This window comes from Astyanax mexicanus, chromosome 8 (assembly GCF_023375975.1).
Source record: "Astyanax mexicanus isolate ESR-SI-001 chromosome 8, AstMex3_surface, whole genome shotgun sequence".
NCBI classification, from domain to species: domain Eukaryota; kingdom Metazoa; phylum Chordata; class Actinopteri; order Characiformes; family Acestrorhamphidae; genus Astyanax; species Astyanax mexicanus.
This window is the reverse complement of record NC_064415.1, coordinates 25,475,658-25,733,435: the sequence shown is the minus strand read 5'-3', so window position 1 is coordinate 25,733,435 and position 257,778 is coordinate 25,475,658. Positions and strand designations below refer to the sequence as shown.

The 257,778-nt window shown below is 38.9% G+C and overlaps 9 protein-coding genes and 1 long non-coding RNA gene across 15 annotated transcripts; 3 read left to right on the top strand and 7 right to left on the bottom strand.

Moving 5' to 3' along the window:
* The first annotated feature begins 45,197 nt into the window (after window positions 1–45,197).
* Window positions 45,198–64,950, top strand: ache (acetylcholinesterase). Of its 2 annotated transcripts, none has more exons than XM_022678357.2 (5): window positions 45,198–45,447; window positions 57,584–59,045; window positions 59,207–59,399; window positions 59,835–60,013; window positions 61,176–64,950. In XM_022678357.2, exons 2-5 carry the CDS (start codon window positions 57,647–57,649, stop codon window positions 61,295–61,297), a joined length of 1,893 nt encoding a protein of 630 aa, XP_022534078.2. In that variant the 5' UTR covers window positions 45,198–45,447; window positions 57,584–57,646; the 3' UTR covers window positions 61,298–64,950. The 2 variants fall into 2 exon arrangements, with proteins under 2 accessions (XP_022534078.2, XP_022534079.2); XM_022678358.2 differs by having other exon boundaries at window positions 45,198–45,452.
* A 6,583-nt stretch (window positions 64,951–71,533) lies between these two features.
* On the top strand, window positions 71,534–76,765 carry zgc:92664 (uncharacterized protein LOC436695 homolog). Of its 2 annotated transcripts, XM_007248119.4 has the most exons (6): window positions 71,534–71,772; window positions 72,157–72,251; window positions 73,483–73,584; window positions 74,000–74,220; window positions 74,314–74,418; window positions 75,811–76,765. In XM_007248119.4, exons 1-6 carry the CDS (start codon window positions 71,752–71,754, stop codon window positions 75,873–75,875), a joined length of 609 nt encoding a protein of 202 aa, XP_007248181.1. In that variant the 5' UTR covers window positions 71,534–71,751; the 3' UTR covers window positions 75,876–76,765. The 2 variants fall into 2 exon arrangements, with proteins under 2 accessions (XP_007248181.1, XP_007248182.1); XM_007248120.4 differs by lacking the exon at window positions 73,483–73,584 and having other exon boundaries at window positions 71,546–71,772.
* Window positions 76,766–77,423: 658 nt separating this feature from the next.
* On the bottom strand, window positions 77,424–85,565 carry LOC111194369 (uncharacterized). Its single transcript, XR_002651043.2, has 3 exons — window positions 85,202–85,565; window positions 80,342–80,448; window positions 77,424–77,519 (listed from the first exon to the last, which is right to left on the bottom strand). It is a non-coding gene; the product is annotated as an uncharacterized LOC111194369 (long non-coding RNA).
* Window positions 85,566–88,099: 2,534 nt separating this feature from the next.
* Window positions 88,100–92,455, bottom strand: si:dkey-6n21.13 (P2Y purinoceptor 3). The gene is made up of 2 exons (XM_007248118.4): window positions 92,254–92,455; window positions 88,100–90,785 (listed from the first exon to the last, which is right to left on the bottom strand). The coding sequence occupies exon 2, from the start codon at window positions 90,611–90,613 to the stop codon at window positions 89,348–89,350; it is 1,266 nt and encodes a 421-aa protein (XP_007248180.1). The 5' UTR covers window positions 90,614–90,785; window positions 92,254–92,455; the 3' UTR covers window positions 88,100–89,347.
* A 1,415-nt stretch (window positions 92,456–93,870) lies between these two features.
* Window positions 93,871–101,567, bottom strand: si:dkey-6n21.12 (schwannomin-interacting protein 1). Of its 2 annotated transcripts, XM_007248117.4 has the most exons (8): window positions 100,909–101,567; window positions 99,685–99,820; window positions 99,225–99,443; window positions 98,903–99,006; window positions 98,722–98,809; window positions 95,677–95,826; window positions 95,369–95,486; window positions 93,871–94,532 (listed from the first exon to the last, which is right to left on the bottom strand). In XM_007248117.4, the coding sequence occupies exons 3-8, from the start codon at window positions 99,429–99,431 to the stop codon at window positions 94,432–94,434; spliced, it is 768 nt and encodes a 255-aa protein (XP_007248179.2). In that variant the 5' UTR covers window positions 99,432–99,443; window positions 99,685–99,820; window positions 100,909–101,567; the 3' UTR covers window positions 93,871–94,431. The 2 variants fall into 2 exon arrangements, with proteins under 2 accessions (XP_007248179.2, XP_007248178.2); XM_007248116.4 differs by lacking the exon at window positions 99,685–99,820 and having other exon boundaries at window positions 100,909–101,566.
* Window positions 101,568–102,679: 1,112 nt separating this feature from the next.
* Window positions 102,680–105,719, top strand: rnaseka (ribonuclease, RNase K a). Its single transcript, XM_022678359.2, has 3 exons — window positions 102,680–102,956; window positions 103,434–103,516; window positions 104,377–105,719. Exons 1-3 carry the CDS (start codon window positions 102,879–102,881, stop codon window positions 104,519–104,521), a joined length of 306 nt encoding a protein of 101 aa, XP_022534080.1. The 5' UTR covers window positions 102,680–102,878; the 3' UTR covers window positions 104,522–105,719.
* alox12 (arachidonate 12-lipoxygenase) lies at window positions 105,283–136,610 on the bottom strand. Of its 3 annotated transcripts, none has more exons than XM_049482243.1 (15): window positions 135,978–136,610; window positions 122,750–122,893; window positions 121,054–121,255; window positions 119,464–119,545; window positions 117,766–117,888; window positions 116,504–116,610; window positions 116,115–116,287; window positions 115,779–115,922; window positions 114,840–115,043; window positions 114,318–114,404; window positions 113,206–113,375; window positions 109,351–109,472; window positions 109,092–109,192; window positions 107,473–107,643; window positions 105,283–106,867 (listed from the first exon to the last, which is right to left on the bottom strand). In XM_049482243.1, the coding sequence occupies exons 2-15, from the start codon at window positions 122,891–122,893 to the stop codon at window positions 106,688–106,690; spliced, it is 2,010 nt and encodes a 669-aa protein (XP_049338200.1). In that variant the 5' UTR covers window positions 135,978–136,610; the 3' UTR covers window positions 105,283–106,687. The 3 variants fall into 3 exon arrangements, with proteins under 3 accessions (XP_049338200.1, XP_007248177.1, XP_049338201.1); XM_007248115.4 differs by lacking the exon at window positions 135,978–136,610 and adding an exon at window positions 127,882–128,059; XM_049482244.1 differs by lacking the exons at window positions 115,779–115,922; window positions 135,978–136,610 and adding an exon at window positions 127,882–128,059.
* Window positions 136,611–138,194: 1,584 nt separating this feature from the next.
* pelp1 (proline, glutamate and leucine rich protein 1) lies at window positions 138,195–155,118 on the bottom strand. The gene is made up of 17 exons (XM_022678360.2): window positions 154,938–155,118; window positions 153,313–153,377; window positions 153,087–153,192; window positions 149,453–149,602; window positions 149,159–149,230; window positions 149,000–149,059; window positions 148,740–148,896; window positions 147,391–147,523; window positions 146,803–146,890; window positions 146,382–146,470; window positions 145,711–145,824; window positions 145,419–145,569; window positions 144,421–144,583; window positions 144,283–144,338; window positions 143,949–144,173; window positions 140,361–142,193; window positions 138,195–138,923 (listed from the first exon to the last, which is right to left on the bottom strand). Exons 1-17 carry the CDS (start codon window positions 155,082–155,084, stop codon window positions 138,831–138,833), a joined length of 3,702 nt encoding a protein of 1,233 aa, XP_022534081.2. The 5' UTR covers window positions 155,085–155,118; the 3' UTR covers window positions 138,195–138,830.
* Window positions 155,119–158,190: 3,072 nt separating this feature from the next.
* On the bottom strand, window positions 158,191–231,461 carry arrb2b (arrestin, beta 2b). Its single transcript, XM_049482472.1, has 15 exons — window positions 231,188–231,461; window positions 177,729–177,759; window positions 176,812–176,872; window positions 172,071–172,115; window positions 171,766–171,962; window positions 171,126–171,185; window positions 170,973–171,040; window positions 170,295–170,430; window positions 169,487–169,571; window positions 168,740–168,812; window positions 164,393–164,530; window positions 163,204–163,287; window positions 162,968–163,044; window positions 161,540–161,594; window positions 158,191–161,366 (listed from the first exon to the last, which is right to left on the bottom strand). Exons 1-15 carry the CDS (start codon window positions 231,208–231,210, stop codon window positions 161,273–161,275), a joined length of 1,227 nt encoding a protein of 408 aa, XP_049338429.1. The 5' UTR covers window positions 231,211–231,461; the 3' UTR covers window positions 158,191–161,272.
* Window positions 231,462–242,732: 11,271 nt separating this feature from the next.
* On the bottom strand, window positions 242,733–248,442 carry hmgb3a (high mobility group box 3a). Its single transcript, XM_007248113.4, has 5 exons — window positions 248,338–248,442; window positions 245,912–246,123; window positions 245,665–245,798; window positions 245,268–245,442; window positions 242,733–243,990 (listed from the first exon to the last, which is right to left on the bottom strand). The coding sequence occupies exons 1-5, from the start codon at window positions 248,420–248,422 to the stop codon at window positions 243,787–243,789; spliced, it is 810 nt and encodes a 269-aa protein (XP_007248175.3). The 5' UTR covers window positions 248,423–248,442; the 3' UTR covers window positions 242,733–243,786.
* Between the last annotated feature and the right edge of the window lie 9,336 nt (window positions 248,443–257,778).

The window sequence follows — 257,778 nt, the reverse complement described above, 5'->3', positions numbered from 1 at the left end:
CAGTAATACAGCGAGGAGAAAGGCTGCAGAGATTGTTGAGGTCTCTAGTGGGTTTTTTAAATATTAATATGTAATTTAATTGGAAAAGTTTGCTTTTGTTAGCCTATATTCTGCTCACTAGACAGTGTAATAAAGCTCAATCGAACATTTATATTTATTAATACACATTTATATTTTTTTAATTTATAGAAAATAATAATAGCTTGTATAAAAGCATTTAAATTTATTAGAACGATTTAATTGGACAACGCAGGGAACGCCTTTGTCACGCCCACATGCGCCCAGTTGGAGGGGGGCAGTATGACCATGTGCATTGACGCGACGGAGCAGTGTAAATGCACCGTAAGGCTAATTTATACTTATGCATCAAACCTTCGCCTACACATTGCCAACACCGCACTTCTATGGAAATGTAACTATGCGTCTCAGCTGTGATTGGTCCGCCAGGCCTTGTGTTCCTGCCCACACATTTCCACCTTTGTGATTTAAACTGCAAAGCACTGCAGAGCGGCTGATACGCGCACGCAGAAGTATAAACATGCTCCGCTGCATAGCGCACTATTTTGAATATGCGTAGACTGGGGCATAAGTTTGACGCCGATTGTAAATTGGCCTTTAGTCTGTACATAACCATGTGACTATACGGAGCCCTCTTCTATGTTTCTGGCTAATACTGGTGTCTTTTTGGCTCCACTTTGTGTCTTGGAAATCAGTAGTGTTGTCACTGCAGAAAAAAAACTGTAAAAGAAACACTGCAATATGCCATTACATAAATTAGTAATTATTTGTTATAAATGTTTCAATCTTTCACTTATTTGGCCAAACACCATTCATATCATTCGTATCATTATTTTAATTGCTCAATTAGACAAAGCAATTATAGATAATGTTAACTCTAATATGCTTTTGTGAAACTGTTTGGTTGAAATGACAAAGCAGTGTACTCTGAAACAAAAACAATTTTAACAACAAGATAAACTGAAAGAATAAAATAATTATTCAACATACCTGGAGCAATATTAGATTCAGCAGTGTCACATATTCTTCCTGTGAAGCCAGAGGGGCAGTAACAGCCATTTTGGTTTACATTTGGAGTTCCACCATTTTCACAAGTTATAGGTTGTCTTGTGGAAGCAGTAGTTATTTTAGTACTAGTAAATATAACACTTGTTGTAAACTGACTGAGTGAAGTATGAGAGGCCTCTGGGGTACTTTGTTTTTGGGATGTAGAAGAATCCTGTGTAGTCAAGTCCAAACTCTGTGCTGTTGTGCTGGAATCCTCTGTTGTTGTGACTCCACCTCTTGTAGTTGTACTGGAGGCCTCTGTTGTTGTGACTCCATCTCTTGTAGTTGTACTGGAGTCCACTGTTGTTGTGACTCCATCTCTTGTAGTTGTACTGGAGTCCACTGTTGTTGTGACTACATCTCTTGTAGTTGTACTGGAATCCTCTGTTGTTGTGACTCCATCTCTTGTAGTTGTACTGGAGTCCACTGTTGTTGTGACTACATCTCTTGTAGTTGTACTGGAGTCCACTGTTGTTGTGACTACATCTCTTGTAGTTGTACTGGAATCCTCTGTTGTTGTGACTCCATCTCTTGCAGTTGTACTGGAATCTGCTGTTGTGGAGCCTCCATCTTTTGTAGCTGTACCTGAGACATTAGTTGTTAAACCTGCAACTGTTGTAGCTGTACTAGAGAGCTCTGTTGTTGAGTCTGTGTCTGTTGTAGCTGTACCAGAGAGCTCTGTTGTTGGGTCTGTGTCTGTTGTAGCTGTACCAGAGAGCTCTGTTGTTGAGTCTGAAGCTGTACCAGAGAGCTCTGTTGTTGGGTCTGTAGCTGTACCAGAGAGCTCTGTTGTTGGGTCTGTGTCTGTTGTAGCTGTACCAGAGAGCTCTGTTGTTGGGTCTGTAGCTGTACCAGAGAGCTCTGTTGTTGGGTCTGTAGCTGTACCAGAGAGCTCTGTTGTTGGGTCTGTGTCTGTTGTAGCTGTACCAGATACCTCTGTTGTTGGGTCTGTAGCTGTTGTAGCTGTACCAGAGAGCTCTGTTGTTGGGTCTGTAGCTGTACCAGAGAGCTCTGTTGTTGGGTCTGTAGCTGTACCAGAGAGCTCTGTTGTTGGGTCTGTGTCTGTTGTAGCTGTACCAGAGAGCTCTGTTGTTGGGTCTGTAGCTGTACCAGAGAGTTCTGTTGTTGGGTCTGTGTCTGTTGTAGCTGTATCAGAGAGCTCTGTTGTTGGGTCTGTAGCTGTACCAGAGAGCTCTGTTGTTGGGTCTGTTTCTGTTGTAGCTGTACCGGAGAGCTCTGTTGTTGGGTCTGTAGCTGTACCAGAGAGCTCTGTTGTTGGGTCTGTTTCTGTTGTAGATGTACCAGAGAGCTGTGTTGTTGGGTCTGTAGCTGTACCAGAGAGCTTTGTTGTTGGGTCTGTGACTGTTGTAGCTGTACCAGAGAGCTCTGTTGTTGGGTCTGTAGCTGTACCAGAGAGCTCTGTTGTTGGGTCTATAGCTGTACCAGAGAGCTCTGTTGTTGGGTCTGTAGCTGTACCAGAGAGCTCTGTTGTTGGGTCTGTAGCTGTACCAGAGAGCTCTGTTGTTGGGTCTGTGTCTGTTGTAGCTGTACCAGAGAGCTCTGTTGTTGGGTCTGTAGCTGTACCAGAGAGCTCTGTTGTTGGGTCTGTGTCTGTTGTAGCTGTACCAGAGAACTCTGTTGTTGGGTCTGTAGCTGTACCAGAGAGCTTTGTTGTTGGGTCTGTGTCTGTTGTAGCTGTACCAGAGAGCTCTGTTGTTGGGTCTGTAGCTGTACCAGAGAGTTCTATTGTTGGGTCTGTGTCTGTTGTAGCTGTACCAGAGAGCTCTGTTTTTGGGTCTGTAGCTGTACCAGAGAGCTCTGTTGTTGGGTCTGTTTCTGTTGTAGCTGTACCGGAGAGCTCTGTTGTTGGGTCTGTAGCTGTACCAGAGAGCTCTGTTGTTTGGTCTGTAGCTGTACCAGAGAGCTCTGTTGTTGGGTCTGTAGCTGTACCAGAGAGCTCTGTTGTTGGGTCTGTAGCTGTACCAGAGAGTTCGGTTGTTGGGTCTGTAGCTGTACCAGAGAGCTCTGTTGTTGGGTCTGTAGCTGTACTAGAGAGCTCTGTTTTTGGGTCTGTTTCTGTTGTAGCTGTAACAGAGAGCTCTGTTGTTGGGTCTGTGTCTGCTGTAGCTGTACCAGAGAGCTCTGTTATTGGGTCTGTAGCTGTACCAGAGAGTTCTGTTGTTGGGTCTGTGTCTGTTGTAGCTGTACCAGAGAGCTCTGTTGTTGGGTCTGTAGCTGTACTAGAGAGCTCTGTTGTTGGGTCTGTGTCTGTTGTAGCTGTACCAGAGAGCTCTGTTGTTGGGTCTGTAGCTGTACCAGAGAGTTCTGTTGTTGGGTCTGTGTCTGTTGTAGCTGTACCAGAGAGCTCTGTTGTTGGGTCTGTAGCTGTACCAGAGAGCTTTGTTGTTGGGTCTGTGTCTGTTGTAGCTGTACCAGAGAGCTCTGTTGTTGGGTCTGTAGCTGTACTAGAGAGCTCTGCTGTTGGGTCTGTGTCTGCTGTAGCTGTACCAGAGAGCTCTGTTGTTGGGTCTGTAGCTGTACCAGAGACTTCTGTTGTTGGGTCTGTGTCTGTTGTAGCTGTACCAGAGAGCTCTGTTGTTGGGTCTGTAGCTGTACCAGAGAGCTCTGTTGTTGGGTCTGTTTCTGTTGGAGCTGTACCGGAGAGCTCTGTTGTTGGGTCTGTAGCTGTACCAGAGAGCTCTGTTGTTGGGTCTGTTTCTGTTGTAGATGTACCAGAGAGCTGTGTTGTTGGGTCTGTAGCTGTACCAGAGAGCTTTGTTGTTGGGTCTGTGTCTGTTGTAGCTGTACCAGAGAGCTCTGTTGTTGGGTCTGTAGCTGTACTAGAGAGCTCTGTTGTTGGGTCTGTGTCTGCTGTAGCTGTACCAGAGAGCTCTGTTGTTGGGTCTGTAGCTGTACCAGAGACTTCTGTTGTTGGGTCTGTGTCTGTTGTAGCTGTACCAGAGAGCTCTGTTGTTGGGTCTGTAGCTGTACTAGAGAGCTCTGTTGTTGGGTCTGTTTCTGTTGTAGCTGTACCAGAGAGCTCTGTTGTTGGGTCTGTAGCTGTACCAGAGAGTTCTGTTGTTGGGTCTGTGTCTGTTGTAGCTGTACCAGAGAGCTCTGTTGTTGGGTCTGTAGCTGTACCAGAGAGCTCTGTTGTTGGGTCTGTTTCTGTTGTAGCTGTACCGGAGAGCTCTGTTGTTGGGTCTGTAGCTGTACCAGAGAGCTCTGTTGTTGGGTCTGTTTCTGTTGTAGATGTACCAGAGAGCTGTGTTGTTGGGTCTGTAGCTGTACCAGAGAGCTTTGTTGTTGGGTCTGTGTCTGTTGTAGCTGTACCAGAGAGCTCTGTTGTTGGGTCTGTAGCTGTACCAGAGAGCTCTGTTGTTGGGTCTGTGTCTGTTGTAGCTGTACCAGAGAGCTCTGTTGTTGGGTCTGTAGATGTACCAGAGAGCTCTGTTGTTGGGTCTGTAGCTGTACCAGAGAGCTCTGTTGTTGGGTCTGTAGCTGTACCAGAGAGCTCTGTTGTTGGGTCTGTAGCTGTACCAGAGAGCTCTGTTGTTGGGTCTGTATCTGTTGTAGCTGTACCAGAGAACTCTGTTGTTGGGTCTGTAGCTGTACCAGAGAGCTTTGTTGTTGGGTCTGTGTCTGTTGTAGCTGTACCAGATAGCTCTGTTGTTGGGTCTGTAGCTGTACCAGAGAGTTCTGTTGTTGGGTATGTGTCAGTTGTAGCTGTACCAGAGAGCTCTGTTGTTGGGTCTGTAGCTGTACCAGAGAGCTCTGTTGTTGGGTCTGTTTCTGTTGTAGCTGTACCGGAGAGCACTGTTGTTGGGTCTGTAGCTGTACCAGAGAGCTCTGTTGTTGGGTCTGCAGCTGTACCAGAGAGCTCTGTTGTTTGGTCTGTAGCTGTACCAGAGAGCTCTGTTGTTGGGTCTGTAGCTGTACCAGAGAGCTCTGTTGTTGGGTCTTTAGCTGTACCAGAGAGCTCTGTTGTTGGGTCTGTAGCTGTACCAGAGAGTTCGGTTGTTGGGTCTGTAGCTGGACCAGAGAGCTCTGTTGTTGGGTCTGTTTCTGTTGTAGCTGTACCGGAGAGCTCTGTTGTTGGGTCTGTAGCTGTACCAGAGAGCTCTGTTGTTGGGTCTGTTTCTGTTGTAGATGTACCAGAGAGCTGTGTTGTTGGGTCTGTAGCTGTACCAGAGAGCTTTGTTGTTGGGTCTGTGTCTGTTGTAGCTGTACCAGAGAGCTCTGTTGTTGGGTCTGTAGCTGTACCAGAGAGCTCTGTTGTTGGGTCTGTGTCTGTTGTAGCTGTACCAGAGAGCTCTGTTGTTGGGTCTGTAGATGTACCAGAGAGCTCTGTTGTTGGGTCTGTAGCTGTACCAGAGAGCTCTGTTGTTGGGTCTGTAGCTGTACCAGAGAGCTCTGTTGTTGGGTCTGTAGCTGTACCAGAGAGCTCTGTTGTTGGGTCTGTATCTGTTGTAGCTGTACCAGAGAACTCTGTTGTTGGGTCTGTAGCTGTACCAGAGAGCTTTGTTGTTGGGTCTGTGTCTGTTGTAGCTGTACCAGATAGCTCTGTTGTTGGGTCTGTAGCTGTACCAGAGAGTTCTGTTGTTGGGTATGTGTCAGTTGTAGCTGTACCAGAGAGCTCTGTTGTTGGGTCTGTAGCTGTACCAGAGAGCTCTGTTGTTGGGTCTGTTTCTGTTGTAGCTGTACCGGAGAGCACTGTTGTTGGGTCTGTAGCTGTACCAGAGAGCTCTGTTGTTGGGTCTGCAGCTGTACCAGAGAGCTCTGTTGTTTGGTCTGTAGCTGTACCAGAGAGCTCTGTTGTTGGGTCTGTAGCTGTACCAGAGAGCTCTGTTGTTGGGTCTTTAGCTGTACCAGAGAGCTCTGTTGTTGGGTCTGTAGCTGTACCAGAGAGTTCGGTTGTTGGGTCTGTAGCTGGACCAGAGAGCTCTGTTGTTGGGTCTGTAGCTGTACCAGAGAGCTCTGTTGTTGGGTCTGTGTCTGTTGTAGCTGTACCAGAGAGCTCTGTTGTTGGGTCTGTAGCTGGACCAGAGAGCTCTGTTGTTGGGTCTGTAGCTGTACCAGAGAGCTCTGTTGTTGGGTCTGTGTCTGTTGTAGCTGTACCAGAGAGCTCTGTTGTTGGGTCTGTAGCTGTACCAGAGAGTTCTGTTGTTGGGTCTGTGTCTGTTGTAGCTGTACCAGAGAACTCTGTTGTTGGGTCTGTAGCTGTAGCAGAGAGCTTTGTTGTTGGGTCTGTGTCTGTTGTAGCTGTACCAGAGAGCTCTGTTGTTGGGTCTGTAGCTGTCCCAGAGAGCTCTGTTGTTGGGTCTGTGTCTGCTGTAGCTGTACCAGAGAGCTCTGTTGTTGGGTCTGTAGCTGTACCAGAGAGCTCTGTTGTTGGGTCTGTAGCTGTACCAGAGAGCTCTGTTGTTTGGTCTGTAGCTGTACCAGAGAGCTCTGTTGTTGGGTCTGTAGCTGTACCAGAGAGCTCTGTTGTTGGGTCTGTAGCTGTACCAGAGAGCTCTGTTGTTGGGTCTGTAGCTGTACTAGAGAGTTCGGTTGTTGGGTCTGTAGCTGTACCAGAGAGCTCTGTTGTTGGGTCTGTAGCTGGACCAGAGAGCTCTGTTGTTGGGTCTGTAGCTGTACCAGAGAGCTCTGTTGTTGGGTCTGTGTCTGTTGTAGCTGTACCAGAGAGCTCTGTTTTTGGGTCTGTTTCTGTTGTAGCTGTAACAGAGAGCTCTGTTGTTGGGTCTGTGTCTGCTGTAGCTGTACCAGAGAGCTCTGTTATTGGGTCTGTAGCTGTACCAGAGAGTTCTGTTGTTGGGTCTGTGTCTGTTGTAGCTGTACCAGAGAGCTCTGTTGTTGGGTCTGTAGCTGTACTAGAGAGCTCTGTTGTTGGGTCTGTGTCTGTTGTAGCTGTACCAGAGAGCTCTGTTGTTGGGTCTGTAGCTGTACCAGAGAGTTCTGTTGTTGGGTCTGTGTCTGTTGTAGCTGTACCAGAGAGCTCTGTTGTTGGGTCTGTAGCTGTACTAGAGAGCTCTGTTGTTGGGTCTGTGTCTGCTGTAGCTGTACCAGAGAGCTCTGTTGTTGGGTCTGTAGCTGTACCAGAGACTTCTGTTGTTGGGTCTGTGTCTGTTGTAGCTGTACCAGAGAGCTCTGTTGTTGGGTCTGTAGCTGTACCAGAGAGCTCTGTTGTTGGGTCTGTTTCTGTTGGAGCTGTACCGGAGAGCTCTGTTGTTGGGTCTGTAGCTGTACCAGAGAGCTCTGTTGTTGGGTCTGTTTCTGTTGTAGATGTACCAGAGAGCTGTGTTGTTGGGTCAGTAGCTGTACCAGAGAGCTTTGTTGTTGGGTCTGTGTCTGTTGTAGCTGTACCAGAGAGCTCTGTTGTTGGGTCTGTAGCTGTACTAGAGAGCTCTGTTGTTGGGTCTGTGTCTGCTGTAGCTGTACCAGAGAGCTCTGTTGTTGGGTCTGTAGCTGTACCAGAGACTTCTGTTGTTGGGTCTGTGTCTGTTGTAGCTGTACCAGAGAGCTCTGTTGTTGGGTCTGTAGCTGTACTAGAGAGCTCTGTTGTTGGGTCTGTTTCTGTTGTAGCTGTACCAGAGAGCTCTGTTGTTGGGTCTGTAGCTGTACCAGAGAGTTCTGTTGTTGGGTCTGTGTCTGTTGTAGCTGTACCAGAGAGCTCTGTTGTTGGGTCTGTAGCTGTACCAGAGAGCTCTGTTGTTGGGTCTGTTTCTGTTGTAGCTGTACCGGAGAGCTCTGTTGTTGGGTCTGTAGCTGTACCAGAGAGCTCTGTTGTTGGGTCTGTTTCTGTTGTAGCTGTACCGGAGAGCTCTGTTGTTGGGTCTGTAGCTGTACCAGAGAGCTTTGTTGTTGGGTCTGTGTCTGTTGTAGCTGTACCAGAGAGCTCTGTTGTTGGGTCTGTAGCTGTACCAGAGAGCTCTGTTGTTGGGTCTGTGTCTGTTGTAGCTGTACCAGAGAGCTCTGTTGTTGGGTCTGTAGATGTACCAGAGAGCTCTGTTCTTGGGTCTATAGCTGTACCAGAGAGCTCTGTTGTTGGGTCTGTAGCTGTACCAGAGAGCTCTGTTGTTGGGTCTGTAGCTGTACCAGAGAGCTCTGTTGTTGGGTCTGTATCTGTTGTAGCTGTACCAGAGAACTCTGTTGTTGGGTCTGTAGCTGTACCAGAGAGCTTTGTTGTTGGGTCTGTGTCTGTTGTAGCTGTACCAGAGAGCTCTGTTGTTGGGTCTGTAGCTGTACCAGAGAGTTCTGTTGTTGGGTATGTGTCAGTTGTAGCTGTACCAGAGAGCTCTGTTGTTGGGTCTGTAGCTGTACCAGAGAGCTCTGTTGTTGGGTCTGTTTCTGTTGTAGCTGTACCGGAGAGCACTGTTGTTGGGTCTGTAGCTGTACCAGAGAGCTCTGTTGTTGGGTCTGCAGCTGTACCAGAGAGCTCTGTTGTTTGGTCTGTAGCTGTACCAGAGAGCTCTGTTGTTGGGTCTGTAGCTGTACCAGAGAGCTCTGTTGTTGGGTCTTTAGCTGTACCAGAGAGCTCTGTTGTTGGGTCTGTAGCTGTACCAGAGAGTTCGGTTGTTGGGTCTGTAGCTGGACCAGAGAGCTCTGTTGTTGGGTCTGTAGCTGTACCAGAGAGCTCTGTTGTTGGGTCTGTGTCTGTTGTAGCTGTACCAGAGAGCTCTGTTGTTGGGTCTGTAGCTGGACCAGAGAGCTCTGTTGTTGGGTCTGTAGCTGTACCAGAGAGCTCTGTTGTTGGGTCTGTGTCTGTTGTAGCTGTACCAGAGAGCTCTGTTGTTGGGTCTGTAGCTGTACCAGAGAGTTCTGTTGTTGGGTCTGTGTCTGTTGTAGCTGTACCAGAGAACTCTGTTGTTGGGTCTGTAGCTGTAGCAGAGAGCTTTGTTGTTGGGTCTGTGTCTGTTGTAGCTGTACCAGAGAGCTCTGTTGTTGGGTCTGTAGCTGTCCCAGAGAGCTCTGTTGTTGGGTCTGTGTCTGCTGTAGCTGTACCAGAGAGCTCTGTTGTTGGGTCTGTAGCTGTACCAGAGAGCTCTGTTGTTGGGTCTGTAGCTGTACCAGAGAGCTCTGTTGTTGGGTCTGTGTCTGTTGTAGCTGTACCAGAGAGCTCTGTTGTTGGGTCTGTAGCTGTACCAGAGAGTTCTGTTGTTGGGTATGTGTCAGTTGTAGCTGTACCAGAGAGCTCTGTTGTTGGGTCTGTAGCTGTACCAGAGAGCTCTGTTGTTGGGTCTGTTTCTGTTGTAGCTGTACCGGAGAGCACTGTTGTTGGGTCTGTAGCTGTACCAGAGAGCTCTGTTGTTGGGTCTGCAGCTGTACCAGAGAGCTCTGTTGTTTGGTCTGTAGCTGTACCAGAGAGCTCTGTTGTTGGGTCTGTAGCTGTACCAGAGAGCTCTGTTGTTGGGTCTTTAGCTGTACCAGAGAGCTCTGTTGTTGGGTCTGTAGCTGTACCAGAGAGTTCGGTTGTTGGGTCTGTAGCTGGACCAGAGAGCTCTGTTGTTGGGTCTGTAGCTGTACCAGAGAGCTCTGTTGTTGGGTCTGTGTCTGTTGTAGCTGTACCAGAGAGCTCTGTTGTTGGGTCTGTAGCTGGACCAGAGAGCTCTGTTGTTGGGTCTGTAGCTGTACCAGAGAGCTCTGTTGTTGGGTCTGTGTCTGTTGTAGCTGTACCAGAGAGCTCTGTTGTTGGGTCTGTAGCTGTACCAGAGAGTTCTGTTGTTGGGTCTGTGTCTGTTGTAGCTGTACCAGAGAACTCTGTTGTTGGGTCTGTAGCTGTAGCAGAGAGCTTTGTTGTTGGGTCTGTGTCTGTTGTAGCTGTACCAGAGAGCTCTGTTGTTGGGTCTGTAGCTGTCCCAGAGAGCTCTGTTGTTGGGTCTGTGTCTGCTGTAGCTGTACCAGAGAGCTCTGTTGTTGGGTCTGTAGCTGTACCAGAGAGCTCTGTTGTTGGGTCTGTAGCTGTACCAGAGAGCTCTGTTGTTTGGTCTGTAGCTGTACCAGAGAGCTCTGTTGTTGGGTCTGTAGCTGTACCAGAGAGCTCTGTTGTTGGGTCTGTAGCTGTACCAGAGAGCTCTGTTGTTGGGTCTGTAGCTGTACCAGAGAGTTCGGTTGTTGGGTCTGTAGCTGTACCAGAGAGCTCTGTTGTTGGGTCTGTAGCTGGACCAGAGAGCTCTGTTGTTGGGTCTGTAGCTGTACCAGAGAGCTCTGTTGTTGGGTCTGTGTCTGTTGTAGCTGTACCAGAGAGCTCTGTTTTTGGGTCTGTTTCTGTTGTAGCTGTAACAGAGAGCTCTGTTGTTGGGTCTGTGTCTGCTGTAGCTGTACCAGAGAGCTCTGTTATTGGGTCTGTAGCTGTACCAGAGAGTTCTGTTGTTGGGTCTGTGTCTGTTGTAGCTGTACCAGAGAGCTCTGTTGTTGGGTCTGTAGCTGTACTAGAGAGCTCTGTTGTTGGGTCTGTGTCTGTTGTAGCTGTACCAGAGAGCTCTGTTGTTGGGTCTGTAGCTGTACCAGAGAGTTCTGTTGTTGGGTCTGTGTCTGTTGTAGCTGTACCAGAGAGCTCTGTTGTTGGGTCTGTAGCTGTACCAGAGAGCTTTGTTGTTGGGTCTGTGTCTGTTGTAGCTGTACCAGAGAGCTCTGTTGTTGGGTCTGTAGCTGTACTAGAGAGCTCTGTTGTTGGGTCTGTGTCTGCTGTAGCTGTACCAGAGAGCTCTGTTGTTGGGTCTGTAGCTGTACCAGAGACTTCTGTTGTTGGGTCTGTGTCTGTTGTAGCTGTACCAGAGAGCTCTGTTGTTGGGTCTGTAGCTGTACCAGAGAGCTCTGTTGTTGGGTCTGTTTCTGTTGGAGCTGTACCGGAGAGCTCTGTTGTTGGGTCTGTAGCTGTACCAGAGAGTTCTGTTGTTGGGTCTGTGTCTGTTGTAGCTGTACCAGAGAGCTCTGTTGTTGGGTCTGTAGCTGTACCAGAGAGCTCTGTTGTTGGGTCTGTTTCTGTTGTAGCTGTACCGGAGAGCTCTGTTGTTGGGTCTGTAGCTGTACCAGAGAGCTCTGTTGTTGGGTCTGTTTCTGTTGTAGATGTACCAGAGAGCTGTGTTGTTGGGTCTGTAGCTGTACCAGAGAGCTTTGTTGTTGGGTCTGTGTCTGTTGTAGCTGTACCAGAGAGCTCTGTTGTTGGGTCTGTAGCTGTACCAGAGAGCTCTGTTGTTGGGTCTGTGTCTGTTGTAGCTGTACCAGAGAGCTCTGTTGTTGGGTCTGTAGATGTACCAGAGAGCTCTGTTGTTGGGTCTATAGCTGTACCAGAGAGCTCTGTTGTTGGGTCTGTAGCTGTACCAGAGAGCTCTGTTGTTGGGTCTGTAGCTGTACCAGAGAGCTCTGTTGTTGGGTCTGTATCTGTTGTAGCTGTACCAGAGAACTCTGTTGTTGGGTCTGTAGCTGTACCAGAGAGCTTTGTTGTTGGGTCTGTGTCTGTTGTAGCTGTACCAGAGAGCTCTGTTGTTGGGTCTGTAGCTGTACCAGAGAGTTCTGTTGTTGGGTATGTGTCAGTTGTAGCTGTACCAGAGAGCTCTGTTGTTGGGTCTGTAGCTGTACCAGAGAGCTCTGTTGTTGGGTCTGTTTCTGTTGTAGCTGTACCGGAGAGCACTGTTGTTGGGTCTGTAGCTGTACCAGAGAGCTCTGTTGTTGGGTCTGCAGCTGTACCAGAGAGCTCTGTTGTTTGGTCTGTAGCTGTACCAGAGAGCTCTGTTGTTGGGTCTGTAGCTGTACCAGAGAGCTCTGTTGTTGGGTCTTTAGCTGTACCAGAGAGCTCTGTTGTTGGGTCTGTAGCTGTACCAGAGAGTTCGGTTGTTGGGTCTGTAGCTGGACCAGAGAGCTCTGTTGTTGGGTCTGTAGCTGTACCAGAGAGTTCTGTTGTTGGGTCTGTGTCTGTTGTAGCTGTACCAGAGAGCTCTGTTGTTGGGTCTGTAGCTGGACCAGAGAGCTCTGTTGTTGGGTCTGTAGCTGTACCAGAGAGCTCTGTTGTTGGGTCTGTGTCTGTTGTAGCTGTACCAGAGAGCTCTGTTGTTGGGTCTGTAGCTGTACCAGAGAGTTCTGTTGTTGGGTCTGTGTCTGTTGTAGCTGTACCAGAGAACTCTGTTGTTGGGTCTGTAGCTGTAGCAGAGAGCTTTGTTGTTGGGTCTGTGTCTGTTGTGGCTGTACCAGAGAGCTCTGTTGTTGGGTCTGTAGCTGTCCCAGAGAGCTCTGTTGTTGGGTCTGTGTCTGCTGTAGCTGTACCAGAGAGCTCTGTTGTTGGGTCTGTAGCTGTACCAGAGAGCTCTGTTGTTGCGTCTGTAGCTGTACCAGAGAGCTCTGTTGTTTGGTCTGTAGCTGTACCAGAGAGCTCTGTTGTTGGGTCTGTAGCTGTACCAGAGAGCTCTGTTGTTGGGTCTGTAGCTGTACCAGAGAGCTCTGTTGTTGGGTCTGTAGCTGTACCAGAGAGTTCGGTTGTTGGGTCTGTAGCTGTACCAGAGAGCTCTGTTGTTGGGTCTGTAGCTGGACCAGAGAGCTCTGTTGTTGGGTCTGTAGCTGTACCAGAGAGCTCTGTTGTTGGGTCTGTGTCTGTTGTAGCTGTACCAGAGAGCTCTGTTTTTGGGTCTGTTTCTGTTGTAGCTGTAACAGAGAGCTCTGTTGTTGGGTCTGTGTCTGCTGTAGCTGTACCAGAGAGCTCTGTTATTGGGTCTGTAGCTGTACCAGAGAGTTCTGTTGTTGGGTCTGTGTCTGTTGTAGCTGTACCAGAGAGCTCTGTTGTTGGGTCTGTAGCTGTACTAGAGAGCTCTGTTGTTGGGTCTGTGTCTGTTGTAGCTGTACCAGAGAGCTCTGTTGTTGGGTCTGTAGCTGTACCAGAGAGTTCTGTTGTTGGGTCTGTGTCTGTTGTAGCTGTACCAGAGAGCTCTGTTGTTGGGTCTGTAGCTGTACCAGAGAGCTTTGTTGTTGGGTCTGTGTCTGTTGTAGCTGTACCAGAGAGCTCTGTTGTTGGGTCTGTAGCTGTACTAGAGAGCTCTGTTGTTGGGTCTGTGTCTGCTGTAGCTGTACCAGAGAGCTCTGTTGTTGGGTCTGTAGCTGTACCAGAGACTTCTGTTGTTGGGTCTGTGTCTGTTGTAGCTGTACCAGAGAGCTCTGTTGTTGGGTCTGTAGCTGTACCAGAGAGCTCTGTTGTTGGGTCTGTTTCTGTTGGAGCTGTACCGGAGAGCTCTGTTGTTGGGTCTGTAGCTGTACCAGAGAGCTCTGTTGTTGGGTCTGTTTCTGTTGTAGATGTACCAGAGAGCTGTGTTGTTGGGTCTGTAGCTGTACCAGAGAGCTTTGTTGTTGGGTCTGTGTCTGTTGTAGCTGTACCAGAGAGCTCTGTTGTTGGGTCTGTAGCTGTACTAGAGAGCTCTGTTGTTGGGTCTGTGTCTGCTGTAGCTGTACCAGAGAGCTCTGTTGTTGGGTCTGTAGCTGTACCAGAGACTTCTGTTGTTGGGTCTGTGTCTGTTGTAGCTGTACCAGAGAGCTCTGTTGTTGGGTCTGTAGCTGTACTAGAGAGCTCTGTTGTTGGGTCTGTGTCTGTTGTAGCTGTACCAGAGAGCTCTGTTGTTGGGTCTGTAGCTGTACCAGAGAGCTCTGTTGTTGGGTCTGTTTCTGTTGTAGCTGTACCGGAGAGCTCTGTTGTTGGGTCTGTAGCTGTACCAGAGAGCTCTGTTGTTGGGTCTGTTTCTGTTGTAGATGTACCAGAGAGCTGTGTTGTTGGGTCTGTAGCTGTACCAGAGAGCTTTGTTGTTGGGTCTGTGTCTGTTGTAGCTGTACCAGAGAGCTCTGTTGTTGGGTCTGTAGCTGTACCAGAGAGCTCTGTTGTTGGGTCTGTGTCTGTTGTAGCTGTACCAGAGAGCTCTGTTGTTGGGTCTGTAGATGTACCAGAGAGCTCTGTTGTTGGGTCTATAGCTGTACCAGAGAGCTCTGTTGTTGGGTCTGTAGCTGTACCAGAGAGCTCTGTTGTTGGGTCTGTAGCTGTACCAGAGAGCTCTGTTGTTGGGTCTGTATCTGTTGTAGCTGTACCAGAGAACTCTGTTGTTGGGTCTGTAGCTGTACCAGAGAGCTTTGTTGTTGGGTCTGTGTCTGTTGTAGCTGTACCAGAGAGCTCTGTTGTTGGGTCTGTAGCTGTACCAGAGAGTTCTGTTGTTGGGTATGTGTCAGTTGTAGCTGTACCAGAGAGCTCTGTTGTTGGGTCTGTAGCTGTACCAGAGAGCTCTGTTGTTGGGTCTGTTTCTGTTGTAGCTGTACCGGAGAGCACTGTTGTTGGGTCTGTAGCTGTACCAGAGAGCTCTGTTGTTGGGTCTGCAGCTGTACCAGAGAGCTCTGTTGTTTGGTCTGTAGCTGTACCAGAGAGCTCTGTTGTTGGGTCTGTAGCTGTACCAGAGAGCTCTGTTGTTGGGTCTTTAGCTGTACCAGAGAGCTCTGTTGTTGGGTCTGTAGCTGTACCAGAGAGTTCGGTTGTTGGGTCTGTAGCTGGACCAGAGAGCTCTGTTGTTGGGTCTGTAGCTGTACCAGAGAGCTCTGTTGTTGGGTCTGTGTCTGTTGTAGCTGTACCAGAGAGCTCTGTTGTTGGGTCTGTAGCTGGACCAGAGAGCTCTGTTGTTGGGTCTGTAGCTGTACCAGAGAGCTCTGTTGTTGGGTCTGTGTCTGTTGTAGCTGTACCAGAGAGCTCTGTTGTTGGGTCTGTAGCTGTACCAGAGAGTTCTGTTGTTGGGTCTGTGTCTGTTGTAGCTGTACCAGAGAACTCTGTTGTTGGGTCTGTAGCTGTAGCAGAGAGCTTTGTTGTTGGGTCTGTGTCTGTTGTAGCTGTACCAGAGAGCTCTGTTGTTGGGTCTGTAGCTGTCCCAGAGAGCTCTGTTGTTGGGTCTGTGTCTGCTGTAGCTGTACCAGAGAGCTCTGTTGTTGGGTCTGTAGCTGTACCAGAGAGCTCTGTTGTTGGGTCTGTAGCTGTACCAGAGAGCTCTGTTGTTTGGTCTGTAGCTGTACCAGAGAGCTCTGTTGTTGGGTCTGTAGCTGTACCAGAGAGCTCTGTTGTTGGGTCTGTAGCTGTACCAGAGAGCTCTGTTGTTGGGTCTGTAGCTGTACCAGAGAGTTCGGTTGTTGGGTCTGTAGCTGTACCAGAGAGCTCTGTTCTTGGGTCTGTAGCTGGACCAGAGAGCTCTGTTGTTGGGTCTGTAGCTGTACCAGAGAGCTCTGTTGTTGGGTCTGTGTCTGTTGTAGCTGTACCAGAGAGCTCTGTTGTTGGGTCTGTAGCTGTACCAGAGAGTTCTGTTGTTGGGTCTGTGTCTGTTGTAGCTGTACCAGAGAGCTCTGTTGTTGGGTCTGTAGCTGTACTAGAGAGCTCTGTTGTTGGGTCTGTGTCTGATGTAGCTGTACCAGAGAGCTCTGTTGTTGGGTCTGTAGCTGTACCAGAGAGTTCTGTTGTTGGGTCTGTGTCTGTTGTAGCTGTACCAGAGAGCTCTGTTGTTGGGTCTGTAGCTGTACCAGAGAGCTCTGTTGTTGGGTCTGTAGCTGTACCAGAGAGCTCTGTTGTTGGGTCTGTAGCTGTACTAGAGAGCTCTGTTGTTGGGTCTGTAGCTGTACCAGAGAGCTCTGTTGTTGGGTCTGTAGCTGTACTAGAGAGCTCTGTTGTTGGGTCTGTTTCTGTTGTAGCTGTAACAGAGAGCTCTGTTGTTGGGTATGTGTCTGTTGTAGCTGTACCAGAGAGCTCTGTTGTTGGGTCTGTAGCTGTACTAGAGAGCTCTGTTGTTGGGTCTGTGTCTGTTGTAGCTGTACCAGAGAGCTCTGTTGTTGGGTCTGTAGCTGTACCAGAGAGTTCTGTTGTTGGGTCTGTGTCTGCTGTAGCTGTACCAGAGAGCTCTGTTGTTGGGTCTGTAGCTGTACCAGAGACTTCTGTTGTTGGGTCTGTGTCTGTTGTAGCTGTACCAGAGAGCTCTGTTGTTGGGTCTGTAGCTGTACCAGAGAGCTCTGTTGTTGGGTCTGTTTCTGTTGGAGCTGTACCGGAGAGCTCTGTTGTTGGGTCTGTAGCTGTACCAGAGAGCTCTGTTGTTGGGTCTGTTTCTGTTGTAGATGTACCAGAGAGCTGTGTTGTTGGGTCTGTAGCTGTACCAGAGAGCTTTGTTGTTGGGTCTGTTTCTGTTGTAGCTGTACCAGAGAGCTCTGTTGTTGGGTCTGTAGCTGTACTAGAGAGCTCTGTTGTTGGGTCTGTGTCTGCTGTAGCTGTACCAGAGAGCTCTGTTGTTGGGTCTGTAGCTGTACCAGAGACTTCTGTTGTTGGGTCTGTGTCTGTTGTAGCTGTACCAGAGAGCTCTGTTGTTGGGTCTGTAGCTGTACTAGAGAGCTCTGTTGTTGGGTCTGTTTCTGTTGTAGCTGTACCAGAGAGCTCTGTTGTTGGGTCTGTAGCTGTACCAGAGAGTTCTGTTGTTGGGTCTGTGTCTGTTGTAGCTGTACCAGAGAGCTCTGTTGTTGGGTCTGTAGCTGTACCAGAGAGCTCTGTTGTTGGGTCTGTTTCTGTTGTAGCTGTACCGGAGAGCTCTGTTGTTGGGTCTGTAGCTGTACTAGAGAGCTCTGTTGTTGGGTCTGTAGCTGTACCAGAGAGCTCTGTTGTTGGGTCTGTAGCTGTACTAGAGAGCTCTGTTGTTGGGTCTGTTTCTGTTGTAGCTGTAACAGAGAGCTCTGTTGTTGGGTATGTGTCTGCTGTAGCTGTACCAGAGAGCTCTGTTGTTGGGTCTGTAGCTGTACCAGAGAGTTCTGTTGTTGGGTCTGTGTCTGTTGTAGCTGTACCAGAGAGCTCTGTTGTTGGGTCTGTAGCTGTACTAGAGAGCTCTGTTGTTGGGTCTGTGTCTGTTGTAGCTGTACCAGAGAGCTCTGTTGTTGGGTCTGTAGCTGTACCAGAGAGTTCTGTTGTTGGGTCTGTGTCTGTTGTAGGTGTACCAGAGAGCTCTGTTGTTAGGTCTGTAGCTGTACTAGAGAGCTCTGTTGTTGGGTCTGTTTCTGTTGTAGCTGTAACAGAGAGCTCTGTTGTTGGGTTTGTGTCTGCTGTAGCTGTACCAGAGAGCTCTGTTATTGGGTCTGTAGCTGTACCAGAGAGTTCTGTTGTTGGGTCTGTGTCTGTTGTACCTGTACCAGAGAGCTCTGTTGTTAGGTCTGTAGCTGTACCAGAGAGCTCTGTTGTTGGGTCTGTAGCTGTACCAGAGAGCTCTGTTGTTGGGTCTGTAGCTGTACCAGAGAGTTCTGTTGTTGGGTCTGTGTCTGTTGTACCTGTACCAGTGAGCTCTGTTGTTAGGTCTGTAGCTGTACCAGAGAGCTCTGTTGTTGGGTCTATAGCTGTACCAGAGAGCTCTGTTGTTGGGTCTGTAGCTGTACCAGAGAGCTCTGTTGTTGGGTCTGTAGCTGTACCAGAGAGCTCTGTTGTTGGGTCTATAGCTGTACCAGAGAACTCTGTTGTTTGGTCTGTAGCTGTACCAGAGAGCTCTGTTGTTGGGTCTGTAGCTGTACCAGAGAGCTCTGTTGTTGGGTCTGTAGCTGTACCAGAGAGTTCTGTTGTTGGGTCTGTGTCTGTTGTAGCTGTACCAGAGAGCTCTGTTGTTGGGTCTGTAGCTGTACCAGAGAGCTTTGTTGTTGGTTCTGTGTTTTTTGTAGCTGTACCAGAGAGCTCTGTTGTTGGGTCTGTAGCTGTACTAGAGAGCTCTGTTGTTGGGTCTGTGTCGGCTGTAGCTGTACCAGAGAGCTCTGTTGTTGGGTCTGTAGCTGTACCAGAGAGTTCTGTTGTTGGGTCTGTGTCTGTTGTAGCTGTACCAGAGAGCTCTGTTGTTGGGTCTGTAGCTGTACTAGAGAGCTCTGTTGTTGGGTCTGTGTCTGTTGTAGCTGTACCAGAGAGCTCTGTTGTTGGGTCTGTAGCTGTACCAGAGAGTTCTGTTGTTGGGTCTGTGTCTGTTGTAGCTGTACCGGAGAGCTCTGTTGTTGGGTCTGTAGCTGTACCAGAGAGCTCTGTTGTTGGGTCTGTAGCTGTACCAGAGAGCTCTGTTGTTGGGTCTGTAGCTGTACCAGAGAGCTCTGTTGTTGGGTCTGTAGCTGTACTAGAGAGCTCTGTTTTTGGGTCTGTTTCTGTTGTAGCTGTAACAGAGAGCTCTGTTGTTGGGTCTGTAGCTGTACCAGAGAGCTCTGTTATTGGGTCTGTTTCTGTTGTAGCTGTAACAGAGAGCTCTGTTGTTGGGTCTGTGTCTGCTGTAGCTGTACCAGAGAGCTCTGTTATTGGGTCTGTAGCTGTACCAGAGAGTTCTGTTGTTGGGTCTGTGTCTGTTGTAGCTGTACCAGAGAGCTCTGTTGTTGGGTCTGTAGCTGTACTAGAGAGCTCTGTTGTTGGGTCTGTGTCTGTTGTAGCTGTACCAGAGAGCTCTGTTGTTGGGTCTGTAGCTGTACCAGAGAGTTCTGTTGTTGGGTCTGTGTCTGTTGTAGCTGTACCAGAGAGCTCTGTTGTTGGGTCTGTAGCTGTACCACAGAGCTTTGTTGTTGGGTCTGTGTCTGTTGTAGCTGTACCAGAGAGCTCTGTTGTTGGGTCTGTAGCTGTACCAGAGAGCTCTGTTGTTGGGTCTGTTTCTGTTGTAGCTGTACCGGAGAGCTCTGTTGTTGGGTCTGTAGCTGTACCAGAGAGCTCTGTTGTTGGGTCTGTTTCTGTTGTAGATGTACCAGAGAGCTGTGTTGTTGGGTCTGTAGCTGTACCAGAGAGCTTTGTTGTTGGGTCTGTGTCTGTTGTAGCTGTACCAGAGAGCTCTGTTGTTGGGTCTGTAGCTGTACTAGAGAGCTCTGTTGTTGGGTCTGTGTCTGCTGTAGCTGTACCAGAGAGCTCTGTTGTTGGGTCTGTAGCTGTACCAGAGACTTCTGTTGTTGGGTCTGTGTCTGTTGTAGCTGTACCAGAGAGCTCTGTTGTTGGGTCTGTAGCTGTACTAGAGAGCTCTGTTGTTGGGTCTGTTTCTGTTGTAGCTGTACCAGAGAGCTCTGTTGTTGGGTCTGTAGCTGTACCAGAGAGCTCTGTTGTTGGGTCTGTTTCTGTTGTAGCTGTACCGGAGAGCTCTGTTGTTGGGTCTGTAGCTGTACCAGAGAGCTCTGTTGTTGGGTCTGTTTCTGTTGTAGATGTACCAGAGAGCTGTGTTGTTGGGTCTGTAGCTGTACCAGAGAGCTTTGTTGTTGGGTCTGTGTCTGTTGTAGCTGTACCAGAGAGCTCTGTTGTTGGGTCTGTAGCTGTACCAGAGAGCTCTGTTGTTGGGTCTGTGTCTGTTGTAGCTGTACCAGAGAGCTCTGTTGTTGGGTCTGTAGATGTACCAGAGAGCTCTGTTGTTGGGTCTATAGCTGTACCAGAGAGCTCTGTTGTTGGGTCTGTAGCTGTACCAGAGAGCTCTGTTGTTGGGTCTGTAGCTGTACCAGAGAGCTCTGTTGTTGGGTCTGTGTCTGTTGTACCTGTACCAGAGAGCTCTGTTGTTGGGTCTGTAGCTGTACCAGAGAGTTCTGTTGTTGGGTCTGTGTCTGTTGTAGCTGTACCAGAGAGCTCTGTTGTTGGGTCTGTAGCTGTACCAGAGAGCTCTGTTGTTGGGTCTGTGTCTGTTGTAGCTGTACCAGAGAGCTCTGTTGTTGGGTCTGTAGCTGTACCAGAGAGTTCTGTTGTTGGGTCTGTGTCCGTTGTAGCTGTACCAGAGAGCTCTGTTGTTAGGTCTGTAGCTGTACTAGAGAGCTCTAATGTTGGGTCTGTGTCTGCTGTAGCTGTACCAGAGAGCTCTGTTGTTGGGTCTGTAGCTGTACCAGAGAGTTCTGTTGTTGGGTCTGTGTCTGTTGTAGCTGTACCAGAGAGCTCTGTTGTTGGGTCTGTAGCTGTACTAGAGAGCTCTGTTGTTGGGTCTGTGTCTGTTGTAGCTGTACCAGAGAGCTCTGTTGTTGGGTCTGTAGCTGTACCAGAGAGTTCTGTTGTTGGGTCTGTGTCTGTTGTAGCTGTACCAGAGAGCTCTGTTGTTGGGTCTGTAGCTGTACCAGAGAGCTCTGTTGTTGGGTCTGTAGCTGTACCAGAGAGCTCTGTTGTTGGGTCTGTAGCTGTACTAGAGAGCTCTGTTGTTGGGTCTGTAGCTGTACCAGAGAGCTCTGTTGTTGGGTCTGTAGCTGTACTAGAGAGCTCTGTTGTTGGGTCTGTTTCTGTTGTATCTGTAACAGAGAGCTCTGTTGTTGGGTATGTGTCTGCTGTAGCTGTACCAGAGAGCTCTGTTGTTGGGTCTGTAGCTGTACCAGAGAGCTCTGTTGTTGGGTCTGTGTCTGTTGTAGCTGTACCAGAGAGCTCTGTTGTTGGGTCTGTAGCTGTACTAGAGAGCTCTGTTGTTGGGTCTGTGTCTGTTGTAGCTGTACCAGAGAGCTCTGTTGTTGGGTCTGTAGCTGTACCAGAGAGCTCTGTTGTTGGGTCTGTAGCTGTACTAGAGAGCTCTGTTGTTGGGTCTGTTTCTGTTGTAGCTGTAACAGAGAGCTCTGTTGTTGGGTCTGTGTCTGCTGTAGCTGTACCTGAGAGCTCTGTTATTTGGTCTGTAGCTGTACCAGAGAGTTCTGTTGTTGGGTCTGTGTCTGTTGTAGCTGTACCAGAGAGCTCTGTTGTTGGGTCTGTAGCTGTACTAGAGAGCTCTGTTGTTGGGTCTGTGTCTGTTGTAGCTGTACCAGAGAGCTCTGTTGTTGGGTCTGTAGCTGTACCAGAGAGTTCTGTTGTTGGGTCTGTGTCTGTTGTAGCTGTACCAGAGAGCTCTGTTGTTGGGTCTGTAGCTGTACCAGAGAGCTCTGTTGTTGGGTCTGTAGCTGTACCAGAGAGTTCTGTTGTTGGGTCTGTGTCTGTTGTAGCTGTACCAGAGAGCTCTGTTGTTGGGTCTGTAGCTGTACCAGAGAGTTCTGTTGTTGGGTCTGTGTCTGTTGTAGCTGTACCAGAGAGCTCTGTTGTTGGGTCTGTAGCTGTACCAGAGAGCTCTGTTGTTGGGTCTGTAGCTGTACCAGAGAGCTCTGTTGTTGGGTCTGTTTCTGTTGTAGCTGTACCGGAGAGCTCTGTTGTTGGGTCTGTAGCTGTACCAGAGAGCTCTGTTGTTGGGTCTGTTTCTGTTGTAGCTGTACCAGAGAGCTCTGTTGTTGGGTCTGTGGCTGTACCAAAGAGCTCTGTTGTTGGGTCTGTTTCTGTTGTAGCTGTACCAGAGAGCTCTGTTGTTGGGTCTGTAGCTGTACTAGAGAACTCTGTTGTTGGGTCTGTGTCGGCTGTAGCTGTACCAGAGAGCTCTGTTGTTGGGTCTGTAGCTGTACCAGAGAGTTCTGTTGTTGGGTCTGTGTCTGTTGTAGCTGTACCAGAGAGCTCTGTTGTTGGGTCTGTAGCTGTACTAGAGAGCTCTGTTGTTGGGTCTGTGTCTGTTGTAGCTGTACCAGAGAGCTCTGTTGTTGGGTCTGTAGCTGTACCAGAGAGTTCTGTTGTTGGGTCTGTGTCTGTTGTAGCTGTACCGGAGAGCTCTGTTGTTGGGTCTGTAGCTGTACCAGAGAGCTCTGTTGTTGGGTCTTTAGCTGTTCCAGAGAGCTCTGTTGTTGGGTCTGTAGCTGTACCAGAGAGCTCTGTTGTTGGGTCTGTAGCTGTACTAGAGAGCTCTGTTTTTGGGTCTGTTTCTGTTGTAGCTGTAACAGAGAGCTCTGTTGTTGGGTCTGTGTCTGCTGTAGCTGTACCAGAGAGCTCTGTTATTGGGTCTGTAGCTGTACCAGAGAGTTCTGTTGTTGGGTCTGTGTCTGTTGTAGCTGTACCAGAGAGCTCTGTTGTTGGGTCTGTAGCTGTACTAGAGAGCTCTGTTGTTGGGTCTGTGTCTGTTGTAGCTGTACCAGAGAGCTCTGTTGTTGGGTCTGTAGCTGTACCAGAGAGTTCTGTTGTTGGGTCTGTGTCTGTTGTAGCTGTACCAGAGAGCTCTGTTGTTGGGTCTGTAGCTGTACCAGAGAGCTCTGTTGTTGGGTCTGTAGCTGTACCAGAGAGCTCTGTTGTTGGGTCTGTAGCTGTACCAGAGAGCTCTTTTGTTGGGTCTGTGTCTGTTGTAGCTGTACCAGAGAGCTCTGTTGTTGGGTCTGTAGATGTACCAGAGAGTTCTGTTGTTGGGTCTGTGTCTGTTGTAGCTGTACCAGAGAGCTCTGTTGTTGGGTCTGTAGCTGTACTAGAGAGCTCTAATGTTGGGTCTGTGTCTGCTGTAGCTGTACCAGAGAGCTCTGTTGTTGGGTCTGTAGCTGTACCAGAGAGTTCTGTTGTTGGGTCTGTGTCTGTTGTAGCTGTACCAGAGAGCTCTGTTGTTGGGTCTGTAGCTGTACTAGAGAGCTCTGTTGTTGGGTCTGTGTCTGTTGTAGCTGTACCAGAGAGCTCTGTTGTTGGGTCTGTAGCTGTACCAGAGAGTTCTGTTGTTGGGTCTGTGTCTGTTGTAGCTGTACCAGAGAGCTCTGTTGTTGGGTCTGTAGCTGTACCAGAGAGCTCTGTTGTTGGGTCTGTAGCTGTACCAGAGAGCTCTGTTGTTGGGTCTGTAGCTGTACTAGAGAGCTCTGTTGTTGGGTCTGTGTCTGTTGTAGCTGTACCAGAGAGCTCTGTTGTTGGGTCTGTAGCTGTACCAGAGAGCTCTGTTGTTGGGTCTGTAGCTGTACTAGAGAGCTCTGTTGTTGGGTCTGTTTCTGTTGTAGCTGTAACAGAGAGCTCTGTTGTTGGGTCTGTGTCTGCTGTAGCTGTACCTGAGAGCTCTGTTATTGGGTCTGTAGCTGTACCAGAGAGCTCTGTTGTTGGGTCTGTGTCTGTTGTAGCTGTACCAGAGAGCTCTGTTGTTGGGTCTGTAGCTGTACCAGAGAGTTCTGTTGTTCGGTCTGTGTCTGTTGTAGCTGTACCAGAGAGCTCTGTTGTTGGGTCTGTAGCTGTACCAGAGAGCTCTGTTGTTGGGTCTGTAGCTGTACCAGAGAGCTCTGTTGTTGGGTCTGTGTCTGTTGTAGCTGTACCAGAGAGCTCTGTTGTTGGGTCTGTAGCTGTACTAGAGAGCTCTGTTGTTGGGTCTGTGTCTGTTGTAGCTGTACCAGAGAGCTCTGTTGTTGGGTCTGTAGCTGTACCAGAGAGTTCTGTTGTTGGGTCTGTGTCTGTTGTAGCTGTACTAGAGAGCTCTGTTGTTGGGTCTGTAGCTGTACCAGAGAGCTCTGTTGTTGGGTCTGTAGCTGTACCAGAGAGCTCTGTTGTTGGGTCTGTGTCTGTTGTAGCTGTACCAGAGAGCTCTGTTGTTGGGTCTGTAGCTGTACCAGGGAGTTCTGTTGTTGGGTCTGTGTCTGTTGTAGCTGTACCAGAGAGCTCTGTTGTTGGGTCTGTAGCTGTACCAGAGAGCTCTGTTGTTGGGTCTGTAGCTGTACCAGAGAGCTCTGTTGTTGGGTCTGTTTCTGTTGTAGCTGTACCGGAGACCTCTGTTGTTGGGTCTGTAGCTGTACCAGAGAGCTCTGTTGTTGGGTCTGTTTCTGTTGTAGCTGTACCAGAGAGCTCTGTTGTTGGGTCTGTAGCTGTACCAAAGAGCTCTGTTGTTGGGTCTGTTTCTGTTGTAGCTGTACCAGAGAGCTCTGTTGTTGGGTCTGTAGCTGTACCAGAGAGCTCTGTTGTTGGGTCTGTAGGTGTACGAGAGAGCTCTGTTGTTGGGTCTGTAGCTGTACCAGAGAGCTCTGTTGTTGGGTCTGTAGCTGTACCAGAGAGCTCTGTTGTTGGGTCTGTAGCTGTACTAGAGAGCTCTGTTGTTGGGTCTGTTTCTGTTGTAGCTGTACCAGAGAGCTCTGTTGTTGGGTCTGTAGCTGTACTAGAGTGCTCTGTTGTTGGGTCTGTGTCTGTTGTAGCTGTACCAGAGAGCTCTGTTGTTGGGTCTGTAGCTGTACCAGAGAGTTCTGTTGTTGGGTCTGTGTCTGTTGTAGCTGTACCAGAGAGCTCTGTTGTTGGGTCTGTAGCTGTACCAGAGAGCTTTGTTGTTGGTTCTGTGTTTTTTGTAGCTGTACCAGAGAGCTCTGTTGTTGGGTCTGTAGCTGTACTAGAGAGCTCTGTTGTTGGGTCTGTGTCTGTTGTAGCTGTACCAGAGAGCTCTGTTGTTGGGTCTGTAGCTGTACTAGAGAGCTCTGTTGTTGGGTCTGTGTCTGTTGTAGCTGTACCAGAGAGCTCTGTTGTTGGGTCTGTAGCTGTACCAGAGAGTTCTGTTGTTGGGTCTGTGTCTGTTGTAGCTGTACCGGAGAGCTCTGTTGTTGGGTCTGTAGCTGTACCAGAGAGCTCTGTTGTTGGGTCTGTAGCTGTACCAGAGAGCTCTGTTGTTCGGTCTGTAGCTGTACCAGAGAGCTCTGTTGTTGGGTCTGTAGCTGTACTAGAGAGCTCTGTTTTTGGGTCTGTTTCTGTTGTAGCTGTAACAGAGAGCTCTGTTGTTGGGTCTGTGTCTGCTGTAGCTGTACCAGAGAGCTCTGTTATTGGGTCTGTAGCTGTACCAGAGAGTTCTGTCGTTGGGTCTGTGTCTGTTGTAGCTGTACCAGAGAGCTCTGTCGTTGGGTCTGTAGCTGTACTAGAGAGCTCTGTTGTTGGGTCTGTGTCTGTTGTAGCTGTACCAGAGAGCTCTGTTGTTGGGTCTGTAGCTGTAACAGAGAGTTCTGTTGTTGGGTCTGTGTCTGTTGTAGCTGTACCAGAGAGCTCTGTTGTTGGGTCTGTAGCTGTACCAGAGAGCTCTGTTGTTGGGTCTGTAGCTGTACCAGAGAGCTCTGTTGTTGGGTCTGTAGCTGTACCAGAGAGCTCTGTTGTTGGGTCTGTGTCTGTTGTAGCTGTACCAGAGAGCTCTGTTGTTGGGTCTGTAGCTGTACCAGAGAGTTCTGTTGTTGGGTCTGTGTCTGTTGTAGCTGTACCAGAGAGCTCTGTTGTTGGGTCTGTAGCTGTACTAGAGAGCTCTAATGTTGGGTCTGTGTCTGCTGTAGCTGTACCAGAGAGCTCTGTTGTTGGGTCTGTAGCTGTACCAGAGAGTTCTGTTGTTGGGTCTGTGTCTGTTGTAGCTGTACCAGAGAGCTCTGTTGTTGGGTCTGTAGCTGTACTAGAGAGCTCTGTTGTTGGGTCTGTGTCTGTTGTAGCTGTACCAGAGAGCTCTGTTGTTGGGTCTGTAGCTGTACCAGAGAGTTCTGTTGTTGGGTCTGTGTCTGTTGTAGCTGTACCAGAGAGCTCTGTTGTTGGGTCTGTAGCTGTACCAGAGAGCTCTGTTGTTGGGTCTGTAGCTGTACCAGAGAGCTCTGTTGTTGGGTCTGTAGCTGTACCAGAGAGCTCTGTTGTTGGGTCTGTGTCTGTTGTAGCTGTACCAGAGAGCTCTGTTGTTGGGTCTGTAGCTGTACCAGAGAGTTCTGTTGTTGGGTCTGTGTCTGTTGTAGCTGTACCAGAGAGCTCTGTTGTTGGGTCTGTAGCTGTACTAGAGAGCTCTAATGTTGGGTCTGTGTCTGCTGTAGCTGTACCAGAGAGCTCTGTTGTTGGGTCTGTAGCTGTACCAGAGAGTTCTGTTGTTGGGTCTGTGTCTGTTGTAGCTGTACCAGAGAGCTCTGTTGTTGGGTCTGTAGCTGTACTAGAGAGCTCTGTTGTTGGGTCTGTGTCTGTTGTAGCTGTACCAGAGAGCTCTGTTGTTGGGTCTGTAGCTGTACCAGAGAGTTCTGTTGTTGGGTCTGTGTCTGTTGTAGCTGTACCAGAGAGCTCTGTTGTTGGGTCTGTAGCTGTACCAGAGAGCTCTGTTGTTGGGTCTGTAGCTGTACCAGAGAGTTCTGTTGTTGGGTCTGTGTCTGTTGTAGCTGTACCAGAGAGCTCTGTTGTTGGGTCTGTAGCTGTACCAGAGAGCTCTGTTGTTGGGTCTGTAGCTGTACTAGAGAGCTCTGTTGTTGGGTCTGTAGCTGTACCAGAGAGCTCTGTTGTTGGGTCTGTAGCTGTACTAGAGAGCTCTGTTGTTGGGTCTGTTTCTGTTGTAGCTGTAACAGAGAGCTCTGTTGTTGGGTATGTGTCTGCTGTAGCTGTACCAGAGAGCTCTGTTGTTGGGTCTGTAGCTGTACCAGAGAGTTCTGTTGTTGGGTCTGTGTCTGTTGTAGCTGTACCAGAGAGCTCTGTTGTTGGGTCTGTAGCTGTACTAGAGAGCTCTGTTGTTGGGTCTGTGTCTGTTGTAGCTGTACCAGAGAGCTCTGTTGTTGGGTCTGTAGCTGTACCAGAGAGCTCTGTTGTTGGGTCTGTAGCTGTACTAGAGAGCTCTGTTGTTGGGTCTGTTTCTGTTGTAGCTGTAACAGAGAGCTCTGTTGTTGGGTCTGTGTCTGCTGTAGCTGTACCTGAGAGCTCTGTTATTGGGTCTGTAGCTGTACCAGAGAGTTCTGTTGTTGGGTCTGTGTCTGTTGTAGCTGTACCAGAGAGCTGTGTTGTTGGGTCTGTAGCTGTACTAGAGAGCTCTGTTGTTGGGTCTGTGTCTGTTGTAGCTGTACCAGAGAGCTCTGTTGTTGGGTCTGTAGCTGTACCAGAGAGTTCTGTTGTTGGGTCTGTGTCTGTTGTAGCTGTACCAGAGAGCTCTGTTGTTGGGTCTGTAGCTGTACCAGAGAGCTCTGTTGTTGGGTCTGTAGCTGTACCAGAGAGCTCTGTTGTTGGGTCTTTGTCTGTTGTAGCTGTACCAGAGAGCTCTGTTGTTGGGTCTGTAGCTGTACCAGAGAGTTCTGTTGTTGGGTCTGTGTCTGTTGTAGCTGTACCAGAGAGCTCTGTTGTTGGGTCTGTAGCTGTACCAGAGAGCTCTGTTGTTGGGTCTGTTTCTTTTGTAGCTGTACCGGAGAGCTCTGTTGTTGGGTCTGTAGCTGTACCAGAGAGCTCTGTTGTTGGGTCTGTTTCTGTTGTAGCTGTACCAGAGAGCTCTGTTGTTGGGTCTGTAGCTGTACTAAAGAGCTCTGTTGTTGGGTCTGTTTCTGTTGTAGCTGTACCAGAGAGCTCTGTTGTTGGGTCTGTAGCTGTACTAGAGAGCTCTGTTGTTGGGTCTGTGTCGGCTGTAGCTGTACCAGAGAGCTCTGTTGTTGGGTCTGTAGCTGTACCAGAGAGCTCTGTTGTTGGGTCTGTAGCTGTACCAGAGAGCTCTGTTGTTGGGTCTGTAGCTGTACCAGAGAGCTCTGTTGTTGGGTCTGTAGCTGTACTAGAGAGCTCTGTTGTTGGGTCTGTTTCTGTTGTAGCTGTACCAGAGAGCTCTGTTGTTGGGTCTGTAGCTGTACTAGAGTGCTCTGTTGTTGGGTCTGTGTCTGTTGTAGCTGTACCAGAGAGCTCTGTTGTTGGGTCTGTAGCTGTACCAGAGAGTTCTGTTGTTGGGTCTGTGTCTGTTGTAGCTGTACCAGAGAGCTCTGTTGTTGGGTCTGTAGCTGTACCAGAGAGCTTTGTTGTTGGTTCTGTGTTTTTTGTAGCTGTACCAGAGAGCTCTGTTGTTGGGTCTGTAGCTGTACTAGAGAGCTCTGTTGTTGGGTCTGTGTCTGTTGTAGCTGTACCAGAGAGCTCTGTTGTTGGGTCTGTAGCTGTACTAGAGAGCTCTGTTGTTGGGTCTGTGTCTGTTGTAGCTGTACCAGAGAGCTCTGTTGTTGGGTCTGTAGCTGTACCAGAGAGTTCTGTTGTTGGGTCTGTGTCTGTTGTAGCTGTACCGGAGAGCTCTGTTGTTGGGTCTGTAGCTGTACCAGAGAGCTCTGTTGTTGGGTCTGTAGCTGTACCAGAGAGCTCTGTTGTTCGGTCTGTAGCTGTACCAGAGAGCTCTGTTGTTGGGTCTGTAGCTGTACTAGAGAGCTCTGTTTTTGGGTCTGTTTCTGTTGTAGCTGTAACAGAGAGCTCTGTTGTTGGGTCTGTGTCTGCTGTAGCTGTACCAGAGAGCTCTGTTATTGGGTCTGTAGCTGTACCAGAGAGTTCTGTCGTTGGGTCTGTGTCTGTTGTAGCTGTACCAGAGAGCTCTGTCGTTGGGTCTGTAGCTGTACTAGAGAGCTCTGTTGTTGGGTCTGTGTCTGTTGTAGCTGTACCAGAGAGCTCTGTTGTTGGGTCTGTAGCTGTAACAGAGAGTTCTGTTGTTGGGTCTGTGTCTGTTGTAGCTGTACCAGAGAGCTCTGTTGTTGGGTCTGTAGCTGTACCAGAGAGCTCTGTTGTTGGGTCTGTAGCTGTACCAGAGAGCTCTGTTGTTGGGTCTGTAGCTGTACCAGAGAGCTCTGTTGTTGGGTCTGTGTCTGTTGTAGCTGTACCAGAGAGCTCTGTTGTTGGGTCTGTAGCTGTACCAGAGAGTTCTGTTGTTGGGTCTGTGTCTGTTGTAGCTGTACCAGAGAGCTCTGTTGTTGGGTCTGTAGCTGTACTAGAGAGCTCTAATGTTGGGTCTGTGTCTGCTGTAGCTGTACCAGAGAGCTCTGTTGTTGGGTCTGTAGCTGTACCAGAGAGTTCTGTTGTTGGGTCTGTGTCTGTTGTAGCTGTACCAGAGAGCTCTGTTGTTGGGTCTGTAGCTGTACTAGAGAGCTCTGTTGTTGGGTCTGTGTCTGTTGTAGCTGTACCAGAGAGCTCTGTTGTTGGGTCTGTAGCTGTACCAGAGAGTTCTGTTGTTGGGTCTGTGTCTGTTGTAGCTGTACCAGAGAGCTCTGTTGTTGGGTCTGTAGCTGTACCAGAGAGCTCTGTTGTTGGGTCTGTAGCTGTACCAGAGAGCTCTGTTGTTGGGTCTGTAGCTGTACCAGAGAGCTCTGTTGTTGGGTCTGTGTCTGTTGTAGCTGTACCAGAGAGCTCTGTTGTTGGGTCTGTAGCTGTACCAGAGAGTTCTGTTGTTGGGTCTGTGTCTGTTGTAGCTGTACCAGAGAGCTCTGTTGTTGGGTCTGTAGCTGTACTAGAGAGCTCTAATGTTGGGTCTGTGTCTGCTGTAGCTGTACCAGAGAGCTCTGTTGTTGGGTCTGTAGCTGTACCAGAGAGTTCTGTTGTTGGGTCTGTGTCTGTTGTAGCTGTACCAGAGAGCTCTGTTGTTGGGTCTGTAGCTGTACTAGAGAGCTCTGTTGTTGGGTCTGTGTCTGTTGTAGCTGTACCAGAGAGCTCTGTTGTTGGGTCTGTAGCTGTACCAGAGAGTTCTGTTGTTGGGTCTGTGTCTGTTGTAGCTGTACCAGAGAGCTCTGTTGTTGGGTCTGTAGCTGTACCAGAGAGCTCTGTTGTTGGGTCTGTAGCTGTACCAGAGAGTTCTGTTGTTGGGTCTGTGTCTGTTGTAGCTGTACCAGAGAGCTCTGTTGTTGGGTCTGTAGCTGTACCAGAGAGCTCTGTTGTTGGGTCTGTAGCTGTACTAGAGAGCTCTGTTGTTGGGTCTGTAGCTGTACCAGAGAGCTCTGTTGTTGGGTCTGTAGCTGTACTAGAGAGCTCTGTTGTTGGGTCTGTTTCTGTTGTAGCTGTAACAGAGAGCTCTGTTGTTGGGTATGTGTCTGCTGTAGCTGTACCAGAGAGCTCTGTTGTTGGGTCTGTAGCTGTACCAGAGAGTTCTGTTGTTGGGTCTGTGTCTGTTGTAGCTGTACCAGAGAGCTCTGTTGTTGGGTCTGTAGCTGTACTAGAGAGCTCTGTTGTTGGGTCTGTGTCTGTTGTAGCTGTACCAGAGAGCTCTGTTGTTGGGTCTGTAGCTGTACCAGAGAGCTCTGTTGTTGGGTCTGTAGCTGTACTAGAGAGCTCTGTTGTTGGGTCTGTTTCTGTTGTAGCTGTAACAGAGAGCTCTGTTGTTGGGTCTGTGTCTGCTGTAGCTGTACCTGAGAGCTCTGTTATTGGGTCTGTAGCTGTACCAGAGAGTTCTGTTGTTGGGTCTGTGTCTGTTGTAGCTGTACCAGAGAGCTGTGTTGTTGGGTCTGTAGCTGTACTAGAGAGCTCTGTTGTTGGGTCTGTGTCTGTTGTAGCTGTACCAGAGAGCTCTGTTGTTGGGTCTGTAGCTGTACCAGAGAGTTCTGTTGTTGGGTCTGTGTCTGTTGTAGCTGTACCAGAGAGCTCTGTTGTTGGGTCTGTAGCTGTACCAGAGAGCTCTGTTGTTGGGTCTGTAGCTGTACCAGAGAGCTCTGTTGTTGGGTCTTTGTCTGTTGTAGCTGTACCAGAGAGCTCTGTTGTTGGGTCTGTAGCTGTACCAGAGAGTTCTGTTGTTGGGTCTGTGTCTGTTGTAGCTGTACCAGAGAGCTCTGTTGTTGGGTCTGTAGCTGTACCAGAGAGCTCTGTTGTTGGGTCTGTTTCTTTTGTAGCTGTACCGGAGAGCTCTGTTGTTGGGTCTGTAGCTGTACCAGAGAGCTCTGTTGTTGGGTCTGTTTCTGTTGTAGCTGTACCAGAGAGCTCTGTTGTTGGGTCTGTAGCTGTACTAAAGAGCTCTGTTGTTGGGTCTGTTTCTGTTGTAGCTGTACCAGAGAGCTCTGTTGTTGGGTCTGTAGCTGTACTAGAGAGCTCTGTTGTTGGGTCTGTGTCGGCTGTAGCTGTACCAGAGAGCTCTGTTGTTGGGTCTGTAGCTGTACCAGAGAGTTCTGTTGTTGGGTCTGTGTCTGTTGTAGCTGTACCAGAGAGCTCTGTTGTTGGGTCTGTAGCTGTACTAGAGAGCTCTGTTGTTGGGTCTGTGTCTGTTGTAGCTGTACCAGAGAGCTCTGTTGTTGGGTCTGTAGCTGTACCAGAGAGTTCTGTTGTTGGGTCTGTGTCTGTTGTAGCTGTACCGGAGAGCTCTGTTGTTGGGTCTGTAGCTGTACCAGAGAGCTCTGTTGTTGGGTCTGTAGCTGTACCAGAGAGCTCTGTTGTTGGGTCTGTAGCTGTACTAGAGAGCTCTGTTGTTGGGTCTGTTTCTGTTGTAGCTGTAACAGAGAGCTCTGTTGTTGGGTCTGTGTCTGCTGTAGCTGTACCTGAGAGCTCTGTTATTGGGTCTGTAGCTGTACCAGAGAGCTCTGTTGTTGGGTCTGTGTCTGTTGTAGCTGTACCAGAGAGCTCTGTTGTTGGGTCTGTAGCTGTACCAGAGAGTTCTGTTGTTGGGTCTGTGTCTGTTGTAGCTGTACCAGAGAGCTCTGTTGTTGGGTCTGTAGCTGAACCAGAGAGCTCTGTTGTTGGGTCTGTAGCTGTACCAGAGAGCTCTGTTGTTGGGTCTGTAGCTGTACCAGAGAGCTCTGTTGTTGGGTCTGTAGCTGTACCAGAGAGCTCTGTTGTTGGGTCTGTAGCTGTACCAGAGAGTTCGGTTGTTGGGTCTGTAGCTGTACCAGAGAGCTCTGTTGTTGGGTCTGTAGCTGGACCAGAGAGCTCTGTTGTTGGGTCTGTAGCTGTACCAGAGAGCTCTGTTGTTGGGTCTGTAGGTGTACCAGAGAGCTCTGTTGTTGGGTTTATAGCTGTACCAGAGAGCTCTGTTGTTGGGTCTGTAGCTGTACCAGAGAGCTCTGTTGTTGGGTCTGTAGCTGTACCAGAGAGCTCTGTTGTTGGGTCTCTAGCTGTACCAGAGAGCTCTGTTGTTGGGTCTGTAGCTGTACCAGAGAGCTCTGTTGTTGGGTCTGTAGCTGTACCAGAGAGTTCGGTTGTTGGGTCTGTAGCTGTACCAGAGAGCTCTGTTGTTGGGTCTGTAGCTGGACCAGAGAGCTCTGTTGTTGGGTCTGTAGCTGTACTAGAGTTCTCTGTTGTTGGGTCTGTGTCTGTTGTAGCTGTACCAGAGAGCTCTGTTGTTGGGTCTGTAGCTGTACCAGAGAGCTCTGTTGTTGGGTCTGTAGCTGTACCAGAGAGCTCTGTTGTTGGGTCTGTAGCTGTACTAGAGAGCTCTGTTGTTGGGTCTGTTTCTGTTGTAGCTGTACCAGAGAGCTCTGTTGTTGGGTCTGTAGCTGTACCAAAGAGCTCTGTTGTTGGGTCTGTTTCTGTTGTAGCTGTACCAGAGAGCTCTGTTGTTGGGTCTGTAGCTGTACCAGAGACCTTTGTTGTTGGGTCTAAAGCTGTACCAGAGAGCTCTGTTGTTGGGTCTGTAGCTGTACTAGAGAGCTTTGTTGTTGGGTCTGTGTCTGTTGTAGCTGTACCAGTGAGCTCTGTTGTTGGGTCTGTAGCTGTACCAGAGAGCTCTGTTGTTGGGTCTATAGCTGTACCAGAGAGCTCTGTTGTTGGGTCTGTAGCTGTACCAGCGAGCTCTGTTGTTGGGTCTGTAGCTGTACCAGAGAGCTCTGTTGTTGGGTCTGTAGCTGTACCAGAGAGCTCTGTTGTTGGGTCTGTAGCTGTACCAGAGAGTTCGGTTGTTGGGTCTGTAGCTGTACCAGAGAGCTCTGTTGTTGGGTCTGTAGCTGGACCAGAGAGCTCTGTTGTTGGGTCTGTAGCTGTACTAGAGTTCTCTGTTGTTGGGTCTGTGTCTGTTGTAGCTGTACCAGAGAGCTCTGTTGTTGGGTCTGTAGCTGTACCAGAGAGCTCTGTTGTTGGGTCTGTAGCTGTACCAGAGAGCTCTGTTGTTGGGTCTGTGTCTGTTGTAGCTGTACCAGAGAGCTCTGTTGTTGGGTCTGTAGCTGTACCAGAGAGCTCTGTTGTTGGGTCTGTAGCTGTACCAGAGAGCTCTGTTGTTGGGTCTGTAGCTGTACTAGAGAGCTCTGTTGTTGGGTCTGTTTCTGTTGTAGCTGTACCAGAGAGCTCTGTTGTTGGGTCTGTAGCTGTACCAAAGAGCTCTGTTGTTGGGTCTGTTTCTGTTGTAGCTGTACCAGAGAGCTCTGTTTTTGGGTCTGTAGCTGTACTAGAGAGCTTTGTTGTTGGGTCTGTGTCTGTTGTAGCTGTACCAGTGAGCTCTGTTGTTGGGTCTGTAGCTGTACTAGAGAGCTTTGTTGTTGGGTCTGTGTCTGTTGTAGCTGTACCAGTGAGCTCTGTTGTTGGGTCTGTAGCTGTACCAGAGAGCTCTGTTGTTGGGTCTGTAGCTGTACCAGAGAGCTCTGTTGTTGGGTCTGTAGCTGTACCAGAGAGCTCTGTTGTTGGGTCTGTAGCTGTACCAGAGAGTTCGGTTGTTGGGTCTGTAGCTGTACCAGAGAGCTCTGTTGTTGGGTCTGTAGCTGGACCAGAGAGCTCTGTTGTTGGGTCTGTAGCTGTACTAGAGTGCTCAGTTGTTGGGTCTGTGTCTGTTGTAGCTGTACCAGAGAGCTCTGTTGTTGGGTCTGTGTCTGTTGTAGCTGTACCAGAGAGCTCTGTTGTTGGGTCTGTAGCTGTACCAGAGAGCTCTGTTGTTGGGTCTGTAGCTGTACTAGAGAGCTCTGTTGTTGGGTCTGTTTCTGTTGTAGCTGTACCAGAGAGCTCTGTTGTTGGGTCTGTAGCTGTACCAGAGAGCTCTGTTGTTGGGTCTGTAGCTGTACCAGAGAGCTCTGTTGTTGGGTCTGTTTCTGTTGTAGCTGTACCAGAGAGCTCTGTTGTTGGGTCTGTAGCTGTACCAGAGAGCTTTGTTGTTGGGTCTGTGTCTGTTGTAGCTGTACCAGTGAGCTCTGTTGTTGGGTCTGTAGCTGTACCAGAGAGCTCTGTTGTTGGGTCTATAACTGTACCAGAGAGCTCTGTTGTTGGGTCTGTAGCTGTACCAGAGAGCTCTGTTGTTGGGTCTGTAGCTGTACCAGAGAGCTCTGTTGTTGGGTCTATAGCTGTACCAGAGAGCTCTGTTGTTTGGTCTGTAGCTGTACCAGAGTGCTCTGTTGTTGGGTCTGTAGCTGTACCAGAGAGCTCTGTTGTTGGGTCTGTAGCTGTACCAGAGAGCTCTGTTGTTGGGTCTGTAGCTGTACCAGAGAGTTCGGTTGTTGGGTCTGTAGCTGTACCAGAGAGCTCTGTTGTTGGGTCTATAGCTGTACCAGAGAGCTCTGTTGTTGGGTCTGTAGCTGTACCAGAGAGCTCTGTTGTTGGGTCTGTAGCTGTACCAGAGAGCTCTGTTGTTGGGTCTATAGCTGTACCAGAGAGCTCTGTTGTTGGGTCTGTAGCTGTACCAGAGAGCTCTGTTGTTGGGTCTGTAGCTGTACCAGAGAGCTCTGTTGTTGGGTCTGTAGCTGTACCAGAGAGCTCTGTTGTTGGGTCTGTAGCTGTACCAGAGAGTTCGGTTGTTGGGTCTGTAGCTGTACCAGAGAGCTCTGTTGTTGGGTCTGTAGCTGTACCAGAGAGCTCTGTTGTTGGGTCTGTAGCTGTACCAGAGAGTTCGGTTGTTGGGTCTGTAGCTGTACCAGAGAGCTCTGTTGTTGGGTCTGTAGCTGTACCAGAGAGCTCTGTTGTTGGGTCTGTAGCTGTACTAGAGAGCTCTGTTGTTGAGTCTGTTTCTGTTGTAGCTGTAACAGAGAGCTCTGTTGTTGGGTCTGTAGCTGTACCAGAGAGCACTGTTTTTGGGTCTGTTGCTGTACCAGAGAGGTCTGTTGTTGGGTCTGTGTCTGTTGTAGCTGTACCAGTGAGCTCTGTTGTTGGGTCTGTAGCTGTACCAGAGAGCTCTGTTGTTGGGTCTATAACTGTACCAGAGAGCTCTGTTGTTGGGTCTGTAGCTGTACCAGAGAGCTCTGTTGTTGGGTCTGTAGCTGTACCAGAGAGCTCTGTTGTTGGGTCTATAGCTGTACCAGAGAGCTCTGTTGTTTGGTCTGTAGCTGTACCAGAGTGCTCTGTTGTTGGGTCTGTAGCTGTACCAGAGAGCTCTGTTGTTGGGTCTGTAGCTGTACCAGAGAGCTCTGTTGTTGGGTCTGTAGCTGTACCAGAGAGTTCGGTTGTTGGGTCTGTAGCTGTACCAGAGAGCTCTGTTGTTGGGTCTTTAGCTGTACCAGAGAGCTCTGTTGTTGGGTCTGTAGCTGTACTAGAGAGCTCTGTTGTTGGGTCTGTAGCTGTACCAGAGAGCTCTGTTGTTGGGTCTATAGCTGTACCAGAGAGCTCTGTTGTTGGGTCTGTAGCTGTACCAGAGAGCTCTGTTGTTGGGTCTGTAGCTGTACCAGAGAGCTCTGTTGTTGGGTCTATAGCTGTACCAGAGAGCTCTGTTGTTGGGTCTGTAGCTGTAACAGAGAGCTCTGTTGTTGGGTCTGTAGCTGTACCAGAGAGCTCTGTTGTTGGGTCTGTAGCTGTACCAGAGAGCTCTGTTGTTGGGTCTGTAGCTGTACCAGAGAGTTCGGTTGTTGGGTCTGTAGCTGTACCAGAGAGCTCTGTTGTTGGGTCTGTAGCTGTACCAGAGAGCTCTGTTGTTGGGTCTGTAGCTGTACTAGAGAGCTCTGTTGTTGAGTCTGTTTCTGTTGTAGCTGTACCAGAGAGCTCTGTTGTTGGGTCTGTAGCTGTACCAGAGAGCACTGTTTTTGGGTCTGTTGCTGTACCAGAGAGGTCTGTTGTTGGGTCAGTAGCTGTACCAGAGAGGTCTGTTGTTGGGTTTGTAGCTGTACCAGAGAGCTCTGTTTTTGGGTCTGTATCAGTTGTAGCTGTGCCAGAGGGATTTGATGTAGCTGAATGTGAGTCCTTGTTTTTGGAGCCATCATCTGCTCTAGCTGTGATTGAGACCTTAGTTGTTAAACCTCCAACGGTTGGAGCTGTACTTGAGACTTCATTTATGGAGTCTGCATCTGTTGTATTTTCTGTCAGTGAAGTACATGGTGTAAATGGTTGATTAATTGCAACATGTCTAGACATAAGCCTGCTTAGCTAGATTACTCAGCTCTTCATGTGGATGCGCCATGATATGTTCAATAAATTTCTCCTTTGTGAAGATTTGTTTTTCTGCAATTGACAGAAATGCTGCTTTTATTTCTCATAGGAATTAAATATACCCACTTTCTTCTGCACATTTACAGAAATGTATTCATTCATATTTTTTTAACTCAGTCCTTGTTAAAAGGAGTTGCAGGACTGACTTTATGGAGTTTGTGTTTTCTGTTCTTAAATTAGGAATTCCTAATTTAATTTCTTACTATGATGTTAAAGTAATGTTTAAAGTAATAATTAGGCTAATATATTTGGCAAATGAATACAATAAGGAGCTGCATTTAAAACAAATATTTGTTTAACAAATAATTTAACAATTATTTTTTAAAAATTGAGAAATTATTCAGCCTAAAAAGAAATATAAGTGCAATGTTTATAAATGTCAATACTATATGTGCCACCTCAAAAGCAGTAGGACATATGCCACTGTAAAAAACAGACCATGTTTAAAAATTGTTTAAGAGCATACAAAACTTCATGCATAAAAATATTATATTCAAGAAAGATAATAAAAGGAAGGTAATGAATTTGCAATATCTTTCCTAAGGTTCTGTCATGTATGTTTAGGACAGAGCTTCATGTCACAGGGCCTGATGTTCAACCATCTCCTGATGTTCCAGCATAAAAACTGTTAGCATTAAAGTAAATCATTTCAGAAACCCTTTAAAACATGTTTTGAATATGCAACTATTTCTATTTATTTATTTAATTATTTAAGAAATAACCAAAACAAAAACCCTACATACATTCGGTAACTAAAAACATGTTTTTAGTAGTAGAAGGTGAAAGTGATAACCATTATCTGGGAAAATATGTCACCTGACCAGAATCCTATACAACAAGCCTTTAGCCAAAGTTTAGGTAGAGGAGAAGTACAACACCACCAGGAAAGAGAGCAGAAAAGCGTAATCTAAGACGTATGACAAAATATCTACATAGATTAGTGCTTAACTGGTATCATCAGTGCAAAAAGTGTCTCTTCAATTATGACCTAAAATTCTAACTAAACAAAGAATATGCACTAGGTTGGTCTACTTCATGCCACTCATTTTAACATATGAACACTGTGTAATTAAATACGTATTCTGAATTTCAATAAAAGTATTTATAAATGTGTTTTAAAACATTTATAATCATTGACCAAGGGTATTATTCACATTTTCTGTACATATGTATATATTTTATCGTTTAACATTAATTATATATTTACATATTTATACCTTTGGGCCTTTAATGGATTGCAAAGTAATTCAGTGTAGTTCAGAATATTTTATACAATAACAAGTTTCATTTATAGTGCAATCATTGAATTTAATTTTAATAGTTTATCTTACCTGAATGCAGCAAAAGGCACAAAACCAGAAAATAAAAGTAAGTTCTTCTAGTAGAAGCCATCGATGCAAGAACTACAACTACAATACATGCCAATTCATATTCATATCCCGAATACCCAAATCACAGTTTTATCAAGGCACAGACGTATGATAGGGAAATGGTCCTCTCTATAAAGGCATAAAGTTCTATAAAGAACTAGTAAAGACATCAAGTCAGAAACTGTTGTACAGTACATCATGTGACACCACTCCTCGTACCCATGTGACAAACTTCTCAATCTTTTATTGGTAATTGCTTTTACAATTTTCTCTTTGAACATGATTTTTGCATTACTCAAAGAACCTTTTCTAGGGTACATATACCAGGCCACCTTCAGTCTCTGAATCAGTTTATCTGATTTTGCTATTCATAGGATTATGTTTGAATAAAATGAACATTGTTGTTTTATTCTATAAACAAAGTTTCTCCCAAATTCCAAATTTATTTACAGTAAATCTTTTTACAGAAAATGAGAAATAGCAAAAAAGATGCAGAGTAAAGTTCAGAAAGTTTTTTAATCACAGTTTTAATTCATCTTGGCATGTTCTCCTCCACCAGACTTACACACTGCTTTTGGATAACTTTATGCAACTCCAGGTGCTGCAAAAAATCAAGCAGTTCAGCTTGGTTTGATGGTTTGTGATCATCCATCTTCCTCTTGATTATATTCCAGAGGTTTTCAATTTGGTAAAATCAAAGACACACATAATTTTTAAGTGGTCGCTTATTTTTACCAAGGCTGTATGTATATAGAAAGCGGGGGAAGTTCATGGTTAATTAACATATATACTTTTTAAAACTACTTGAACGTTGAGTAAAATATAGGTGTAAATCAATTTAACACTAAAAACTTCAGACTCAGAAAAAAAAGTTCTGACTCACTAATCTCAGGTAATTACCTAATCACATTTCATATAAAACTGGGAATATAGATTTCATATATATATATATATATATATATATATATATTTTTTTTTTTTTAGTTAAGATGTTAGTTAACTTTAACACACAGAAACGGGAACTTATATATTGTCTGCTAAATGACATGATGAGACTTTATTACAATCTCAATAACTGTCTCTATTGCAATCATTACACAGCATTTCTTCTGTTGCATATACAGTAAATATTTTATGCCTGTTATAATCACTGGAACCACATCTCTGTGTAGATCAAGGTAAACTTTATTTACTGTAAATGTGGAAAGTTTGTACATAGGTGAACTCTGTAGTCAGCTTGTGCAAATTCAAATGCAACACCTATGATTAACAAAATGTCTTATTTAAGGAGAGTTAGGAAGATATATGTGAAAAGCCTGAACAGACGTGGCATTGACATTCTTGCTTTGATAGTTTAATAGTTTAATACTAAGAACACAGTTTAAAATAAAATGTATCTCACAGCTGGCTTAGTTTGGTTTGATATTTTTTTTTTTTTTTCAAAGTAAATTGTATTAACAAGGTCAGATCCAAATGTTTTAGTAGGAAGGTTGTAGGTGTTTTACAGTCTATGCACTGATTTATGCAGATTTTAGAAAGACTGTCATAATCTACTGTCAAAAAATAATGTACAAGCAATAAATCTGCCAACAATAGGACTGCCAGATCACGCTGTCCTATCATGATCAATCCAAGAGAAGACCACAAGATATATAATGGACATTTCAACAAGATTGTTTGTGTTAAATGAATATTAGTGACCTTCCTGATCATTTTGACAAGAAAAAGGTCTGTAATTATTCACTGAAGAGATTACTAGTGGATGCATACATGTGTAAATGTAGCAAAAATGATTTGTGTATTAAAATTGCATCAATGTTTGTGTCTAATTATACACACAAATAACAGAGAGTAATACAGTAAGTGTGTGAGCTTTACACACAATCACACAAGAAGAAAGATAAGCATATTTTATGAGGAAAATCATACATGTATCTTAGTTTTTATTGTTCAAAGTTAATCAAAAGCAGACGTTCAAACACAAGCAGTGATACTTTACAGCAGCCCTGTCCATAAATCAAATGTAAAAACTCTGCTGGATAACTTAATTACCGAACTGTTACCTGCAAGCTTGTAAATTTTGCACTTGTATTTCTGTCACTTTCTTACTTTCTATGGATCTCCCTCCACATGTATACCTGCTTAGCCATATAAACCAGGTGAGGATCACTGACCAATGAAAGGTCATGTCTGAAATACCTGGGAAAGGGGTCTATGCTCTAAAAGTTAACTTAGCTGCCTGAATGGAGAGGATGCCTCCTGTATGCTTTAGGAAGTTTAAATATCAATAGTCTGTTGAGATAGCTAGAGGCTCTGTGGTTTTCCTACAGTTCATTGGAACCCTTTATGTTAGGAAAGCTTTATTTTTAGTTAATTAACCTGCAGATATTTAACAGGACATAGCATCTCATGTTGGTAATGTGTATTTGGTCATTTCCCAGCACGCTTTTTAAAAAAGGAGAAATTGGTTGTGCCACATGGAGCTTCAAAAAGATAAGAGATGAACTTTGCTCTTTTTGATTTTATTGGGTTTTTGTTCACTCACCCCTGCACACCCAATGTCTTTTCTTTATGATTTTAGTTTTATTGTCCCAGTGCAGTGCCAGTTCAGTATGTATGTTTAACATAGCTTTAATAAAATTATTTTTGGAAAGTTTTCATCTGTTTTTCACCTTCTTTCTGTTTCTTCTCCAAAAAAACTAATTCCACTTGATAGCCCTTGTTGGTTCCACAGTACCCGTCGGAACATTTGACCCTTTTGTGGGAACAAAATAAGCAAAATCACTAAACTCACTAATTCACTAACTTTAACCCTGCTTGCAATATTGGGTTTTATTTAAATTACATAATTAATTATGTAAATGAGGTATAAATTAAGGTATAAACCCAATATATTTGTGGGAATTTGTTTTTATTGTTACAAAATAACGTGCTTTTCTTTTACACGGTGTGTTTTATTCTTGTCTAATTTTATTCAGGCTCTAAAACTGGCATGTTTATTTGATCTGAACTCATCACATTTTTGTAATAGTAACACTGCAGAAAAGCCAGAAAAGCTAATTAAGCTAATGCAGTCATTCTATTCAAGAATAAAAAAAAAAGCTGGAGCTGAGTTACAGTGATAAGGATTTATTGATTTCTAGAAATGTAGACTTGACTAAAGGTAAAAGTATTGGTTATTTAATCAATGCATTTTATTATAATCAAGACATTGTTTTTCAATTAATCACTAAGCTGCAATTAACCAGCCAAATGTTTAGGTATTCCCTCTGCAGTGTGTGCTCTCTTTTTTTTACCACATGGTGGCACTATTGTGCTGTTTGTAGTCTGTATATCTGAATGGTTGGTGAGACATAGGCATGTAAGAAAACAGTAGGTCGGGAACGCATAGCAAACACATAGCAAATAATATAAGCAGATTCTTGGTAGATTACATTTTCTTTTTTTTCTAGCTCATAATACATTAATTGAATATAGCTAATTGTCCTGTTTAGCCTATCAGTTGCTGGCTTACTGCTTCCATTGGCTTGGATGCAGACTGTGGAGAAGGATAGAGAGAGAAAAACAGAGAGAGAGGGGGAGATTGATGTGCCCTCCAAATTACCAGTAGCCCTGCAATTAGATAATAGCTTTGGATCAGCAAACTGGTGCTTTTAACGACCCTATTATAGATTATCCTGAGGAGGCTTTTTCTCTCCGCTCTCTTACCTTCTGCATCTGTCTGTCTCCCGGTATGCAGTTTTCTCCTCTCTCATTGCTTGGCTTGTACATATACTGACTCGGCTGTTGGTGCTGATTTAGCAGGAACTACGAAATGCAATAAGGGAGATGGAGGTTTTGCACAGACATTGGAACAGTGTTCACCGTGCAGTAGGAGCATCTATACTGCAGGCTCTCACACATGCCAGCTCACAGGCTTTTACAGGTTTTAATTAAGTGGCCTTTGCCTGGTGCTGTTTTATTTCTTTTATTTTTATATTTTTAAATATTTCATTATTTTTGTAATGTAAAACAGATTAAGATTTAAAAGATTAATCATAGACCTTGTGTTTGTTATCAGTGATTGATGGCCAATGCAGTCTTTATTCTCTTCAACCAAGCTTAAACTAGACATTAGACTTTAAAATGCCAGAAAAAAAAACGATTTACAGCCACATAATGTAGGAACTGTACCTAAAATAGAGATTGATGTCTTTGTCGTTGCCACTCTGGGCCCAATACACTGCTAAACAAAGCGCTATGTAACTTTGGTGAAGCTAAACAAATCCTCATGCAAGAATTGCAAATATGCGTTATTTTTATCAAATTCAATAATATTACTCTACTGCCTCAGTCCATTTGCTTCTTTGACTTGTAAAGACAGCTTATAAATCAGAATGATGCTGTCTCTTAAGATTGTTCCTATGAGAAAACTATTTTTAATCAACTCCATTGACTTCTGTCAGTGATTAATGAATAAATCCTGTCCCCCAGGGCATGAAACAGCCTTGCAAACACACCCAACACACACCCACCATCCACCCCTAACCCTGCATGTGACCTGTTGTATATTATTAACAGTTAACATTAAATCTTTTTTTTTTTTTTTTGCAGTAACATCATATGTTTGTTTATACTCATCGATCCCATCATCTATTAAAATGAACACTTTAGCTGTACTTTTATTAGTTGTAAGACTTGTGTCTTATTTAAACCTCTAATTTAACCAGTCAGATTATAACGAACAGATTCTTATTCACAGTAATGGCCTGTATCAGTGTTCTTATAGGCTGAAGTATTAGACATCCCCTGGTCATGTGCTAATAATAATGTTGAATAAGTTTGATTAGTAAATCGTAAGTCCATCTTGCTATTGTGGCCTGGTTAAAGGTTTCTTCAGATTGTTTTTGTTATTAAAAATGTTCCAGAGTTTCATTAATTGTTCCATAGAGCACAAAAAGCTTTCCACTATAATTATGTGTCAAATTACCTTTTTTTATTGCCCAGATATCATTTTATAATGCTTTTGTTTGCTACACTCGATCGAACTCCAAGCCACATTTAGTGCTTCTGAAAATAATATAAAAAGGATTAAAGCTATGGTTAAATAATAGCATCTATATGCATATAAGCTATTTGTTTATTTTCCTATGTTTAATAACTTACTTATTTAACTAAATTCATGTGTTGATGAATATTAGAAATATTAGAAATCTATGTGGCCCCTGATCTAAGTATGGGCTAATAATCATAAGCTTGATTAGCAATTCACTGACTTCTAACTAACACTATCTCTGTGGGCCCTGCAGCCTGGTTACAGGGCTTTTCATATTGGTGGAAAAAGCTTAGTATAGATTTCTACATTTTTTTAAAACGAAAAAAAGGTCCATTACCATTATAAAATAAAGAACCTATTGATCTCCAGACTGTAGCTTTATTGCCCACAAATCACCTTATAATAGCCACATTTAGTTTAAAATAAGACTGGTTCTCATAAAGTAGTAAATACTGTATTTTATCAACTATTATATGAATAACTGGTGGTAAAAGTTCATTGCGTAATGTTGGCACTAACAAGCTACAAGGTTAATAGAGCTACTGTTTCTGAGCTATACTTTTTATTAATTTATCATATAAACTGTCTGTAACTCATTTAGAGTCTGACTTGGCTCTACTGTAGCTTTTATGCCGAAAAGAGAGTTTTTTCAAAGAGTTGTTAAACAAAGGCATTTGATGCTAGTTTACGTAGAGGGGCAGTCTACTGAGTGCAATAAACATAAGTGTGTTCTTATTACATAGGATGAAATCCAGCTGACAGTATAACATCGTGTGGGAGTTTTAGTGTGTATTTGCTTACATGTTTGAATGAATAGATAAATTATGTTCAGTCTCTCTTTCTCCTCTCTCTCCCTCTCCTGTAGTGTAATTGATAATTGTCATGACTGAATTAAGCAGAATTAATTCTGGCTAAGAAGGGCGGCACCATAATTCAGACTATACAGAGGCACAAAATCAATTACACTACAGGGCTACTGCGGAGCATCCAGACTGCCATGCACGTTTGCAGAAATAATATCATAATAATCCCAAACCTTTCAAGAACATTTAAGCAGAACAGCCCAAAAAGCGAGCACACCAATGAGGGCATCTTGTGCATCTCACCTTATAACTGTTACTCATCTCATTTCACCTAATAAACTGTCCTGTGATGTCAGTGTGCTTGGGACCATGCCCATGAGCACTTAATGCATTCCCATGGCTCATACTGCTGCCGCCACATGCTTTATTAACTGAAGTAAAGGGGGTTCACCTCAAGTACCTTAGTGCTATTGGACACATTTATTATCAGTGTTTTGCAGATATGATGTCAGCTTTTTTGTCTTTATTTGAAGATTAACATTTTTCTTCCTTCTCTCTTGCTCCCAGGGCAATTTGTTGAAGGCTTCTTTCTGCCTCTATCCCTGAAAAGGTCAGATAAATGTAATACAAGTAATAAAATAGAAGCATTTAGCACAGCATCAATTAAAACAAAAATGAATAAATAACCCTAAATATGATGTTACTGAAAAAATAGCAAGATTTAGGATCAATAAAAAGGGAAAAAGAAATACATTTACCTTGTTTTTTATTAAGCACAGCCTTTATGTTTGCCTTTACAAACAGTCATGCCAAACTGGTTAAAGTAATTAAACTGGCTAATTATCTTAGTTCTTTAAGAGCACAGGGTGTGTTTTTAATTTAATATTAAAGTTTATCTGGTGTACCAGCATGATCAAACTAATCGATATTATTGAACAGCATAGTGAAGCTAGTCTACTAGCATGACCAACCTGATGAAGCTAGTATTGCCAACCAGTATTGCTAAGATTGTTGACCAACATAACCAGATGCACTGGTCCAGAAGTATGACCAGCTTTTTAAAACTAGCCTACCAATATGACTATCTTTGAAAATAGTATAATTATTGCTGATCATGCTAGTAAATCAGATAGTCCATCAAACTGAACTTCTGTAAAATCTGTAAAACAGAATATAAGAATATATTTTAACTACCCTAATAGCAAAGAACACTGAATACATGGTTTTTTTTTTGCATTACATCTTTTAATGCTGATGATGAAAAAATGCCTTATATGCATTGGTTAGTCTAGGAATTATGACATTGAATCAACATTCATTTAAATGTTTTGAATGGTCGGGGCTTTGTCTTATTTGAACCTCTAATTTACATATTCTTATTTACAGTGATGGCTGGTATCAGCTTTTTTATGGGTTAACTTTAAAACCCTGTAAAAGAAAAAAAAGTACCAGAAATCCCCTGGTCATGTGCTTATACTAATTTAAAAAAAAAAAAGTTTGATTAGTAATCTTTCCCTAAATCCAATTTGCCCTTGTGGCCTGGTTAAAGGGTTCTTTAGATTGGTGGAAATGCCTTTGATATTAAATATTTATTAAATGTTTTTATTTATATAAATGTTGAGTCAAATAACTTTATTGTAATGTTTTGAATGGTCAGGGCTTTTCTATAATAAAAAAATAATAAAAATAATAATTAAATAAATAATGTAATTACTTTTCTAATAAATAATGGTATTTTAAATTGGTATTATTATTAAATTGGTAATTTTATTATTATTATTATTATTTTATAGAGTATAAAAAACGAAATATATATGTTTAATGTGACTAAACAAACAGTATTATGTTGATAAAAAATATGTTGATATTAAGTGTAAGATGTGATTGCACTAATAAATCAACTCTGTATTAAATGCATTAGAGATGAAAATTAAAGTTGATTGAACGAAGATTTTTTTTGTCTGGGTCTGTAGTATGCTTCTTTCTGTGCAACCTTAACTGAACAGAGGTAAAGAATATATGACAAAATCCCATTAGCTAGTGTATCATGTGTAAGCCTACAGCAGTGTTTAGTATAGTGTTTGGTGGGGCTCGCGCACACGCTCCTCTCAGTCTCGGTGGTGGTGGTTGATCTCGCGATATTTACTCGGTTTTCCTTTTTTTCCTCCACACTGTGCGCTATTTATTAGCTGCAGTCTCCCCCTATCGACACAGCGGAGCAGTACTACTCCTAGCCCGTATCCGCGAGGGGCGAGATCAAGCGCTCGGATCTGACAGCAGCGCAGACAGCGCTTCAGTCCCCCCCCGCTCCGCCACACAGGCCGCCCCGCTCCGCACGGCCGCAGCTCCGGCTCCCCTCACTGAAGGACGCGGAGAGGAGGAGGGCAGAGCCCGGGAAAGGAGAGCTGAGGAGCCGCCAGTCTGAGCCGGCTCGTCCGCGGGAGTCGCCAGGTACGGTCAGTGATTTCACTCCCAGATTTACAGATTCTCTTTCTGTACTACTTTACTGTGGGGAGGAGCGCGTTTTTCCAATCCAGTGAAAAAAGTAAACAGCGTGAAAAGAGAAGTGTTGTGTGTGTGTTAGTGTGAGGCGCGTGCTCACACGTACAGACACACACACACACACACACATATACAGAGAGACTGTCTGTCGCATGTGTTTGTTGGTGTTTGTTGGAGCACATCTGCCTGAATTTCCCAGCCGTGTGTTTGTGTTCACCGCGATGGAGCTCCATTTTGAAAATGCTGGTGTTTTTTGTTTTTTAATTGAAGAAACGTTAAATTAGATAAAGTGGACATTATTCCTTAATATTTATAATCATAATAATAATTATTATATTTTGTATAATTATTATAATCATTATTATTATTACATTTAAGTTATTATTATTATCATCATTGTTGTTTTAATTAATCGCAACTGTAAATAATAATACCGTGCGCTGGGACTTTCTGCAGTCCGGGTAGTGCTGTTTGCTGTGTTGCATAATTAAATCTCTCAGTGTGGGTCGTGGCGTGATGAGCAGCCCTGCGCGCGCCGCCGTTCAGCCCTTCAGCCAACCTGTGCGCTGCTGCTGCTGCTGCTGCTACTCTTAGAGGAAAAGCAGCGCCTCTAAAAATAAAAGCCCCCCGGTCTGGTGGGTGATGGATGCGCGCGCTCTGGCTGATTTCATTATGTGGCGCGGCGGGATGGATGGATGGACGGACGGCTGGAGGTGGATGTGCAGGAGGAATGGAGAAAAAAAATAAATAGACAGACAGTGGGGGCGACGCACGCGCACTCGCGGCCACGGCCACCCTAAAATGAAGTGTTGTTTACCTCCAGCACCTGTCTGTCTCACATCCTCTCCGACCCATTTGGTCCTCAACCGCTTAATTAAAACCCGCACAAGCTGCCTGAGCTAATTAGCTAGGCTAGGCAGTCCCGTAACGACCCCACTCAACACTCCGGCTGCGTCCCAAACACTGCGTACTAAACATTAACACTATAAGATACAGATATTTATAGGGTAGATACTATTTTTAATGACGCGGATTTGGCAGGTTAATACACTAAATATTAATGTACTAACCCGTTTTGTAGAAACAGGATGTTCTCTAGCAGTGTTATTTTTTAATGTATTTTATTTGATACATTTATTTATGTCCTTCCATTTTTTTCCTTAAGGAGAATAGTATATCCTATATTATATCATAGATTTTTATTTTTGTATAAGTTACTAATACTGCAATAATTGTTCTAGACCTGATTAGCTCCTCCCTTCCCTTACTCAGAACCAGAAACTACTGGTTCTGAGTATGCATCTAATTTCACACTCTAACTAAAGCGCTGCCACTCTTATCAGGAGATCGCCGATTCGAATCCTGTTCATGTAGCTTGCCATCAGCTACAAAGCCCTAAAGAGCACAGTTGGCCTTGCTCCCTCTGGGTGGGTAGATGACGCTCTCTCCTCTCATCACGTCTGTGAGCTGACGTATCTAAACCGATTCGCTGCGCTTCCCTCTGAGCGCGCTGGCTACTCTACAAAGCGTTATCAGCAGCAGTTTGAAAAGAGGCGGTGGCTGACTTTATATGTGTCGGTGGCATGTACTAGTCTTTACCATCCTGGTGTTGGGCCATCGCTAGTGATAGGGTAAGTCCTAACGTGTGGGTTGGGTAATTGGCCGTGTAAATTAGGAGAAAATGGAATAAAAATTAGAAATAAAATTATATAAAAAACTTTTTTACTCTATATAATCCATACTACAAACTAAATATTCAAAAACAAGAATTTTACATTACATTGCATTTAGCGGACTCTCATATCCAAAGCAATTTACCAATAATGATATACCTTAAGCAAAAGAGGGCAGAAAGTCAAGTCAAAAACCTTTTTAGGCAGGGTGTAAAGGAGGCCAAAGAAAAATAGTGGGATAGAGGAGGAAAGTAGGGAAAGCAGAAAAAGATGTTAGAAGTAGTTAGTTTCTTAGAGGTGTTAGGAGAGTAGGTGCTCTTTGAAGAGCTCTGTCTTCTGGACTTTCTTAAAGATAGCAAAGGATGCTCCTGTTCTGGTAGTGGAAGGTAGTTTGTTCCACTATTGTGGAACTTGGTAGGAGAACAGTCTGGATTGCTTTGTGTGAATGTTTGGCAAAAATAGGTGACGTTTGCTGAAGAAGCACAGCGTCTGGGAGGTAATGTAGCCTTCAGACGTGAGTGCATTTAGTAGAGCGCGTTGTCTGTCATCACCTTGTAGGCAGTTGTAAGAGCTTTGAATTTAATATAAGCAACAACCAGTATTAGTGAGCATTCTTCCCTCTGCATATCCAGAAAAGTGTCCAGCCACAAACTTAAAGGAAAGAAATACACGACATCCCTTAATTCCCACCACCACCTTCCTCACCACCTCCCTCAATAACCAACTTGCACATTATGCAATTCAGTTAACATTAGCTAGTAGGGCTGGGGCGACGCATCGACATAATCGACGTCATCGATTACAAAAATACATCGATTTGCATGACGTGCGTCGGCGCGTCGTAAACATGGCGGCGCCTGTGGAGAGCATTAGAGGTTAGATCGGGCCCAAAAATTCCAACTGGCTGTTTTCGGGCTGTTTTAATGAGCGAAATATGATCAGAATTATGTTAATTAACACGGTAACATAGAAGCATAGAACTATTATTTAATTAAAATGATTTTTAAGAACAGCTAAACACAGTTCTGCAAGTCAAACGCGGAGGAGTTCACGTGCGAGAGAGAGAGAGAGAGAGAGAGAGAGAGAGAGAGATTTGCTTGTTCTACTCACAGGTGAAGGTTCTCTTTGATCTCCTCGTGCTCATATTCTAGTCCCATTCATAATTCTGCAGCTCCCTCAGTGTTTTCTGCCGTATTTTGCGGCTAGCGCGAGCGCTTACAACTGACACCGCGGACCGCGAGGTGCCGCCGCGTTTGTGCCGAATCCGACTCTCTGCTGAATCTGACTCCCGCTTCGCGGACAGAATCGGCACAACACCCCCGCTGTAGAACTGCGGTAGTGAAAACAGCGCTTATAAATAAATTAGTTTAGTTTCACTTTCAGTTTTCGTTATTTTTTTTTAAATAAAAATATAATTAAAAAAACAGACGCCTACATCTCGGACTATTTTCTGGAGCCCGGGTCATGTCGGGTTCGGGCAGAGAATCTAAGCTCTAGAGAGCTTGGACTCCGGAGAGCAATCTCCAGCTACAAAAAAAACGCCAGCGGGCATCTAAAGTTTGGGAGCATTTCACGCAAAAGGGCAACAATGTGGTCCTCTGCCATACGTGCAAAAGGAGCACTTGAAGCGCAAACATCCAGGAGCACTATGTCAACAGGGTCACACAGTAAGTTACCGTTTACATCAGGGTCTCCGCGGGTGTCCTTAAAAAGACTTAAGGCTGTCTACCAAAGGTTTTAAACCTGCCACAGGCAGAAATTATACATTTTTGGTTTATATTTGTGCATGGCATTTCGCAGTTTCCAGAAACAGTAGCATTATTCATAAGTTCAGGTGTTTAGCTAAGCTAGCTGCCTTAAGTTATTTTAGCTAGCGCCGTCGGCGCTGCGGTGTCACACCGTTTTCTGTCACCGTCGGAATTTTGTGACCAGTGCTCACGGTTATGAGCGTTCATTGGCAAAACGGAAGCTTTCTATACCTACACCTTACCCTCAGCCCTAAACTGAACCGTTTTGGCCAGTCGGGGTAAACATTAGAAACGAACACGTTTCGAATCGGCCAGTGCACCGGTCTGCTGAGAACTACTTGCCAGTGGTCACAAAATCTAGCGGTCACAGAAAACAGTGCAACACACGGTTGTGGTGTATGGGAGCTTATCCATTTTTAGCGTTATAGATCTAAACAACGTGCTGTACATGTAAGTGATTATAAGTGTGGGGTTTGGTTTAGTAGGCTTGTGTTGTTGTTGTTGTTGTTATTATATATAAATATAGTAATTTATCGTTTGCTTTAAAACGTAAAATAATTATTTAAATATGTTTCTCAATGAATAGATTAGTCGACTAATCGAAAAAAATAATCGTTAGAATAATCGTTTAAAAAATAATCGTTAGGGACAGCCCTATTAGCTAGTTCATTACTTTTAAATGTAGGCATGTTTAAGTGGTTAAGATGTAAACAGTCAGTCAGAGGGGTTCAGTGTAAAATGCTTCATTGTAAAAGAACTTTCTGCCCTAGAGTTGTTCACACTGTTTCTACTCCTCTGTGGTAACGTTAGGTAACATTGCCTCTAGGCCATAAAACACAGAGCATTTCAACATTGTGACAGTGTTGTGGGCACCAAAACAACAGGTTGTCACAACATAACTGTGTTAGCTGGGTATTTACATCATTACTACAGTGTCTCAAAAAAGTAATGGTTTATTGTGGAAAAAGTGCTGCCTCAGATTTCTTCACAGTGGTCCCAGCAAAAACATAACATTGTTACAATCTACAGTACTTAGTGTAAGCCTGTGCAAATGTTACACTCTTTGTGTCTTATCAGCAATGTCACAACCCTATCATTAGGTAACATTGTCTCCTGATCAAATAACCTGGCCCTTGTGAGCGCCAAAACAATAGGTTGTCACAAAATAATTGTGTTTGCTGGGTTCTTACAACAGAGCTACAATGTCTCAAAAGACAAATTATTTGTTAGATATAATTTATTCACAGCGGTCCCGGCAAAACCGTAACATTCTCACAACATTATGTACTTTCTGACAACCTTTCTACATTGTTGTCCAAAGGTTACACTATTCATGTTTTTTTCCCACACCTCATCACCAGGTAACATTTCCTCTTGGTCATTTGAGCAATTCAACATTGTAACAGTGTTGTGAGCACAAAAAATTATGACATTGCTTCAATGTTGTCCCAACGCCATTAGGTAACTGACATTTAAATCATCTTCCTTCATCTGTTTCTGATAAAAAGAACACATCACATATTTGAAAAGAAAGAGCATTTAAACGTTGCACCAAACAATATGTCATTGCAACATTATCATTTGTTGGGGTTTTATAATGTTGATACAATATTTGAAAACTTATAACAACGGCATCATAAACTCATAATAATTTAGCAATATTGTGACTACTTATTGGAAAATTAGCAAATTTCCAAACACATTTTCTTTGGATACAATTACACCCATATGATGCCCTAATTCTTTCTTTAACAAGATTTTTTTACTAATTCACATTGTCAGTCTTCTGGAATGTCTCAAAGTTTTTGGAGGAATTACAGCTTAATTCATGCTGCTTAAGCCCTGTCTTTGTCTTTCTGACAGAATATCAAACAAAATTTGTGGAAATGTTTTTTAAATATCATGATATATTATTTTACCACCCAGCTTCAGGTAAAAGTAGTAAAAGGTTGTGAATTTGATGAGCTATATTTTTTAAATTATTATTTCTTTTTTATATGCAGTTTACACATGTTTTGATATTGACATGGTCCCAACTCGGAAAGTCAGGGCTTCTGAGTTTCCCCCACTCATAAATATAAATGTGTGGTAGGGTTTGTGTGCACTCATCTCGTAAATGCAATATTTCTGGCATGACATCAGGCAACAGACATGGTATTTTTAAGCACCTACCTAGAATGTTTTTTAAAGTTATTAAGTGCTTCGGACATTTAGTTACTGTCTTGTGTGTTGCATACTTTTTGACTGGACAAGGTTTTTCAGAAAGGCACTTTTTTTACTGTGAATGGCTTTATTTATTTCGATACAATTTGACTATGGAAAATAGTTGGTAGAAATTTCTTATTAAAAGTCATTTTCCACTTACTGAAGTTAATTATAGGCATCCAACTGCTCCAGACAACAACAATTACTGCTAACATTCTGTTCTATATTCTATTCAGTCAGTCAGAGCAAAGGCCCAACACTTAAAATATCGCAGTTGTTATTATGATAATAATAGCTCTCCACTGTACAGTTAGCTTCGTGACAGTCCGGCCGTTTTGAGCGCAGGCCTGTTTAGTGCTGCTGAGATGGAAAACTGGAGCGATTTCTGTGGCTGTCTGTACTTGTCAGTCATAGTCCATTGTTGGGGGCTGGTGGTGGCGGGAAGAAGGAGGGGGGGGTGCTACGATCAAATGGTGGCCTGGTAAAGCTCATCCTGCACATGCTGTAAGTACTTAGGACCTATTACACTTCACTGAAATCAGGTTCAGCACTGTGTTTTTTTTGGTTAGGAAAGACCAACCAACAAAACATCTTACATAAAACACCATCATTCAAAATAAATAGACCAGAGTATGTATAGGAGCACATTCTACAGTTTTCCAACAATCAAATACAATCAAACAATCAAGGCTTAACACTTCTATATCCTTATTTTGTCTTAATGACATCAAAACACATTATAAACACAGTTACCCAGAAATTCTAAGATGTTCAAAGAGATTAAAAAGGAAGAAACATCCTGAAAGAGGCACGGAGGAGCGAAACAGTAAGAGTAGGAGAGTATCAGGACTATGAGAGAGTGTAGGCACAGATAACACTGACAGTGTATGCAGATAGGAAGAGGATGCAGCGGTCAGTGTGGGCTCTTAATTGCCATGGCAACTGCACTCTACTGCACACTGTAAATCACCCTGCTGAACATCGAAACCAACAGTGGTGAAGAAATGAATTTCACAAAAATGACTTTAGGGTTTTTCTTTATAAATCAACGGTTGTTCAGATCAGCAATTTCAGATGACACAGTGATTTTTGAGACGTGGAAATAAGTTTATAGGATTTACAGAAAGTGTGCAATAATTCTTTAAACAAAATTAGGCAGGTGCATAAATTTGGGCACCCCAACAGAAAAATTGCATCAATATTTAGTAGATCCTACTTTTGCAGAAATATCAGCCTCTAAACGCTTTCTATAGCTTTCAATGAGAATCTGGCTTCTTGAAGGTATTTTGGATCATTCTTCTTTACACAACATCTTAAGTGCAGTCAGGTTTGAAGGTTTTTGAGCATTAACAGTCCGCTTAAAATCACACCATAGATTTTCAAAACTATTCAGGTCTGGGGACTGAGATGTTCATTCCAGAACATTGTACTTGTTCCTCTGCATAAATCCCTTAGTAGATTTTGAGCAGTGTTTAGGGCCGTTGTCTTGTTAAAGTATCCAGCCCCAGCACAACTTCCACTTTGTTGCTGATTCTTGAACATTGTTCTCAAGAATCTGCTGATATTTACTAAAATCCATGTGACCCTCAACTTTAACAAGATTCCCAGTACCTGCACTGACCATACAGCCCCACAGCATGATAAACCACCACCAGATTTTACTGTGGGTAGCAATTGTGATTGACTTGGAATGTTGTGTTCTTTTCCCGCCATGCATACCGCTCTCCAAATAACTCATTTTTAGTTTCATCAGTCCACAGCACCTTATTCCAAAATGAAGCTGGCTTGTTCAAATGTGCTTTAGCATACCTCAAGCAACTCTGTTTGTGGCGTGTGCACAGAAAAGTCTTCTACTGCATTACTCTCCCATAGAGCCTCTCCTTGTGCAAAGTGCGCTGAATAGCTGAATGATGCACAGTGACGCCATCTGCAGCAAGATAATGTTTTAGGTCTTTATAGCTGGTCTTTGGTTTGACTACGACTGTTTTCACCATCCTTCTCCTTTGCTTATCTGAGATTTTTCTTGGCCTGCCACTAGAACTAGAAAATAGAACTGTGCCTGTGGTCTTCGATAACCTCAAATAACAGACAGCTGAAATCTCTGAGATAGCTTTTTGTATCCTTCCCTTAAACTATAATGACAATCTTTGTTTTTTTTTAGGTCATTTGAGAGATGTTTTGAGGCTCCCATGTTGCCACTCTTCAGAGAAGATGCAAAGAGGAAAATTGGATATAATTGGATTCACCTGTGTATGTAGATCAGGGGTCAATAAGCTTACCAAACAAATGCTGTTTTCCAATAATTAGTGCTAAAAATGTTTAAATCAATAAAACGACAAGGGTTAAGGGGAAAAGTTAATGTTTTATAAAATTAAAATAGCAATATAGTTGTTGGGTTTAAACACAACACAAAGTGAACTTCTGCCTGATACATATTTTTGCCTGCAAATTTTTTTATTGATCGATACATTATTGCAAAGCATAATGTTGCCATACATCGATATATCAACAAAAAATATTATTCTGGGTTAGTGATGCACAATTTATAATATTCAGTATACAATTATAGCCCTTCATTGCAATGTGTGCATGTATAATATTGATACTGCAAGATGTGCAATGTCATGTAGGATAAATAAATTATTTATGTCATGCAAGAACTTGCTTGTACAAATACAAGTATTTGAGTATTTCTGCCTCTTTTTTACTCCAATCTTAGAGGTACAGGGGCATTATTAATAACATAACATGGTAAATTATTGATTTCTTTTTTTATTTTATTGAATATGAATTATTGATTTCATATATCGGGCAGCCCTAGACTGGGTTACAGTGTCATAATTAAGATAAGAAGGGCAATAGTCCAAAAAATGAATAATGGGTGCCTCATAAGAAAATGACCTTCATTCTTAATAAGGAAGTAATTGTCATTTGCTTGTTTACTGACTGTTGCTTTAAGTAATGTATAAAGTTTGTTGTTACTTTTGCTTCCCACTAATTATAAGTGTAACAAAGTAGCGTAAATATGGATACAATTGGCTCAATACAGGCTATGGACTAGAGTCTGATTGCCATGCAAGTTAACAAAAAGTCATATTGGAGCATTTCCGTTGGTCCATACATTCCATTACTAAAAAAATACCAGATATGATAAAAACAAAAACAGTTTTACATGACGCAACACAGGGAAGGTATAAGGAACATTGAGAGTAAGGAAAACAGTCCAGTCTACAGTGTAGGGTCTTCACGATGTGCAGTGAGAGGCAGAGTTGGGAGGGGGTTTGAGAGAGAAAGGTGTGGATAAGGATATGACAGTGCGCATGACGACATGTAATCCCAAGCTGAAAGTGAATCCCCCTGTGAACTTCATACGCGGATTCCAGGATCTAATTTGAGGCCGAGCAGCCTCACCCCCATGTCTATCCCCCACGCTCGTACCCTCCCTTAGCCCTGTTTCCGGCACGCAGCTGTTCTTTCGGATATTAATAACTCCATTGAGACACACTGATGGACACCCTGCATCCCAGTCCCTGGGGCACCACCACAATCCCTGTGGTTTACTGTAGATTCAATTTCAAACCAGCCCAGGAAGTGGATCTTCAGAAAGTGTGTTAGATTATTTTAAGAGTTAAGGGTTGATTAACCTTCTGCAAAGCCTGCAAAGCAAAACGACTAAATCTGGTGAATCTGTGAGGTTAATGTAGGGGACTGGAGTGTGTGTTAGTGTGTGGTGTTACTGTGCGTTGAAGGGTGGGGTGGGGGTGTAAGATTTTGTGTGGTTTTCCTCGTGTTACATTTCCAGAGACAGGCGCTTTGGCTGTGTCCCACTCTTACAGTATATTACTGTCTCACTCATTTTACATTTATGGCAGCTGGCTGACCCTCTCATCTAGAGCAACTTACATCTAAATCATGTGAGATGTGAGGGTGTGCCTGTGTAGTGTTGTGAGTGTTGCCCTAGTAGTCTTAATACAGCAATATGTGAGAAAAGCAAAGGTGAGAACTGGAAAATGAATGTAAAAGAATCAAGTAATTTAACTTAGCAGAGAATTTTTATAACATTATTTAGAATTATACTCCAACAACAAAGTGTATATTGTATTAAAGTTACATTATGCCATTCATCAAAACCATATAGCATGCTGAAATGATTTATTAATCTTTAGAAATACTTCCACATGTGTGAAGTGATATACAGATGAGAACTGAAAAGACTATTGAAGGACACAGTTACCCTTAGTGGAACATACCTTAACCAATGTATAAAGTCCAGTGGCACAATCAGTTGAGTCAAATTCAGTTTAGTTAAATTCAACACCTACTGTAATAAAACAGAAACTATTTTAGAAAGGATTAAGCAATGCTACATAGTTTTCATGAGCTGCTTCACCAAAGTTATATAGTGCAGTTAGTGGTGTAGTGCAGATCAGACTAGCAACAAGAAAGACACTATTACACAGTGATTTTGAAACTGCTATTTTAAGATACATATGCTACTTAATGAACCTGAGTCTGCCTTGCACAAAACTACACCAACTGTTAATCCGACTCTCTGCTCTTACAGGATTAATCCTTAGTATGAATATTTTTATATTTTAAAAGTAAGTTAATAATACATTAGTGTATTTTATTATACAGATAAATACACTGCTGGCTTATCTATTTATTATCCTGCTGTGCAAAAAAGAAGTTAGAGACAGAGGAAAACACATGGTCAGATGCATACTACACAGAGTGATGTGTTCAAAATAACAAAAAAAAAAAAGAATAGCAAACCTAATAGTGATTTTATTCACTCTTTCGTCTGCTTAGTGATCTAGCCTGGGGGCGGTTCTTTGCAACACCAGGCCTCCTTTGAAGAGGAGCAGGTAGGAAAAAATAGAATAGGTAGTAAAAATGTTATTACTGTGACACTAATGTTCCCCCCCTAAACAGTGTGCAGGCTTATGAATATCCTCATATATATCTTACCATTACGCCTGCTCTCTTTATTGGTTTATGTACATGATGTATAACACAGAGGTTTTATCATATTGAGTGTTTATCATAAGTTACTAGACTTCAAACTTTGCAGATTTTCCTCAGCTTCATCTACTGGTATGTTTTTGGTGGAAGAAACTAAGCCTGTAATGTTTCACGGATAATCCTATGAAGTTTATAGTAGCGCATACTATCTCAGAACCCCTCACAGGCAAAGGGGGTTAAGGAACAGAAATAGCCCCCTTCCCACACAGCTGCAGTCGAAGTCATGCACCATCTTCCAAACCATGCCTCCAGAACTAATCTGGTCAGCATGGCAACCACACAACACGTAAAACGAAAACAACAAGCTCACAGGTGTGTGTGGGTGTTAAGACTCAGAACGGCCCAACATTATTCAGCATACACAAGCACTGTAGTGTGGGTTGTCGCCATTATACCGGTCAGGACTTTCCACTCCTTATCATCTTTTAGAAGTCTTAGTAAGAGGCTTTGTAAATGTGGAACTTTTAAAATGGATTCGGTCTTATATTTTACATCTTTTTTTAAGCATTTGTTAAAATATATCTTATGATATGCTATGAGTTTTTTTTTTACCAATAGTTTTGTGTTTTCTTTTTAAAACTCCCTTTTTGTGACCAAGTATAATGGTTGGGCTTTGGAAGTTGAGCAATATGGCAGTATTTTATCATATTGTGATCTCATCTTGAGTTATCTTGGATTTCATAGATGTCCTGTTATATGGATGAACGGCAGCACATTTTAAATGGAAATGAATTTTCCACTACTAATGCATTTTGTCACCATGTAAAAATGTGATGATGAATATTATGAATATTGAATATCGTGAAAATCGTGATACAATACTTTACCCATATCTCCCAGTCCTACATTCAGACCACTTTCAAAATATTACCTTGGTTTTCACTATTTTCCGGTACATCTGGTACAATTTTAACTTATGTCCATGTTGACAACTGAGTACCTCGAGGTCGGTGGCTTCAATAAAGCAAATATAAGGTTTTTTAGGTTCTTGGTTTTTAGTTTTTTACTTAGGAATGCATGTTGGTCATGTTTCCATCCCTGGCTTCAACTGTTTTAGTGTTAAATAAACACTGTGAGTGCTAACGTTTGACACTCACAGTGTTAAATTAACACTAAACCATTCTGCAACATGTGCTTGAAAACAGATGTTGCAAGTGATGGAAACGTGTTAATAATCAGTTGATTTTACACTGTAGCAGTAGCATTATTTACACTGGCCAAAGTCATAGGATAGCAGTAGGTAAATTGTTAATTTAATTTAACCACCAATTAGTGTACACCAGCATAGCACCACTTAGTGAGGTCCATCCTTATCAAATATAAATAGACAGAATGTGTGCATTTACCAGTTAATTTGCCTACGGCATGTCTTAAATACCAAGTATGACTTTCATATTTCTGTATTTTAAATCAGTGATCTCTTTTCTTCTACAGATTCTGAGCTGAGCCTGCAAAAACCTCCGAGCATCATAATCCAATCCCTAAGACGAAGACAACATGGAGCTTTCAAATGTCTTCCTTCTCCCCATTATTCTCATTGTGTTCTTTGTCGACTGTTGTGCTGCCCAGAGTGACGCTGAGCTTACAGTAACAACCAGATTAGGCCGTGTCCATGGTAAGCGCTTGCCTGTTCCTGAACGAGGCCATGTGATTGCCTTCCTGGGTATCCCATTTGCCGAACCTCCAGTGGGAAGAAGGCGTTTTAAGCCAGCAGAGCCCAAAAAGCCCTGGAATGATGTGTTTGAAGCCAAAGAATACCCCAATGCTTGCTACCAGTTTGTGGACACTTCATATCCCGGCTTTCCTGGCACTGAAATGTGGAATCCCAACAGAAATATGAGTGAGGACTGCCTTTACCTAAATGTCTGGGTTCCTTCTTCCCCTCGGCCACATAACCTCACCGTTATGGTCTGGATATATGGCGGAGGCTTCTACAGTGGCTCCTCCTCCCTGGACGTCTATGACGGTCGCTATCTAGCTCATTCTGAGAAGGTGGTGGTGGTCTCAATGAACTATAGGGTGGGTGCTTTTGGATTCCTCACCTTTAACGGCTCCTCTGATGCTCCAGGGAATGTGGGTCTGCTGGACCAAAGATTGGCACTCCAGTGGGTTCAAGACAACATTCAGTTCTTTGGAGGCAACCCCAGACAAGTGACTATTTTTGGGGAAAGTGCAGGCGGAGCCTCGGTTGGTATGCATCTTTTGTCGCCAGAGAGTCGTCCAAAATTTACCCGTGCCATCTTGCAAAGTGGTGTGCCAAATTGCCCATGGGCCACAGTTACCTTTGACGAGGCTCGTAGGAGAGCCACCAAGCTGGCCACGCTGGTAGGCTGCCCTGACGGAAATGACACCGAGCTGATCGCCTGCCTAAGGAACAGGGATCCATTGGAGCTCATTGAGCATGAGTGGCAGGTACTTCCGTACAGCAGCCTGTTCCGCTTTTCCTTTGTGCCCGTTGTGGATGGCGTGGTCCTCCCTGATAGTCCCGAAGCCATGCTTAATGCAGGCAACTTTAAAGATACTCAAATCCTTTTGGGTGTGAACCAGAATGAAGGGTCCTATTTCTTGATTTATGGTGCACCAGGTTTCAGCAAGGACAATGAAAGCCTGATCTCAAGGGAGGACTTCCTGGAAGGCGTGAAGATGAGTGTTCCTCACGCAAACGAGATTGGATTGGAGGCAGTTGTCCTTCAGTACACAGACTGGATGGATGAAGACAACCCCCTGAAGAACCGTGAGGCCATGGATGACATTGTGGGAGACCACAATGTGATCTGCCCTCTGCAGCAATTTGCAAAAGCCTATGCCCAGCACGGCGCACAAAACGCCCACGCAGGAGCAATGAACCAAGGAAATCTAGGCTATGGCAACTCAGCTGGTAACAGTGGCAATTCAGGTGAGATGATGAAGGACAGAATAGTTTGAGCTTGTCTTATTGTAAATTCTCCTTTCACACTATTAGATTTTTTTTAGAAGATAGGCAATACATCTACAGATTTGACCCCTGCATTTCACAAAAACCTGATTCTAACCAAACAAAACAATTTCGGTTCTCAGGTTCGATATATCTCTACCTGTTTGATCATCGAGCTTCTAATCTGGCCTGGCCTGAGTGGATGGGTGTGATCCATGGCTATGAGATTGAGTTTGTATTTGGTCTGCCTTTGGAGAAGAAGCTCGGCTACACAGTAGAAGAGGAGAAACTCAGCAAACGCATGATGAAATACTGGGCTAACTTTGCACGGACTGGGTAAGAGAGAGACGGGGGCTGTGTTCTCACTGTAGGCAAATCAGATGTGTTGATTAAATCAGATCTGATGAGATGACAGTCCACATTGTTGTTTGCAAGTGATCAAGTGAGAATTGCATTCCCGAACATCACAAATGTATGTGCATGAGTGAATGTGGTTAAGAGGTTGGTGTAAGTAACTTAACTTTTGTCGCTCTTCTTGGACCCCAAGAAGACATGATAAAATCCAAATGTAATCCGTAAATAAGATTTATTGTGGTGTCTGGTTGTCCAGATTATCAAAAATCAACCTGAACACAATTAAAATAGGTAAACAAAACTGAATTTGGCAGTATAAACATGGACTAAGGTGTATGGTTAAGAAAAATCAGTCGCTAAATGTGGGTGTATACACGAAATGAAGTGTGTTTTTTTCCCTTCTGTTTTCCTTTGCAGGAACCCCAATATTAACACTGATGGCTCTATTGACACCCGGAAACGGTGGCCTCTCTTCACAGCTAACGAACAGAAGCATGTGTCCCTGAACACAGAGCCAATAAAGATTATCAAAGGCCTGAAAACGCAGTTCTGTGCCCTTTGGAACCGATTTCTGCCTAGATTACTCAACATTACTGGTAACAACAATTTATTAATGTTACTGAAACTGCTCATTTATATATATATATATATATATATATATATATCATTAATTTTTCTATTATACTTTAACTATTTGAGAACTATTTATAATCTTATCCTCAGTGTCCTGCATTATTAAACTGGGACAAAATCTCTGCATCATATCATGTTAATACTCATGTTAAGGGCCACAGATGAAGGTATACTGGGCAAGGATGGTAATTTGAGAGCAAAACCGATAACTGAGGATATGCTGAATGTTCTGAAAAGAACATGGCGTCAAATTTCAGAGATGTATTATTAATGCGTAATGCTGTATAATCAAAGAAGGCCTAGTTACTGTAAATTAACAGGATGGGATCATGCAAAAACCTGAGCTGGGATCTTTGTCTTTTACTAGTTGCCTCCTCTTGCTATGCTGAACTAACTTAATTTATGTATTATTAAATTTCAATTTAAATGTGTAGTTGTAGTATTAAATGTGTGAGGTAATTATGGACAGAGTAGTAAACTGCTTAAGATCCTTGGGGAACATACAGTACTAACTGTAAAGTAAATAAGTCATTTGACTCTGTGAGGAAATGCCTTGTCATTGGATGTGTATCTCAAAACTAAACAAAGTCCTTGTGCCAACTGGCGTAATTATACTGGATGTGAAGCAGAACATAAAGCAGCTAGTGCCCTGTTTTCCAAAGGGTTGAAGCTGTCTGCCTGCAATGACCCAAACTCGTAAACTGTGAATCCCCCAGAGATGGTCTTTGCTCTGATGAATGGGTGGAGCTTGAGCAAGCTGTTGCTGTTGAGTAATTTGTTTAATGGATGACTTGGGCTTGTGTTTACATCTGAAATCCATCTGCACAGATCCTCTTGTTCGCAGTTCTTCTTCTTTTTTGTTCTTTTAGATTAACTTGGCGGTTCCTTTTATGACTTTTAAGAAATTTAGCTAGATAAATATTTCCTTATTTAGAATCATAATAATAAAAAAATATCTATTCATTTAGAGTAGAGTAGTAGCTACTAAATAGCATTTTAAAATCATTGGTGCATCACTCACTTAGCTTACTTAGAAAATATATTTGTATTTTTTTCTTATTGAGGTTTTTATATAAAAAAGAATAAATTAAATACGTGCTGTTTGTCTCCCTTTTTTTTACCCAGATAACATTGACGATGCTGAGCAGCAGTGGAAGGCTGAGTTCCATCGCTGGAGCTCCTACATGATGCACTGGAAGAGCCAGTTCGATCACTACAGCAAGCAAGAGCGCTGTACAGACCTCTAAACAGACGTACAGAAAGTGTAAGAGAGAGAGAAAGAATGCAAGGGAATGAAAACGAGAGGAAGAGCGATGACCATATTACTCCATAGTCTCTAGAGTTCCCTGGGTTACAGTAGATGATTCTTTGAACGGTGCCTAAGATTGGATTCGTGAATATTACAGCTAAATGCACTGTGAAGTGTCTTGTCCTTCACCTGTAAAACCAAGGCTATGTGTGTCATTTAATATTGTATCACCTTTTATTTGTTGTAAAGAGTTATTAAGAGTTGAAAAAAAGAGATTATTGCGGTAAGAGATTATAGAGTGTTGTGGTCATCATAAAGGAAGAAGGAGAGAAAATGCTGAAGGTGCGATATTACCTCTGATAACTAGCGAGTGTGTGTGTGTGTGTATGAGAGAGAGAGTTTGTATGCGTGTGCATCAGTACAACTGATGCTTGGAAACCCTCATTCACTCTGGTCCTCAGGATCCCACATTTCCCTTTTTTACTTAAGGATTTCCTTTGATCTGTTCTAGTCGGCTGCTTAACTTATGATGGCTGCTTGACCATTGGCGTGTTTATCAGTGCGTTTCTTCTGTGTCTATCTTCCCCACCGTCGTTCGGTCTTGCTATATGCTTCAATACTCTATCATTACGTGCAGTCACCTGCTGTCTGCTGTGGGTCCAACTCAACTCTTTGATATCACATATAGGAATCATGAGCCATTTCAGTCTGTGGTCTGTGTCTGTGTGTGTGTGTGTGTGTGTGTGTGTGTATGTGTTGGCTATATACTGCACCAGAGAGTGTTTGTTGTGGTGTGCAACTGTGCGAGTGAGTGCGTGTGTGACTTGTGATTTCAATGTACTTTCGCCAGTATGTAGACATGTCTTCATCTTGATTGCTGTACACATTGCATGAACATTGGTGCTCACAGCATGATCCTCCACTAGTTCTGTGTGTTTGTGAGCGTGTGCTAGGTTCCACAAGTGACTGTTGGGAGTGTGTGTGTTTGCAGGAGCTTACATACACCCCTATTTGGCACCTAAAGGGTCAGTATTCACCTACATGTATTGTCTATATGTAGCACACCACTCGTGAATGTCACCTCTACGTTCATTATACTCGCCCGGGCATTTTGTGTGCGCGCGTATGCATGTATGACTGAGTGTGTGTGTGTGTGTCTCTGTGTGTGTGTGTGTACGTCCTAAAAAGAAAAGAGCTGCGTGAATACTGTGTGATGTCTGTGTGCCAAAGAGTCAATACCCCCCCTCCCTCAGTGGGAAAGAATTTTCATTACGGTAATGGAAGGAGCGTAATTTAGTTAGTGCTTGTTTGAAATGACAGCCTGCTGTGTCAGCCATCTTAACTCCAGCCCCACCATCAGTCACTTGATGCAGTGGGTGGATGATGAAGGAAAACAGAGAGAGTGTTCTGGAGGAAGTGTTCAGAGAAGGGAAGACAAATTCACAGGAGCCACCACTGCACTCTTAAAAGAACCAAAATGAAAGGTGCCAAAACATGTTGCCGTAAAATCAATACCATAGAAATAAACCACTATTGCTTTCCCAAAGGACCTTAAAGTTAAATGATTAACCAATGAAAGGTCCTTCTGAAATATAAATGTGGCATTTCCTGGCGACGCTGCAGATAATCATTTTTTGGCACTTTCATTTAAAAGAGTTTGTTCTGTATTTATTACATTTCAGCATGTCTGTTTTTTTTGTTGTATTTTTGTTGCATGCTTACATCATTTAACAGATCTAGAGCTCTTTCAAACCACATGCACTCTTAAAAGTAAAGATGCTACCAAGAATTATTTGAGCAGTGGGATAGAAGAATCCTTTTTATGGCTCTTACAAGAACCATTTTGGTAAAATGTTCCAAATGTTCCTTCTTTTAAAAGGTTTACATTTTAAGTTTACTTGAATATTTTTGTATAAATAGGTTTTATGGGACTCTCTCTGATCCCATTGTGATGCTGGCCAGCACAGGCATCTTTTGGCCAACATATCAGTGCTGGGGAGCCGCCGCTTTCCTGTTAGCTTACTTGCATGGCTGACTTGAATCAGAGGAGGCATGCCCTTGTCCTCACTCTCCTAGTGTTGGGAGCATTCTATAAAGAGGGTATGTGTATTGGCTTAGCTAAAAATGGAGAGAAAATTAAGTAACTAAAAAAAGGGTCTTCTATGAGAATCGCTCAGCAAACCCAGTTTAGCATCTTTATTTTTAAAAGTGTACTACCATCAAATTAGTACACCACCGCTGGTAGTATACGAATTGAGACAGCCTAAATCTCTACATTGTGTACATTGTTTTAGTTTGCTGAAATCAGGATACGTGTTTTAATTATTGTGTACTGTATTTATTACTGTATTTCAGGACAGCTTTTAAACATATATTATTATGATTTTTGTGATCATTTGAATGTATCTATTTTTTTTCTCCATTATATAAGCTTTCTTTTCTGTCTGTCTGTTTATTCTGTTTATACATTATAAAGTGTGTGGTTGTTTGCATTTATCTCTATAAGTCACACCACTGATTTACCCACAAATTATTTATTTATGTATACTATACTTTGGTTAACACTGTGGAAGGGATGTGTGGAAGGTCATGCTGTGCTGTGATTGGACAGCGGTTCCTCCCAGGAGCATTGCGGTTGGCTGTCATCAGACATGAAACCTCGATATGCTTGGATTAGTGTACTTTTACTTTTAAACAATGTAATCACACATGAAAAAAGGAATAGCAGAAAAGTACTGTCTTAAATTATTTAGGTAGAAATATTTGAGTAGAAGAGATAAGTGAAGTAACTGCATGTGTCTACAGTGTGGCTGTGCGCGCGTTTCTCTGTGAGTTTGATTGAATGACAGCTGCTCTTGCCCCCTTTGCTCAAGGAGAGGGCGTCCTTATCTCCTCCGTCCAATGAAAACTCCTGTGCATGCCCTAGAGCTCCTCCTCCCCTCTGTATTCTGTACTAAAAAAAATGACTGTTATCCCTTGTAACAATATGCCAGTGCTGATGTATATTAAAATAAATAACAGATTTATATGAAGTATATTAAATTAAAACAGTATTAATGGCCCTGAGATTGATGTTAGCAATAAGAGGACATTACATGCAATGGAATATGTTTGATAATCGAATGTGTCAGTGTTTAATTAATGAGAAAAGAGTGATTGGAAATGAAGATAATGGTGAAGATTACATTGAGGATGATGTTGTTGGGAATTGTCACTGATTACACATATCTGGACAAAGCAATAGAGGGTGTTTTTATTGGTAGTATTTCTGTCAGTGACTTAATATTAGAAATGACCTACACAACTGTTGTGATTAATGCAGCCTCCTTTTTCACCACCACTAATTGGTATCCAGTGTAGGCCTCCTGCCAAAAAATGTGTGGTCTTGTAGACCTAAGGGAACATTTATCCTCAGAGAAATATGTATGATTCTATTCCCCCTCAAAATTGGCAGGTATTTTGATGGGTTGTCCATTTGTTTGTGCCATCACTATTCATGTTATTCTTTTCGGTCCAGATATTGCTCACTGTGCCAAAATTGTGTGGTGACAGCACTGTGCGACTCCTCTGCATGGTATGTTTCTGCCCTCTCAGGGCACTGTATCTGAAGTCCTCCAACAAAACCTCATTAAACAGACTGACTTAAACGGAGTCATGAGCCTTTGTGTCTTTTTTACTTACGGCATTAAAATCAAGGTATCAAAATGAAGAGTTTTAGAGTGATGGCATTATGAAATGACCACTTCCATCCACCCATATCAACTCTAATCAAATGAATTTGTGCAAAAGGTAACATAGACATGGAAGCACCCTGAAAAACTGACATTCATCAGCTCCAATGTCCTTTCATCATCTTGTTCCTGATCAGGATCACAGTGGGTGCAGAGTCTACCCAGAAGCATTGGGAGCAAAGCAGGAAAATTCCTGGATTAGGTGCTGGATTCTTGCAGGGTACCACACACCACCATTTTGAAAGAAAAAGAAATGCATTTGGATTCATAAACAATTGTTAACTGATTGGCCATTTAATAAATGAACTAATGACTCAAGTCTAATTCCTTACTCTAATTAAAGAACTTAACTTGTGCCACACATTCAGGTTAATAACCTTTTGTAAAGCTTTAAATTGCAGGTATAGAAATCTGACAAAACAAAAGAAATTTTAGTATGATAAAAAAAATCTGAAAATCCGAAGAACACATCTTAAAGGAATCTTACAATTTATTGTTGCCTACTTTTGGATTTCACACTGTTGCACAGTGCACTAATGAGCCTGTATAAGTCCTTTATATGTTTCTCACAAGGAAGCTTGAACTGCATGCTCATGACAAGATAACGTAAATTATGTGATTTCAAGTGAGGTCTAATAGTGGGTGCCTAAAGGATGGAAACACTTAATATCTGAAGCTGTCCAGGCTTTTAATTTTCACAGTCCACAGATTAATGTGTGTGTGTGCTGGACATACATTCTATAGGGCATTACTGCACACAGTGGACAGTGCAGTGGGTGTTAACGATTGTGACTGACAGCATCCGGCTGGACAAGCAATTATTCAGTGTGAAAGGCCCCACATGCATATCCTTCAGGTCAGTGCAACAATCTTTAGTTTTTCATCAAACATGGCAAAAATCACGGTCACCTATCCCACAACTTTGGGGTAAAATACTCATATCTGCAAAATAGGAACTTTACATTAAAAGGGAAAAAGCATTTTAAATTAGGTAGGTAGATAGTAAAGTAATTGATGCCAAAGGAATTTTCGGCATTTAGTAGCTTAAAACAACACAATACGATAAATACACACAAGAAGAATAGATTGTCAAACAAAGGGTATTAAAACTTTGGTGAAAAAGGGCAGTAGATGGTGCCAATAACAGTCAATAAATAATTTACAGAGCAAAAGTACAAGATAAAACATTGCTTATAAATGAAGGAAATTTAATTGGATGTCAATTAAAAAAATTAAATACCAAGTCATTAAATCCAAGTGTGAAGAACAAGAACAAATGGCACAAGATATGAGATATATGTTTTTGGCATGACACTTACAATACGGAAATTATGTGTCCTAAATGACTGCGCATTATTTACAAAGCAGTCCAGGTTAAATCAGATTATTAAAAAACAGAGCAGATTTATTTACATACCAAGGCAGGTCCATAGATTATTTTCTCTCTTTTTTTTTGCAAGCTCAGAAGTAATTAGAGAATCAACTGATAAGCAGCATGATATCTAAGGGTAGCCTTTCAATTACAATTTCATGACAAATTAGAGAAAAAAAATATCTGGGGTGAATTCCAAATGTTGGTTTAGCATTCTGTAGCTGTTTATAGAAACAATTATCTTGGTTGATATATTTTAAATCCATTGGGCTGATGTACAAAAGCAAAATTACAGAAAAAAGGTAAAAGCCTAAAGATTTATGGGCTGAATTATAGAGTGCATAACACATCCTGAGAGTACAGAATGTCAGAGTCTTCACACATTAATCCCGCAACCTATTTTTAAAAGGAAGAGACATTTGGTTTTCCCTTGATTTGGTTTCAGGACATAAACCTGGCTGTAGTGCACACTGGGGAGCACTTAACTAGACGATCTCAAAGACTATGGTACTAAACCGTAAGTGGGACTGGAAAGACAGCTGGTGCTGCTTCTTGTTAGTGTGCACTAAACTGCCATACCCACTTCAACAATAGTCTTGATGAGATTAGCATATCAATGATGCATGGGCTGTTTTACTGAGAAGCAAAATGAACTGCATTTGATTGGATGCACATTGGAAAAAAAGAAGAAAACAGTAAAATCTGATTTTTAAGAGTCTGTAATCATCAAGGAAAATAGCAGAAGAATGTTGAATCACAGTCAAAACTAGATCCTGTCTCTGGAATTTTGTCCCAGTCTGTGTAGAAAGAAATACTGCCGTCTAGAGAAAGAGACTATAAATATGGTGACTTGAAAGACTGCAGAGGCCTAGTGGATGCAGATTTCAGTTACAGACTAATAAATAAAGTTAATGTACATTTATACTTATATAGTGCATTTGAAGACTAGAGACAAAGAATGCTTTACAATCAACAATCTCAAGAGGAGACACACATGAGATGACTGAGGTCTTTATCTCAGGAGAACATTGCAGTAGCAGGAGACTTACTGCTAAGGTCATTCTTGTCTTTTCGTCTGATTTTATTGTTGTCTAGAAGAAAATAAGTTAAGGAGATTTCCTTAGACAATGCCAATTAAATAAACAGTGCTTAATATGGAATAATGGATGATAAACTAATACGGGACAACCGATGTTCTATTTTTTATGATTATGTATCAGGTACATTCTGAGAATTTGCCCACAATATAACATTAAAACACCCAACAGACCTTCCAGAAGATGGTGCCAAAGCTCTGTACCACAGCTCTGTACCACCTCCACACATTGTTTTAAATCTTAACTCAAAGGGGATTGTATACATTACAAGTTTTTGATATTAGTTGTTAAATACTTAGAATTGTTGATATTGGAACAAAACCTTGTGTCTTCATTTTCGCTAATGAATGGAAAAACAGTAATGTCCCAAATGAAAACTATATTGCTATATTTTACATTACAAACTATGAATAATTTAGTAATAATTATAATTCAAGACTTGTTTTTACATAAATAAAATAAGAGTCCTTAGCAAGTTTGGCCACCTTTGACAAAAGGACAAGATATTTTGACATTTTTACTTAAAAAACACAGCCTCTGCAGCTTAACATATAAAAATTAAGGATATAAGAAAAGAGTAACTTACCATTTCACTGTGCAGTTTTGCTTAATCTTCATACAAGAAATCTTGTCTGTGACCTTGTTATCAAAACTTATAGTCTGAAGTAGGTTACAGAACATGTGGACAAGCCAAACTTAAGAAGTCAATTTATATTTTACTGCAATCAGAAAAATTTATGTCTGAGGAAAGAGTGTAACTGCATCTCCATAAAATAAAACTGTGGAGCATAACACTGCATAATTAAAATTAAAGTCAAATTGTCTTTTTGGTTTTATTTTCAGAAAATGTTTATAAAGTCATCCCATATCATACAAATGTTATTATTATTACTGGACAGAAAAATGAGATTTTGATTAAATTAAATTATTAGTTGCCATGTTTTGAATTATGAATCAATAATAAGCATTAATATTTCTACAGTGTGTAGACAATTTTCAGCTACAATTACTACAGAAATTAGCAATTGTCTGAATTACCAGATTATTTGCTTCCTGAAACAATAAAAACCTTTACATTTCAGGTCAGATATTTATTATCATTAACAATAAAAAACATTATTATTCGTAAACATATATATATTTTTCTTCACCCTCTTTTGCTGTATATTCTATCTAGCAGTGGCCTTGGTAGGAGTGTGTCAGGGTACTGTAGTGTAGTTTGTTATCCTCCAGAGGTCACCAAGCGCCCACAGAACTAAAGAATAACTTCAAGTAGAACTTTTTTTTACTAGGCTTTCTGTTCTAAAGTGTGTGGATATTACTGAACTCAATGATATTCTTAAAATATTATATCATTTTACACATTGGTCTTCATTAAAATTAAATAAATAAGATCCCATCTAGAAATGTGCTTTTTGTCTGGTTAACTTTGATAATAGGTACAATATATTCAAATCAAAATATCTGAAAGATAAAAAGATATTATTTAATTAAGACAAGTCAAGAGGCTTTTATTGTCACGACATCTGAGTACAGGTACAAAGTGTAAGGAAAGTACGTTCCTCTGGAACCATGGTGCAACATGGGACAACAAGCAATAGAAAGACATAAAGTGCATCAAATGTTGGATAAATCAAATTTGCTGTAATGAACCCCGCCTACGCGATGCGGGGAGGGGAACTGTGATGATGTTGCTTGGGGTACAGTTCAGAACAGCTTGAGACGGTTCTCAAGCCAGGTCCCCCCCCGCAGCTAGGAGTAATGAAGATGAGTGATGAAGATGAGAGTGAAGATGAGAGTGAAGATGAGGGTGGTGATGGGGTAGAGGCGGGTGCGAGGTCGAAAGTCGCGTAGGTGAGCACCTGGAAGGTATATATATAGGACCAGGGGGAGGAGCACGGGAAATTGAGGCGTGGTTCATATCCCAAAATGTTGTTAATTCTTAACAACACCAATTTTATTGTGCTTTTTACACAATGCTATTCTTACTATTATTTCCAACAGAAATTCATTACATACATACAAAGAGATCATTAAGTATTTGGAAGGCACCAACATTTCCATTTCCATTCTGCCTTTGTACACCAAGTCAGTGGTTCAGACATAAAGAAATAAAGATTTGATTGCAGTGTAGATTTTCACTTTAAGTGGTTTCACAAAAACATTGGTTAAGACGTTACGAAACTGCAGAATTTTTACATGACTTCTCCATTTTTATGAACTTAAAAGTAGTTGGAAAGTTGACTGATAAGCAGTTTCAGTTGATTATTTGCATTTGGTGGCAGTTCTTGGGAACTAAATCTGCAGTCCAATATTATTATGGGTATAATTAAAGTGAAAGAGACCATCCTCAGAATATATGTATATATATATATATATATATATATATATATACATATGTATATATATATATGTATATATATACGTATATATATATATATATATATATATATATATATATATATACATACGTATATATATATACGTATGTATATATATATATATACATATATATATATATATGTATATATATATATATATATACATACATATATATATACATATATATATATATATATATATATATATATATATATATATATATATATATATATATATATATATATATATTCTATGTTCCACAGATTTTGTATATTTAAAAAAAGAAGGAAGATTACAAACAGGACACTTGGAGAAGCTGCCTGTCGACTCGGTACTTCACGTATGAGTTCAGATTAGTAGGAGAAATCCACCTAAATTCTGAATGCTTGAAAAAACAAACATAAAAACTAGACAACTGTAACAAAATGAAAGGTTTCTAGGACAAGAAATGTTCGTTTTGAAATTGACGTCTAAAAAGAGCTATTTTTATTATTTATGTTTATTTTATACGTTGACATTTGCTGATTTATTTAAACATATTTTGTTTTACAAATACAATTAGTATTATTTAGTAATGCTTCTTTTAAAATTTTTGATTACCTTTTTATCCAATGCTTTAAAAAAACAAGAATAAGGTGTGTAATATCAGGCAGAATATTGAGAAAAATGCTGGCCTGTAAAGGGGTTAATATATTGTTGGTAATTATAGATTTCTAAATTAAATATGAAAGTTTACATTTACTTTACTTTATTTGAAATGTATTGTGCTTTTAGTGGAAATATTACAAGTGTTACATAAAATAATGACATACAGATGTGAAAAAAATAAGAGACCACTTAGAAATGTTGAGTTTCTTTGATTTTACCAAATTGAAAACCTCTGAAATATAATCAAGAGGAAGATAGATGATCACAAGCCATCAAACCAAGCTGAACAGTAGTGGCTTAAGGTTATCCAAAAGCAGTGTGTAAGGCTTGTAGAGGAGAACATGCCAAGATGCATTAAAGCTGTGATTGAAAACCAGCAAATTATTCCAACAATTATTGATTTCTGAACTCTAAAAATGTTATAAATATTAACTTGTTTATTTTAAGTGATTTTAAGTTTTTTGGATACAATCCGGCTTAGCACCTGAACATCCCTTTCAGGCAGCTTTCTCTTGCATTCACAGTTAATCCTGTTGGATGTGGTTCATCCTTCTTGGTGGTATGCTGACATTATAATTGAACCTTCACACTCTGCTCTTACTGGTACAATGTGCAGTTAATGAAGATTGGCCACCTTGGAAACCTCTCACACTAAAATGACAGGTGTTTCAGTTTCATTGTCCAACCCCTCTACCTATAAAAAGCAAAATCAGAGAAACTGATTCAGAAACTGATGTGGTCTCTTATTTTTTCCAGAGCTGTATGATCAAATAATTAAGAACCTGACTGTACAGCAGTTTGTGAACATCAAATAAGGTGTTACATGGTTTAAAACAAAGGACCAAACTACTTGTATTATTGTGTCCAATAAATCAATAATAAATTTGGATTAAATATTTTGTTTTTATTTTACTCTGGTTTCTAAAATCGCATGTTTTGCGCATTTGTGCGGACAAAAAAGAATATTATTTGCATACCGGAGCGGTCTTGGCCAATCACAGCAGGCGGAAGATTATGTACCAATGAGAACGCGCGGAGCGAACTGAACCCTTTATGGCGCACTAATGTAGCTCATTTAGTTCAAAACATCCCTCTTCTCTAATGTTAAAGATTAATAACCCAGTGTTTATATCAGCTACATCTGTAGGGCACATGTCAGCTGGGCGAACAGCGGCTATTTACTGCAGTTTTCCACGTTAAAGACACGCAGATCTGACGAACAATGACCTCGGCATCAACAAAGGTAAAGTTGTGTAGCTGGGTTAGCTTAGCTAGCCTGGCTAACGCGAGCTTTTCTGATTCAACGTCAATTTGATTAATCTAACAGTATATAAAAAAAAGCGTCGCAGTAACTGACGAGTCCCATTTCACCTTTATCAACACCCTGCAGCCGGTCATAGCGTTGACTAGCTCGTAAACACTGTCTAACAATAATTCGTGTGCATGTTGTTGTTTAGCCGAGGTGCTAGCCCGCATGCTAGCTCACCTACTGTCTAAGCTGGTATATTTACACGAGTTAGTTAATAGCTTAAATAGCCTGGGTTTTATTATCACACCCAGCTCAGACAGCTTCAAAACCTCTTTTAACCTCTTCTTCTCTGTGTGTTTGTGTGTGTGCGACATGTAGGTTGGTGAGATCTTCTCTGCAGCAGGAGCTGCTTTCACGAAACTAGGAGAGCTCACCATGCAGCTGCACCCAGTGGCTGACTCCAGTCCAGCAGGGTAAGTAACTAAATCCCTCTAAAGGTGGAGGCAGAACTCTTTCACAAATATAGCTACGTTTTTAGGGATGGAGATGGAGTGATACCGAGACATATAACGGTAAAATACTAGCCTGCTCACATCTATACCGATAACAAGCCCTTTTCACAATTGGTGTGTAATCGGCAGTGGCTAACTAGATCACCTTTCAGACCTCCACCTGAGATAAACTACAAAAATACTTGTCTTTAGAGTTCAAGTTAAATACTTAAGTAAATATACATGTCCAGTTATCATTTATGCACAAAGACTTTTTTTTTTTTTGTGAAATGACTATTTTTAGTATTACTCTTTTTATAGAATAATGTATTAGTCCCACGCTGATGTCTATTGAAATGATCACAAACACTTTTTATTAGGTCCACTCAAGCAGCTGTAAATTATGTTTTGTAAAAAAAAAAAAAAAACTTTGGTTTAAAAATTATTTTACATTTAACAAATGTTGAATGTATGTGAAAAGACTGTTTTTAATTCTGTTTTTATAGGATGTAATTTATTAGTCTCACACTGACATCCATCAACATGACCACAGACACTAAAGGCAAACACTTTTTATTAGGTCACATCAAACAGCAGTAAATAACAAACAATAAAGCTTTTGTTTAAAAATGTTACTACATGTAATACAATCTTGCTTTGTACAACAGTGACAATATGTAAAAGATCAAATAAAATAAAAAAGTAAATAAATAAAAATGATATTGATACTCTGAATTATACAAGTAAACTAAATGCAGTAGAGCAGGTTTCAGCAAATCAGCAAACTGTACTAGATACCATCCCCTGTGGTTTACCCCTGCAATAAAATATTGAATCTTACATGGTTTCTTTTTACTACTCTATCAAAGTAAAATTTGGTAATGTTGTTAACACATCTTTATCAATACCAATAAAACTACAAATCAGTATTCACTCCAGTACCAGTATTGCTCAGCACTTTACATACATCCTCTATATTTGCCAGTTGTGTTTTTTTTTTAATGGCTAGCCTTCAATGTCTTTTGATTCTCTTGAATTTCTTGAATGTTTATTTAAGAAGCCTGTTAGGTGTTTTGGCTTTAAAAAAAAAAGCAAATAAAAACGTTTCCACTTCTCATCAACTCTTAAAAGCTAAATAAGATTATCTATATTCAGAGTAAAGTATAGTCACACCATAGGACCTGTGTCCTGGTTGCTCCTTGTCTCCTTGCAGAGCTAAATGGACGGACACTGATATTGAGATGCTCCGGTCGGCTGTTAGGCGCTTTGGTGACGACTTGAATGTGCTCAGCTCGGTCATCAAGAAGCGCACAGTGTAAGGAATCAGGTCTCCCTACTTTGATTGATTTATTTCCTGTACTGGATTGAACTGTAATTGGCTTAGTTACAGTGAGCAGAATGTGGATTATTCTGATTTATTTATTATAGTTGTAATGGATTGTGTAGTTTTGCGTATGCATGAGAAAGCTCAGTCTTGTCATTCAAAATGGTGCACCTTCATGTAGGGCACACTTTCTGGATTGTACATGCAGTTGTGGTGAGGATATTTCCATATTCTTCGTGGAAATTCAAGAGAAACAAAAGAACTGAGGCTTGGTTTATATGACATGTAAACATGTTTAATATAATCTTGTGTAATTCAAGATGACTGGACTAAAGTCTTAAAAACAACACAGTGGTTTGTGAGCCCTATTACTGTATACACTTTCAACTACATCTCTTTTATCTAGGGCACAGATCAAAACGACAGTAAAAAGGAAGCTTTATGAAGACAGTGGTGTTCCTTTATCTTCTGAGTCGCCAAAAAAAAGTACTAAAAGGGTACAAGTTGCTGTTGCTCCCCCTCCACCACCTACAGTCATGGCTGTGCCAACATCCCAGGTAGTAGTGACAACAGGCTTACAGAGAGCACCCTCAGGTCCAACCAGCATTAAGAAGCCAAAGACAGCAGGTACGCTTCCTCAGGAATTTTAATTTCATTTCAGATTACAAAAACCTCTTATTTTATTTAAAATTATGTGATGTTAATGAATATCTTTCACAGAGGTTACTCTCAGTGCCCTGAATGACTCGGATGTAAATAGCGATCTAGTGGACATCGAGGGACTTGGTGATGGCTCTACGACGAAAAAACTCAATTTTGATCAAGGTATTATGCAGCTGATTTGTAACCAAAAGGTGACCACAAGCAGAAATATATATATATATATATATATATATATATATATATATATATATATATATATATATATATATATATATATATATATATATGTGTGTGTGTGTGTGTGTGTGTATGTACAGTACCAGTCAAATGTTTGGACACAACTTCATTTTTCTACATTGTAGATTAATATTAAAGATAAACAATTAATGGATACGTATAGAATGATGTAGTAGACAAAAAAAACAGCCTCACCCTAACTGGTGGTTTGGGATGAGCTGGAGCATAGCATGAAGGAAAAGCCGCAACTATTGTTCAGCACTTTCAAGAATTCCTTCAAGATGCTGAGAAAAGGTGACTCTCCCTGATAAAGACAGAGATTAAAATACCAAGAGTGTACAGATTTTTCCTCAAAGCTAAATGTGGCCATTCAGAAAAATCTAAAGTCTTAAACATACTCATTTTGTTTACAAAACAATTCTGCGTGTGTTACTGTATAGCTTTTAATGTCTTGAATATTAAATTTACAAAAAAAATTAAAAAAAACTTATTGACTGAGAAAAGGCGTTTCCAAACTTTTAAATGGTACTGTATGCATAAATGTATTAAATATTTAAGGACAAACTAATGATGGGATCACGGCTCTGAACCAATTCATGCAACAAAAACATTTTCCAGGAAAAAAAAAAAAAAAAGCATTTTACCCTGAAGAACATCCATCTGCATTTCTGACAGATAAAAATAAATGCCACAATAATTACATAAAAGTTTATACTTGATAACAATATCACTACTAATGTCTAATTAATTAATTAAGGTACTATATGTTCATGCTTGTATTTTAAATATAAGAAAGGTTATATATTTTGTGGCTTTGATGACTAAACCAACCGCTGTCATTATTTATTTATGTATTTTATTGGATGTTGGTAGTTAATGTTATAAATATGTAAATTGATGCCATTGGCCAATTTTAATTAAAAAACATCTTTAAAAAAGAGAATGCAAAAAATTAAAGTTAGTGTTAATAAGGTTTTTATTGATGGGTTAATTTAGTGTACAGAGGGTTCAAACTTTGGTTAAAACTTAAAATGGAAATGTTTTCACAAGACAGCGGCAATGTTTTTGAACAACCCTCCTCTCCACACCTGTTTGACTAATAATAAAAGAAAGAAGGGAATCCTGTTTTTGGCATCCTAAGTGGTCATTTCTCTGTTTTCCCCTAAAATAGGAAATCTGTTGGAGTGTTCAGGATAATTAACTGTTGTATTAGTGAACTATTCTATGTAAATCCTCCATTTAATTTAACTTGTACAGTTACAAGTAAACCTGGTACTGAATGGTATTGAAACTGTTGCTCAACATTTGTTCCTACAGATAGTTTAAATCTGGACTCCAGTCTCATCATGAACTCCAGTGACCTGCCTCTCCTTTCCCGCTGAACTGCAAGTTATCATCGGATGGAAGAGAGAGAAAAAAAAAAAATCACGTCACTTCAGACTGGACTTATCTTAAAATTCAGTTACATTCTCCTTTTTGGTATGAACTTTGTTTGAATATAAATTGTCTAAAACAGTAATGTAAAAATGTTTATGTACAGTTTTAGTAATAAATGTTACGACCAGGCGTGCTTCGGAAACCACTTGTCAGATGCCACCATATTTTTGTGTATTATAAATGCATTTGAAATGGTTTTAATTCCCCACATCAACACTTTCATTTGATAACTAAGAATGTGCTGTTATTAGAAGACAGTAAATGACAGTTATATTTTGTATTTCGTTGATATGTAAATATATAAATAAGCTGATTTTAATCCAAATTTATACTCCATTTTTGTGATTGAGATGAAGAATGCATGTACCTACGGGATGACTGTGTACACAGTAACATGGCCTGTCTTCTTACAGCTGTGATTTTATATAAGCTCTGTTTACACAACCTGTGCTACCTGTGCATGTTTAATAGTAAATAAGAACATGTGGTGGCAAAATTTGCCATGTTTCCTAATATTAAATTTTTGGGACGGACCAATCCCAGATTTGCCAATTTATGAAGGGCCACAAAATACAGTTCAATATGTTCTTATTAAAAACAGACCTATGTCAGATTGTTGCAAGTGACTCATTGCAGTAGAAGGGAGAATATAAATCTTGTCAGAGTTGCGGCCCTCGAAGAACTAACTGACGTTTCTGCTATAATGCTGTTTTGTGATTTGCCTGCACCTGTGTCATATCAATATTAAGTGAGCTGTTTCAAGGGTGACACGAGACTTTGGATCAGTCTAGAGCTATTTGTAATCTAAAATTAAATGATTTATAACTAAACAAAATTTCTACCTTATTCATTCCTGACTATTGCATAAAATGTATATGCTTTTAAATTAGAAAACACAATTTCCACTGAAGTATTTAATGAATTAGTTGGACAGACAGATTTCATTTTTCCTCCAGTACAGCCAGTACTACTAGAAAAGTAATAAAAGTTTCAACCTAAGAAGTAAGACAAGTCTAATAACTTGTCTAACCTTTTTTGGGTTGTACATGATCCTTATTATATTATGCTTGGTGTGAATTATGTACAAGAATAAACTGTAAATGTAGTGAGTAATTTACTCCTAGCTTTTAAAATAATCTGTAAATTTTGGGGGAGTGAAAAATGCATTTCCTCAGAGACAGTTTATGAATACAGGCCCAGATCCACTTTTGCAACATTTGGTAAATAATAGACAGTGAGAACGGCAGCTTCAGACAGGTCATTAATATTAGGAACACATGATTGTAACTGAAATCATTTATCCCAGCTCACTGAGCATCCATTATTTTAGCTATGAGTGCCACTGATAACCCAATAAAAATTAACCAGCAACCACAGCAGTGAGTTTAGCTGAAAGCTGAATTCCTTGATTAAAAATCAATGAAATATTTATGACAAATGAAGCTTTTCAATTTTAAGAGACAATATAACATTATGTATAATTATATATAACTTATATATAAAAAGTTCATGAACTGGAAATGTTTACCTTTTTTAGATTACACTCCTTGCAATGACTAGGCATCATGTGTAAACCCTCTTGTTTGTTTCTGCATGACCAAAACAAAACGAATAATGTAAACCAGGATTTCTTACACTCATTTAAACTCATTGAAATAATAAAAAAATATAACTTCAGTGGGGTTTAAATGTATTTTATTTACTGCTACTTCAACATTTTTAATAATAATAATAAAAAAAACATTTCCTTTCAAAATCTGTGAAAGCTTTTGAACAATACGGACTGCAAAACACACACATTATTAACCAAGGATATGCATTTGTCTTGCTGATCAGTATTCAAGAGAGTGATGAGTGTGTCTGTCTGACGGGAGCAGCACAAACCATACTGGCAACCCAGGGAGAGGGCAGCTGCCAATATTGATGTGCTGCTGGTGTCAGGCACACTGAGACAAAGCTGCAGTAATGAGTGTTGTCTGGAGGAACAGAACAGACAGGAAGAATATTATGAAAGATGTTTCTCTTTGCACAGCTTGACTAGAGTGTGTAATAGACACTAAAATAAAGCTGGTCAGACATGCTTCTTCCAAACAGGAGCGGAGAGAGAAAAGCTTACATAGGTGACCACTTTTATTACACAAATTCTAAATTTGCACTGGACAACAGACCAATCTATTTCAATAATAAATTGAGTATTGTCTGATACAACTTCATAATACAGGACAACTGAGGAAAAAAAGTGATATATATTGAGAACATATTTGTTTTTCAATGCACCACAATATGTTAAGTACTTACAAACATACTCCATTAGGTCATTATACTTTTATCTTATTGAACAGTAGTTACCATTACCAACAATCTTATTCCTGTAGAACACTTGAGGAAGCACACAGATGACTATTCGTTACCGCAGAATCACCAGGGCACCCAGTAACAGCACAAAATGATTTGGAAATCGCATAGGAACCTGCAAATCATGATGTGCTGCTGAAGGGTACTCTGGCTACAAATTAGGGCAGAGGGAGATGCTTATGAGATGCTGTTTTTTCTTAATAAAAGGCAAAGATCTAGTATAAACAAAGTCTGTTCTTTAAAAAAATCAGTCTATTTTTTTTAATATACCGCTTCTTTATTGTTTTTCTCTATGTGAAGTAAAGTAGCTTGCTTGAATGATGTAGATATGTGTAATGGAAATAGGGTAGAAAAATCTCTTTTATTAAAAAAATAAATAAATAAATGTGTGAATAAAAATCTAACAAACTTTTACCAAATTGGTTTTACCAATTGTGCTGGCAGACCATTATGAAGAGGGCTTGTGATCATCTGTATCTTACAATGATAGGCCTTTTTAACGTGGCAACAAGAATAGATGTTTAATAGAAAAAACAAAATGGAGGATTCAGCAGGCAGAACAAGGAAATAAATGTAATAAAGACTGTTAAAGGATCAGTCTACAAATAGAGTGCCCACTAATTAGATTAAATGGGAAAAACAGACTAATTTGATTCATTAAATGATGAACAGTTCTAAGATGTACTTACCAAATTTGGATATATATTTATTTCCTAAATAATGCAGATATCATTCACGATCACTTTTTTAGTCACATGATCCTGTACAGTGATACTGTAAACTTGCATCCACTGTTGTAATAAAATTAAAATTTAATTTAAAAAGAAAATCACATTGTGTTCCAATGTACCACACAGCTACACTATCAGAGAAAACAGGGTTAGACAAATTACACAACAAAGATAAATACAAAGACAATCATACAATTTGAAGAAGAAAAAAAAACAAATATTACAATAGATAATAGATAAACAATTAGTCACAGTGAGTAAAATAAATGGTTGCATCACAGCTTTGTATATTTTGAAAATGTGACAAAAAAAAAAAAAAAAAAAAAAAGGCATAGAAGCATAGAAGAAATCCCAAAGTGTGACCTTGACAGTGACATTCAATAGAGATGTACCCAGTGGGAATTATTTTGTCAAATCCAAACGATTAGACAAAGTACTTTTCACAATTTTTAGAACAAACATTCAGTTAAAAAAACAAAGGCAGGCCTGACACCAAATTCTAAAAAGACACCCATACACCATCACTGACATTTAAACAGTACACTAACCTAAATACTTAAGAAACAGGAAAAGCATTTTTCTTTATTAAAAAAATCAATGAAATGAAACAAAATACAGTTTTACATTTTTGATTTAAATCAATGTCTGGATATGACAGACTATAACTAAACTACTTTTTAAAATCACAATTATTGCAGTAAGTGTACAAGAACAACTTACACCAATAGCCTCTATAAAACAAAATATGTATATTAAAACCATAATGAGACTAAAAACGATACTCATTAACATAACATTTAATTAGTGTTTTGGTTTTTTTTTTGTTTTGTTTTTTTTAGGACTACTAAAATAAATGTGGTAACCTTTAAAACAAGTATAAATTTGTAAGGTTAAGCAAAAATGCATTCAAATAACAGAACATTAGTAAAAGACTTCAGTCTAAAGTCCATTATGTCTAATAAAAGAGCAGCTTCAATCAAAAGTTCGTCAGAATTAAATAAGGAATTCATTTTTTCATGAAGAGAAAGAGACAGGACAGAGTGAGATCAGATCAGACATGTAAAAGGTGCAAAGAGAGGCACTGAAAGAGAAAGGGAGAGAGAGAAAAAGAGAGAGATAATATGAGAAAAGGATAGACTGAAAATGGGTGGGGAGAGAAAGTGAGCAAGAGAGAGAGAGAGAGCAAGCTTACTCGCTTTCTCGCTCACTCACACACAAATACACATACGCACACACACTCCCTGGCCTAACTTTGCTTACCCATTCAAACGAGGGGCCATTTTGGTTAAGCTTTGAAGCAGACAGAGAAAAAGAAATTCACTTACCCTCGATCCTTTTTCTTCAGTCTGTTAAGCAACAGGGGAGCCACTCGAAGATACTCCCAAAAGCAACCTCACTCAACATTCATCTCCCAATTTAGTCACTTCTGCACCTGGGTAGAGAAAAACATCATAAAGTAACTCAATTCAATTAACTTTAACATGTTGTAGTTTTTAGAAAAGCAAAACTGTCTCCAAATAACTTTTTTGCCATCTTTCTTAAAACTAGGTTAAACACACCAAGTAAGTCTGTCAAATGGAAATGTGTAAATTCCCTAAAAATACAGAGAAAAAACAACAACTAAAATAGCTAAATCACTTTAAACAAATTTGTAGCAATATAATTAAAAAGAAAACAAATCCACACATACACTCATCAATGGGCATTCCAAGTCTTAATTTGAGGTCAAAAATACACCCACTTGTCTAAGCTCTGGGTTTCCATTCCAGGTTGGGGGCTTCCAGAATAAAATAAGTGCCTAAACCTTTTGTCCCCCACCACCTATTTTCAGCCCCTAAACCCCTTTTCTCTCCCTATTCACTTTCAGACCAGCAGCCCATGCAGTGTGCAGCCTCTGCTTAGCTCTAGCTAGTGAGGCTGCCTGAGGAACTTGGTAGGCATAAAAAGCAGGGGTTGTAGCCTTTTTCCCGGGGCATCACTTTCTACAATTAAAATGAACATTTTCGGGGGGCTGGAAAAATCCAAAAAAAAATCTGAATGTTGCCCTGGGGCCTCCTTAGAAGGGTGTGAATTTTGGGGTCTGTTGCTTCAACCATCTCTGGGCAAAAAATTAATTTGTGAGACTTGGTGTCTGGGGCGCGCCAGTGCTAGCAGCTCTCGCTTGCTTGATTTCTTGTACCCTTGCCAAAGCATTCACACAGCCAACGGAGAGAAAGGGAGGGAGAGGGGGGAACAAAAGAGGGAGCAGGCTTGACTGCAGAAACGCCAGGAAAGAGGGAAACGACACAAGGAAAAGTGTTGGGTTTGTGACATTTTCTGTGCTGCGAAGCAGGAAAGTGTTCGCCACAGACTAAATCCTCAAATCTGTGCAGGGATGTGTTTTAGGTTCAAACACATTATTAGAAAAATATGCCCTTTCCTGTCTACAGTTCATTCGCCGAACTGAAAAGAAAAATACGAGTGCGAGTGGGGAAAAAATTGAAATGTATAACCAAAAATAACCCTAATTACCCCCTCCAACTTTTCTGACTTCAAAGGCTTTCACAGTTGCATTTGAATATGAAGCGTGGTTTATGCTCTGTGGTCTCAGCACAAAATGAGACGAGGTACAAAAAGTGGAGAATATGTTGATCTGATTCCACAGATAGTTTTACTGAGTAGGACAACTGGGCTTGAACAGTTGCATGCGCACACACACGCACACACTCAGACAAGACAAAGGCCTCTATGAATAAGACACAACCAAAAAAAAACAAAAGTTAAGCAAAATCAAATCAAAATCCTACCAGGATGAAAGGTTGACCAACACAGGGCCATTGAATTTAATTTACTATTTTATAAAGGTCAAACCAACAATGCATTAATATTTTTGGAAATAAGGACAGTTACACTATGTTGACACACTATGTAGGGCTTAAAGTCACCTTGTCATGTCTCACTTATTTATCATGTTTCTATATTAATACAAGTCAGTTTTAATTCATTTAAATATAAAATATCTACATTAATACAACACTCAAAGTATACAGCAGAATCAACATGCAGAGAGTTTCTATGAAAATAAACTGCTGAAATAGTCTTTATTCTCTACCGTATTTCACTTCAAGCATGATCTCACTCAGCTAAAAAAAAAAAAACATTTCTTCACTAAGCCTCAGTAACCACACACAAAAACAGGAAGACCCAAAACAGTCCAGCGAGGAAACAACATCAAACACCAGGACAAAATATTTCTTTAACATCACTTTTTAGTATGAAGCACTAGACTAGAATTAAACATGATCCATTTAATGATACATCTGAATTACATTATAAAATGCAAATATTGCCTTTTAAAACTGTTCAGTTTGCAGTGGTTCAATAGACTGTAAGATGTCCAAACACACTGGTACAATATTTTAAAATGTGAACTTTTATTATTTTTGCACTGCACATGCTAATGTTTTAGAATGTAAGTGAATCAAATTAATGCAGTATGTGCTGTTTGTGGAGGGACAGGTGCACAAGTTTATTGGGTATTTTAAAATATAGCTCTACATTCTGATATGCAATTTCTTTATTTACCCAAATATACCAAATGACCTTTTTCATTGAATTTCAGTTATATTAAAAATGGGGGAAATTTAAAAAAAATGTAAAAACACAGCTTACATTATGATCAGAATATGGAAATGCTATAACCAATTTTATAACTAGATCAGTCATATTTTAAACAGTGAGCATAAACACCTGAACCAGTTTTCTACTGCAAGGTAAACCATGAAAACAAAAAAGGACAAAAAGTCGCACACCAATGCAAAGAGCCTGCTTGACCTTCATAATTCCCTTTTAAACTTCACTTTTATGTTACAAACTGCGCACCACCACACATTTACACCACTGTCTTATTAGTATTACAGTCTGAGAGTATACAGCCTAATGTATGTCTCCTATGGACCTAATATCTCTATAACTAATAACTGTATAAGTGTGACCTATAGGTTACCGTTGCAGGTAACGTTATATAAAGTATAGCACACACGTGCATTTATTTATTTATCGGTGTTTGAATGAATAGGTTCGCACTACGTATGCAAGCTACTGATAATTTGATGCGTCAATAAATCTAAAAAAATAGCATAAAAGGGCAAAATGTAGCTTAGGTCTTATTTTCGGGAATATAGTACTACGTGGCGGTGGGTAGGACAGACCTGTCATCACAAACTGCTCTGAATGAGCTCAAAATAATTGGCTTCATCATCCTAGCCTGTGAAACCTGCTCAAACCTGTTATCAGTCCGTGTTTAATACTCACTAGTCTCGAGTTGAATAAAGACGGTAATGTCTACTGTGGAAATAATGCAAATAAATAAGTTATTCAATCTAGCTAGGTTACCCTACGAAAACGGGAGTAATATAATCTTATATTTAAGAGTCTTAGGTTTTTATATTATTTTTGTGTTTACAATGAAATCAAGCTTGTAACGCTAATTAACCTAACTAATTCCAGTGTTCACTAACAGCGAGTTAGCTAGATTAACCGTTACATATTCTGTAAACTGTCAACAGAAATACCGAGGATGGAGAGACGGGGAAATATGACATTAAAGAAAAATGATGAACACATGAGCTATAACCTAACTGTAAAAAACAAACAAACATATCGATCCTGGCCTACAGCTCAAAGCACAACTAACGTTAGTAAGAGAGAAGAAAATATATATCGAAGTATCTACATTTTGACGGTTTTTAGTTTTCTACAAAATTTGAACACAAACGGTCACTAACACTGTGTCAAAATCTTTTGATGAATGGACCAATAGAAAATCTCCAAAATTACCTGAAATAAACTCTTTTTATATTGACTTCTATTGAAAGTTAAGAAGGTTTTCATTGGACAGCAACGATACATAGGGAGGGGTTAGGTTAGTTGTTTCGCAGAGAAATCCAACAAAAAAGTACAAAGAAAATTAGCTACACATACTAAATGATAAATAACTTTACTAAACATATAAGCTATAACGAACGCTGTAACTATACTTGCTCTATCGGATCTAATTAAGTAACGTTAAGTAACAAGATAACCTAGCTACCTGCCTTTATTCAAGTAAAGTCAAGTGGCTTTTATTGCCATTACATCTAAATACAGGTACACAGAGTAATGAAATTACGTTCCGCCTGATCCATGGTGCAACATGGGACAATATAATACAATATTACAACATAATGTGCAAAAGTAAAACGAAAGTGCATCAGAAAACTATACCACTACAATAAATACAACGTGACAATTTAACAGACAGGACAGTGCAGTACCAATACGACACAATGAGATGTGCATAGTAGAATTATATATTATGTTTACAACATAAACAGTTTGCCACGTTAAAATGTTGAAAAAAGTTTAGCTAAATAAAACAGGGACAAGTAGTGTAAAATAACTAGTTAGCTAATAACACACACTAACGTAAGCTAGCTAACCAAACCCTACAGTCTGTATCAAGGAAACTCCTAACGCTACAGATTTGGAGAGATCAGTACAACGTCTTTACATCACCAATTCTCCTTCAAATATCTCAGTTTTTTTTTATCAGTCTCTGAAAACAAATGCCCTCAATAACTATTTAACTACTCAGCTACAGTTATAATTAATCTTTGTCCTGAACTTGTTAAAACGCTAGTTATGTTAGCTATTTACGCAGCTATATGTTACCTAGTGGTTCTTAATATTTAACTAGCTAGCTAACTAACTAAGAGGTGGGTAACCCAGGTCCAGAAAGTAAAAATCCAACCCAGGGTTTTGTACCAACTGCCTGGGAGACTATGTGTATAGTTGAGCTGCAGTGGAGCCGCCCAGGCAGTTGGTACAAAACCGTGGGTTGGATTTTTACTTTCTGGACCTGGGTTACCCACCTCTAAGCTTAACTAAACTAAACACCACCATAATAACATAAGCTAACCTAACCTAGGTTTGTTAACTGAGTGCTGATGCAGCTTTTCTCCCCCATAGTCTTAACAGTAGCCTACTGATAGAAGTAGAACTACAATGATAATACAGATTATATGTAACCCTCAAGCACTTAGATAAAAATATTCGCAGATAAAAAGTACGCAGGCAGTTTAGATAAATGAACTTCTGGAGCAAATTCTGCATAAAACTGTTTTTAAGCTAAGTTTAGTTAGTATAATAAAAATATAGATATTTACCTTAGTAAAAAAATCTTTAAATCCAGGGCAACATATCAAATCCAAACTGTAAAAATGTCGAAGTAAAAAATAAAAAAGTAAATAAAAAAAAAATGAAATTTGTTGCTACTACACTTCCATTCACTTGGGCTCTGGAGTTTGAAAATGGCGCCAACGCCTCGCCGCAGCAGCTCTACACTGTGATGACACGAGGACAAGAAAAAAAATTAATATAAATTTCCTTCTGCAAATTATAATTTTTAAACCATCCCGTATCCCGTCTTTTGGGCAATCTTAACCAAGCCTGGAGTTTTTTTAGCTTATTTTTGCCTCTGGAATTTTTAAATAATTTTTTTGTGAAATTATTTGAACGGTCAGAGGCTGTTCTCGCCGCGGTGCATGTCGGGAGTCTCCCAGGCTGGTTTTGTTTTGAATTTCCAAACTGAAATTCCCGGATGGTCTACGTGGCGCCCCCTGCCGCTCGCGCGCACTGATACAGCGTATTCCTGAAGTCTGAAGTCTGTGGCCGCTGTACTGTGTTCGTGCTATTTTCTGTGGCCACATTATAGCATCGCTGTTACTAAAAATACATTTATTCAGTGACATTAACCCCTTTTTACAGTGGCCATGAAATGCAATTTTCCCCTTTTTTGAGGGTCCCTCTGTTCGGCTTAGAATATTTTTTTAAATCACACTGTACCCTTGTGGTTAATGGTTCCAAAAATAGACGCACTGGTTTGCACTATATGGTAAATTAAATAACCTCTTATTGATTATATATTTTATATATTATATTATATTGATTTATATATATATATATATATATATATTGCTTTCCTTCACAAATCATCACGTTTTCAAAGTAGATGGTATTAAACTAAACCTGCTTACACAGATGCAAAACTACTTGTCCATAAGCAGCCAACGTTTTATTGAGCTACCTATAATTTCAGTTTTATTAAAGATTAACCAAAGAATGGCAAAAACATCTCCAAGTGTCCCAAACTGTATTCAAACGCACAACATTTCCCAATGGCCAAAAACTTACCCATACAGCCCAAACCTCAAAAGTAAAAAGATAATAATAAAGCAGATTTTATATATTTTTTATATATCTATATATATATATATATATATATATATATATATATATATATATATATATATATATATATATATATATATATATATAGCCCAATCAGTAGTGTTCCACTGAAGAGTTAATGTACAATTCCTCCCCAGAATCCTTGCTGGCCAGTAACAGAGGTGGGTTACAACCAGATACTCAAATTTTAATGATCTGTATCATGAAAATATTTAAATATTTTTTTTTAAATAATTTTTAATGTACAATATGTAATTGTATATTATTGTGAGTATAAGAATATGGGACAATAAACTAAACAATGACAAAAAAGGACCAGAGAGCATGTATTTGGCAATTGCCAATTGTATTTATGGCATATACACTTTGGGTTTACACAAAGAAATGGGAAAAGTAAGATGGGGAATAAAATATGACAATAAAAAATTACTTAATAAAAAAATATATTAATTATTAAACAATAAAAAAATAATTATTTAAATACAAGAAGATTAAACTAGTGTGGATCTAGATGACAAAAAAGGTGCTTGTGACAGACAGTGACCTTTTAATAATTTAAAGGAAATCCCAAGTTGTGTCTCATCCTCATTTGTATGTTGTTATTTCATATTTCCATAGCAGCTAATACCTGGTAATATCCAGCAGAAGCAGCAGGTGATGAATATCAGGTAGGCAGCATAATTTGTCTAATTAGACCATTTATAGTAAATTGCAAATACATTAAACTAAATGTGCTATATGGGTTTCATTTGTCATAGATTATTTAATTACACTTACCATTAATTGTGTTTATTGTCTTTGTTGTTCTTGTTATAATTTGCATGGATTAAGGAAGGCTGAAATTTGGCTAAATTCTGGCCCAAATAAATATGGCTTTAAAGTAAAGTCAAGTTGTGGATGTGATCCTGGCCAGAAGATGTTTAAAACATGGCTTTATGAAGGCTGTAATTTGGCTGAATTCTGGTCCATGTTATGCCTGAGTAATATTTAATTTGGGTTCATTTGTAGCTGAGTTCTGGTACCTGGGCCAAATAAAAGAAGAAAATGTTTTCCAGTGCTGTGCAAAGGTTCTGTAGAACATGGCTTAATATAGATTAATATATGAACCAATAAGTGTTATGCCTGTAAATTGGCTGAATTTTGGCCATATTATCCCTGAGGTGTGGATTAATTTGGGCAAATGAAGGGCTTCCTCATAGCCTGATCCAGATAAAGTCATGGCTATCATTTTATTATTTTATTTGAAGTGCATAGCAAAAATGGAGAGGGTCAGATCTGTGCCAGGACTTATTATATGCTATATGGGTAGTTAGCCTATACTATAAGTATATTTGTCTTGACTTACTATTATAAAAAAAAAAAAAGATGTAGAGACCTGGATGACAAAAAACCTTCATAGACCCAGTTTGAATTTTTCTGTGAATGAAGTGAATGATCCTATCACAGAAACAGCAGGTTTGGACAAAATGATTCAAGGGAAGTTTCCCAGAAAGGGGTTGTCTGTCTTGTTTCAATTGTTTTAATTGGAAGGAACATAGAATCAGTGACTAGGCTTAATCCCTGTCTGGGAAACTGACCCTTACTGTTGAGAGTAGTTACATTTACAGCCAGTGACTCAAACATTCTCCCACTGACACCAAACACAGGCATAATGCATAATATGGGATGTTTACACTGATATTTTCCATCTGTACAGCCTTTCTATTAGTGTGCAGCTTAATCATTGACCAAGCTCTAATAACCACTTCTGAGGTTTCATCTGAAATTATGAGTTTATAGTTTGTTTCATTAAGAAAAGGACGTGCAAACAGGGATTATTATAAGTGAGAAAAGTTTTTTATTGTAAGTTGGTTGTGAACAATAGTCCAGATGCACAGCAGCGTCTTGAAAGAGATGTTAACTGACTGGCAGGAGAGAAATATGATAGACTAAAATGAGAGGCATTCAGTAACATTTTGCTAGCATGTTAGATGCTAAACTAAGATTAGGCAAGTTTATGCTATGTGAAATTGTACACATTGCACTTATATTGGAAAACATGTGCATTCCAAACAGTAACTTAACCTTTAAAAAAAGTAATAATTAACATCACCTAATACATAACCAATTGTGAATCCCCCTGACTCACTCCCACATGAGGCACACTTAATGGACTTTGACAAAATATCACTAACCCTGACATTAATCCCTTTCTCCTACGGTCTCTTTTAATCCTTAGATGTAATAATAACAAGTGTTTATTCTAGTATTTTACACCTATACATCAATTCTCAACTCTCACATTGAAGACAGAGAAACAGCAGTTTGAAGATAATGAATGTGGGCTGTCTTTCCAGGAACTCAATGTACAATGGTGATGTAGTTCATTTACAGTTTAATCATTCACCATCAACAATTTTTTATATGGAACACAACGCTCCAGTTCACTGTGAGGTATGTCAAAAACCATGTCCTTCAGTAATCTGATACACTTCATGTCATAGCAGCTTATTGTGTTATCATTATACTGAGGTAAATGGATAAAGATTACACAAACAGGTAATTTGCAATATATTAATTAATTAATAATATATATTTATATTATGTAATAGTGTTAGTTCCTCCTAAAATTCAATACAGTGGCAAATTTCTATCATTACTCACTATTTATTATAAATACTAAATAATTTTTATTTGATTTACTTAATTTCACTATATATATGGACTACTAATGATACTGAGTCTGGGATTCAAGTGGTTATGCTGCATTCACATGCTATCAGAAGAATAGATAGAAATTAAAAACTTTACCAACATTTCCTTATAGAAATTTATAATATTATATATTAAAGCTCTTATAAATGAGGTGTTCGTAATTCCAACTACACTCCTGCTTCAGGTGGGAATTAGAATCTTCTCATTAGCATGTGAATGCAGCAATAGTTCATAATTCACAACCAGTTCTCATATTAGAGCTGGAGATCTGGCAGTTTCACATTTACACATCCATATGCAAATGCATGACTGTACAACAGGTCGACTTATAGTGCTCACATCTTTTTTAATATTCTTTGTTTTTAATTTCAAGGTACATCTCTAAACATGTTTTTTTCCTTGAGTTTTTTATCGTCATGGTTTCCTGCCTCTTCAGCTTGATCCTCCTCATTTCCTCCTTTATCCAAAATCCTCAGAGGCCAGAGGAGGCCATGTTGGCTGGGTTGTGGCTTGTGGCAGCATGGCCCGCTCTTTTCTTTGGTGAGGAAATAGAGCAGAGCATTGAGCCAGGCATTGAAGGAGGCGAGTGGCCGAGTGATTTTGTAACAAATGGACACCATTTGCATTGTATGGCAGTGCACCCTGCTGGTCACTTTGAGCACCAAGAATATGGTTCGGGTCACGTGAAAGGGGAAGAAGCAAAGAGCAAAGAGGAGTGTGATGGTTATGATGGTTTTAATGGACTTGCGGCGCCTGTTTACGTAAGGGGAGGCAGCCCCTAGAATGATTGACATGCCTTCTGCCCCTAAGGTGCTTTCACGTTTTGTCCCAGACCCATTAGCAGGAGGTTGGGAGTGCAGTGTTCGAAATATTGCCATAACCACACGAGAGTAACACCAGGCGATGATGCTAAATGGCAGAAAGAAACCCAAGAGATGGAGAGTTATCCCATAGGGAACATAGACCTGGAACTCCTTATCAATGGCATCGTCCCAGCAGTTTTGGAACCCATCCACACTAGGGTTTGTAGTGTTGTTGTGAATTTCACCTGCCTGAGAGGCAGCACCGTTCTTCTGGCGGGGCAGATATTCTGTCTGTGCAAATCTGAAAATTGGGCAAGTTAGAGCAAAGACAGCAACCCACACTAGAACACAAATGCCCTTGACAGCTCTTTTGGTCTCCAGGGTGATGGTTTTCATGGGGTGACAGATGCCCAGATAGCGATGGACAGAGATGCAGGTGAGGAAGAAGATGCTGCAGTACAGATTAAAGTAGAAGAGGAAGCGCACCAGGCGACACATGAAGTCTCCAAACACCCAGTTGTCCCGCATGACATAGCTGGCCACAAGGAAAGGCAGTGACAAGCCATACATGAAGTCAGTGGTGGCCAAGTTCACCATGTAGATTAGTGACGCGTTCCAGTGCTTGGTACGGCTAAAGGAGCGATAAAGCACCACAGAGTTCAGGGTGATGCTGAAGACAAACGTGAAGGAGTAACAAATAGGGAGGAAGATGTACTTGTACGACTCGTCAATATGGCAAGAGGCTGTAATAGAAGAGTTTGAGGAGAGAAGGAGATTGCCATCACCTCCTTGCCCTTCTTCGGACAGGACTGTGGGAACGCCCGTCACCATTTCTGGCAGCTTCTGAATCTCTTGTGGAGAAAGTGCGGCTGTCTCATCCTCACATTGTGCATTCCTAAAAGGTCCAAATCCTGAACTGATTCAGTAGAAAACCTTAGGACATCTGTAAATATCCATTGATCTGTCTTCGTGATATGTCAATCTGGAGGTCAGCCTTGACTTTCTGTAAAAATAATACACAACATTTAGATCATGTCTAGTGTAATCTTATTGCTATCCCACAACAGCATTTTCATACCATGTAGGTTAATGTGTGTTACAGTAATTAGGTTTCATTTGAAGTAAAGTATGGTCTTTTGGTCAGTTTATGTCTCTGAAAGATTTTCTTTTTTTAGAAAAGTTAAAGAAAAAATTCAAATATTAAGAGATATTTTTTATGATTATGGTAAAGGTCTTTGATTGAGCACACACATACACTCATTCCTTTAGAATAATCAGTGAATTACTTAATGATCAATTAATTTATTAGAGATGAATCGTAAATAATAATTGTTACTAGCTGACACATATTTTATAATTAACCATAGGAAAGTCATGTGTTTCAGCATCTATACATTTCTACAATTTATGTTTAGTTTTTCTTGTTGAAAGATTAATAATCTGGTACAGCTTCAAATGTAGCAGTATCTAGTCTAGCATCTCCAAAATACTTTTTTTTGTATGTCAAATGTGATTAGCTTTTATTCCATGTACATTAGGATAATTTTTATTGGTCCAATATCATGTTTTTTTCGTCAGAGTGTGAATGACAACTATTTTAAATGATGTTTTAAATATGGTAAAAACTGAGAAATTTGGGTAAAATTCCAGTTGCTATATTCCAAAAGAACTTTCCAAAAGTTAAATAAGTTTTTTCCCTTATTCAAGCAGTTCCTTTTGTCCCTCGTTCAAAAAAGGCTCATCTGTTTACCTGATTCCTGCTTTCTTTCCCCCTCCCCATCTTTCACAATTTGTGGGGCTGTTTGCGCTGTCGCATGAGTATATGCTGCTGATTCAGACCCTTTTCACTTCAGTAACTCATCAATCAGTAACCACACTTCCCCTCAGTGTTCCATCGTCCAGCCGTCTCCTTGTCTTACCTACCATCACTTGTTACCTCATGTTAGTACTTTTTTTAAATGGAAGAAATGTGGGTATTTTCTTTCATCTTTTCTCATTTGTTTATTGTCGTTAAGCTCCATGTCACTATACATCATCTCCTGGCTGCATTACAAAATCATTCACATTTTTAAATTATCTACATGACGTGCCACGGCGGTTATGACCTTCTGGTAGACTGAACATTAAACTGAGTGGCGGCACACAAACAGCTGTATTGCACTGCACTTGAGGAACATATGTATATATGGCTTTATGTCTACAGAGCAAAAGTCAGTCAACCATGTTTAAATAAATCCATTTGCTGCTCCTTAATGGGTAATAAAACAATTACAGAAGAAAATACTAATTACATACTACAACCTGTTACCTGAAGCTTTTGTCTCAGAAACTGTAAACCATGAAGACAAAAATAGAATAAAAACAATTCAGGATGTGTGTTAATATAAATAAAAATTGTGTTTCTGCTTTGTTTTAAAGACAAACTAGAAAACTTACCAGCTTTAAGTAAGAACAAAAACTAGAGAACTTACCAGCTTTAAGGAAGAATCCCACAGAGAAATGTGCAGGTATCAAAACATCTGATCATCAGTTCAGATGATAATAAAGCATATAAACAGAAAAAAAAGAAAAAGAAGACTTCCCACTATTGTTTCACTTCACCTCTGCAGTTTGTCCTGCCTATTGAAGATCATTCTATCCATCCCTCCCTTCTTCACGGACTCCCCTCACCTTGTAATCGGTCCCTCCCCCCGTCTATCTTCTTTCCTCTATTTGTGCTGAGCTGGCCTTTTGAAGATACAAACTCTGGCTAGTCATTAGAAGTAGCTACACTTGGACTTTTTGGTTCAAAACATTTTGGGAACTAAAAGTTCTAACTCACCTAAAGTGTATTAAAAAATAAACTGAGCACAATCCACTAGGTTTCCAACATGCAGCATGCACTGAAAACATACCATATTTATCACAAGCTCTTCTTTATTGCTGAGGACCTTAAAAGAACACCACAGAACAGCTATTATTTGGGGGTGGGTCATTCTCAGCACTGCTGTAACACTGACGTGCTGGTAGGTGTGAATCAGACACAGCAGTGCTGCTGGAGTTTTTAAACACTCCAGTTTTACTTCTGTATTGAGAATAGTCCACCATCAAGACAACAGCGTCCCATAGACAGCATCAGTGCAGACCCACCACCCAAATAATACCTGCTCTGTGGTGGTCCTGTGGCATCAGGACATTTAAAGAACAGGGTGAAAGAAGGATAATAAAATATGAAGAAAACTACAAAGTGTTCCTATATGTTCAATGGAGCTTATAAAATTAACAATGAGTGTAGAAATAAGGATGTGACCACTTGACTGTGTATCCAGATACAGAACAGTGCCAAATTTTAGGCACCTGTGAAAATGTCAATTTTAAGGTTTCTTTTTTGGCAGTAAGTGTTTTTTCTTTGTATAAATTCATACAAAAACAAATCATTAACTAAAAATCATCATCGTAATAATACATGGTTTGGTAAATCAGTGTAATGATGCTAAATCAGGTAAAATAGGCAAAAGCACTATTATTGCCAAGACAGGTGAGTTTGAGTAATGTGCTTAGGTGCCTAAAGCATTTGCACAGTACTGTATATACAGCTCTGGAAAAAAAAAAGATTCCACAGTCTCTTTGATAAAAAAAAATAAAAAGGAAGATGAATCATCACAAACCAACAAACCAAGCTCAACTTCTTGAATTTTTGCACCAGGAGTGGCATACAGTTATCCAAAAGCAGTGTGTAAGACTGGTGGAGGAGAACATGTCTAGATTCATGAAAACTGAGATTAAAAACCAGGGTTATTCCACCAAATATTTATTTCTGAACTCTTAAAGCTCATAAAGCTTGCATTATTTAAGGTCTGAAAGCTCTGCATGTTTTTTGTGATTTGACCATTTCTCATTTTCTGCAAATAAATGATCTAAATGACAATATTTTTATTGAGAATTTGAGAGAAATATTGTCCGTACTTAGAATACAATGTTCATTTTACTCAAACATAAACCTAGAAATAGCAAAATCAGAGAAACTGATTCAGAGGCTGAAGTGGTCTCTTATTTTTTTCCAGAGCTGTATACGTAAAACTGAAATAATTCACTCAAGGTATCTGAAATGTTTACACCAATGTCATTTATTCTTATAGGCAGTGTTCCACAACCCACATTTTAGTATGTAAATCTAGACTCTCCCACAAAACTGAGCGCAGGTGCTGAACACACGGCAACATACGTCAACCCTTCTGGAGTTTATTGCTTTATCTCTTTGCTCCTCAAGTGTCTGGGTGTGACTGTAAACTATTGACTATCAAATTACCCACAGAGTAAATCACCAAAATGTTGTAAGTGTGATGTAAATGTAAATAAACTGGATTAAAAAAGAATAAAATTAATGATTTGTCAAAGACAGTTGGAAAGAGGTTTGCTCATTAGGCAGCATTAGCAGCTTATCAATGCCTTAAAAACACCCTTTAAAAACACCATAAGCAAAACAACAACAAAAAAAAACAACTCAAACAAATGGAAATCTGTGCAATTTTAAACAGTCTTTTTTGGAGTGGTGAAGCTTTTCACAGTACAATCTCATTCTTCCAGGCCGATCTCCCAGGTCTGTATGTTTTTATGGTGGCAGCCTCCCTTTTGTTCCTTGAACAAAGTGACCTCCTCTGTCTGTGATATCACAGCGACCTCATGTCCTGTATTTCCAGTAACATGGCATCCTGCTCAGTCCTCAGCTGGTCCCTTGTCAGAAGACGACCCACCAATTCTGAGCTGAGGTCTATAAAGGCAGTCACACACATACACAAACACGAAGGTGAAACACATGTCTCAGTGGTAGAAGGTCACTGTATGAATCTGACTGTTTCTACATCACAGTATACATACATTTATATACCAAATTTGTATTTTCTAAGCAGCTCTCTATGTGTTTCTACATAGTATTCTAGTATTGCCCAGTTGGAGGAATGCTAAATGGAACGTTTTACTCATTCTCTTTAGGCAAGTAAGGGCATAGTGTGACCTACTCTTAAACCCTGTCTAATTATGTTGTTATTTGATTTGCCAGTAGACATGTTTTGTATATGTTCTGTATGTGTTGTTTTTTGCAAAAAAGGTTGCATTATTGTAGTATAATATATATATATATATATATTACTACACAAAAATAATGACTAACTTGACACAAAACATTTGCTTTGTTTTAGGATTTACAATAATATTTAGGATTTTTGTATCCAAATGCAATCTATTTTCTATCGACTCATGGGGTCACATTGGGTTTTCTATATGAAATTAATTTTAGAAATGTAGTATAATATATTTTTATTATCAATATCCATACATGTCTGCTAATTATTTCTGTGATTTGTGACAATTTTTCTAAGAGAATAATAGCACCAGTGTAGCATCCAGATGATGCTGAAATAGTTCAACAATATTCAAATACATATGAATACACAAAGTAAGCACTAAATTCACATGAGATCAGAGGAATGTGTTGTTTTTGTCTTTTTCTTTTAAATGGATATTATATTATATTATATTATATGGATATTAATGTAGAGCTGAACTGTTGCAACACATTTTTTTATTTCTGAAAAAAAAAACTCTTACTGTGAATGTCTTTACTCAGTGTGGTCTTCAAAGCTTTTAGCTCCTTTAAGCTGAAATTCTGTAAGTCACTGCAATCGTAGTGTGGTCTCTGTTTGACTGCATCACTGGGGGCTATAGTCTGGAACCAAACAGTCAAGCAGATTAATGCTTACTCAAACATACACACACACACACACACACACACACACACACACACAGGCAATGTGCACAATAATAACAACCACAACAACAACTTGTTCTTCTTGCATATGGAGATTCAGAATTAAAAAGAGGGTTTAATTTAGTAGTCACTGCATGTATTTACGTACCTGTTTTTGTTCCAACCTCAGCTTGTGTCTGAGCGTGCTGAGAGCAGCCCTGACCTCTCTCTTGAACCTGCCTGATTTGGTTTTCTTGTGGGTCACAGAACTGGAACCCTGCTGGGGCTGCTGCACCTGCCCACTGCTACTCTTCTCACACTGAAACACCAAGTGCAAAAATTATTATGCATATTGACATTGTCAACATTTTTCTGCTCCGATCCAATTCCGATATAAAACTGATATAAAACCAATACCGATACAAATACCGATAAAAGGGCTCATTTAGTTTATTAGTAGTACTATGATTAAGGTTACATAATGAGGCTGAAACAGACCACACAGCCCTTTGAAGAATATACACAAGTGCATTAAATGTAAATGCATTCCAAAGTCATTTATTTGACTCACTTTATATACAAACACACAATAGTTTTCTTTCAAATTAAATATTTATTTTTTTTTATTAAATATATGAAAAGAGTTAAATATTAAAAATGATAAATGTTAAATACAGGGCTCTAGACTAATTTTTTGCACTGGTTGCGCAGGACACTTTTATTTTGACACATAGAGTTGTGGATAAGCTGCAATGGCTAACGGCTAACCGGAGACGCTAAATATATTTCTGAGCTAAATTAATTACTGTTTTTTTAATAACAAATTGATTTCTTAGAGCTGGTTAGAGTAAGTAGGACCTGTGGTTTGATATTCAATGCGGATTATGGCTGTAGTTCTCTTGAGTTACTTATTATATTTACAATGCCGGAATGCATTTGTCAGCCCAATGCTAGCTAGGCTAACATACTGCAGATCTTAATGGAGATGGCTAGTGGCTAACGAGGGATGCTAACTGTATCTCCGAACTAAATTAATCACTGTTTTTAACAACAGATGGGGGTGTTTGTGCTGGTTAGTGTTTGTAGATCCTGTGGTTTTATAGGATACGTTGATTATTACTATAGTTCACTCCAGTCTGTAGTTAATACCTTTACTACACCAGAATGCAGCTGTTGGTTCAGTGCTAGCTAGGCTAACAGACTGCTGGTGTTATTCTGTTCCCCCCTCGGACGCTGAATTTACAAATATTACATATAGCCGTTCGGCTGTTCGACGTTTTCAAAGTGAAAACTCTCCAGAAACTTGACCTTTTTCTGGACAAAAAGCTTAAATTTACTCAGTCAGCCGCAGACTAAAGCTGCTGGGGGTTCAGGGTAAACTGTGGAACTGGAATCCGGATCAGTGCTGCGTTTTGTGTTACTTTACAGCAAGTTTATCTTCCAACTCAAGCTGCGGACTGGATTATTGATCGGTAAGTCGATCGGCTGCGCTGGCCTGACAGCCGATATGTTAAATTCCGTCAATATTGTATCGGATCGGTCCCATCTCTACTTTTTACAGTGTGAACCTGCCAGATATTTTATTGTCATGGTGTATATGTTAATATAAATTATCCAAATTATCTTATTAAATTATAATACATTTAAATTTAAGATTGATTTTATTTATAACATTGATCACATAGTGTTGTTAAGAATTAACAAAATTTTGTGATATGAACCATGCCTCAAGTTCCCAAGCTCCTCCCCCTGGTCATATATATACCTTTTTAAAAAGTTTTTTTTGGGCCATACTGACATGATGGCGACACAATTCCTGCAGATATTTTCAGGAACCCTTTCAGCCTGTCAATACTCAATTTTCCAATACATGAAAAGGATGGTTAATTGACTTGACGCACCACTGAGGAACACTGAATTTGTTTTCATGTCCTGGAACCAGTTTAGAGAATTTTGCTCTGTGACTTGGTGCACTGTCTTCTTGGAAGTAGCCATTAAAATGAATGATTTGTGGTCAGGAATAAACAGGGTCAGCAATAATACTCAAATAGGCTGTGGCATTTAAAAAATGACTGGTATTAATGGCCCTAGGTGTGCCAAGAATACATCTCCCACTCTATTACTCCACCTCCACCAGTCAAAGCTGCAGATACAAGGCAGGTTAGATTCATGCTGTAGGAACCACACTCTAACACTACAGCAGTTTTATCAGAAAAGGACTTCAATGGCCTCTCTCACATGCAAGGTGTTCCATCAGCAGAACTGCCGCTCACTAAATGCCTCTTTTTTATTACTCTATAGATAGTAATTTTCCATCAACGTGGAACCGGCACTGATCTGATTTGCAAACCTAACTTTAAACCAGTTTGCCGCGTTTCCACCAACAAAAGTAGGTTCCAGAACCAGGAACATTCGTTCCCAGCAGGAACTTAACAATACAAGGTCCTTTAACGCAAAATTCCTTAAAACTGGTGGAAATGCGGGCTGGTTCCCTAAAAATCACCACGGTTCTTATAAGCCCGAACAGAACTGGTTCAAAAACCAGAGATCTTTGGGTGGAAAAGCGCTATTAGAAACTCTTGTGCTGAACATTTCAGGAAATCTGCTATATTTGAACCAGCCTGTCTGAGATTTTATTCTTATGTTCAATGTAGATTAGATTCAATCATAGGCGTATAGATTTGCCAAATAAAGTGCTTGGTAAGTGTACAAAAACATTATATAATTTGTTTCATTGTTTGTATTTTTGATTGGTCTAATTTGTTAGATTAAGAATAATCCAAATCTAACTGTAATAAATCCTGCTACATTTGCTTCCTTAACATAAATTAAGATTGTTTTTCACCCTCCATGAAAGTTGCTGTTTTGTTAATTGTACTACAGCAGATTTTGTTTTGAAAATGGTGATGTATTACACTGAGAAAAAAAATAGTTTGACCCACACATTTAATATTAGTAATGTGCTCGAGGATGGGTAATATAAACTGATATTTAAATACATTTCCACATTTCACACAATGTGTATCACAATGTCAAACTGATCAAGATAACATACAATGATCTAACAGATAAAAAAATGGTCATATTGCCCATCCCTTATATGCACTATGTACACATTCTAACTAGCAGACTAAGGAAGACAATGCTTATCTATCATATTTCTAATCATAATTTCTAACAAATCAGACTGAAAAAACAATATCTGAGTAAAAACCTCTTTTTTTGCGCCGTCTTCCTCCTCCTCGCCCTCACTCTCACTGTTGTTGATGAAGCAGAGCTGTAGGTTCATATGACTCTGGAGTCTGCAATAATCAATTACAAATGAACAAATCATACTTGGTCACTGCACCAAGAAAAACAGCAATGAAAATTATTAGAATTGATGTATTGTGTACCGTGATGTTAATGCAGTCAGGCGACTGTCTTCGACATCTTCACAGGCGTCCCTGTGTCTAAGATCATGTAACTCCGGCCATGGCTCTGTCCAACGAGCTACATCCTTAATATTACATATAAAACACAGTTTTTTTTGTCACATTATATAATACATAATATTGTATAAATATCTCTAAATACAGAAATGTGTATATGCTAATACAAGTACATAGGAAATCTATCATTACATTTTCTTATTGCTTTTATAAGCCTATTTACACACTGTCCCATTTCCTTAATAGGGTATTCTATTAATGCCCCATCCTTTTTTAACTCTCTCACCTTATTTCTCTCTCTTTTTTCTTCCTCTTGTCTTTCGAGTTCTGCGATTCGCAAGCTCAGAGCTTCCCAGTGCATGATGGGTAAGTCCAGGTCATCTTCTGTGTAGCCTTCCTGCCACACCAAGGCTGCTCCCTCAGCATCCTCCTCTGTCTCATCACTCTCTTTCTCTTCTCCTCTCTCTCTTTCTCTCTCCTTCTCTCCCTCCATTGGCCCTGGAACCTTTTAAGACAAGATTTCAAGAAATGTTAGAAGTTTGTTTCAGAAAACATGAAGAAAAACATGACAAAACATACTGTAGTGCATAATAAGCACTGCTGCATTAAATTAACCTCAAAGGCATATTCCTCACATGGCTTTATATGAGATATTAGTGATGTTGAAACTAGTGCAAGAGAAAAAGACATCAGTGCTTAGACAGCAGATGGAAAAAATAGGAGGCTCTTCTAGAGTTGACACATACCTTCAGTCCAGTACAGAGTCCAACAATGGTGATGTTTCTGCCTAACACACTAAAGCCCTATCCAGATGGGATTCATTTCTCAGAAGGTCCTGGTGTCATTTTTTCTTTTGTGGGGGGTCCTCCGGTAATTTTATTCCTGTACAGATGCACATCTCTGATTTTCAATACCTTGCATTTAATAAAATAGCCATTTGTCCACTGCCACACACTGTAATTACACTTTGGGCGCACGTTTCGACAGAGATCCGCGTAAACACAGCATCAATTAAAAATGGAGGAGCTACTGAACACAATGTCATGTGACAGAGAAATCCAAAAAACTCACTGATCCTCCTGTTTTTTTAATTGCAGTGCGAATGCAAGTTTTATCAATAAGTAGAAGTAGAACTATTTTCACAGGCAGCCCTCTAAGAAACTAATCCAGTCCAGATAGGATAGGGCTTTAGACCTGTCACAATAATTCCATTATCGACTTATTGTAAAACATTTACATGTTATATTGTAAAACATGTACAGGGCATATTTAAATTAGTATGGCTATTATATTAACATTAAATCAGTGGCATGTAATGGTTTTAATACATTGTTTTTTTACAGTTATTTTTGGGACGTTTAATCAAATAAAATTTGTTATTCCTGGCAGGCCACATGACAACACAAGGGTGAGTGAAATAACCTAAACCTGTGCCTAAGTATAGTAAAAGTTAAATCTAAGTTATTAAAAGTACATGCACAAAGACTACTTAAGCTTTGAGTAATTTGTAGAACTACATTAAGTGTTTTGTTTTGTTTGTTTTTGGTCTAAAATCAAAACAAAATGCTCTAAAAACACAAACACAAAAAGAATACAAGATAAAATTTAGGAGTAAATGCGTTAAAAAAGTTACTCTCCTCATAAATGTATTCCTAGTTGAAAAGAGAGAGAGAGAGAGAGAGAGAGAAACAAAAGTGTTTCAACCTAAAGAATATGAGTCACTTTTTTCTCAGTTAAAATGTACTCCTTAAAATGTTTCTATGTTGTTTTAGAATAAATTAACCAAAAACAGAAGGTCTATATTTAATCAATACCTCTCCAAACATCTTAAACCTATTTTTTCCAGCTAACAGTTCAGGCTACTAAGTTACTGGCCCTGCCTAGTTCAGCCACGTAGTCCTGAAGAACTGTCAGCCTGAGTTCAGTGTTCACTGTAAAGTTTAATAAATCTTAAATCCTGAGGATCATACCTGTGTTTGTAGGAGGAGGATTAACGCAGAAACAGAAATCTTTGAGTTGTCAAACTGGGTGACAAATGCAGCCAAGCTAACAGCAGCTATGTGCCCATAGTTTTCCAGAAGTTCTGCTCCTGCTCTTCGTCCCGTTAGGCGCCCTCCTCCTCCTCCTCCTCCTCCTCCTGCTGCTGCTGTTCTTTCTCCGCTGTTTTCACGCTTTTCTCAGCTCGCGGTTCGGTTTTCCCCTTTTCTCCCTTAATGTTAAACAGATGTTTAAGCTGTTCAGCGGCTGGATGTTCATCTATAAGAAACTTTGGAGCTAACTTTAGAGGCCGCGGAGATCTCGAGGAGGAGCTCAAAACTTGAAGAATTTCGCAACGTTTAGTTGGAGGGAGCGAGAGGGGAGGAGAAAGAGCGAGGAGTCTGAAAGGAGGACCATCAGGTGTCCGATTTCAGCCTTTCACTGAGATCTGGGTCTGTTCTTTATCCCACACCCCCCTCCTCCACACACACACACACTCCCTAAAATCACACACTCTCCTCTACAGCCTGATTTACTGCCAGTACCTGCAGAACAGCAGCACACTCACTCCTGACTGAGCTGAATCTGGAGGAGGAGAAGAGCTGCTGCTGCTCCACAGAGGCGAGTCTAAACACGCCTGATTAATACAGGTTACCTCAGTTTCAGCCTAACCCTCAACCAACCACACAAAAACAACAACTGGAAAAAACACAGATTTAATACACTTTTTGCTCTACAGATTTAATCTAAATGTTACTCAGTAAGTGCAAATAATGTATCTTATGTGTCTTATGCATAAGCTGCAGTAGCCAAAACGGTTTAAAACTAGAAAAAAAAAAAACATTTATTAGCAGTTTCCCATTTTTGGCCTTTGTTTATCTATATACCTTTTCACTGTTATATTTTAATTACCACAAATTGCTGAAAAAAATGGGGCACAGTAGTCAAAAGAAAAACAAGAATAGAAACATAAAAAAAATCACATTTTTTACACATATTTTCTACTACTACTGCAAAACAGTAATAAAAAAAATAATAATAAAAAAAATAAAATAATAATAATAATAATAATAATACTGATAATTTTGTTTGCGTTATTTATTTTTTGTTTTGTTTGTTTGGTTAAAATATAAATAAAGCAAAAATAAATCAAGCTTATTAAAACAAGAACAACAACTGCTACTACTACTACTACTAATAATAATAATAATAACAATAATAACAATACAAGTCTGTTATTGTTGTTTTTATTACTGTTTTAAATATTCCTTATTCATTTTGGTTTTGTTTGGTTGGTTAGAATACAAATAAAGCAAAAATAGCAAAGTAAAAAAATAACCAAAATACTCCTCCTCCTCCTACTACTACTACTACTAATAATAATAATAATAACAATAACAATAATAATAATAATAATAATAATAATAATAATAATAATAATAATAATAATAATGTGTGTTTTAATATTATTTTTATTGTTTTTTAATATGCTTTATTTTATTTGTTGTTTTGTTTGGTTATAGTTGGCTAGTTTTTGATACTTCGTTTATAAATAAAAGGAAATACAGTTGTAGAAAAAGCATCGAATATCTAAACGACAGAGAACAAATGGATTATATTCTGGCAAAATAAACAGACCTTGCTTAACATCTTAAAGATGTTAATTTGTGTCGCTCTATTAGAGAAAGTCTTCTCTGTTAGTTTTAGTTTATATATATCTGTGTTGGTTTAAATGTAAGAGTTTGGTGAACGCTTCGCAGCGCCTGGCTCCAGTGAATGCAGCTCAGCTGTGTATTTCCGCTTCCTGTAATGTCAGCTGACTGGAGCGGGTGACTGTTGACGGTCTGGGGGAAGTGAAGAACTCTGATAAAACAGCTTTAAAGTTTATAAAAGAGAAGCTAAAGTTTATTTTAATCACAGAGTGAACGAGTCTCCTCAGCTGCAGCCGAACACACCGGGAGAAATGGCCGCTGCTTCGTGTTGTGGACCCAAACTGGCGGCGTGTGGACTGGTTCTGAGTATCTGGGCTGTTATAATGCTGGTGAGAATGTGATTCTTATTCTGAATAATAGTGAACAGAAGTGTGATAATGTAAAACAGAGGCCCGTACACAACTCTAGAGTAGGTTTAGGCTGTAACCACAAATTATTAAACTGTACTATGCTGTACTGTACCACACTTATTATTACACTTTAACTAACAGTGATGTAGCTATAGTGCTCATATTCTAATATAATATTTTCTGTTTAGTTTTGAAGGTGATAAGAGGAAGCATCAGTTTTAGAATGTCTAGGTTTTAATACAAATAAATACAAATAAAAAACGACGCACATTTGTAACACATTTGTAAGTTACGTACATTTTAGACGGTTTGTCTAATTTATTTGCAACATGTAACGTTAGCCTATACCTGTAACACAACTGATTCAGCTAGAATAATAAATGTTTGTTTAAAGACTTTAGAATCAATAGAACCAGCATCTCCACAATACATATTTTGTCTTCCTATTTTTTTTAGGCATTATTGGGGATTTTCTTCACCACCCATTCAGCTGTGCTGTTTGAGGATGTGCCTATCCCAGAAGAGAGCATACACAATGAGTGAGTTCCCCTACTTCTCCTTCACTTCTCCTTTTTCTGTGGAAATAAGGTGTAATAAAAAGCAGACTTGGAAAAATGTTCTCATTAAACAAGAGGGAAGCAAGAGATTAATGAAACATGTAGTGCATTTTTGCAGACCAACAGGGCCCTTAATAACTGGCACCCCTGGTTAAGAAGTGTTCTTTGCCGTGTAATAAATTATTTAAATAATATATATATATATAGGACAACAGAGCAAAAAAGAGAAAAATCTAAGCTTTAATTCAAGTGCCTTTTTTGTCAGAACAAAATCACACATTAAGAAATAAATAATTTAAATGAAATCATTTGTGTCACAATTATTGGCACCCCTGGTGTTAGTACTTTGTACATCCTCCTTTTGCCAACAAGACAGCACTTAATCTTCTCCTTTAACTCTTCACAAGATGGGAGAATACAGAAAGAGGGATCTCTTTCACCATTTCTCTTTATAATATTTAATAGTTGTGGAACAGGTCATTTTATGAAAATAATTATTTCTTAGTCACAGTTTTTATTTAATATTTTTATTCACTGAGTTGAAGGTTGCTTTGTTCTATTTTCTTTCAGATTAAGATTATTAAGGAAAAAAAAAATATATATATATATATATATATATATATATATATATATATACATATATAAAAACACATTTTCGCTTGGGGTGCCAATAATTATGGAGGGCGCTTTAGGTGACTTAAGTGTCATGCCTTTTTTAATAGGCTCAAACGTCCCTTATTATTTTACATCATAAAGTAGTAGTTTTTCTGAAGTTATGCAAAACATGACATGATCTTGGGGTATTTTATTAACTGCATTTCTTTTTTTTCTTGTATTGGTAGGCAAAACCCACTACAAGATATTTATGAAATTTACAACAAAGTTGGATACAACTGCTTCATCGCTGCAGGAATTTATGTGGTGGTTGGAATCGTGTCTTTCTACAATGTCCGAATGAACAAACGCAATGAGTATCTTGTGCATTAGCACCAACAATTGCTTTAATTACAACCTAGGTCTAGGAGAGTTCAACAGTAACACACACTGTAATAATGTTGTTGAAATGTGAAGATGTAAAATCCTGTATTGTAAGAAAACTTGCCAACTCTTCAGTACTTTGCAGTTCTTTGCATAAATACACTGCAAATATAGCCAATTTATTTATTGCCAAAAAAACTTTGAGCCACATCAACCGTGATTGTCAGATGTGGCACTGCTGCGATAAAATACACCTATTAACAATTGTGACTCATATAATTCCTCCAGAATCGCACTTTTCACACCAATTCACTTTGAATGACTTTTACAGCCTGATAATTTATTTATGTTGAAATTATGCAAAACTCAATGCATTTCCTGATGTGATGTTCCTGAAATTCCTTTATTCTGTATTCTACACTTTGCTCTGTTTGATCACTCACCAAATAATATCACTGAAGGATGATTTAAGGTGCAATCAGACCGAAAGTGTTCACCCGTCTGTGCCTTTCTCTCTTTAAAAGTCTTCTCAGGACTGTGTATTTTACAAAAAAACAAGAGCCTTATCATATTTTTGCTGCATTTGGTGTATAAAGCAATGTGCCTTACTGCAATTTGCTCTCATATTTCTGTACTTGACCTTGGACCAATTGCCTTAAAAATGTGTAATGTCAAATTTTCAATGTGCCATTATGAGCTGATTGTTGTAGGTTGAATGATGACAGTATTGGCTTTCCTGTAAACTGGGTGAAAAAAAACACATGACATAATTATCGTATTTTCTTTTTATTTCATTAACAATTAAATACAGACATGTAGAAACAAACTTCCATGTGATTTTAATTCCACACATATAAAATTTTTACAGTATGTGTCTTGGTGTTTATACACCACATGGACAAAGATATTGTGAAGTCTACTCATTCAAAATCAAGATAATTAAAAGATCATGGGAAATTAAAGGTTTCTGGAGTTCCTGTGTTTATTGTCAAAGGAAGAGAGACATATTTTATTGGCAGTGCGTCTCTACAGGGAGTTGATTGATGCTACTGAATGTGTATGAATGTATTCATTAGTTAGGATGTTCAGAATTATTTGGACATACAATGTGTTGCAAGATATTACAGTAATACAGATTATTTAAAAAAAAAAACACATTTCTGCTCACAACTCCCAGCATCTGTAATAAAATACATTTTACACCATTTCTATTGTTCGTCTGAATGTGTAAGATTAACAAATCATAAAACTGTAAATATGTACGTTAACAAAAACATACAGCTTACCACACCCATTCTAAAAAATGTCAGTTTTGGAATGAAAGCCAGAAAACATTTATGTTAAAGTCTGGATCTGTTTTCTTTAATGTCATTTGAAGCGGATCTGTATTTACAATGCTGCGAGTTTCTAGTTTATTTTCGCTATCATTGCAAAATTCACACACAGGTCACACTGACATACTTCGAAATGTTTAAGGTTTAAGCAAAAGAAATGAATAAACAAAGAAAACTGTATCAATCACTTAAGGCATCAAATCATCCTCACGACCTCCCACTACCACCACCATGTTTAAAAGTTTGAATGTTCCAGCTGTGATTTGCAATATTAGTAATACACTTGACATAAATAGATTTGCTACGTTTTGAACTGATCTGTCCATTCAACAGAAAAAAACAGAAGAATTCAGAGGTTCATTTGTCATGCATCGTATATGTATTTTAGAGCGATAATTTGGAAAGATGCAAATACATTGTTTCAGCACTGTGGGTGGCGTCAGGGGCGATTCTAGGAGTGCTCTTAAACAATGCTGTGCTCTACATTGTGAAGAAAAAAACTATTAGCTATTCATAAACAGAAACAACCGGCAACTGGCAGGGAAACATATGGAACCATACATGAAAGTGACTCAAATCTGAATTTTACACATCATTTCCACCTAGTATTGTGAACAGAGACTATGCTACTTTTTTCCATACCAAAGGAGCAAATCACAACATAGTCACTGTCAAAACAAAATTTAAAATATTAGAAAACACAGCTATCCTTTGTTTTCTGTAAGTTTCATGATAAGTGGAGCAGTAGAAATGGTTCAAAGTTATTTGCTACATGAATTGAAAAATTATGAGTGTGTTTTTCGTCTTCTGAAAACTTTCCCACCGAGATACACAGGTCTCTCTATATAGTAATGCTGTTCTCTATTCGACTGGGACACAGATAGAGATACTGGAGCTCTAGGCCTTCATTCTGCTTAACAATCTGCTCATCAATGTCCTTCAAATCCTGTCTGAAGCTTTCAATTGCCTGTAAAGCCTCTGGCTCAGTGAAGAACTGCTCAGCATACTGTCCCATGGGGATCTAATCAATGGGAGAGAAGGAGGATATAATAAAGGAAAGAGTGCATTAACAAGTGAATAAATAAACACCTGATTAAAATCATAATTTAAATAGTAGTAATGCATCAATTAATCACATCAAATTCAAGCTGGTAAACATATGAAAAATTTAATCTCTGCATAGCAAAGGCAAGAGGCATTCCAACTGGCATGCTTAAATGCCAAATGTCAGGGGACATGATACTAGTATGTGTCCAATGCTCTGATCTGTATGGACAATTCTGGCAATACTCTACTGGTCACGATCATTACCAACCACTGCAATGCCCTCTTTGACATACAACCCAGTGCACATGTGACACTATAAAATGAGGAGTTTTAAATGGGCACATATATTTGGACACTCATGGACATTCATCTGACACTCACTGTCAGCCCTCGCTCAAACTTACAATTGCCATGAGCATGCTGGCCAGTGTTCAATCTCACATAAAATATAACACCTCACAACTCATATAGGTGTGGGCATTTCACGATGGCCTATATAGTAACACTACATTATCACTCTACCATCCCATGATATTTGGCACATTTTAAAAATGGTTTTATGCAGATATATGGACTTACCGCATCTGGTTGAGCCCTTCCTAAATGCCATGTGATCGCCATCTGCACACATGACTGGCTGATGTCCGGCAGTGTGTCCATTATCAGTCCCATAGTGACAGCATCCTTGTCGTTGGGTGGAGGCTGGCGCATGGTGCAAGGTGTGTTGGGTACCCATGCACACCAATCAAACTGTAGCACATATTGATAAAAGAGACAAAAAGACAGTATGAACAATCTGTATACATTTATGCCATTTGAAAACATTTTGCTCGTTATATTATGTGAGCCTTTCACTGTAAATAGACCACTTGATGGCAGTGTCAGAGAGGAGGGCGCTGTCTAAGCTGCAGGCCACTATGAACAACGGCTCCCACCCACAATATGTCACGTTCAGTGCAAATATCATTCTGCCAAAATGCACTACAGAGCACCACAGACAGTGACAATACTCTTTAACTCATATCTCAATGTGTGACACTATGGCTCTTATTAATATATGGTTTATTTGAGCAATATGAATAATAGCAATTCTTAAACAGGATCTTGTACTGTCATATGAAAAAGTTTGGGCACCCCTATTAATCTTAATCATTTTTAGTTCTAAATATTTGGGTGTTTGCAACAGCCATTTCAGTTTGATATATCTAATAACTGATGGACACAGTAATATTTCAGGATTGATATGAGGTTTATTGTGGTAACAGAAAATGTGCAATATGCATTAAACCAAAATTTGACCGGTGCAAAAGTATGGGCACCCTTATCATTTTATTGATTTGAATACTCCTAACTAATTTTTACTGACTTACTGAAGCACAAAATTGAGCTTTGAACTTCATAGCCAGGTGTATCCAATTATGAGAAAAGGTATTTAAGGTGGCCAATTGCAAGTTGTTCTCCTATTTGAATCTCCTCTGAAGAGTGGCATCATGGGCTCATCAAAACAACTCTCAAATGATCTAAAAACAAAGATTGTTCAACACAGTTGTTCAGGGGAAGGATACAAAAAGTCAGTTTCCACTGTGAGGAACATAGTAAGGAAATGGAAGACCACAGGGACAGTTCTTGTTAAGCCCAGAAGTGACAGGCCAAGAAAAATATCAGAAAGGCAGAGAAGAAGAATGGTGAGAACAGTCAAGGACAATCCACAGACCACCTCCAAAGAGCTGCAGCATCATCTTGCTGCAGATGGTGTCACTGTGCATTGGTCAACAATACAGAGCACTTTGCACAAGGAGAAGCTGTATGGGAGAGTGATGCGAAAGAAGCCATTTCTGCAAGCACGCCACAAACAGAGTCGCCTGAGGTGTGCTTTTGCTCTGTTTGTGGCGTGCTTGCAGAAATGGCTTCTTTTGCATCAGTCACATTATTTTATTGTATTTGTATTTTATAGAATTTTAATTTGTCCTAATCTGATAAGTAGAGAGTTCTGTAGGTTGTAAATGAATGTCTCCAACTGTAACAACCACAATTTCCCTCTGGGATCAATAAATTATTTGTGATCCTGATAAAAATGACCCAAAATGGCATTACCATTACTAAATCCCATTACAATTACAATTGCTATGATTTTATATACATACGTTTTTCTTTTTAAAAATGAACAATGGACATGATGCTGTAAAGATGTCACCTACCTGTCCATTATTGGTTGCTGCATGTTGTGCAGTGCTGATGAAGATGACAACACTCAGTAGAGTGACAAACTCTTCTTTTCCCTTCAGTTCATTGGGCAGTCCTGTCAAACGTGAAATACAAGGATATATATTTATTACACTGGCCTGCACAAGAATAAACAAAGTGATGTCAGGTAAGAAGTAGGCTCTGGATGTATTGCTCCTAAGATCTTAGTGCTGTATATTTACAGCATGATGTTTATTTGTTTTGGGAACTGACCAAACTCAGGCACGTCTACAAAGCCTTCATCGACTATGTCCTTAATCCACGCTTGCAGTTCAGAATCCTGCTGTACTTCACTATCACTGCTGTAGTACAGAGACACCATGCTGGAGACATACCTGTGGAGTAGAGAGAGAAAGAAAAAACAGAATAAGAGAGATCAGTTGGTTACACTTTAATAATGTATTTCTAAAACAGTATTTAGATATAAATACATCATTTATTTCACAAGATGTTTATATATATACATATATATATATATATATTTTTTTTAAATTGTTTTATAAATACATTATTCAATGCCTATAAATGTGCTATGAAGCCCCTATGCAGGTAACCAGTTAGATATGGCAATGTAGCATAGATCGAATGGTAATTAGAACAACATATTCATTTTTTTAACCATATTTTTCACAAACCTAATTATTATTTTTTTATTTAGTTTAATTTATAAAAGTGGTAGAATAAATGCTGCAGTGTGTCACTGCAAAGGTGGGTCACCTACTGTATGTAATATTGTGAATATTCATAGATAAACATGCTAGTGTTGGCTCACTGATGGCTTGGGTTGTAATTAAAATTTATATTTGCATTATAGATTTTGTGAACACCTTCCTATCACCACCACTCCGAACACATTACATGTTTCTCCATACTGGAAATTTGCTAACAATGGCTGGAATTCCCCTTTAGATAAGGATAGAATGTCAAGTACAGTCATGCTTGAAAGTTTTTGAACCCTTTAGAATTTTCTATATTTTTGCATACATTTGACCGAAAACATCCTCAGATTTTCACACAAGTCCTAAAAGTGGATAAATAGAACCCAGTTAAACAAATTAGACAAAATATTATACTTGGTAATTTATTAATTGAAAAAATGATCCAATATTACATATACTGGCAAATGTATGTGAACCTTTGCTTTCAGTATTTGGTATGACACCTATAGCCAATAGCAATAACTGCTATTAAAGGACCAATATGTTACTCATTTCAGTAGTAAATGATAAAATGTTAATGATCAGATATTAAGGAAACATGTTGAGTGAAAGCACTGGCAGCTCTTGTCAGCAGGGCTTCAGCAGTATGTCCCTATTTTAAGTGTGCGGTCCGTCCTGGGGTTTTGTGTCAGTTTGTGTCAGTCTCCTCATGCTGCTCGTTCCCCTACACTAACCCCACCCCGAGGTTGCCAGCTCCAACACTACACTACAGCAATCAGCACTGCAGTAGGGCTGGGGCGACGCGTCGACATAATCGACGTCATCGATTACAAAAATACATTGATTTGCATAACGTGCGTCGGCGCGTCGTAAACATGGCGGCGCCTGTGGAGAGCATTAGAGGTTAGATCGGGCCCAAAAATTCCAACTGGCTGTTTTCGGGCTGTTTTAATGAGCGAAATATGATCAGAATTATGTTAATTAACACGGTAACATAGAAGCATAGAACTATTATTTAATTAAAATGATTTTTAAGAACAGCTAAACACAGTTCTGCAAGTCAAACGCGGAGGAGTTCACGTGCGAGAGACACAGAGAGAGAGACACAGAGAGAGAGACACAGAGAGAGAGAGAGAGAGAGCTACTCACAGGTGAAGGTTCTCTTTGATCTCCTCGTGCTCATATTCTAGTCCCATTCATAATTCTGCAGCTCCCTCAGTGTTTTCTGCCGTATTTTGCGGCTAGCGCGAGCGCTTACAACTGACACCGCGGACCGCGAGGTGCCGCCGCGTTTGTGCCGAATCCGACTCTCTGCTGAATCTGACTCCCGCTTCGCGGACAGAATCGGCACAACACCCCCGCTGTAGAACTGCGGTAGTGAAAACAGCGCTTATAAATAAATTAGTTTAGTTTCACTTTCAGTTTTCGTTTTTTTTTTTTTAAATAAAAATATAATTAAAAAACAGACGCCTACATCTCGGACTATTTTCTGGAGCCCGGGTCGGATTTACGGGCGGGCCTCGGGTCATGTCGAGTTCGGGCAGAGAATCTAAGCTCTAGAGAGCTTGGACTCCGGAGAGCAATCTCCAGCTACAAAAAAACGCCAGCGGGCATCTAAAGTTTGGGAGCATTTCACGCAAAAGGGCAACAATGTGGTCCTCTGCCATACGTGCAAAAGGAGCACTTGAAGCGCAAACATCCAGGAGCACTATGTCAACAGGGTCACACAGTAAGTTACCGTTTACATCAGGGTCTCCGCGGGTGTCCTTAAAAAGACTTAAGGCTGTCAAGCAAAGGTTTTAAACCTGCCACAGGCAGAAATTATACATTTTTGGTTTATATTTGTGCATGGCATTTCGCAGTTTCCAGAAACAGTAGCATTATTCATAAGTTCAGGTGTTTAGCTAAGCTAGCTGCCTTAAGTTATTTTAGCTAGCGCCGTCGGCGCTGCGGTGTCACACCGTTTTCTGTCACCGTCGGAATTTTGTGACCAGTGCTCACGGTTATGAGCGTTCATTGGCAAAACGGAAGCTTTCTATACCTACACCTTACCCTCAGCCCTAAACTGAACCGTTTTGGCCAGTCGGGGTAAACATTAGAAACGAACACGTTTCGAATCGGCCAGTGCACCGGTCTGCTGAGAACTACTTGCCAGTGGTCACAAAATCTAGCGGTCACAGAAAACAGTGCAACACACGGTTGTGGTGTATGGGAGCTTATCCATTTTTAGCGTTATAGATCTAAACAACGTGCTGTACATGTAAGTGATTATAAGTGTGGGGTTTGGTTTAGTAGGCTTGTGTTGTTGTTGTTGTTGTTGTTATTATATATAAATATAGTAATTTATCGTTTGTTTTAAAACGTAAAATAATTATTTAAATATGTTTCTCAATGAATAGATTAGTCGACTAATCGAAAAAAATAATCGTTAGAATAATCGTTTAAAAAATAATCGTTAGGGACAGCCCTACACTGCAGCAAAGGAAACAGGGCTGCTTCAGTTAAACCTCAGCTGCTACACACCTTAAAAAGCCTCAGCGTGTTTCAAAAAATCTCAGTGACTAAATAAGGAATATAACAAGAGTGAATATTGGCAGTGAGTTGAAAGTTGGAGACTTAGAGCTCAAAAAGACTACAAGACCGACCCAGAGCTGCTACTTTTCTCCTGAACAGGTAAGATAACTGGCTAGCTAATTTAGTCAGGTAATTTATCACCACCACTGGATGTGCTTACTGTGGACTGGTGTTTAAATTAATTTAAAAAAAAAAATGAGTGTTCACATTCTTATCAGTGGTCTGAGTGCATCTTTGATAAAAAGGCAGAGGGAACCTGAGTGAGCTAGATAGCTTAGCAAGGTTAGCGCAGGGCTGTGTCTCAGAAGGCGTACAGCCCGTTCTATACGGCGCTCTCTCGCACGGGGCACAGCCCCTCGTGTAACATACAGTCAATATAACGCTAAATACGAGTGATAGAAGAGTTTAGAATTGCTGTATTTCTCCTCTCTCCTCTCGCTCGTACTCTTAAGTTCTCTGCCTCTCCTACTAGTCTAAACTTTGTGTAGATTGTGTAGATTCAGCCTGCTTGTGTAGATTCAGCCGGTGGGCGGGGCAGACTACTCTCTGTGGTGTTTTGAAATTGGACTGCTGTAGCCATTTCACACACTCGCTCTCATTTCCTACAGCATGTACCTTTAAAGTGATGTTTCAGTGATGTTTTAGGTAAGATTTATACATAAATATAGAAAATTCTAAAGGGTTCACAAACTTTTAAGGACCACTGGTGTATACCAAAAGATGGTATTGGTGTATACCAATAAATATAACCTGAGCTCGAAAGAGTTTGAATATTAGTTTTAGATTTATAATGACAGAAAGCAATCCAAGTAAGTAACTCAAACTGGACTCTTACTTGTGAATGGCATCCCAGAGCATAAGAGAGTAGTCTCTGTAAAAGTATTTTTTGAGTTTAGTAACACCTCGGTCCAAGAAGTCATAGGTGGGCTGGAGAGAGCGGTAGGTCAAGATTTTATACTCCCTCTGAGCAAGCACCAGCAACCCAGTTCCACCTGTGGACACCACCTACAGAGAAAAAAACATCACGTTTTAGTTCATTCAGACCATAGACTGTATATAGCTGGACAGAGCATCGTCTCTCAAAAGGGCGCCCCCTGCTGTTCGGCTGCAGAAAGCTGTGTAACTCCACCCATCCCCATAGGTTTCAATGGCAAAACAGACAACTTTTAATCACGTTTTTTTCTGATATACTGTAATTCTACCTCCATTATTTAAATGCAGCAGCTAGTGTAACCTCTGCTTATATTGTCAATTTTTTATATTCTCACAGAGTTCGTTTTTTAAAACGTTATTCAGCTCTATTCAAAAAAGGTGTGGTTATGGGCGGGACCAATAACAGACCGTCAGCTCCGCTCCGCTCCGCTCTGCAGTCTGTGACCGCGAGGCAGCCCTCAGGGGCGGAGTTATTTAAATGAGTAGGAGCTCTCCACAGCCTTTCTCCCTCCTCTGGTCTCTGAATCGCCAAAATGGCGGAAGATTTTGGCTTCATTTTCATTGAATGAATACAGTCTATGATTCAGACAATACAATATGTTAAGCCCAGACACATATATACACACATGTATATAATTAGAAATTATATGTTATTCATGCAGAAATCATGTTTACAGTAAATCAATTAAATTTGGAAAATAGTTTTAGGTACATGTTGTTTGTCGCACACAGAGCCAGATTCATCACAGAACCTGGGTTGTGCAAACCCAACAGGAAACTACAGGCCCATGTTTATTTTCCAGAATAGACCTGTCATTAGATAGTGGTGCACTAGATGGTGCTGCACCGTCACAATCAGAACATTTCACACACAAGAAGAATCAGAACATCTCACAACTTTTCTAAGACATGTATTGATACAAAATTAGCTTGAAATGCATTTAAATCTCTGCTATGGTGATATACTATATCATGGTTTTAGGTCACTATAGTACTGTTTTTAAAGAGGCTCACCCTTTTGAAGATGCCTTCTGGAGAGATGAGTTGTGTGCGCCCACGACAGTTTATTTCCAGCGTGTACTTCAGGTGAGGAGTGAGCAGCTGCAGCAGAGAGTGAGAGATTAATCATTTAAAAAAATAAAGCATACTGCTTTACTGGGAAAACAGATTATTCCCCTATAAAATAACTATACTCCCCTATATATAGAACTGAGTAACTGAGTTTATCTAAGTATATCCGAGAATTACAGAGTATATCTGTAATTTATTTTTACCCAACCATTGTCTAAGCTTTTGTTTATTTTAATAAAAAAATTAATAAATAAATAAATAATAAATTTTATTTAAATTTCTTCATATGCCTCCTCTAATAAATGAATAATAACTCAATTAATCAATACAACTGTTTTTTTTCTATTGAAACTTTACAAGTTGTTTTTCTTGCTCTGTAAAGTTGGCATTTTGGAAGTATTTGTTTTTTATGTTTATTTAATGTTATAAAACTGAATGATTGTAGCTTATGTCTTTTATGTTTACCTTATATATAGGGTGGACTGCAGGCAGGTGCCGCAGTGTGGACACACAGATCACTTCCACTACCAGGTGAGTGCGAAGCAGGTGGGACAGCAGCTGGAACACTTGAAACTCAGCGTGTCGGACCCACATTTTAGCCAATAGCCAGGCTAGGGGTGGGTCGTTAGGGAGGAATATGGGTGTGTCCTTTCCTGGGTTCTGCTCCAACTGAAAAGGGAAGTGAATTAGCGATTTAGTAACAACACTCAAAAGATAATTTATTATATTAAAATGTCTTTTTTACTCAGGTTTTGTGCATTCATTTACTGGTAATACCCCACATCCTTCACACCATATAGAGCAGCCTTACATTAACAGCCACCAGTCACCAACAAGGATTTTTACTGAGAAGATCCTATGATTTATATCTTTTCTTTTCTCATCAAACCATTCACGGTGCTCTCGTGCTCTGCTGATGGGGTGTATTGTCATTGTAGTCTATGCCACACATTCACTCGTTCATTTGAAAAAGTATGGTAAAGGGTGTCGCGTCTGATCAGATCATCTGTGATGTAGTTGTTGATAAGACATGACAACCATATTTACCATAATAGTGTTGGACACAGATGGAATGTGGCCTCGACCTTTAACCCATCCATGCAGCACACACACACACACACACACAGACGCATGTGCCCAGAGCTGTGAGCAGCCTTCGCCACCCAGAAAGCAGAGAGGGTAAAGGGTCCAGCAGTTCCATACAGTGACCTCTCACTGAACCTTGGTATCGAACCCACAACCCTTGCATCAATAAGTGCTCTAACCACTGAGCCACCACTACCCCCAGTTCACTCACTCAGCTGGTTTACACCTATTAAACACATGCTGCAAACCAGAATCTATCTGCTATAAGCTTTAAATAACATTCCAAGAATGTCCTTGTATTCTATTTGAATGTATTACCTGTATGGCAATAGGAATGAGGCCGCTCTCTGGATGCTCGTAGAGTAAGCACATAGGAGCTGCTATGTACTGCTGCATGTTTCTGATCACATTTGCTGGTATACCATCTACTATGCCATGGTCAACCAGATACACATTTCCAGCCTTAGAGAGAGAGAAAAAGAAAGGGAGAGTGTGACAGAGAGAGAGAGAGTAAGTGAGAGAGAGAGAGAGAGAGATTAAGTATACCAGTAAAGCCCTGTGGTTGTGTATGTATTTGTAGCACACCTTTTATTCATTTGACACAGTACTGCCTGGTCAATAACAATGCACTTCAGGGAGTTAGGTAAACCAAACCTTGAGCTCTTTGTCCAGAGTGGTGTTGGGGCTTAAAAATGCTTGCACCATATCTCCAGAGACCGGGAAGTTAGTGGGAAGCTTTGTGACTTTCTGGATCATTCTTGGGTTGGAGCCATTCATGAACTGATAGCCGAAAAACCAGTCCTCCTTCCAGTGTTCCATAGCATATTCTTACCACAAAAGAGACATTACACAAGCATTAAATTTAATACATAATTCAGTAAACTTGATTATAGAGTCTCATAGAGTCTTACTAGACATGATACCAACATCAGCCACCAAGTAACATACAAACAGGAACATGGTAATACAGGTCATGCTGATATTAGTCATCAGTCTTGGATATTGTTACAGAGTAGGAAGAGTCATAGTCATAGTTAATATACCAGCAATAGGACTCCTCAGTTTCCAAAATATGCGCTTAAAATCATCCAGATCATTCCAGGATTTCCCAAACCTGATGGCCAACTTCTTCAGAGAGAGCTCCAAAAGCCTATAGGAGAGAGACCATTATGGATACGGATGTGGACATGTATATCCTTTATATTGCAAAATTTGGTAACACATATTCGCATAAATTGTCACGCTTTATGTATGAATTTTACCAGTCAGGTTGTAAGGAGCATTAAAGCCACTCTAATGAAGTACAGCGTTTTACAGGAGTTTTAGTTTCTCCTGAACAAAGACTGAAGCCGTAATAGCATTAGCCACTAACTGCACTAAGCACTACCTCTTTTGCCATGCAGAGGGGAGTATTAGCCTGTAGTCTGCTGCTAACCCCAGCTGGAGAAACATTAGCATTAGCTGCTAACAGTGCTAAGTGCTACTTCTTTTGCTATTCAGAAGTGAGTACTATCTGCTAGCACCGCTGGAGCAGCATTAGCCTATTTTTTATTTATTAAAGGTGGACTTATCCAGTCACTCACTATCACTTTGAATTAAGCAGGTTTTTGTGTTTGTTTATGTTGCTAAGATATCTGTATATTTCATTTATACTGTAAGGCCATATCCCTGCCAGTTTTCTGGATCTTTTAAAAAGCATTATGACTTCAAAACACACTTAAAACACAGCAGTTTAACCCTATGCATGCTGTTTAGTCCTGATTTAGACAATAAAGAATGGAATAGAATATCATGTTGCACAAGTACAACTAAACTGTGTTACAGAGGAGTGCATTACATCCTTCTTTTCTGACATATAAACTAACCCTTTTAACAGCTGTTCTGTGTACTGTTTGTTGTTGCTGCGCCACGTTTACAACAAGGCTCTATGCTAAGCTAAGATTAAGATGTCTTAATCAAACTTTATGTTCCACAGTAAATAATGCAGCAGTTACTGTCTGCTGGTGAAATGTACACTGCTGCACATTTAGTTTTAATGCTCCACTGTGAAATCATTTCACACTGCAATCTCTAAACTGTTTTGTCACTTTTTGAGAAGTTCCTAACTTTGGCAGCTAACAATCATGTCTGTTATTGGTGCCAACTGGATGCCAGATCCATTAAACCTGATATGATAAACAATGCATGGACCCATAATCTCAGGGTTGTGTGCAATGGGTAGTCTAAAACCTCTTATTCAATGAAAAATGTAAATTCTGTTTTCAATGGCATGAGTTGTTAAAATATAAGTTTATGTAGTACATACGCATAATGAAGTGATCCCTCGAAGTCGCTCCGCTTCTCATTGGCAAATCGATCATCCTGGGGTAGTTCCGCCTCTGTTTTAGCATCGATACATTTGGGAATGCCTGGAGCCCACGCTATCCATCTTTCATAACATAACATAAATCATACAGACCAGGAATTAGCAACTCTGATAATCATGCTATAGAGCAGGGATGGGCAACTGGCGGCCCGGGGGCCGCACACGGCCCTCGTCATCACTCAGTGCGGCCCGCGAATAGATCAAAAATAATTTCATAATTAAAAAAACAACAACAACAAAAAATGTAATTCTACTTTTGACCGCTAGAGGGCGCTGCCAAACAACCACGAAAATTGACATTGACATCCAGTCCATTGTGAGCCAGCAGGCCAAACCACAGCTCTCTCATTAGCTTCAATAAATGTTGGGCCTCTGTGGTCTAGTTTTCTGCTATTATTGAATGAGCTATTTGCAATCAGTTTTTAAATCTTTTTTGTTCTTTGTTATAAATGAGTTCAAATGCCTTTTGCACTTTTATAAGCAAATGTTTTGTCCTTGTTGCTTATGAAGGACTTGTTATAATGAACTTATTTTACACAGAGGAACTACTGTATTTGCAATCAGTTTTTTAAGCAAACTTTTTGTTCTTTGATATGAAGGACTTCCTTTTTGCACTTTTTTTAAGCAAACGGTTTGTCTTTTGCCGTATTAAAATGCATTAATATGCAGAAAATAGTTGTTGATAAATGTTGGTGCTGTAAACATACAGATATAAATTCATATAAAATTTGTTCTTATTGAAAATCATTTGTAGCATTTTTCATATTCAATTATTTGAAGTGCGAGGTCATGTGGCCCTCCAATGGTCATGCTGAAAAAAATGTGGCCCTCTCCATCATGGAAGTTGCCCATCCCTGCTATAGAGCAAATAAAGTCCAGATTATTAGATTAGATTATTTTAGCACTCTCACACAGTGTTACAATATTGTAAAGATCCATGCTAGACCATGTGCTTCACTTTCAATTCCTGATTTTGTATTTATCACAACAGATGCAATCTCTTTACTCTGTAATGAATATGATGCAACTTTAGAAATCACAAAGTTGTTTACAGTTGATAAAGTTTCCGCTATATTACTCCACTCCACCGTCCCTCCTTTCACCCACACATCACACCTTCCTGTTTCTTATGCAATCATTGTCACAAATACATATAGCTGGCCTGATAAAGTAAATTCAGAGCTTCTAGTCTTCTCTGACTCAGACAAAGGGAGCAAGGGAAGGTCAAGTTTGGCTGTGAGGACCAGTAGCCAGATGCACCAGCTAAACATAAGTCTGTTCTGATCTTGGTCTAGTTTAAAGCAGAAGTTTTGAAGATTAAATAAATTAAAAGGGGTAGTATTCTTGAGTTGGGAAAAAAACAAACAATTAAATATGATTTGGGCTTCAAAAGAACGCTTACAGTGAATTCCCTCTCATATCTCATAACTCATATCTGACTCTTATACAGTTTATATTGCAAAAATGTAGAGCTGTAGTCAATAATTATATTTTGCTGTGCCCAAGTCTAAAGGAGGAAACAGTCCAAAATTAAGACTGTGGGTTAATGGCTGTCGTTGTGAAAATGCACAGCAGTTTCACACTGTTTAACCACAGTTTAGTCACACATAAAGACTCACAGCAGTTTACAGCACTGACCTGTACGTCTCCTGTCTCTGTTTTAGCTCTGCCTTTCTGTGAGCCAGTTCCTTGGGCAGTACATCATCACTTAGCTTCTTAGCTGTGAGAGAAATACAGAGAGCGCACACTGTGAAAGGGGATTGAGTTAATCAACTAAAATCTGAATTTCTAGTTTCTAAATTGGTTAGTGAGCTGGATTACTCATTAATATATAGGTATCCAAGCTACTGTTACTAACTGGGTCTGAAAGCATTAAAACATAAGCAGATTACCATTGTATGCTGTTCTGCATAGTCACTGATCTAGAAAAATCATAGTCCATATCTTTGTGTGTTTTATTAATACCTAAGGTATCAAAAGCAGTCATATTTGGCTGTACATGTCATTTACAATTTTGCAGCTTTTGGACACAGCAATATTTTAAAATAGGTCCCTTGTAAAGCCTTATTTTGTATAGTGAATACAGAAACTACAGGCCAGTTAGTAAGTTTTTACTTTATAACCAGTCAATAAGCTCACATAAACATGGCACATAAACATCAAACTTCCTGCTGCAGGCTTTTGTTAACATGAATCCACTTCACTGATTTAAATGGATCTTTTGTTTTATGCTTTTTTAATAGAATGCAATATTGTTGCAAAGAAAGTCTGTCCTATATGGTTACATTTGTGTTCATGCACAGACTGAGAAAATCCAAAGAATCAGAGTTAGCATATACCAATAATAATATAAATACTGAGCTAAAATACAGCTCTTTTCTTATTGGATTTCTTAATCAGATTTCTAGTCCTTAATACGATCTAAGAAATCAAAGAATGATGTTTATACAACTTATTAAGTAATCAGATAGCAGAATTTCTAAGCCAAATATGTTCATAATTTATTCCTATGTGAATCTAAAGAAGCAGCAACATGCAAATGTCATTTTTTCAGATTGTACTGTTAATTAACTTCCATAACATGAAGTGTAAAGTACAAAAAAAATATGCTGTGACTCTTCATGCATTTGGCTGAAAGTGCTTGATTCATCGATATGTATATAAATTATTTTTATCCACCATTTCTGGTGTTTTGTTTGGCTGTCTGGAATTAGCTTGGTTTGGAATAGTATTTGGAAAATTAGCCATGATAGACACTTTAATTGCCAGGAGAGTGCATGTGCACTTATTGGTAGGTTGATTGAGCCAATGTTTTTACATGTTAACTAAAGAGAAAGAGCTGAATGGCAATAACACAGAAAAAGACAGGAAAAGATCATTTATTAAGAGGAAATTCATGACAGGCAAGGTTTGGGAATTGCTCCAACAAGGGTGCCACAGACAGCAAGGACTATGCTTTCCAGAGTTTTCATGGGTTATTTCTTGTGTGGTTTGTAAACTAAATTTCCTACTTTTTATCCAGCAATAAGCTACATTGGTGTCAGAAATGGGATCTTGTTTCAGAGAGTGAAGATACTGAGCAGTGGATCAACAAACTGAACAGCTTGGAGTTAGGGTTTACTGACTGCTATGTGGGCCCCTATCAGACACACCTGACCAGCAGAGAATGTGAAGGATGTGTGGGGAAAACAAGCCCATACCTGTAAGTGGAGTTTTTTTTTAACTGACCTGTTCCTTCTCGCACCTCCACTTTCATGTCCCCCACCAGCCAGCAGTAACAGGGGAAGGTCTGGGTGCTCCCCCCTTCTTTAGGAGTGACCAACACATAGCGGCAGAACCAGTTATCCTCCACCCAGTACCTCTGCTTCTCCAAGCGCACCAGCAACACACGGCCCAGGGGGGCCGAGCTCCGCACTGTGTAGTCATCAACCTGAGAGACAAAGAGAAGAAAATGTGAAACACAGAATATAATATTTAGAATGTACCTTCTTCTATTTTCATTTTATTTCTATTAGTTATAACCATTTACTATGTTGATTAACACCAGTATACTGCCCTGTTCAGTTTTATTGTCACTGTTATGAAGTAAGTATTACTAAAAGAAGAACACAAAAGAAGATTCCAAACAAAAGAAAATCTAAACCTGATGAAATGCTGTAATTTCTAATGTAAATGTAAATTTCTTAGAGGTTCACTGAAGCATAACTTGCAATTATCAAGTGAAGAAGCATATCACACATCTGACTTCCTTATCTTTTACACTTTTTAGATTTTTTTAGAATAGTTTGAGTAGGATCTGTGAAGCTGATATGTGAAGCCAGACTGTTTTAAATGTAAATGTAAATTTTAATTTATTCAAACTTTCCAACTATTTAAAACATAAAATTTATACCTTATCGTTTTACAAGGATTATGTTATGATCTCTTTAAACCCAAGGCATTAATGAAGAACAGTGTCTACTGAAACATTTGCTTAACATTCAGCATGATTGTTTCAGTAATATGAAAATGGAATGTTTGACAATTCATTATTTTTCTTTTTATATTATAGAACAATACATCATTAAAGGTTGAATTAAAATAAAACAATTTTGTCTAAACTCCAAATCTGAAAATACATACACTACGAGTCCAAAGTTTGGTTTTACATGAATATTTATTCCTTATTTATATTATTTACTACATTTTATTATAACTACATATTAATATTAAAGATTTAAAAACTATGAGAAAACACATATGCATTTAGGTAGTAGACAAAAAAGTGTCTAGCCAAGCCTGCTTTGGAATAATTCAAAAAACAGAACAGCCAATTAAAAAATTTTATAGATTTGTATTTGTCTCAAAAAGGGCCCCATTAAATGAATAATTTTTTTTCCAAATTATATTTGATTTTTTATTATTTTATTATCAATTCTTTCTATGATGTTGACTGAAATCATAGACTTCAACACAAGGGCATTGAAACCAAAATATATGGATACATTTTTGGTACATGTAGCAATACAGAGGTCAATATTGTGACGTCATTAATAAAGAATTACTATGTTTACTAATTTAGCAGTTAATGTAGCGTTGTAGGTAAAACATATCCATGGGCAAGACTTCAAATCAGTTATGTATTATATGTCACCCTGCATCAATCAAAAATGAGTTAAGGAAAGTAAAAGTTAAAATCACATAAAAAAATTAAAAGTAAAGAATATAAAAAAGGTTAGCGATCAGAAAGTAATAAACAAAGCCATAATTATAAAAAAAAATGTAGGGTGGAAAAGAGAAGTGCTTGACTGGCCCTTTAAGGATGTCGCAGTAGGCAGGTCCAAAAGCTGTTGACAAAAGCTGAATGTATGACACTGTAATGACTTGCCATTTGGAGAATTTATACACACACTCTATCCACCCAGTCACACACACACTTACTCACCGCGCCTCTGCAGAGGTCCAGGCCGGGGTTGTCCAGAAGCGTTTTCTCACTCTCTCCTTTCTCGCCCACCAGAGTCACGTACACATAGTTATTAGTGCCTGAGTACTCTGTGGTGCCTGTAGCTACTGTGACTGTGTACTCCATCTACATATACACAAACAACACACACACACACACACACCAGACAATATTAAGGAATATTTTGCTTAATTTTCAGTGCAGTCTTTTAACGGCTATGTCTGCTGCCTTGAGTCAACTTTCCAACATAACGACTCAAACTATAACAAGTTTAGTAATAATAGTATAAAAACAATAGACCTCAGTGGGCCAGCGCTTCAAGATTAGGGCTGCAACTGATTATTTTGGTAGTAAACAAATCTGATGATTATTTTTTCGATTAGTTGATTAGTCAACAATGATTTCTGCCATGTCTAGACTTTTATATGTCTAGATGTTGTTTAAATGTGGAATGTCCTATTATTTAGTGAGTAAATATATAAATATTTTTGGGCACTTTTGGAGTTGAGTCTAACCTGTGTGAGTGAGCCATTTACACATCTCCCATTACGCTTTTGTTTTCTCAGCACTTTGTGTAATGCAGGATTTTTTTTACAAATTTAATATATCGACTAATCGTTGCAGTTCTATTGAAGATGTGCCCGAAAAGTACAGGAAATACTTATTTCTTATTCTTATGTTTCTTTCAGGCCAGTATCCCAGTTTTGACTGGCCTAACTGTAAATCATTGGGCTCAAAGCATGGATATTATCTGGACAGGGGCCCCACAGTCAATTACAGGATACCACACACCCCTATATACAGGTTATTGCTTATTCGAGTGATGCTATGTAAGAACAATGTTTGGTTGCATAAAGAAATATAATTCAAATTAGAATTGTATTTAAAATTAAGGTATGTGATGTAAAGAGCTAAAGAATGCTGCATTGATCTGTGAGAGTGCTTTTAGTCTCCTGTATTTTGGATAACTTTATGCCACTCCTGGTGCAAACATTCTAGCAGTTCAGTTTGGTTTGATGGCTCCAGAGGTTTACAATTTAGTAAAATCAAATTAAAATAAAAGAAATTCATCATTTTCTAATGATGAGCTGTATATAAAACAAACATATGGGTGCATCTATTAGTATTGTGACGATATTTTCATAATAATGTGTTCTTAATAAAGATATACTAAATGACCTTGCTTTTCATTGCAGTCCACAGATTTCACTAAATAGCTTGATTTTTTTCTTCTCTTGTTTCTAAACCCCGTTCCACAGGTTTTCAATGGTATTCTTAGTCTGAGTATCAGCAATGATGACACCTAAAATACCTCACTCCAATAACTCATGTCAAAAGTGGAAGAATGATAAGGCAGTTGGCATTAACTTGTTGGCTTATCATATCATGTTTTGTGATTAATGTGTAAAAAGTAAAGTAACACCTGTAGGCCGACACCTAAGCCTTAGTTTTGGCTGGCAGTGCATTAAAAATGTTATCAATCTAATTAACTATAAATGAAGGACTGAAAAACTAAGTCACACCTAGACGTTTCTTTCACAATGTGATCAGATAAGAAAGTTCACACTAAATTCCACCATAGTTTCATGCATAGATTCACTAGAGAACAGGATGAAATATAAACCACTTAAAAGCCTGCAGGCAGTTCATGCAAACAAGAAAAAGAGCTCATATGTAACCATTATGGTTAAAGCAATAAAATCAGTCCACAGGTAAGTAACTCTCTCTTTCTAAAGTGAAACATTAAAAGGTATGGAGGACATAAATACTGCAATTTAGAGGCAGATTCTGTTTCTCCCCCTTGTTCCTCTTGTCATTGTCTGAAAAGAAACCAGTTCACGGTTAAACTGAGCTGAGTAAAAGAACAGCAGTGGCAGCCGAGAGCTAAGGAGTGACCCTGTATTACTTGTTAGTACTGTTACTGTAACAAACATTTCATCAGCTACAAGTCAATAAGCAAATATACATATTCAATCCAGTCTTACTTATTATATATTATTGCTGTCACAAAAAGCAGCTTCTAAAAAACAACACATTTATCACTAAATATTGCAACATAAAAAAAAGAAATCACTTTCAGTTTCGTATTACATCAGAAAATAGTATTACAGGTTATTCCAGGTCATTTCTGATCATTTCTTGTTTCATTTAATAACAAAATTTTGTTATAACATAAAGCACTGCTGGTTGCATAAAAAATGTGTGAAAAAGTTTTAAAATGGCGTAACCGGAAATACATGTTTAGTGTGACTGCAAAACTGCAAAACTGTGACTTTCATGATTGTTATGATAATACAGTATTTATCACACTATAAGTCACATCAGATTATAAAGCGCACTATCAATGAACGTCTATTTTCTGGTCTATTTTCATACATAAAGCGCACTTAATTATAAGGTGCATTATGCGACACTAGTAAGGAATAGGGGTGTCAACATGTTTTTCTAATTAAGCAGGTCTCGCTGCTGAGGGCACCTAAGTAAGCAAGTAAGTAAGTCATTTTCTTTCAAATGAGCGCTGGATATTAATTTACACAGATTTCTCTCCTGCAAACTGTTTATTTAGATGAGTAAATACTTATGTTTATTTACAGTAAGCTTAGATTTCCAGATTTCCACTAAGGTTGGGTGCAGCAGCATTATTAGCATTAGCTGCTAATCGCAGCACTAGCGAGATGTAAATGCCACCCGACAGCACTGAACTAAGGAACCCTAGGTGTTCTGGTAAGTCAGAGTGATATTAACTAGCGGTGCTAGGTGGGGTTAGCAGCAGGCTACAGCATGATAATACTCACTTATAATTGGCGACAGAGCTAGAGCTTAGCGCTGTTGTAATGTGCCTAATGCTAATACTGCTCTAAACTGAAACTCCTGTATAACGCTGGACTTCAGCGGAGTGGCTTTATTGCTCCCTAATATCTGACTGTTAAAATTCATACATAAGGCGCACTGGATTATACGGAGCACTGACCATTTTTGGGAAAATTAAAGGGGTTTGGCATGTAGACTCATCTTCTCCACAGAGTCCTACTCTATTGGCATTACTTTTCTACAGGGACCAGACAAGACTAGACACATCTGTGTCAGCAATGTGTACAACTAGCTGAATGTATTTGTTAGAAGGGGTGTCCGCAAATATTTGGACATATAGTGTATTGTAACATATTTGTACTGTAATCACATATCATTCACTACTTAATTATACCTGAAATTAAAATAAAAGGTGTTCATACATACTATGGTAACATGCTGTAACAAATGACATGCTGTAATACAACATGTAACAGATACGCCATCAAATACTTTATCCACCCAAAAGCAATATAATATAGAAAATAGGGGTGGGCGATATGGCCCTAAAATAATATCACGATATTTCATGGTATTTTCGCAATAACGATACTCTCGACGATATGACAAAACTTACACTATATACTGCAAGAAAATAAAAAATATATATTTTATTATTACATACAATATAATATTGCACACCCCTAAGTGAGATACAAGATTTTTATCAGATTTTGAACAGAAGTCAATGATCCAGAATGTCATGATACTAATAATAATGCAATCCAAATATCTCCAAATATCCAGGATTAAAGTAAAATGAGTGATACTGGACAGATATAATCTCTCTAGTAGATATATAATGGAAAATGGGATGGGTGATATGGCACAATATTCTAGGGTATAATATCCTATATAGATATATAGGATATATCCTATATAATATATCGTGTATGATACGATATGGCACACCCCTAATAGAAAATATATACTACTTTAAATATTATTAATGTAAACATGCATCCCTAGCATGACTAGCATATTCCATGGAAATAAAATATACTTTTATATTTTCAAGTTTTCCTGAGAATAATTCTGTGGAATCAGCTCCCATGCAAACATCCATATATTTATAGCAGGATGCATTTGCAATATTCAAATCATCATCTTCTTCACTGTAGCTATAATCAAATCATTTTTCACTGAAAGAAAATGAGTTTTCATATCTCCAGCTTTGTAAAATCATCAATACAGCTGCAAGAAAAAGCATGTGAACCCTTTAGGATTAATTGGTTATTACTTGGATTTTTTAAATGGTAATTAAATGTGTTCTGATCTGCTTTTTCCCCCCACATTGTAAATGTTAACATGTTGCGTTCAATAAAACCATGCAAACATATAATTTATGTGTGGTATTAGTTTAAACAGACTGTGTTTGTCTGTGTTGTGACTTAGATGAAGATCAGAACACATTTAATGACAGATCTATGCAGAAATCCAAGTAATCCCAAAGGATTCACATATTTTTCTTGCAACTGTATAATGTGCCTTTTGTGACCACAGAAACCACAGAGCATAAAACACTGTAACAATACATTTTTCACGATTTACTCTTAATGAATACATTATTTTACATATAGAGGATTTTTTACCTTCAATTAAAAGTACTTTTAATACATTTTATACATTTTTCTTTCATGTGTGGGGGTGTATTTTTTTGCTATGTCTGCAGTGCTGTCTCATTAAGCTGAATGATTTATTTAAAAGGTTAAATAACACTTTATAAAACCTATGCTTTCTTAAAGTTTTAAAGTTCCTTTAGACATGGCAATGGTTAATTTAGCTATTTTTATTAAATTCCCTGTCCAGCCTGCCGTCTTGGGATAATTCCACCCCTTTAAGAAAGTATTCTTTGATATCAGTGACATTATTTAGCTATGGTAAAAATAAAATATCAAAGTAAATAAGAACTTTAGAAATTTTAAAAATTAAAATGTATCTTTGAATCAGCATGAACAATTGAAAAAGTTTACAATTCTAGCTCAATCAAATGCCAATTTTGCCAGCTCGCCTTGATGAAGTGGTCAAATGTATGCAAGTAAAAATATAAAGTGATTAAGATGTAAAATATGATTTCTGTGTAGTCTAAAGTCATATATACACATGCTAATCAAAAGAAACAAATTCTTAGACCATTATTTAACACTTTGAGGGCTAAAAGGCACAGTGTTCTGATAATGATCCTTGCAAAATGTTATAAACTAGTATCAGTTAATCCCATAACTCAAAGAAAGCTATAATAATATAGAATGGCGGTTATTTACCTTGGTGGATTAAAACACCTTGATGCAGATCTGCTTTTTTCTTGTTCTTTGCGTTTGATGTAGTCCAGTTAAGGGTGGCTGTGTTTTTTCACAGGTTCTTCTCTCTCTGTCTCTCAGTGCACTCAGCCAGTCATTGCACTGCCCTGTCCTACAGCAGCGGAATTCTGCATTCCAGTATTTTTCTTTCTGGTTTCTTGCTTACTTTGTCCCTCCCCCTTCCTTCTCTCTCTCTTTTGCACATTCTCTCACCCACACACCCCCCCTATGTAAATTACTCTCTCTCTAGGTTTTAAGCTTCATTCTGCTGTTTGAGGAAGTGTACAGTAATAAAATACTAAATTAACCACACAGGCAACAGGAACAGTGAGATCTTTCTCAGATCTACGCAAATTCCTTCATCTTACACAACGAGTCAAACACACACTCACACACACAGTCATATGGTGCCCCTTTTACATTTTATGTAAGCTCTTAGTGAAACTTTATGCAAAATAAGTATTTCCATTTTTGTTTGATTTTTAGTTTACTACATAATTTCAACACACACATTTTTCCTTACACTGCGTCAAAATAGACCAATAGAAATTCTCTAAAATTACCTAAAATAAATTATTTTTACATTGACTTCCTTTGAAAGTTAAAATTTTCTCTCTTCTGTAAAGTTGTTGTGTTAGAGATACATGTTTTTCATTGGACAGCGATGATATGCAATCTTGTGGTGATAAACAAGATGAGATATGCAATGCTACTGTGGGAGGAAGATGCATGTAATCTTTCTTCATCTCTCCTCAGAAAACGGTTGACATTTCAGTCAACCTTATCATTTCACAACAACTGAACAAGCGTTTCATCTTGATAGGCACTATAGAAAGTAAATAAGGCTGCTTAATGGTTCTCATAAAAAATTACTTTTAATAGGTAAGGCCTCTTTACACTGTTTAAATGGTATTTAAACTTTAATAAGGCTCTTCACACTCAAACATCATAAACCTCAGGCCTCAGAAACCTCAAGATGATCCACTTTCTCTTCTCTTCAATAGACACATTATGACATAATATGATGTAACAAAACAAATGTAGACTTTAGTCTTGTAGAACAATCTACTGAGCTGAGCTAAAGACAAGATGAGCATATTCACAAAATTTGTGTTGGAAACAAATGAAATATGATACCTGTCTTAACCCATCCATGCTGTGAACACACATAGACACAAACACACACACAAAGTAGCACACATTGAGCATACATACCTGGAGCATTTGGCAGCCAACACTACAATGCCTGGGGAGCAGTGAGGGATAAGGCACCAAAAGTGGCCACTACTTGAACCCATAAAAAACACAACCTTGTCACCAATAACCCTAACCACTGAGCTACCACTGCCCACTGCCCACAATGATAAACTAGCGGTTGCTTTCAGTCTATCAATCTAAGGGTTATGTGCCCAGCATCCATCACAGATGAGACTCTCTAACCCACTCTAACCCTGATAGCACGAAAAGCCACAATGATAAACTAGTGCTTGGTTTTAATTAATTAACCTCTGGGTTTTAGGCCCAGCTCTCATAACAGATGGACTCGAACCCACAATGATAAACTACAGTTGGTTTCAGTCCATCAACCTCAGGGTTATGGGCCCAGTTCCCATAACAGGTGGGACTCAAACTCACGATGATAAACTAGTGCTTGGTTTCAATCCATCAACCTGAGGGTTATTGGCCCAGCCCCCAACGCTGATAGCGCTTAAAACTACAACAATAAACTTGTGCTTGGCTTCAATGCATCAACCTCTGGGTTATGGGCCTAGCACCCATAACAAATGGGACCCAAACCCACAGTGAAAAACTATGGTTAGTTTTAATCCATCAACCTAAGGGGTATTGGCCGAGCCCCTAACCCTGATAACACTTAAAGCCACAATGATACATTAATACTTCATCTCAATCTATCAACCTTGGGGATATGGTCCTGGTCCCAGCATCCATAACAGATGGGACTCAAACCCACACAATGATAAACTGCAGTTGGTTTTAGTCCATCAACCTCAGGGATATGGTCCAAGCAACCATAACAGATAGGACTCAAACCCACAATGAAAAACTGCAGTTGGTATCAATCCATCAACCTCTGGATTATGGGCCCAGCACCTATAACAGATGGGACTTAAACCCACAATTTTAAACTGTGGTTGGTTTCAATCCATCAACCTAAGGGTTATTGACCCAGCCCCTAACCCTAATAGCACTTAAACCCACAATAAACTAGTGTCTGGAATCAATCCATCAACCTAAGGGTTATTGTCCCAGCACCCTAACCCTGATAGCACTTAAACCCACAACAATATACTAGTGCTTGGTTTGAATCCATCAACCTCTGGGGTATCATCAACCTCTGGGGTATGGGCCCACCCCCTTTAACAGATGGGACTTAAACCCACAATTTTGAACAGTGGTTGGTTTCAATTCATCAACCTAAGGGTTATTGGCCCAGCCCCCCAATCTTAATAGCATTTAAATCCACAACGATAAACTAATGCTTGAGTTCAATCCATCGATCTCTGGGTTTTGGGCCTAGCACCCATGACAGATGAGACTAGAACTCACAATGATAAACTTGCGGTTGGTTTTAATCCATCAACCTAAGGGTTATTGGCCCAGCCCCCCAATCTTAATAGCAGTTAAACCCACAACGATAAACTAATGCTTGGGTTTAATCCATCAATGTCTGAGTTTTGGGCCAAGCACCCATAACAGATGAGACTTGAACTCACAATGATAAACTTGCGGTTGGTTTTAATCCATCAACCTCTGGGTTTGGGGCCCAGCATTTATAACAGATAAGACTCAAACTCACAATGATAAACTTGCGGTTGGTTTTAATCCATCAACCTCTGGGTTTTGGGCCCAGCAACCATAACAGATGAGACTCAGATCTACAACAGTAAACTAGTGGTTGGTTTCAATCCATCAACCTCTGGGCTATGGGCCCAGAATCCATAATAGATAAGCATTAAACCCGCACTGATAACCTAGTGGTTGGTTTTCAGTGACAGTTACCTCAGCAAAAGCAGGATGAACTATTAAAAAAAACATGATTTCATAAGAAGCAATGAATAAACAAAAGTCACAATACTTTTGTCTATATATTGTAGTGTATATAGGTTTGTGTGTGTGGAATATTTTTGGGTGTGTCTAGTGTGAATAAGCTGTTAGTTACAGGCCCAGTTGGTAGTTAATAGTGTACTTCCAACATAAGATTAAATCTAAAATATTGAGGGATTGTGTAGTTTGTTGCTATCAGCTCTTATTCAAACAAACATTTGCTCATCTTTTTTTTCTGGTGAGAAACTGTGACTTTATCAACTTCTCTGTCCTACTTCAGGCCTTCTGCAGTAATTGTGTTATGACTCTGCAGTGTTCCGCTGTGTTGCATATCTGTGGTGAATAAACGCCCTAGCACAGGAAGAGCATGCTTTTGCATGTGAACTGATTATTAACATCAGCTAGTTGAATAACTGTCTCAAAGTATCCAGACACCCCTTCTAGTTAATGGTGTCGCATGGCTTGATCAGACTCCAGAAACAGGGTCATAAGCAGCCTATATGTTGTTTTAGGCCCATGAGCCGCTTTGGCTCCCAGGATGTGCAATTAGTAGAGTTCCTTAGTAGAAAACACAGGCAGTGAAAAGCCTCCAAATGCAGTGTTACTCTGGTCCTTAAGGCACCCTGCACTGCACATTTTAGCATTTTTCCTGCTCCCAGCACACCTGCTTTAACTAATCAGCTCATTAACAATCCCTTTCAGAGCTGCAGAAGGAGTGGTAGAACAGGCAGTCATCTAAAACGTGCTGGACATGGTGTCCCCAAGACCAGGATTGAGAAACACTGCTCAAAATTGAAACGACAACCGGTCTTGGGCCTCTCTGTTGGCTGATTGCAGTATGATGTGTAGCTTCGCCCATCCTCAGAGATTTCAGTCTAAAGTTTTTAAATGTACTTTTTATATATCATAAGCAGATGGGGTTACACTTAGTGAATGACAACCCTGTTCAATACATGAAGCTAAAGAGGAACCTACATGAGCTACACATTTACTAGAAAGTGAAACTGGGTATCTAGAAATACATCTGCATTGCTTCTGAGCTGTAAACGTAATGAAGACTCACTTGTCCTGGGAGATTATGAAGTGCATGTAAACACACGCAATGTTCCACTAGAAGCACAAAAGAGCTAAAAAGAGCCAATGGTATTTAAATATCCATTACCAAACAAAGGACTTATCAAAAGAAATCCACACAGTGTTGGGTTTTTCAAAAAAAAAAAAAAAAAAGAGGGTCCGGCCCCATTGACTCAACTGAAATGATGCACGGTACAGTTCCTGAAATGAGTATGACCCTCCTGATTTTAAAATTTGCACTTTTTTTTTACATCATAATAATAATAATAATAATAATAATAATAATAATAATAATAATTTTACAAAAAAAAAAAAGAGTGTGGAACAAGGCCAGTGCTAAAATGTGTATTTCAGCTACTAGTATATTTAAAGAGCAGGACTAGCAGGCGATGGTTTATTGGAAGTGAACAGAATGAATACACAGCCCCTATTAATGCATTTTCATTCACACTTTTTTATATGCGTCATACCCTCCACAAACTTTTCTCTACTATTCTACTATTTGTACAAACAAAGCTTTCACTGAATCACAATAAAGCCCTTCTGACGTGATGCAAACCATGCAGTGCCTTTTGCCTGTCAAAATAAAGCAATGCTTGTACGGAAAAACAATGCAGATCAAACCCATTCGCGCAAACTAAAATGTCTCTGAACTCGCCTCGCATCAATGACTACAGGTGGTCTGAAACACCATTATTTGCAATACAATAGCCAGAAACACTCCCTGTAAAATCTCACAATGCCTGTAATGTGAGAGAGGCCCAACCTGTCTGTCCTCCTGCAATGGAGACATCATCAGAGCTTCAGCCAAGCTTTTGGGAAATTTGAAACAGGGTACTACTTCTAGTCATTTAGGCTATGTTCACAAATTTAAGTGAGCTGTATCTGTGTGTAATGTGAAAGAATCTGTCCCTGGAACGCCTCACTTGCTCACATTGATATGTATATAAATGTCGCCTTCTTCACCAACAACAAAAAAACATCATATTTGAGAGATGACTCGTAGCTTTATAAAGGTAAATGGATGCGTTAGCAGCTCATATGTGGAGCATCTTTTGCTCAAATGGAGAGTAAACAGCTTGTCTGAAGTACATGTTCAGGTCAAGGAGGTAAAAAAAGGTCAGGCGGTTTGCTTTCGCTGTTTTTGCAGCTATAACTGCACAGCTGCACCAACAGATGTGTGGGTACGAGAGAGAAGCATGTAGCGCATGAGTAAAAGTGTAAAAAAGATGCATGAATTCCGATTTGACCGTTCACATTCATGTCGCATGTCCATGAATCGGATACGTATTCGATTTAAGACCACATATGGAAGTGGCTCAAATCTGATTTTAAAAAAATCAGATTTGGCACGTTCATACAGCCATGAAAAAAACTGATCTAAGCCACATTAAGCGAAAAATTAGATTTGAGTCACATCAGCCTGGTAATGTGAACGTAGCCTTAGACCCACTGTAGACCGAAAGTTTGTTTCTAAAGAAGTTTTATAAGCTTTAAGATATGTAGACATCTATGAACTCCAGTAATCTAATACTTTGGAAGTGTTATGTGATATTTTGTTAGTCTGTGTATATTTCTCCCTCCACCTCCTTTATAGTTGTACCAGCTCACCAGACCCAGTCAGAACATGAAGGTGAGTGTTATCACTATCACAGGTCTGTGGTTGGTTGGTCTTGTTTATACAGGTTCTCTGTTAATCTAAATCAAGTATCTGCATCTCACATTTTCACAACATTGCTTTTGATAGGGCTTTCATTTTAGGTATTTTTCCGGCAATCGCTCCTTTCCTTTAAGCTGATTATTTCTATTAAACTGGAGTCTGCCAGTACAGTTTCAACTCTGTTTATGGGACACACCCATTGTTTTTAACACTTTAAAACAAGGGTAACAAGTAACAGTACTAATGACAGTAATAAACATTGTTAAATGTTTCAACTAATTATTAATTGACACTAGTTAAAACATTTTCAAACATTATCAAATGCTTACTTTAATGCTTAAGAATTGTGTAAGTAATAATAAATAATAATGAATTGAGAGATTAGTTTAATAAATTGTAATGATGAATAATTTTCAATTTACAAATGTCAATAAATAAGTAATTGAGACATTCTGTTGTACGTCCTGTTAACTAATGTCCCCTCATCGTAAAGTGTTACCACCAAACTGTTGTGTTTTTTAGTACCTCAGTGGGAGAATGAAACTGCACGTAACCAAAGAAAGGAACAAAGTTCAAAATAATTATACTTTCGCTTGTCTGGCCAATAACCAAAATAACCTCTAGCTTCAAGAACTGAACAGAGAGCTTGCGCCATATTTCCCTGTTTCCTGCCGTTTAAAACTTACTGTTGCTCAGACTTTTGTAAAATTACTTCTGCTCAATTTACTTGATAAACATAGTCATTCAAACTTTAACTTTTTTTTGGCTATGACACAAACAAGCATATTTTAAAACAAAGTAAAGAACTACATGTAAAATATATAAAACAAAGCACATCCCTAACACAGATTTATAAACTATATTAAAACTAAAATTGTGAGTGTATAGGTAGAACACCCAATAAACATTGTGATTTTAAAACACACAAAAACACATCAATGCATCACAACTCCAATCTGTGTAAGATTGTATCAAGCTTATGTTCTTTTGCTAGCATTGCTACGGCCTAAAAGTTACTTTGACAATTGAATAGAGGAGTTAAAAGCTTTGGCTTTTTTGTAGACAAACTTGAGTCATGAAACTTCAGCTACTGTTACTTTAAGGCACGGCGTATCTCTGATGATAGATATTAGTAAAGTTGTTGAGAATACATTTTATGAAGACAATCAAAGTTATCTTTATCAAAGGCACTACATTATGTTCACAATCTCCCCCCTTGACTGCCTCCTCACTTCTCTGTCACAAGTACAGAACATTCCATTATACAAGACAATGTTGTAAAAAGTTTAATGGCAGGGCCTGTTTAAGTAGCTGCTAAGCATCAATACACACACATTATTCTGAGTGTATAAGAGTTAACTAAATATTGATTATGTAATTATTTTGTCATTGTTATTAAGTAATTATTTAGAAATTGTTATTAAGTAATTATTTAGCAATTGTTACTGATTCAGTAATTATTTAGTAACTGTTATTAAGTAACTATTTAGCCATTGTTACTGATTAACTGCTGATAAGTAATTATTCAGCAGTTGTTATATAACTATTTAGCAACTGTTAAGTAATTATTTATCCATTGTTATTGATTAGGGAATTATTTGGCCATTGTTAGGTAATCATTCAGTAGTTGCTATTGAATAAGAAATTATTTAGCAGTTGTTACAAGCACCAGTACCTTTCTTTACAGTTTCCCCCTTTGCCAATACAAAAGTATTTTTCGCACTATAAGGTGCACCAGATTATAAAACACACTATCAATGAACGTCTATTTTCTGGTCTATTTTGAACAGGGGTGTCGCCACACTTTCCTTCTACTTAGCAGGTGGTGGTGGGTGGGTAGCAATGTTAAGTAAAGCTAAGCTACGTAAACATAATTGTAATTCTTAAAAAAAAAAAATATATATATATATATATATATTCTTTTAAAGTCAAACATGCACTGGATGTTAATCTACACAGATTTCTCTCTAAAAAAATTGTGTTTATTTTGGGTGAGTAAAGCGCTTCAGTTTATTAACAGTAAGCTTAGATTTCCAGATTTCCACTAAGGCTAGTTGTAGCAGAATTAGCTGCTAACTGCTAGCGCTAGTCGGTTTGTCCCACATATCTTTTTTTTTTTACACTGTAAACACAGACTACAGTTTGATAATACTTTCCTCTGAAGAGCAAAAGAGCTAAAGCTTAGTGTAGTTAGCGACTAATGTTGCTCCAGCAGTGCAAGCCCGGGGTTAGCAGCAGGCTACAGGCCGATAATACTCACCTCTGAACAGCAAAAGAGCTAGCACTTAGCGGCTAATGCTAATACTGCTCCAGTCTCTGTGCTGGAGAACTAAACTAAACTGCTGTATAACACTGCACTTCAGAGTTCAAAGTCCCTCAATAGTATCTGTCTGCAGAGCCGCAGAGCCACGGATATACGGCAGCAGATTCACGCCAGCAGTTTCAAGCCAGTGGCATTCTGCGCATGCGTCAGCAGAACCGCGGATTTAAACCAGCACTTTCAGGCCGGTGGCATTCTGCGCATGCGTTGATACCTTCTTCGATTTTCTTAGCGTTAAATAACTGGTTTGACTTAGCTAGGGTTAGTTAAAAAGTTTTAGGAGGTATTCATATCATATTCTGACACATATTAGTCTTATGTGCCTCGATAGACTAATGGTCTATGTAGACATATTGTTCAATTACCCTTCAATTTAACCTCAACATTGATAGTTGGCTTACATGGGATTTACTTTTACATTTACTCATAACATGTATATGCCAGAATTAACTATTCACATCAAATATACAATACGTGATGTATATCATAATATAACTTTGGTGCAATGTTTTATATTTAGATTTATGGTTTCTATGCCAATAAAAATGATGAAGTTCTCCCATTTTTTATACTGATTGTCTTTTTTTTTTGGACACTTACATTTACATTCTTTTGTTCTGAGCTGTGAGTTAAAAGTGTCCCAAATGTGTGATGAACAAACCATTGATTTATCTTACCACATGTGCAGGAATTAAACTGAGCATAATGTTAAACACTGGGCTAAAACAAATACATATAGACATTTACATGGTAAATATTGCACACATGATTGTATAACCTAGCTAATGATTTATGTAAGCACCCTAAAATTGGACATGAATATGCCTAGGAATTAAATACCTTAATTAGCTATAATAATTAGAAGGACAAAATATCACTCATCTGCTTAATTCAAGCTCAAAGTTGAGCAATGGCTTTAATAATACATGGTCTGTATGTGTACAATTCCATGTGCAATACTTGAGTAAAATAAACGCTGTTGTTCTATTTTATAAATTACTGACACTGTTTCTCCCAAATTACAAATAAAAATGTAAATGAAAAATAAACAAAAAAAATCAAATACTGCAAATAATGCAAAGAAAGTTCATATTAGAATTAGAATTAATGTTTCTATATGAATATTAACTTTTTTTTTTGCATTATTTGAGGTCTGAAAGCATTGAATCTTTTATATATATATATATATATATATATATATATATATATATATATATATATTTTTTTTTTTTTTTTAATTTACTTTCTGCAAATACATGGTCATACATAGTAAAATCAGACAAACTGATCATGATTTTGAAGTAGCCTATTTTATAAAGTATATTTTGTATATTGTGAAGTATACACACACACACATATATATATATATACATTATATACGTATATATACATACATATATACTCTATATAGTCTATAGTCTGATATTAATATAATAATATAACGATTGTGTAAAATACTTATTGTATTCACTGACTTACCTTCATGTTGGACTGCTCGGTTAAAATGGAGTTTTAGGTGACTCCTAAGTTTTGTGGCCGATGTTGGCTTATAATGCTGTATGGAGCACAACGGGCAGTGATATTTTTGGCAACATGTGCCACATTGCTCATATTTTGGCACGGAATTGCCTTTTCGGATTGAAACATGCATTTCAATCCCAGCAGAATCGCGTTGTCCTACTGCGCATGCGCAGAATGCCACCGGCTTGAATCTGCTGGCGTGAATCTGCTGGCGTATATCCGTGGCTCTGCGGCTCTGCAGACAGACCCTTCTCAAGTCCCTGCCTCAAGTCAGAGGCTTTACTGCTCCTTACACCCTGCCTGGTAAAATTCATACATAAGGTTCAATAGATTATAAGGCGCACTGACGATTTTTGGGAAAAATAAAGGATTTTAAGTGTGCCTTACAGTGCATTTTTTTTTGTTGCTGATTTCAAATAATTGCTGATTTTGTTTTAAAGCATTTAAATGAATACATATGCACCGAACAAAACGTCTCCGCTTTTTAGTCTGTATTCTCATTTGTAAGTAATAGCACTGAATCCTCTCTTTAAGCATAGTGTAAGCATATGTTTGCCAATGTTTTCACACCCAACAACTAGTATATAGTATAATTAATTTCTCAAAAATGAAAAGATTAAAGGAACTAACCATATATATTTTTTCTATTTTTTAATTACCTTTTGCAACCACTCAACAAAAAAACAAGCACAAATGTAAAACAAATGGTAGTACAAAAAATGAAGTATGAAAAAGCCCAAAATCAATACAATAACCATCATATCCTCTTGATGTAGGTTACCAAGTTATTTAGTTTACAGTCAGAGGGCAGGAAAGGAATCCAAGCAGAAGGTTATGCAAGCAAGCTGAAGTGAAGGCATGCGACCCGGGAGCAGAAATGTTCTGAATGCAGCAAACGACCAGCATCCATCTTCCCTTTCACAGGCCAAAATTCCAGGTAATGTAGGGTAACATCTTCATGAAGCAATGTCACAACTGGGCCAACCCCTCAGCCCATTCGCTGGATCATTAAAAGGTTCCACCGGTTAAGTTTGAAATTCACTCATGACATCACAGAAGAGTAAATCTTAAATGACATCACAAGAAAAAAAACAAAAAAAACAATACAAACCGTTTATGAGACTTTAAATAAACCAAAGTAGTTCAAGTATAGTTTTAATCGGTTACAGCTGTACGGAAACATCAATGAAAGAGCTTTAGGAATCTGATGCTTTTAAGGAAAGACTTGCAAGTGTCCAAGTGAACAACAATGTCCGGGGTCCTGGAGGTGGTCTAGGAACGTGACTGTGAGGCACCATGATCCTCATCATCGGGAGGGCAATCTACAAAGTCAGCCAGCATTGAGGCCATTGCCTCATCATCAACCTGTGACAAAGAAAAGAGAAAGAGAGACGTTATCTGCAAGTTGATCAGCTTTAGACTAGCAGTGCACCGTTTAGATGCGTGGCAGCTGCCAGTGTTTACATACCTTGTATAAACAAAGTATAAACAACTAACAGGCCATTAAATTCACCATTCATGGACACATGCAGTTTCCTGGCTCACCCAAAACCACTGGCATTTAACCTGTTTAATTTTAAGTTTAAGTGATTGTTTTGCAAAATTATGTCATGCCTAATTAAAAGAATAGTTAAAAAGAGGAGCAGCATTTATACTATTAGGTTTGTGGGTCAATTCTTGAATTGTTCTAAGTAGCGAGACTGGAGGGGAGTGATTCTGGGACACCATAATTTACCGCTGAGCTTCTGGAGGTGTTGTGATCCTAATTCAGTGCAACGATGATGATACCTGTAAATAGCTTGTGGCATAGTGAATGATTAGAGTATTTGTGAAAGGAAGGTTAGTTTTTTTTTTTTCATGTTAACGTAATGTTGCTGATAGGATCATATACAGCCACAAAAACCTAGATGTTAAGTGTCGGGTCTTTGTGTTTGGGATAAATGCTGATTGCATCGTTGAAGGCCACAGAAACCTAGATGTTAGGTGTTGGGCTGTTGTGTTTGGGTAAAATGTTGCTGATCGGATACTAAACAGCAACAAAATCCTAGATGTTCTGTGTTGGGTCATCATGTTTGGGTTAAATGTTGCTGATCAGATCATAAATGGCCACAAAAATCTAGATGTTAGATGTCGGGGTGTTGTGTTTAGGATAAATGTTGCAGATAGGATCATTAACGGACAAAAGAGGTCTTTGTGTTTGGGATAAATGCTGATTGAATCATTAATGGCCAAAAAAACTAGATCTCAGGTGCTGGGTCGTTGTGTTTGGGTTAAATGTTGCTAATGGGATCATAACTGGACACAGCAACTTAGCTGTTAGGTGTTACTCAATAACATTTCAACATTCAGGTATGGGTTGATCTATTTTTACACTGCTATCCCATGACTTTGGTATATCAGTGTAGTTTTATGAAATATGTGATTTAAGCATGTATTTCGCGCAGTGGTAACTAGGGGTGTATGATATGGACAAAAAAAAATATAATGTGCAATGCACATTATCTGCACTTGACTTGGCTTCACTCGATTTTCCCAGGTTGCAAAGTGGTTTGGTGCACTCAAACTCCTGCTGCCTCCAGCCTTGTTATGTCAGATGATCTCCTACAGAAGCCTGCAGCATGAAAAGCTCCCCCTGTTGCTGCACTTGAGTAATGCAATATGAGTTTGCTGTTATTCACGATGATATCGCAACTCGTTTGATTTGTTTATTGTGAAAACACATCAAAATGCATCCTTAGTGCTTATTAGTGGAGTATTAGCTTCCCCTTTATTGTGAGAGCTTCAGGAGCAGAAGGAACAAACCTTTTTCTTTTCAGTGCCCTGCTCAGGCTCCTCTCCTTCACGATCTTCTATTTTCCTCTTTGTCCCTCGTGCTTCCTTCTCCTCTTCTTCCTCTTCTTTCTTCTCCTCCACTTTCTCATCCTGTTGCTGCTGCTGCTGCTTCTCTTCCTCTACTGGTTGTCCTGCATCCTTCTCCTTCTCTGCAGCCTCCTCTACTTGCTGTGGTGGAACCTCTTCTGATGTAGATGCTGTATTTTCATTGGGCGTAACTTCTTGTTCGGCCTCTGTGCTTTGCTCACTAACTCCGACCTCTGCAGTCACCTCCTGATTCTCCTGAGGTTCTGCAGAAGCCTCTGGAACCGCTGGTTCTGGCTCTTGTCCGGTCCCTTCCTGCTCCCATGTCCTTGCTTCCTGTTGAGGTTCTGCTGCTGAAGCATTTTCTTCCGGCTCTTCTGCTTCTTCAACAATCACGTGAGTCTCTAGTGGCGCCTCTGCAGGCTCGCTTTCGTTCCTTTCTACGGCACCGATGTTCTCAATCTCTTCCACGGCCACTTTATCTTTCAAGCCCTCCTCGCCGTAGACACTTCGGACTCCTTCCATTTCTTCGATTCCTGCTTCGACCTGCGCTTCCTGCTCCATTTGGAAGGCGTTAATCCTTCGTTCCTCCTGCTCTTCAATCATCACCTCACCCTCCTCTCCTCCCATCAATCCTCCTCGGTTCTCCCCCTCCAGTGCCTGGATGTCCTCTTCGTCCTCTTCCTCATCCTCTTCATCTATCTCCTCTCCCTCTTCCTCTTCAAGCTCCTCGTCTTCTTCCCCTTGATATTCTTCATCATCAGGATAATCGTCTTCGTCTTCCTCATCTTCCTCGTCTTCTTCCAGCTCATCTTCGTCCTCCATTTCTTCATACTCCTCCTCTTCGTCATCAGAGCTGTTGATGTTTATGACATTCTGGTCCTTCTCAGCGGCGGTAGGCTGCTGAAGCTGGCGGCTAGTCTGGGCCAGCTGGCTCTGGAGCTGCGAGTGCAAGGAAAGGCCAAGCTGAGCTGGCTGACCACCTGGAGACGGCTGCATCAACATCTGCTGGAGCTGAGGACCGGCGGGCAGTGAGTTGCCAAGGCCCCCGGGGGATGGGGTAAGTGATACGCCAGTGGAGTTCAGAGGAGGCGCCAAGGAGACCAGCTGGTCTGTCTGTCCAGGACCAGGGAAGGAGTTGATGATGTTGGCATCTGTTGGCAGTATCTGGTGGGAAAGAGGTGTGGAAAGCTCATTAGGGAGGGAGGTGTCTACTGTGCCCGCTTCAGCGCCCGTGGTTAAGGCACCTCCTGGGGGTGGAGGGAGGTTCTGTGCATTAGCGACTCCTTCCTGCATCTCCAGCATCATTCCTTGGGGCATGATGACCACACTATCATCAGAATCGCTCTCTAGAGAGATCTCCACATCTTCGGGCTCCTCTTTGTCATAGCGAACAAATACTTGCCGTTGTCCTTCAGGGGCCCCTAGGCCTGCAAGTTCTGCTGGTTGCGCTGGAGAGAGAAGCAGGTCTCCTTGGGTTCCGGTGGCACCTGCTGTGGTGGGAAGAACAGGAGGAGCCAGGGGGAGATGGTTGTCCAAGGACCCAAGCAGGGCAGCAGGGCCTAAGCCCAGGGGATGTCTGGAAGTAAAAGAAGGCCCTGGCGCAGGCCCCCCCAGTAGGGTAGGTAGGGAGAGTGAAGGGTTCTGTGTAGGGCCAAGTACAGGTGCCGCTGGGATGGGTTTTAGAGTAAGAGGTGGCAGAGGGAGGGCAATGGAGGGGGTACGTGGATGTAGAAGAGTGTTGCATATGGTCAAGGCCTCAGTGCAAAATGAGGAAACCTAAAATGGGAAGAGAGAAGATAGTTTATACAAGGGTAAAGTAAACAATTCAAACAAGCAGAACTTAACAAAATTAACCCACCCATTTGCACATGACTAAATTAAAATCACTAAAAAGTGGCTAAAACTACAAAACATGAGTCAAGACAAAAACTAAATCAAAATCAGCTGACAAAATTAACACTGGTCTAGAGTCCGCCTGGAGAGCAATCTCTCTCTCTCTTTTTTTTTTCAAATCTCAATAACATAAATACACCTGTTTCTACAAAATTTGTTAAATAACCAGGTCTTGAGTTGATATGACAGAAAAAAAAACCCTGAAGATGTACAGTGCAGAGGACACGATTTCAGAAATAATAGTCTGGGACCACAGACTGCTTACACTGACCTCAGCTTGCTTACATATTATTTCTTAAATATTTAGTAGACTCAAGTTTGGGCTTCTTAGGCCCCTTTAATGGATCTTTTTAACCTTTCATCTGATGCTAAATAGAATTTTATTAAGAATTTATCCATGGAGACTACCCTATCACGCAGCTATGCCCTGTTTTCTAAATTACCAAAGCCTATTTTATTAATTCTAGGAGTATTTAAGGAACTTATGAAACCTAATGTAGCACAGCAACATCTTCCAGCATATGGAACTGCTAAATTTGATTTTACATTTATGGAAAAAAGAAAGAGGTGCCCTCCTTTAAACAATGGTTGACTGAATTGACAGACACTTCCCATTTGGAGAGAATTGGATTTATCCTGAAAGACAAGCTGAAGTCTTTTAAAAAACCTGGCAACCTTTGGTCTCGCATCTTATATAGGGACACCAATCAAGCAGTCATGTAGCAAGGCACTCCAGGGAATGAAGAGTAGACATGGGTATTGGGTCTGGGGAACAAGGGGTTGGTTAAGGGGAGGATAGGTTTGTAATGTGTTTTTTTTCTCTTCTTCTTTTGTCTGGTGTGTGTTTTATTTGTCTGTGACATTCTTCTTTATGTAATTTTATTTCTAATTTTGTCCCCCATTTTCTCCCCAATTTACACAGCCAATTACCTAACTTACTCATTAGGACTCCCCCTATCACTAGTGATGCCCCAACACCAGGAGGGTGAAGACTATCACATGCCTCCTCCGATACATGTGAAGTCAGCCACCGCCTATTTTTGAACTGCTGCTGATGCAGCATTACCAAGTAGCATCACAGCGCACTCGCAAGAAAGCACAGCGACTCGATTCCCATACGTCAGCACAAAGATGCCTTGTGATAATCAACATCAACCTTTGGAGTGATGTGAGGAGAGAGCGCCATCTACCCACCCAGAGAGCAAGGCCAATTGTTCTCTCTCAGGGCTCCGGGAGCTGATGGCAAGCTACATGAACAGGATTCGTACTGGTGATCTCCTGTTCATTGTGGCAGGGCTTAGCCCACTGAACTACTATGAGCCCCAGTGACATTCTTCTTAAAAAACATGTAAATGCCAGAATAAGTACTGTGTTGAATGTAATGTTTCATAATAAACATATTTAAAACTAATTTTATGAAGGATTTTTTAATGCAGCACCCCTAACCCACACTGTTTGCGCACATCATGTAATGTTCTGAGCTACCTTTGCCATTAGCAGCATGTTAAAAACAACATTAGGGTTATCCATTAGTGTATTTTAGCCACTATGAGACATGATAAAATGCCTTATCCTCCTAAATTGGAAAGCACTGATCTGGTACAGCCATGAAGACTGTGATTGAATGTGCTGACTCACCATCACATTGCGGTCTCGTCGGCCCAGGCTGAACACAGACACAGCGCAAGAAAGTGGAGGAGGCCAGCGTGGTGAGGGGACCAGCACTAGGGCCAGCAGAAGTCGGTAGAGCTCCCGGCGAGGAGCAGCACTACCATATTGACCACTAGCAACGCCAACCTCTGAACCGCACTGAGCCTGCTGCTGTAGCCGCACACACAGTGGCACCACCAGATCCTGTAGCCTCTGACAGAAAGAGAAATAAACATATGGGTTAAATTTCCAGAATTTCCCCTCCGGGATCAATAAAGTATCTATATATCTATGTGGATACCTAGTGAATTATTGAACTCACCTTATGTTGGTCCTCTTTCAGGAGAGTGCCACAAGTTAAAATGATCTGCCTGAGGGCTGCAAAGAAACAACCTTGTCCATTAAGGTTTTTAGATTAAAACAAATAATTATAAAAAAAATTAATAATTTAAAGCCTTACCTCGAAGTGCAGCTAAGCATGTGTCCTGATTGGCTAAGGCATCACCCTTCCTTTGCAGTGAGACTCCTCCTGGATCTCCAATGGTCAAGCCCTTCGTCCGACGTGGCCCTGCCTTACCAGCTGCACCCACAAGATCTGAGAGGGAAGTCTGACCTGCTCGAAGCTAGAGAAAAAAAAGCAAGGCAGAAGAACAGTTAAGAGTGCAAAGAGATTATATTTAATATATTTTAGTGACAAATATAGAATTTTTTGGCAAAGTGTAGCCTGTGTGCCATTCATAATGATTAATTATTGTATTTTACGGGCTATAAGGCGCACTGTCAATAACTGCCTATTTTCTGGTCTATTTTCATACATAAGGCGGACTGGATTATACAGCGCATTTTAAGCAACACTAGTAAGGAACAATGGTGTTGCCAAGTTTCCTTTTTAATTCAGCAGGTCTTGTGGCTGGGGGACTCTAAGTAAACAAAATAGTATTTTTTATTAAAAAAACATTTTCAAGTGCTGGATGTTAATTTACACATTCCTCTACTAAAAACTGTTTATTTTTGTTAGTAAAGCGCTTCTGTTTATTTACATTGGTTAGCAGCAGCGCTAGCCACAGTTAGCAGCGCTTAGCACTAGTAAACGGCACCAGACAGCACTTCATTGAGGGACCCTGAGTGTTCCGGTAACCTAGGGTGCTATCAGTTAGCGGTTCGTCCCACATAGTTGTTTTTACAGGGTAGACACCACCTACAGTCCGATATACTCACCTCTGAATGAGCTAGCACTGCGGTTAGAGGCTAATGCTAATACTGCTCTAGCTGGAAAAAACTTCACTGAATAACACTGCACTTCAGCAGAGTAGCTTTACTGCTCCTTACAACCTGACTGGTAAAATATGGTGCACATGATTATAAGGTGCTCTGTCAATTTTTAGGATTTTTTTTTGGAAGGAATTTAGGTGTGCCTTATAGTGAACATAGAACAAAGTTTATTACAAATAAACATACTTTGACAGCCTCCGATCCCGGTGTAATGTCGCCCAAGAGATGAGCGAAGAGCACCTCTGAGTGGGAGGTACTTCCCTGTAGGACTGAGGCAGAGGCTCCACCCACTCGAACCCACAGTTCTAGCGTGTGGTATATAGCCACTCGTACAGCACTGTAAGTAAAGACAAGGGAATTAATAAAAACACAGTATTTATACACAGACAGTAGAAAGCATTAAACATCAAGCATGTATTGTACTGTATGGGCCAACAAGTAAAATACCATAAAATATCAGCCATAATTACTTAATTACCTGTACGCTCTTTGTTGACCAAGGCTGGCCTCTGGCAGGGGTGTCCATGCAGACAGTGACTGGGAGAAGAGCCTGGTGATCACACTACAATACTGCACCAGTCCACCACCCACACTGAAACAGACAAATCCATTCAATTAACAGCCTGATTAAAATCTCTCTAAAATATTCTGGCTTACCACAAATGTCAGACACTTACCTTTCTTTGAAAGTAGATCATTACTGCTATTTTACTTTTTCTCTGCATTTATAATTGTATCAGGTGTACACAATGATAGCAATGTTCTGATTTAATGTAGAGATCGTGACAGTAGTGGTTTATATCATTTAAGTAGCAAAGTTTAAGAAATATGTTTATTAAAAAATAAAAGAAATTTGCAGTAATTCAATTTTACAAATATTAAATCTCATACAGTCTTTACAAATAAGTCTATATAATATATATATATATATATATATATATATATATATATATATATATATATATATATATATACACACACCACAAACAGATTTACTGCTCTACAAACCCAGAGCCCTGCACTTTCTATTAGCTTCAGTAACACAAAATTAAGCAGGGAGATTTGTTGTGGCAGCGACAAAAAGTGCAAATGGTCTCGCACTGCAGGAACAAACAGCTGGTTGTATTCTACTATAATCAGTTTACTCACACTTTGATTAGAGTTGAGAGCAGTTCTAGAGAGTCACTGTGTATCGATGGCAACACCAACAGCTTCAAGCATCCTTCACCTGTAACATTCTGGAGAAATTAAAGATTTTAGTGTGTTTTTTTTTAACATCAAAGTATCATTAAAAGACTATGGTGTGTGTGTGTGTGTATATGTGTATATATATATATATATACATATATATATACATATATATATATATATATATATATATATATATATATATATATATATATATATATATATATATATATCTGATTTATGAAGTATCTCTGAGAAAAAAATACCGATCTAAAATCAAGTATCAGCAGTTGTCTAATTAAATTCTGTAAACTGATCAGATATTTAATTAATAATTGCCAGCATGTGAACAAATGTGTGAGAAAAGATGAGGTGCACTTACGATGCTTTTAGTGCTAACGGCCAGGGCTCGACACACCAGGTTGAGGACATGCTGAATAGGAAGACGGACTGACGTGGCTGGATCAACACTACATGTAAGACAGAAAGATTAAGACTGAAGATTAAATATTAAACCAATGAAGAGCCAACATATTTTTCTGTATACAATTAGACTAGAAATTAGACTTTTTTTATATATATATTTTGGAAAAGCCATAAATAAATACATAAGTTCCTGTCATGTGTAAATTACGTTTTCTACATTGACATCTGGCAGTTGGTCTTTACATTAGGTTAAAGTTTCATGACCAATAGGGGACCAATTAAAAATGTAAGAAAATATATTTTAAGCTGAAACTCAACTGAAGGTTGAGATTTTATTTGGTATGCAATGTTTTTGTGAGACAGCAAAAATATATAAAAATTATATAGCTGCACCAATATTGAACATTGGAAATTTGTGATAATTTTAGTTCCAATACAAAAGTTAAAACTCTGAACTGTTATTGAACTGCCTGAGCGGGCTGAGACTCTCAGGAGACTGGACAGTTTCTCTATTGGCAAAAGCAACACAAGTAGATGTAGCTACCTGAGTGTATGTTTAAGAGCCAGGCACACTGCTCTGTAGCGCTGGCGAAGCTGGAGAATCAACAGAGGGTCTACATCATCCAGAGGAGGAAAGGGGAGTTCTAATCCTGGCCCATCATACTCTATAGTCTCTTCTGAAGGAGCAAAACACACCAAAGAAGAAAACAGACAAATTATGATGGGGAAATAATCATTTTTAGGTGCTATTTGCAAGCCTAATGAATCAGGTAAACAAACCTGTATAATGGCCTCATAATACTAGTGTTACAATATTACTAAGCATGCTCGGATGTGGGAATTCAGGGCTAATGCCAATATTATGCGTAAATATATCTGCCAATGCTGACATACACATTTATACAGAGAGATTAGACACCCTGGTATAACTCAAACATTAAATCTTACATTTTAAATGAATGCATTTTACTGTACTGCAGCCAGTGTTGACCAATTGTAGGGCAAAAAAAAAGAAATTATTGGCCGATACCAATATAATTCTTCTATCATGCTGCCATAAATATTACCTAAACTGCATTCATAAAAACTAATAAATGGATATTTAAAATTTCAAGTTAACTTTTAGATTAGGAAAACACACACTCACAGGTGCTGTTTACGCCTGGTCTCTTTATGTGACAAATATCTGGATTGTATCCTGATGAGATTTAACCACATGCCTTTGTACAGTCAAATGCGACTGAGGTTAGCCAGATGTCCAATTCATGTGTGGGATCAAATATGCAAATTCACTCATTGTTCAGCAATGATCACTGCCGTTTTAATTGTACTGGGAGCAGTTTTTGTTGCTGATTATGTCTAGGAGAGATAAGGGTGTTTTTACACTGCTAAAACATGCTATAAATTGCATCTACCTCTTGAGGTTGAAGGAGCAACCCAAATTGTATCTGGTTTAAATGGGTTTTCAGTTGTATTTATGTGACTTGGCTTTGTCCCAACACTAAAGCTTGTGTTATAGTTAATTTAGCTATTCATTCATTTCAAAAGTGGATGGATGACATGCACATTTGCAACAATCACTGTGAATCAAACCCTAAAATTAACATGAGGTGCAAACAGTCCAATTAAATATATTTCATAAAGCAGGTTAATCATGTATTTATTACTAAGTAACAGTGGGATCATATTCAAGTATTTTAAAAAATATATATATATTTTTTATAATATATATATAATATTTCTTTTGTTTTCTTGGTGATGCTACTTTAAAGTGACATCACAGAGCTGCAAAACTGAGGTCTACTAGGGAGATCATGAACACAGTATTTTCAAATAAAAATACGTGACCAGCGCCATTTCTCTTCTCCGGGCTTGCCTAGGCGTCACACTCACCTGTTTCTATGCCCTGGTACAACTGACACAGAATGCTACTGGCTGATGCCAGAAGACAGTGCACTTGATTGGTCCAGCCTTCAGCCCTGCGCCCACCTCCTCCGCGCTCAAGCACACCACCCAGGCAAGGCAGCCGCCCATAACATTCAGAAGCTACCTAGAACCAAAAATAAGTATTTCAGTATAACAAAAAAAATTGTGATGTAAAAGAAAATCTAATCTTTAAATCTTTTACATTTGACAACAAGAATCTTACTTACTTCTTGAACTTTAGGGTTGTCTGAATCCATCTTTGAAAGGAAATAAACCCCTAGCTTTTCCTGGAGGAAGAGTCAAATTGTTTCAGTAAACAAAAAAGGAAAACACAGGCAGTGTATTAAGATTAATAGCTCCAAAAAGAGGAACACCACATCACTCACCTTCAGTGATCCACAGGCCTGTGGGTAATAGGTCATACACGTCATCATCCCCTCCATGGCAGCTAGATGGCACTATGATTAAGACAACTTTATTACAGAGGCTGCACACAAATCACACAACCTGTAATCTTCAGCTCTTTATATTACAGTGGTGATGGTGTGTTCTTATTCACAAACAACTGTCCGGCATTTCTACAGTGCATATCAGCAAACAGCTAATCGGTATCCTAGCATACCACCTATTCACTGGTCTACTGACTGTTTAATACAAGTCCAGCTGTGTAGGAGTCTCACCTCAGACTTGAGGCCCAGCAGGGAGGTGAGGATGCCCAAGATGGAGTTGAGGCCCACCTCTCTGGCCAGCTCAGGTAGCTGAGACGAGTACTGCAGCAGGTCCTGCAGCACACTCACCGCAAGCTGTACAGAAGGCAGGGGGGCCTGGGACTGTGTGCAAGAGAATTACAAAGCGTCACAAAAACAGATAGATTGGAGATTTGAGCATGAATATATATATATATATATATATATATATATAAAAAACATGCCCACAATATGTTTATAAAAAAACAGGTTTGTTTCTCATTAACATGCCACTTCAGTTATTTTTAATGAGGTTTGTAGAACCATATTTTTGCACTATAAGGCCTACTTAATAAGGTACACTATAAATATTTTTTTATTCATACATAATTTCATATTTTCATACATAAGGCACACTGAATTATAAGGTACATTATAAGACACTAGTAAAAAACAGATCTATTTTTTTCCCTCTAATTCAGCAGGTCTCCTCGCTGGGTGGTGGTGTTGTTGTAAACAAACTAATTCAAGCTGGATTAATTTGTTGGATTGAGAGCTGGATGTTGTGAAAATTGTTTATTTGGGTGAGTAAAGTACTTTTATTTATTTACAGCAGGCTTAAGCCAGGCGGACACTGTGCGATTTTTTTAATCGGATGCGTTCTGGAGAGCTCAAACAGCACGTTTGAATCGTTTGTCGTGTATGAACAACGCCTGCGATTCATCTGCACACACTGTACGGTCCGACTGACCTGCTGCGACGGGGGAGCTTACACTGCACGTCTAAACGCAGCCCGTAGGCGGAGCTTCCTTTGCGTACAAACTCTCGCTTCAACACAACGCCTTGCAAAAGAAAGCGCTTAGCTTTGCTTATTTGTGCCCTGTTGTGCACTGAAAGTCCACGGAAGAGACGTACATGGACTCGCAGGTGGCTGAGGCGACGTGGACTCTACGGGTTGTCCGTTTTACAGAAGGAGAGCGCATAGAAAAATGACTGCGCGTCAGGCTGCGAAAGAAACACCAGCAGCTTAAATAAAATAAAATAATTTTATTTTTTATTCTGTTTATTGTTTATGTAAAAACTGGTTTTGCAACACTGAATATTAAACAAGCAATCGGTTATTCACACTGGATAGGAACCCTCATTTACAGTGCCGCTGAGCATTAACAGTTTAAAAGGGATTAATAATATATATAAAAAATAGGAATAAAAACTGGAATAAAATATATACGTAAAAAAGGAAAAATAGGACCTTAAAAAAAGATCATAAAAATTGACATAAAAGGTAAAAAAATTATATCTTATGAAGATATATATTTAATGATTTGATTAATAAAAGAAGAAAAATAATTAAAATGAATAAATATAAAATATAAACTCATTAAAAATTTGTTTAAAATAACCCAGGCTTTCTGCAGAATAATCAAAGTTTCAGTTAGTTTCAGTTTCAAATCATGAAAACAGCTCACCAAAACCTCAAACTATTCTTTATATTTGACTATATTTACTTACAGGTCCTTTGCTTGTACTTACAGGCCCTTACTTATTTTTATTCAACTGAACTGAGTTTCTGTAGCCTCGCGCTGAATTCAGCTCCGCGCTGCGAAAGAGAGCGAGAGAGAGGCGCAGCGCATTTTGTCTGATTTATCTTGATTAATTATCAGTACATTTATTAGCTTTAGTAAGTTTAATAGCACTAATTTTACTACACTTCTCCGACCTTATTTATTAAACCGTTTATTTTAGAAGACAGAGGTTATTATGCGGGCAATGCCGCGCGCAATGCCACGCGCTGCGCTAAGCTGGCTTTGCGTGGCTAATATTCTGGAGCACTGGACGAGATTTTAATTAATAAATTAACATATTTATAATTTTAATAAATTTGCCCTGGCGAAAAGAAACAAATTATAAAATATAGCTTTATATTTCTGTGCATGTTTTAAGTTTTGTATAATTGACGGGCAGCACCAGAGGCTGACAATGTGCTTTATTTTTCAGATATAATAGCAAAGTGAAATAAAATAAATTTATGTTTGTCAAAGTTATTTTCTCTTTTAATTTTTCTTTTCAAAAACTCCAGCTATTGACTGAGAATAAGCATCTGTTTAAATTCTTAAACAGCAGAATGCCTGTGTCTGCTATATTAAGCTATAAGTCTGTGTACCGAACATAAATATAAATCCTTATAACTGACAGAAATAAATATGACTAATAATTATTTATAGTTACTGTGCAGATTTTTGGGAAAACAGGTCGTGACGTTAAGAAATCGGCCCGCAAAACAGCTCACACTGTGAGACAAGCGACCAAAATTTCTGGCATGTCAGAAATCCCTGGTCGCGTCCGACTGCTCATTCGCAGCTCGTATGGGCAATTAATCGGACATCGCTTCCCCTCTCACACTGCACGACCAAGCTAAAATTCGGCCCGATCATGAAATTCAGTCGCATCCGACCAGATCGGGCTTCAAATCGAGCTAAAATCGCACATTGTCCGCCTGGCTTTAGATATCCAAATGTTCACTAAAGCACTAGACTGGGGAACCCTGAGGGTTCCAGTAAGCCAGGGCGCTATCAGCTAGCGGTTCGTCCCACATAGCTGGTTTTAACACAGAAATGCACAGACTATAGTCCAGTATACTGGCCTCTGAACTGCAAAAGAGTGCTAGCCAAGGTTAGCAGCCGACAGGCTACAGGCCGATAATACTTACCTCTGAATGATGAAAGAGCTAGCGATTAGCGCAGTGAGTGGCTAATGCTTATACTGCTCCAATAGGTTAGCATCAGGCTACAGGCTGATAATGCTCACCTCTAAATGGCAAAAGAGCTAGGCCTCAGTGCGGTTAACATCTAATGCTAATACTGCTCCAGCCTCTGTGCTGGAGAACTAAACTAATTATAAGGCACACTGAAGATTTTTTGGTGGAAAATTAAAGAATTTTAATTTTTGCACCTTAAAGTGCAAAAAATACAGTAACTCAATGAAAATCTACAATTGTCAAAATATAATGATTAAACTAATAGAAATGCTCCAAAAATTACTTGCAACTAATTAAACCTTTTTAAAATGACTTCAATCAAAAGTAAAGTTTATCTTGTGAGTTTGGCAATATTTTTGAGTTTGAGTAAGGGCTGATATTGGGTGCCAGGCAATGGTGGTAATTATAGTAAACTGTGGTGTCTGGCTAGGACTGTTTGTGTGAACACAAGCAACTCTGTCAGAAATCACATCCACATTCAGTGCAGGTGGCCCCACACACGCATGTCTCACAGGTCAGTGTAACATTCTTTATCTTCCACAGGACATGGCAACAGTCCCTGGACACAGTACTAGTTCTTGTCCCATGATATTTGGCATGTCAGTGTATAACTACTGTTGAAATGTGTAAAATATGAAAACATTGAATGCAATTCAAAACTTTGAAAAGGTAAGGTAAATTCTAACCTACTTGTTTTAATATTACTAAAACTCTCTTATAATTATTACAAAAACAATAATTAGCATCATTTAAATAAAATATAATTGACATTACGATGTAACATATAAAAATCTACACCCAAGGACTTTGACTAAAATATATACATCATCCTTCACTGCAGTGTAAATGTAATGTAGCTAGGTGCCTCACCTGTATGATCTGCTGTAGGGAGCGCAACCATGATAGGCAGTGCTGCTGGAACACCTCACTTGAACTGTCCTTGACCAGCATGGACAGCAGGCACAGCCCCTCAAACCTTAAACACAGAAGTAAACCAGCATAGAATCCATTTAACCTCTTTTAATTACTATGCTTTCTTATATTATGTTACTGCTGATGCTGTTTTTGTTGTTTAAGCCTCTCCTAAAATGCTCACCTGGTTTTGCTTGTTCCAAGCCGTGCGTTGCTAATGCCCACCAGACCGCCCACTGTCCCTGAGTTCTACAAGTGCAAGAAAGAAAAGCAAGAGGAAGTGTTACTAGTACTGTAAATAGGCTATTTACAATTAATAAGTACACGACACGCATCTAGCAGCATCACCTCCATAGTAAGGAACTGATAATTGACTTAAATTAATCACAAGTCTAAGGCCACCCTTACCCAGTGATAAACAAACAGCACATGTCAGCACTGACACCAGTGACAAAAGCCTAAGGTCACTTTAACCCTAATGCAGGATTACAGAATTAGGCTGGGAAGGTTTGAAACAATGTTTTTAATGTTTGCTATAAAATATCAGTATCTGACCTCAACAAGTTTTTTTGTGTCTGAGTGTAATCAGATTCAGTCATAATGATCTAAAAGCATCTAGTGGAATAGTTAGTAACTGCTGTCACTAAAGGAAAGGAGGAAAAATTCCCCATTGTAATACAATTGAATTTTGAAGAAACATTTAATGAAAACTAACCAAGCTAGCTTCCCTGAAATAGGTCTAGTCTAGGGCAAAGCTGTAATGCTAAAGGTAATTAATCACTGACAAACTGGTTTTTAGGACACATTCAAGAACAATGTTTTCTGAAGTGATGGGGCTTTTTCTATAAAAAAAAAAAAATATATATATATATATATATATATATATATATATATATATATATATATATATATATATATATATATATAAATGGTGTTTATTTTCAGTACATGACTTTAGGAACTTTCTTTGTGGCTGAGTGCAATCAGAGTCTGACATTATGACCCAACAGCATCTAGTAGAACAGCTGCTAACATCTGTCACTCAGGGAAAGGAGCATAATGTCCCCATTGTAATTCACTAGATTTCTGAAGAAACACTAAATGACAATTAACCATGCTACCCTGGATTAGGTCCAGTCTGGGGCTAAACTGTAATGCTAATGTGATTCATCACTGACAAACTGATTCTTTAGGACATGTTCAAGAGGGAGTTATGGAACAATGGTTTCTGGTGTGATGAGTTTTTTTCTATAAAACATATTTGCGTTGGAAATTATGTTTATGATCCATAATCAGTCAGAATCATTCAATATCAAAACCTGACCTTAGCAATGTTCTTTATGGCTGAAGGAAAACAGATTCTGACATAATGACCCAACAACATCTAGTGGAATATCTAATAACAGCAGTCACTTCTTGAGAAACGCTGAATGATAACTAACCTAACTAGTTAGCTAGAGTTATGTTATCTAACCTACAGCTTTGTGCAGATCAGCCCCACACATGGGGGGTCAGGAGCTGATCTATCTGTGGTTCTAAAGGTGATTCATCACTGGTAAACTGATTCTTCAGGGGTAGTTTTAGTCTTAATGAGAGTTTGAGGACACTAAGACTGGACCGCTGGCTACAGGAGTCGATATAACAGGCACTAGATTATCTAGCTACATGGTTTAAACCCAGCTGCAGCTGAAGTTAGAGATGCTGAGCTGCGGCTCTCTGGATCATAAACACACAAAGACGCGCTGCTGCTGTTAGCGCTGTTAGCCCGCAGGCTGACCGGCTGGTTGAGCTCCGGTCCTTCTGTCTTACCTGCGCCGCCACCGCGCCATGCTCCCGGTAGTTGGAGAGGAGCGCGGGCAGGTACTCGGGCCGCTCCTCCTTCAGGGCGGACACCAGGCCCTCGGTGAGCCGCGCGCTGTTCGGGCTCTGGCCATGCAGCCAAGCAGCCGTAGCCATCTTGCCGCCTGTGAGCTACGTCACTGTCACTCGACACAAACCGCTCCAGCGCGAGGCCGACGTCGTTACTCCGCGCCGCCTAACCCGTACCCTTATTTATTTATTTATTTATATATATATTATTAATACAACATAATATATAATAATAATAATAATAATACAATATAATATAATATGATATACAACTCTGGAAAAAATTAGGAAACCACTTTAGTTTATGAATCAGTTTCTCCGATTTTGCTATTTATATATGTTTACTGACATTTAGATATTGTCATTATTAGATGTCATTTGGAGCATTTATTTGCAGAAAATGAGAAATGCCAGAAATTACAAAAAAGATGCAGAGCTTTCAGAGGTCAAATAATGCAAAGAAAACAAGCTTATATTCATATTCATAATCATATTAATTTTGGATAACTTTATGCCACTCCTGGTGCTGCAAAAAATCAAGCAGTTCAGTTTGGTTTGATGGCATGTGACTATCCATCTTCCTCTTGATTATATTCCAGAGGTTTTCACTTTGGTAAAATCTAAGAAACTCCTCATGTTTAGGTGGACTCTTATTTTTTTTCCAAAGCTGTAAATGATATATACTATATAATAATATATAGTCATGGTCAAAAGTGTTGGCACCCCTGAAAATTATTGCAATTATACATATATTTTTAAATACAAATGTTATTGGAAAAACACAAACACAAATTCATATATGTCATGCAAAACAAGCTGTCAAAAATTATTAATACCATCAACTTATTGTTAATTTACTTAAACAACTGGAATTTTATACCATTCTATTTTGCAAACTGTTCCAGGTCTCTGATAATTGAAGGGTGCCCTCTCACAACTGCAATTTTAAGATCTCTCCACTCTCCACTGAGCTGGCACTTCAAAACCCTTAGTTCATCTCTAGCTGCTTTTTAAAGTAAGTTTGGGGTCATAGTCCTGCTGGAAGACCCATGACCAAGGATGCAAACCCAGCTTTCTGACACTAATTATCTTTGGTAATTAATCTTAAGCTTTCATAATACCTTGCACACAGTCAATGATATATATATAATGAAGTCATGAAGTAAAGTGGTTATTTTTTAAATATTATTTTAGTTAAAAACTGATGTATTGATTATCCCCGTTCAATTTAATGTTTGATTTGTTCATCAGTCTGATGTGCAACATCTAAAAAATTAAATTTAATACAAATATTGTTTTTTTACTTAATTTGCAGTACATATAGACACATGCTGCAGCTCAACTGACCATCTTCAGCTTGTCTCAGTGGCAAACAGAACAAAATACTGTAGGCTAATTTGATAGGAACACATGAGCTGTGTCTTTACTGTTCAAACACACTTACTTACTTGAAAAACTGTTTTCCAGTGGAAATATCTACTTTGCTTCTCATCCTTTAGACTGCCCTGTACACTTAATTAAGGCAGTCTAAGACACTCACTCGTTCTTGGTGAAGGGGACTGGTCTACAAAATGTCTAGGTGAGTCCGGCTGTGTCTCTGGTCTTTACTTTACTACATAAATTAGACAATGTTCACATTACCAGGCTGAAGATTTTGCTTAATGTGGCTCAGATCAGATTTTTTTATGGCTGTGTGAACGAGCCAAATCAGATTTTTTCAAATCAGATTTGAGTCATTTCCATATGTGGTACTAAATCGTACACATATCCGATCCATGGACATTAGTGTAAACGGTCAAATCGGAATTTATGCGTCTTTTGGCTTTTATGCATGCGCTACATGCTTCTGTCTCATATCTCTTGGTGCTGCTGTGCACCGCAAAAACAGCAAAAGCAACCTGGCCTTTTTTACTCCATTCAGGCAAAAGATGCTCCACAAGCTTCTTTTTACAGGAAAATTGGGAAAGAGGGAAAAATATCATCCCTGAATAAATTGGTGGCCTTCTGCCCAAGGACATTTTCTAGACCATAATGGCAAGACAACCAATGTATCTATTTTCACCTCTTTCTCACCCCATTTTCTTTTTTTTTTCATTGTCTAACACACATGCTAAAGCAGTGCGTAAAGCAGCACCTCTAGAAACACAGGGAAATGTGGAAGCTATCACTGTTATTCACATCTTCAGGAAATCCTTCCCTATATCTCCAGTCTCTAGAAGTGAATGATGAAATTAACCTACTTCTGCTGGAGCTACACCTACTGAGAATTGGGACAAGGAAGCAGGGAAGGTTCGGGAATGGAGATCATTTAATGTGGCCTACTTTTTCAGTTTTTATAATTACCCAAGTCTATCAATTCTTTGTCTCTTCTTACATTCTCTTTATTTATTTATTATTCATTATATTGTTTATTTATTTCACACACTCAGACACAAAATAAAGACTGAGACCAAACTCTTTGTTGTTTTTTTTGTTTGTTTTTTTTGTACATTTTCTAAAACGCAGTACAAAATAAAGAAGCAACATATATTTTCCAATGTCTTCATGTATTAAAAAAAACTTGCATTTTTTGGTGAATTTTCATTCCATTTTATTGACTAAAATAACATATTGCTTATACAGTATCTTGGAATTCATAATATCAATATATTTCATCTTACTTTATTTGTGAATTAAATTACCAGGTAGCATTTATTTTTATTTTTTGAATATCAATTTTAGTAGTAGTGAGAAGTAAAAGTAGCTTAAAATCATCCTTAAAATACAAAAAGGTCTGACATGGTACAATATAATCTATAAACCAACATTAGCGTGCGTTTTCCTTAGATAGACCCTACTAAATCTGAGGGAAGATATACAATATAATATTTCTTTTATACACTTGACTGGTTCACAGACACATGAGGCTCCATTCGAACTGAAAAAAAGCAAAGTTGTACATTAAGATGGTCTGAGAGAGTGCTTTATCACGATAATACAACATTCTCAAAGCCTACAGTTGCTTTTGCATGCTTGGCTTTCTAGCAAAGCACTCACAACAGGACAAAGATAAGGTGATTTTTTTTAGGCCATCTGATAAAAAAATAGTCTCCCTGCAATTTCAAAATTCCTTAACAAAGGAATAACACAAAACCTATAAGCTTTCTAAATCTGACAGCAGACAGTAAACAAATTTACACATATGCAGACACCCTTGCATTACGTGATCCGATCGTTTATTTGACTGTAAATGGAATAGAGGACATAATGTGCTGAGAGCCTGTCTATTAGTTAGATGTAGCTGAGAATTCTCTCAAACCTTCTATTCTCTTTACTGAAGAGACAGAGAGAGAATCTACTATTCAAGAGTCATCTTTCTGCTGAGATGTTTTCTGGAAAACCCAGCCCATATTATTCACAAACCCAATGAATGATGTGTTGGTTGCTTACATAAACCAAAGGGTGTCAGACATCTGTGAAAATATTCTAATAGAAGTATAATAGTTGTATTATAATATAATATAATGTACATAACTATCTGAAAATCATTACTACAAATCATTATTTATGGTCACATGTTGATGACTCTCTTCCTAATGGCTAATTAGAAAACAAATACGTCAGACAGCAGAACTGGTCTGAAGGTATAAACCACTATTAATTCACATGGTCCATAAGTTCGAGGGTTTTGTTGCTGGTATTAATGCATGTACACCATCAGACATTTGACAACAGCTGCTGTATAATATTCGAAAATAAAGATAATATAATATACAGTGTATCAGAATACAGCATGGAATTTCTGGTTAGTTCATTCATAAACTTTTCACTTATATACTCTGATCAAAAATAAAACTTAAAACTAAAATATAAGACAATGGCAATATTTGACACTTTTCTTTGCGTGACTATAATAAATGAAATACAATAAAATAAAATGAATAAAATGATTACAAGTGGTATATTCAACAATCAAAGTAGCTCCTCAGGAGTGTCTTGAATCCATCCCACCCCGGGCCATTGCGTGTATAAAGGAGGGACCATGTTGAGGAAAGATGATTTGGGGTATATAAATATAGTATATCACAGCCAGGCTGAAGGTTATTGTCTACTGTCTACAGTTATTGTAAGTTATCATTAATATACTGTGGCTCATTTATAGTGGTTGAGATATAATGATAAAAAAAAATATTTTTCAAACAATAGAAAAGTTTTCCTATTGCATTCAAATAAAATAACAACAAAAAAAAAACATGGCAGGCTTAAGTACAGCACATTTTACTGACACAAGGGGGCGGAGTAGAGGCAACGCCAATTCATATCAGCAAATATGTACTGTGTACTAACATGGGATGACAGATACAGACTCCCAACAAAAATAAAAGTGCTTTTAACACAGACCTGATTCAGTAGGTTAAATATTCCTTAGACAGGTTAGTTAAACTGTATAATCTAAACCTGGCCTTCACTACTATGCAGAGGTTAACTAGAGAGGTTGGCACTAATAAATATGGAAAAAAGGAAAGCAGCTTAAACTGAAAAGCTTGATTTTTCTTGGAATTTCTTGAAAATTACGACAAACACCTGAAACTGACTTTCAGTTAATGAACATCTATTTCCTGCTGATTTAACTTAAACGGTTCAGTGAATTCAACTAAGCAAGCAAAAGTGTTTGTTTGTTTTTGGCAAAAGAAATGGAAATGAAGAAATCTTCACCAACACGCTTCCAAATGGTGAGTTATATGTGAAGCATGTACAGTAGCAACAGGCATCTGCAGACAGATCTGGCAGTGTCCATCTCTAGTCATTCAATCCTCACTAACAACACTCATTCTATACACATGTCAAATGAATGGTGTATCTACATGACAATAATACATCAGGTGTTTTATGGTCCAATGCAAACTACTACAATTCACCAATGCCACACCTTACTTAACGTGACTGCTGAGTGCTCTGTTAAGTGCACTGATTAGTCATACCCGTCCGTACAGTCTTGCGATATGTATACATGTGTACATAACTATACTGTAAGATAAAAATACAAAAAAGAGGTGGATCAAAGTCCTGTGATGGTCTATAAGCCTTTCACTGGATTTGACAACAGAAAAAAATTAATCTTAAACTCAAGTTCCCTATATGTATCTGTATCTGGTAAGTAACATGTTACATATCATAGCTGTCACACACAAAACCTGTATTTCCAAAATTGCTACTTTACACAAAATGAAGGTAAATGAGAAAACATTTAATTTTAGGTAATTTTAAGTTTTAAGTGTTTAAGTGTCGAATCATGTCAAAATAGTGAAAAGTCTTGATCAGGAGTATCCATAAAAAATGCATATAAATCAAATGTAAAAAAAATGCATTAAAAAAACTAAATGTCAAGTCTTTATCAAATTAAGGTCTGGAAGGCAAGAAAATGTAAGACTGCTGTAATCAAATCACAACACCTACTTTACTATAAAAGACCTTCAGAAATATTTAGCTGACTATGGAGGGGTTGTGGTGCACTTTTCTACTGTGCAGCATTACTTACAAATACAAATATGTCCTTCATAAAAATGTCATCAGATAAAAATCTGAAAATGGCAACTTTCCAAGTGAAGAATATAAACATCTTCATTTGCATGTAAGTAAATGTAAAAAAAAAATGCTCCAAGTAATTTTGGAGCATTTCTATTGGTCCATTCATTGTGAATCTCTGAAACAATGCAAACACAAAGAAGAGCTGCCCATTTAAAATTTTGAAGGACAAAAATGGGGATACAAGGTTCTTGTGTGACAGAAATGTTATGTTACAATAATTACAAAGCTATTAATGCCCACCCCATTTATAGTGGGAAAGAAATGAAGAAAAAAGAAGAAAAAAAATAGAAAACAAAAATTAAAAAGAAAAAAAAATCACCCCTGAATTAATGGACCCTCTGTCCATTTTCCTAGACCATGATGGTCAGACAACCCATTTAACTTCAACACCTTCCCTCACTCGGCTTCATTTTCTCTCTTCACATGCACTAAAACAAAGTAGCTCACAAAAAAAAGAGAGAAAAAGTCAATAGACAACAGCATCACAGATGCAAATGGGATGGGGGAGCAGAGGACGGGCAAGAGAAAGAAAAAAAGAAGAGAGAGAGAAAACAAGTGAGGGTGTAAAAACTCAGTGAGTATCCCACTCTGTCAGATTGGCCCAGTGGGATGTTGGGGTAGCAGTACTGACGTGTGGAGCCCCTCCATTCCAGCTCTAGCCCCACACTCCTGTGACCGGCTGTGGGGATGGGGATGGGGAAGAAGGGCTAGCAGAAGTGGTCGTCCTCATCGTCCTTCATCCCCTTCAGCCTCAGCCGTGCAAAGTCCTCAAACACAAAGTCGTCATCCTGAGAAAAATTACTGTGAGTGGGAGAGAGAGTGCATGTGTGAGAGTGTGAGTTAGAGAAAGAGAGAGAGAGAGAGAGAGAGAGAGAGAGAGAGAGAGATCAAGGTCAATAACACTGTGGACAGTTTTAGCCATTGCCCTACTCAGCAACCAGCACAAATACACAAACCAAACACAGTAAACTCACTTTGTCTCAAACTCTATCAGGTTGGTGTCGACCGGGGCGTCCGTCTCTGGCACAACTGTGAAAGAGAGGCAATAAACAACTATAGTGTCTATACTTTCATTAGGAGTGAAGTGAATCCTCAGTCTAAGAGACTAAACACATCAAAAAATACTGTTTAAAACTGATTTTCCCTAAATAACTGTCTGAACTAGTGGAATAAAATCCCTGTAATGCAATGATGTGAGTGGCTTATTGTTTGAATACATATTACAACATTATAAATAAATAATGCAATCCATAATCACTGTAAACAAATTCACTGCCAAGCTACATGTCTCATTAAGACAAGGATATGCTATTCATACGAAAGCAACTGTTTCTTTCTCTTAGTGTGAGGGAGTTTTTCCTTGCCACTGCTGCAACTATCACTGTGGTGCTTACTCATAAAATGATGAAGAACATCCCAATGTATGTAAAATGTCACGCATTATCACAACATTAGGTAGCAATTTTACCTTAAAATAACAGCTCAAAATGCAAATCACAATTTGATTGACAATCTTTCATTGTGTTTTATTTCATTGGATGTTTTTTTTTACAGATTTCCACTAAGGCTGGATGCAGCAGCACTGCACTATGTCACTTTTGGCAATATTACTCTACACACATTAGTCCACTTTAGTCTCTCAGCTTGTCAACAAAAACATTTGTAGCTGTTCATAAAGGCCTCGGCATACTTCCAGCGAAACGAATTTCGTGAGCATTGCACGAAGTCAAGCGCGCTTTCGCGAGCTTTCGAGCTGGCATACTTTCTGCGGCTTCGCTTTGCCTGTCTCGCATGCTCCACAACTGCAGGTGGTGCTGTTACGTTAGCAACGCTTAGTTTCATGACTACCGGAAAACCATCGGGCTCTGTCTAAACAAGCTCCGGTATGCCGAGGCCTTAAGGGAGAGCTTACTGCACAGTTTGTATTTATGAAAGTAGACGAAAAAGAATTACACTCCTGGACTGTAGGGGGAGCCCAGAACCCAAAATTACCTGAACAATACTTTTTCCTTTAAAAAACACATTTTGAGTAAAAATGTGTAAAAATGTAAATATAATAATATAATACCACTCACAAAATATGAAGTATCAAAATGGAACAATATGCTGGATATCTGAATAAAATTAAATCAGCCTTCTTCTAAGACTCTCCCCAATCCTTTAATGATGCACGAAACTTGATGATTTATTGCAATGATTTGGCACAAAATTAACTGCAAAGGGTTGTTGTTTCCTGATGTGTGTTATCAAGTGCATGATTCAGTCATTTAGATTTTGGTCATGTGCAAAACCGTCCAATAACCTCTAATATACTCTATATAATATATATTGTTCTACAGACTATAGATTTTAAAGCAGCAATAGTAAAAATGTGTGTGCCTAAGCTTACGTGGCATACATACCTGACTGTGGTCTTGAACTGGGCTGCTCAGAGGGCTTGGGGTGCATCAGGACAAAAGGAAGCTCCACTGACACATCGCTGGCAGGGGAAAAAGTGGTGGAATTTATTTTTTTTCCCCCACACATCAATAATGAATCACAGACATTATGACACATTATAAAAATGGCTTGCTGTGTAAAAAATAGGACAGGTTATATAAGGTAATACGCTGCTAGTGGATGTTATTCTTGTGCTTACCCTCCACGAGACACCACCAGCTTAACTTTGACTCTATAGGAAACCAAGATGCCCAGAACCTCTTTATTGGACACATCCTTGACACTGTAAGAAAAAAAAATTGATAGAGAAGAAACATAAATAACATAGCAATACTTTCTTAATTCAGTGATATTGTCATTGCATTGAGGAATATCAAATTTGTTAATCCATTAAACAGCACAGTTCAGTTTTTTCTAACTTATAACTGCATAACTTATACATTACAGGATCACAGCAGTTACCGTATTTTTTGCACTATGAGGCGCACTTAAAATCTTTTACATTTTCCATAAATCAACAGTGCGCATTTCAATCCAGTACATCTTATGTATGAATTCTACTAGTCAGGAATTAAGGAGCAGTAAAGCCACTCTGCTAAAATACAGCGTTATACAGGACTTTTAGTGAAGTTTCTCCAGTAACGAGACTGGAGCAGTATTAGCATTAGCCGCTAACTGTGCTAAGCGCTAGCTCTTTCACCTTTATCAGCCTGTAGTCTGCGTGTTGACTGTGTTAAAACAACCTACATGGGATGAACCGCTAGCCTATTTTGCCCGGGCTTACCGGAACACTAAGGGTTCCTCAGTGTAGAACTGTCAGGTGGCATTAGCCGCTAACTGTGGCTATTGCTCGCGGGTAGCTGCTAATGCTGCTGCACCCAGCCTTAGTGGAAATCTGGAAATCTAAGTTTACTGTAAATAAATGGAAGTGCTTTACTCACGCAAATAAACATTCTCAGGAGAGAACAGTGCTCGTTTGACTTTAAAGGAAATGTTTTTTTTTTTATTAAGAATTATAGTTTTGTTCACTTAACTTAGCTTAGCTTTAAAGGTCTTGGCACCCAACAGCAAGACCTACTGTAATATAATGCGCCTTATAATCCGGTGCACCTTGTGTATGAAAATAGACCAGAAGATAGCCATTTATTGATAGTGCGCCTTATAATCAGGTGCAAAAATATAGGTGAAAAATATGGTAATAATAATGTATCACTAAATTAGTTACTGAGTAATTCCCTAAATTTGCTGAAATATAAATAAATCTGATGATTAATAACATCAAAATAAGCTTGCAGCTTACTCCAAAAATAGTAATCTGAGTATAGGAAGCAGTGTTGCAGGGGCGGTGTGTTTACAGTACAGTAATGGGTGGTGCACACAATGCTCACATGGTGCTGGAGGCCAAGTTAGTATCCTCATGCTTCAGCTTGCCATCCAGGGCCAAACCTCGCTTCTCTCTGTTGTTGTTCAGTGTTGGGGTGAGTGTGTACACCTTACAGAATGTTGAGCTGGGTGACACCTGATCACTGCAGAAGACAAGCAAGAGAGAGGTTAGATTGTGGCAAACTTTTTTTTACACTACTTCTAAATCAGATTAACACATATCAGACTACACTGAGATTGTAAATGTTTATCCCATCTGTATCCACCCCATTTAGTCACAATTTGTTTCTTCTGCCTTTGTGTTTAAAAGTCTGGTCATTTTATATCAAACAGTTTATGATCAGATTACATTTAATGTGAAAAATGCTACTGCTTCAGACACAGATCATAGAAAGCTAGCTGTGCTAACCCAACATTTCAATAGACTATCTGACTTTATTTAGAGCAATTCAGAACATAGCTGACTGACTTTCAAATAAAATAAACACAAAAAAAAAATAAGAGTGCTGTGGGGCACTGCAGAACTTATATCTACCACTTTCACAACAAGAAGAGGAGCTGCGTCTATGGTTAAGTGCTAAATTTAAAACATCCATCCAAAAGCCCACATGTCTGCTCTTAACATTTTGTGAAGGTGAATCTTTATCTTTTAAATTAAATTAAACTCTGGTGAAGTATATAAGATATTATCCAAAATGCAAACTTTCATCCACTTCACCTGAAGCTTTAACACTGAGGTAACATATTTTTCTGCGTATCGTTTTTTTGCTGTTTGTTTACCTCCACAAAATCAAAAGAGGGGACGTATGGATGTTTGGGTGGATGTTGTTGTATGGTTTAATATACAGCACCTTCAACCATAGACAGAGGTCATTTCATAGCAAATGATTTATGGTCAGATCACATTCAAAATGAATAATGCAGTCTGAAGTAATCTACTGCTGTGGACAATGATCATAAAATGGATAGCTACTTATTTATCTACTTATTTACAACCAATGCATTAATAATCCATAGCCCATTCATACATACAGCGAGGACTGTGACAGGAACCAATCAGCATGCATGTGAACCTTGTATTACAATCATAAAACAGTTTTACTGCTGCTGCAGTCTTTTACACTTTGTATTCAAGACAAACATAAACATCTGAAGCTTGATTTTTTTTCAATGTAATGCAGCTATAGTAGAATGTGTAAAACTAACAAGCCTTTTTGGTAAAGAAGTGTAAAAAATACTCAGGTTTGTAAAAAAAAAAAAACACAAAATAAAATGAATAGCTATGCTAACCCAACATTCCAACAGCTTATTAAGTGTTATTTAGAGCTTTTTAAAGCATGGTTAGCTAGGTTTAAACACATTTTAAAACGTTGGAGTCTTGTGGGGCACCATATAGCTTATATCCACGGCCACGCCCACTTTCAAAAGTATGTTTATGCTGTCTTTATCTTATTAATGGATTTGTTGTCTAACCAGAAGTTCTAACTCAAAGTAAACAAAGATGTCCTCCTGCAATGTTGTCATGGAAAAGATTTGCTTGAATGCCAAATACTTTGCGCATACCAACGAATGTCATGTGTGTTAATGAATGCCAGGGTGTGTGTGAGAATGTTAGCTATGTTACAAATAGGTCTTTTTTTCTGGCCTGGTTTAAGAGAAGCAGACCAGACAGAGTATGAGGGTGAAAGACGAACAGAAAAAGAAGGGAGGGGGAAGAGAAATGAGAAAGAGGATCTTCCTCGGAGGCTAGCATTTAACGGAGCATGTATTGCGGGGGAAGTAGTGCAAACACAACACAGTAGAGCTGAGGCCAGAGAGCTGAGAGAAAACTAATCAACTATTTATTTCTACAGGGAACACACAAAAGTGAAGAGACAGCAACTGCTTGTGGGGGCCCCATATCAATTGCAGCCGGTGACAAATACCGATGGCACTGCAACAAACAATTCATTTCTGCACATCAAGATCAATAGGAAGCAGGAGACTTAGCGGTTAGCCCAGCAGCTTAGAGCAGCTTGGAGAGCCACTCCAGCAAAAACAGCTGATTTAAAATGATTACGCTAGAAAAAAAAAAAAACAGAACGCAAACGTAATAGTCCGAAAAGAAGAGTTTCACTTCATCAGGTTCTCCCTTTTGATGAAATTTAAAACATTTGGCAGCTCCCAACACTGGAGGCGAGGAGAAATGTCCAAGAAGCCTAATAGCTTTGGGGGGATGGTCAAAGGAGTAGGGTTTCTCAGGGTCAAAAAACAGAGGGTCCTGGTCATCCTCTCGACCGTACTCACCGGGAGGCCAGCCGACCCACAGATTTGCTGTAGGTATCGCTGGAGTGCAGAACCACATATGTCACCTGCAGCACTGAAAAGAACAGCTCTTTATAATTTCACTACAGACACAGCCAATAACTGGGAGGGGGGTGCGGCTCACCAATGACAACTGGCTGGTAAGCAAAATGTAAAATGTGCAAAGTGTAAAAATGTGATGTCACAACAAGGGAAAGAAGCATTATTAGGCTTAAATATGCTGAATAGGCCTGTCACAATAATTCCATTATCGACTAATCGATCATACAATATATGGACATGACCTCAATCATTCTTGCTGACCTTGATATTATTAATTTACTTTTGTGCATTTTATCATCTTTGAGCCAGATGCACTGTTCTATTCTCTCAACAGTGTCATTTATCATGTAGTAAAAAAGTGCAAGGAGCACATTGTCCAATGCTCAATAATCAATAATCCATGGCGTCTCCATACACACAGAGAGGACTGCGACAGGTACTAATCAGCACGCATGTAAACCTCGAATTACAATCATTTTACAGTTTTACTGCTTTTTTAGTCTTTTACACTGTGTATTCAAGCCAATCATGAACATCTGTAGCTTGTATTTCAATGCAAATCAAACAGAAACAGCCTCTCTCCTTGTGTGTGGGGTGTGTCCAATGTGAAACAACTAGTGTCCAGAAGGGTGCCTGACTTCAAAAACAGCCGCAGAACTGCCATGTTGGATTGTGCTGTGAGTTCTGATAAATAATATGCTATGATTTGTCAGGTTCTTTTTACCGTGTCTGACACAATCTCTGCCAAAGCTGTAGAATGTGTAAAACTAACAACCCTTTCTGGAAATGAGAGTAAAACACCACTAACTTGATACACACTGAGAGAACATCACTCTCAACGAGCAAACACTACTAACAGCACAAAAAGCAATTGGCAAAAATGTGGAAATTCTAGCTGGCTTGTGACCTAAAAACTGCATTTTAAAGATTAAGTTGAACGATCCAAGCTGTGCCCATTGTTGTGAAAAAAAATTTGGTTAATTTGATGTACTCCTCATTTACTTAGAATATTCAAACATTTTATATAGCTCAATTTGAATGTCTGAAAATTCTTAATCATTAAAACTCCAGTATGTAATTGCATTATAATGAAACTTACACTCATCATCAAAAAAATTGTTGAAAAAAGGCTGCACCCAGAAGGAAGTGTTGGATTGTATTGCTATTCAGAAGGAAGATAATGGTTATTAGGAACAATAAATGATTTAAAAAAATCCTTGATTTGAGTGTGTAAATTCTGTGTAACACAACATGCTAGGCATCTCAGAATTTTAGAGGTTCTTGAGGGTGTATTGCTATAAATTTTTCCATGCAGTATGAATATTCCTGCAGATTTTATAGTAGGGGTGGGGTTTTAATAGCACATACAATAGCATCCCACACATTTTCAATTGGGGATGGCTCTGACGATCTGGGTACAACTATCTGTTTGAAGATGAGTGTACAGTATATTAACATAGTTATGTATTGTCCATAAAAATAGTTATCATGACAGGCCTAACAATAACTGAGCAACAGGGAAAGATTGTAGTAAAAAGTGGTAAAAGGCAGCTACTATAAAGCAACTTGTATGCACAATACTAATGGGCTGTGACAGTTTTTTGGGATAAACGGCAAAAGCACAGGGAATAGCAAAAGCTCAGGATGTTATGGGAAGCACTGTGGGATACAACCACCAACATCAGCTCTACATTAAATAATCTAAACTACTACATGCTAATCTCTAACACTGCAAAAGTAAATACATTTGGTCTGGCAAATATATATACGTATCCATCCACATCCATAGATTCTAATATGTTTTTTTATACCACACAACATAATAGACAGGTAAATGTGTAGGAAATAAAAAAATGAACGAAGAGTAGAGAAGGTAGAGAGCTCTTTCATTTTGAATGAGAGGACACCAAGAGTTCTGCAAAAAAGAGCCAGATGGAGAAAAGAGAGCAGAAGAGAGGAATGAGAGAGGGAAAGAGGGATGGAGAAGAGGTGGAGGGGGTACTCACTCTGCCTCTACCTGAGCCACGGGGCATTTGTACTGTGCGGTACTGAACAGACAGATATCAGCATACTGCCGCACTGTGGGGAGAGAGCAGGGACACACAGCAGGGTTACCAGGGCCGGAACGAAGCACAGTTACGCACATGCACATACACGCGCACACACACACACACACACACTCAAGTACTTTGTACGGTACACATATGTGCACAAATGCGCATAGAGACACACACACTTACACAATGCACAACATATAAAAAACTAAAGAACAAGACAAGGAAAGTCAATGAACAAACATAATTCATACACTGTAATAGTAACTGTAAATGGCCTCCACAGAGCTCATCATTATGATATCAATAGTTATCAGTGTCATTTTGTGCTAATCCCTCCTCCCAAATGCACACAGATGTCTGGTAACACTAAAGTAGACAAACACACTGATCTGAAAACTAAACTAAACACCTTTTAAAGCACTGTCAAATCCCAGTAAAAGGCAGTTCTTTATTGATACAGAGCTGTTTCTGTGGTAACCCACTCATTAGATAGTGAAATATTAACTTAAAACCAACGCTTAACAGATACTCATCAAAACTATCTAGTTAAATAAACACTCCAACTATCATAAATCAGGTAAATGGACAATGCAAAAAGGATGAGCAAGGTGAGACACAAATGTAGAGAGCAAGCAAATAGGCAGCAGGACAACAGGATAACACACAAAGCAGCTTTACACAAAGGTGTGCTCCTACCTGAGATTTTCACTCGCTTGACCGTCTTGGTGGAGTTGTTGGTGACGTGAACATTGACACTGATGGGTTCTCCGTGATAATAGAGCTGGAAGACAAAGAACAAAAGGGTGGTAAGAAATAATGTTGATTAATATGGAAACATTGATAGTCACAGGTTATAGATCAGGGGTTGCCAACTTGTGGCTCCTTGCCTGTTTATTGCGGCCCTTCCATTCATAATAAAAAATATTCTATTTTTATACATTTATAATACATTAATATATTTATTTTTGCTGCACACTTGTAGCATGTATTTGAGTCAGTGCTTGAATATTTATTGCGCTATATGACTTTTGGCCAGCCAAAGTCTGTTGCCACGGTGATGCTACACCCCGTCCTTCCTGAGCTAAACAACTGCTGTAACATTGCCGCATCCATGTAAAATGTAAAGCCAAACACAAATATGAAAATGAACTCAGAACCTTTTTACCAGAGTGGGTGGATTTGTTTTTTTTCACTAACTAAAGTTATGCCAAATGTCATTATCATATTTTAAAGCTTCTAATCTTCAACAACACTTTACCTCATTACAAGCCAATATGAATCACGAGTTTCCCAAAGGTACCGAAGCACAAGCTGAACACTTTAAAGTCAGACAAACAGCTTCAGAAGTTAGAGCAGTCTCGTGGTTGCTGTAGTACTGATATTTGTCTGCAGATATTTGAGTGAATTCATAACCTGTGGCTCTTGGCAGTAATAATTTTTTTCTGGCTCTTTGTGCTTGAAAGGTTGGCCACCCCTGATTGTATTTTTGTTTGTGTTGTAACACCTCTTTGTCGAGCGAGGCCTCCAAGTGTAGGGAGCGGTCCGACATGAGAAAGCTGCGCGTGGTCTCCACCATGGGCTGTGGTCCGGGTTTCTCTGGAGCATACTGAACTTTACGAATTACCAGCCTCACTGAGTTCCTATACAAATAAAGACATGTACACAAAGCTTAACATCTTTCCCTGGTACACAAACAACATACAACCTTTTGCCTGGGGGTGCAAAAGACATTAAGAAATTAAAGCACATAAGAAAAAAAATATATATATATGACTAGTACTAAAAAAAAGACAGCAAATGCAAAAACCCTACTGGAAAATTAAGAAATAACAGCAAAAGCAAAAACTCTACAGTAAAATAAAGAAATGACAGCAAATGCAAAAACCCTACTGGAAAATTAAGAAATAACAGCAAAAGCAAAAACTCTACAGTAAAATTAAAAAATGACAGCAAATGCAAAAACTTAAAACATTACAGCAAATTTAAAAACAGCAAGTAGATTCAAAAGTACAACACAACAATATTAACTCAAAAACTCATGCTTATTGCTAATAATTTACAGCTGAGTTAATTATATACTTTTTATTTTTTAAATATTCTTGTGCTCAAATTTAACCTTAAATTTTTGTTTTTCGCTGTCATTATTTCATTTTCAGTGGTTAAAAAAGCTGAACCTCTGCACCTTTTGTGAATCTTTTCCTCCACAGATTTTGCACAAAAAGCTCTGATCTCAAAGTCCACACCACATGCCTGAGAAACCAAAGATGAGAACATTTTAGTAGTAAAACAAAAATGTAAAGACAGAAGATGCATGTGCACTTTTGCTCATTTTTACCTTGCCTGTGTCCTCTGGTCCTGGCTGTAAAGTGACTGAGCAGGGGAGATTCTGAGGAATCTGAAAATAAACAAACACTAAATTAACAATAAGCTCAATTGCAAGAACACAAAGACAAGCTGGTGATGATCCTTTATGCATATTGTGCTTATATTATAAAAATAATTCTTGATATTATTATATATTTAGTTATTATTATTTAGTTCAACACAGCCTCCTGATTACATAGAATGACAAAATTAATAAAAAAAAAAATATTCACATTTTGAAGCATTTATACTTGTCTGTTCATCATGAAATTTTGTTACAATACTAAGAACTGTGAAAAAAAGTAAAAATAGAGAAGCACAGGTTCTCTATAACAGCTGTGTTATTTATTTTATAATAAAATATTCTTTTATTCATCAGTGTACGTTTAGAGTAGGCTATGGTTGCTACGCAACCTAACAATCAAAAATTATTCAGCACAATGGGTGAACAACCTCGTGCAGTATTACAGATTCAATGAGTGTGTAAATAACAGCTTTCAAACCAGGCTCAGCCAATCAGATTTTAGAATTAGATCTATACATCTCATGAACAGTATTACATAAAGAAGAAGCTGAATAAGTAAATAGCAAAATAATGGAGCTGTAATTACAGTGAAGTTGAATGGGTGTGCGTGCTGCCCGAGCTTTTTCAGCAGTCGCTCCTGGAGGCGGCTGAGTGGTTTGTGCTCCTCAGGCAGTGGGGGGAAAGCCTGGAAGGTGGAGATGTACAGATCCTTCCTGAATGACAGGCCCAGCACGTCCAGGTCCTCACGGCCATAACGGAAGGCACACGTCAGGGTCACAAACACTGGGCAGAAATAAATAAGTAGATTTAAATATGATACAACCAAAGATTACCTTTCTGCTTTAATTTAAATCTCTAATTAACAGGCAGTTGGTTATTTTGTTTACTCACCTTTTCTGTCTTTAAGATATTCTGGATCAATCAAAAGAACTCCATCTACAGTCAGATAACACACAAGATTAGCATGGCAGTACACACACACAGTTAACACACACACACACACACACACACAGATACTATAATAACCAACTCCTTCACTTAATTCTAGTCATGCTCAATTTTTAGAGGCCCTCAATATAATAATTTAGAGAAGTGCAAGAAATAGTCACAGTGCGAAGTGAAAGCTCAGCATTTTGGAAGACTCACACTGTGTACAATACTGAAGGCTTTCCTGTAACTTTAGAGAGTTTGAGGAACACTGTGAAACCCCAGTGTACAGTCCCAGTTAGGTACATCAGTGCATCAGTGTGGAAAAAAAAAACATAAGCAGAACTGTATTGACAGGCAAAACATAAGCAACACTGCACCATGTTTAGCTATAAAGGTCCAGTAATTATAAACTGTTTAAACCTTTGCAAATGTCAGTTTGCAATTATCACATCAATTACTGCTGTGAATATGTTAAAGTGTTAAGGTGATCTTTCCTAATTATTGTCTTTCACTAGATTAGGATGTGCCTTCATTATTTATTTTCTTCATCATTGTTATTGTAATCATATGATATTGAATATCACCGTTGTTCTTAGTCATAGTGAGATATGAGGTTTTCCAACTCTAATTCTGCATAAATTAATTAATTCAAGATTTATTACTTAGAGCTTAGACCGGGCCCAAAATATCCAGCCCATGTTAAAACTGAGCTTTTAAAAAACATTTTCTGAATGTTTGAGTGAGTAAAATCTATTCAGAATGATGTTACTTTACATTGCAACACTGAAGAAGAACAATTAATTTAGAAAAATGTTTATTTAAAACAAATCTCCAAAAGACTAGAACACAAACCATGCGAAAAATTATCCACATGCCTAAACATCGGTCAAATAGGCTACAAAAATGATGCCTGAATGACTTTCATCTACTCTAATATAATTGAACATGCTTTACGAATAGAAATTTCTAAACAAACTCATTTTTATATTGAGCTTATAGTTTATGTGCAAAGACACAAAAAACAGTAATAAGGCTATGCACTGCACTGCGGCTAGCTTGATATACTTGATAGTGCACCTTATAGTGCGAAAAATATATTTTGTCACAGAGCTGTTAAAAGGTCAATGATACAACACTGGTTAAACATTGGTTTTGCTGTTTCATACGATATGTTTATCATGACTGTACTTTACTATAGTTTTCAGTTATGAAGCTCAGAACACCTGCATGTGGTTGCCAGCTTGGTGGTAATGCCAGCAATGCTGGTTTTAGACTGGTTCAGGGTGATTTTGAATATCAAAAAATCTTAGTATTATAATCTTATTATTGTTTTTTATCACAATGTACAGTATATTTTTATATATTTTTATTATTCAGCCCTAAATAATTATAGCAGTTAGTTTCACACTTACAATATGAATGGCTGTGAGGCATTCTGCAAGTGCCAATGTCTCTCAATAATGGCACTCTGAAAAGCAGTAACTATTATCTGCCTTATAAGCTCTTATCCCAGCAGTGACCAGATGCCATTTAAAAGTAACAGCCAAGTTAATAATGCCAGTTAACAAGCCAATAAACCAGAAGCATAATCACCAACACCATGTTATAATAGCAAGCGACAAAAGTGATAAAAGAATGATGCACTCTTAACCTTCTCCAACAGCTGGACATAGTTTTTAAATGGATGACCTGCTTCTGTTTTAAAGCATCGCATTTCACTCATAATCCACTACAACAAAACACTGTAATGAAGCAGCTGCCTTTCATCAAAACAGTCAAAAGTAGCCAAAAATGGACAAGACGCTTCTGTAGCACAGTCTCTGTAGCACAGTCTCTCCTTCAGAACATCAGTATGAGTCTGAGGCACGTCACCATGTGTAATTGGAAACTGTCAGCTGAATATTATCAATATGAAGCAAGCTTTATATAGCCGCTGAAGCTTCAGACCTTGTGCTAACACTCATGGGCTCCTCTAAGCAACTAAAGGCCTGAAAATGAAAGCAATCAATACACACAAGACAGGAGAAGGCCTTAAGATGATGGCCAAGACTGTTTAGCTTGTGGTTTCTACAGTGTGGTGTGTAATTATAAAGTAGCAATTTAGGGGTCAGACTAAAATCTGCAACAGCAAGACCACTCAAACTCAAAACCCTGCATAAATGCTTGTTCAAATAAAAAAAGCTAAATTCTTATATTATAGCAAAAAGTGTAGTGTGTATTGTGTACTGTTCTTGTGTGAAGCATGATTTGCATATACCGATAAAATACCGTCCATATATTCATATTGCAATATATTGCAAAAAGCTGTCTTTTTTCTATTTGTTCTGCTATTTATATTTAATGGTTTGTTTGCAGTATATATGCATGCACCACATATTCTGCACTTTAGTTTTGTAATAGATTTATGTTGTTACATCACTTTATATGTGTTTTTTTGTTGTTGTTTTTTGTTACACTATTATAATTTTAAACAAAAACAGGGTCCTGGTAAGTTACTGTTTCCAAAATAGACAAAACATTGTTTAGTTTCTACTGAATGTGTAAAACTGTTATATTTATAATATAGACTACATATTTATATGCATTTTATTGCAGTAGTATACCCTTGAGAACATTTTTTTAAAAATGCAATGTTTTATCTTATTGCCAAGAATATTGTTATCACAAAAAAAAGACCTGAAATATCGTGATATTATTTTAGGGCCATATCACCCATTTCCACTAATTAGTCACACTTAGTCAGGCTGAACTATAATTGACAGCTTTGAGATTAACATACTAAAGGCTGCGGACAAAAAAGGGCAAAAATAGTAGAGTGCTAAAAGGCTCTCGGACTAATAATGACAGTTACGAATGCTGTGCTCTAATGTTTCTAAGCAGAACCATTACAGTTTTATACAGATCTATTTAAAAAATCTATCTTTTTTCCATCTGATCATCAATAAACTCCTTAAACAAGCAAAAAAATAAGCACAGAAACGGTCCCTGGAGTTAACAGGATTTTATATATGAATTATTATTTTTTTGTACAACCGAATACAACTGTTTTCAAAACACACCCATTCTACTTCCACCAGCCCTACTTAGGTGCACAAAGAGAGAGACAGAGAGAGAGAGAGAGAGAGAATGAGAAAGAGTGAAGGAGATAACAATTACAGTAAGTACTCTCAAAAAAGGCTACAATTACTTAATACTTAAGGATTAGACACTACATCTTCATTACACACATATAGTGTACACACACCTACACCCCCACACACACTATTCTCCTTCATTAGCGGAACTCCTGCGTCCCACCTAACTGAAGTGAATGGGTCCCTTCAGAGACTTGCTGTCATGGAAACAAAGCACGCCAGGGACAGAGAGAGGTTTTGGAGGAAATGAAAGAGCATCAACATAGCACACCAAGCACTTCCCAAACCTCCAATTATCTGTACCTTTACACTTCAATTCGAGACGCTTCTTACCACACTAAACTACTGCAAACCTACACAGAGCTATGAATCAGGATTACACACTGTTCTGGCCTTAACTTTAGACGAGTGGGTTATAATAAATCATAGCTGGAGTCTAGTTCGGTTTTTAAGGTCACTGATTATCGTGAATGTTCTTGTTTAGTAAAATTGTAGGTTGGTCTAGGATGGTTCAGTTGTTGGTAGATCCGTGAGTGACAAACATTAAAGGAGAACTCTGATGTCAAATTGTCTTTTGGTGTAGTAAAACATAATAAAGAGTACTAACCTTTCTTGAATAGCTGCAGCTTTCTGAGATATTTTACAGTTCTAACACCCTGTAGAATGGATGATATGGGGCATATTTTGCGCCTGCAGATAAATACATTTTTATATCTCTATCCAGGCTCAAAGTAGCTCCACACTTCTTTGGTAGAATCTGGAGAACCCTGACATTTAAAATGATGCATAAATAACTTTAAAAGTGCAAAAGAAGCTTATTAAAAACCACTTTTACCTTTACCTTAAGATGGCGGCGCCCAGAGATTAGGTTACCCTACGGGTTGTAAACAGTGGTATTTAATAAGCTTCTTGTGCACTTTTAGTTATTAATGCCTCGTTTTAAATGTCAGGGCTCTCTGGATTCTACCAATAAGGTGTGGAGCTGCTTTGAGCCTGGATAACAGTGAAAAAAGCTATTTATCTGCAGGGGCAATATATTCCCCATATCATCCATTCTAAAGCATGTTGGGAGAAACTACAAAAAATAACTGTATCTCGGAAAGCTGCGGTTAACAAAGGTTAGTAATAAAGGTTACTCTTTTTCATGTTTTACACCGGAGTTCTCCTTTAAGCTAGCAGATGCTGTTGTGGTGAGGTCTTTAGTTTATATATCAGTTGCCATGATAAATCCTGAGGAGACTTCCCACCTATAATTACCTCTATAAGCTGAATACTGGTATAAAACATTACACTGGCACCAATAATCAGGAGAAATTCTATTTTTATATACCGGTAGTTAAAATTAGGCAAAAATTACATTATTGACTTATTATACAATACATGTGCATGGATTTTAATGACTTTCTGCTTTTTTTCTCAGTATTGCCCATTGTGTGTTTTTTATAAAGGAGAGTAAATGAGCTGGTAATGCTGTTTAAAACAGCTTTTTATTACAATTATGTATGGGTAATACATCACCAGAATAAAATATTTTTCTTGACAAGCCTAGTAAAAATATTCAGACTCACCAACTGGGTCCACATGATCTAGATGATCCACAAAGTCCCTCTTCCCCAAATATACCGTGAGCTAGGAGAGGAAAAACAGAAAAGAGAAAAAAGTTTGATCAAAACAAGTCTGGACTGGCTAAAACACACACACACACACACACACACACACACACACACACTTCACCAAAAGCTCTGAATCATGCCAAACTGACCCCAAGTCGCTCCACTCCCTTCCTGTAGACGACCCTGCCAGACCGAGTGATATCACAAAAGACATCCTCCACACTCACACAACTCTCCATCAGACAGGGTGGAGAGAGACACAGAGGGACAGAAAGAATGACAGAGAGAGAAAGAGAGAGAGAGAGAGAGAGAGAGAGCAGACAGACAGACAGAAAAGCAGACAAATACACAGGGAGCACAGAATGCACAGGCAGAATACAAAAAAGCGTGTGTGGGGGGGTTTAAGCTGAATAATTCAGAATAAATAAGGCAGTGAAAAGCTGGCAAGAGAGCAAGAAAGGAGGCAAAATGAAACAGAGGAAAAGAAAAGAAAAAAGCTGAGTGATTTGGTACAGGTGACACCGCCAGATATAAATATGCAGATGAAGAAAAGAAGAAGAAGAAGCGAGGAGAGGAGACAAGAGAAAGGAGTGACCCTGAGGAAATGACGAAGGAAAGAAAGAGAGGGAGGGAGGGAGGGAGGGAAGGGGTGGAGGAAAAAAGACAGAGAAAGAGAGGGGGCTATAGAGAAGAGAGATAGAGAAAGAGAGATAGACTGATAGATAGAGAGAGCACAGCAGGAAAAAAGATGGTCCACTGAGAGTAAGGAAGAGACTTATCTTGCAGGCACACATACATATATGCACACGCACACACACAGTAAGGAAGAGCACGCATGCACACACACACACAGTTAAACTCAGGAGTATTACCTTGCAGTTGGGGCTGGACTTCTTGAAGACTCTGTTGGGAGAAGAAAATGCACAAAATTAGACTTTCTTAAAGGAATACATTGCTAAATAAAATACAACACATTAGCTATTAAGTTTGATTAAATCTTTTAATATACTCAGGGACACTAACCCGCCATAGCCCTCATAAAAACCCATTCTTTCCTTTTATCATTCAGTTTTTTGCTCCTTTTTTTCAGCTCTTTTTTCCTCCTCCTCGCTCTTGCTCATCAGGAAGAGAAAAGTTAGTCTTCGTTTTTTTGTGGGACATAAACTGATTAGGATCCTCCTTGACAAACTTTATAAAACAGCTAGATAAAGGTTGTTACATGTACCATTCTCCAGCTGTTCAGCTCTGCTCTGGAACATATTTATTTAAACTCTGCAGTTTTATAATTAGCATGTTGATCAGAGTACAAGCTTCTCTCAGCTGCTGCCAGCTTCACATCCCTGCCAGCCCTGATTGGTCAGTCTGGATTTAACGCATAGACAACGCAGAAAGTCGGGAAAAAAAAAATCTCATTTTTATCCCATTTTCTCCCAATTTACACTATCAATTACTCGACCCACTCATTAGGACTCCTATCACTAGTGATGCCCCAACACCAGGAGGGTGAAGATGTAGCTTTGCCGAGTAGCATCACAACGTGCACAGAGGAGAACACAGCGACTCGGTTCCGATACATCAGCTCACAGACGCTTTGTGCTGCGGATATTACCCTTCTAAATGGTAAGGGGAGAGAGTGCCATCTACCCACCCAGCCAATTGTGCTCCCTCAGGGCTTCGGTAGCCGATGGCAAGCTACATGAACAGGATTCGAACCAAAATGTTTTTGATAAACATTTTACACAGCTTTGCAGACCATCAGATTTAGATTCAGTCTGAAAAACATCATTATAATATTTGCATGTTTGTTCTTAAAACTTGACATCTGTAAAAAAAAAAAAAAAAGAAAAAAAAAAAGGCCTGTGTCAGTGGCAGAGGTTGACTAAAAAATAGAGCTTCACAGCTTCTACAGAGTTAAAAATATTAAAAGCTGCCATGAAAAAATATTAGATTTACTATTTACTGTAACTTATGACTTTATATCTGATTTGGTTTAGGACTGCTCTCTGTAAATTTAATTGACTACATAATACATGTTGTATCTACTTAGTTATTTTAATTTAAAATACATGTGTCATTCACTTTTTTTAGTAATTTAGTTTAACATAGTTGTTTAAGTTACTCGGGAGACAGATTCCTGCACAGCTTTGCGAGTGAAATCTTGATTATGAGTGAAACTCATGCAGCAATATAACTCTTATAACTATCAACACAAATGCTAGCCAGTCTACCATTGTATACACAACATAATACAGTAAAGGGAAAAGGGAGACACTCCCAATATGAAAATAAATGATTGCAGGTTCATTTAACTCATTACAAATTTTCAATTCAGTAAATTACATAAAAGGCTTAAAGGGCTTACAGTTGAAGATTACATAAAAGTTGAAAGGCTTACAGCTCATAAACTCTAGGAAAAATTACAAAACCTATATACTGTACTAATACACTGTCATCATCACAGCTTTCACAAAGTCTTCACAGAAAAATACAACAAGGAATCCTAAAGTCTGTGGATATTCTTTCTAATGAATAGATTGAATTGCAATTCATGACTATTGCAGGTAAGCTATACAATATTTTTTCATGGGATGTGGTGGGATGATGATTAGCCAACATTCTGACCTCATTAGTCTTTGGTACAAGCTGTTTAAGTTGATTATTCATAAAAAAATACATAAACATTTACATATCCTTTTCTGCAAATCTGCTTTCTGTCTGCTTAACTTTTACTGTGCTGTTCAGAACAGCCTTAGACACAGTTTTAAAGGAAGAAAAAACAGCAAGATCAGCTTTTCTGTTCTTCAGTACTCAGGCAGGCTGTGAGAGCCTGTGAAGTTAGCTACTGTTAAAATATTGTGACATGGAGTTTTATTAACACTGCGCAGCACCAGATCAAACACAGCATGCGTTTCATTTGGCCTGAACTACAGAGTCAGTACTTAAGCGCTGGATCAGCTGTACAGGTGAGTGGATCAGCAGGAGCAGCCTCTGTCACTTTGATCCACCATTGCACTTTCCATCTCCCTTTCACTTTTCCTGACTGAAATCACTGCACCATGTCACAATTCCTTGATGCTACACCCATTATCCATTTTATGTGCTTCACTGAGCATTTAGGACATTTCATAGTGCTATAATATATAAGTTCAGACTGTAGTACCTCTGTTTCTCTGCATACTTTACTTGCTATCCTCTTTCACTCTGTCCCTCAATGGTCACCCTTGTGAAAAGTAGGGCTGCAACGATTAGTCGTTATCATCGACAATGTTGATTATTTATATTTGTCGGCTACAAGTTTAGTTGTCGACTAATCGTTAATTTGTAACCGTACCGCATTACACAAAGTGCTGGGGACAGAAGCACAACGGGAGATGGGTAAATGACACACTCACACGTTACACTCAACGTAGTCTGTGTCTCCAAAAGGGCCCAAACACAACAGATTACATATTTACTCACTAAATATCAGTATTTTCCATGTTTTAACTACATGTCATGTGAACGTTTAAATGACTTTTTTGAAATCTTATGTTCAGCTGTTTCTATCGTTTTTTATAGATGGAGAACGTGGCAGAAATAATCGCTGACTAATCGACTAATTGAAAAATAATCATCAGATTAGTCGCCTACCAAAATAATCATTAGTTGCAGCTCTAGTGAAAAGGAAGTATACTTAAGAGAATTAAAAGTATGTTCAAATTAGGTAAGGAATACTTAAATTACATTTTTAATTTAATATACTTAATGAAAATACACATTAAATATACTTTCTCTATATTTCCATAAAATGTATTTTTCATTCATGTGCTTTAAATTAGACGTTGTGTTGATGGAAAATATATGTAGTAACTTTAAGTAACATTTTTCCAGTGCCATTAAGGTGTAGCCTACACAATATGTGCAACAATACGCAAAGTAGTACAGCTACGATATACTTCCAGTGTATTAAAAATTAAATTTAACTTAAATCTATTTAAATTCACAGAAGTTCTACGACAAAAGCACAATCTAATGATTTTATATTGTATTTTTAAATATAGCTTAAATGTACTTAAGCTGCCATAAGTTGTGTCAAAATAGAACATTTAGTATGTATTTAAGTACATATTTTACTTTTAAAAAGTATGTACTTTTCCATAGAGTAGTGGATAGAGCAGATATTGTTCTCTGACATGGTGATGGTGTGTTAGTGTCTGTTGTGCTGGTGGTGGTTCAAGTGGATCAGATACAACAGTGCTGCTGGAGTTTTCATACACTGTGTCCACTCACTGTCCTTCAGTCTATTAGACTTCTTCCTAGTTTCTCCAGCTTGTGCTGTAGATGTAAAGTAAGAGACAGAAGCTCATCTGCTTCCACACAGTTTGTGCTGGTCATCCTTTAGTTCTTCATCAGTGGTCACAAGACATTGCACACAGGATGCTGCCCACAAGATGCTGTTGGTGGATTATTCTCAGTTCAATTCTGTATCTGATCCCCTTATACCAGCACAACACACACTAATACACTAATCAGCACTATGTTAGTCACTGCACTGCTAAGAAGGACCCACCACCCAAATAATAGCTGCTCTGTAGTGGTCTTATGAGGTCCTGACCATTGAAGAACAGGGTAAAAAAGGATAATAAAGTATACAGAGAAACAGATACAGGACCACCAGCTACAGTCTGTAATTATGGAACTACAAAATGCCCTGTAGGCTTAGTGTAGCTGAAAAAGGAGGTGGTCATAATGTTATGATTAAATCTGTATATATCAGCTCATCATCAGATCTGAGGCACACACACACACACACACACACACATTAATGGTTGAGTGAGAGAACTGTGCCATATGGAGTGTGTCACTGAGTCGTAGGAGTGGCTGCGCTCTTCAGAGAAAGCTCAGAGGTCAACGGCCCAGCTGCTGGAGCTCCGATCTGCTCCGTTCTTACACACACACACACACACACACAGACACACACAGACACACACACACAGAGCTGGCTTCATGCTGTAACGCTGTTTATTATATCTTGGTAGTTTCTTGCCTTGCTGTTGTCATAGGAACGCAAAAAGCTCATCTGGCTGCCATGGTAACTGAATGAAAAGTATGTTTAGGTGAGTATGCAGCTTATCATGGATAAGTGGATAAACAGACTGATAGTTATCTCTATCTCTCTTTCTCTCTCTCTCTCTGTGTTATAGTACGTGTCCACTGGCCATTTCTCCTTAGCGAATCTTACTCATTTAAATGCCTTACAGCCAAAAAGTTCAGCAGAGTTAAAGTATAAGAATTGAGGTAACACAGTTAATAACAGCAACCTTAAATTGCTCAATAGAGGGAGAGCTCTTCACACTGCAGGCTGTGTGCTTACATGACTGGAAGTAGAGTGAGGTAGAGGTTCACATTGAACACACACTAAACTACTTCTTATCGTGGGAAAAAACTAGTGCAGCCAAGCCAATCCTGAGAAATCTTACAGAATCTTAACTAAGAAAGGATTATCAATATTGTTGTACATCGCATTTGTGTCTACGTCATACATCCCTAGTGTAGAGTAAGTGAGAAAGACCTATTGAATTTTAACTTAGCTTATCATGGATGTCAACCAAATTCCAGTTGTTTCTTATAATGTGTCAAACAGACCAATAGAAAAGCTATAACATTTTTATGATTTATTTTCCCACTTTCAACGTTTCTTTTAATGACGCTTTCATACAGATATCACTGCACACTAGAGCAGTGCACCACCACTCCAGAAATATTCCTAAAAAACTTTAGCAGTTAAATCAGTGTTTTGATTTGCCATAACACCAATCCTAAGGGCCTGAGTATTCTCACAGCAATGCTTAATTACTTATGGTTAGTCCAAACGGGCTGATCTGTAAATATTTTTGCAAATCATCCTACCAAACCCCCGACTAGCACTGCTAGTATTAGCATTAGCCACAAACCACACTAAGCGCTAGCTCTTACACTATTTAGAGATGAGTATATCTGACTGTAGTCTGCGTGTGTACAGTAATAAAACAAGCTACATGGTTCCTCAGTGTAGCGCTGTCTGACAGTATTAGCCACTAACCGCTGCTAGCAGTTAGTTACTAATGCTAATGTTGGTGCACCCAGCCTTAGTGGAAATCTGGAAATGTAAGCTTAATGTAAATAAAATTTTCAAAAGAAAAATCTGTGTATATTAACATCCAGTGCTTGTTTTTTTTAAGAATTACATTTTTTTTTTACTTAACTTACCTGTTGAATTAGAAGGAAAACATGGAGACACCCCTGTTCCTTACTAGTGTTGCATAATCCGCCTTATAATCCAGTACGCCTTGTGTATGAACATAGACCATAAAATAGACGTTCATTGATAGTGCGCCTTATAGTGTGAAAAATACAATTCATGAGTGGTTTAAAATAATTCTAGCATTATACAGAGTGTGTTTATAAGTATTCTAAACATGGCTCTGATGTGTTGTAATGCATTTTTATAAATTATTAAAGGCATGTTTACGATGCCTTATGAGTGTATTTTATTGTGTTGCGTTTACAACGAGTCATATAAACATGACATTAATAGAAAGTGTTACTGTATGTACCTTATAGTATTAGTGTGTAGTTTGCAACTGAGACGCAGCTATAAACACACTTCCTCCTGCTGTAAGTTTCCAGACTTTTGTGTAAGAGTGATGATACACTGAACTTAACACAGATAGTCATTTCATCACCTTACCACGCACTCAGCCAAGAAACTGGAAAAACCACTGACACAAAACACACTTCTACTACACTCCAGTAAGCAGGAGCTGAAGCAACTGCTAACCAGGAACAGAGAAGCCTGTGGAGTAATCGACTATAGTTCATGGTTTCAGCTCACTGCATACTGGAATCTGAGGCCTTCACTTTTTTCTGGCCCAGATTTGTGCTTTATGTCTAATATTGTGTGCATGTGCATGTGTGTGGGAAGAAGAGAGAGAGCAAGAGAGCATGTATGAGCGCACATCTATATGTGTGTGTGTGTGTGTCTGGCCAGCACTGGCCGGTACCCCATGTCTGTTGTAGCTAATGCAATATTAATAAGATGTATTCATTAGAGGGCTCTGGCACAGTCAGAGACTTTAATGGTGCTTTAAAGTTTCATCAGCCGAAAGGGAGACGAGAGAGAGTGATAGTGCGAGAGAGAGAGGAGCACAGAAGGCAGAAAGAGAGATAGATATAGAGAGGCAGAATTAATTACTGTGGAAAAGGCAATATAAGAGTGAGATCTGATGAAATGAAGAACAGGAGTGAACGAAGAAAGATAAGAACGGCCCGAAGATAAAAACGGCCTGAAGAGTCAACAAGAAGAAAAGGAGATAATAGAGGGGAGTGGGAGAGGATGATGAGTGGAGACAGAGAAAGAGCTGAATGTAAGAGTTAGGAATGAATTGAGCTGTCTGAAAGCTAACAGGGCTTTGTGCAGGTATAGAAAGTTGAGACGATGAAAAAGAGAACAAAATACCTTATGATAAAAAAAAACTTTCTACATTCTTAAGAACACTGTTGTATTCAGCAGCTGTAGTGCTGTGCTCTTAAATGCATTTTTATTTGTAATAGCAACTGTTGCTACATCAGAAAAGCTCCACAGAAGAGGTTTTGTCCTCAAGTTTAACCGTTCTGGTATATTGACTACGATGTGATACCACAGGGGATGGCTTGAGATGCTCAGCTTACACCTGTATAAGCTGTAAGGTTTTACCTTGTGAGTAAGGCTGAACACTATAAATAGCGTGCTCATAATGTGGCAATGAAACAAAAAAAAAAAAACAGTTTGTGTGAGTTCAATAGATCAATAGAAATTTCTGTTCTAATGTTGTGTGTACCAAGAATACACTGAATATAGAATGCACTGAACAGCACAATCTACTGCAGGTGAATTGGCAAGCAACTCTGGCAAAACTTACATTCATATTCAATGCAGGAGACCTCACGCATTCCACAAGTCAGTGCAGCATTCTTTAGCTTCCAAGGGACATGGCAAAAATCATGGGACACAGTGCTAGTCCCTTATCCCATGATATTTGGCATGTAGTGTACCGTCGGCAAAATAATTGCCATAAGTATAATTTATTTTCAATTTAATACCATTTCATTCCACTGATAATATGATGCCATAACAGTGTAATAATGCTACTAAACCCCTTTAAAAAGCAGTTATGAGTTAATTAATAATAATATGGAAACATATACTTTTTTGATAGATCATACTGATCATCAGAATTTGCAGTATGGAAAGTTTAAAGTGGTTATTGTTGATAAAGTTGCTTCCAAACACAATAAATAAGTAAATATTAATACAGCATGGATCAATGTCAATATCAGATGACAGTGCCACTTAAGCGACTTCTAAGACTTTCTTAGACTTAAAATGTGAAACCGGGGCTCTGAGTGGTCCAGCAGCCTAAGCGCTGCCACTATGATTAGGAGATCGGTGGTTTGAATCCTGTACATGCAGCTTGCCATCGGCTACCGAAGCCCTGAGAGAGGACAATTGGCCTTGCTCTCTTTGCGTGGTTAGATGGTGCTCTCGCCTCACATCACTCCTTGGGTGATGTCGCTCAGCACAAGGTGTCTGTGAGCTGATGTATCAGTGTTTTTTTTTCTTAGTACACAGTCTTCAAAAGAGTAAAGTAACACTTAAATCAATCAAACAAAAAAATGATTTATTAAAATGACTTGACTGAGAATTTTTTGTGCTTACTCTGAGTTTAAATTTATTAAAATAAGGTGAAAATTCTATGTAAGACTGATCATTATTCATTAATAAACTTATGAAGCTTATTAGACACAAAATCTTGTCAGAGTTTTTTTTAAAGCCTAGTTATTTTGCATGCTTGTGACATTGACGGTAAACTGGTCAGAAACAGGAAATCAACCCAACCCAGTTACCTTGGGTGTGAGTGAGTGTGTGTGGGTGTGTATGTGTGTGTGTGTGTCTGTAATGCTTGTGACCATTAAAAGTATCACATTCAAACTGACACACACACACACACCACAGGACCAGCGCTAAGCCTAGGCATCTGTGTGCTTGTGGTTACGTAGGAAATAAGCTGATATCCTGTATGGGTTTATAGCATGATTTTAGCAACCACACATACCATACACTTCATCTCTTTTAGAAGGTTTGTGTGTGTGTGTGTGCGCCTCTGTAAGCCGGAAGGAGACAGGGAGAGCTTATTATTTATGTGGCTTTGTAACTTATTGAAGGAGGGATAAAAATGGAGAGATGATGAATAAATATGAAAGATGGTGTTAGACTGCAGGCAGTGAAATAAGACTGATGCAGTTTAGGGGAACTCCTGGGGGCTTATTACACTCATAATTAAGGAGTGCTTTGTAGCTTCTCACCACAAGTTCACACTCTGTATAACAAGCACATACAGAGAATCCACACAGAGGATTTTTATTAGTCATCAAAACCACTTTATCCTGTTTCTGACATAGTCATTTACTTCTAAACTTTTACTTCTTTACCTGCTATCTAAGCCCAGCTAGCCAAATAAAACCAAAGAGATCTTCGGAAGCACCAGGTCACCACCCCCAGCTGAACACCATCAGCTCTGCTGTAAAAATTGTGAAGAAGTCTCTTGGTCCCTCCAAACCAGCACCATAACCAAGAGAGTCTGATAGTGCCTCTAAGGTTCTTAAGGAAAGTAATTTCCTTGCACTGTGTTTCTTGTACACAACAGAGCCAGTTGGCTTTGGCTCGGCTCGGATTCACTCTCGCAGACACAAGTTTTAATCGTCAATACTTTTGCCAGTTACTCAACTGCAGCTGCTCTGAGCTGACGGACACTCTTTGGATCGGTGGATTTCAGTGATCTTGGTGGATCTAGCTTAGCAAGTGAGCTTTTAAAAAAAAGAGAAAAAAAAAAAAAAAAAAATATATATATATATATATATATATATATATATATATATATATAAAAAGAAAGCAATCGCTTTCTTTGAGTCATTCTCATCTAACCGTTTATAAGTAGGGTTTCATTCTGTGGTAAACAGACTGTTCGTCATCATGCTAACTAAGCTATTGCTAACCAGCTTCACTCTCCTGATTCACAGCACATGGATATTTGTAGTTGTCAGGCTGACAGTTTAACACTTTAACAATTATTTAACCTTCTATAGCCTGGTGTTGCCCTCAGACAACAAACCACTTTTTGGTCATTACAGCATACACTTTTATATTGTCATAATGTTTCTTTCTTTAAATATAATGTCTCAACATGTCTCCATCCAATGCAATAAGGAGGGAGAAGGTGGAGTAATGCTTTTAGGAATCAAAGCCACATTGGATTGAATACCATTAATTTATAGATTAACAAATTGTTTTCACGTGTTTACATTTTACATTACATTACACTTAGCGGTCGCTTTTATCCAAAGTGACTTACAAATAATAATAAACAGTTAGTAATAAAGGACACAAAAGCAGAAGTTCAAGGCAAAAAAGCAGAAGTTTAGACAGGGCCTAAAGGAGGCCAAAGGGAAATACTGGGATAGAGGAGGAAAGGAGGGAAAGAGGAAAATGAGGATAGATGTAGTTCTTTTGTTAGAGGTGTTAGGTGGTCTTTGAAGAGTTCTGTCTTCAGGAGTTTCCTAAAGGTATTAATGGATGCTCCTACTTTCATTTAAATAACCATTAATCAAAATTATTGTGCAAAAGAAAAGCATATTTTGCAATTTAATGACATTTTTATTTACTTTCTAAACCAGTGTTTATCATTTGTATATATTAGTATACAGTATACAGTTATACCACATTTTTTAGGGAAATTAAGCCAACAAAGCAGTGGTGGTTATTATTTTCCTCTAAAACTATTAAAAATCAATGCCGTAGAGGGTTAAAACTGTGTAAGTAAACTGACCCTTGTATTTCACTATTTTTCGTTTTTAAAATACGCAGGGTGAGATGGTACGAAACTGTTTTGAACACATAAAAGCAGGATATTATATGGTGCTTTTGCATATATTATATATTGTAATAAATTAGTAAGACTGTATAATGGTATACTTAAACTTTGAAACATTTTTAAATGGTTTATTTTTCAACTGACTTCAAAGAAGGCTCTTGTGCACAAACCTCTGCCAACAAAGCACTCGACTACCCCACAGGAAGGAACACACACCTAACATCATCATCACATTTGTTACAGACCGGATCAGATTCATTCTATTTTTCCCTCTGATATCTGATCTAGCATTTTTTGCTGATATTGGCCTTGTACCAAAACCCATCAATACCTCTGCTTCATCTGTACTGAATATCTATGCATGGGTGTGTTTGAATGTGGAACAGCAGGTCTATTATCTGAACCTCTGCAGAAATCTCTGTTCATCTGCTGCATATCGCTTACACTTTCCCTCTTCTCAGTGTAATTTCTTCACTCTCAGATATCTGCAGGCCGAGTGTTTCTGATTAGCGTAACTGGGTCAGATGTTCGCTTGTGTGATCTGTAAAGAGCCTGGTACTGATTTACAAACACATAGCGGTGAAATACACACGCATACACAGAACTCTGCATCTCTGCCAAGCAGGAATGCAAATATTAGTGAGAGCAAACACACACGCACACACACACACAGTCTCTCACAAAGACAGATGAACCGACAAAGAGCGGCTCTGCTGTGGTAAATGGCAACTTAATCAGAAGATGTGAGATAATTCAAAGAAAGCTGCCAAAGCTTCTTCATTCACCACCATCACTGACTCAATCCTGCACACACGCCAAGCCTTATATAAATGACGAGGGTGTGAAATCAAAACGCACTAAAGTGCAGTCTGCTGCTGGCCCTGAGGAGGAAATTTATGGAATTGTTTTCCATATAAATCTACTTTGATAAACCCAGATGCCAGATCTGAGATTTAAAAAAAAGAATAAATTAAAGGACCACAGTTGTCCCCTCACAAATTTAAAAGCCAAGATCTCAAGGTTTTTATTGTCTTTATTGACCTGTTTTAAGTTCGGTCACTTCACCATAATGCAATGAGGATCCTATGCAAACATGACTAAGCCATAGGACTGCCTTAATAACTTAACTTGTTTGGACGATTAACTGTCCAAAAAAGAATAGCAATAAACATTAAATAAGATTTCATGCTACTGATATTATAATAAAATAACAGCACAATAATAATCCATTAAAGTGCAATAAATTGTTCATTATTAAAAAAAATCTATCATTGGAATTGGAACACATTTTCTTAATTTATTTGCTATTAAATACAAATCAAACACTAGCTCAAATTTTGATTAATGAGCTCTTATAGTCATGAATATAAATATTGAGGTCAGCATAAATAGTTGTGGTCATGCCCATATATTGTATAATAAGTTGATAAATGTAATTACACCACAGTTAGTTCCGACCCTGCGATGTGATTGGCTGAGAGGAGTTTTATGAGTGCCATTATCAGCTGGTAATGCACTATAACCGAAGCTCTCCATGTATTACTCCGTCACATACAGGTAACCTAGCAATGATGCAGCGCTTACCAGTCAAACAGCACAGCAGCTACAAACAGAGCAGCAATGAAGCTATTTGAAATCGCCGAGTGTTTACAACCAAACAGATTGCAATTTCTCGTCCTCTTTAACTACAAATCTTTAAAGCTCACCTTCCGCGAAAATCCGATTTTTCTTGTTTTTTGTGGAATACAGTAGGTCTCTCCGAGTTGAATGTGTACACCTGCACATTAAACTGTTTTGCAGCCCCCATTGTCTGCAGGAGCTAAGCAAAGAAATCCCCCCTCCCCCCCTCCGAAAAACGGGTGAATTTTGAATTATCTTTCTGCCTACGTAGGCAGAAACTCACAGACCAGCCCACCTTGGCTCAAGAAACTCCCAGAGGCGGAGCTGAAGCGACGCAACATCACCGCTCATCAGTTAGGAGGTGGGAGGCAGTGAGTGGCAGAGCGGTGGAGGGGCGTCGCAGTGCTCCTAGCCAATCAGAGGAGAGATATTTGCATGCTGTTTGCATGTATGAATATTCATGAGCAAAGCTGGAATCCGGTCATTTTGGACACACCCCTACAACAGTCCATTAAAAAAGAGCTATACAGAGACACCTGAGCACTTTTTTTTTTACAAAAACGGCTCACATGTCATTCATTCATACTAGAGACCACAACTAGACATTTTAAAATGAAAGAAAAAACGACGGAAGGTGAGCTTTAAATAAACAGCAGTAATGGAACTGTGGTATAATCACAATAATACACTTGAAGTTTGTGCTATAACTTGCCAATATTACACATTGGCAAGTTATAGCACAAATTATTATTGCTCAATTATATGGTAATTATAATAATTATATGTAATTATTGACAGGCCTATTAGGCCATACCTTTTAGTGACAATGATTGGTGTCAGGTATGTAATCAGACTTTTCCTAATATTACCTTTATCACTCAATATGAGTAAATTTTAAAAAGGTATTTATCGCTTTTATTGTATGCATGTTTTATGTTGTATGTTTTAAACAAAAAAAAAGTTGGGTTGGATGTAGAGCTGCACGATATTGGAAAAACCTTGGCCATGTTTTTTTTTATATATATGATATATATCACGATATTAAACAATGCAGGACCCGCCCCGCCACATTAGACATTCGGACTAACCGAGAGCGCTTTAGAGTCAGCTGATCACTCAAAACCAGAGGAAAACTGCAAAACATTAATAATTGCCCTTTAATTGGTCAATTAATTGACCTTTTAAAAGATAAATAAGTGTGTTTTTTCTGTTTTTTTTATTAATAGTGTGATTTCGGCTGCAGCCCTAGTAAGTTTTATAATACCTAGGTTTTGGAACTGTGAAAAAATTCTTAGCTACAGTCATAACAAGATCAGCCTATATCTTTGGGATGTAGCAAAATTTTTATATATTTATGTATCGATATGCTCAGGAAACTATATGATTTACTTTAAACAAACAAAATATAATTGCCTTGCTTACAGTACTGCAACATAATGTCAGTGTTCCTGCCAGTAAACAGCACCACTGCATTGACAACACTCCTGTAAGAAGCTAAAAATGAATACTAGTGCTCTAGTCTAGGGTGTGGCTTACAAAAATAACAGTCTTTACCTCCGGAGAAACTAACATTTGACATTTTGAAGTTTTTCGGAAGATCTTTTTTTCTGTAACATCAGTGCATCTTTGCTGTATTTAACTGTATTTATTATACAGTTTATTTACTTTTATGCACATTTACTGATACATACAAATACTGTGTATTTTGTTCAATCCTTGTATTCCTGTGTGCCTCGTCCTGCTTTTTTATTTTTGTTTATAGTCAGTGAACTCTGTAAAGTCTGGCCTGATACATGTTAAAGTTTCACCTGCTACCAGATACTTTCTGCTTTTTGTCCACTCATTCTTCCTTTTCCTTTAATCCTTCCAGTTCTATTTCTGATCAATCTGTGACAAAGAATAATAAAGTTCAGCAGGGATGTGGCTGTTCCTATAAAACATCAAAGATTAACAACTTTAGAGATACACCCATATTTGCTCAGTTCACACCACACAAACCGAGGATACACCTGCACTACTGACACTAAAGCAGGCTTTTTTATTTATAGCAAGACCTGTGTGTGTCAGCATGTCCATTTCTGTATTTAATCTGTGAAAAATTTGAAAACACCTTCATTATGAAAACAACAGGCTACTTATCATATACAGAGAAATTTCCCTAGAACTGCCTCACAGTAAATAAAACATATTCCATTCATTTCAGTCCACATTTGCTGATTTGAGGAGGAGGCTACTCTAAACGTCCTGTATTCTATGAAAGCAATGTCTTTTATTAAACCAAAGGCCTTTTTAACATGATGACAGGGGCATAGGGCTTTTTCCTCTCAAATTCACCAGTGACTTCAGCAACAGTCCAGACAGCTGCTGCAGTCATTTCATAACCACTGAATGAGTCATTATAACATCAGACTGGTAATAACTCTTAAAACAATATGTCTTTAGCCCTCCCCATCACTCACTAGGACATTTATCACAGAACAACAGTTCCTAGAAGTACCTTGTTCACAAAGTGTTTATGACCATGAGAAAAAAGATTCTATACACTATTTACAGAAATCTCTACTATATTTACTATAATCAAAACTATATGTTAAAATCTGTACTAAACCTACTGAAACCTGTACTGTACTTACTGAAATCTGTGATATACTTACCGGTATCTGCACTATATAATACATAGAAATGTGTGCTATATTTATCAAAATCAGTCCTATATACAGCTCTGGAAAAAATAAGAGACCACTTAAAAAATATGCAAGGAATATAAGCAAGAGGAACTGAACTGCTTGAATTTTTGCACCAGGAGTGGCATAAAGTTATCCAAAAGCAGTGTGTAAGACTAGTGGTGGAGAACATGCCAAGATGCATAAAAACTGTGATTAAAAAAACAGGGTTATTCCACCAAATATTGATTTCTGAACTTTCAAACTAGGAATTTGAACTTCTTTGCATTATTTGAGGTCTAAAAGCTCTGCATCTTTTTTGTTATTTCAGCCATTTCTCATTTTCTACAAATAAATGCTTAAAAATACAATCTTTTTATTTGGAATTTGGGAGAAACGTTGTCTGTGAGTTTATAGAATAACATACAGCTATAAATAGCAACATCAGATAAACTGATTCAGAAACCAGAGCTGTATATAAAGAATCCCCAAATCTGTTTCCTTTGTTCCTCTTTCATATAGTGTCCTAAATAGCAGTTTTCATCTTTGTGGTTAAAAACCACTTACAGGTGAAGTGAATAACATTAGTTATGTGTTTACAGTGAAATCAAAAGTTTAAAAGGTGGAATGCAATAGGCAGAAATTGATGTGTTGAAAGCAGGAAAAATGGACAAACCTATGGATCTGAGCCATTTTCACAAGGGCCAAACTGTGCTAGACATGCTAGACAACTAGCTCATAGCATCTCCAATACAACGAGCAAGTCTCTCGTGGAGTGTTCCTGGTGTGCAACGGCCAGTAACTACCAAAACTGCCCTAAAACACGTTTTTACTTTACTAGTGAACCAGTAAACCATCTAGTCTGAACCTGGAGAAGACCTGCTGTATGATCTAGAATCCAAGGGTAAAGATACCCTTATTAAGCTGAGATACAGCCAGTGCTGATATCCAGATACATAGAGCTGGAACTGTTATTTTTAGAGAGACAATTAGTCATAATTCTGAAATGCTCTAAATATTCTTAGTTCATATTATTACAGTACATGTTAACATTATTAGAGTATGTATTAAAAACAGTAGTTTTAGGAAGCAGATGTGCATTTTAACATTTGTTCTTAAAATACATAATAGTTTAATCCTGTCTGTGTTTCAAGAAAGGCTATTAGCACAAGACTGAGAGATACTGGACTGACACATAAACTTGGGTTGGATATGTGTGGCTGTGTTTATGTTTCACTTCTGCTCTCTTTATATCAAGTTGTAGTGAAAACTATTACAATCCCCCACTGAATTCTGACGAGTATTTCAATAGATTATGTACTGCGTCAGTAGTGTAGATGCTGGACCAACTGCAGCCAGCATGCACACACACACACACACACACACACACACACACACGATTAGTTCACATTAAGTATTAAGGAGATTTGGATCGCTGCTGACTGGGATTTTATTACAGAATATGAGCAAACAGCCTAATTCTGCTTGTATGCTGAACGCTTTAGCTGCTAACAAACCCATATTTTCTCACGGGTAAATCTGCTTTATAGCTCTGTTCTTACCACATCTGATCAAAAGTGACCGAAACTTTACTAAAGCCATAGGCCAACCCCCACAACACACACACACACACACACAATCATAAAATCTTAAAAACAAATGCATGCGCTTGTATAAACACACATGTGAAATGAGTGTATAAGGGAAGCTGACTGTTAATAAGTGCTGACTGAGGAGGATCTACTTCAACTTTCAGGGCTGAAAAGAGCACATGCGTCAGAACCTGCGCGAGTGTGTACGCGTGTTTGTGTGTGTGACAGAGAGAGATGTGTGTGTGACGAAAACAAAGAAGAATAAGGATATCAAAAAGAGCCTGAAAGACACAGTGTGTATGTGTATACAACTATACATATATTAATATATACCGTCATCATCTGTGTTAATGCATGCAAGTACGTGTACGTGTGCATGTCTGCCATGTTCAGCCTAAAGGTGAATATAATGTGTTTATGCTAGAATGATGTAACTTTTTTTTTCTCCACATAAGAAACAGCCTGCAACCTACTTGTGTTTTAAACCCACTTCACTCCCTTCAGGTATGACCTTCAGATTCACTCCATTAAGCTTGTTAAACTCTTCTGGCTCATGTGTGTCTGTGGCTGAATCCAAATACTGAATGTTTGCACTATAAGGCGCATTATGCGATAATAGTAGGCACTGGGGTGTCGCCATGTTTTTCTTTTAATTTAGCAGGTTTTACCACTAGGTGGCGAGTCCTGTAAAGCTAAGCTAACTTAAGTAAACAGAACTTTCTTTAAAATAAAATTCAACAGTCAACAAGCTCTGGATGTTAATCTACACAGATTTCCCTCCTGAAAACCATTTATTTGGGTGAGTAAAGCACTTCCGTTTATTTGAAGTAAGAGTTCCACTAAGGTTAGCCGCAGGTAGTGGTTAATGCCTCCCGACAGTGCTACTCTGAGGAGCCCTGAGTGTTACAGTAAGCCAGGTGATATTAGCTAGCAGTTTATATCACGTAGCTTGCTTTAACAGGGTAAACATGAAGGCTACGGTTCGATATTCTCACCTCTGAACAGTGAAAGAGCTAACTAGCAGCTAAAGCTACTACTGCTCCAGTCTCGAGCCTCGGTGCTGGACAACTAAACTAAAACGCTGTTCTTTAGCAGAGTGGCTTTACTGCTCCTTACAACCTGATTGGTAAAATTTATACATAAGAAGCACTGGATTACAAGGAGCACTGACGCTTTTTTGAAAAAAAAATGAAAGGGTAGTCTTTTTGGAAATTTGTGCAGATTTTGGTTGACAATTTTTCAATATCGTATACAGTTTCTCTTTGTTTCTGTCACGTCTGGTGCTGTTAGCTCCTCTGTCCCTTCCACACCAAGCTCTAACGGAGGTTCTCAGGTTAACAACTACACTACCCAGAATGCACCACCCGCTGACATCACGCACTCACCTGATCACGTGACACCTCACCTGCTTCCACCAGGAAGCCCCGAATACTGATTACTGGCACTATAAAGGTGCACGCCAAACAGACTTCATCGCCGCGTATTGTAGGTTATCCTCATACAAAGCGTTACTTATCTCTTGTCTCAGTTTACTTTGTGTATGACCTTGCTTTTTGTTTCTCGACGCCGATTCTTGCCTCTTGATATTGGATTGTTTGTGTATGACCTGGACTGTACTTTCACCACCGCCTCTTGGATTATCTCTGATACTGGATTGCTTGTGTATGAACTCTGGACTGTCTCTCGTTTATGGTATGGTTTTGTCTGCATTGCTCTGTCTACTGGTGATCAACCATATTTCTGTATCGACCCTGATTACATCTGTTTATTATTATAATAAACCTACTTTGTTTTTATCAGTATCTGCGCTTGTCTGCTATTCTGTTCTGACCATGACAGAATACGCGGCCGAACTAAATCAGATAGCAGATACTGAGGCTATTAGATCTGGTTTAGCCAACCAGGGGAGGCTACTCGGTCAGCACCAGCAAACGCTCGCTGGTGTGACCCAAGCTGTTTCTGAGCTAGCCCGCCAGCAAACCACGCAGCAGCAACAACTAGCTGAGCTGCTAGCTCACCTCAGAGGCGTAACTGAGCCTAGCCCTAGCCCGTTAGCTGCCCCCAGTATGCCTAACGCTAACTCTTCTGTGCCTGGATTTTCTGTCTCTAAACCGGAGTTGTTTGATGGGGATCCGGAAAAATGCAGCGGTTTTCTTTTACAATGCTCCGTGTTTTTCAGTAATTCACCGCCTACAACCGATAAAGCTAAGATCGGTTTCATTATCTCACGGCTTTCTGGTAAGGCACTCGAGTGGGCTACAGCTATTTGGGAAGACCTTTCTGGGGCTAGTTACACTGACTTTTTGGTTACTTTCCGCTCAGTTTTTGATCATTCGCGTTATGGACAGTCTAATGGAGAACTTTTGCTGGCTCTTAAGCAAGGTCAGAAGCCGGTGGCTTCCTACGCTCTGGAGTTTCGCACTCTCGCGGCTGGTAGTGGGTGGAATAACGCTGCTTTGATCAACGTGTTTAGATGCGGACTTAATCCAGATGTACAGAGGGAATTAGCCTGCAGAGATGATTCCCTGACCCTGGATCAGCTCATTTCACTGTTGATCCGGTTGGATCAACTTCTCTCACGCCGACCCAAGATCAGTCCTCGCACTCAACACACTCCTGTGTCTCTGCCCCGCGCTCCCACTCCAGAGAAAGCTGCGCTGCCTGCCCCAGAGCCCATGGATATCCAGAAAACCCGGCTAACTCCAGAGGAGCGGCAGCGTCGAATCCGGCTTCGCCTATGCCTTTATTGTGGAGAGGCCGGGCATTTCAAGGCTGAGTGTGGTCTCCTGACCCGACCTGTGAAAGCTCCAGCCCTGGGACAGCGCGTGGAGTGCTCTCCACGCGCTAACGTGGTACGTAAGCACAACACAATCCTTCGCTCTAAATGTTTTACTTTGCCTGTTAATATTATGTTACCTACTGGTATGCTCTCTGTCCCAGCGCTTGTAGATTCCGGGTCGGAGGGGAACTTCATCAGCCAGGACCTAGTTAAGGAGCATGGAGTGCCCACCAGAGAACTTCTACGTCCATTGGCCATCCATGCTGTTGATGGAAAGACTGTCCGCTCCAAGCCGGTTACCCTGCAGACTCTGCCCATCACTCTACAAGCCAGCGCTCTTCATTTTGAGGAACTACCACTTTTCGTGCTTCCCTGCACCGAGCATCCAGTTATCCTGGGCATGCCATGGCTGAAGACTCACGATCCCACTGTCTCCTGGCGCGATGGGGATATCACGGTTTGGTCTGCTCACTGTCATGAACATTGTTTAGCTCTGGATAGTCTAGTTATTCAGTCTACTTCTGTAGAGAGTCCTGAAATTTCTGATCCCGTTGTTGTACCCCCTGAATATTCAGAGTTTTTAGAAGTGTTTAGCAAGGAAAACGCTACTAAATTACCTCCGCATCGATCTTATGATTGTGCCATCGACCTAGTGGAGGGTGCCACCCTACCCAAAGCTAGAGTCTACCCCCTTACACTCGATGAGGAAAAGGCTATGCATGATTATGTCACCGAAGCATTAGCCCAGGGTTTCATTCGGCCGTCGAAGTCCCCTGTCGGGTCTGGGTTTTTCTTTGTTAAGAAAAAGGACGGGGGACTGAGACCTTGTATTGATTATAGAGGTTTGAATGCCATAACAAAGAAATTTGCTTACCCTTTACCCTTAATTCCTTGTGCTCTCGAGCAACTGCGTACGGCTACTTACTTTACCAAGCTTGATCTGCGTAGTGCGTACAATTTGGTTCGCATTAGGGAGGGGGACGAGTGGAAAACAGCGTTTACCACCACCAATGGCCACTACGAATATTTAGTTATGAGCTATGGTCTCGCTAACGCCCCCGCAGTGTTTCAGTCATTTATGAATGATGTTTTTAGAGACATGATTGGCAAGTATGTTACACTTTTTATAGATGACATATTAATCTATTCCTCAGACCTTGATTCCCACGTGCAGCACGTGTGCTCGGTTCTCCAGAGACTTTTGGAGAACAATCTATATGCTAAAGCCGAGAAATGCGAGTTCCACCTTCAGAGAGTCGCATTTCTCGGCTATGTTATCAGCTCCCAGGGAGTCCTTATGGATGACTCGAAGGTAGACGCCGTTACTAGCTGGCCTGTTCCCCAATCTATCAAAGATCTCCAACGTTTCTTAGGATTCGCCAATTTCTACAGGCGTTTCATACGCAACTTCAGTACCATAGCTGCCCCCCTTACAGCATTAACTAAGAATGCTACCAAAATTCTCAAGTGGTCCCCTGAAGCTGACCAAGCTTTCCAAGCGTTAAAAGCCGCCTTTGTCTCTGCCCCCATTCTCACACATCCTAATCCAGATTTACCCTTTGTTGTTGAAGTCGATGCTTCTAATACTGGCATCGGAGCAGTTCTCTCACAACGCAGCGGTTCACCGCCTAAGCTTCACCCCATAGCCTTTTTCTCAAAGAAAATGTCACCAGCGGAGCGTAATTATGGGATAGGGGATAGAGAGCTGCTGGCTGTAAAACTAGCTCTAGAGGAGTGGCGTCACTGGCTGGAAGGTGCTGCACATCCATTCACCGTTCTTACTGATCACAAGAACCTAGAGTATCTCCGTACTGCTAAACGTCTAAACCCCCGTCAAGCTCGTTGGTCATTGTTTTTCTCCCGTTTCAATTTTTCGATCTCGTTTCGTCCAGGTAACCGTAATACTAAAGCTGATGCCTTATCTCGTGTTTTCAGTGCCCCAGACGACACATGCCACGCTTCCGAACCCGAACACATTCTGCCACCCACTGTGAAAGTAGCAGCTATTAGATGGGAACTCGATGACCTTATTCAGCAGAGTCAAGCTAACACACAACCTCCGGAGGGTTGCCCTCCTCACAAGATTTACGTACCTGAGCAGTTTCGCGATCAGCTCATTGGCTGGGCACATGCTGCCCTTACGTCCGGTCATCCAGGCGTTACACGCACGCTACAACTAATCTCAGCTCGGTACTGGTGGGAAACCATGCGAGCTGACGTTCAAACTTTCGTGATTTCATGTTCTATCTGCGCACAATGCAAAACACCCAAAACCCTTCCAGCCGGTAAGCTATGTCCTCTACCTGTTCCAGAACGACCATGGTCACATATTGCAGTAGATTTTGTTACCGATTTACCTGAATCTGAAGGTTACACTACTGTCCTTACTGTTGTAGACAGATTTTCTAGGGGTGTTAAGTTTATCCCTTTTCCTGCTCTTCCTACTGCTCTTCAGACCGCCCAAGCTATATACACACACATTTTCAGACATTATGGGGTCCCGGAGGACATTTTGTCAGATAGAGGTCCTCAATTTACTTCTAGGGTATGGAAATCGTTTTTTGAACATTTGGGTGTACACGTGAGTCTCACTTCTGGGTTTCATCCCACTAGTAATGGTCAATGTGAGAGGGTTAACCAAGAGTTGGGAAAGTTTTTAAGATTGTACTGTTTTAAGCATGCGTCAGAATGGTCTCAGTATTTAATTTGGGCTGAAATAGCTCAGAATTCCCTGATTAACTCCACGTCTGGTCTCACTCCATTCCAGTGCATTCTGGGTTACCAGCCTCCGTTAGCTCCGTGGACAGCATCATCCACTGAGATCCCCGCTGTCGACGACTGGATGAAGCGGAGTGAGCAGGTGTGGGAGGAGACGCATCAGCAAATCTCGGAGGTTTTACGGAAATATAAGGAGCAGTCCGACAGACACCGTGGTACCACCCCCCAATACCAACCCGGAGACAGGGTGTGGTTGTCGACCAGGGACTTGAGGTTTGAAGGGGCCTGTAGGAAACTGCTGCCTAAGTATATTGGCCCATTTAAAGTGTTGTCTCAGGTTAATGAGGTGACTTATAAGATCGAGTTGCCGGCTCAGTACAGGGTGCATAACTCGTTCCATGTTTCTCTGCTCAAGCCTCTTGTCCCAGGTCCGCTTGCTGAGGGTGTTCCAGATGACGTGCCGCCCGCGGCAGTGGAGGGGGAGGATTCGTCTACCTATGCGGTTCGAGAGGTGTTGGATTCACGCAGGCGTGGCGGTGTGCTCCAGTACCTCATAGACTGGGAGGGTTACGGCCCTGAGGAGCGTTGCTGGGTTGCCGCCGGTGACGTGCTGGATCCTGCTCTACTGGCCGAATTTCATGCCCGTCACCCTAGTAAGCCTGCTCCTCGACCCCGTGGGCGTCCCAAGCGCTCACTCTCTTCTTCGGCTCCGGTGCGTAGGGGTTCCCAGTCTCGCAACCCCCGCCTGCCCGTCACCTCTGAGGCTACGCCTGGTCCTCCCGCCGGTACTCCCTGCCCGTCGGGTGGACGTCGTCGTGGTCGTCCCCGTTCCGGCTCCGTTCCGACTCCCTTGGGGGGAGGTACTGTCACGTCTGGTGCTGTTAGCTCCTCTGTCCCTTCCACACCAAGCTCTAACGGAGGTTCTCAGGTTAACAACTACACTACCCAGAATGCACCACCCGCTGACATCACGCACTCACCTGATCACGTGACACCTCACCTGCTTCCACCAGGAAGCCCCGAATACTGATTACTGGCACTATAAAGGTGCACGCCAAACAGACTTCATCGCCGCATATTGTAGGTTATCCTCATACAAAGCGTTACTTATCTCTTGTCTCAGTTTACTTTGTGTATGACCTTGCTTTTTGTTTCTCGACGCCGATTCTTGCCTCTGCCTTTGATATTGGATTGTTTGTGTATGACCTGGACTGTACTTTCACCACCGCCTCTTGGATTATCTCTGATACTGGATTGCTTGTGTATGAACTCTGGACTGTCTCTCGTTTATGGTATGGTTTTGTCTGCATTGCTCTGTCTACTGGTGATCAACCATATTTCTGTATCGACCCTGATTACATCTGTTTATTATTATAATAAACCTACTTTGTTTTTATCAGTATCTGCGCTTGTCTGCTATTCTGTTCTGACCATGACAGTTTCTGTAGAATGAAAGGAAATAATAATACAATGTCCATGTTTTCTACACTAACTGAGCATTTGAACACAAGCTAAAGGTCGTTTTTATTTTTCACACTTTTATTTTAATTCATGCTTGTTATTAGAGTCAAGGTTTTGTTTCAAAGGTCTCTAAGGTTCTACCGTACTGATCAAGACCAAGAAAAGATGTTTCAAGAATTTTGCTTGTTTCCTTAGTTTTTATTTCAACTATTCAACACAGTGAATACACAAACAATGCATTACATGCCTAAAATAATTAGATCTTAAGTTTCTAATATCTGAAACAAAATAAATCATATTTTCTAAAAAAAAAAAAAAAAAAATTAATAATTTAAATTTTATAAATATTTTAATCACTTCAACTCTGTAGGACCAATGACAGTACCGATATGAAAAAGAGAGTGTTGGCCTTCGTTCAGAAGTCAGCTATGGATTTAAATGAGTGCTTTGCTTGATAAACACAAGGATGTTCATACATTATTAAAATGCGAACTGCCAATAATATGCTATAAATACATTAGATAATGGCTCCTACCTTCATCCCAAACATACACGCGCAGTGCTAAAGCTTGCAGGCCACAACCTGGCTATAAGCCACTGCATATTCTGCTTTATTAATAGCTAGAGCTTTTTCCATCCCTACGAAGCCGTGAAGGCCTAAAGCTTACAATGAATTTTGATGAAGGGAAATAATCTCAAGCATCAGAGGAAGCATGTGGACAAAACACATTTCGTAACTGAACGAACACAGCAACGCTAGCAGTTTGTAAACAAACCCTCAACCACAAGCAGATTCAGCATTCGTTAAGCCTCTGGCTGTAAAACAAGACTGTACAGAATGAATGCGCAACAGTTCATTAGGATTTTGATGTGAAAATGCTAAAACCTGCACAGAGAAACTGAAAAATCTAAAACATTTTCCTACAAGCTCTGTGGAATAATCGGGTGGTTTGTGGCAAATTTAGACAGGCTTTTTCGGACTATGTTAATTATATAGGTATCAGCCGATAATTGCTTTTATAGAATCATGTGGCCAATATTTAAAACCAAAATTTGCTGATGTATTTATTGTATGCTGGAAAAGGACTATGCAAAGCTGGCCGCATTATTACAATTGGCCGACACTTGTACTCATAGTTTTAAAGATATACCTGGGTGTCTAGTCTCTCTGCAAGTTATAAATATGTATATCAGCATCAGCAAATTTTTATCACTGTTTTGCTGCACTTCACATGTTTATGTCAAAACTGTAATGAATCACACAGTATGTCAAATAAGAAACGTTAAGAGGTCTTCATAAAATGTGAGATTCATTATTGTCAGAGAGTCTCTAATTTCAATACCTCTTCTGAAAATATAATTATAACCACGGCTAATGAGTGGACAGTGTTTTGCAGAACACAATTTAAAAATGTGATTCTCTGGAATTGCACAAGAAATACTGCTGCTAACCCACAAGTTCTTCAATTTAAAGTTTCTGAGAAATTTTAACATCAAAACATTTGTATGGATGCATGAAAGTAAAGGCCCTGCTTTGAAAAGTCTTTAAGGTTGTAAATAGAATTGGAAAAGAACAGTTAGATTAGACATTTTCCAGATTATTTGAATAATCAATGATTATTTCTGCTATGCTCTCCATCTCTGCTTTCTCTATTGCTTTAAAACATGGGATTAAAATGCCCTTTTGGTGACTGAGCTGAGTGTGAACTGTGGGAGTGAGCAGACCTTAACACTCTCTCATTGTGTTTCTGTCCCCAAGACTTTGTGAAATCCATTGCAGTTACAAATAAACAATTAATCGCCAGTGAAATATGGAGTACCAGTAGGTATATTCTTTTACGCAACATTGTCAATTGTCATTGACTAATTTCTGTAGCCCTACAGGGTTCTGCTAAAAGACAGCCTGTCTGCATGTTTTTTTTCTCCCAAACAAGCTAAAGCAAGCCTGACCTTACATGTTAAATCATTTGGTCATTTGGTCTTGTACCCAGTCCATACGTTTTTGGATATCAGGCAAAAACACTAATATTTTCATTACACTGTGACAGAACTGTTGGGAAAACTACTTCTGTGCAGTTCTGTGTGATTCAGCGCAACGTGCTCTGAATGATAAAGTGCCCACCATTTTTTTCTTTTAGATTTGGGTCACAACTAGCTATAATTTCTTAACATCATATTGTCATATCTGTGGGTGTAACTGTAGTCAAATACAAATCAGTCCTAATAGGATAAAGCCAGGAAATGTTCAAGATCTCATGAAAAAAACATGAAAAAAAAAACCCTCCCACTCACTGTAAACCCTCTGAACCTGCAGACATCAGCCACATTAGCGTACAATAATGTTGACTATTTGCCTTGCGGCATTAAGAAAATTGAGATGTTATATATATATACATATATATTTATATATATATTTTTTTTTCAGAGTGCAGCTAATGAAGCAAAGATTAAAGACATGGATTAAAACATCAGACTACAATAATCTAATAAAGCATAATTTAAAATAAACAATGAAAAATGTCCAGTATGTCTGTTAGGACCAGTGATCCGGTTTTCCAGACAGAGCTGCATTGCTGCAGATTTGCAAATTTCAATACCACAAATTGAAGTAGCCCAAATCAGAATTAATCAGATTTTTTTGCTGTTCACATTGTCAAACAAATGGCACGTCTATGTCAGATCAGGTTTGAGCCAGTTTTACATGCTGTGTGAAGCGTTAAAAGTCTTATTGGATGGGGGCAAAAGGTCATGTCAGTAAGGATTCAAACTTACTAAAAGAACAAAAGAACAAATACAAAACTTTCTCAAATTCCACCCCCTTGGGCAGGCAGAGAGATAGAGATGGAGAGAGAAAGAGAGAGACAGAAAGAAAGGAACCTGGAGGCTTGATCTTCACAAGATGGTGACACTTCACTTTATTGAGCTGTGTATGATACAGTGCTAGAAATAGCACTGGGCCTGTGTCTCTTTCTCTGACCTATACAGACACTGAAAGTGACAGATAACAGTGCTGCATTCTTTAAAAACAGCTTGGCTTCCATTTGCACTGCACAACAGGCTAACAGCAGTGCACAGATTAAAATGACTTGGCCTTGTCTCAGATCTTCATTTCACTTTGATAAATTACTTTGCGATGCTCTTGATGTGGTTCAAATGAGCTGGCTGGAACACAAGTTGGGGAATATCAGCCAAAAAATGAGTACAAGGCAGCGGAAAAAAATAGTGGAGCATGACAAGTTTTTTTTTTTTTTTTTTTGCCAGGCAGTAAGGTCTGAGGCTTCCAGGTAACTAATAGCTTTGGTAATTCAGCAGAAACTAATTGTAGTCTGAGTGAGAAGTGCAAAACATTCACATGGCGAATTGAAAGTAGGTCTAAGGTCGGGGTCAAAAAATAGAAAAAGGCAGTGAAAGGCACACACACCAACACACACACACACATTTCCTGCATTCTGGGTATTCAGCTGACATTAAGCATTAACTAAACAGATGAGAATCAATATAGTAAAGTGGCTGCATCAGTGATATCTATGGAGTGTGTGCGTGCACTCGTGCATGCACACTGGGACCCCAGGCATCACTGTCATCCTACTTGTCCTGTGTTTGACATTCAATCAAGTTGATGAGCTGTTTATTTAAAAAGTAGGTGTGATGCCTGGCAGGGCACTTAAAGTGCTGAAGTCTGCAGTTCATCAGGTGTTGGAGTGGACGTTCATATAATAATCAACCACTGATCTGTGTAAGCCCCCCTTTTGTATAAGGATTGTGAAAATATTGGCCCTATTTTGGCGATCTAAAGGCGAGCAATCAACCACGCACTGCGCAGCTTGGTTTAGGGCGTATCAGTGTGTTTTTGGTAACGTGAGGATGCGAAAAATATACCTTCTGCAGCTCAAAACACACTCAAAAAAAGGCATGTAGTAATTCTCCTAATTAATCATGGGTGTGTTTTGGGCGTAGTGTGAAATAAACCAATCAGCGTGTCACTTGCCATTCCCTTTAAGAAACAGGTGAGTTCTGACTTTGGCGGATTGATATTTTAATGGCGCAGCACTTCTGCACCTTTGAGCAGATTAAACTATCCTGCTCTTTCATGCTGTAAAGGTGCATGAGCAGGTAATTTATTATTATTAATGTAAAAGTTGGGTTTGTGCACTGCAGCTTGTCCATATGTGTGTATGTGTGTAATAAGCAGGGGTGTACACGCATTGGGGAGGGGCGCACCTGTTTGCCAAGATATCAATGAACATCTGACTATTGTAAAGGATTTAATCAATCAGTGGCGCACCTGTGTTTTCCGTTGCAAAGATAGCGGTACACCAGAAAATTACCTGACTCCTCACTTTCAGACTACCACACCTGTCTCCCTTTGCTATTTCTATAGCACAGGCGCAAGGTGTAAAATAGAGTGTTGGTGGGGTGTAAGGAGCATTGTGGACAGTGTATACAGTGGATAAAGCTATGGATGAAGCACTCACACAGTGTATGAAGGTTGAAAAAAAATCATCCGATAACTATACACAGCCGATTGTTCCTTCTTTTGCACACAGTAGGCATTTCATTTTACTGATCTGATCTAAACTATCCATGTAGCAATGATGCACAATTGATTAATGATCTATTTTTTTCGACTAGCAATTATATGAAATTTGTTAAATGGGGTTTTATGTAGGGTATTTGCATGTGTTATATTTATATAAAAATAAAATAATAAAGGAGGTGCCACAGTATTCTACTTAATGCTATCAGTGTCCTTGGCCAAATTTGACCTTTAACTGAATCACATCGACTGATTTGTTGTTCTACTCGACTCTTCACTCATGCACATTGTGGGTCTGAATGTCCAAGTTTGCTTACAAATGGAGCGTAGAACAGGAAGGGGAATGCAAAACATAATGTGCAGAAAAGCCAGACTCCACAATCTGCAAATCTGTTTTTTTCCCCTTACAAATCTGAAAAACAAATAAAGAGACCATCTCACTATAGAAGATGATTTGTGTCCATGCTTTAGACATAGTAACCCATGTGTTTAACATCTGTGTGTCTCAATCCAGGCCCACCCATAACATTTAGTAAGTTAAAGGGGATGGGGGGACCACAATGGAAAAAAAAACCAACATACTCAAAAACTGAGAATTTCTATTTATTTATATTAACCTGTACTATGTACCAGCAACCTGCAAGTACCCTTCGGCATGCTGTGTGCAATTGCACATTCTCACCAGAGAGGTCTCTAAATCCCCAAATCCTTCAAATGTACAGTCATCCACTTTAAGGTAATTACTGTCAAATATAGTTTTTTATAGTTTATAGTTATTTTTTAGCAGTGTAAAAAATAAATAAATAACAGTTGGTAGCAACAGGTTGTGATGTTAAGGCTCGTCTCTCACTCATGTAGATTCATTAAATCAAACAGAGACATCTAAAAATAATGTGAGTTGTTTTTGTGTAATCTATTTGCAACAATAAACCATTACAATTAGTTTGAGCTTGTTAATTAGTTTAGCATAGCATAGTCACATGACTGACAATGTTAGCTACTGGATTAGCAAGCATTTACTGCATATCTGGGCAAGTCATACATAAATAATTGTAATTTTATTGCATGGGTTTTACCCATCATAGATACAAAAGGTCCTGAAGGCAGCACTAGGCAACGCTAACTCTTATGTGGGCCGTGTAACATTTTGTGGTGGGTTAACTGGACCTCAAGCTGCAAAAGTTTGTCAACCACTGAGCGAAACATATGCTTGCCTTCCTTTTAGAGAAGGCCAGGAAAGCTCTGACAGCTAGTGCTGATAGGTTAATTAAATTAATTAAAGCTTTTATGTAGCAATGATTTTCATTCTTTGCTAATTTTCTCAAATAAAATATAAGGAGGTTATTTTTGCACCGTGTTCAATATAAAAGCTGCTTGCAAGTTTGAAGCAACTGCTTGTTATTCTTCAAAAAAAAGCTAAATTCATCTTTTGTTTTTATATTGTTTGGTATCATACAAACAAGTTTTTTTCTGTGCTTGCATTGTTTTGACCTAAAAATAAACATTAAACAAACAATTGTTTGCATATTTGAGAACTTAAAAATCAACTATATATTTGAAAAATATATAAAAATTTAATTTATATTTGTGTACAATATCGTCGAGCCCTACCTACAGCTTGTGTTGGGAAAACTCATTTTCCTGGCTGTCCTAATTCTAGGTACAGATTTAATTTAAGGGAGCTGTAAACTCCTGTATAAAGGCATAAAAGGTGACAACTATATCAGTGCTTCGCTAATTTTCTCTCTGTCTCTCAGAGGGGAGATTTCCTGTGCTTTTGCACAATAATCAAAAATATAGGCTACACATCCCCTGCTTCCTCTCTCACTCTCCCAAGGAAACCCAGCCCTCTCTTTTTCCCCATCTCTCGCTCTCTCTGTCTCTCCCTTTCTTTGTCTTTTTCCTTCTTTCACAGTCTATATAGTGATTTTGTGTGACTTTTGAATTCCACTTTACTCCCATCAAGACAATTATACAATTATAGTGTAATTAGTGTAGGTTACTGTTCCTCATTCCAATCATATCATTAGGAACAACTTGCAGTCCTAATGACACAGGGTTGGAATTTGAGCTGAGGAAGATTAAAAATGTAATTGTAGCTTAAAGAAATAAAGAAGGGCAGCCTGGAGTCTGCACGCAATCAACTAGATGAAAAATAAATAACCCACACATAGCTGATTTACTCTAGGGCTTCAATAACGCTGTAATCTAACAGAATAAATTAAAGTTCACTTAACTGAGTTAACCTAATGAAGTCAAATATGTCGAAAGGGAAATGAAGTCCATTAAAAAACATTATGAACTCTGGCGCCCATGTTTACGAGACAGACAAGAAGAGACACATGAGCACAAATCTGCAGATCATCGCAACGAGGAAGGAAAAGAAAAATAGGAAAAGACGAAGCATAAGCTCTGGTCATGGAAAAGAAAGATGGGATGGGAGAGAGAGAGAGAATAAAAGAATGAGAGAGAGAGACAGACAGATAGAGAGAGAGGGAGGGAGGAAGGAGGAGTTGCCTAATCACGCGCTGGTCACACTTCCTCTTTTGTGCCCACTCGTTTCCTGCCCGTATTGTATAGGTGTGAGGAAGCGGCGAGCTAAGAGAAGAGTATTCACTGCAAACGTGATCGCCCACACACATGCACCCAAAATGACCATTTAGGCCAGCTCAGCACCGGCAGCTCACACCACAGCACATTCAACCCATCATTTCAACAGGCAGGAAATGCCTCTGCAAAACACTGAACACACATGCATTCGTATTTCGAACAGTGTTCAGTTTAAACTAGTGGTGTCATGATTAAATGTGATTAATCGCAAGTTTTTATAGTGGATATTTAAATGTAAATAAAAGAAAGAATATAAAAATGTAAAATGCAATTAAATTTATATTAGCATCCTAATAAAATACTAGTATATACTTGTATGTTTGATGAAAAGAAAGCTAATGTGGGGCGCTGGAATAAAGAATGCATGATAAATTGGATAAAGGAAACTTGGTCAGCCTGGTCATAAGGATTTCTGATTTAAAACTTAATCTGCTGAGTATAAAAGCATGTTTTCACACCTGTAGTTGGTTTCTATGGTACGGATTAGTTGATAAGTTAGTTTACTTGGAGCGTTTCTCTCTCTGTTTGGTTTGGTTTCACACAGGCACAAACCTAAACGCGCCAGAATGCTCTCCAATAAACCAATGAGCACATGTCTATTCTGTTTGGTCGGAGCTGTCTGGCTCGTGAGAAAGAAAGTGAATATAGCGAGAAGATTCTCTATTTCAGCACGTATATCTCTGCAGTGTGTAGCTGCTTTAACACTGTTTTAAAACACAGTGTTTTCAATGGGATGTGCAGCAAAAAGGCGCGTGGCTGTGAGCAGTAAATGCTGCACATACAGTGCTCTTAGTGTGTAAACAGCATTAAGCAGCAGAGACAGTGTTTGTTCATAGCAGTATATTATCTGGGTAATATATCAGTTTAAACTGTGCCTTTTTAGTAGTTTAGCACAATTGAAAAAAATATATATTTGATAGCTGGGTCGAATCAAGACTAGATCAAGCTCTCACCACAAGCAAACTGCACTTTACAACATGTTGACAGCCCTAGTTTAAATAATACAACCGTCTGTCTAATATAAATATTATTTAGCTATCTATGACTTGTAGAGGTACAAATATCAACTTCACAGATAAGCAAAAAAGTAGTGCAAAATTCTAAACTAAACTAAACTAACTGAACTAAACTAAAAGCAGCATTAAAAGTTGGAGTGTAATTCACATTTACCCCTCTACCATAAAGGCAAACACTGCACAAGGTTTTTTAAGGTTTATGAACAAAACCTATGTTTCCAAACCTCATGAACCAACTGCATTTTCTTTTCTCAACAGCTGCTCCCCCATTGCTTAAACTAGTTCCAAAAATACATGCGCAAAAAGCACCATGTTCCTTATTTCTACACATTGTGTATTTTCAAAGACATGACAGGAAGCTGTAAAATAGCTATTTTTGTTTCATTGGAACATCCCTTTGCATGCAATACAAAGCACAGAATAAGACTACAACTTCTGGCCTGAAAAGATATTTGGTTCATTTTTAAAACTTAACTGTGTGTCAGAATAATTATCGTATAACATTTAAAAACATATGTAAGAAGCAAAACACTGGAGGTTTAAGTATTAGCATGGATAATACAGCAGCTGTGATGATCTACAGTAATTAAATCACAGCTGTGACGTAAGTCTGGGATAACACACTCCTGAGGTATACTGTACACTCCAGCATGGAATGGAATGTGCTCTTAGAATTCCTAGAAGTAAAGAGGCAGTGGCACAGAAACAAGTCAAGTCAAGCCAGATTTATCAGATGTAAAACGAATTCAGCAGGTCGTACCAAACCAAAACACCATGTTTACAAATGTCCTGATCTCATTCAATCCAGTAGATATTTTATTGCATCTGGTGTTGACTATTTTAAGCTCTGGCTGTATCCAACAATTATAATAACTATAATAGTACGTCATATAATCACAATTCTAAACCTATCATGCATATTGTAATGCTTTAAGAAATACTCACCAACAGCATACTTAATTACAAAATGTTTAATGTGTAATTAGGCCTTAAATAAACTGAAATAATACAAGAACTTTTGAATAATATTCATACTAAGTATTGTAATAGTAGTAGTTTATAAGATTCTATTACATTTTTGTGCTAAATATTGTGCAAAGAAAGAACGATTCAAAAAGAGTTACAATTCAATATACTGCAATATATTGTGACACTGACAGCAAAGAGATATATTGCAACTGTTTTAAATAAGTTTTAGGAAAACTGTCATATTACAAAAATACTATAATTTTTGTTAATATGAGCACAGAGTGTTTTAGCGGTCATGGTTTGAACTCAACACTAAAAAAGAACTTTCTGCCATTAATCTTTAAATGAAAACTAATAATAAAAATTAAATCCATACTGTGTTTTGAAAATCAGTACAATACTGCAAGACAAAATACTGTGATACTTCGATATGTCAATATTTTCTAAAATGTCACAATCTAATAATTTTACCATATTGCCCAGTCCTAACAATGTATGGAATTCATTTTGACCTTTTTTTGACCTATTTTACCACACTATTTAGTGTGGTTGTGTGCAGTTTGGGACACATCCCTGTTTTCAGTGGATGAGGCCCTCTTAGCAACAAGTTGGCACATGTTATGCAAACTGAGGTATTCCATGACATCAGCAAGTTGCTCCAAAAGCCAAATGATAGTCAAATGGATTACCAATAAAACTGTTCATAGGGTGGGAAGAAAGGCAAATCAAATCCTCAACCCCACCTGACAGCAAAAGTCCTTTAAAAAGTTACTTCAGGAGTTCTTCACAAAGAATATGGTGCATTCTTGCTATAAAACACAGTCAGTTTGCGCAGGATTGGCTAAAAAAATGAAAAAAATAGAAAAATAGAACTGTTTGGCTAGAATGAGCAAAGGTATGATGAAGCTATAACTCCTCTCCTACTGTTAAGCATGGGGGGGGGATCTATCTTGCCTTTGGCTTGTGTTGCAGCCAATGATGCGAGGAACATTTCTCTTGTGAATGAAAACTAAAAAGAAAATAGCCAAAATATTGTAACTACTTTCTTTCATAATCAGTGAACTTTTAACTATTTTTAATTAAAAATATTTTCATACTAAAAATCTAGTCCATCTGGTTCATGTCCATAATGTAATTATTGTAACAGGCCTAAACCAAACCTAAATGCCATTAAAAATCTGTAAATAAACCTCAAAAGAGCAGTGCACACAAGACAGCCCAATAATCTTACAGACACTGAAGCCTTTCACAAGAAGGACAGATGAAAATCCCCCAAACAAGAACTAAAGGACACTTAGCTTGCATATAAAATGTTTACAAGCTGAGATACTTGCCAAAGGGCGATTTACAAATTATTGATGCTAACACAGGGTGCGCACATTTTTACAGTTTACATTTGTATCTTTTAAAGAAACAGATCATCTTTAACTTTAAGCCTTTTAAAAATAAGGTGACAGATATTTTGGGGTACCCACATTTTTGCATGACAACCTATACACGCAGACACGCACGCAGAGCTTGTCACCTCCAGCACTTGCGTCACTAGATTAATTGTGCCCAGGATTAATCACGGGAGAGCATTAATTACACTGGGAATGTGGTGGGAACACAGCTAAGCCAAGCACTTTATAAACCCATTTCATTATCATCAAACTACACTCAGACACACACACACACGCTCTGTAATCCCAGCAGCACCTCTGGGCAACACAACCGCCTCAGAAGGAAGAGTCGGTCTGTCGTATCTCACCATAATATACACACACAGCTCATAATCCCGATAAATAAGAGCGAAGGCCAGACAGCCCTGGCAGAAAGACGACAAACGTATGATAAACAACTGAGCGCTGACAGAAACTTCACTCACCAAGATGAGAGAAGGTGTGTAGTTCATACAGACAACAGAAAAATAAATTACAGAGGATTCATATGAAATATTCTTATCTATATTTGCAGCTTCATTTGAAAATATCAGCTGCATGTTACAATACTTGTCATGATAAATACCGGTACATTATCAACTCATAGTACAGTAAATAGCCATGACCTCAATTTTTTTTGATGACCTTTATATCATCATTGTATTTCCCTTCACGTTTGTTTCCATATGAATAAACTTTACCAAAATTTTTGCCTGTCATGTGATAACCAATGAATCAATAATAGGGCTGCAACAATAAGTCAAGTTATAATCAACACTGTCGATATACAATTTTGTTCGCTCCAAATTTTATTGTTGGCTAATCATAAATTTGTAACAGAACCAAACTACACTAAATGCTGGGGATGGAACACAGTGGGTGATGGCTAATGGGGCTCTCTTAAAAAGTTTCCACAATTTGGTCTGTGTCTCCAAAAGTTCCCACGTTCAGCTGTTTCTTTCATTTTTGAGAGCTGGAGGGAATGACAGAAATAGTTATTAATTAATTATTAATAGAAAGAATAATCAACAGATTGAATAGATAGTCAATCACCAAAATAATCATAAGTTTCTGCCCTAATCAATAACGGCAATAATCAATAACGTACACACACAGTAAACTAAGGGTGGTAAAGAAAAAAGTATACATCTCTAAAAATATAATTACTGAAAGTTACCTGTCCTTTAAAAGGATGTAATTGCATTATTATAACATTATTTTTGCATTACTTATAAATGTAGAAGTGTAAATGGTCTTAATGATCTACTACAATTATTTCTGTGACAATACATCATCCTAAAAACAAATTACTCTGACAGGCCTACGTGGGGATTCAAGGTAAAAAGGTCAACAGAAATCTGTCCAAGACCACCTGGAAGCAGTCACTCAATCAATCCACCAATCAAATCAATCAACCTCTTGTAATACAAAGAGAGAGACCCATATTTACTATATAGCCAAGCAGTGATTACAAATTACTGGACTACCTTGTTAAATTCATAGTTTTATTGTGTATGAGGTAATTCTGTTAAATCTAACTTTGTGATCCATAATAATTTTAATAATAAATTCATATTTACACATTACCTATAATAATTACAAATAGTATTTTCTTTTTTAATCTCTTAATAATTTATATTAAGTAGTCCAATAATGATTATAAATCTTCAGAGCTTAATCGACTGATGAAATAATGTAGCAAAAACGAAAAAATGTATAAAATAAATTAAAAAAGGAAAAATAAATATAAACTATAAAAATAATCATATAAATGATACAATAATCATATAAAACAATTAAATATTAAATATGAAATAATTTGTGAGTAATAAAATAAAAAACAATAATGAAACACTATTTATACAGATGCTAATCATAATAATTACAATAAATAATAAAACTTTATCTACACCAATTTAAAAACTAAAAAATAAGAACTAACTAATTACCAAACAATAATTATCTACTCTCATATTTATTAATTCTGAGGTTATCTGATGTTTAGTTTGGTTGATAGCAGCCATATTCTCACACATACAGAGAGAGACAGAAATGTGAGAGCGCTGATAGCGTGACCTCATGGAGGGGGAGGTCATGTATCTGCTGCCTTTCCGACTATGCAGCCTGCGTCAGCAAAGCTGTGTGTGTTCCTCTTGCTTGATGAGCGAGTGTGTGTGTGTGTTGTGAGATGAGGTGAAAAAGGGGAAGGGGCGTTATCTGCTGTTTTCCTATTATATTAGATAGAAAGAACAGAAACATGTATAAGAATGATGTACAAGCGCACACACACAGACATACATACATTTCTCAGTCACACACAGTTTCCCATCCAGCCCAGAGGTACACAGGTATTTTCCAGTCATTCAGCTGAGATATGAACCTTGGAAGAGTGTGCTGACTATTAATGTACAGAACTGTCACACAGCAGCAGCCTTACACACACACACGCACACACACACACACACACAGAGGACACACACACAGGGCATAGAGAGAGAGAGAAAATAAATCAGTGGTTTTTAAGCCCACAACCAAATCCTGTTTGTTGGGATATATTGTATTAATACGTTACACATATGTGTAATTTATTAAATGTTTTGCTTTGTGTTAAACAGCTACAAGCGTGTTAGTGAGGTCCTTGCAGGATGCTGGATGACCACCATTCCACTTTATTTACAATCCTTCTAAAACTCATCTAATAAGAATTGGATGGAGCACCATCATTTTAGAGAACACTGGGGGGCTTTCTATTCTGTTGGCAATATTTCACAACAGAGACAAAACAAGCTGTGTGTGTCATGATTACTTAGATCACAGGGTGCTGGTTTCCTAGTAGTTCCCAAAATTCAGAGGAGTTTTGCAGGCAGAAGAGCTTTCTCTTATAAAGCTCCAGGACTCTGGAATAACCTTTCCAAAAATGTTTGGGACTCAGACATAGTCTTACTTATAAAAAATCTAAACAAAAAAACGTACTAGTTAAGTTTTGCTTTGGGTAATTAATGTTTCCCCTTAGATAAGGGCTGCAGACTGCCCACTGCATGTGATTATTGAGGTTTGAGGACGGTGGAATGGGTGAATGCCTGTGTTTCCGGGTGCCTCCATGTCTATGTTACCTTCTGGCTCTTACCTTTCTCTCTTTAGTTAGGCTGTTATATTCAGATCTGACCACACTCTGATTATGCTGCATATTGTCTGTTCTCCATGAATCCAATCGAAAATGATTCCATATTTCTGCTTTCCTCCGAGTTATTAACTGCCCACCTGTTCAGCCTCATACCCTCAGGTTCTCTTGTCAGACTGATTGAAGTCTCTGGAAGTCAGGCTTTCCCATCACCCACCACAGATCAGCTGCCCACGCCCCCAAGAATGCTCTAACTCACTTTTTAACATTCATTTTTCAGTTGTCTGACCAGAGATGGATGTTTTCCCCTTATATATTAGCCTTGACAGTGCATGTGATAGTACATGTGTAAGTATAAGTTGCACATAAGCCTTGGTTCTTCCCAACAATATTAGTTTTAAAAGCCCTGTATAAATACATTTTATTGGATTTGACTTGTGTCAGCAAAAGATGCAACTTAAGATAGCTAAATGCATTTTTTAGGACGGGTGGAGAAAAAAAAAACATTTTACTGATATTTTGATTTTTAAAGCTTAAATAAATAATGAATCTCTCCGTCTGCAGACTGGATTAAATCTGCGGATAATCTGCTTTTAAAAAGCTGGAATGTGCAAGACGCTTAGAACAATTCCACAAAATACACACAATCTGATTGTTGTCAGTGATGATGTAGACCACAGCAGGTTCAACTGATTAAGATCTTACGGTTCACCCAAACAATTAGTATTGTGATATTGCATCCAAACTCGCTGCACTGCATATCCTTTAATACTTGTCTTTCCTTGTACTTTATTGACCAGACTCTATGTCCTCTGTACTCATTCTGTTCTAAAGGAGCATCAGTCGGCTTGATCTCCTTCTTCTGACACAGCAGAATCTGTGAAATATGTAGCTATACAACATAATAAATAGTTTTATTTTAGCAATGGCAACAGCATGTGTATATAAAAAAATCAGAGTTTGAAAAACAAGTTGTAGCCTGAACCTTCTCTGTGTTTACTGATCTCCTGTCAGTCTGTATAAGGGTGTACTCACACTAGGCCATTTTGGTTGAATCGTGCCGGAGCACGGTTCGGCCCCCTCCTCACTCCCCCGCAGGCCTGCACTCACACTGCGCTAAACGATCCGTGCCCGAGCACGCTTTCGTCAACAGGTGACTTTTGTTTTGAAGAACAGTATGCGCGCGCAAAACAATGGAGTTCAGGATTGTACTGTTGTTTTTGTTTCTCTGGAGTCGTTTTGGGCGTGCAAATACGCAACTGAACCAGAGATTCATTGATTGTGCAACACAACGATTTACTGCTAATCGTGCTGCACGTGTAAGAAGGTTTTTACACAAGCAGCAGACGTCCAGGGAGAAATTTGCAGCTTTACTCGCGGACTACAATTCACGTTTATCAGTAAGGTAAGAGACGTACTTGCTATATACATAAATAGTGACCAAAGGAGCGAAACATAAAACTCAAGTAATAATAAAATGTGTTTGTTGTTTAGGACTTGTAGATAGTAATTTATTATGGGTAACACTAACCATTATGGTGCTCTTTAGAACCCTTTTCAAAAATATTATATGCAGAATTGTGTATAAAACGTCCTCCGTTTACAGTAGCGTCGCATCACTGACGTCATCTTGATCCGTGCCCGGGCACGGTTTGCGCTCACACTGCATCTGTACCGTGCCCGGGTCCAAGTGAACCGTGCTCGGGCCCACCTCTCCAAGCGGGCCCGGGCACGGTTCAGCGTACCGTGCCCAGGCACGGTTCGGAGCGATCACACTAGCCAAACGAACCGTGCTTTGGGAGGTAACCGTGCCCGGGCACGGTTCGGATTGCCTAGTGTGAGTACACCCTTAGACTCATTTCAACACCTTGTTTCTTCAGCCTATCTCTGTCAGTTCGGCTAAACACACATGAGGAAGGTCGGTCAGTTCCACGCATCACAGCAGGCAAAAAAAAAAAAAAAAACACGGTGCGGCCAAAAAAAACCTACAATAAGAAATGTGCAGAATGAACAACAAAATTATTACACATAAACAGGGTAAAGCAGAATAAACTGTTTTCTTCCTGAACGGATATGTAAATGCTGTAAATCTGAATATCCACTGTTTAAGTGAATAATGCACATAAATTAAATAAATCTTGATAACTTAGAGAGCAATTTAAAAGTAAATTGATTTGGATGGATTCGGATGAACCTCCTGTAGAAAAATGCTGTCTAGCAGACTAAGGAGGTGCGACTATGATCTGAAGATCGCAAGTTCAAGTCCTGGGTCATGCTGCTTGCCATCAGCAGCCAGAGTCTGAGAGAGCAGGAATGGCCTTCCTTTCTCTGGGTGGGTAAATGGTGCATCCCACATCACTCCCAAAATTATTTCAGACAGCACATGCGTCTGTTAGATAATGTATCAAAGCACAGAAGCAACCTGATAATGGTGCATCAGCATGTAGCAGAAGATGCACTTCCAAATTAGGAGTTAAAAAGTCTAAAGTTAGAAATACATTTTAAAAAGAAGCTAAACAAAGCTAAAATAAGCTAAAAGTCATGATGGACATTACATATAAGGGTAAGATGCAAACATCATATTAAATGCTCAGTTTGATGTCAGCTAAGGCCAAACAACCACTCTGATACCAAGAGGAGTTTGCAGAATATGTGGGAACCTTTACTAGAGGATCATTCTTTCGGAAGCAGAGACTTGAGGAGCATATTTTGTGACATTGGCAGAGAATGAAAGGCACATCCTACAGGGAAACAGAAATCGCTCTAGTGTTGTTGTGATAACCACTAGAGGTTGTGTTCCTTGAGTCATGATTAATGCCCCTTTTAAGCAAACAATAACAGGATTCCAGCTGTTGCTGTACGCATTTTAAAGACATATACTTGCATTTTGGACAAATCAAAATCAAAATGAGTCTTAGTATACTTATACTTATTCTTTTATACTTTAATCTTAACTAACATTATGGATAACCAGGCCTACGTTGCTGCTGATCTGCTCCTCCTGAAAATTGCAAAAAGTCTCCTTTCAAAATAACCTTGCAGTGTGTAGTGTCCGTGATTCACACATAACCTTATATTTTAGGTAAAGTGACAGCCTGGTAGTTTTTGAGAATGTGTAATTTCACTGAGCATGCTAATAAGTCATTTTAAAACGTGCATTGTGGTGCAGTCTCTTTTCAGAGCGGATGAATCTGCTGATTCTCCTGCACTCTCTTTTAGCTTGCCAGCTCTCTCCAGTTCAAATTCTGCATTTCTTTGGTTTAACACTGCATAAATATGCAGATGAAGACTGAGTTTGTGTTTCTGATACCTCCCGTAATTCTGCATTTCTTTGGTTTAACCATGCATGCATGCGCAAATGAAGTTTGTGTCTCTGATATCTCCATGTTCGCAGTAGCTCTTGTATCAGAACGATTAGCAGCAACACAGTTGCTCAGCTAGCCAGAAAAAGATGTTATTTCCAGAAAAAGGTCCCAGAATTTAAGACACTCTGTTTTAGAATAAATATACAGTATTTGGCCTTTACAAGTTTCTTCACCAAAAAAACCAGTTTTAGATTTGAGACATGGCACTCTGGCATGGTCTTAATATAAAAAATCTAATTCTAATATACTTTAATTTTACAATATATACTGCAGGAAAGATATTCATTTTTATATGTTTTTTTTTATATATATTGTGCAGCCCTGGCGGGGGCTGTCATGTTTTTAATGTAGGTTAGGATGAATGGAAATAAAAAAAATAAGTGTGGGCCAGGCACTGCTCAAAAAAAATATTTTTAAACAACTAAATTCAATTGCATCACTGTTTATGAGGGCTATGAACTTTTCACACACAGCTAAACTCTAACACAGAGAAACACATTCCGAGAAAAAGACTGACAAACATCTGCCTGACAAATTTGTGTTTGTGTGCTCTGCAGTCAAATCAGACCATAAACAAAGGCTATGAATGGTATGACGCCAGAAAGCATGCAAATATCCTCCGCGCAAACAGGAAAAGCTCATGACAGACCGCAAGTTAAAACCAGCAGAAAATTTGAGTTTGTCTAAAACAGGAGAGAGGGAAACTGGGGATACTGATGGATGAAGATCAGAGAACAGGGGTGAGGGAGAGAGAGAGAGAGACAGAGAGAGAGAGAGGGAGGGAAATAGAGAATCTGCTGCTGTTAGGCCAGCGCCAAGGGAAATGCTGAGGATCTCTGGATATGATCACTTGTCAACATTACAAGCACACAAAAACCTATGTAACCCCTGACTACAGGACTGTTATATACCCTTACTAAACATCTGCACACCTCCAGTGTCCAAGGTCGATATAGGGTTCTATATTGGCAAGAACAAGACCATTCATTATGCATCACCATACAGGGGTTACAATTCAATATATTGCGATACTGTAAACAAGGGAATGTGTTTTTTTAATGTGATTTTTTTAGATCACATTTTACAAACAACCATTGTATGAAAAATACTAAATACTATATTCATAAAATCTGAGTAAAAGTTAAGTTAGAACAGTAAATTCTTAAGATAAAAACAGGGTATATCACTGCTATGTAGTGAAATGAACCCAAAAAAATACCCTTGCCCATCACAAGCTTGTAACTAATTATGATTTCTGTAGTCAAATAATCTGGTGATTATTTCTTGGAATTGTCAATGATTATTTCTGCAATGCACTTCATCGCTTTAAAATGATAGGAACAGACGAATGTGGCAATTAAGAAGTACTAATTTACTGATGGAAAGTGCTGATATTGTGCCAACACTTTCGGAGAAACAGTTTGGTGCTGCTACAAATCAATTTTATCAACTAATCGGTGTAGCCCTAGTCTGACACCAAACTTCAAAGGTAAAAGTCACTATTGTGTTATTTTGAAAATCAATATATCTGGCACGGACACTATGTTCTGGAGAACGCTGGTTTGAATCCGGGTCATGCAGCTTGTAGGTAGAGAGGGCTATTTCCCCTCACTACTGCTAGGTAGATGTCAATTTGCACAAGGCGGAAGAGAGTCGCTGTGTTTTCCTCCGAGTGCAACTCAGCAATCAAAATGAGGCGGTGGCCGACTTTACATGAGCTAGTCTTCACCCTCTTCATGTTGTGGCATCACCAGTGATGTTGGATATACAGCAGCTGAATGGGTGAGACAATTGGCCTAGCTAAAATAGAAGACAATGGACAAAAATATAAATGCATTGAATAAAAAGAAAATTGATATAGTGTTGCAAATCAAAATATCACAATACTATAATGCACTGATATTTTCTTATACACCTAGAGCTATTGATAGAAATTGGATTCCATTCCACATAAGGAGTGTAAGAAAGTAATGATATTGAATTGTGATATTTTGTGTTGCAATCCTGTAATGGTTTATTAATTTACAGATAAAGATTAAAGACTGGTGGCAGACAGTTTTTTATTTTATTGTTTCTTGTTCCAGGTCATGTGGAATTTTATTGCAGTAGTATATTCTTAAAATTAATGAAAAAATATCAAGGTTTAATCATATCGCCAAGAATATTGTTATTGCAAAAAGTTCCCAAAAATATTCTGATATTAATTAAGGGCCGTATTGCCCACCCCTACTTTACAATTCATCCTAAACCCCTATTTCTCCTGGCTGGATACAAACAATTCTAACTCTGGCAGTCTGCAATAAAATCTGGTTAGGCCAGTCCATCAATTACTATCACACTGATAAGTAACTGCCTGAAAACCGTGGGAGAAAACGTTCTCCTCCAACAGAAGCCATACCTTCAACACAAGTGTCAGTCCTGAAACAAGTTTAACTCTGTGCAGATTAGAACCTTTTCTCCTTAGCAACAAATCTTTCACGTCAATGATGTGCTATGCTGATAAATGGCTTTTTCCAGGGCTGCTTCCCACTGTGGGCAAATATTTCTACTAGCATAACTCTTCTCTGCTTCTGCTTTCCAAAATACTAGAATTAACCTTCAGACGTCACACACTTATGTCTACTTTCAGCACACTACACTGCCAACAGAACTCTTCACACTAAAGAGTAAATATTAAGTAATTTGAGATTCAGCCAAAGAGCCCAATGAGAGCAGTGCAATATGTAGGTAATGCAGCAGAATATGCTCCATTAATGAAGTGTGCTAATCCAGGCAGACAGGCATGTCCAAATAGGTCCTGCAGAGCCTCAGGTGAATTTATAGAGTGGGCCATTCCGAGATAACTGGACCATTACGCTGATGAAACTAGGATGCAGGTTCAGGAAGTGTGTGTATGTGCAGGAGAGAACGCCCTACTGTACACACTATACACACATTTTTACCACAGCAATAATACTTTAAAGCTTTAAACCTTCAAATCCATGCATTATAAGCTCCTCACACTAAAGTAATTAAATCAAGCCAAATGCCTTAATGTTAAGAGTTTTGAGACAGAATATTGTTGATATTAGTTCTTTAAAAACCCTGATTATTTTTGTATAATACAGATCTGGAAAAAATAAGACATCACTTAAAAATGAGGAGTTTCTTTGATTTTACCAAATTGAAAACCTATGGAATATAATCAAGAGGACAATGAATGATCAAAAGCCATCAAATCAAATTGAACTGCTTGATTTTTTTGCATAAATGTATCCAAAAGCAGTGTGTAAGACTGTTGGAGGAGAACATGCCAAGATGCATGAAAACTGTGATTTAAAAAACAGGGTTATTTCACCAAATATTGATTTTTGAACTCTTAAAAACTTCATGATTATAAACGTGTTTTCTTTACATTATTTGAGGTCTAAAAGCTCTGTATCTTTTTTGTTATTTTAGCCATTTCTCATTTTCTGCATATAAATGCTCTAAATTACAATTTTTATTTGGAATTTGGGAGAAATGTTGTCCTTTGTTTATAGAATAAAACAACATTGTTCATTTAACTTAAACATATAGCTATAAAGAGCAAAACCAGAGAAACTGATTCAGAAACTGAAGTGGTCTCTTCATTTTTCCAGAGCGGTATATGCACATTTAATAATAATATATAAAGCAACAAAAATAATCCAAATTTACCAGGAATTAATAACCTGCATTACATTAACCCACATTACTCTTAAAATTCATTATTTTTCTTGTCTCCAATATTTTTATGAATATAAAAGGACTGTATACAGGAATTTTGCTCTGCAAATTCATCACATTCTTGTCACTGTTATGGTAGCAGATCAATACAGATACAGAAGTGAAGAAAACAACAGAAGTAAAAAAAATACTTTCACCTAATCTAAGTATCTTGTGTGGGGAAAAAAAAGCAATTGCTCAATGACTCGTTACCTCAGAAACAATGAGTGCAACCAAAGGCTTCCTGTAGATATCGATCACTGTGTCATGGGGGACTTTCAGTTCAATCTTGAGAAGAGTTATCACTCATTGCTATTAGTTAATTTCACCGAACATTCAGAAAATACAACAATGATTACTCACTATGTATCCACCCATTTATATTACTGCCTGATGTTAGCTTATTTATTACACTGTAGCATAATCACAAACACACTTTTTAACATGCATTTCTGGAAAAGCAGAGATAATGCCAGCTAAGGCTTCACAATAAATCGTTTCAGCATTGTCACTGCAATGTGCGCATGTTAAACAGTCCCATCACAGAGCATGCATTGTCAAACTGAATAAAACACATCATGCTCCAACAATTTTTCAGCTTGATACAAAAGAAACACTTCTGTATTTTCAAAAATGTTCTCAAGAGGCTGATGAAATCTGCCCAATTTCCTTTTTTTTTTTTTACTTTCGATTTTAATCTTGCATATACAGTGCATTTTTCTTATGACATGTAGGATGATTCGACTTTTAGTGAGTACTAGTGAGTTTAGGTAAAAATATTGCAAGAAATGTCCTTATTAATAGTTTATGCAGCATAAGAATAATATTACGCAATTTTACACAAATTTGTCTAAGGTTATGCATGATTATGCAGTTCATGCAAACCATTGTCCTGCCCGTTTCACCAAAGAAATATAGAGCAGTTAGAAGCATCCACATGATTTTGAATAAACTATTTATTGCACTTTGATTATCACCATAGGCAAATTAATAAATTATTGACATGTGGATGTAGAGGAGCTGCCCATCAGCAAAAGGTCATCATGGCCAATGCCAAATGCTGGCTACAGGCATTCTCTGGAGTAATGGAGCTCCATCCAAAACCTTTAGAATGAGCTGCTGGAGTGGCATTTGTAATCTGTGATGATTGTGAACTAATCAAACACCAACATTAGTACATGCTCTTGTGGCTGTGAGGAGTGCAATCACATCCTCACAATCCTCAGAAAATGTTTGAACATCTAGTCTAAGGTTGCCTTCTCAGATGCTTTGAGATACTGGGTTACTGTGGCTGAGGTAACAGTACAAACAGCAGGTGTCTACTATTGAACTACATGCTCAATAGTTCATCATCACACAGCCCACCCCTGTGGTGAAGCCATGTAAATTATGTTATTTGCAACACCCCTGGATTAGTACAACTTCCTGCTAAGGCGATTGTAGGCGGATAATCTTGGGAAATTCATTACTAAAAATCCCTGGGAAAAATGAGAGCGAGCACAGGCTTCATCCATAACACTCGCATTGCATATTCTTTCACAAACACTGCCCACACAAGGTCATAAAACTGCCTGGCACACTTGGAGGAGAAAGTTAGCTGCTCAGATCTGTCTCCATGACCTAACAGATGCCCTTAATTAGCTAGATTTACTCCACATTGGAGGAGGAACTGTGCCATCCTTCCCACCCAGCGAGAGCATGGCCAACTATAATTCAGTCATTGATGGCAGTGGCATCGCTGGGAATTACACTTTAGCCCCAGCAACAGACACCAACTTCACAGATACAGTAGAAAACAGTGCCTGAGCTGGCTGAGCTAATTACATAATAAAACTGCTAGGACTAGACAATATGGTCACAGGATATTTCTTTCTTAATCTTACAAAAAGTGCCCACTACGGTTGAGCGGTATTCACTTTTTTGACAAACATCACTATAGTATATGGAATTAATTAATTAATTAATTAATTTTTTAAAACTGTTATATTTGTACTAAATAAAACTTTTATTTAAACATTTATTTTGTCATGTTGTACATTTTTTAATTAGCTTTTTCATACTGTCAAAAATAATTGCTTTAAAAAAAATACCCTGAAACATTTTCTATCGCAGTATATATTAATATTGAATAATTGTCCAGTTCTAATACTCTGTACAATGTAGTGGACTAAAAGAATCAAGAATAATGTTACAAATTATAAAGAATGATAACCTGTTTTTTTTATCTCGGTACAGTAAATTAACAAGAGTTTGAAACATGGAAGAGACAAACCATGAACCGCAAACACTTTTGTCTCTTTATGAAAAGAAGTTTCACCACAACCAAAACAGGGCTGTAAAGCGAGCCAATTTCAGCCCCAAGAGAGTCTTGGCTTGGCTAGCTATGCCCACAAATTTCACACACACTCACACACGCCACTTGACACCTTAAGCTGTGACGCAGTGAAACACAACAACCACTTTGGGAGATAAAGGTGTTTTTCATTCTTTTACAAGCACCACACCACCACCAGACTGTGCTGGTTAACCCTCTGTAGTCGACGAATGCACCAGTGCATCTAAATCAATGCTTCCTTATGTTTCTCTTAACATACAGTTGTGAAACTACTCATTTGCTTCTTTTCTCATCTAACTGTTAGACTCATGTTTCCGTCATCTATACCTTTCTCATCTGTTATTGGTAAATTTGTGCATCTGTCTATGTTTTGTGTTGAGGAAATGAAGGCGCTGCCCATATGCCACTTGTTGAATATGCAGAAAATATCTGGTTGTTGGACTATTTTCAGTTCAGCAGTTACACTGTGTTTAAGTGTTAAAGAACTCCAGCAGCACTGCTGTCTCTGATCCACTCGTACCAGAACAACACACACCAAGACACACACACATACAGCACCATGTCAGTGTCACTGCAGGGCTGGGAATGACCCACCACTAAAATATAATACCTGTTCTGATCTGCTTTGGTCCAGCACAGTCCTGACAATTGAAAAACAGGTTACAAAATATGCAGAAAAAAAAACAGACTACAGATAACTATAACCATAACTATAGAACTACAAAGTGCTCCTATGTGCTTAGCAAGAGCTGATCATTATGGAACTGGTGTGGTCTGGTCGGGGTATAATAAATGTGTTGCGTGCATATTAGCCTAATATGTATGTATTGCTTTAAAAATATGATAGCTGACATAAACTAAACAAAAATGAGGGCAAAACTAAACACAAATTTGCGTTCATGTCACATCCTAATGTAAATGTTCATGCAAAACTGTGGACACAGTGAACAAGTGGCACCTTCTAACCCTCTCAAAGCCACAGCCTAATGACATTAACCAGAGGCAGGATGTGTCGTCTGACAGCAGCCTATAAAGTTCAGTACGATTCATTAGAGTGAACTTTACACCCGTCCTACACACTAAATTGTCCTGTGTCCGGGGGATCATATTGATTCTAGTGTTTGGATTACACGGGTACATAAAAGTGATGAAAGCGTATCTGAACCATCCCGGGAAATGCTGTTTACACAAGGAGCAAGAAACCATAAAATGATATGCCGACATGCGGGTGTTATGACTGTTGTGAAGGATTGACGGGTTAAATCAAATTGTACGTCACTGTGCTTTCGCCAAATTGGAAAGTGGAAAAGGGTAGTCAGAAGAATTCGCTGAAGCTTGTTTACTTTATCTAAAAAAATAATAGGGCCTAGAACACTTTGAAGTCTTTCTCTTTCAGGCGTTCCAAATGACCACTTCAACACATAAAAATGCAGAACAGCAGACGGGCGCAAAAATTACTTTGTCCCTGCACAGCATGTGGTACACTAGTGTAGCCTTTTATTGGTGGAAAGGGAGAGATGAGCGCTGCTTTGAAAACGAGAAACTGGTTGTGGTGGACAAGCCAGTTTCTATGGCTACAAGCAGTGAAGCCTCCATCAGAGGTCACGAGGGTCATCTACTTACAGAGAGACACAGAGAGGTTTGATTAAGCTGGAGAGCGACAACACAGACAAAAGCACAACCAAACATATCTTTACAAAGAGGACAAAACTGAGTCATGCGTCTTTCCGGACAGCACATGCACACTCCACCTAATGTAATAGCATAATAGCTATAGGTCAAGCACTTAACCTTTGATTACTTCTATAAATAAGCTGCTGTGGGGAGGGATCAAACAAAACATGTTTTTAGGACAAGTTAGGGGAAAATAAGGACGTTATTTAGGCTAATGCTTCGCCCCAAGTAACTATTAGGCCTAATTCTCAGGAAAACAGTCGCTATTACGCAATTACACTGCTAAAATTGAAATACATATCGCCTTCAATTAATCATTTCCACAAAATAGAGACATTGTCCTATCTTTTGCAGTCGTTATGGAATACCATTTACCCGCATGCCCGTCCACTAAACCCATGCTGTTTAAAATCATTTACATAAAACATGAACGTTAACATGGCAACCCAAAATGCATTGTGCGTAACTCAGTGGTCCACTGCACTTGGCATTCCCTGTGTGTCTTTCCTGCCACACTGAAAAGCATCAGAGTCTCAAAGCAAAGAACTGATTAACAAGAAACACTCTTCCATATCAGTAATAATGCTCTTAATGATATGATCATATGAGCAAATGACACTCTCTCTCTTGTGATCTATCTTGTCCTCTTTATTTCTCTCTTTCTCTCTCTCTCTCTCTCTTTGACTGAATAGCAGGAATTTGACAGCTGTTTAACACTTACTCTCTTACTCTCAATACCCATTTAATTACATATCATTACATTACATTACATGTAAATACATTTACATTCAATACGATCACAATTTACATTCTCTAGTCTATCTAAAGGTTCTGCACTTAAATTTGTCAATTCATGACAAAAAAATAAAACAAAAAGAGCAAAAACTGTATTTTCATTTATGCATTAAAATTATATTCTGATTCTAATGAAATTATTTTTTCATTTACTTACAACTTGTTACACATTTGAAATTGAAACAACTGAAAATAGATGCTTATCTAGAGCCTTTGACTGGAGAGCTTTGTATTGGTTCTGAGAACTGGTTATAGATCAGTTTCTAAGACTAAAAATCAGCCAATATCAATACATAGCCGTTCTGATTCTTCCATCTGTACTTTTAATAGTCCACTGCCTGCTGACCCAAGCCAAGTTTATTAACCCAAACTTGGTTTATCAATCCAAGCTAAGTAATTTAACTGCTGTGTAGCTTTAAAATCATTGTAAATAGGCACGAGGATGTTTCTTGTGATGCTATTCAATTCAAACTTGAAATAAACAAAAAGTAATCAAGCTTTTGTTTTTTTTCTATTGTGTCTTACTCTGCACCAAACCGTGGTGTATGACTACTGTGTATCATAACCCTTCTAGCAGTTTCCAATGAAAGTTTAGAATTACACTTTCAGTCAAGTTTACACATACAAAATAAAAACAAATGTGTGTTTCAAAATACTTAAAACAGTGCCACTGTACACCAATTATAAAGTCTGGCTTAATGTGTGCCCTGCCTTCATATGTTACACATATCAACATGTCAATGTTTGCACCAAGAGCACAGCTTACATGCACGCACACTAGAGGCATAACAATGTGTATTCTGAGGTACACCATACGTCCAAATGTTTGTGGACACAGATATGCAAATGCCTACACAGCTTATCTAGTCCCTACAGACTGAGTGAGTAAACCCCCCCAAAAATAAACAATAACTGGCACAAGCTGCGATAAAAGCCTGGGAAAAATGCAAAAGACTGTAACAATTTAGCCGCAGATGATGGCAATCTCTTTACCTAGCCAACCCCATATGACTACAGCAGAACATCAAAAAGACAGCAACACTTTCTGATAAGAGACGTTCACAACGAAAACCTTTATTTTCAAGCCAATCCTGAGAGCTGGTCAGATCATATTTCATTTTTTGCGAGTTGCTGCAACACTGAGCAATGCCCTTTGTCACAGGAACTTGCTGGCTGTTCCTCATTCCACCTGCAGACTTAACCTAGTACACTGTGTAGCAGCAGAGCTAGCAAACACTGCTAGCCTCACAGTGCAGCTCTGCATGGGAATCTGACACCACATTTAATCTGTGTTAAATGCGGTTGATTCCAAAAATTAAAGTACATTTCTTTAAAGATAGTGCATGTAACATTACAGAAGCAGTGCATGATGATGCATTACCAAGTTTGCCTAAAATGATTAATTCTGTCTCTGACTTCTCCCTGGATAGGTATCAGCAATTGGTCAATTGTGCTGAAAAATGATAAATGACAATCAACATTTATTAACTCCAAAAACATGAATCAGTTCATCTCTAGAAATGGTATGCTAAGGCACGCTATGCTACATGGCTCCAGTAAGCCATCAGGGTGCTGTTAAAACAGCCAATCCAAACAGAGAGCTCTTTTTCACAGCTTTTTTTTTACAAGCTCCCCATAAAATAAAAATCAGCTTGTTTCAGTCTAAGCACAGTATAATATGGTGGTATACTTGATTATAAAACCACATCTTGGCATTTGTATTCCAACCCAAGTCACATACATACTATATACATTAAAAAACAATCTATAATACTCAATAAATGCAACTCCATAGCACCTTTTATTTTCATTCATTCACTGGTGATAATTGCCACTTCAAAGAATTAAAGCACAGAGAGGGGCAAGAAAAATACAGAACTGTAGCTTCCCACCAACACAGCCCTCAACAATAACAACACTTCCTCCTCTCGACATGTTACCAGCAAGCAAGTGTGAACTGAACATGTCTGGAATTCTTAAGTAATTCTGAATTTGATTTGAGGTCAACAGCAGTGGATGGCTTTATGCAAATTGCATTGTGTTTTCATACATAGCAGGCCTATTTTTCTAAAGAAAAAGCTTATTGGAGGAGGACTGAAGGTGCGATAGTATGAGGACAAAGGAGAGCTGGTGAAAAGGCAGCTGAATTGGAGATGAGTTGAGGATTTTGCTGCGGTGAAAAGGAGTTAAGTGAGCAGATTAGAATGTTTGAGCAACGAGCTGACTAAATCTCCTGTAGCCTACAGTGATTCGACACTGCTAAGCGAGCCAGATGCACAGAACACTACACCCACACTCCAGTACACCCACACCTCATCTCTCTCTCGCTTTCCATCAAGACTGAGGCACTACAATATTAGCTAAAACAAGCTAATTGGATGCACTATGGGTGCATGTCTGAAAGACGCACTGAGGGGAAGTGATTTGGAATGTTTTTTAAAGATCAAGAATGGTAGGATGGATGGTGGGGAGTGAGAAAAAAAATTCCCCTAAACCCAAGCTAATTTGAATGCACAGACCAGCCAGCGACACCTCCACAATCCAACACAATCTCGCCTCTTTCACGGCCTTGCTCTGAATGTGTGTCAATCAATACAGACCAAGCAAGTTTGTTCTGCATTGGTTGTTTCGTCAGGGGCAGGGAACAGCTGCTCTCTCTCTCTCTCTCTCTCTATACACACCAACACACACATACAAAAGGCCACAGCCCTTTTTAATCAAATTACTATACAACAACAATGCCACCACATCCCACTGTGCAATGTTTATATCCTTTATATCAGACTCACAAGGTTTGCACTAAAGCTAACCTACAGAACACTGCTGTGTTGAAGTGCAGCTTCATGCTTTTCAAAAGGCACATCATGGGTCTACGTCTGCTGTGTGTGCACACCATGCGTATGCTGCATATCACACGTCAAAGCAACGTCACCTCATGAAAAAGGAAGGTTTACCTTGTTACTTACTGCGACACACACTTTAATTTTCCCAAAAACAGACCAACAAAGCAGACCTAAAAAGCACTTAAAAGAGCTGCTGGCCTTGGGCTGAAGAAGACTGGAGATGTAAGCAGAGATTAGAGCTAAGCTCAGGGACATCAACTTACTCATCAAACTACACACGTACACGTTCCCCCACAACTCCAGCGACACCACGGGGCGACTGCAGCACACTTAGGTAGGGGAGGGGGGTGCTTTAAAGGCAAAGCCACACGGCCAGTGCTGTGGCTTGGCTCTAAAAGCTGAGCTGGGTAACACAGGAAGTGCAGAAGCTCTTTACCCAAACTTGAGGAAGTGCTCAGTGCTGAGGTAGAGGCGGTAGTGTTGCTGCTGCTGTTGCTGAACTGGAATCTTTTAAATGACTGTGTGTGTTTTCTGATCGTTGGTCATTAGCTAGTGTCACAGTGGATTGGGCTTGTACACTACAGGCAGGATATGTCTGTGTGTGGAGAAAGGGTTGACATTCACTAAAGCTTGATATATAGTTTGAAGTGCTGCTGGTTGTAAACGGTCAGAGGCCACTTGCTGGAGGTGGTGTGAACCGTGTGAAAGAGAGACAGAAATGGGAGTAAATAAATTATGCACTCCCACTCTTCACCCAGGAGAGCTGCTGTGAAAAGCTACAAAAGGGGCGGGTGGATTGACCTAAAAATCAACTGTATTGATACCAAGGTTGGGATAGGATGGATAATTAAGTTTGAGTTCAGTAAACACGTTCATGCAAACACTGCTTCTTTCACACCTTGCATGCACACTTTGCTGACACTGTTCCTGTGTACTGAGCATTTTCTCCCTTTGTGGTTTTTCGTTTTCTTGACCATTTCTGTTTCTAGTGGCTTCTTTGGGGTTTGCCCTGCTGGTTTTCTATCTTGTTGGTTTTGACACTTGCTTGTTGCTGTATCCTTATTGTTCCCATGTATTTCCTAAACTATCGCCATATAGTTAGATTGCACTTTCTAGATTATAAACCATGTTTGCTGTTTTATTTCAGGGAGATTCTGCTTGTTTTTTTTTTACTGTTTCTGGGTTCTAAAATGCACCTGATTATAGGTCCTTTCAGATGAAAAAAAGAGCAGTGCAACTCTCACACCAACTCTACCCAGCTGGCCACCAACATCGAAACACGTTAATTTCAGGTTGAATGATGGTCATGATCTTACATAAGGATAACGTCTTATACTGTTACGTGCCTGCATCTTTACTCTATATTTCAGTATCGACTAATTTTGTACTAAATTTGTAAATGCAATGACCAACACACTCTCACTACACTTGAAGGGCATTTAAATCCGAGTTTTAAAGCTGTAGGGAAAACTAAGAACAGGGGCAGAGTACTCACATGGCAGAAATACCTGTTGACTAATCGACTAATCGGAAAAATAATCGATGCTTAGCTAGGTTGGTCAACTGCAGGAACAATCACTAGTTGCAGCTATAATAGCTACATGCTGCACCACTATTTAAAGAGAGGTGCTGTTTAGCTTGCTAGGGTGGTAGGGTTAGCTGTCTGTTAGAGAGCGGTTTCAGTGGGTGCAGGCTGTGAGAAATACAGCTATTAGGATCTAGTAGCTATTTAGTTGTGTTGTATGATAGGCTCGCAGCACTGTTGGTAAGTAACCCCAACCAGCCAAACGGACGTATACACACACCGACAGACACACACTCAGCTCCTCCAGACAGCTAACTAACAAGTTAGCTTAATTAACTAGCTTAATTAGCTGAACAAGCTAGGTTAAACAGTTCATGTGTTGATGTGTGGTACACTGCACACACTAGCTACACTACACTATACTACACTACACTACACTGACAGTGTGCTGCTGCTGCGGCGGCTGCTGCTCCTGATAACCCAGCGACGCCTTTGCCCGCCGTGGCTCCCCCTCCCCGCAGCTCCGCGCCCCGCTGTGGTTGTTGTTGTTGTGGATTTCCCAGTTTATAGAAGAGAGAAACACAGCTTCGTGACTTCAGACAGAGACGGAACTTAAACGGAACGCGGTCTTACCTGGTCCCCGCCTTGTCGCCCATCTCCAGAGGCCTTTTACTCGATTCTAGACTGCAGAAAAAGGGTCTCAGTAACCAAACAGCCCGCCTGCCACTTCCAGTACAGCGTCCCGACCAACCGACCCCCTCTTCAGTGAGTCCTTCTAGGCTCTGCCGTCCAGAATGATTTCCTCTCTCTCTCTCTCTCTCTCGCTCTCTCTCTCTCTTTCGCAGGGTAGTTTCCCGCAGCCCTGAGACGGAAACCTCTGTCAGTCCGTCTCCTCTGACAGCGCGCGCGCAGGCCCCGCCCCTCGACCGTTAACCGACAAGGCCGTTGGCCAATCAGCGCAGCGCGCAGCATTTGCATCACGCTGTCGTCACGCTCCTCGCCCTCCTCGCCGTTGGGATTACCAATTAGAAACGCCCGTAAAGACCAGGCTGCAGCGGCGGTTCAGCTGGATTCTCTCACACAACAAAAAAACTTCTTACTATCCACCTAAAGAACTCAACTCACCTAAATTAAGTTATTTATTTCTATTATAAACATTATAAAGCTTGATATAAGGTCTATAAAGCTGTCAAATAAACTTTAACAATAACCACATCAGTATAACTGTATAATAAAGTACTACAGCTGCTTCCCCATTGCAATATACAAATTAATCATTTACAAGTTTAAAAACCAATAAAACAGTAACTTGGACATTAGTACTAGAGCCACTGAGGCAACGTAACAGGTAATTGTTTACTAATTTAATGTTATTTAGAACACGTTTTAATCATGTTTGTTATACTGTTTAGGGATGGTTTATAAAATGAAAAGGTCAATATGAAATATAAATTATTACACATAGACTCCCAATGCAATGGAAAAAAATAGCTAATTGGATATATTTGCTATATAGATTTTATAGTAGAATACTAGAATCTTCTTTTCTGTGCACTACAGACAGAAACCAGATTTCTTACATTTTGTCCCATGCTTCAGCTCTCCTCTATGCAAAGTCGCATATATTATTTCTAAAACAAGGAGTCAGCATTGTTAAACCAAAGAAAAACAGAATTAAAACTAAATAGAGCTGTCGAGATTTAAAAAAATAGCAACTGAATCCTTGCAAAAATCACCAGATCCATTCACTGCACCAAAGAAACTGCACCAAATTGCATCTCTTGTTTTGTAAATGTATTTGTCACTTAGCTTTGGAACATATTTTGTACCTGGACTCTCTTTAAAAGGCATTTTGGAAGGAGATCCCTGCACATACTTGTTGTTATAAATAGTAGGATGGTCTTTTTCCTTCGCTGTGATAACAAATAATGATAACCAGGTTATAAAACTTCAAATCACTTTCCTGGGATTTTTTTATATACACAAATCCAATTTTTAGGGTATTTTGCATTAAACAGTGACTTTTTTATGATTCTTAATTGCATATGCAACAAGAAAGCTATAAAGACATATTTTCTGTAAAGAAAATAATAAAAAAACTGTATTACATTTTATTAATCATATCTTTGTGTTACTAATAAACCAGCTATATGTATTTTATATATGTATTTAAATTTTCTGTAATGTTTTTCAGTAAATAACTTATGTCTGACTGTTTATATTGTGGCGGCTCTGGGTTGTGTGTGTGGCTGCCTGTAGGCATGGTTCTGTTCTCCTGTGTGCAAGGATGACAGGGGTGGGGCATCTCCCTTAAGAGGGGTTATGCAGAGAGGGTGGGCACCACTCTGGATCTGCCATCTGGGAGACACACAGCTGGGTTGGTGGCCTTTGGGCTGTTTTAGCCCTGTGGGGATGGTTTTAGCTCTCCTAGTCTTGTTAAAGGCTGTAAGTGAGTGGCAAGCCGGTTCAATAAAGGAGCTATTGAGCATTCAGCATGAGTCTCACGGTTTTTCCTTCCTCTTCCACGCCACAATATGTTATATTTATTTTTTGTCTTTTAATTTAATTACTGTGTTTTTATCATTTTGTTTAAGGTGTATCCAAAATAATACATTTCATAAATAAACAAATAAATAAATTGACGCTTTAGCCCCTATATTAACGTTCACTGTGAGTCTAGGTGAAGTTTATTGTTTTTACACGTTTGGATACACTCTAAAAAACAGAGGTACGATATGAGTACTTTTTTGTACTCGAAGGTACATTCTTTATAATTGTACCCTCAAAGGTACAATATTGGTCTTTACGGGGTCAGATTTGTTCCCTCTGAAGTACAAAGTCATTTCTAACAGCAATTTTGTACAAATTTGTACCATTTAACCAGCCTAAGGGTACATTCAGTATTCTGCATCACTGTACTAATGAACAATATATATTTAAATTGCACATTTTTTATTTGAAAGCCAGACAATTTTGTATCATCAAGTTTTTGAGCCATATTTAGTTGATGATAATGTTTATAATCTTTATGATCTTTACTGCCACAAAAACCATGGGTACAAAAAAGATCTTTCACTGAAAGGTACTTTTTTGTGCCTCAATATAAGGTACAGCCCCAGCGACAAGCTTTGTACTCTTTTAAGTACAAATCTGTACTTATATTTCTTAGAGTGTAGAGTATAGCCAGGTTAATTAACTAGTTAAGTCCTTACTGCAGCTTTTCCAAACTCCGAAAACCACCGAAGATCAGCTGCTACACTGAAGCCTGGGAATGTTTTTACTTTTGGGAATACTGTCTATTTTCTAGCGTGCTGACAGTAACAAATGACTATTTATGAGAAACAGATGTTCAGCACTGCAGATAGGTTACTGTTATCAGAAAATGACTTGCTATAGGGCATTAAAACATTTGAAGAATGTTTTAGAATAAGTTGGCATATTCGTGTGTGTGTGTAAGAGACTTCACATGATACATAATTCAGTCTAATTCCTTGGATATGAATATGCAATATGTCTATAAACCTGTCTTGTGACTTCAGAGTTGAAAACAATGTCTTGCGCCATCTAGCGACTTGCTGTAGATAACACATTACCAGCCGGGGACGAAGTATACTTGTTACAGTACTGAAAGTAGTAAAAGTCCTACCTCCAGACCTCCCCCTGAATAAAACCAAAAAAATATTTTTTCTTTCCAATGCACTTAAGTATCAAGAGTAAAAGTACTATGATTTATTTGGGCTCATATTATTATTATTATTTTATAACAGTGCAGTCCAATCAACTCATTATTTTTTTTGCGTTTTATTCACATTTTAGCCAAAATGAATGATTGGTAATGTTAAAAGTCACCCAAAGTACAGATACCAGAACAGAAAACTATACTTAAACAGAGTAACAAATTGCTGTTACATACTGTCTACTAGAGGTGGGCGAAAGGGCCCTCAATATTTCAGGCATATTTGGCCGAATTGGTGTCATTTCTGTCCCCAGGAAATTACATGTATAATTGTGCACACAGAATAACTTTAAAATACATTTTATTACTAAGCAGAGTGTCTTGTACATTGACCTAATGGTAAAAGTAAAAGTAAGATATGAAAAAATAGCATTTGTTACCTGTCCCCACTCTATAAACTTTACCCTGAAATATAAATATTCAGCTTTGTAAAAAAAAAAAAATAAGAAAGCTGCCATAGTTTGACCAGTACGTTTGGAATAGTTAAATAAATGTGTTGTTAGATTCAAAGTTGAAGGAATATAATAAATAAATAAATAAATACTGGAATGCTGGAATGGCCCACTAACAATATTTTTGACAATATTTTCGAGTGCATGTTTATAAACTACAAGTATTCAACATAATAATGACCAGCTTTTCAGCAGCAGTATTTTTAAATCTCTACACAACTTTCTGGTGTTTTAGCATTAATTTATTCCACATTTGCCTTTATTACTAATTCCATTTTCTCTTCTTGACTTACTTAAAATAATTGTGTAGAAATCTGTAGAATAGATTTTTCCCTTCTTTCAAAGAGCATTTTCTGTCTTTTGTAATCTGAGTAATCCCCTACACATCTACAGATATCCAGGTCTGCTGTGACTGAGAACACTAGCAGCTTCTTTGTATGATCTATAAATGTTCTTCTTTGTTTTCTTTTCTCAGTAAGAACTTGGGACAAAGTTACCTATATAAAAATCACCCAAGTGAAAAAGTGAGTGTCTCCTGCAGTCCGTTTCCTGTAATTTAATATGAGTCTTTCACATTGTTGTGGAGGAATTTGACCCCCCTTCACATCTTTGCATGTCTCGGATTTCTATAGCGTTTAAATCAGGGTTTTGACCAAAGCACTCCCAAAAAATGTTTTCAGCCTTTTAAATGTTGATGTGCTTCTCCATTAGGAATTACCTTCTTGCAACTTTAAACTTTATTACGTTTCTTTTTTAAGGCACCAAAACTAGCCACATTGTTCCACTATCACCCCCATGTTTGAAAGTTGGCATGGAGCTTATACTGGGTTACAAAGGGTGAGATGTAAAGGTATGTGAGTTTCCAAAAAGTTGTACAGTGTTGTCCATAAAGTATAAGCATAAAGTCCAAAAGACTTATGGACGGTCCTGATGCTTTTTTGTAAATGTGATTTGTGCATTGATTCTTTTTCAGTGTTTTAAACAGTGTTTTCTACCTTGCTGCTCCCCAGTAAATGTCTCTCTTGCTCAAAACCATTTCTAACTAAGATCAGTGAGGCACGAGGGACGGTTTCTATCAATTCCTTAGATGGCAGCCTAGAACCTTTTTAGGTTTCCTGGATGATTTGCTGCTGTCCCCTTGGGGACATTTACACAGGCTAGGCACTTGTCAGTTTGTAGATAATGGCTCCCACTGTGGTTCACTGATGCTCTAGAAATGACTCTGCAGCCCTACAGGCTGATATATTTCTTTAGGTTTTCTTAAGAGATCAGTCAGAGATAAGTAACTAAGGCTACGTTCACATTACCAGGCTAAAGTGACTCAAATCAGATTTTTTGCTCAATGTGGCTTAGATATGATTTTTTCATGGCTGTGTGAACGTGCCAAACACATTTAATTCATTAGATTTTAGTTACTTTCATATGTGGTCCTAAATCGGATACATATCAAATCTATGGACATGCGACATGTCAACAGTCAAATCAGTTTTTAAACAGTCAAATCAGAATTCTTGCATCTTTTTGCTTTTACGCATGCGCTACGTGCTTCTCTCTCGTACCCACACATCTCTTGGTGCAACTGTGCAGCTATAGCTGCAAAAACAGCAAAAGCAAACCGCCTGCCCTTTTTTCACCTCCTCGACCTGACCATGTACTTCAGTCCAGCTGTTTACTCTCCACTCCAGCAAAAGATGCTCCACATATGAGCTGCTAACGCATCCATTTCCCTTATAAAGCTTTTGTTGTTGGTGAAGAAGGCGACGATTACACATATATCAGTGTAAGTATGTGAGGAGCTTTAGGAACAGATTTGTTCACATTACACACAGATACAGGTCACTTACATTTGTGTATGTGAACTGTCAGTATAGCCAAATCCGATCTGAGCCAAAAATCGAAATTTGGGAAATGTGGCTTGTAATGTGAATGTAGCCTATGGGAATAGTTACTGTTACACTGTTACATGAGTAATTTGCATTTGGATTAGATTGATAAGTTTCTCTTTGGGTGTCACACATTTCTTAGCCTATCTTTATGTTTGTCAGTGATCTGCTTTGTTTTCTGTAATGTGCTCTTTCAGCACATGGCTTTGTTTTATTTTTGTCTTGTCTCCTCCTTTGTTGCCACTCTAGCCCCACCTTGTCATTAGTGCTCCCACCTGTGTCTCATTTGGTGTCTTTTGGTGGCCTTGTCCACACAAATCCAGATATTATAAAAAAAAATAGTCTTTGTTTTGGCCTGCAGCCCACATGGAAACAGTGTTTTAGGTAAATGAAAACTGATCTTTTTAAAAACACCTTCCAAGCTGAAGATTTTGGAAAAATCAGCTGCCAGCAATCACAGGGTGAACACAGTTTTATGAAAACACTAAAATCTAACAGTGAGTCTGTACATGTATGGTTTAGTTTACATTATCTTATCTTGTTCAGAATTAGCCTGAAGCATGTACATGAATTGCGAATTAATAACATGTTTGCAGCTTAATTAAATCTTACTCTCACATTACAGAACACAGCGGAGGATCCAAAACATGCTGTTATTCAGCAGTATGCTTATTAATTCTTTTCTTTAACGTGTATGTGATAATGTGGAGATGAGAGGTCAGGAGGACACCAGAGGGTTAGATCGGCGAGACGCCAAAAAGCTCTGGAGACAGGTGAGAATCACTTTTTAAACACCCAGAAACAGAAACCAAAACAAAATGAAACTACACAAAAAACGAAAAAAGAACTGTACACTATATACACTATTTACACTGGTAGGGAAGTACAAGGTGGGATGATAGAAGTAAAACTAGATGAAGTAGTGGAGAACAAAAAAAGAATTTCTATTTTTTAGCCCTTCTCATAAGAACAATGTTGCAGTGCTGTACAAGAAGACAAATATTTGCCAAAATAAACATCAACAGACAGATAATATAAATGTGTACATGCTGCTGCGTTTAGCACGACAACACAAACCAGCTGTTCTAAAACTTGGATTTTCCTATAGTTTAAAATGAAATAACTTTTTTTGAGTCAAATGAAAAAGATTTTGAAACATTGAGGTTTTAAAAGTTGCTCAGTCTACAATCTTTCTGAAATAAATAAACTTACAAAGACTTTAGAATTCTGACTGCAGTTCAATTAAACATTTAATCAAATGCATCTCTTACAAGCTTGGTGGAAGCGTAGAGCAGACTCTGAGAATTTCATGCTGTTCACCAGCTGTGCTGTTTCTGTTTTAGAAGTATAAAAACAGAAGCAGGCAGAGAAGCCTGTGATGCTGATGGTCCCTGAGAGAGATTTTTATATTTTATACAGAGAGCCCTGATCTGTGTGTAAGATATCCACACCTAAAAGCAAAGCCTGAGGCTAGGTATTGCTTGGGGGCTTTCTTGAAGGGTATTGCTTAGAGAGCTTCTAACACCAGAACAAGGCTGCTGGAGATACAGTTTTGCTGGAACTGTATAGCATGATGTTGTTAGTAATCTTAATCAAGGATAGAGACTATTTTATCTTACATGGTGCATCTTAGCTTTTTGCACACTGGCAGGACCCTAGGACCCCTTTTTATTTTTCCTGCCCTGCCATTCCACCACTGTTCCCAGGTACTTCTGTTTTTAAAGGTTTTTTTTAAAAATCCACTAAAATCCAAAATACAGTAGGTCTCTCTGAATTGTATATGAATGCTGCACATGAAACTCTTTCTCTGCCTCCACTGTCTGCAGTAGCTAGTAAAAAAATCATGAATTAGAATTCATGGCCTCGCCCACCTTGGCTTGGGACCGCCCACAGGCAGCAACACCGTCTCATCAGACAGGATCTAACAGCACTTGGAACAGCATGGCAGTTTGTTCCTGTGTTATTTGTGCAAAGAACACATCAGTGTTGTATGTTTTGCCCAGTAAGTCAGAGCTAAGCAACAAAAGGTTAGAATTTGTCTATGGAACACCACCAGCAGAGTACAACTGAGGTAGGTAGGTAGGTGTATCAATGATAATGAGACCCTTGAACAAATGCATCCTCAAAGATACCCATATATTTAGCAGGGGCGTAGCAGCAAATTCTGGGCACTGTAAACTCTCAATGTGGCCCCTATCCATCCAATTACACACAAAAAAAACATGGGCCCCTCTCCATTCGGGCCCTGGGTATTCATGTCCACTTTTCGCCCCACTACCACACCCATGATATTTAGTATGGTGCAGTAGTGGCTCAAAGTTGTGGAATCGATACCCAGATTCACAAAGCTTCTACGGTTGGGTTCTTTAGTAATGACTAATAGTATTTATACATTAGTGCTGTAGCATGAATTACCTCACTTTACATTTTAGCTTGCTTTCATTCTGGATTCTCATCATAAATAACATAAATATCTCTATCCACATAGAGTGAATTTAATACCATTCCGACACCCTATTGGTTTATATGTGATCCATCACACCTGCACACATCATGTCACACACCAGAAAGAACATAGCAGACGTATGTAGACTAGTATGAAGATGATCCGTGCAGAGACTTAAGAGAACTCAAGCGAAATGTACCAACATGTGGGACATGACGATAAATATTGTGGGGATATCGTTTCTACAGTAATTTCATCAATTATTCATGCAAATATATAAAGTAGGTACGATGAAATGTATTGTCGTGGTCACTTTGCATAAACTCCGTTTATATAAGTGACAATAAAGTAATTTTCGCAAAAAAAGCTTCATAATGTGGTTTTGCGATATGACGCTGCTTTTCGTTATTTGATGGACACGTGAGGACACGCCGGTTTGAGACATGCTTAATGTTATTAAACTCATGAGAGCTGAACAAATGAAGATGCATTGTTCTTTTAAAAAAAATTAGCTACTGCATTTACCTCATCTGTTTTCATTTAATATATATATATATATATATATATATATATATATATATATATATATATATATATATTGCTGCACTAAAAAGGCAGTAATTCTCATTTGTAAATGGTGGGTTTAATGTCATTTTGAAATAAAGTTGGAAAAAAAAAGTAAGCAATGATATATGTTGATATCATGATATATATTGTTAGCGTGATATAAAAAATGTCATATCGTGATATATGATTTTTCCCATATCGCCCAGCTCTAGTCCCAACTAAGCTTTTTTAATATATTTGCATTGTACAAAAATGCATTCTTTTTAATATGCATATGTGCAGCTGAAACAGGGAACAGCCTAGTGCACTCCATTTTTTTTTACATTAGCTTTTTAATATAACATTATTTTCATTATGTCTTTTAGAAAAATGTGTTTTATGGAGGGGGCTGGTGAACTATTGGCTCCTGTGGTGCAGCCTAAACTTTTGTCCTTAATGGCATTTTAAATAATGAATGTGAATACTTTTCACACCTTTGTTAGTTTCTATTCATGATGTTTGGCATGTCAGGTATAATATTCAGTACTGGGAAGTTTTTTTTTATTATAAATAATCAACATTTAGGCAAACATCAATCATCAAGTGTTATCTCTGATTCCTGATCGTGCCAGTTATCTTCCCCACATTAAGAGCAATTAGTCAAGTGATTTATAAAAGTACTCTAACTCACTTAGAGCAAGACTCTGCAGCTATAACACCACTGACGTTTAGCTCTCCTTAGTCTCCCTCTGTAAATCGTTAAGCCGTGCTATTTAAACCTCATTTAAATCTTCGGAAAACACTCAAACACAGACAGGAGCCAGACAACAGGAAGACGCTGGTAAAGACCTAAAGAGGATAGAGATAATCTAATCAGTCCATACAATGAGCTTTAGCGGTGTAATTAGATTAAATGCTTCTGCATCACCCTGCCTGTGAACCACTGACATCACTGGAATAGACATACCATTAGCTAACTATGCCAGTGATGCTCACAAAAGCCTGGACACCCCCCCACTGAGAGTAATAGTAGTGGTTAAAGCATCCCTGCTGCTATAAGTGAACATCAACTTGCCTTTTTGTAAATAACAAGGGACATTTGCCGCAGTTTGATGCCAGGTTATTTCAAACCTTCCCATCAGTAAATACTGATGCTTTAACAGCAGAAATATGTTTTATTTAGTATAATACCCAATATCACACCAAGCCAACACTGTTAATTAATGCTTGGTTAGTCTTGTGTGTTTATTTGTAAAAAAAAAAAAAAAAAAAAAGTTGTTTTCATTTCTTATAAACTAGTCTTGCGTTCCTAAACTAAAATGACCTGCCCATTAGGCAGTGGATATATTATACTATAAAATGTTATAGAGTATATTATCACAATGTTATATTATCACATAACATTGTGACCTATCTTTAATCAGCATAAATATAGGAATGTCTATTTTCTACTGATGGTCTGTAGGACACATAGACCTTATAGGCTTATGTAAGTAGTTTTTGAATAAAAAGAACATATATTGTTTTGATTATGATTTTACTTTGAATTTATGACACATATATTAACTATTCAAAACATGGACTGGTCAAACTGAGACAGCTTTACTTTACTTAAGCTTTACTTAAGTCAAAGATGGTTACATTTTGTGACATTTAAAAAGTATGTTTAAAAAAAGTCCACTAATTTCTTTGAATTCCTTTGAAATCACTCCTGTTAATGGCACTCATTCCTGTTACTGTAAATCACTCCTGTTACCAGCACTCATCTAAGAATTAATTTATGAATGAGTGTTGAGATTGACCTCCATAGTCATAGCTACAATAAGATAATATACAGAAAAATTAATGAGGGAACTTAAGTCTTCATATGATCTTCAGAAGAACCAACAGATTTTTCAGATGGTGTAATGTGTTACGGTAACAGGACTGAGTGAACACAACTAAAATGTGTATTTTAATTTAAGATAAGAAGTCCTTAGTTTAAACATATTGTGCCAATTACAAAATATTACTTGTGTCAAAGAGTCAGCAAGTGTATTTGTATTAAAACTATTATTTTTTAATAACACAAATATTTTTTAATGATTTTATTAGTAAATAAGGGATATGGCTAAAATAGTAACAAAATGTATGTTTAAACACATTAAAGAACAACAGAAACAATGGAACAAATAAATTTCCAAAAGGGAAAAGCTCACTTTTAGATGGTTCTCTCTTGGGTATGTGGTAGTGGGTATGGAGCTTATAGGGTTTCTGATGGTTGCTAAGGTGCTCTGGTTTGATCTGGTACTTTTTTGATTATATTAACTCTAAGGAACACAGTTAAAGCTTAGCATGTATACTTGCATTGAAACCATTCTTTTTTATGACACAAAATAACATTATTGCATGCTTATTTGTAAATAACAGACATAACTATATGACACAATTCATGGTTAAACACATTAAAGAACAATAGTAACAACTAGGAAAGTGAATTTCCTGAAGTAGAATTTTAGATGGGTCTCCCTTTCAGGCAGTGGTGGTTGGGATGGAGCTGATACGGTGTCCCAAGGGGTGGATAAGGTGTTATTAATTAGTCACTCTGTTACTCAATGTGTTATTAGTATATTTGTATTATTGCACACAAGAGGGTCACATAGATGTTTTGCACCCTATTAATTTTTATTGGGGTAAATATATGGAGGTTATAATCCAGAATCTCATAATCAAACTGAAGAATCTGCTGCTGGTTTCCAATACACACTTTCAATGCGTTCAGGCTTGGCAGTCTCCAATCACAATATACACACATGCATGTAAGGAACCTGATGTACTACTTATACTAATTGTATTGTATATACAATCATTATTTTAGTTTTATTACACTTTATACACTTATTATAGAGTCATCATTCGACCAGAAAGGATGTAGAACATTTTAATGCAATTTAATGCTATAAAATATGTGATAGAATGTACTAAATGATAGAAATGAATGTTGTGTGTGTTTTAAAATAGATATGAAAGTTCATGATAACAGATTAAATTTGTACGTTTTATGAATCAAATACAGGGGTTAAATGAATGCCACTTTTTTTTAAAGTTGAAGAAAGACATGGAAAAAAACACACCATTATAAAAATTTAATCCGTTTAATTTCAAACGTAGCATCCTAAACATATAAAAAAGAAAATCTTAGATACAGATAAGTACAGATTCATGGTCAACAGTTGCACTGTCCCCCCACGTGGAACATGAGGCGTACACAACAGTTAATATTAAAAATGCACTTAGCTTAAAACATGCTAAAGAAAATCTTCCACATAGCTGTCGCCATCTCCTGTGCTCAAGGCCCAAGAGGGTTTTGGGGATGAGTAACTGTTTGACGTAGTGTGTTTAAACCACATATGTACCAAACGTTTCGGTTATGTTTTTTATTATTTTCCCAGCATGCACCACAGCAGCAGTGTGCTGGCAGAAGCCGCATCTTTTGCATTGATCTGAGAACAGTTTCACAGTTTCTCTGTTAATGATTAAGTTCAGGTTCTGGAGAAATGAAAGGTAGGTTCTAGATCAGTACAGAAGAGGAACTCCATAAGGGGAGTGAAATCAGCATCACTTGCCCTAATACAGGTGCAGCGTGGAGGCTCCGATGATACCTTGATACACACAACACTGAGTAGCAGAGTAGCAAAAATCAAACTCTAGTCCATAATATACTGAGTTACATACAATTTTAGACAACCCATTAAAAAAAGGAAATGAACAAATGAACAAACAAACAAACAAATAAACAAAAGAAAATACATAATGTGTTTATATATGGCAGTGCTACCACTTGATCTGATGTAAATGATCTGATATAAACAATGAATGGAAGCAAATGGTAGTCAGGAAGACACTGGGCTGTCATGATGATACACACACTCACACATACAGACACACACACACACACACACACGCGCGCTAACCTGGAGGTAGGAAGCTGCTTCGGTTTTCACTCACAGTAACTGTCCTTTCCTCGCAAACATCACAAACCGTTTCATGATCATCGAAAATCATAAGTGATGCACCAAAGACCAACAGTGTATTCCTACTGCACTTCATCCAGACAGAAAATTCAATAATAATAACAATAATAGCAATAATAATAATAATTCTAGCTTAGACACTACAGAAAATGATGTCTATTCATCATCCTCTTCATCGTCATCTTCCTCATCGTCTTCCTCGTCGTCATCCTCTTCGTCATCCTCATCATCCATGCTGCTCTTCATCATGGGTTTCGGGGCCATTCCCATCATGCTCATGCCCATATTTGCGCCCATATTCATACCCATATTCATAGGCATGCTGCTGACCTTGCCCTTTGACTTGTAATCAGCAATATCCTGCAAAAGGAAAGAAATAAGGATTGTTTAATTGACCTGCAAATGCAACATTTTCCCAACTGCACTCTGTATCTCTAGGACACTGACACTGCCATTCAAAATATTAGCATTTTGATTTCTGCTGTTTCTGACTGTTTGATATCATGTGAATCTGGCAGTTTTTCTTTTTTAAATGCATGTTTACAGAATTTTCTCCCCAATTTAGCTAAACACCCAATAGGACAATAGGACCTAACACTTACAATGCTCCTGACACTAGGAAAGTCTAGCCAGTGTGCATAGAGGAAAGCACAGCACCGCAGCTCTGATACACTGGCTAACAGACACTAGTGCCAACCAGCATCACAACAGAAGTGATGAAGGGAAGGAGCACCATCTACTGACCAAGAGAGAGGGTGGCAAGCAATTGTGATCCCTCAGGCTCTGCTGTCAGTTATTTATTTTGATAATTTGACCAACTTAAAAACTCTAAAATGACTTGGAGTAAAATCTTTTTTTTTATAATTACTTCCACTGAACACTCAGTGGAACACTTAATGTTTTTTTCTATTCTTGTAAAGCTGCCATTTCACAGATACAAAGATGTTACAGTGACAGACACTTTATCCCCTGTACTTAAAAAAATACAGAAAACCTACTGACTTTAAAACACATATAATAGTTGTCAACTGTCACTTGCTTCAACATCTGCCTCCTGGTTTCAAATGAAGTGTCTTGTTTCAGTTGGTTCTTTTCTAAATGTTGTGAAATGGCTGCACATAATAAATTGATTATACCCCAGACATAAGGCTGGAGTATTCAAATAAAACAACTTATGCTGTGCTGCTTTTCTTTTCTTCTTTTTATCTGCATAAAACAGTTTAGATTTTTGTTCTGACCCATTTTGTATTAGAATGTAGTTAACAGTGAGATACACAAGCCAGTAAACAAAATTTGCAAAAAAAAGCAAACATTACATAGTAAAGATATAGTAAAATAACAGTAAGTCAATAACTGTTCAAAGACTTCTTCAGTACAGAAGGTCAATGCTGATTTATCATATAAGCATAAATATAAGCATAAATATAAATTATAAATTTACTTTATCATACTGTGTCCAAAATGAATAAGTACTTTTAGTAATTAATCCAGTATATGTGTATATCTGTGTTTTCCAGTCTACATGTGACTGTTCTCTTCAGACAGAAAAACACTAAGATGTTTAGGACCAGAGTGTCAACCCATTTACATACAGTACCTTAGAATAATGGGGAACACCTTAGTAAATAAGACATTACCTGCTGGTACTTGTCCTTCAGTTTGTTGGATTTCATCACGTAAGGCTGTTTGTGGGCATCTGTTAGGTTGTTCCACATCTCTCCAAGCTTTTTGGCAACCTCTCCAATACCCATGTGAGGATACTGGGCCTTGATCTTGGGACGATGGTCCGAGCAGAAGATGAAGAAGCCGGACCTAGAAAATTTAAATGACAGTACAAAGATTTAACAGTATTTGTAACAAGGCTATTGTTCATTTATTATGTAATATGTACCTTATGTAGTTTTTAGAATTGTAAGTTTAAAGGGATATGAACTACAGCAAAAATATGAGGTACAGTGTTTTAGTCATTGTTGAGAATCAATGTTGAGAACAAATTGTTGGGCTTGTGCTAATGTTACAATGTGTTTTACTCACGGTGGTCTCTTGGGAGCATTGGGGTCCTTCTTCTTGCCTCTCTTGCCAGTGTAGTGCATCATCTCCTGATCATACCTCACTTTGTCCTGCTTGGCCATGTCCTCAAACCGGGTTTTCTCTTTTCCTGACATTGCCTATGGACAGAAGAGGAAATGTCAAAGCGAGCAAAGTGTGCTTTGCAGAAACTATGTAATATATAATTGCAATATGAGTGTTTACAGAAAAATAACAAATAGAATGAACAGACCTTCCATCGCACAGAGCACTTTTTGGAGAATTCAGCAAAGTTGACTGGAATCTCTGGACTCTTCAGCTTGTGCTCCTCACGGCACGTCTGGACAAAGTACGCGTAAGCGGACATTTTGCCCTTAGGCTTTCTGGGGTCCCCTTTAGCCATTCTGGTCAGAAAAGGGGTGCTGGTCTCTGTTAGTCTTCTCAGGATATTATGAGTGTGTGTATCTGAAGATATAAATAGTATACATACATCAAGTATAAATAACAGTGTATATACAGACATTCATATTGTAAACAGACACATGTGTAAGGTGTGTAAATGCTTAAGTCAGAAAAATAAAAAATTAAACGTTTGCCTCTGTTCATTTAAAGCTGAGGAAGGCCTACTGAAGACTCATAAGAAAGGAGAGAGAGAGAAAGCCCATTAAAATTCTGTGTTGAGGTGATGCTTGTCATTTTGCAGAAGGCTGGACTCGCAGACCCTCCCTTACTGTGTGGGGGATGTGAACTGATTATTAATGAGACTGATTGTGGCTCGGTGTCCTATATAATAAAATCTTCATTAATATTTATAGGATTTTTTGGGGGGTGGAACATAGAGTAATTGTATATATTGATTTAGTATCTGTGTATATGTGCACTAACAAAATTAATATGTTCTAAAATTAAATAATAATTAATTTTAAATGTATTGTACTTTTAGTGAGGTATTTTTTTGCTAATTATAACAAAGAATCTTTTTATCTGTGGTCTAGAGTTTGTGGTGTAATGCTGCATTAAGTAAAATCACTCAGGGCTGTTTCTGCCTTAAAGATATGGACTATAATTGATTAAAATGTGGCATTATTTTGCACCCCCGCCATGTTCTTTGGTCACCACCGCCCCAAAACTTAATTTTCTGGGAGCTATTAATTTGTCTGTAATAGTGTTGTTAAACTTGTATTAACTTGTTATTGTATTAAGAAGCGCTGCTGTAGTAAACGAGGCAATGGATGTTTTAGGGAGCCTGAGCGAATGGAGCAACAGAAAGGTCATCAACACGAATTATTCATCTTCCATTTTGTGAAATGCGTCTTCATGAGAAAGAATGATGTTTATTTTTCTCAGTCTTTCAGCCTCTTTTAGTAGTTTCTCTCTGCGCTGCCTAGTTTCGCAGTTTAAAACTCCGTGTGAAATCTCTGTGTCTCTCAGCGCTGCTGATACACAGCAGTATTCGTAGCTCTGTGGCTGCTGGCTCGGCCGGAGCAGAGCTGCTCGCTGTTTTCGCTCCCCATTCATTAAAATGGCTTCTGTAGGGGGAGCAGGAAGGCTGGGGCTGACTAACAAAGCAACGCACACCCCCTTTACATTTCAAGGACGATTTAAGCGAACGACGAAAGCCCAGCGAGAGAAAAACACGTTTATTCACTAAAACAACTGCTTTATTTATGCTTCCCGAGGCGTTTATACGCTGTCATTTCGGATTTTAAGCGCATTTAGCTGTTTTGTAAAGTTGGAGCCCTAGCTGCCGCTTGGTGCATTGCCGCCTCTATAACAAAGACTGTGCGCCAGCCATTTCAATGCGAGTCTCTCTATCAAACCTGTCAAGTTCAAAAAGCTATAAATTCACAACATAGCGTTTTATTTTTAACGCAAGGAGGTAGAGATAGTCGTTTCGAGGCGAAAACGAAAAAGAATCGCATTTTTCGCTGGCTGGAAAGCGATTTGCGTCTAAAAATCGCGAGTCGCTCCTGCGCGCAGGAATAGCTTCTTGTCAGTGCTTTAAATCGCCAGCCATTTTAATACAGAGCAAGCGTGATCATTTGAGCACGAAGGAGAAAAACGGTAAAATCTTATTTCTAGCCGCTCTTCTGTCTTATATTGTACATATTTAGATAGAGAGCAAAGAAACAAGATGAAAACGAACATTTTCCCACATAAACCGCACCGCTATTTAAAGATGCTGTCTAAATCGGTTCAAGCTGGAAGAAGGGCAGAGTGATTCGCAGGCAGGACCAGCCAGCCATATTCATATATAGTATAGGGGAATCGGGACACACAAAATAACACACTGGAAATAACTTTCCTTTACTCTAACGCTAGGAAAAAGGGATAACACACGTTCAGATTACGCTTCACAATATTTTTCGCCGTTTTACACGATCTTACACGCTCTTAAAAATACAATATATATATTTATATTTTATATCCGAGAAAAAACACTGCATTGACTAGACAAATTAATATCTAAGCTTAACAAAAGCGTTGCGAATATGATTTATCATTAATTTGCATTATTTGTATATAAAATGTCAACAATACAGCTATTTATAAATAATAATACTATAAATATATTCTCCTGTGATTAAATAAAATCATCATACAAAAGGTTTGAAAATAGGTAAACACACAGTAGATGTGTCAGTTTTGGATGCTAAAGAGGTGGGCATTGGCTCGTACCTGTGTTGTTGAGTTGCCTGAAGTCTCTGCTCTGTCCTCCTCTCTCTCTGCTCTTATAAACCAGGCGCAGCCTCGCCAGCTCCATCCGAGACCGGCCTGATTGGTTAGCAGCCTCGTCCGTTCAAAACAACCTCCAATGCTGCTGATTGGTCTTCAGGTTACACATATCTAGCGATCCCGCGCTCCGATTGGTCCTGGCGTGGGAGTCGGCCCCGCCTCTATCGCGGTCTGGCTAGAGAATTCCTACTGACATATACAAAGTTGGAGAGTCTGGCAGTAAGTGTTCGCCGCAAAGGCACTCCTTTTACACTCTGCTCTCCCTTTATCTCTGCTGATTATCACGGGTTATCTTCATGTATTAGATAGCAGGCTTATTATGTTCCGTTACACAGTAGCTCACAATACACAGTGCCTGCCAATACAGCATTTCACACTACACACACTACACACTGATGCACGGAAGAGTTATCCTCCATACACAGATCAAGCATACCATTATGACCAATCCTTGTTTCTACTGTACCTCCATTATGTGTGTTTTTACAGCCCCACTGAGCATATAAAAACATTTTGTAGTCCTATAACAATTGCTGATTGTAGTCCTATATCTGTTTCCTGCATTCTTTATTCACTCGTTTTTTTTAATGCTCAGGACCCCACAAGACCACCACATGGGTCATTCTCAGCCCTGCAATGATACTGCCACAGTGGTGGTGTGTTAGTGTGTGTTTTGCTATTATTAGATCAGATACAGCAGTGCTGCTGGAGTTTTTATACATCGTGTCCTCTCACTGTCCTTCACTCTATTAGACACTGCTGAGTAGCTGCTCCACCTTGTAGATGTAAAATCAGAGACAGAAGCTTATCTGTTGCTGCACAGTTTGTGTTGGTCATTCCTTAGTCCTTCCTCAGGGGTCATGCTTCTCGCAGGACTCTACCCACAGGATGTGGGCTATTCTGAGTCCAGCAGAATTATTACTTTTATAAGGGAGATACCGCACAGCACGTGCATTTAACACATAAATTATTATTAGGGCTAATATTATTAGACTAGGAAGATTTTGTGTTGTGTACTTTGTTTTTGGAATATTTAAAAATTAAAAATAGTAAAAAAAAAGTTAAAAGTGAACCTTTTTAACTTGCAGACACATGGATGCCCCCGTAAATGAATGGCACCCCTACCATTTGCGGTGGGCCGGCTCTGTGTGTCTGATCCATTAGTACAGGCACATCACACACAGTGCTTAGTGTTTAGAATGACTCACCACCCAAATAATATCTGTTCTGTGGTGGTCTTGACCATTAAAAAAGGAAGCAGGGTATTAAAATATGCAGAGAAAATCTAAAATACTACAGTATGTTATTACAGAATTACAGTGGTGCTGAAAAAATAAGGCAGTGTAGAAACAAGGAGGTGGTCAAAATGTTACGCTTGATTGGTGTATTATGCCTACATACAATCATTAATATGCCTACTGTATGATGATGGGTCAGTGATCTCTGCAAGCCAGATGATGTGCTGCTGTTTTTAAAAAATGGTTTTAGGTGGTGATATATATAAGGTATATTATTACATGTGTATTCTTCTAAATGAAGGTGCTACAGTTTTTGTACCAATGTTTTTTTTTTATAGAAATGTTTGAGCATCTAGAGCCTTTCAAAGATCTAAAGAACCATGACTTATATATTAATTTAAATGTCCTGCATTCGTGGTTCTTTAAGGAACCTAAAATAGTTCTTCCATTTTTGTGTACTGTTTTTTTTCTTTCTGCAGTCTTCAAGTGAAGCAACATTTTTGTAAAAAAAAAAAAAGATTGTGTTTAAGGATGTGAAGAGCATTGGGTGCCTACTGAACATTAAGCAGATGGTAAATCTAGTGCAAAGTGTGTCTAGGGATGCACCTGGTTGTGGTTTCTTTTATGACACTTGTCTGCTGTACATCTAAAGTTCAATGCCTATTTGTGTTTTATACATTGTTTCTCCTACACAAGAGCTAATTCACTGACATGTCGAAAGTCATGGGACAGATACAAGTATTGTGTTACATGATTTTGCCCTGAACTGAACAGCGAGATATGAGTGGGGCCTCCTGCAATGAATGTAAATGAAAAACTGTTCTGCAATGTTCAGCCTCACAATTATACTGTGGTCATTCAACATGTCTACTAAAGTAACACTAGTATCAATTTAATCTGATATCCCATGACTTTTGACACATCTGTATAGATTTGAATGCCTTACTACAAGTTGTGCTATTTTTTGGAAAGTGTGACAAACATTAGCATGTGGGCTTTGTCAACTAATATTTTTATTGTTCGTATTTGTTATCATTGTACATGCAGTAATGCTGTTTGCCCCGGACCCACTAAGTGCCATTTGCTAAAACCTTGCAATCAGAATTACAGCAGTGTGTTTTGAACTGGAAAATCAAGGTACTGGAATTATTTGATTTGATTGTACTTTAAAACATATTTATTTTTCTTCCTCACTTTTATTATTATTTTCCTGCAGGGTTTTTGCTGCATAACTCGTCCAGCATTTTTTGAGATATCAAAACCAGTTTAAAAACAACTTTTTAAACTGTATGTACTCCTCCAGGGCAGTTCCCTAATCTCTATATTACAGTCATACTGACCCACACTCATCTAATTGTCCTATTCACTCCCATTCATTCAAACAATATGCAGTTTTACTACAGATGTTTTTCTACAATTTTACTACGCTGTTACATATATTTGATGTTTGTGTGCTGTATTGTTGACCCATGCACAGTGACACCATCTGCAGCAAGATGATGCTGCAGCTCTTTGGAGGTGGTTTGTGGATTGTCCTTGACTGTTCTCACCATTCTTCTTCTCTGCCTTTCTGATATTTTTCTTGGCCTGCCACTTCTGGGCTTAACAAGAACTGTCCCTGTGGTCTTCCATTTTTCTTACTATGTTCCTCACAGTGGAAACTGACAGGTTAAATCTCTGAGACAACTTTTTGTATCCTTCCCCTGAAACAACTATGTTGAACAATCTTTGTTTTTAGATCATTTGAGAGTTGTTTTGATGAGCCCATGATGCCACTCTTCAGAAGAGATTTAAATAGGAGAACAACTTGCAATTGGCCACCTTAAATACCTTTTCTCATGACTGGATACACCTGGCTATGAAGTTCAAAGCTCAATGAGGTTACCAAACCAATTTTGTGCTTCAATAAGTCAGTGAAAAGTAGTTAGGAGTATTCAAATCAATAAAATGATAAGGGTGCCCATACTTTTGCACCGGTCAAATTTTGGTTTAATGCATATTGCACATTTTCTGTTAGTACAATAAACCTCATTTCAATCCTGAAATATTACTGTGTCCATCAGTTATTAGATATATCAAACTGAAATGGCTGTTGCAAACACCCAAATATTTAGAACTAAAAACGATTAAGATTAATAGGGGTGCCCAAACTTATTAATATATTATATTACATGAAAAAAGGAAGATTATATCTACATTTATATCTAATTCATATTTTCCAGATGTAATGATTTAATTGCCAGAAATCTAGCACCATAATGTTTTATTAAATCTCCATAAGAATAAAGCTGAAGAATAAAGCTGCCACTAGGTGCCAACCAAGTATCATTTTTCATCCGTCTGCTCACAGCATCATAAAGTGCAATATGTTGCCTTTTGTACTTATCATTTCATATGTGCGTAAAAATCTGTTAATGTGTTTAATTGGGGGTTTGTGTAAATACAATCTGGGTTTAATAACTGTCAGATTTCAGTGCCTGGAGTGTAATAATAAGGTGTAAATGGGTTGTAAGCTAGTGAAGCATGCAGACAGTGGCGTAAAAAGGTATTTTCCGCCTTACAGATTTCTTTTGTTTCCGCATTTTTATTATGCTTACATTTTTCAGATTATCAAACAAAATTTATTATCAAACAAATATAATCTGAGATCAATTTCACTAGTCACAACCAGGCCTGATTATTGCCAGAATTGTAGAAGTAAGAAATCACTTAAAGTGAACCTGTCTGACAACATGAAACAGGATAAAAGATCATAACACATTATGCCACTATCTGAAGAAATTCAAAAACAGATGAGAAAACAAAGTCACTGATCATCTATCAATCTGGAAAATGATACAAAGTCATTTCTAAGGCTTTGGGACTCCAGCAAACCATAGTTAGAGCTATTATGGAGAAAACGTGAAACAGTGATGAACCTTTCCAGGAGTGGCCGGCCAACCAAAAATGGTGGTGGTAGTGTGATGATCTGGGGCTACTTTGCTGCTTCAGGGCCACCTGAACAACTTGCTGTAATTAGATGAAAGCAGGAATTCTGCTGTTTACTAGACAATCCTTAAGGAGAATGTCCGGCCATCTGTTTGTGACCTCAAGCTTAAACAAACTTGGGGTTTGCAGCAGGACAATGATCCAAAACATACAAACAAGTCCACATCTGAATTACTTAAACAAAAAAAAATGAAGGTTTAAGAGGCCTAGTTAAAGTCTGATTGAGATGCTGTGGCATGATCCTAAAGAGGCCATTTATGCTCGAAAACCCTCCAATATGGCTGAATTAAAACGAATTAATTAATTCCTCAAAGAAGAGTGGGCCAAAATTCCTTCACAGAGATGTGAAAGACTGGATTTTTATTTTCAATTAATACATTTTCAATTAATAAATTTACTTAGGTTATATTTGTCTGATATTACAAAAACAAAAGAAATCTGTAGGGGGCAAATCATTTTTCACTCCACTATATCGATCAAACATAACATTATGACCACCTCATTGCTTGTATACCTATTATCTATATTTCAGCTCCACTGAGCAAATACAAGCACATTTTAGTTCTCTAATTACAGGCTTTATGATCCTTCTTTCTTTCTTCTCTCGTTCATCAATAGTCAGGACCCTACAGAGTAGCCGTCTACCTGGTGGTGTGTTAGTGTGTGTTTGAGTCCAGCAGTGTGGCTGGAGTTTTTAAACACCACAGTGTTAGTGCTAGACAAAGAATTATCCACAATCAACGTCCTGTGGGCAGCATCTTGTGGGCAGAGCCCTGTTATCACTGTTAAAGACTAGAGGATGACTAACAAAAACACAAACAGATGAGCCTCTGTCTCTGACTTTACATCTACAACATGGAGCAGCTGGGTAGGAGTGTTTAACAGAGTGGACAGTGAATGGAAATGGCGTTTAAAAACTCCATCAGCACTGCTCTGTCTGATGTGTACCAGAACAACACACACTAACACACCACCACCAGTGTCACTGCAATGCTGAGATAATACCTGCTCTGTGATGGTCCTGTAGTGTCCAGACAATTGAAGAATGTCAGGAAAGGAGAATAATGTATACAAAGTATACAGAAAAACAGATGCAGAATTACAGTCTATAATCATACAAACTACAAAGTGATTCTACATGCTAAATAAAGCTAAAATTTATTATTGAACAAGGAGGTGGCATACCTTTATGCTTAATCAGTGTAAATGCAGCGCTGAAAAAAAAAAAAAACACTAAGTGAAGAAAAAATGATGAGCCATCAAACCAAGCTGAACTGCTTGAATTTTTGCACCAGGAGTGGCATAACACTATCCAAAAGCAGTGTGTAAGAATGGTAGAGGAGAACATGCCAAGATGCATGAAAACTGTGATTAAAAACCAGGGTTATTTCACCAAATATTTATTTCTGGGCTCTTAAATGTCTTTGCATTATTTGAGGTCAGAAAGCTCAGTATATTTTTTGTTATTTTAGCCATTTCACATATTCTGCAAATAAATGCTCTAAATGACAATATGGTTTTTGTTTTGGAATTTGGAAGATGTTGGGATGTTGTCTGTAATTTATAGAATAAAACAACTATGTTCATTTTACTCGAATATATACCTATAAATAGCAAAATTAGAGAAACTGATTCAGAAACTGAAGTGGTCTTTTAATTTTTTCCAGGGCTGTATTTACAGTACATACATAGCCAGTTTCTGAACAGCTGGAGCCATGGATGAAACATCTTAACAGAACAAAAGCTGATTTACCAAGGCCACTGCTGCTTCTGTGTGCGGTAAAATATGTCACCACAGGGTGATTTTGCTAGCCTTTAAACTTGGGAATCTCACTCTGGAGACTTTGGCCTGACAAATATTTTCAACAGTACAGGTAGACTAACGCATGGCTATACATCTGGAGTGTGCAAAACAAAACATCCAAAAATAGTATATGATGCACTCATATTTTAACTGACCTATGCAATTATTTAATTAATTGATATATTAAATTTTCGACGATTTTCTAAGGGTTCTGATACAATATGGATGTGGACCAACTTAATAATACTGAAAAATGGGAGGTATTATAAATGAATAAATTCTGCATTATTGCTTCTATTATTATTAATATTATTATTGTTGTTGTTGTTTACAGATGTAAGAAAAAGTAAGGGAACCCTTTAATATCCCGTTTACTACTTTAACTGAGCACACTTCGTATTCATTCACAGTGCCGACAAGAAAAAGTAAGTGAACATCTGGGTTAATCACTTCATAAAGTCCTAATTGATCATTTAAAATAATTGAGATCAGAAGTGTGGGTTTATAAAGGCTCACAGAACCTGGTTACTGTTAGCAAGTAACAATTTAATGCAAACAACTTTATAAAGGTGTGTTATAGAGATGCATCAATCTGGAATATGATACAAAAGAGTTTAAATCAGTTCATGATTAGGCAATTTATTACCAAATTCAGAAAATGCAAGGCTGCTGCTAGTAGCCTGTAGTGAGTGTTGTGTTAAGGTCTCTCCAAGAGCAAACTGACCAATCCTGTTAGAAAACAAAAGGTAACAGAAGACCTACAGAGGATTCTGTTAAAGTCCATAATTCCTCCAAGTGTGTCCAGTACCACCTATTTGTACCACAATGTTTCTGGGACAATGCTTTATGACAGAAAAGACAGATGACAGATAAGGCAGAAGAGGAACTTTTAAGTGCAAGTGCATAATGCGAAATGTGAAACATGGTGGAGGTAGCATTGTGGATTAGGGCTGCTTTGCTTCCTCCGTGCCTAGATGCCTTGTGGTCATTAAAGGAACAGTGAGTTTTAATATGTATAACATTTTACAGGAGAATAACAGGGCAGCAGTCCATGATTACTAGCTGAGGCAATGCTGGGTAATGCAGCAAGAGAATGACCCAAAGCTATAAACAGTAAAACACTAGAAAATATCAAAATTTATATTAACCCTATGGAGAAGCTGTAACAAAACCTGGCAATGCGCTCAAGACAACCCAAGTTTGCTGTGAGGAATGATCTAAACCACTTCCTGTATGTGCACATCTTAGTTGCAGAGACAGCAAATGTTTGATGAAGACAATTGCTGCTAAAGGGGGATCTACAGGGGAATAAATACAATTCACTTACTTTTTCTAGCCTGTACCATATATGTTTACATAATGTATGTATAAATTACATGATCAGTACCTCTCTCTTTGGAACTTCTTTAGTTAGATTGTGATTTTTGATAATAATTGTGCCTAATATAATAATCCTATCTTAAAAAAACTAGAAGATAATGTGGGGGAGATTTTAGGAGTAGAGGTTTCAAGATGCGGAATATCCAACAAACCCAGTCACACCGCCCTCCCTTCAAAAAAGCAAATGCTGTAAATGGGTCATATCAACAGAAATAGAGTAATGGAGATTCAGATAAGAAACACAAACTATTATGCACAGATGTGTATTATGGAACAGATGTGTTAATTTCATTTTTAGCAGATAAGACAATAACACTTTTGGGTAAGCTCAGTATATATTTTTTTCTGATCACCCTACTCTAGGCAATAATTTGTTTTTTACCTTTTTCATTTACCTAAACCTGCCAGTTACTTTGGAAAAGCAACTCAATATTAATGGCTGACTAGCTGGCCACACACATACACAGACAGGACATGTCAGGACATCACTTGTCTCATCAATCTTCAGTTATTCTGTAACATTATTTAGCTAAAACACACACAGACAGTACTAGTCTAGCACCTAGCCTTTAATAAAAACCCTATTATGAGTTTCATGTAATTGTGATAATATAGCCCATAAAATTCTAACTCCAAGAGACCAGCACACATATAGTGTTTTATAAATGCAATTTAAGAGTCTTGCAGTGTAATTACAATGCAAAGAAACACTTTTAGATACACTAGTGTCAGATTTTTAGTGTTCTGTCTATTTAAAAGAATAGGCTACATTTCTATGAATCACCCAGGATGTTATGCAATTAAAGTGTAATTATAATTACAAATAATCACAAAAAAACATTAGTTATCTGGATTTGATTACATTTACATTGTTTTTTTAGGGAGTAATAGAAAATAATTTACAAATAATCTTGGTCCTGGTGATCTACCACCTTGGAAAGATCAGATTCTTCTGAAGGCCTTCATTACCTGGATCAAGTGTATTAAATTAGGGTTAAATCTTAATTCTACTGGGTGCTGGATCACAAAGACCGGGATACTAAGGATTGATTTGAAGTGTTGACAGAATTCTCAAAATACGTTACTAACTGCTGTGTGAGACCTTGGGTTTCAAGTACACATGAACAGATAATTTTCCTCCAGTGTTTGTGTGTATTTGCGCAATTTCTCACTGAAAGATAGACAGCACTCTTCAAGGTCTTCACACAATCAGAGGAGAGCACTTCACATTTCCACTTAACCATGAGAGAAGATTGATACACACTGAAAATGAAGAATTGAGGCCAATCAATAGCTCAATGTTCAGTTACAAGATATTTCTGCTGCACTCACAAACAACTCACACATTTCAGTTCCAATGTATCTCTATATCGTTTTTACATGGAAATGTCAATTTTAAGTATAATAACATGTTCTTTTGTCAATTAAACTTTCTTTTATATATTTTTTAGATATTAATTTAACAATATTTGATGTCAATCAATTATGTATTATTTCAAGCACCATAGAAGTGCTGATGTGACTGCCAGAATTTCCCTTTTTCCTTTTTTCCCAAGTATCTATCTATCTTTGCCATCTGAAATAGCATGTTTTTCTGTCATTTTAACTTAAATAATCTACACATGAATATAAAATATGCAATTTATATGACAAAAAAAATCAGAAATGTTCAGAAATGTTCTCATTTAGCTCATGATTTCATATGAAGCTTTAAGGTGAGGTCACTGGTGTGACCTACTTAATTCTTAGGAAACAAATATATAAAAAAATACAACACATATATTTTAAAGAACACATTTAATATATATATAATTATTGCCAAAATGTGGCATTTTTGCAAATAGACCCTGCATCTTGGCCTGTGACTAGTCTGTGACTAAAAGTCTTTAGATGTCAGAGGGTGTCAGACTGTAGTCTATTAAAAGTCGTTTCAGAGTCTTTCAAAGTCATCTAGTTTATGTTTAGCATAAGCTG

Excerpts from the sequence above, each read along its gene's own strand:
- pelp1 (XM_022678360.2), bottom strand. The coding sequence starts at position 155,084 with ATGGCTACGGCTGCTTGGCTGCATGGCCAGAGCCCGAACAGCGCGCGG. Across the intron at positions 148,897-148,999 it reads ACAACCCTAAAGTTCAAGAA|GTAGCTTCTGAATGTTATGG; the intron begins GTAAGTAAGATT and ends TTTTGGTTCTAG. Across the intron at positions 147,524-148,739 it reads GTACCAGGGCATAGAAACAG|AAGAGACTATAGAGTATGAT; the intron begins GTGAGTGTGACG and ends TTGCTCCTTCAG.
- rnaseka (XM_022678359.2), top strand. The coding sequence starts at position 102,879 with ATGGCCGCTGCTTCGTGTTGTGGACCCAAACTGGCGGCGTGTGGACTG. Across the intron at positions 102,957-103,433 it reads TCTGGGCTGTTATAATGCTG|GCATTATTGGGGATTTTCTT; the intron begins GTGAGAATGTGA and ends TATTTTTTTTAG. Across the intron at positions 103,517-104,376 it reads GAAGAGAGCATACACAATGA|GCAAAACCCACTACAAGATA; the intron begins GTGAGTTCCCCT and ends TTGTATTGGTAG.
- zgc:92664 (XM_007248119.4), top strand. The coding sequence starts at position 71,752 with ATGACCTCGGCATCAACAAAG. Across the intron at positions 73,585-73,999 it reads GTCATCAAGAAGCGCACAGT|GGCACAGATCAAAACGACAG; the intron begins GTAAGGAATCAG and ends TCTTTTATCTAG. Across the intron at positions 74,419-75,810 it reads AAAACTCAATTTTGATCAAG|ATAGTTTAAATCTGGACTCC; the intron begins GTATTATGCAGC and ends TTGTTCCTACAG.
- ache (XM_022678357.2), top strand. The coding sequence starts at position 57,647 with ATGGAGCTTTCAAATGTCTTCCTTCTCCCCATTATTCTCATTGTGTTC. Across the intron at positions 59,400-59,834 it reads GCTAACTTTGCACGGACTGG|GAACCCCAATATTAACACTG; the intron begins GTAAGAGAGAGA and ends TTTCCTTTGCAG. Across the intron at positions 60,014-61,175 it reads TAGATTACTCAACATTACTG|ATAACATTGACGATGCTGAG; the intron begins GTAACAACAATT and ends TTTTTTACCCAG.
- hmgb3a (XM_007248113.4), bottom strand. The coding sequence starts at position 248,422 with ATGGAGCTGGCGAGGCTGCGCCTGGTTTATAAGAGCAGAGAGAGAGGA. Across the intron at positions 245,799-245,911 it reads AGTGCTCTGTGCGATGGAAG|GCAATGTCAGGAAAAGAGAA; the intron begins GTCTGTTCATTC and ends TTCTGTCCATAG. Across the intron at positions 243,991-245,267 it reads TGAAGGACAAGTACCAGCAG|GATATTGCTGATTACAAGTC; the intron begins GTAATGTCTTAT and ends TTCCTTTTGCAG.
- arrb2b (XM_049482472.1), bottom strand. The coding sequence starts at position 231,210 with ATGGGCGACAAGGCGGGGACCAG. Across the intron at positions 176,873-177,728 it reads AGTCCAGCCCCAACTGCAAG|CTCACGGTATATTTGGGGAA; the intron begins GTAATACTCCTG and ends TTCCTCTCCTAG. Across the intron at positions 171,963-172,070 it reads ATATCTTAAAGACAGAAAAG|TGTTTGTGACCCTGACGTGT; the intron begins GTGAGTAAACAA and ends ATTTCTGCCCAG.
- si:dkey-6n21.12 (XM_007248117.4), bottom strand. The coding sequence starts at position 99,431 with ATGGAGGGAGAGAAGGAGAGAGAAAGAGAGAGAGGAGAAGAGAAAGAG. Across the intron at positions 98,810-98,902 it reads CTGACTGCATTAACATCACG|ACTCCAGAGTCATATGAACC; the intron begins GTACACAATACA and ends TGATTATTGCAG. Across the intron at positions 94,533-95,368 it reads ACTGAGTAAAGACATTCACA|ACCTCAGCTCAGAATTGGTG; the intron begins GTAAGAGTTTTT and ends CTGCCTTTATAG.
- si:dkey-6n21.13 (XM_007248118.4), bottom strand. The coding sequence starts at position 90,613 with ATGGTGACGGGCGTTCCCACAGTCCTGTCCGAAGAAGGGCAAGGAGGT.
- alox12 (XM_049482243.1), bottom strand. The coding sequence starts at position 122,893 with ATGGAGTACACAGTCACAGTAGCTACAGGCACCACAGAGTACTCAGGC. Across the intron at positions 119,546-121,053 it reads GGAGGTGCGAGAAGGAACAG|CTAAGAAGCTAAGTGATGAT; the intron begins GTCAGTTAAAAA and ends TTTCTCTCACAG. Across the intron at positions 116,611-117,765 it reads GAGGGATCACTTCATTATGC|GCTTTTGGAGCTCTCTCTGA; the intron begins GTATGTACTACA and ends TCTCTCCTATAG.